The sequence below is a fragment of the Gobio gobio genome, assembly GCF_949357685.1.
Source record: "Gobio gobio genome assembly, chromosome: 21".
Lineage (NCBI taxonomy): Eukaryota > Metazoa > Chordata > Actinopteri > Cypriniformes > Gobionidae > Gobio > Gobio gobio.
In genome coordinates this window covers 22,823,927-23,068,634 of record NC_137117.1, presented here as the reverse complement: position 1 = coordinate 23,068,634, position 244,708 = coordinate 22,823,927, and the positions used below count along the sequence as shown (strand labels likewise).

Genomic DNA, 244,708 nt, shown 5'->3' with positions numbered 1-244,708 from the left:
AGCACTACGCCGAGACCTAAAGCACAATCAATGTAGAATTCAACAGCTTAGATACGCGCGTCTTCCTCTGCTTGTAAACAAATCTCCTCCTCGCTTCTGGGTCATGTATCCGAACGCCGGATCTGCGTAATATTCTCGTGCAAGCGTCGTGGTGCTTCGTGAGTTCAGTTCAGTTTTTTTTTGCGCACAAAAAATAATGTTGCTTCGTAAAATTATTGTAGAGCCACTGTAGTGAGATGGATTTTGTAACGTTTTTATTGCCTTTTATGGGTCTTGTGAGTGTGGATGTACTGAATGCCAATGGAGGCCTATCTGAGGCCATTCTCAGCAATCAGCTTTCAACAAAAATATCTTCATTTGTGTTCCGAAGGTCTTACGGGTGTCGAACGACATGAGGGTGAGTAATTAATGACATCATTTTCATTTTTGGGTGAACTAATTTAATAAAGGCCTTCTGAAGCGATGCGTTTGTGTAAGAAAAATATCCATATTTAAAACTTTATAAAGTAAATTAGTTTACACCAGATCGCCTTCCGTATTCAACTGACGGAAAAAGTGTATTGTGCCTCTCGCAGTTCATCAGTTAATTTTTTTTCAGATCTGGCGGAAGCTAGATATTTTACTTTATAAAGTTTTAAATATGGATATTTTTCTTACACAAACACTTATCGCTTTTCTTCTGAAGGCCTTTATTAACCCCCCGGAGCCGTATGGAGCAGTTTTATGATGGATAGATGCACTTTTATGGACTTCAAAAACAGAGCAACAATTCTGCCATTATAAAGCTTGGAAGCAGGACATTTTTAGTATAACTCTGATTTTATTTGTCTGAAAGAAGAATGTCATATACACCTAGGATGACTTGAGGGTGAGTAAATCATGGGCTAATTTTCATTTTTGGGTGAACTAACCCTTTAAGATTTCCTAACTAGACATAAGATTTTGTAAATACGATAAAGTTAAGATTTGCTTCTGTAAAAATCCTAAATTAGCTTATCATATCTAAAATTAGGCATAAAATATATTGTGCATAAAATATTAAATATTCAATCCATAAAAGTAATGCAAAATATTTGGTGAGATAAGGACATTGTGTCTAGATTGCACATTCGTAATACACACGTCATTATTTGTCTAATCTGAAAGAATTTTAACATATAGAGAATATGACATTGTTCACCATACACTTGAAAATTGTTTCCAGTTGGCAGTACAGGGGTCCCACTAATGGTTGTGACTTCAATGGCGATAGGCTGAGCGCAGACCTGTAGTGGGTATGTTATCAGGGTTAACGACAGCGTCTCATAGTCTCCCAGTCCTCCGGGATTATCTCGGTCAAACCAGGGTGTCCTACACCCTAACAGAGGATGACCAGTTGAGTGGATATCATTCATTCATGACCAACAAAAGGTAATTTCATTGATTTCAATTGTAAAAAAAAGAAAGAAAAAAGAACACCACTTTATTTTAGTGCTTTGATTTTGTTTCACTTGTACAACTTGAAGAAGTTGAGACAATTTAATAATAGCTAATGGTCTCCTTAGTAACTGAAGTGAAAATATTTCACTTTGATTATAATCAGCTGCAGGTTTTGTGTGTAAATGTCACTTACTTGAACACCATTCCTCTGGGCAGGTGAAGCGCACCTTGTAATCGGCGCAAAACCCTCCTCCTTGGTTTGCGTTTTCACAAGAAAACCCAGTTGTTGGATTGTATCTTCAGAAAAAACAGAGAATAATCTTTACATATACTGTAAAGGTTAATGTAAGATCATTGTTTCTTGAATTAAACCTTACACTTGAAAGACGTCTCCTGTTTGAGATGCTGGTTGGCCGGAGACAGTCTGAGCCTCTATGCCGATTGGATTCGGGCATATTTCACTAGGATACATATTGAGAAGGTCAGCCAACAGCTCATAATCCCCATTTCCAGTTGGGTCATCTCGGTCAAACCACTGTGTTATACAACCTAATAAATACCAAACAGAAGAAATGTTTTGATAAAAAATGTTAAGTAGACCAGATGAGAGTCTTCAGGATATTAATATGCTGACAGAGCATGCAAGATTTAATAAATGAAACCTACTCTGAGTAGAGAGTGTGATGACTGTACCTGTAAATAAGAGACAGATACTTTAGGGTTTTTTTTCTCTCTTATACAGCAGTTTCAGTTTTAATTGGATTTTACCAACATCTTTCTTCATAAACAAACTTACTAGCAAGAACCACCCAGGTTGCAAATACCTGGGAAAGAATAGTAAAATAATATTAATATTAATATAATATAATTTCATATCATATAATTAATATAATATCATATATAAAATAATAACAAAAGGAATGACATACCATGCTGCTCATTCTTCTGACTTTTCAATATAGGAATCTAATAGGAGAAATTAAACAAACTAAAGAAATACAAATCATTACAGTGTCTGGAATTGTAAAATAATGATAATAATAATAATAATAAAGAATAACATTGCTAAAAATCTAGATTTAAAAAAATCTGGATAAATTAATTGACACTCCATTTCTATTTGAATTTCTTCTTATTCAGTTATTAAATACAACCAAAAGCATTCAAACATATATAGTAAAAAAAATGAAGATAACTCACTCACCCAGTCTTACTTGACGATTGTGCTAGTGAGGATATATCTTATGATATGCCACAATATTTGATAATCACTTCATGCAGGAGCAGTTAGTATCTACACAACATTATCCACTCTCCCTTTCTCTGCTGAAATTCTTTCTCTTTTTAAGCAGGTGGGCTCCTCCTAGAACATCTTGAAGCAGCATCTCTGTTGTCAGCTTTGACCTAATTTCTCACCTTTCTTCATTCATCTCCAACACTCTACCCATCTCTGCCTCACCCATCTCACATGGCAAAAGCTGTCAATTGTCTAGTGGGTCCTGAATAGGAATAATTTATCGTCTTGTCCAAGACTTTATCTTTTGTTCCTCGCTTTAAGAAACAGGGAATGAGAGATTGTCAACAGTGAAATTTCATCATGCTACATGCATTAGAAATAGACAATACATCAATTGTAATCCTTTACAATATACTTTACACAATAAACCACATCACAATGGAAAGATTCAAGCTTTTCATTGAACCTCATTGCAGACAGTGGATGTGAAGAAAAGAATTCCGAAAATGGAAATACTCTCTAAAATAAAGATCAATGCCATGAGAATCAGGATGTATCTATTAGAATTAAAAGCGCATGCCAGATATTTTAGTGCTTCACAATCTTCACAATTATACAGGTTTCTTGAAACGCAACCACTTTTATCATGATTTTTGTTCTTTTTCAAACTTGCCCATTTAAAATCCCTTTCATTGTATGGGAAAGCTGCCTACGCTGAAGGTAATCACAGCTGTGATATTGATATACAGACCAATAGCATGACTGCAAGTGGGATATTGAGTAACATATTTTAGACACATTATTGCCAGTTTACTTTGTCAGGTTTTACACACATTGCACAAGCAACACAGTAATGGCAGTCCATTCCTGAAAGAATGGGTTTGAATGAATCACTCATGAAAATAATTACGTGCGTTCCTGAATGTATTTGATCAAACTGAGTTAATGAATGTTCCTAGAATGTTCCAGGACTCATAAAGACACTTGTCATGTTCTAATCTGCAGAAAGAGTCATGCAAAGGCCTGAGGCCTCATTGCCTAATCCTAACCCCATAACTAAAGCCTAAAGTCACCATGACATTTTTTTATTTTATTTTATAGAATATTGCAGTATTATTATGAATCATTTATCTGTGCACATCGTTTTTGGACCCACTTTATATTAGGTGGTCTTAACTACTATGTATTAACATTTGAATTAATCATTTGATACATTGCACTTATTGTGTACATACATGTTTTTACATTGTACTTACATTTTTAAAAATACCTTTATGTAATTACATCTGTAAGTAATTTCTGTAGTTTCATTTGTAATTACACTGTTGCCACTTCCCTTACAACGCTACCCTTAAACTTACCCATACCATCACATCTGTCCATAACTTGACCTGTATCCCACCTCAATATCAGCAAAGGTGTTTTGCAACACAATATGAACACAGTAAGTACATTGTAGTTATTTTTTTGAGTAGTTAAGGCCACCTCATATAAAGTGGAGCCTCATTTTTTAAGTCCTGTGCCCTCATAATCAGTGTAGGGGAAAGTTACTTTGAAAAGTAATGCATTACAGTATTGCGTTACTCTCTTAAAAAGTAACTAATTGCGTTACTTAGTTACCTTTTAAGAAAAGTAATATGTAACGTTACTTTTGCGTTACTTTTTATCACCTGGGATAGGCTTTTGTTTTTGTATAACAAAAAAGTTATCTTTTTGTGACAAATGTAAAGACCACTTCACACCAAAATTTAAATAATAAGCCTCAGGCTGAGGTAAAAATGCAAATTGAAATGTGTATACAGTAGAGGGCGGAGCTCAAACAAACCTTTCAGCTGTGCTTCCATTCTGGATAATAGAAGAATAGGACAGGAGAAAAAAAAGTTTAAAACTTTCTTCACCAATAAAAACAAAAATCTAAAGTCATTTTTGTGAAGGTCAGCAGCAAGACATTGGTCAATAAAGGCTTTTTGTTTCATTTAACATTTTAAATGTTATGTTATTTTATAATTTGTTACTTAATTGAAAAAGTAATCTGATTACGTAACTCAAGTTACTTGTAATGCGTTACCCCCAACACTGCTCATAATAACGTCCCCTCCCTTCTTGCAATGACTTCTCTTCTCTGATGATGTAGTACTGCCATTATTTCCTGATTTCATGACGTAGTTGTCACCATGTAGCGTATTTGCATAATGTCCCCATGCTCGCTGGCAAACAAATGGAGTTAAAGGGCCAGTAAAGGTTTATTGCAATGTCAAGGAAACTTTTTTTTTCCATAGGCAAAGAAACAGTGGTTAATTTTATTAACACTATTCCTCAGCAGTACAAACAACCTTTTGGTTTCTGAAGCGTACAGGTCAGTGTGTTAACGTACAGTTTTTACTGTGATATAGAGAAATGCCCGGTGTCTAAAGCACATTAAAACACACAGCAATATTCATTGTCAGACAGCAGTCCATGAAACTAAACGCCCGAGAGTATAAAATTGTGCCTGAGTTTCACATCATCAGCTTTTTTGTCTGCAGGAGGCGCTTTGTCTCTGTGTGTGTGAAGATATTGTTTGTCATTGCTTGCCGAAAAAGTGCAATTTGAGCTCTCAGTTGGCTCTTTTCCTGAGGGATGAGAGTTAAGCGTCTGCACTTCCTGGTTCAGGCCCAGCATCTGCTGAGGCAGCGCGGCGGCTTCAGTCATGATGATCGCACATAGAACTGGCAGATGAGTTTGACAAGGGAACTCTACTTTTCAAGCTTCACCGTGTATAACCCAGCTCAGGAAGCTTGCTTGGCAGCTGCTTCTGACCTGACTGAGAGCATATTATGTGAAGTCTCTACTTCTGAGGAATTATGTGGAGAAAGGAAAGAGTCGAGGTGGATGTTGTTAATAATCAGTCTGCTCAGTTGCCCCGCATATAAGTCTGTGAATCTTTTCCCATCCAGTCAAACTATTTGAGTGTGGAGGGGCTGTGTGAGTAGCAATATGCGAGAATGCCCGTGGGTTAAATAGTTGCTTGTTAGCTATCTCTCCCCTGGTGCTGCATCCTCTTTGAACGCTCCCGCCTTACCAATGGAACTAGATTGAGCACAATGCACTGAATGCACTCACTTTGATAAATCACAATGAGGGAGCTCTGCTCTCACTTGACTCTTTTCTTGAGGGATGAGGGATGTGTTTGTGATTTTGCAGGTGGGTAAGACAGATGATACATAAGTCTGTCTGCCTCTACCACCTCACGGCTTATGGCAAGATATAAATGGCGTCGGGTTAGGCCAGTGTGGCTCTGCACACCATTGAATCCAGGCAATTTTTGCTCAGCAGAAGCTGCCAAAATGTCGTGTAATGGAGAATAGAGTGGGCACACATTATGTCTGATGGAGAAACATGCTTAATCTTTACATCCTGCTTTGCAGTGGCTTAGGCACAGAGTACGGTCTAATGTAAAGAGCGGAAGTCACTGTGAGATGATGTGATCTGCTATCTTATCTGGTCCAGAGTAATGCTGTTGTTCAGCATGCTCTTCTGATGTCACAATGAGATGATGGGACCCCTTCACTTTGATTTTTTATATGAAATTATTTACAGTCCCTCGTTGGATTGTGGTAGAATTGTACACTCTCCTGTGGGAGGGTTGCTTGATAGATAGGAGTTGTGATGGGCAGAAAGCAATGCATCCCATACTCTTATTTACCTCCCTCTCCAATTATTAATTTGTGTTTAGGGCTTAATGCTTTCCTCTAGACAGGTACCTCCTTAGGGTTGATGCAAAGTAAAAAGAATTATATATTCTATTTTTGTTACCTCCCTCCCCAACTATTTGTTGGGGTTTGAAGTAGGGATATACACCGATCAGGCATAACATAATATTGTGTTGGTCCCCCTTTTGCTGCCAAAACAGCCCTGCCCCGTTGAGGCATGGACTCCACTGGGTGTGCTGAGGTATCTGGCACCAAGATGTTACCAGCAGATCCTTTAAGTCCTGTAAGTTGCGAGGTGGGGGCCTCCGTGTATCTAATTTGTTTGTTCAGCACTTCCCACAGATACTTGATTGGATTAAGATATGGCCAAGCCAACACCTCAAAGTCTTTGTTATGCTCTTCAAACAATTCCTGAACAATTTTTGCTTTGTGGCAGGGGGCATTATCCTGCTGAAAGAGGCCACAGCCACCAGGGAATACCGTTTCCATGAAAGGGTGTACATGGTCTGCAACAATGCTTAGGTAGGTGGTACGTGTCAAAGTAACATCCACATGGATGGCAGGACCCAAGGTCTCCCAGCAGAGCATTGCCCAAAGCATCACCGGGCTGTTTTGAGGGGGAAATACTTACCCGGAAATTCATTTAGACCCCGGTTCCTGCGGACGAAACACACAGAGTACAACCCCAAAGTCCCTAGTTCCAGGGGAAAGTTCCTGCGGTGGAAACGCGGCTAAACTGCCAATTTTTCCTGCTTCTAACACATCAACTTTGAGGACGAAATGTTCACTTGCTGCATAATATTTCCCACCCACTAACAGGTGCCGAGATGAAGAGATAATCAGTGTCTCCCTAATAATTTATTGGGGTTTTAAGTAGGGCCTAAGCTCCCGTGTGACTTCCTTGGGGTTATTTGGGCAAACTGCAATATCTCCTTTCTCTTATTTCCCTCCCTCCCTGATGCTCTGCGGTAGGGACATATGCTCACCCTTGGATGGGTGGCAATACTGAAGGTTGTAGCTTGGGCAGAGTAGAGATGGACTGTATCATAGAGAAACAAGTGGCGATTCACTCCTCATCCGTGGCCTATCCTAGCATTCTCAGTCCGGAAGTACTGATTAGCCCTTTGCGCAGAGACAGGGAGTAAGGATTTCCCTAGTCTCAGACGTCATGCCCATGGACCGTTGGCTGAACGTCTGATGCATATGGCACACTTATCTGGAAACACTTCAGGAGTTTCGAAGTCGTCATCTGCGAGACATGTGTTTTGCGTTCTTTAATGGTCCGCCTGGAAACAAATGCCAGGACGCCAAACTCCCTCAAGGCAGACTGCAGTTTTCAGAAGGCATGTTTAAAAGAAACTGAAACTTAAATAGAGCATTCAAACCGAAAACAGGGGCTGCAACGATGTAAATTAATGTTTTTTAACATTAAATCATGTAAACCTAAACAAAATGATGAGGCTGTAAATGAGCTTAATAGGGGCCTTTTAAGTCAGCGTGAAGGTTTCATTTAATGCATAACAACATTAGTAAGAACAGTGAGAACAATAAACCTCAATAAATAACATCCGAGATGTTTACATTAGAATTTTTTTTACTCATCTTTCAAGAAAATTCCTACAGTCATAAGGGTTGAACTGACATGAAAAGCCACTTTTAAAGAGGCTACTGGTTCCAGCCTGCCAAAGACTGAACTCACAAAATCATGTATACTGGGGTGGGGACAAGTACTCTATACCCCCTACCAAGACAGAACTGGATCCCTCTGCAATCTCGATATCCTATGGGATCTCAATATCAAAATTCAAACACAAGCACAGATCGAGTGGTGCAGTAGGCATACCACACATTACAAATTAGCAAAAGAAAAACCACCAGCTTGTGAGATCATGCTTTAAAGCCATTTCAGGCTCTTAGAAATCAGTGATGACAAAAGACAATCAAATAATAATAAAAGTAAAGCAACTTTAATTAAGCAGTAATGCTCTTTTTTGTTTAAAGAAAATGAACAAACAAGCCTTAATCATATAAAATGGTGAAAAAGACACACAGGGCCTATAGGTGATCTTTGAGCCCTGTCTGGCCCATGTGGGCGAGCATGCTCATTAGAGCTTCAAGTCACAGCACTAATAAAAGAAGGGGTTTCACTACCCTTCATTTAATCTGCAGACCTTTCATTCTGCCTCCTCTCTCTGTTCTCCATTTCAGACCTGCTCATTTTCATCATGCAATGAGAGCAGCCAGAAAGAATAACTTCCTGCACGCTCTGATTGAGATAATGAACCTGAACGGTACGCCGTAGATGTAGCAGTTCTCCATTAACCCTCCGGGGGGTCTGGAAGGTGACATATACATTTCTTCCTTTGTTCAATGCACATTGTGTAAGACTCATACAGAATATGAATGTAAAGACTCCCTAAACCCTTTTTACAAATCTATCGTGAAAAATAATATGTTAGTGAGGTTGTTAACAGCAAAACTGAGAGAAATAGATAAGACTGAAAAGACATACATTTAAACAACTGCTGCAACGTGTTTTCTGTTTGAGATCCACTACATTCATTTTAATAATTCTAGTCCTGTTATTTAAAAAAAAAAAAAATCACTATTTAGAGATATCGCATCCATTTTTAATCAAGAATTTACTAAAATTAACTTCAGTCCCAATACTTTGGCTTGAGGGATTGTAACCAGTAAACAGTATTTTATTTTATAGTAAAGCTGGGGCTTTTATTACTTACAACAAACAAGACCCATCCAGAGGAGTAAATATTACATGATACTGAAACGGTGGTTATGATTGCCTTTGTCATGTCTGAATTTAGCACCATATGTTTTTTTTGTTATTACCAGACACATTTACCAGACATAACAATGCTACCAAACATGGAAGGTATATCATGTAAAATATATACAGTCTACACCGTATATATATATATATGATCTCCCAATTTTTATTTTTTATCAACAATCTTCACCTGAGATGCATCTTGATGTCTCCTGTGCTGTGACCTCACAGAGACCCGTTCCTCGTGGTATCTAAGCATGCTCGCCCCCACCGGCCCTAATACAGAGTAAAACGGAGTCTTCAAGTATTAACACAGCTCGGGCACTAAACCTCAGACACGCGATATTAGAGCCTAGAATCACTGCTAGGAAAACAAATAAGCAGGTTATTGTTATCTTGCATTTCCCCCAACAAATATAATATATATATATATATATAGATTAATATGCTTATAAATAAAAATTCAGTGCTGTAAAAACATCTCCGATTCCATAGGATCTGACCCACCATAGAAGGCTCATCATGTTTATTTTTTTTAAACCTTTTGTCGTTTTTTTTCTCATGGCTAAAAAGCTACTGTTCGGAGCATGTAAACTGAGCTTCTGTGTTAAGTCCTTCATTGAGCATAAAACACGGAAAAATTGAAGACTTGTTAATATCATTAGTTTTTCTTTCTTTTTTTTGGTTTAAAGAATCCTTTCATGTGTGTGTGTGGGTTTTTTTTTTTTTGGTTTCGGTGAAGCACCAAGAAACACATATCAGTGTGTGTCTCTTAAAGTGTGACTGTAGTTTGTCCTGTAAGCATCTGAGAAATGCAAGTTTCTCAGTATGAATGTGGATGAGGGTTCTTTTTCTGTAGTCTCTGGTAGTGTTTGAGTACTGCGTCTATGTTAAGCAGCGCTCCACGTTGATGCCCTCCTCTGCGTGGACCTGCAGGTCAATAGGTCGCGCTGGCTGTTCTCCCGGTCGAGCATTCATCAGCGAGAGGTTCTTCACGCAGCCTGTGATACCCGAGGAGTACTTCCCACCGGTCAATGCTTTCATGTCTGGAGCCCCACCTACAGTCCAAATACAAACAATCTTACTTCAGATTCAAATGGTTCTGACTTTCTTTCACAAGGAAAAGCCATTTCTATATGTCATCTCTAGGGGGCATCAGAACTTAAGGCATGTTTCACATATTGGAGAGAAATAAGAGCCAAGTTGCCCCAAAAGTATCAAGACACTGTGTATATGTCTGTGTGAATAAATCTGGAAGCAAATATTATATAAACACATTCTTTACTGTCATAACGTGAGAAACTATTTGCAAATTTTGGTTACTGTATGTTTAGCGGAAAGTTAAATAACATATTAAATAACATTTTGACAATATTTGTATTTCCTTGTTAAAAAGGATGTTTAAGAAGAAAGTTAATTTGTGAATGAAAAAATTAAAAATGTGCCTATAGTGTAGTGTCTTGACTTTTGTAATAAATCCCAATGTCTTCTACAGAGATCATAGTTTAAAAAAAATATTCTCCAAACTACAAAAATATGTACACTAGTGTTTTAAATTTTAGGGATGGCGAGATTTTTAAAAATGTTTTTAAGTCACAAAGGTTGCATTTATTTGATCAAAAATACAGTAAAACAATAACAGTACTATTGTGAAATATTATTACAACTTGAAATAACTGTTTTCTATTTAAATATAATTTAAATGTAATTTATTTCTGTGATGCAAAGCTGAATTTTCTGCAGCCATTATTCCAGTCTTCAGTCACATGATCCTTTAGAAATCATCCTCTAGAAACATTTCTTAATATTATCAATTATCAACAGTTTTCGCTGCTTAATATTTTTGTGTAAACCATGATATATTACATATATATATATCAAAACTTTTCGTAGTCTACAGACTGCATGGCTGACATTGTGGACCTTAATAGACACACAAAACAAATCTTCAGCACAGTATTCTGCTTAGTAGGCTATGACACAATTGTTATATCATCCTTACCCAAGTATATGTTGCCTTTGGTGTTCACCATGATGCTTTTGCCTTGTGATTGTCCACGTTGGACGACAGATCCTCCATCGATCTGGAGGTAGCCCTGCTTACCCGTTCTGTTCAAGACACGTAAAGAACACTCACAATTATCTTTCTTATAACCTATTATGGTTTCTATAATGGTTTGGAGCGGTGAGGAGCATTACCGAACTGCAGTGATCATGTGCCACTGTCCATCATTGACAGGCTCTCTGGAGAGAATCTGAGCCTCTCCGCTGCCCAGCTGGTAACTATCAGAGAAACAATAGCACATTATGACCAGCTTAAAAGGACTGATCTAGATCGGTAAGCAACTGATACTTAGTTGTAGCAGCTAAGAGGAACCCCATTAACAAGTCATGACATTGTGTTTTTTTCTCTACCAGATCAAACGTCAGGTCATTATACTGTCTTATTAGACTCTCTACCCATGAACCCATGTGGTTTGTTAGTGTGCAAATGTTCTCATTTACTCACCTAAACACAAGATGTCCATTTTGTAAACCAAGACTTATGAAGTCCTTCCCCTTTCCTTGATTTCCTAGCTCCTAGAAGGTATTTTCAGTGAAATATTCAAGTCAGTCTCTCTGAGTCATTGGGAAGGAATATGGATGCAAACCACAGGCTAAAATGACACTATGTTGCATGTCAGAAATAAATGGGTGTGGATCTCCGTTTCAGCAACTGAATCACTTCTATACTAAAGCTACTAAGACATTTTCATTTAAAAACATCAATCCCACTGTAATAAACAAACAAACAAAATAACAATATACACAACCATTCAAAAGTTTGTTTTTTGAAATCTCTTATGCTCACAAGGCTGTAATTATTTAATAAAAAAGGAAAAACAATATACGTTAAATAACAGTTTTCTATTTTAATATATTTTTAATGGAATTTTCAGCAGCCATTGCTCCGGTCTTCAGTTTCACATGATCTTTCAGAAATCATTTTATTACGCTGATTTAGTGTTAAAAAACTTTTTTAATTGTTATCAAAGTAAAACTGCTTACTATTTAGGTGGAAACTGTGATACATGCTTAGAAATATCAAAAGAACAGCATTTATTTGACATTATAAACAACACTTTTGTAACATTATAAATGTATTTAATGTCATTTTGATCAATTTAATCCTTGCTGAATAAAATAAATAATATCTTTCAAAAAATGTGCCCACACTTTTGAAAAATAGTGTATACTGATGAAAATGTCTCTATGAATAATGTTTCTCATATGTTTTAATATTAGTGCTTACATAACAAAACAAAACAAAGTTTTTTTTTTTAGAACGTCTTAATTTTTTTTATAACATGGTGTACAAGGCTTGGAAATCCTGGAATAATGGTTAACTTTAATGGCACTTTTCACATATATGGTACACTTTGGTGTCCAATGACATTTTAAAAGCACAAATTCTATGTTTGTTGTTATTGTTGTGAGAACTGTAAGACATTTAAGAAAAGTAACCTACTAGCTAGTTTTAAACATCAAATGTATGGCAATTTTCTGAAATTCAATCCGTTGCAGGAAAAGTTTCATTAATAACTAATCTTACTCAACAACATAAAATATCACAGAGTTTTGAGATTAACAGTCAGCAAGTTCTGAAGGTGAAACAACCTTCAGGCCCTATTTTGTACCTTATTTGTTAAAAGTGCCAAATAAATGTGATAAACTGTTGCAGTAACACAGCTGTGCTGATTGAACAGGTGGAAAGGCAGGTGATAAATATGCAAACATAAGGCTAATTATGTGATGAACAAATCTGAAAATCACACATAACACATGCAGACAATAAATTATGTAAAATTTCATTTTTGATTGATAATGCCTGAGTGTGTCATTTACAAATGAGTTCCCAGTTAACAGGCAGTGATTAACCAAGTTAAACTGAAATCTTTAGTATAATTGTGCTCTTGAGCATCTGTGCCAGCAATTAGTGCACTGTAAGTGAAAATGCATCTGATAAATCAAAAGTAAATATAAGAAGGGCTGTTGTCTAAATGTTTGAAAGTGCTGTAAAGGTCAAAGCTATATTGCATTACAGCAAAAATGATAATATCTTCTGAGATAATAATATGTCCACGCTAATGCTGACATACTTGTGTCTCTGACTGCTTGTGAAGAGTGGATACCTTTATACTAGCATGCTTCTTATGGAGGCTTAGAGCGCCTGCAGGCTCCTGAGGAGGATGAAGGTGAGTTAGCCAGGCAAACATGCAGTGCAGCCATTCAAATGTGCTTTAGAGGTGAGGGACAAAAGCATATTCCAAACCAGCTCCAAGCAAACTCATTTTACACAGTTTAGTCAAATGAGGCTGAAGAAGAAATGTAAAACGTTTTACATTTGGACCCTGCCTATACTCACAGAATGTGTGTATATGCAGGGTCCAAAATTAAAAGTAAAAAATGGGTGCCTTGAAACAAATATGGCCACTAAGAAATATTTTTTGGCCAGTAAGTGTTATTAATTGCACGTGTCCTAAGATCCAGCAGGAGGCTCATGTGTACAAACATACCACTCCCTGCCATAGGATGAGGCCGTCTTTAGACACAGTGTTGATCTCTAACTCAATGGTCTCTGGAGAGTCAGGAGCACTGAAACAAATCAAACAGTCAATAGTGTTACATATAAATACTCCTTTTCCGGGTTCAAAACTAGTTTTGGTCACACTTTAGTTTAGGGTCCAATTCTCACTATTAACTAAGACTTTTGCCTCAGTAAACTCCTAATTACGGTTTATTAATAGTTAGTAAGGTAGTTGTTAAGTTTAGGTATTGGGTAAGATTATGGGATTTAGAATATGGGCATGTAGAATAGGGCATTAATATGTGCTTTATAGGTACTAATAAAAAGCCAATACCATAATAAGCAGCAACTAGTTAATAGTGAGAATTGGACCCTAAACTAAAGTGTTACCCAAGTTTCCTATGGTAAAAACTGCTGACCTTGACAGCATTCATTTAAATGGCTAATTAAGTCAGTTAAAGGGATAGTTCACCCAAAAATGAAAATGATGTCATAATTTCCTCACCCTCAAGTTGTTCCAAACCTGTATGAGTTTCTTTGTTCTGCTGAACACAAAAGAAGATATTTTGAAAACTTTTTGAAACCAAGCACATAGAGCACCAATTGACTACCATAGTATTTTTTGGTTGCTCTATCTGCTTGGTTACAAACAGTTTTCAAATTTTGTGTTCAGCAAATCAAAGAAACTCATACAGGTTTGGAACAACTTGAGGGTGAGTAAATTATGACATCATTTAAATTTTAGGGTGAACGATCCCTTTAAGTCTAAATGAACATTGAACACAGTTCTTGTTAGTTTCACATGGAGTGCCCTTACCTTCGTGGGAACATGGGCTTTGGAAGGGCCAGATATCCATTACTATGGAAATATGCAGAATATTCAATGGGAGAGTCTGCAAAAGAGAAACCAAAAAATAAAAACATTAAAAAAAGCAAAGAGGTGCCAACTTTCTGGGTTATACTACCACCCTGTGGTGCTCCACCAAATAGCAGAATAAGCAGACAATCGACAGAATTGACCCCTGACTACATTAAAGGTGCAGTAAGCAATTTCTGAGAAACACTGTTGATATTTTAAAATCAACCCCCTTCATTGCTCCGCCCCCAAAATGCACAAACGCACAATGCTTCAGCTACTCGAAGCAAAATAATACTTCACGAAAAAAGAGGACAAACGAATGACAAGGAAGGACAAAAATGAACATACAGTACACAAGAGTTGGTTGTTAGTCACCAGCAGCACACCAGCTCCAAACAAACAATGACACAAAACTGTCCTGTCACAATAGGTCTCGGTTCTGTGAATCATAGCAAAACCAATGTTACTCACGTATGGAGCAGAAAACAATGCAACCTTGGTGTCCGTTTTCAGGCCTTTCCGCTCTCACCAGCAACTCCTAAAAGAATAAACTTTTTTCTTTTGTAATGTCTACACTCTTTCTTCAAATCTCCCTCTTGCTCACTCCCATCATGAGTGATCATAAATCGATCTCATAAATCGCTTACTGTACCTTTAAATCACATCTGACCCAAATATCAGGCGTGTTGCGTTGTGAGAAAAATACAAATATGTGCATCATGAGCAATACAAAAAAAAACTACAGATAAAATCCAACATACATTTGATTTATCTCAATGAGATAAATAAAAATGAATGCAAATACACACTGCTGTTGAAGTAACATTGACAGTTGAGCACAACACTGTGCATTCCTCACAAAGCATTCTCTCGAACCAAGTAATAACCCTCGGGCAGTTGAGTGCTCATCAATAAGTGCTTCATGCTCAATGTTTCTGGATGTAAACTCACCTTTCTAGTTAGCTCAAGTGTGTAAACGAAGGACATTCGGTGGTTAGTAACTAAAAACATGTTTGTTCACAGTGCGAGGACATTTTGTTTATAGACATTACTGTGGGTGAAAGTGGCAGTACGGAAAATATGTTGGTTGTTGGTTTCGCAACAAAGAGAAACAAGATTTAATGAGAAAGAGATTCTGCAGCGAGAGGCTGAGCGACTGACCGGACAAGACGCCTCAGGAGATGCTAAAGGGGAATTCTATGTATATGTTTGCCTTAAGAAAATGTCACGGTGTTGCAGCCATCACAATTGTAACATTACCCACAAAAAGTGCACCAAAAAGTACCATAAACCTTCAGCGTTTTACAACGAAGACACAGAATTCCCCCTCAACATTACAATTAAAATTTCACAGAGGACACAGTAACCAATTGAGTGCAGAGTGCAGATGAGACCATTCATTTTGATAGCACATCATTTCAGGGATCTATTTACAAGGCATCAGTATCAGTAAGCTTTATTACATTGTTGGTATTTTCTTGCTTTTGAACACTTACAGAAAAGTCAAGCACCTATTAGATATTCATTACATCATTAAATAACTATACATACACTACTGTACAAAAGATTGGGGTCAGTGAGATATTTGTTTTTTTTACTTTTACATTTTTGTAAGAAGAATTGTATGCATACCAAGACTGCATTTATTTGATCAAAAATACAGTAAAACTAGAAGTACTGTAATATTTTAACAATTTAAAATAACTCAATTAATAAACGATATTCAGCAGTCATTACGCAAGTCTTCAGTGTCACACGATCTTTCAGAAAATATTTTTTACCCCACTGACAAATAGTTTAAAGACTAAATCTCACTTAATGTAAAATAAACTTAATTCAAGATATTGTCTGTAAACCCTTGTTTTAAGGGATATTTGAAATTAAGATCATTTTAATAAGGATTTAAATCACCAGCACTGATGAAGAATACAAAACATGCATTTACCACAATGAATGCATTTATCAGAAATGTGCTTGACTTTGCTTCTGATGGTTCTAATAAAAGCTCTGTAAACAGACCCCTAAAATGCTTCACTTCCTGTCTTGCTTGTATCCCCCCGCCCAATTGTAGCCGTTTGTTGTTGTTGTTGTTTTATTTGTGGTGTTAGATGGGCTGAGGGAGCCCTGAGGAGGACGCTCTCCCCTGGTTAGTGACGAGCGTGTCAGGCAGATTGCAGTCATACTGTACCATTTCCCCCACTACCCTCCAAATTCCACAGTGCCTCGGTGAAGCTGGACTCCTGCCCTGTGTGTGTGGGATATAGCCATGAAAGTGCAGGGGTGAGATACATTCACACGGGGCCTTTCACCGGCCAACACGCCACTGCTGGATGACGTTAGGCAGCCTGACTGATGTCGATACGGTATGTTATGGAGAAACGGACAATTATTTCCCTATGGTGCTTTATGATGAATCACTTACAGCTGTGCTTCAGTTTAATGCTATGAAACTACTGATAAATGTCTTTAGTGAATTCTGTTAAATGACAAATGAGGCAAATGGTGTTTAAAGAGACCGAATAAGTCACATTGTACATATATTGCCGTTAGTAAGCTGCATGTTTATCTCATCTTAAATTACATTTAATGTATAATAATAGTTGTATGGAACAGTGCTGTTATTGTTAACCAAAACTTAAACTAATAAAAATTATGTCTATTAACTGAGAAAAGATATGTGGAATAAAATATGTACTAAAAATAGTATGTAATAGTACTAAAAATACTAAAACTAAAGCAAAGCTAAATAAAATAAAAAATAAAATAGAAATACTAACAAAAGCAAAAGCACATAAATTTGCTAAAACTTAAACTAAAATTAGAATGAGAAACCTAAAAAAATTGAATATTAAATGTATTAAATTAAATATTATTGAGAAAATTAATAAATAATATAATAGTATATGAATAATACTAAAATAACACTGGTATGGGAGACCGGGGCTAGAATAATTTTTGTGAATTCCCCACACTAACATTTCAACATCATCATATTTCTGCTCGTATATCTATTTGGGTCACAAGTGAACTACATCTGTTCTATGAATCTTTTTTTCTTTTCTTTTTTTGTCATGGCAACAACAGTGGAAATGTGCATTAGCCTTTATTGTGCCCAAGACTAAGGTATGTGTGCTTCAAAAATAAGCCTACATCGATAAATATAAACACTAGTACCATTCTCTCCTTATAATATGTTCTTAATGATAATGTTGACTTTGGATAGAAAGAGCTGATAATTATGTACAATATAATAGAAAAATACCGCAACAAAAGTGTACAATATACCTACATTTGCAGCGATGCAGTTTCTAATCGGAGGGCAAAGATCATATGTAAAAAGATTTTGCAAAACAATCGGTTAAGCATATAGCAGTTGTGTACTGACCTTTCTCACAGTGTTGGCCAGTGTATCCGGCCAGACACACACACTGGTTATTAACACAGCTGCCACCATTCTGGCACTGCGAAGAATCTCGACAGGTGTCCCTCACTATTTCACAGCGGTCACCTGAAGAATATCAAGCAAGAAAAATATGGGGGAAAAAATCTGGATTAAAAGATTCTTAGAAAGAAGTGTAAAAATGAGGATTTTCAGAGCCATAGCAAGCTAAACATAAACTTCCTTTAAACATTGACAGCAGAGATGAGCAAAGCCACTTCTTTTCTGTGACGTCACACAGGCAAAATCTTTTCATATAACTTCCTCCAGAGCAAGACAACAATGAATAGTACGTTATAGTATGGATATCATCGCACCATAGACCCCACCTACTGGTAGTCAGTCGCTTAACGGCTGACATTTGCCTACACTGGATGAGAGCCTTGCATCATGTCAAAAACGGTCTACACTGGAACTGTGAAGAACTGTGGCAATGTCTCCAGGACGCTTGAAGAACCGACCTGCAAATCTACCTGAAAAACTACGTGCAAGTGCACCTAGGCCAAAAGCTGTTTTAAAAGCAAAGGGTGGTCACACAAATTTTGATTTGATTTAGTTAATAGAAGTTGATAAATTAAATCTATTTGCAGCATTTTTACACAAGTGCCTAAAACTGTTCACAGTACTGTAGCTTTGCAGGAAGGTTTCTTCAAGCGTCTTGGAGATGTTGCCACAGAGTTTCTGGATTTAGTCTGTCTCCGTTTTTTCTGTTTCTTCATGTAATCACAGACAGACTCGATGATGGTGAGATCAGATCATACCGGCTGTTGTCAGACTCCTTGTGCATAGAAAAATTATTACACTGGATTATTACAATTAATGGCAAAAGGAATGTTTGGAAATGTAAACTGATATTTCCTACTGACACACTGCAGCAAAATATGGAAATAACTGTTTTTTGCACAGTACTGTATACACACAATATATATATATATATTATATTATATAATATCTCTACTTGAAAGTTGGTTGAGCAACTCACCCTCGTATCCTTCAGGGCAGAGGCACTGGTACTCATACTCAGCACTGGCCATACACGTGCCTCCATGAACACAAGGCCTGCGGTCACATGGGCTGCCATCTTCACACTGGCTGATGGCTCTGCTCTCAGTGAAGCTGTATGAGAGATCCATCTTCTTTCCATTAATGAAGACCTGTGAAGAAAAACAAAGCCAAAAGAAACAATTTCATTTCCAAACATGACTGTGGGCTGTAATGCAAACAACTTTTCAATGCAATACATTCTCACCTCTCCTATGCATCCATCAAACAGCATGCTAACATTTGCAGGTTTGGGCAAGATGTCCATGCTAGGCACTCCTCCCAGATACATGGGTGTGTGGATATTAAGGCCTTGGGCCTTGCCTGGAGAGGACCTTGTGATCTCTCGTGCATGGTCCACCTTCAAGGAGCCGTCTTTATCGAGCCGTTCGGCCACCACACGATGCCACTGATCCAGAGACACGGGCTCTTGACTACGCAGAACAGCTTGACCTGAGAGCATGGAAAGGGAAAAGTAATTTGCTTGAACTGCACTATAAACAGCTTCTAGGTTTCAATATCTGTTACCTTGCTCTCCAGTGAGGAGGATCTTTTTTACTTTTGTGTGCAATTACTTTGTTTGAAAGATCAAGATCTCTGAGGTGAGTTCAATTACATTTTAAAGGATTAAAGGCACACATTTTCAGTTTTTTTTGTTGCTGTAGCAACTTAAAATACATTAAATTAACTAGATCATTTAAAATAACTATAAAAACCTAACATGAAAAGTAGGTAGTTTGAAATGCATCAAATATCTGTATCCTCCTCTTAAAATGGTGACATTGGCCTGTCTCACATCAGAGGTCTTGATCTTCTTGACTATCTAATCATTAAAATCATACCAATGTCATAATTGTGAAAGTCAATTGAATTAATTAATAAATTAATAAATAAATGTATAGATAGATAGATAGATAGATAGATAGATAGATAGATAGATAGATAGATAGATAGATAGATAGATAGATAGATAGATAGATAGATAGATAGATAGACAGATAGGTAGATAAACCAATATGTATAACTTTGTTTATATATAATTATAACTTTATAATCTACTGAATAAATTAATGGTATTAAACAAATATTTTTAATTAAGTACTTTTATATTAATTTAAACATGTATAATTTAAAATATATATTTATATATATATATGTGTGTGTGTGTGTGTGTGTGTGTGTGTGTGTGGGTGGGGGGGGGCGGTTATGGTGTTAAATTCTATTAAATTCTAACAACATATTTTTAAACCATTTAGTTTTGTTGTTTATTTAATGGTTACTTATATAAAATAATAAAACCACATACGGGTCTTCATGTTCAAAATTTTGGGTAACAGAGTTGTAAACATATCAAATGAATAGAAAATAATACATTTATTATTAATACACTATTTAGTTTGGCCTCTTGGAGGTGATGATCCCCATTTTCTGAAAATCGAGCAATTCCTGTCATTGACCATGACAAAGAAAAATAATATTTTTTTTGCAAAGAATATAATATGATTTGATCATAAGATCTCTCACCTGTACCAAGTTCATACCGGAACTCGACATGTCCGTCTACCATAGATAACGTCACAAAGTCCTCCACTTTCATCTTTTTGCCTCCACAAAAGAACATCAGCCCATCTAAATCCAAGGGTTTAAACTCCATCTCGATGCGAAGGTCATTATGGATATTAGTGAGAGGAGGATATGCAATGTAAGATACGTCTCCATCAAACAATGGTGTTGTTACCAGAGTACCTGGGATTGTCAAGAAGAGGGTACGTGAGAACCACAGCTGACCTTAAAGTGTTCAGGGAATTTTAAATGTAAATGGATATTGAGCTTTACCATCCATGCACTTCATTCCAGACTTGCCCAAGTGACAGCGGCAGTCATAGCCCAAACCACTGGGTCGGTTAATGCAGGTGGCATCTGGTCCACAGGCATCTGTTGCAGTTAAGAGCAGAAATAATAATGAGTTTTACGCAAATTTTTGGATATCACATAATTAAATGGACGGAAACAACATTATGCACAATGCACATAAATTAAAAAAATATGCATTAAAAACATATGTGCTCAACTGAGGCTGACCATTTTTAATCCGATAAGAAGACATGCACAGAAACTACAATGGAAACACATTTACCAAATAAATTCCTCGATGCGCAACATAAAACTCTTGTGACTTTGCCTCACACATATCATGTGATTGGAAAACTGGACTAACCAGTGGATCAACTTCATTGCACCCCATGTCAAATGTTGGTGACAGTCAAAGTCTGTCATCAAAATGGTTAGGTATAATTACTTCCCAGGTCTGTCTCGCACGATTGCGCTCCCAAACACCAGCAATCCGCCTCCGAATGCAAGATAACATGACAGCGTTTATTGCATTTCGTCTGCGTGCTCTGAGGCGCAAGACATTTATAGTGTATAAAATGGCTTGATCAGCGGCTTCCCCTGCAGATTGCAGTAACTTCCATTTGTATTACAGATATTTTGTGCCAATTTCTCAGGAATATGTGATTTTTGTTCTCTTGAACATGGGATGGAAACAGTGCCAAAATGTTTTATGTGATATTCCAATTTTGCACACAAGTTAAATTCGCAACTTTGGATAGAAACATAGCTTATGAAGCCAAGGAGGAATGATGCTGGTTGTTGATTTTACAAATCCTGCTTTTAAAAATTCTGACCTGTGTGGCAGTGCAAGGAGGAGTGATGCTGGCAGTTGCTCCCTGTGAATCCTCTCTGGCAATCGCATTTGTAGAGACTGGCTACAGAATCCACACACGCTCCACCATTCTGAAACACACACACATTACTTTAGGTAATCGATTTTCACAGGCCAATAACACAAAATACATACACTGACCCCAAAAAGTCTTTGACTTTATTCATTCACTTAAAATTACTGTGGCTTGTGCCTAGAAAAGTGGCATTAGTCCCAAGGACTAGTGTCACGTGCTACATGATATTTTGTTTCTTCAGCAAAGAAATTAAATTTTTTGTGTGACTTATGCAAATGTTCAAATGACCAAATACTGGGGTCATTGTGCATGCTGATTCAAAGAATAATTTTGACATTATAATAGAAAAATGACCTGACATGGGCGGTCCTTGCAGGTGGGACAATTCGAAACTCCAGTGGAACTTTTATCAAGGTCCTTGAAAATGACCTCATCACCTTGGATAATCAGCTGCTTGATACAGCCTTAAAGAAAGACCAAAACTCAGTGAAAGAAGGCAATTTATAAGAAAGCTACAATTGATATTTTCCTATGAAATTGATACGCCACAGAATAACGTAAGGGTTTTCTCACCAACAAACCCTGTTTTGAGGTCTGCAGTTTTAGCAATCATGCTATAGTTTGGATAACCACCAACAAAAAGCTCCTCGTTCAGATCCAGGCCCTTGAATTTTCCCTGCTCGGACACACAACATGGTTTCCCATTTGTTTAACTGCCATGATACCACAGAATATTAATTAGGGATATGGAGAGAGGAATATGCACCTGTGAGGTTCCATTTATAGGAGCTTCTCCATCCACAATAAGAGAGCCCTGAGTCTGATTCCTAAAGAGCTGCACTGTGTGAAACTCGCCCAGTTTAATGGAAGTAGGGTAACGAATATTTGCCATCCCAGAGCCCACATCAAACCTGTGGAAGGAAAATATGCACATTTGGACAATCATATCAAAAGGCAACGTTATATCCAGCTTCAGAAGCAAAATGTTCTTTGAGATTGGTGTGATATTGAAAGGTAATGCACCTGAATTCAGGGCGGCCACCCACCAACCCAAAAGATATGAAGTCAGCACCTGTGGTCTTCTTTTGTCCATTATAGATTATCATACCTGGGCATGAAAGGAAAAGATAAGTCCAATGCGGCATTCACCCTACCTAACCATGGAGCTTACCAATGCACAAAGCCCTTTTTTAAGCTCAAAGTAAAGCAGCATGCTGAGGGAAAAGCTGCTGCCATGTTCAGCATCTCACACTGCCAACACAAGCCTCATGCATGGGCACATGCCATGACTCTGCCCTGTCTCCATCACATGGGCATAATGACTATCAGATGGGGTAGTACTGACCAGTGGCTCTCAACTGATAGGTGTGACCCAAAAAATGGTACTGTGCTTGAGGTTTAAAATACAAAAGGCAAAACCTTTTGAGAACCACTGGTATAGATCATGCCCTCTGGGTTATTAGTCCTCATTCAGAAAGAACCACAAAAGCTTGCTGACACATACTTATTTCATCTACATATGTAGGGATCGATGGGTTTGTGTAAGAAAAATATCCATATTAAGCACGTTATAAAGTAAAATATCTAGCTACCCCCAGACCGCCTTCCGTATTCAACTTATGGAAAAAGCGCAACTGACGCAACATAGGACGTAGCGTATGCGTTTTGAACTGCGAGAGGCGTTACACTTTCTTCGTAAGCTGAATATGGAAGACGGTCTGGCGGAAGCTAGACATTTTACTTTATAAAGTTTTAAATATGGATATTTTTCTTACAAAAAGCCATCCATTCACTTCAGATGGCCTTTATTATCTCCCTGGAACCGCGTTGAGTACATTTACAATGGATGGATGCACTTTTTTGAGCTTCAAACTCGTGAGCCCCACTCACAGCCATTATAAAGCTTGGAAACATCAGGATATTTATTAATATAACTTTGATTGTGTTCATCAGAAAGAAGAAAGTCATATACACATATAGGATGGCTTGAGGGTGAGTAAATCAGGGGTCATTTTCATTTTAAAGTGTTCATCAGAAAGAAGAAAGTCATATACACCTTTAGGATGGCTTGAGGGTGAGTAAATCAGGGGTCATTTTCATTTTAAAGTGAACTAATCCTTTAATAATTATTAATTTAATAACATTGTTAAATGTAATCTTTAACAAATCTCAAAATAAGTAAAATGTTTAATACTGCACATTAGAATTTTGTGATGCCTAAATTCACTTGTAGCATGTAAAACTATTTATTTTATTTTTCAGGATTTAAAAAAATATATATATTTAGACAAAAAACCCAACTTTGCACACATGCTGTATAACTGTCACTAAAAGGTGTAAAAGCTTCAGTCAGTCCATGATAACATTCTAACAATCAGGTTGATAACAATCATGCTGCAACCAATTGAATGAGAAGCAGAAGTGCCTTTATGAACATCATAATCTATTGTCATGCCTGCATATGTTCATAAGGCCCTTCTAATGGCCCAATGAGAGTATGCTGAGCTGCACTGCTGCATAGCATTATTATATCTTGCAGCATGTGCACTCAGGCCCTCTCAGGCAAGCAAGCAGACTCACCGGCATACAAAATGAGCCCTTCATACCAAAGGTGAAGGAGGGTAAAGAACAAAAAGAATAATTGAGTTTACATACAAGGACTAAACAGTGTGCTCTTCATATAGTACATGTAACACTGCTCATGATTTAAAGAGAAAGTTATTCTAAAAATAATCATGATGTTCCAAACCTGTATGACTTCCTTTCTTCTGTGGAACAAACAATAGGACATTTTGAAGAATCTTTAAGCAAGTGATTTTCATACAGTCATTATGAAAAAGACCAGCAGAAAGATTCTTCAAAACATCTCATTTTCTGTTCCACAGAAGAAAGAAAGTCATACAGGTTTGAAACAACATAATGATGAGTAAACAAGTTTTCATTTTTGAGTGAACTATCCCTTTAACACTTGAACATGACAAACATTGTTTTTTCCAAGTAATTAAACTGAAGTTAAATCTGTGTATATTTAAAACCACTTTGGTGCAGTGAAATATCTTGCAGTTTTGAGGGACCTTACCATCAGCATTGTCCGGCCTGAAGGTAATTTTGATGCTGAATGCTTTGTAGGAGTTTTTGATGGTGGGCAGTGTGAGGTACGAGAGTGGCTCCTGGGTAAACTGAGGCATCACTCTCTCTGGAAGGCATGAACACAGACCGAATGTTAGAGAGACAAGCAGTAGAACATTTCAGAAACTCTTCAGTGGAAGAAATAGCTCATGGAAAACTTGGGTTGGTTGTGAAGGTTTCCAAATCTCCAGTCTACAAAAGGCATGACACCCAAAAGCATTCTGAAAGCAACATTTCATAAGTTACTTTGGATAAAAATAACTGCTAAATGACACTTAACCAGGTGTGCAGTTCCTGTGTGGATGTTTAAGTATTGACACTTAAGACCTACACTGGAAAAAAGATGTGCAGATAGAACAGACTTGCATATTATATAACTAACCATGAACATTGAGTCTGGTGAAGGCCTCAACTTTCCCCTGCTTATTAGCAGCTGTACACACATACGTTCCAGCATCTAAGTGTGTGACACCAGGGACTGTCAGGACATGTCCATCCTGTCTACACTTAGCGGGCAACTCATTCTCCACCTGTAAGATGAGGACAAATAATCGCTTTCGTATTTAGTACTCTAAACAGGACTGACAGGTGTAATATGCTGCTGTGTGAACATATGGGATTTGGTCAAGAATTAGGTTGAGTTTAGCCATGAAACATAAGTGTTACCTTTGACCATGTGATTGTTGGGACTGGGTATCCAGATGCGATGCAGGGCAAGATCGCATTAGAGCCAACTGTCACTTCCTTTGACTCAGGCTGTGCAGCAATCTGAGGCAAGGCTACAAAGTGCACAGGTTTCAGGAATCAGAGTTCAGTTACTGTACATCCAAAGCATTTCCCAGTTTAATACTGTGCATCGCAATATGACATTCCATTTGTAGGAGACCCTAAGCTTCATAGCTTTTTTTAAGGTGTTACATACAATGGCAAAGGAAACCTAATAAACATCCGGGATATAATAATGTACTCACACTGGATATTAAGGACAACATGGGAATGCTCCGAGCCAACATTATTAGTGGCCGTGCAGCGGTACTGTCCAGAATCTGATTCGGTCACTTGATCAATCCTCAGGATGTTCCCCCTTACTTCCACGTGATCTGGAAGAGAGCCTCCCACTTTACTCCAGCGCACTGTGGGCTCGGGGTCACCGGTCGCATGGCACTCGAACTCCACGGAGTTGCCCACCATCACCGTCTGTACTGATGTGCGCACGTTGATCATTACTTTGGGTAGAGCTGTAAAGACAAAAAGCACACAGTCAGAGGGTTTTAAAATCTAGTTTGGAAATATATTGTCTCTTGGGTATCATAAGGGACCTTGAATGGTGAGTTTAGCACTGTCCTGAGCCTGTCCAAACAGACTTGTAGCTCTGCAGGTGTAGATTCCTTCATTGCTTTGCTTAAGGTTCTCGATTCTGCACAAATAATAACAAAGATTATGAATAAAGGATACACAGTATAATTCATAGCATTAGGGGCACAACTATTATGTATTTTATTGTGAGAACTATCCCATATCTTAGAGTAACTATTATTTAACATAACATAAATATAGCAAGGAATTAAGTTTTTTTTTTAGAGTTTTAATCACATCAAATATCTGTATTCTCATTTCAAAGATCTTGTCTCTCTTGACTGTACCAACAATTAAATACAAAATTGTTCAACAATGTCATCATTTTGACATAAGTTTACCGTATATAGAATTGCTAAACAATGTACTGTAGTTTACATTTTTACTTATTAAATTATCTTAATTACTAAAAAGGTCAGCTTGTACACAACCTCATTACCACATGATTTTACCCAATCACAAAAATGTAATATGCTGGGAAGACAAGTAAATAATCATAACGATTTCTTTGTACACAATTTGTAGTGTTAAATGCATTCATGTAAGAAATATATTGAGTATATAATTTGTTTAAAGGGATAGTTCACCCAAAAATGAAAATTCTGCCATCATTTCCTCACCCTCAAGTTGTTCCAAACCTGTATGAGTTTCTTTGTTCTGCTGAACACAAAAGAAGATAGAGTGAAGAATGTTGGGAACCAAGCAGAGAGAGCAACCATTGACTACCATAGTATTTTTTCCCTACTATGGTAGTCAATGGTTGCTCTCTCTGCTTGGTTACAAACAATCTTCACTCTATCTTCTTTTGTGTTCAGCAGAACAAAGAAACTCATACAGGTTTGGAACAACTTAAGGGTGAGTAAATGATGACAGAATTTTCATTTTTGGGTGAACTATCCCTTTAAGTTATGGGAAATATACACTACATTTCAAATGTTTGAGGTTAGTAATTTCAAAAGTGACAGTACAGACAGTAATTTTTTTTATTTTAAATTAATGCTGTTCTTTTGAACTTTCTACTCATCAAAAAATCCTGCAAAAAATGGTCATGGTTTCCACAAACATATAATAATAATATAAAAATACTGTAAATGTTTCTTGAGCATAAAATCAGCATATTAGAATTATTTCTGAAGGATCATGCGACACTGAAGAAGACTACTGAATATATATCCTAATTTTTGTTACATCTGCAGCATTGTTACCCATTCTGGTGGTTTTCTAATCTGAGTTTTGATGTTAAAGGGCAAAAATGAAAACGATCCCATTATTTACTCATCCTAGGTGTATATGACATTTTTCTTTCAGCCAAACACAATCCGAGTTACATAAAAAAATATAGGCTCTTCAATTTAATCACTGCTTCTGGTAACAGCCGTACCAAAGCCGAGCTCCGGTGGAAGAGTGACCTCTGACCCGACGAATGACATAGAATGTAGACATAGCGTAAGCTTAGGTGAGAGTAGATCCCTCTCGTGGTTCAAACAAATAGGGCTGGGCAACAAACTCCTTTGAAATTTCTCTTTAAAAATTCTCGTTTTAGACTTCTAACTTGTGACTGGTGTTTTGTTTTGCTCCATCCTCTGCACTTTGTCATACATCGTGTCAGAGTTCACTCTTCCGCCGGAACTAGACTCCTGTACGGCCGTTACCGGAAGCAAGTGATTATAGTTTAGAAAGTTATAAATATGGTTATTTTTCTTACGAAAAAGCTTCACTTCAGAAGGCCTTTATTAACCCCCTGGAGCAGTATGGGTTACTTTTATGATGAATGGTGCCATTCACTCCCATTATAAAGCTTGGAGATTTTTTTTTTTATAACTCCGATTGCGTTTGACTGAAAGAAGAAAGTCCTATACATCTAGGATGGCTTGAGGGTGAATAAATTATAGGATCATTTAAATTTCTGGGTGAACATTTGATAGGCAATGTTTATATCAGATAATGTCACTCACCTGAGCACTCCATCTTTAATGTGATGATTTGGCGGAAGAACTCCTCCCTCCTTCAGCCACTCAACCTCAATCTGAGACCCTCCTTTAGCAGCACAGGTAAACTCCACAGCACTGCCCAGAGCCTTCACTTCCACCTGTGGGGACACTTTCACCGACAGGGGTGCTGCAGGACACAGGGGTCAGAGGTCAAGCTGAATTCATCTGATAATCACTTTGTGAGACTGACACTTTGTGATGATGTTTGAGAGAATGCACTGAAATGACGATACTCACATCGGACAGAGACTTTGGCCAGTGCTTCACTCTTGCCAACCTTGTTGCTGGCCACACACTTGTATGTCCCAGCATCATTTTCCTTGGCCAGGTTTATCTGGAGGTCTCCTACTTGCAGCTGAGCAGTAGGAGGCAAGCTGCCGTTGACCTTAGTCCACTCATAACGCAGGGGTGGGGTGCCATGGGCAAGGCACTGCAGTCGAATTACTTCACCCACTCGCACTGACACGTCATCGGGCAAGGAAGTGGCATAGGGTGGGGCTGCTCCAACCAAAGAAATGTCAGTTAGAGGATGTTGGATAATTACAGCTGGCTCATGTTAGAGAGCTTTACAAGAACAGGAAAGTATGCCTCACACTTGTTTGAGGAATTTGGACAGTAGTTAAAATGGGGAAAAAAGGTTGTGTTTTCCAGTATAAATATCTAAACTAAAGCATAATAAATCAAAAAGTAATTAAAAGTAAAATTGTGCAAGATAAAAAAAAAATTCTGAGGATATTGAATTTAGTGAAATCAGTGTATTTACCCAACTGGCATTTTGTTTTAAGCTTAAATCTCACATTTTGTGAAGTTTACGCTTAAAACAAGAAAACAAGTTTGGCCATTGAGTAATAAAATAAATAAATTCAAGATATAATTAATCGTAATTGTATTAATATCTTACGAAATATTGAAATTATGTACATTTATTGTGTTTTAAGGTTGTTTAGATTAGTTTTCAGGCAAACAAGGCAAAAATACTGAATAAGAAATGTATTTATTGCAATGTATGTGTATAATAATTTAGTGATGATGATAAATATCTAAATGTTTGACATGGTCTCCAAATTTGTTCATAAAGGATGCATAATATATGTTTTTCTTAATATTGTATACAATTTTGCTTCAAGTACATGCATTTGGTTTGAGATATTGTTTTTTTTTTAAATATTAAGAAAATAACATTTGATGTGTAAAATAAGAAGAGGAACAAGCAATAAAAATGATCATCTATATAAAGGATTAAAGCTCACTGTCGACTTCCAGCATGATGGTGACTTCACTGGTGCCCATGTGGTTAGTGGCATTGCAGACATATTGACCAGAGTCCTGACGGCCCACATTAGATAAGACCAGGCTGTTGTCGACTATCTTGTGTCTCCAAGGCAGAGAAGACCGTTCTTTAGACCATGTGATTGTGGGCTTTGGGAATCCTTTAGGTAAGATACAAGAGCTTTAAGGCGCACTCTTTAATATAGATATATTAATGTCTGCTTGGGATTAACCATCATAACGTTGTGCCTACCATGGGCATCACAATGAAGTGTGGCAGTTGACCCTTCTACCACAAGTATCATAGGCTCACGGACACTGGCACGGGGAACAGTTGGCACCTGAGGCCCTCCTTCAACGAACACCTCTATACGAGTCTCAGTTGTGCCCTGGTTGTTCTGTGCTGTGCACACATATGTGCCACTGTCTTCTGGCCGTGCAACTAAGACCTAAACACAGAATGAAACTCTCAGATTAACATATAGAGGCAAATGATTCTGTAAACAACAACGGTTTGACCACAAACAGCCCATAACCTGCATGACAGCACTGGTATCGGCAGGCACAGGGCTGCTTAGCATCTTCTTGCGGTTGTTGTCCAATCTGTGCCATCTCACAGAGGGTCTTGGCTCGCCAGCGGCCTGGCATTCGAGATTGATGGGATCGCCGACCCTAACTCGCATTGGTCCTGCAGGGGTCACTACAGCCTTAGGAGATTCTAAGAATGAAATCAGACACAAATATAAGAGAATGGAGCAACAAAAGTATCTGAACAGATTATAATAATGATTGTTTCCAAACTGTTTTTCCAAAAAAAAAAACTAATACCCCTCCTAGCATCTTTTCTTTTGAAAGTTGGCATCAAATGTTGCTATACCTCTCACGATGAGCGACACAATGCTGTGAGTCATTCCGAACAAGTTGCTTGCCACACAGCGATAGGTGCCCTGGTTTTTGGCCTGGGCATTGGTAATAGTCATGACAGAATTGTCGGGTCCAAACTTCATGTTATCTACAGAACAGCAACAAAAAAAAAAGCTAAATAATCTATATTCAGGGATCATCTTTTTAATTACACTGAGATGACAGTGAATTGCAAAAGTGTACCTGGCAGAGGCTGGTTGTTGGTGGATTTCCACTCCAAGCGCACCGGCTGGGCTCCACTGTGAACCCTGCACCTGAAGCTCGCCGACTCGCCCTGCTTCACTGCTGCACTATGTGGCTCAATGGAGATAATAGGGCTCTGGAGGCCTACTCCAAAATCAGACCACAAAATACATTGAGCACATATTGCACACAGCATCAGGCTCAGGGTTAGAAATGAAACAGGACTTGGGCCAAAAATGTACCAAACATTTAACCTGTGTGGAGGAAAACTGCCTATTGTACGTAGTGCAGTCTTTTGATTTTTCATCTAGTTTCGCTTTTAGCGCTTCAGTAGTGACCTCTTCCTGTCATATTAGTTCAACATTCGCTGTCTCGGGAGCAGGTTACATGTGTAGCTAACAAAGTCATATTTGATGAACACAAATCAGCCTTAAAAATACAGAATGTAAAGAAAGCACTCCCAAAAATAAAGATAGCTGTATAATCTAACACGGACAACGACTAATTACTTATAAATAATTCTCTCTGAATTTGTATTGTGTTATGATATCTTATTAATTATTTAAGATAACTATAAATGTGATGTTGATTTGGTTATATAAGTAACAGTTATTTAACAGTATAACATTCCCTCATAAATATAAATGTAAATGCCAGGGGGCAAATAATGTCTCTTAATTTCTGACAGTCACTGGGATACAGTAAAAGAAGAATAGGCTTGAAAAACAAGTTATCTTTTGACATGTCAAAACCAAGATATGAGGAAATTATGAAACGGCCTTAAAGGGGTGGTAAAACACATTCTTTTGAAGGCTTGACTGTGTTTGTGGGGTGCACTGTAACATGTGTTCATGCTTCGTTTAAAAAAAATTGCCTTATTTTTCATATATTTGACCTTTATTCTACACTGCTCTGTCCCTCCTTGTAAAACGGTCTGATGCTTTCCGGGTTGTATGAAGCCAGTCCCTCAAAAATACGCAGTGGGCTCAGATTGGTTAGCTGGCCCAGTGTGTTCTGATTCGCTAACCGCAGTGCACGTCGGAAACGTCACGCCCCTTACCGGAGGCTGTGCTTTGGTCAGTATTATGCTGCGTTCCAGGCAGGTTTTTGAGCCCGTAAATTACAACTTCAAACCACGACTCACGACTTTGTAGTGTTCCAGGCAAAGTCACGCCAAACTGCCTGAGCGCAAGGAATTGCGTGGTCGTTAGATGTAAACAAAGCGTGGCGGACCGTACGGTGTGTATGCTCATTTAAAATCGTTTCTATCGCCAAAGGTGCTTACTCCTTGCTTATTTGAGGGAAACGGAGGAGAAAAACAGCGCAGACGGAAAGAAAAGCTGTTATACCTTTTATTTTACGTTATTTGTATATTTGTTTCATAAACACTGCATCCGTAGGAGGCTGCCATTGCTGCTTCGCGGGCTATGTGACGTCAAAACTCGTAACTGGGAGTACATCTATCTAGTACGAGTTCACGGGTGGGAAGTCACGGGTTTGACTGCTGTTCCAGTCCACTTTCACGGGTAGAAGGTTGGAAAAACACGGGTTACGGGTTGCCTGGAACGCGGCATTAGAAACAACGGCGTCAATAAAACCATATGAGCCCGAATCAGACCCAGAACATTTGAGTGAAGATGATCGAGCAGAACCTGTTCAGTCCTCAAGAGTAAAGACTGCGGATCTATAATGATCGCTACTGAATGGCACTTTAACTTTTGTATTTTTAGAACGATTATAGCCAAATATCTGTCGCAAGAACTAACCCAAAACGAACACTAAGCACTGGCTTTAACTAGTAAGTTAGCCAAATCACACACAGAACCATGTTTAGCATGCCTGTAGATAAACAATACATAAAAGCTCTAATCAAAGAATCATTTACACTAATGCCAGGTTCGCTGTTGAGATTTTAACGTTAGTGTTTGTAACGTTAGGTGTTCGTCGGATAACGTTAATAAGGAAGTAACGCGCGCCTGATTCCCCGCTGACTCAAACACACGTGCATATAACATGCTGTATGTTAAACGCTCTGCAACGCACCCCCCGTCCCAAGGAAGGCTGAACAGAGCAAGTACCCCAGACCTGCAATCCGGATGAAAATAACAGCGTTTCCTCGGCATCGCGGCAACAACACTCCAGCCTAACTATACCACAACAGCGCCGCGATACAAAATGGCCTCACCCCCCCTTATTTTATATTCTCGGAGGAGGGGTTTATGTAAATATTGAGCCTGTTGATGTCACCAACCCTGGAGGAATGTCTGTAGTCGCCTACTGGCCGTTTGCTGTAGTTCTTAGAAACTGATTTCTTTAAAAGCAAATATCTCCCTTTGCTTTAAACTTTGAACGTTGTAACTTTGCAGATGTTGTTTATGCTCAAGCAGCAACATTACACGTTAGCTAAAGTTAGAATAGTGAAATCGTGGTTTACCACCCCTTTAATAGCGTTTGGTTAATGATGTTCTTGATGGGCACTGGCACTCTCCTGTTTGTCATCAATCAAGGGGACTTACGGGAGGAGCTGGACGTCACAGACACAGATACAGAAGCCTGGCGAGGGGATGGGCCGCCCTCCACCTGACAGATATATTCTCCAGTGTCATCTGCAGAGGCCTGCAGGATCCGCAGCTGAGTCCCCAGCACCTTGAGTCAAATACACATGCAAGCACACGTACAGTATGGTTCATATATTAAGCACGTGGCTCAGAAATCGAATGACGCAGATACTTCTGAGATCACGTAAATCAAATACGCTTCATAATGGACTGAGATAAACCTGATGATTGGATGACAGCAGCCCTCCTGCTCTGCTCCATTTGACGGATGCTGGAGAGGTTCCTGGAACGATGCAGTTGAGATCTAGAGTCTCTCCCTCCATTACAGAAGCAATAGAGGGTTGGATGGTGACTCCAGAGGGGAGGATTTCACCTGATCAGTGTGAGAGGACATTATTAAAATGATATCCTATAAAAAACGTTAGTGCAAAATTAGTTTGACGGCTTGCCTCACCTCTTTTAACAAAGACCTCAATATAAGCTTCTGAGGAACCAGCCGCATTGGTTCCAACACAGAGATAAGTGCCTGCATCAGATGACCTGATATTGGGTACGAGGAGAGTGCCGATATCAGTGCGCTCCATGCGTGTCTGAGGAGGACATGAATATATGGGGTTTTCAGGTACATTTTTAACATTATTACTGCAATATTTTTCCATAAAGTTCTTTTGAAATAATGTACATTGCATAAAGTGCTAAATATATAAAATTGACACGATTTATTATGTGAACAACAACAAAGTGAGTTTGGTCAATAGTAGCAGAATAAACATAAAATCAACAACAGACCAGTTTCATACTCATTACTTACCTTGCTTTGGCAAGACGCACATTAAACTAAATAATACAATATAATACCTGCAAATTTAATAGTACGTTTTACGGTTTAGCATTTTAGTACTTTAGATGATTTTTGTTATGAGGCTATCACCGTGTCCTGACCAAGACCAGCGGCAAACTGAATCGCTCACGAACGCAGCCAATCAGAACATTCTCTCAGGTTCTTGCACCTGAAACGCACTGCAGCTGAAAACAGCAAAACACAAACCTTGTATTTTATGACTTCAGTGATAAATCAGTATACTTATGTTTTTTATGGAATTATGTCCACCTTATTTTTAACAAACAGTTTTACCGTTTATGGTGTATAATATTCGATTCTAAACTCCATGTTTGATGATTAAAGCCCCCATGACATCAAAATTCTTGTTTTTTTTATGGAATACAGCAGTATTTATTAAACAATGATTTATATGTGCACATCATTATTTTTCTTAAAATGAATTTGCCCTCATATTTAATCAAAATAGCTTCCCCTCCCTCTTGCCACGACATCTCTTATCTTCTCTGATGTTTTTCGGTGCGAGGATGGGACAAGCTCACATGAGATCACAGCATTGGCAAACCACGACGATCCAAAATCAAGTCCCGCCCTACATTTTTTCTTGTTCAAGAATCGGTTTAACTCAGATATACTGTATGCCACAATAGAGAAGAAAAGACTATCGTAACTTCCATTTCATGCTGACTTTAATATAGAGGAGGAGCACTATTTGTATCCAATGAGGTTCCATTGTGGGCAGGGCTACCCGCAGAAACAAACCAAACTGTTTGCGGTGGCTTACATACAGGTAGACTTTTGGTTGAAGCTTGGCACATCTGGTCAAGACACGGTGTAATTTTTTACGCCTCATAACATTGTTATTAATTATTGGAGTTAAATTTATGGTGCTACAGGTCTATTAGCAGATGATTAAACTGCAATTACCTGTAATTGATTAATGGCGTTGGTGAGGTGGATTATTTCACAAAACGAGACACATAGTAACAGTGGACAGTTAAAGCAGCTATTGGCTACACAACATCTAAATACTTCATCTAGGACAGGGGTGTCCGATCCTGCTACTGGAGGGCCACTGTCCTGCTGAGTTCAGCTCCAACCCCAATTAAACACACCTGATCCAGCCAATCATGTTCTTACTAGGCATACTAGAAACTTCCAGCCGGTGTGTTGAGGCAAGCCTGAGCTAAACTCTGCAGGACAGCGGCCCTCCAGGACCGAGTTTGGACACCCCTGATCTAGGAGATATCCAGAACTGCAAATCAACCTTCAAATGTAAACATGTATTAACAATTTCTCAGTTTTATAAGGAGTTATCCAACTTGTTTAATGTAAGAATGGGTGTGAACATTTCTGGTGTCATCCGCTTCCAGCTGTACAAAAAAATTGTCCGTTATACTGTTTGATATTACAAACTGGTATTTATCATAATTATCTATTATAGTAATCATAAACACATTGGTTTGTAGGCAATTCTTTTAAAATTAACATTGCTATTTATGGCAGCTTGTTTTCAGCAGGGAATTAAAAAAATAAAACAGCTAACTTAATTGCGACTTTTTGTCTAATAATTAGATAAAAGTTATAAAGTCTGAATTACGATATATCAACAAAAGTTGCCATCATCTTTTTTTTATTCAGTGGCAGAAACAAGCTTCTATAGTTATTCTTCTAGTTATGTACTTATGAATCAGAAGTCTTGAACATTCACAGAAAATCGCAAGATAAAGGTGGATAGATCATTCAGATTCATGAATGCCATTAACACACCTTTGAGGTCAATTTCTCCACAATAGTTACACACATATACAAAGAAACTCTAAAACTGTAAGTTACATCTGTAGACTACACTCTGCAAAGGAAAACACGACTGTATTCAGAGGGGAGCGGGTGATATTTTTTATCCAGGAGCAAATCCGCTTAACTCTGATCTAGTGAAGCGTGGCAGCAGTAGAGCTGGGATGTGGCAGGCTTGGTTGAATGAGTGTCTGAAACCATTCACAAATTTTCAAAGCGGCCCGTTTGCTAGAGCACACAGAATTTCTGCATGGCCGCACGGAAGACCTGAGCACACCCTGGGAAAAGCTGACACAATGCAGCGACGCTCTTAGGCAGAACAAACCAGCCCACAAAGACACAAGGTACGCAAAACACCAAAGCCCTCCAGCGGCATTGGACGGGTTGGCCATGTCTCATATCTCAAATAACCCAAATCTAACGGTGCAAAAGCATGTACAGTGAGGTTCAAAAGAATGGGTCGAATTGAGATATGGCTTCTGTTTGGCTAATTTAAATGCATTTCTTTATCAGGATAACAATTTGAGAGAAAAGTTCAATTGTAAAATGTAAAGGAATTTCAGTACTTGGTTTGTCCTGTCTTTGCTTAAATGGCCGCACCACTTGTTTTGTTTTCATTTTACATCACAATGCGTTTATTATCCGGTTCCGATTTTGAATCAATGTAGACTTTCGTACCGCACTGTACGCTTCGAGAACTATAACCAGCACATTCAGTTAATAACTGCATACTAAATTCTGTTTGTACTGACAGAACTAATCTGTAATTCTTTGCTAAAAATCTAATGGATGTCACATGAATGATTAAACGAATCATGCAGTTAGTTCACATAGATTTTGGTGAGGGTGAGTGAAGCGAGACAGGTGGGATGGGACGCGTGAGACAGACATCAGACAGATGGACAGACCTGTAGCTCCTCAATACGTCTCTGTAACACATCGAGACTGTTGCTTTTAAACTGATGGAAACCGTGAGAAGGAATTGCCTGAACAAACACCAAGACACAGGATGAAACAGAAAGAAAAACTCAAAGGAGGGGAAAAAACAAGGCAAAATATGACCAATGTCACAACCCTAAAAAGCCTCATTGAGTAATAGGAGAAATGGGTTTCTCACCTGGGGCGGCAGTGAACCACTTCTCTTCTTCCATGTAAGGGCAGGGGTGGGACTGCCAACGGCCCTGCAGTACAACCGTAAAGTCTCACCCTCGTGAATTTCCACCCGCGGAGGGCTCACTTGTACGTGGGGCAGACCGTGAGGTTGACTTGTACCTGAAACATTAGTTTAAAAAGTAGAGAAGAACTCACTCGCCAGGTTCGGGAACTTGGTACACTGTAAATCTTGAACTATTCCTGTATAGGACATGTACTTTGAACATGTAGAACTCCTCGGGCTGTGTGCTCGCCATGCGTGTTCAGGGCCTTGCAGATGTACTCGCCCTCATCTGAGCGATCCACAGATGGGAAGGTCAGCAGCCCGTTGCGAATGACGGCTTTTGAGCCGATTCGTTTCCCGGGACCTCCTGACAAACCCCATTTTATAAAACAGATTTACAATCTGAGTTATTTGAAGGAATATGTGTGTACTAACAAACTATTATAAAGAAAGACAGATTCCTCAATCAACACCCTTGTTGGACCAGCAACTACATTCTTATTTACGAAACTGATTTTAGGGATTAGGGAAAAGAAAACAAAATGTTTTCGGCTTCTTCTCAAACTTTCAGTACCCTTGTGAAAAAGAAGTGTGTTGTGCTTAATTGAATTGACTGTGCACTTAATGTATTTTAAGTCTTAAAAGTATATTTAAAAAAAACAAAAAAAACAGTACATCCAGATAATATATGGCCTGGTTCATAGATGAGGCTTAAGCTAATCCCAGACTAAAATGCACGTTTTAGCTGTTGTAACTGCAAGCAACTTGCTCTGACAGATCTTAAAATATGTCAGGGCCATTGTTTTGTCGCAAGATTCGCACCAGTGATGTTTTTTTTTTTTTTTCTAAGGCATGTTTACAAAAGCTACTAAGGCCTAATTCTGGATAAATCCAAGCCCTGGCTGTGAAACCGGGCCATAATGAAATGAAAGGCCACTAAAAGAGAGTATACGGTAATGGCTATGTTTCTTAACACACTAAGTAGACTTAAAAAGTAAATTTTTCTAATAATGTCAAATTAAAATGTGAAAGTTTTTTATAATCTTTTGTCATGCTTTAAATACACTTATTTTGATGTGTTTGACTAACATATTAAAAAGCACATGTAAATACTGAATTATAGTTTTAACTATTGTGTTATTCAGTATTACATTTAAAGTAAAAAAAATTAAATGTATGAAATTGCAACTTCAGCATAATGTGTAGAAATTAGAAATTATAGAGGCTATTTCAGTTACCATAAATGCTTGTCAGCACATTCAGCAGTACACTTTAATCATATTTCAAAGACAATTCAATTATAAAATTACATACAAAAAGATGTACTTAAGTCCTACATGAGTGGGTCAAAAACATGCAATTACGTGTCCAAAAACATTGTATTCATTTCACACTTACGTAATAAGTTTCCTTTTTGTAAAAGTATATTTCACTTTGGGGTTTTGCAGGAATGTTTTTTCAGGGCCAACATAAGATGTCAAACATGTTCTACTTGACATAACCATGGTGACCACATCAAAATATTTTCTCAAAAGTAGATGAGAAAAGTAGAAAAGTAGATTGGCTCACCTATCCATTCCACAGCAGGGGTGGGGTTGCCGGTCACTGAGCAGCGGAACTCTGCCCGCTGGCCCTGTTGGACTGTCAGCACAGGTGGACTGACTGTGGCCACTGGCTGGGCCCCTTCAGTAGCTACAGTATAGCGAGGTAGGAACAAATTAATCACAGACAGGAGTAGGGCACTCCAAACTGGAGTACCATTCATTACCCATTCAGAACAGACCTCACCCTCTCTCGACGGAAGTGGTCAAGAACATTTTCAGTGAAATGAATTTTTCATTCATGGTCTTACGGTTTGGAATGTCATGCTAATTTATTGAGCAAGTGTTTTTTCTCTTGCTTTGTGGCCTTTATTATGAGCACCAAAATACAAAAAGGCAAATGGGGAAAAAGCGAGAAAACAGCTTTTTACATTTGAGAAAGGTCTGTTTGTGACAGCGTTTATGAAGTGATAGTGGTGTGACAGCGTATGCAGCATGTGTCTGGCTGCCAGAGCTGATGGTCAAGCCATGTCTCTTGGCAGCCAGCTTGAGGAGATGAGAAGTGGCAGATGGGGCTTGGCAGGGCGAGGCCTTCACTGCTGTCTGTGCCAACTTGGTTGAATGCCAAGCCCCCGATCTACATGGATTCCAGGGCAACAGAGCAAAAGAAAGCTTTCTTTCACCAACTAGGGCAGACTACTGGTCTGTGTAAGCTCTGTGTTAAGCTCCGGTCTGCTTCTCAGTGACTGAACAGTGCTCATTTAGCTGTCTTGGCATTTAGAGTGTTGTTTTTTTCCATGATGGGCTCATGGATGGAGTTCCTATTTTGGTTCATAACTCAGAAAAAAAAAACTCAACTCAAATGCATTTTGAAATCTACCCACTCATATAGGTCTACACATCTATATACCCAACCAACCATCTAGCTGTCTGTCTACCCAACCATCTATCAGTCTGCACATCTACCCATCCATCTATCAATCTGCCCAGCCATCTGTTTTCTCATCTATGTATTAACCCAAACACATAGCTGTCTACCCATCAATCTACTCCTCTATCTACCCACCCATCTCTGTCTACACATCTGTACAGCTATCTATTTACCCACTCAAATATTTTATCTACCCAACCATCTACCTACACACTCATATATTTTTAAACATCTATCCATCTACTAATTTATAATGTATTTACCCACCAATCTACTTTATCTATCCATACATTTAGCTGTCCATCAATCTAAGCATCTATCTACCCACCCACCTCTCAGTCTACCCATCTATTTGTCCACCCAAACATATAGCCGTCTATCCAACGATCTACTCATGTATCTACCAAACCATCTCTGACTACATCCATCCATTGGTCCAACCAACCATATAACTGTCTACTCATCCATCTGCTCATATATCTACCCACCAATCTCTGTTTACACATCTATCTACCCAATCATCTAGTCATCTACTTATCTCTCTACCCACCTACACAATATCTCTCATCGACCAACCCAACAATCTATTAATGTACCAAATACTTTCTATCTACTCTTTTATCGATATATCTACCCACTCAACTATCCATCTCTATCTATCAACTCATTCATTCTATCCATCTATCTACCCAATTGTCTATTTATCTACCTACTCATCTACTCATGTATCTATCTACTCACCCAACTGTCACTGTAGATAGATGGGTGTATGTATAGACCGATATAGTTACAATCTACCCCTGAACTATCTACCATTTCTCTAAATACCCATCTATCCAACCATGTGCTCATATATCCTGTCTACCATATCCATCTATTTATCTACTCCATTGATAGAATTCATACTACAGTGAAACCATCTTTTAAGTGACTATACAATTGCATAAATAGCTCTTAACACAAGACTGAGAGAGCCAAGTTCAGCGCACTGGAAATGTATGAATAGCCGATGATCACTATAAATGAGTCACAGTATGATCTTTGAAGAATAATGGATGTTGTTTGAATGTTTGATATCTGATATACCTCAACATAGTCTTGAATATCAAAAGCATGATACTGGGCTGATGAAATGTGTTGGGAACCCCTCTCTGTTAGGTTACAAGTGTGATATGTTTGGTGGTTTGGTCACATATAACATGCATCTTGAAGAATGAAAATTACCAATCTGATCCTGAACTGGTCCTGAGTACCAAGACATCTCTGTGTTAGACTTGAATTACTAATAAAATAAGAATCATACAAAGACACACTTCAGCAACAGAGAGAAGTCCCCATTTGTGCAAGCATGCAGCTTCCCCGTTTCAATGGACCCAAATGGGCCATGAAAGCTTAGCCAGATCAAGTAATGCTCGTGTGTACAACTCAACAACATGTATACAATGTGGTTTAACATTTGAAAGGATTAATATTTAAAATAACATAAAAATGTGGTGGTTACAAAGCTATTTTTGTGATATATTAGCACTGTGCTCATAGTTTGGTTGTACCAGGGCACTACTTGAGATGGTAAAAGCATGCAGGCTGTGAAGATTGCATGCGTAAAAAAAATGGGTCCCTCCAGGCCTGAAGGGAGAGAACCACATGGACTTACGCGTTCTATGTCCTTCAAACATCTCATAGGCTGTGAAAAACATCTGTGACTGAGAAGCCTCTGTGAATGATGGACAGGTAGATACTGTCAAGTGAGACTCCAGAAGGTTTTGTGAGAGTGGCGCACTGGTGACCCCAAGCATTTCAATGTGATTTAAAGCATATGCCACTCAACTCAGAGACTTCTTGAATTTTGACCTCTAGAACTAACATTTCTTGTGTATTTTATTGTGTTGTACTGCTGCCGTGAAATTATACTTTAATTACTTTGATGGGTGGGGACTTAATTATTTCTGAGCGGAGTCTCAAGATAGGTTTCAACAAGCTTACATATTATATTTCCATGGAAATAAGTCAAGTTTTAACAGGCAGCTTTACCAAAGTCTCTCAAAATGCCTGAGGTTGATATTATTCATTCTAATTACACCAGTATTTGTCAAATCTAAATACATTTCAAAATAAAAAAAATGAATGTCTCAGATATAATACTCATAATAATAATTTTACCTTTTATATCCTTTTACCATGAGATATTCAGCACATAAAGCTTATTTGTACAAGGAAGCTTCTCATTGGCTTTTTAGTAAGGCAAATGAAGTTCTTCCCAATTACACCATTATGCTCCAGTATCATATGTGTATGCGTATGTGAGATGCAATGAGTTTTCCTATTGAAAAATCAACGCACATTTAGAAGACATTTTAAACTGAGTGTAAGGTAAGCGCACTCTGTATAATTAAGAGTAGTGGAGGAAACAGCACTCAGAAAAAAAAATCTAAGCATGCAGGTTAGTATCAGAACACATCACATGTAAAAGCTTTACCTCGGTATAACCACCTTTTTTTAATACAGCTTGTGATTGATAGAAGTCTACCGTAGGATTTTAGTTTCAGTTTCATTCCATAGAGCGATTGTTTTACCTGTTATTCTTTTAATATGTTCACCATTTAAAGAATAATTTGTACATACATTTCACAGTTTAAACAAATAAAATACAATGGAATCATAAATCATCTTTTCTCAAGATACAGCACCATTTCAAAAATGTACAAAATTAAATATTGCTTTAATTAAGGAAATAACTGATATTCACCTACATGATTAATTAAACAGAAATCCAAAAAAAGAACAAAGTTATAAAGCACCATTCTAGTGTAAAACATAGATAATGAATAAGAACAAAAACACAAATGCATGTTTGAAGTCCGTTATATCACACAACCTTAAAGTCGACCTAAACATCATTTCAGCCATTATCACTCGCTGTGTTTGTCAATATAAACCGTTATTTTATTTTACAGTAGTTTGTCACACAAGTCAAAATAAATAGTTCTAAACGATATCACTGTTGGCAACATTTGGAAGGCATTATCTAGGAAATGTCTTACTACTACTGATACTACTAAATATAACTGAGGAGTTTAGAACAGTACAAAAACAGTTAAGGAATTTGAAATGCTGAAACAATATAAAAAACATGGCCTAAACCACTGGCATTTTCCAATTCATAAGAAAAAAAAGAAGAAATTTGAAATGAAAAATATGACACTCATGGAAAAAGTCAACATTCAAACTACTGCACTGTTAATAGCACCATTTTCAAATACAAATTTGAAAAAAACATTTCCATTACAAAATAGAGATGGAATCACATCTTGGAGTCGGGAACGGGATTGCGCCTGTAGTCCTTTTGGCTGACGGGTCCCAGTTTCTATAAGTAATTATGCCACCTCCCTACCTCATAAACCACTATCCCCAAAAGATCACCTCAGGAGGGAAATGACAGTAAACATGCTCGGAAATTAAGACAAAAATTCCCCGCTAGTAAGAAGACTGACACAGAACCACCACCATGACAACACCCAATTACACCAGCCGCTGATTTCACAGATCACTTCTAAGAACACTATGCATGAACAAGATGCATATAAGACTGGAGGTTAGTAAATTGACTAGGCCTTATTCATGAAACACAAGAAGGAATTTCTGTGCAAATTGTACATAAATCTATTTGAAAGTACATTTTTGTATTCAATGTGACGATTTGTGTAAAATATTTAGCAAAAAAAAGATTTACACAGAAATTTGCTCTTATGTATCATGAATAATAGCAAATTAGCATTTCTATGTAAATCATTTTACCGTAAACTAGAACACTGAATTTAATACGACTATTTACATTAAAATAGATTCATGAACAATTCACACGAAATTTGTTGTGCTCGTGTTTTATTGTACAATAGCACAATATTCTTAACTGATAATTATGTATATCAAACATTTAATATGATGAAAATTGGCGTCAGTCTTCAGGGGAGTCTCTACAGATGATCTGTTTGCGAGTCACATAACAAAAAAAAGCATCATAGGAATTTAAGAGTTGCCCTAAATTAAAGATGGCAAAGTCCATGTTTCCAATATTTACGACCCAAAAATCAACGTTTTGCTCAAGATATTAGCTCGCAACAGCCATGAGCATGGGAAAAACAAATGATCATGAATTTGTATTGAGAAAAATAAACGATTTCAGGTGCTGGATTAGTCTTGATTGAAAGTATTTTCTTTGAGTACAGAATTTAATATATCTGAATTTTTGTTTTTCTTATTAACCATTCACAAGCTGTATCATTTTGTTTGGTGTAAAGATTTTACATTGGCCACACGAAAAGCCTTTCAAGAAGTTGGTGTAAGTGGAAACAAAAAACTAACAGAAAACTCAGCAAGTAATCAAAAAGCAAAATGTTTTGATTAACACAATAATTTAAACACAAAAAAGAAGGGTTAGCCATGCCATTGTCCATAAGACAAAGCAAAATTCTGCACAAATAACACATTGGACATAAAATAGGGCAAAGAAGCAAGCAAAGAGACATGAGAAAGACTGAAAAACTAGAAGGCAGGGAGGTTTAGAGGATGTGGTGCCAATCACAAACCTGGGACATAGAGGAGAGCTGTGCCCTCATCCATGCCTAACATATTGGAGCCTGTGCAAACATAGTTGCCTGCGTCCTCAGGCTGCACGTTCTGAATGGTCAGGATTCCATTGAAATCCATGGCTCGGTTAGGCAGCTTGCCGTTGCCCTCGCGGGTCCAAACCAGGGTGTATGCTGGCAGCTATGAGAGAAGCACATGTCCACAAATATTTTCAATTACAGTCATTCATACTTGCAGCCAAATATTGCTCTCTCTCTCCATCTGTTTTGGAAGTCAGGGAGGGTGAGATTATGTCTGTAAGATGACATTCATACCTTGCTTTTGGCTGTGCAGATGAAGCTCACTGTAGATCCCACCGCCACACTATGTGCTTTGGGCTCCTCGATAAAGACTTCAATAGGTTTGGTTGGTAAGGCTGGTGAGGGGAAAGGGGTATGACAATCAAAAGAGAAGAATGTTTTTTTTCTCTCTTTTTACCAACGGTGACCCAAAAAAGTCCAAATAAATTCATAAAATGAACACTAAAATGACCAGTGACAGTGGCTAAAAGCTATGGAGCCACAAACGGGGCCTAAAATTAACACTCGACAGGCACCAAATGCGAGTAAAAAATTTGTATTGGCGAATATATTAAACAGTTGACAGGGCCAGTGCTGCATCGTCATGAGAGTTTAAGCCTTGCTAATTTAAATATTCAAGCTCAAGAAGACACAAAAATGAAATCAATTTGTAACTCGTGCCCAGTGAGGGAAGTTTTCTGTGCACAAACATCCAAAAAGACCTCCCAGAAATCTGCATCTCAGTGTGTGAATACTGAATTAAACGTTCATATTCAAACAAAATTACGGCCTGTCAAAATGCTAAGTATTCTTAGTGTCTTAACTGAACGTAAACTGTTGAGGAATAAAACATGTCAAAGTATATTGGATCTGTGCATTAGCTCTTATAGTGAATGCAGCCTAATATTCCTGCTGCTTTCTGTTTTTTATGTTAATCAATAAAAAGACAAAGAGAAAGTCACTCATTGCTCTTGACTGAATAACTTTTGTAAATTACTTAAAGGGTTAGTTCGCCCTAAAATGTAAAACCTGTCATTAATTACTCACCCTCATATTGTTCCAAACCCATAAGACCTTTGTTCATCTTCGTAACACAAATTAAGATATTTTTGATGAAATCCGAGAGCTCTCTGACCTCTCCACAGACAGCAATTTAATTAACACTTTCAAGGCCCACAAAGGTAGTAAAGACATCATGAAAATAGTACATGTGACTCTAATTTACGTTGCAAATACAGTGCAACTCCTGCCTCATCAACACACGCATGCGTAATGGTGCTCACGTGAACAGCATCAGCTGCCGTAGAACTCGAAAGCGGTGCACTGCTTACAACAGAAACAGCGTAGGAGACTGACACAGGCTAGAACGAAATTGTTGAATAAAGTCTTTTTTCCCCCACAAAAAGTATTCTCGTCGCTTCATAACATTTAACAAGGTTGAACCACTGTAGTCACATGGACTATTTTAACAATGTCTTTACTACCTTTCTGGGCCTTGAAAGTGTTAATTACATTGCTGTCTATGGAGAGGTCAGAGAGCTCTCGGATTTAATCAAAAATATCGTAATTTGTGTTACGAAGATGAACGAATGTCTTATGGTTTTGGAACGACATGAGGGTGAGTAATTAATGACAGAATTTTAATTGTTAGGTGAACTATCCCTTTAATCTATGTTTCATGGCTGGTAAAAAATATTTATGGCCAGTAAATTTAAGTCACCGGCCACTGTCAGATGTGGCAAAAAATTCGTTTTATGCCCTGGCTACAAAATTTATACACACTTGGCAACTCGCATTATCCCCATTTACAAAAATGTTCTTAAACAATCACAACTTGATGCATCTTGAGGGTAAAGCAAAAGCAACTTAAAAAAACAACAACAAAAAAACATTTGTTCTGTCATATATTCAATCAGTGTGGAATGGAAGACTTGAAAAATGCCATAGAGTTGTTTTTAATGGTGATAAAAAAAACAACTTACTTGTAACAACAATCTCAGCTTTGCTCCTATTGGAGCTGCGCTGGTCTCGGCAGGTGCAGATGTAAACGCCAGCATCACTGGGCTGCACACTGGGGAAATGCAGCTCTTCTCCTGCAGGGTGGAATGAAAAGGTTTCCCATGATTATAAACTCATACTGTCAGTTGTGTTATATTGTTATATACCATTCAAAAGTTAAAATTTTGTCTATTTTTTGGAAAGAAATTAAAACTTTTATTCAGCAAGGAAGCATTCAATTTATCAAAAGTAACTGTAAAGACTTTTACATTGTTACAAAAAAATTATATTTCAAATAAATTCTGTTCTTTTGAACTTTCTATTCATTAAACAATTCGGTTTTCAACATCTATAATAGTAAGAAATGTTTCTTGAGCAGCAGATCAGCATTTTAGAATGATTTCTGAAGGATCATGTGACACTGGAGTAATGATGCTGAAAATCCAGCTTAACCATCAAAGGAATACATTACATTTTAAAATATATTAAAATAGAAAACAGTTGTACAGTAAATTGCAATATTTCATATTGTTGTTTTTTCCCTGTATGTTTGATCATATAAATGCAGCATTAGTAAGCAATTAATTTTATAGCATATTATATTATACTAGTATATTTTAAACAAGCTTTCCTACCCCAAAGTAAAAAAAACTCTAAAGTATTTAATCAATACTTTACACTATATTTCATTTGCAATGTCCCCTTGGTCGCAATGCATTATGGTATTTCCTTCTCCACATAGGATATATGGAATATGAAACAGAGCATTTGATCCTGTTTTTTTTTGCTTGGTTTCTCTAGGGAACTCATTTGTGATGTCTGGAGATATATACTGATATCCTAAATATCTGAACACACTTCCTGCTTTTAAGAATCTGGGCAGTACCTTGTCTGCGTCTCTCTGCTGTGCTGGAGACTGGGCGTCCATCCTCACGGGACCAGTAAAAATAGTGTGGTGGATATCCAGACACCTGGCACCTGAGAGTAACTGGGATTCCCTGTGCCACCTGAACCCTTTCTGGATACACCTTCACCACTAGAGACGCAGCAGCTGACAACAGACAAACACACTGTACTGGAATCTGTCTAATAGAAATATGGTTTCACAAAGTTACTTATGTGTTGATGTATTGCCAATTGAAACAGAAAGTTGGGGAAGAAAGGGCTCATCCCTCTGCTTTGATTGCCAATTAGCCACAATTTGCTACTGGTTTCCAAAGGGATATTTTAGGAGGAATATTTTATATGCGTTGTTAGGCATAATTAAGTCAATTTTTATGAGTACACTGGCATATAGATGACCTCAAAGCAAACAGACTTGGACTGATGCTGCGTTCACGCCATGTCATAATTACCATAACAGTATTAACGCCAAAACACTATCAATGCCAAAATGAATCTGCAGCGATCACACAAGTTGGAGCTGTCTGAAAATTCAGATTTTACATTCTTGTAATTATGAATTCTACGAGTTGTAATTATGAATTCTACGAGGATGTGAAGTCAGAATCACATAATCATGGTAATTCCGATGGTTTGAACGCACCTTGAAAAAGTCACAAACCTCCAATTTTGATTTCATAGGGTTATTAAAAGTGACTGATAATAAATGAACAAATACCACTACGGCAGGGGATTCTTGCTTGCGGATTTCCAACATAACCAGTTGCACAGCTATGAAGAAAGAAGAGTGTCACAACAAAAATTGTGATGACAATAATAGACAAGCCTAATTGATTTGTTACAGTACAGGAAGTATGAGCATACCGTTCACAATACTGGCCAGTGTATCCGGGCTGACAGGCAGTGCACTGGTAGCCTCCGTTACCCAGACTTTCACAGGTGCGAGAGAACCTAAACATAAAATGAATTCAAAACCTTCCTGCAAATAAGGTGAATTTTGAGAAAACAAGAGCTGGCAGAATCAGGTACGGTTGTATCAGGTGTATGTTAAGACTAACTGGTTGTCAGGGTCAGTGCCAGGGCAGGCACATGGTTGGCAGTCCTCAGGGGTTCCAGCAGTTGGATCTCCAAAGAAGCCGTCAGCACACTGGTCACAGAGCTCTCCCTTGGTGTTATGTTGACAGCTCTAAGCATCAAAAAGATAACACACAAGTGGTATGGCTTACTTTTATGAGGGTGAGAAAAAGCTATATTTTTAATAATACTTTAATAATAATTAAATGGTTATTTAGGTTATGGTATTATTCATTATAAAAAAATATATTTAGTATACTGTACTGTTGTATAGTTGACTATAAAGGTAGAGCAACACACTTTTTTTTAAATCAACTTTTATGTATCCCTTGAAATCAAATGCATCCCGCTTCTAGAGAAGAACTGTAGGCTGGTTCATACCGTGCAGATGCCAGTCTCTGGATGACAGGAGTCTGAATGGCTGTTACATTCACACGGCTCACAGTGGCCAAGGTACAAGCCCCCTCCTGTGCGACTGTATCCAGGAGCGCAGTCCTACAAAACATGAAGACAAAGGAACAGATGTCTAGTTTAAGTAATACAGTCATCATCATCACTGTACCATGGAAGCAAGCCTTTACTACCATTCATCCGGTTGGTCACACAGCAAAGCTTTGATTGTTCATACCTGGCACGACAGACCACGGTAACCAGGAGGACACTGGCACAGCTCCACCTCCAAAGCCTGAGCCAGGCCAGTGTAGTCAGGCACAGCGATATCCATGCGGACCCCTGAGATGCTGGATGAGCGCATCTCAGTGTGATACGAGGCACGGATCAGGATGTCATCGAGGTCCGCGAGCACCATCATCAGGTGTTCCCGGGTAGCCGGCATGCCATCGGGACGCTGCCAGTGTTCCTACAGAGAAGAAATCATCATGCTAAACCACATATCTTACTTCAATACAAATGACAATATGATGACCATTATGAAAAAAAAACAAGAAATAAAATGAATGGGTTCTCACCTCTCTGAAAACAATCTCAAAGTCCTGTGACTCTCTGGCACCTTGCCCCCTTCTCCATGTTTGCCGTGCCACCAGTGTGATATCATTACCCTGTGAAAATATTGAAGAACAATAGTGTTCAAACATCTCGTTTATGGAACAAAACCTTACAGTGTATGTATGTATGTATGCATGTGTGTGTATAATATATATTTACTAAACATATTAAAATAAATATTGCATGTCTGCTTTCATACTCACAATAATCTGAACATCAGCATCTTCTATTGGAGAACCTCGAGGTCCAGGCACATAGGAGATGGTATATTTCAGCTTTCCACCATATGCACCAACCTACATTAGAATAAAAAACCATACCATACAATTAGAACATTTCCATAATGTTATTTTTTATTGCAAAAAGCATTGATATAAAGTACAGTAGTAAATATGGAAATATCACACATTTTAATATGAATCACTACTCCAAATGCAAATGAAATAAAAGTAATTTTTAATTTGTCATTTTTATTGTAATTTTTATAAATTATTTTTAATAAGGATTTTACTATAACTTTGATTTTCATTAAGGGATTTTATGTGGCTGATCAAAAATAAAATAAAATGAACAAATAAAAATGTAAAAAAAAAAAAAAAAAATCAATTTAAAAAGAATTATTAAAAAACCATTATAACAAGTGACAGTACAACTGAAATATCATTTGTCTCTAATCCTACGCATTACACATTAAATATATTCTGAAAAGCAGAGACAGTCTCAGGTCACAGCGGTTTTATTTTCAATGTGGACAGGCAAAATACTTAAAATACAAAATACTTTTAAAACGAATATCAATATAATTTTATTTATAGGTTAGCAAAACATCATTACATGTGATATGAACATATGACATATGATATGTTACAAATATGAACTACCCTTAAATCCACAGCAGCACTTCTCTCTGTCGGCACCACAGTAATAAACACTCTAGACATGACGTGATTATAGATACACCAGGTTGGTTGGTTTAGATTAAGTGATGCTTTGGCTTGCACATCTATCCCACCTTTGGCTCAGGCAGTGATTCATTTATGTCTAAGGTAGACAACCTGGGGGATCAGTGGAGGGCGGGCCTGAACCCATCCATGCGTTTACCTTATCCCCTTTGAACTGCTCCGGGAGCTGCCAGAAGAGCACGTCATCTGGGTGCAAGCTGAAACCACTGTAGACCAAAACATACTGGAGCACGGGCGGAAGGAAATACATAATAGCGTGGGCGAAGAGAAGACAGAGAAATGCAGCAGATAAGCAAAGCACAGAGGAAAGTATGAGAGAAAAGAAATCTAACACTGACTAACTGCAACATCAACAGCTTCATAAAAAATGAATACAGTATGGTATTAAGAAGAACTGAGATTTTGGTTTACCATTTTATACAAAAATATGTGTATTTTGTATAGTGTACACTGCAAGCTACACCTACAGGTAAAATCCATCCACCAGTCCTTGACTAGCTTTTGCTGGCTTTCCTGGTCTCTAACTAATAAGTAGAGTGTGTAAAAAATTTGGGGTCAGTAAGATTTTTTTATGCTTTAGAAAAGTCTTGTATGTTCACCAAGGCTGCATTCATTTAATCAAAATACAGTAAAAATAGTAATATTGTAAAATAATATATAACTTTCTTTCTATTTTAATATATTCTAAAATGTAATTTATTCCTGTGATAGCAAAGCTGAATTTTCAGCATCATTACTCCAGTCTGTCACATGATCCTTCAAAAAATCTCAAGAAACATTTCTGACTGCTTAATACGTTTGTCTCCGCAATACATTTTATATAGAGACAGTTCAAAACAACAGCATTTATAACATTAGAAAACTTTTCTTCAATGTAATGCTTCCCTTGTCAATAAAAGTAGTTAAAGTAACTAAATAAAAGTTCCTTCAATATTCTTACTGCCCCCAAATATTTGAATAAAGTATACAATGAATATATTCAAATTGACCTAGACTTAAGATTCCCAAAAAAGCACATCACTTTCCCATGATTCCCAAATGGAGTCACAGGTGACTACCTTGTTAGAGGGGCCAGGTCGTGGACCTCTAAGGACACCAAGAGTGTTTTTTCCCTGTTCCACCTGCTGATAAGACCAACATCCAAATACATCAAAAATCATACAACAGAACTAGAATACAAGAGGAGTGTTTTATTAGTGTAAACTAGGGATGTGCTAAGCTACTAGCTACTGCATGAATGACAAGCTGACTGATTTTTTATTTTTATTTTAAAGGGATAGTTAACCCAACTTCTGTCACCCTCATCTCATCCCAAACTTAATGCGTATGGCTTATTATTTTGTGGAATAAATGTTTTGTCTATACAATGAAATTCAATGGAGTCCAATATTGTTTTGGACCCCACTGACTTTGTATATGGACAAAATCGATTGAATCATTCTTACAAATATTTTTAACTTTTAACATATTTTACTTATATTTTATTTTCCAAAGAAGTAAGTAAGTCACAAACGTTTTGATTGACATGAGGGTGACAGAATATTTATTTCTGGTTGAGCTACCCTTTAAGACCCATGTGAAATGCTAAAAAACAGCAAATGTAAAGGCCAATGTAAAGGCCAAATCGAAAACTAGTCACTGACGTTGAATGATTAGTCAACTCACCCTTGAGTGAGAGCATACAGTACCTGAGTTGAGTCAGGTTGGGAGGAAGGGCCTGGGTCGTTTGAGTGGGACTCAGAGTCCCTTAAAGAGGAAGTTAAACCAGAATGGAAAGGAGGGGCACGCACGCTTGACCGAGATAGCAAACTCTGGGCCTCAAATGAAGAATGGGAAGTTTGAGAGGATGAAGAAAAAGGGAAGGGAGACTGCCCGTTGGAGAAATTAGTGATGATTGCCCAGATTTCATCATCAAGTTTGCGTACTTCATCAGCGGGGTGCTAGTGAGAATAAAGCAATGGATGGAACAGGAAATATAGTGACTAAAAGGCTTTGTTCAGACAGACAGCAAATATTAGAATTAGTGTGTTTACAAATCAATCCATTCAGTCTGAACAGCAAAGAATATTAAAAAAGTCAGTAAGACATAATTCTAAATATTTGTTTCGTTTTCATCATTTAAAAATAAATGTAAAGAGATTTGAATCAGATTTCAAACCACACTGGGGTGTGCCCAAGTACACCGACTGGCACGCACTTATTCCTCATATAGTGAACGAGTCAGTGATTTTGGACAAAGTATGAATGTGTAAAATGCCTCTGAGTTGTTCTTCAAGAAAATCTCTTGGGCTGAAGCTTTTAAATGTTTTTTGAAATAAGTCTATTATATATTTATATTATTTTTATCTATTTATAATTATGTCCTTTGAAACAATATAACGGCCTAACTGTCAATTTAATGCATCCTTGTTAAATTAAAGTATTGAATTCCTTCAAAAAAAACAAGACTTACTGACCCTAATTTTTTTTAAAGTAGTCTAGATGGCACTACTGAACAAATGAATGGAGCAAACTTTGAGCTCATCACTTGTAGATTAAAGTGTGAACTATCAGTCCTATACAGTAGATCGGACCGGAAACAAAAACCAGATTGGGGGAACGTAAACAAAGCCAAAGATAGAGAATGTAGAAACAGATGTGCCAAAACTTTAATGAGTTAAGAAAGAAAAAAATGGGACATGCAGCCAAACGGATGATGAAATGCATGCTGGGAAGTGCACAGGATGTCAGTGTAAGAATCAGGATCCCACGTATGCTCTCACCTGAAGTGTTCATTCTGTTTGAGTGGTGTTACCCATAAACAGCAAAAACATTCTCAAAGCTCAATTTGATTAATGCCATCTTTTTTCTCAAATTTCTTTCCATCGCTTTACATTGTGTCAGACATCTACAGGTGGAGTTAATACATGGGGACATTTGTTTACTGAAAGTGTCAAAGATGTTTTTCTGTTGACCTTTGTTGATTATAGAGGAAGCTCAGCATATCTGTCAGTTTTCCAGCCTTAACCTTTCAGTTTATTAAAAGGATTAATAGGAGTTCATACTTTCAAATTAAATTAAGTACATTCTGTTACTGAAGAACTATCCATCAGTTATGTAAAGCCGGAGGGTGTCACACTGTTAAAGTGCCTATATGGGATTCAGGTCAGTGGTGAGAACGAACAATAAAAAGTTCAATCAAAGTTCTAATACCTCAACGGCTCTTTTGGACCTTGAGAGGTCTTTACCCATATCGTTCATTAGATGCCATACTGCGTCGTCCTTTCTCAGCTGTTCCTTTATCCACGAGGAGTCACTCTAGTTTTGTGAACAAAGCAATCTCTGTAATCTCAATACAAAAGCTAAAATACTAAAGCTAAACTAGTTACTCTCAATATAACATCTCTGTACGTATGACTATACAACAGACAACAAACTAAACACCATTGACCACTTTCGATTTTGAGTCATTTCTTTTTTAAGCTGTAGTCACACTACACTTTGAGCATGCAACATTTCTTCAGACACCGCAATGAACAGGCCATGATTTCATATCTCTCCTTAATTCAATGCATTATAAATCCCCAAAAAGTGTGAGCGCAGTATCATGTGTTACTAGGTGTAAACAGGGCTTAAGTATGACAAAAAAAATGTCAAAATGTGTCTACCATGATATCCCATGCACTTCAAAACAGGGTCAAGACAAAATAAAATCATAACATGAGTAAATACGTTAAATATTCTGAAAAGATCAATGCACAGATGACTCAATCAAGCATCATTCTAGAAATATGACAGGCCAAATCAAAACATCAGACACACACTCAATAAACACGATCACATGTTAAACCTGCAAGGATTACCTTGTGTGCTCGTCTAGTCCGAGCAGACTTAGTCTTCTAAAAAGTAGGTTCAGAAACACTTAATTCAGTATATCACATCCAAAACAAATAAATCAAAAGGTAACAGACACGAGTCAAATTAAGCCTACCCAAACTCTCCTACTATAGCCCTTGTGTACACTCCAACTACTATAAAAGCGTTTCTAAGCTGTAGAAGAGCTGTCCTTGGTATATTTCGGAAGAAAAGGTCTTAGCAGCGAGCATTTGCAGAATGAAACCAGTATTGAAAGTGGGAGAAGATACTTCAAGAAAGCATGTAGGAAAACACACATAAAAGACTTGTAAGAACGATGAAATGCATAATGCTGCCAAACTCTACCTTGTCTTCTTGATAGGCTCTGGGTAACTGCCAGTAGTGGGGCTCCTGTCCAAGATAGTTAAAATTAGTGTAGGAGAGTTGCGTCCCATCTGTGGACAGCTCTACGGAGAAGCCACTGTCAATGCGGTTGGTGCGCTGGCGGTTTACAAGAGCAAATCCTTGATAGTTTCCAGGGGCAAAAGCAGTGGAAACCTGGAGAAAAAAAAGGCAGAAAATGAACATTTGCCCACACAAATTGATGAAAAGCACTGGTCTAACTCACCACATCACTTACCACATTTCTATAGTGATTGGAGCTGGAGCACTGCTGGGTGACACCCATGCAGAAGCAGGACAGACAGCCATCTTTGTTAGCAGGACTGAGGTGGAAGGTTCCTTGCTTGCAGGTTGAACATGTTGAACCCTCAACATTCATCTGAGTACAAACAAGTATGTTTCAAATTTGAGTTATCATTGTAATGCAAACAACATCTAAAAAAAAAAAAAAGTCTTACCTTGCAGCGACAGATTCCCGTTGCGCTACATCCTTCGCTACCACTTTTGTCACAGCGGTAACAATCTGTAAACATATATGGTTTTAAATACGCATTTAATTTATAAAATAATGAATGTAGGGGTCATCTTCAAATTTATTTTATTTTGTAACTTTTAATGTTAAGAATAATTGTTAGAGAATATTATCTTTGCCAGTCTTACCACCATTGTTGCCTGGAGTGCACCTTTGACCCAGTTGGGGATTGCCAATATATCCAGAAGCACATCTGAGGAAAATCAGACAACACCTTGGAAAAACTGTTTCTGGATGTCATGCAGTAAAAATAAAACCACATTCGGAATTAACAGAGACATGACAGGACCTGCCATGAACAGTAAGAGCGATTTATGACCTGTGAGTCACATCTCTTTGATGCATAGAGGTTCTTCAAATACTGTCTGGATATTTTTCAGACATACTAATAGTCATGCTAACATAAAGTCGCTTTGATTTGTGCATAGATAATTGGTCCATGAAGAGAAAAAAAAATGGTTTAAGTTGGCAAAAGGAAAATTTTGTGTATGTAAACATGTAGAACCTGTAGAAAACATGTTAAAATTAATGCTAATAATGAGTTAAAATGAACATGATTCATGTTTTGTTGTTGAACTTTTACTTGAGCTTTACCAATGGGGCTGTCAGGGTACACAAGACCAAAAAAAAGGTTGGAAAACAATGATTTAATCTACAACAAAAAAAATACCCAACATCAAGAAAAGAGTTTAGCAAACAACCAACGTAGATACTTCCCTGTGGAAAAAACAGCATATGCTGGTTAGGTATGTTTTGAAGCATGGTTAAACCAGCTCAAACCACCTACCATGCTTCAAAACGTACCTAACCAGCATATGCTGTTTATTTCAACAGGGTTAACACATGACATGAAATATCTGTGCATGTACAAGCAGTTATTGATTGCCAGATTCACAACAAGGACAGCAAAAGAGCAAACCCCTGACATTAGTATCTTCTAATAGCCACCACAAGATAAATATTAGATCACATAACAGAAGACCATTGCATAATACCCATAATTCCAAGTTTAGGAGATTAATAAATTGCAGCCAGGAATGCTCTCAACATCCAACCGATGTCGAGTCCTTCTCTCTTAAAAAAAAAACATTTTCCTGAACAGAGATGGACTGAAATAAATAAAGCCAAAGACAACAAGAACAATCAGAAGGATTGAATCAAAGTGGAATCTCCAAGCTTGTGGAAGCCGAGGAACTTGACAAAAAGTCTTACCTGATAACTCGAGGTTCCAAGGTTGTCCAGACTTATACTAATACAATACAATATACTAATACTTAAACAAATCTTTCAAATGTATACAGCTGAAAATACATCACTTTTGCCATTTTTAGGCAAATTGAGGTTCTATGTTGATGGAGTTCACAAACTTAAGATACAAGTAGGCAGAATGGATAAATGAAGATGAATGCATATAAAATTGTATAAAATACACAATATCTGAACACTAAGTACACAAAACAGTGTAAACATTACAACCAAGATATCACATAATGAAATACTCTTTAATGTCTGAAGCCACTTGTAGATTGATTGGCCCGAGATAACCGCACTGGCTCAACCTATAGTGTTCAATGGGAATCTCAATGTAAACGTAAACATTACAATCAGGTACAATCATCCATATAATATCTAGTAATCAGGAATGATTTTGATGGGAATTGCCAGCCTTCCAAGAACAATATGAAGGTTCGCGTCTTGTTTTAGCTGGGGTCTTTTTAATGTTTTTTGTCCCCTGTTGTTTTTCATGAAGATGTCTAAAATATTAATGTATTTTGACATGTTCCTCCGAGTTGATCGTCTTGGAGTAGTCATTTGTACTTTGGGTTTAGGGGAGCGTAAATTCCTCTTGTCAGCCGGTTTACTAGAAGCAGTTGCATAGGTAAACTCCTCAGGTTGGCTGGGCCTTAAAACTGATGCACCACTCGCTTCATGAGAAGGAACATCTAACTGATTTTGCTTGGATGATCTAGTTTTGGAATGCCTTTTCTTTGTTTGGACATTTTGAGAAGGTTTCTTGATGTCTGTTGCTTTTTTGGACGGACTTACTACCAAATGATTTCTCTGCGTTTTTATAGATTTAGAGGATTTTTTTGAAGAAATATGGACCCCTTTTTGTGGTTTGCTTGATGACTTGGAAGATTTCGCTGATTTTTCTAATTGAGGGATTTTCGAATGAGACGGAGGAGGAATCTGAAATTTAGTTGCAGATTTTTTTTCTCCTTGCACCCGCGTAGGTAAATTGGATAGTTGATTAGGTTTCCTTGTCAACACAGTTCTCTTAGACTCCGTAGATTTAGCATTTACATTTGAACCAATTTTGTGTTGTTTTAGGTTTACATTTTGTCCATTGCTTCTTGCCCGTGAGATAAGAGGAACTTTAGTTAGTCCCTTTCTTTTCTGTTGCATTTCATTGGAGGTAACCACGGTTGAATGCCTTTCATTCCAGGAAGAGTCAGGGAATGCTGTAAGGGAATGGTTGGCTATACCATTGGGAACTATTGCTCTCCTAGAAGATTTGCTATTATTTTTGTTGACTGGCCTTGATGTGAAACTGGTTTCAATGTCTTTTCTTGTTGATATTGGTTGGATCCTTTTAGTTAAAAACTTTGCTTGTTTAGTTGAACTTTTATTGATCTGGGAAAATCCATCTTGTACAAATGTAGTTGTGGAGCTGGTACGAGGAGTTGGTATGGTTTTGGGAATTACGGTTCTCCTCTGAAATCTGCTGGTAGACATACTAGTCGTCCGAGCTGTAGTCAAGGCTGGGATCCGGGTGGTAGCAACAACAGCAGTTTCTCTGCGATCCTGTGGTGGGCGTGCCACATGGCGTGCACGTTTCACTTTATCAAGCTCTTGCGCTAGAGCAGTGAAGCCATCAATCAGTATCTCAATTTTGTGTTCTAATTGACTTAGTCTTTTTTTAGCGTCTGTGTATTTGTTGGCCAGCTCATTGATTCTGTCTTTCCTGTCAACTGGAGACAAAACACTAGTTAGTGTCTGCATTTGAGAGCTAAAGTGACTCTGTTGCTTTCTCATGTTCTCGAGGCTGTCTTTCATGTCCAGAGTGTTGCTTTCAAGCATACTCAGGCGCTGGTTGAAACGATTCGTGTGCATCCTCAACAGCAGCTGGAAACTCTTCTGTCGCGCCTCAGGACTTGCCGTGTAACGCGGGGCCCCATATGTCCTACGTTGACTTAAACTACGTATGGTTGTTGACAGCAAAAATCTTGTTGGTCTTTCAGGCCTTGAAAAGCCATTATCTTCTCTACTATCAAGGTGTCCGTCAATGTTTTGGTCAGTTGCATCCGGAACTTGCTTTTTCCCAGGGTTGAGGTAGAAAGCATCATCACATGCAGAGGGCAAGAATCCTTTCGAACCTTCAAGGTAGAAGTCTCCGCAGTTGGAAATGCTGAGAGCCATGATGAGACAGGGTACATTGGTACCAAATTTTTGAAAAATAGAAACCATTTGTTTTTTATCCCAGACACCCAAAAGCTTTTGCACTCTGAGCAAGTGACAGGAATCCACAATCCATATCATCAACTTGTTTATGCTTCCGTAAGGGAAGCATAAACCACCCTAGAAACCCACAAATATCTAGAAGAAGAGTTTGAATAAGAAAAAGTTGCTCAAAATGTAGCAAGGGCTTTCCAAGGAAGCACTGAAGCAAAAACTGAATGCAACTCCTTTTTAAAGTGACATTATGCAACTAATTGCTTCAACAGCTTCAAAAAGAGAGTTCAGCTTTGCTGACAGTAAGAAGGAACTTTACTCTCACAGTAAAAAAGTTAAACTTTTATTACTTGAAAACAGTGTGGATTCCAGACATACGTACAAGGATTTTTTTTAAGCACCACAGCTTCAACTTACAAACTCCTCCCAAAAAAGTAACTTCAGACTATGACACTTTGGTATGGGTGGCACTGATTCAAGGCTTGCTTCTCCCATACCAACAGACAAACACCATTCAATCATAAATGTTTGAAGAGATAATGGAAAGCAACAGACACATGCTTTCTGGCAATAGATAAAGGGATACCGATCACCTCCATCACCCGTTCGGCCAGCCCAGCATTACTAGCATAATGAATGGGAGGTGTACCCTCTCATTAGACCAAAGAAACTTACCTTTCACACCGTCTTCCAGTATAACCAGCAGGACATTCACATATGGGCTGTCCATCCGAGTCCAAGTAACAAGATGAAGGCCTTCGGTAGAAGAAGAATATTAGATTAAAAGAATAATTACTTTATATGAATAAAATATCTTTGATAAAGTTAACAGAAAAAGGCAAACTCACTGGTTACTGGAGTGTCCTAGACAAGGACAGGGTCTACATGCCTGTGGATCACCAGTCTTTGGATTTCCATAGAATCCAGGTAGGCAATTTTCACAATGGCGCCCAACTGTGTTATGCAGGCAATTCTAAAACAGAAAGGAGAAAGGTGATGAAACACTCCAGACTAAGTATGGGTCGACTAGTTGATTAGTTAGGATGAGTAGATCATGTATATTTTTTTCTTATATAATTCTGTAATTTAAATTGTTAGACGATTAATAAGGAAGACTAATTTATGTCGGTTTTTTTAATGTAAATTTTGGGGTTTTGATTTTATTCATGATAGTCGACTTATAGATCACTCATCCAATAACCAACTAACACATTATTGAGTTTGACTAGTTTGTGGAGTATTTTTTGTAAACAATTCTGATATTTGGATACTATTCATGACACAATGATTCCGACAACTAATAAATTACTGAGAATGACAAAATTATGGAGATTTTTTATATATCTATATAGTTTTAACTTTGATTTTATTTTTCCACAGTGGAAGTCAACCATTCATCATATAACCAACTGGACTAGATATTTTGGGCTTTGGTTTTATTTGAGTTGACCACTTATTCAATATAAATTAGTGACTTTTTTTTCTTTTCTTTTTTCTTTTATATACTTATAGCTTTGATTTTACTTTTCACAATGGTAATAACCGATTAGTCAGGTTGATTTTTTAGTATAATAGATTTGAACTTTCAAAAAAAGTTATCTTATGTAATCCCCCTGCTAAGAAACGAGTCCAACTGGGGTCAGGTGAACACAAAACCAACCTAGTTTACAAGGCTTCCAGTTGCGAATGAGCATAATCGTTGCAATGGAAAGGTTAACTCACCAGGCAATCTCCAGTCTCTGAGTCACAGCCACTGGCATGCCCGTTGCAGTCACACTTCTCACAGGTGCCAAGATAAAGTCCAGGTGTGCGGGTGTAGCCGATATCACAGTCCTGCAAACAATGGGTGAGTCAGAGGTGACTGGGTTCATAGGTGTCTATGCTGAAGCTATGAAACTCTGCATCCTTTGCACTTCAATTGGCGCAGAGCTTTAGTGCTAAAATGTTCCATGAGTTGCTAAGAACTCCCCTTTAGAGATCAAGAGAAATAATAAAGGGCTGTTATTACCTTGACAGGTAATAGTTCAAAATCTCTGCCAGGGGGGAGGTTTTTGCATTAACTTAGGCAGGCACAAGTTCACACAGACTGAATGTTGCTATTTAAAGTTTTAATATACCTGGCAAGAAGGTCCTGAGTATCCTTGAGGGCAGGCGCACTCCTCCACCTCCAGAGCCCTCTCGTTTCCTGTAGAGTGGGGCACTGCAATGTCCAATTGGATATTGGAGACACTAAAGAGAGGAGAAATTGAGATAAAACACTATATCCTGTACACTATATCCCACTTTAGCGACAGACAGGAGCCTAATAAGATAATGTGATGCCATCCAGCATATATAAAGGACATCAAAAGTCAATGTATAATAAATGAGAAGAATTACATGCTTTCAGCCATATTGTCTGCATAAGTGGCTCTGATCATAAAGACGCTGATATCTGCCAGAGCCATCAGCAAGTGCTCTCTTGTACATGGCTGTCCATCCGTCCGTCTCCATGCAGACTGTGGGGATTACAGGCAATGAGAATTCATATCAAGCTAGATCAAGAATTTGATCTTATTCTATAATATTAACTTAAATTAATAATAATACATATTTTTATTTTTAAGATGTAAACGTATTTAAAATATAAATGATTGAGCTGATGATTAATTATTAATTTTATTGAAATACAAAACATTTTTATAAATATAAACAAAATTATTGTTAGTAGTGATAGTAGCACTAAAAAAAAATCATACAAATCATCCACTATTAAATACAGCAACAAAATATGTGTTAAAAAAGTATTTTTTATTAAAAATATGCTCTCTAGCAAACACCCAATAAAGAAAAGTAAAAATAAATACATACACATTTACACACATATATAACACACCTCTCTAAATGGCACAGTGATGGTGGCTGGTACTCTAGGAAGTGGTTTGGTCTGAGAATAATGCTCCAGGAAGATGTCGTTGCCTTGGAGAACCACATCTGGTTGTCCATCAATCACTATCGCGCGAGCCTGGAGCTCATAACGCAAGCTATACTGCATCTCTCCACCATATGCTGTGACCTTTGCACAGAAAAGAAAAACATGTTTTGAAAAACAGTGCATTGACGTGCTATACTACTTGACAAAGGTCAATATGTGAACGTGGCATCATATCGCATGGGATATTCTCACCTTGTCCCCTCTGAAATTCAGAGGCAGGACCCAGTAGTAGATGTCTTTAGGGATACTGTTGAAAGATCGGTAGACCACCTCTGCGCTGGCTCTCTGGGTGATACCCTCAGAGATGGTCACAGTGTTGGCTGCATTGGAAAGGGTGAAGAGCTGGCCATTCACACCACCTCGCACCTTCAGATTAACCAACAAATATAAATATAAACAATATAAATATAAATTATATATATATATATATATATATATATATATATTTAACTGGATGTTAAAACATTTTTTTGTATTATTTTAATAAAATGTTTTATTAGAATTTATATTATATATATATATATATTATATATATATATATATATATATATTATATATATATATATATATATATATTATATTATATATATATTATATTATATATATATTATATATATATATATATATTATATATATATATATATATATTATATATATATATATATTATATATATTATATATATATATATATATATATATATATATATATATATATATATATATATATAATATAAATTCTAATAAAACATTTTATTAAAATAATACAAAAAATTTTTTTAACATCCAGTTAAATCACTTATGAATATTCAACAATGACAAGATTAGAGGATGTGGTTACCTGATCTCTGCTCCAGGTTGAACTGGCACACTGTTTAGTCACTCCCATACAAAAACACTGCAAGCAACCTTCAGGATTATCGGCCGTCAAATGAAAAGCGCCAATCTTACACTCGTCGCAAAGGGCACCAACCACATTGGCCTGCAGAACAGAAGATCAAGTGTCTGAACATTTGACACATGACAAATCAAATGGTTGTACAATATCATTCAAAAGCTCGGGGTCCAGCAAGGCAGCATTACATTTATCAAAAGTGACAGCAAAGACATTTATATATTTTTTTTTATTTAAGGTTTCCATTTCAAATAAATGCTGTTCTTTCAAACATTCTATTCATTAAAGAATCCTGAAAAAAATATCACCTTTTCCACACAAATATTAAGCAGCACAGATGTTTTCAACATTGATAATTATAAGAAATGTTTCTTGCAAACCAAATAAGCATATTAAAATGATTTCTGAAGAATCATGGGACACTGAAGACTAATGGCTGCTAAAAATTCAGCTTTACTGTCACAGGAATAAATTACATTTTTAAATATATTAAAACAGAAAACCGTTGTTGTAAATTGTAATAATATTATTTCACAATATTATATGCTTACTGTATTTTTATCAAATAAATGGAGCCTTGGTGAGAATAAGAGACTTCTATCAAAACGTTTTTTTTATTTTTAAACAACCTCAAATTTCTGAACAATGGTGAATAAAAAAAAAAAAGAGAAAAAATGTAATGCAATTTATTAACAATACCTTGCAATAGCATGGTTTGCTGATGGGATTGATAGTTCCTCTGTTATCGCACTTGGAAATCGCTGAACAGGGATAAGAACACCATATGGTTGAAAATTATACCTGGAATGCTTTGAACATCCTGGTCACAAACAGCTGGCATCCCAGCATTCAGTGCACTGAGTGTTAATCATTATCTAAACCTTCACTTGACCTTCAGGGTAAAATGAGGCACAGATTCCAAGAAATGAAGTAGCTTAAGGCAAACAAATAAATCGTACCACTAATATTGATCTCATAAATAAATAATTTTACTACCACAATTGTAAACAAAAATTAAGGGAAAATGCTCACGGCTAGGAACACATTTGCCGTTGGGCTGCAGAGGGTTGCCGACATATCCTGGAGCACATCTGTGGGGGGAAAAAACACAGATGATGAAATATTATATATGCACCCAGCACCACAAAATGTAGTGTAAGGACAACATATATATGGTAAAAAACTTCTCCCTTACTTCTCACAACGTCGCCCTGTGTAACCGGGTCTGCAGGCGTCACATGTTGCCTGGTTGTCATGGTCCAGGAAGCAAGTATCAGAAAACCTTTGAACACATCAACAAGTTGTTTTTTTCAGTATAGTGTACAGTACTGTATTGTATTGTATACACAGGTTTGATATCTTTACCGTCGAGACGTCTCTGTGTATGGACAAGGACAGGGTTTGCAGTCATCATATCGTCCTCGACTTGGGTCACCAAAGTAGCCAGGCTTGCATTTGTCACACTGAGGTCCTTCTGTGTTATGCTGACAACTCTATCACATGACATTTTCACTTTAGTGTGTGGCATACAGTAATATACTAACTCATGCAGTGTGTTAGTTATTTAAATATTTATAAATATTTATTAACACAGAAACACCTATCCTTACCAGGCAGTGTCCACTAATAGGGTCACAGGCACCGGCATGCCCATTGCAGTTGCAGCCAGCACAGGTGCCCAGGTAGGGTCCAGGGACCCGCTCAAATCCAGGGGAGCAGGACTCACAAGATAGGCCAGAATATCCGGCAGGACATCTATGTGGGATCAACAATTAGCACAGATTAACACTTTCACACAGACTGAGCTCAACAATAAAGAATGCCTGATGGCCCGTGGCCAGTGTGAAAGATGCTCGGGACAGTTGACGGAATTGTCACTTGCCCAATCGGGCCAGTACTTCCTCACCACGAAAGTTTATCATTTTTAAAAGTCTTGTTAATTTAAACATTTAAGACATTTTTAACCATTCTGATTCAAGTGCAAGACGATGCAAAAGAGAACTCAATGCAGCACTCGTACCATAGGTACACACAGAGAGAGCCGATTCTCAGACAGCTCTCTGTGCACGCACACAGAAAACAGCTTGCGGATACTGAATTGAGTTCTCTTTCATGTCTTTTTGCCCTTAAACGGAAAAATACACAACAAAGTATGTTAAAATGCCTGTCTTAGCGAGTATTCACATAAACATTGTCGGTTATGTCTTAACTGAACATAAACAGATAAGAAAGAAAACGCATGTGTAACAGTATATTGGATCTGTGCATTCGGTCTTAAAGGGACAGCAGCTTTATATTCCTGATGCCGTCTATGTCATTAGTGTTAATCAAACAACAAAAGACAGAGAAAATCAGTCACTGTTTTGACTGAACAACATTAGCTTTAACAAGGATTAATCTATATTTAATTTATACAGTGAAGACTATGCAGTGTTATGCAGTTTGATTATTACATTTTTGAATGGGAATACGGTTATAAACTTAAAGAATTGAGAACTTTCAATGGTATCTAAAATGTTGGTGGCTTATTTATTAGACCACACTTTGTAATTAGTGTAATTAGTTACATAGGTCAAAACAACAAAAACAAAACTTATTTTATTTTTTTACATTTAATTATTTACTTATATTTATCTTTTTTGGGTGGGGCCAGTGGAAAAAAAAATTCACAACATTTGGGGCATTGAAACCCACCCTCAGTGCTGCCCATGGCAATAGCACTGTCCTTCTTCTTCACTGAATACAATGAATTACAGACAGAAAGAAAATATTTGGAGGGTTTAACCAAGAACATGGGGCATAATCAGTTTTATCATGGGAACGTAGGACTGCGAGAGGTGATTCGAGAGGAGCTTTATATTTTCTGAAAGGCCTGTAATCGTATCTGTTGATTTAGAGGCACACTAACCTGCACTCCTCAACGTCTCTTGGGTTCCCCTGCAAGCTGAACTCCTTGGAGGTGGTATCCATGCTGATGTCACCCAGCCCAACACTGGCCATGCGGTTGTCATAAATAGTGCGAATGTGGATGCTCTCCAGATTGGCCAAGGTCATCATAAGGTCATCACGAGTTACTGCTCGCCCTGAGGAGTGCTGCCAGTTTTCCTGAGACACACAGACACAGAGAGGTGAACATCCTCACAGAACACAAACAAGCAACGCTACTGCAAAACCATTTAAAACAAAAGTAACATTTATTAATAGAAATTCAGTCTTATTTATAAATGTATTACTAGTGTAGAGCTGAAAGTACTGGAAACTCCTTATATTTTTGGGGAAATAACCTTATTTGAGCACATTCTTTAAAAAGTCCTTAAAAAAAAAATTGTATTACTTTTTTATGAGAGAGGGGGAAAATACTAAAGCAAAACATTACACTAAAAATAATTAAAAATTGCATCCAAAACATTTTAAAAAGAATAAAATTAAAATGATATACAGCACAGTTCAAAAGTTTGGGGTCAATAAGTAATAATAATTTTAACAAAAGTGAGAGTAAAACATGTATAAATATTACCAAAAATCTATATAATTTAAGTGTTGTTCTTTTGAACTTTCTATTCATCAAAGAATCATGAAAAAGAACATCATGGTTTTCACAAAAATATTAGGCAGCACAACTGTTTTTGAACATTTATAATAATAGGAAATGTTTCTTGAGCAGCAAATCAGCATATTAGAATGATTTTTGAATGGTAGTGTGTATATATTTAATAAAAATGTATTTGATATATTTAAGCATTTCACATATGCGGCTTACCTCTGTAAACTTGATCTCTCTATGGTTGATTGTGTCGGGTAAAGTGGGGTTGCCTCTACGGTAAATAAATTTCTGCCCGTTGCCACTCAGCACAACATCAGGTTTCTCCTTTGGTTCTGATCCTCCTCGCTGCAGTGAGTAACTCACCTTAAACTTCAGATAACCTCCATACGAGTCAACCTGTACAAAACAGACACCGTGTCCAAAATACAAAGCTGAAGAGCTTCTTTGCACGTCTCCCAAGACAACTAAGCTTCTACATATAGTTAAAGTATTAATATAATTGATTATTTGAAATCTAAATATTCATATTGACAGTGAAAGGACAGACAGCAAATAATAGGGAGAATATTAAGGGAATGGGATTGGAAAAAACATGGAGATATTGACTGATTAGGTTTTATTGATGTCCTGTCTAAATTTGCTCAGGAGAGTATTGTGGAGGAGAGGAAAACCTTGTTGCCCAGGAACTGACGAGGAAGAGACCAATAGGAGTCTTGATCGAAGAAACGACGAGACAGATCCACTAGCTGGAACTCCCCACTATCTGGATTGATCAACAACTGAGTGGAGGAGAGAGGCGGTGGAGTGCCAGGACGACTGGGAAATGACACATTGACTCCTGTGGATGAAAATAGAGATGTACCATTTGTTACTTTAAATCTATAAAGCCTGCTGCATCATATTTTATGCAGCAATTTCTAAGCCCCACATAAAAACTACAGAGCTTTTATCATAAAACTAGACATTTAAATATCATCCAAGACATATTATTTATAAATACAGCATGACAACGGATATTTATATGCATTTAATGCAAGCAGTCTGCTATACGGTTATACATATCTTGTTGATTTACATTACAGGGCATTAGAATTATATCTTTTTGGCCATATAAATATCAGCAACTGAACCAAATTGCATAACGTTTGGGCGTCTGAATAAAAATTAGGTGATTTTTCCTCGAAAAGCTCCATATTCTCCTATATCATACTATGAGCCAAGAAGCCTGATGTACAAATTTACGGAAAGTTATGGAATGATCATGTGTGTTACATATAAACCTTAAAAACATAAAAAATCATCCGAGTACCTTTGAAGTCCTCCTCCTCTGTGAAGCGCAGTCCGATTTGGTTACGGTAGCGACCGGTGCTCTGACAGTTCTTTGTGATGCCAAAACAGAAGCACGGCATGCAGTGACCGCCCACGCTAAACTGTCCATCACTGCAATTACCTGCTAACACGTACAGAGAGGATGACACAACTGGACAAGAACGACATGGAAGACAAAGGATGGTAAGCCCACCACCGTCAGGTTTGAGAAGCCTCCCAGTCATCACACCACAATGTCACAACATGCAGCCAAAGAACAGCAAGATAACCTGCGCCTCGCAAATGAAAGGATGACATCTGTTGTAATGACATGTCTCTTCGGAAAGGAAAGCATCAGACAAGAACAAATATATAATACACAGTAATCCAAAGATGTTCACAATGCATCATTTGGACCTGGTACAGTACCTGGGTTTGGTCTCTGAGAGAGGCTGAGGACCCCATCAGGAATGGCAAACACTAGGCCTTTAGCATTGATGGCCTCACAGGTGTACGCCCCCTGGTCACCTTCCTTCACATCACGGATGGTAAGCGTTCCTTGTCCATTCTCACTGGTCATTGTGATTCTGTCAATAGAATAATGTTTAAATTAGGGCTGCATTCGTTTCCATTATTCCATTGTGCTCTGTCCAGCTGTTTTTGAATGTATGAACATGTCCTATGTGAATGGTTCCTTGTGTATTCCAAAAATTGGAATGTCAATAATGTTTAATTTTTAATAACCAAATTAACATTCTATTAGCAGTCCTAGTTTAAATGCTTGCATATTCATGCTCATGACTCCTACTAAGTTTATAACTTATCTTGAAGCACTTTAATATAGTTTTATAAATAAAATAAATTGGTAACACTTTATTTTAGGGTCCAATTCTCACTATTAACTAGTTGCTTATTAGCATGCATATTCCAAGGATTATTAGTACTTATAAAGCACATATTAATGCCTTATTCTGCATGACCATATTCTACATCTCTTAATCTTACATTATTAAATTAAACAACTACCTTACTAACTATTAATAAACCGTAATTAGGAGTTTATTGAGGTAAAAGTCATAGTTAATATCGAGAATTGGACCCTAAACTAAAGAAGAAAAAAAAATCTGCACTCTGCTCTCTGTGTACATGTTAATAACGTCTATTCATTATTAAGACAAATAGTAATTGCAAAGTAGCAGCAGCAAAAGATTATCGCTTTCATGAGATTCAATATTTTGAAAAGAGACAGCTCACAAGCCTTTTCTTCTTAAAGATTTTTGGTGTTTTTGCCTTTTTTGAGATACAGAGAAATGACAGGAAGTGAAGTGGGAGAGTGGGAGGGGATCGGGAAAGATCCGCGAGCTGAAACTCGAACTCGGAAACTCGAACTAATTCGGAGCACTACCCACAAGGCTATTTGCTCCGACAACACAAGTCTTCTTATTGCATACATGACTCAATCACACAACTGAAATACAGAGTGTGGCCTTCCGTTTTCATTTAGACAATTGCTAAAGTTATTCATTTACTTATTTACAGAGTTCAGCAAAGAGAGCTTTGGGAATTTAGTAGAAATGGATGAAAAACCACAAATATTCTTTACTTTCATTTATTCAGTCTTTAAGAGAATAAGGACTATATGACTTTAACATAGATTGTGGCCTTTTGATCATTTCAGAGATCCACTATTCTTATTAAATCCTAACCTACCTGCTGTTGGCTGGTATGTGTCCCCAATTAAGACGCCATGTGATGATGGGAATGGGCACACCAATGGCAGAGCAAGTAAAGGTCACAGAGTCCCCCCGCGCTGCCGTGATGGACTCTTCCGGGGGGTTGGTCACAGTGGGAGGTGCTTTAGTACAAAAAAAGCAAACATATAATCATTTAACAGTACAATCAGCTTCAATCGTCACATATAATTGTATTAAATGAATGGTAAACTAGTAAAAACCAATATGTGGACACAAGAAACCACACACACCCGCAGCAAGTCTTTGATTCTAAATTGGCAGCCTGTGACAGCACAAGTTTAATTTGGCAGATTCATTCAGTGAGATTAGCCAACCAGAGCCGTAGGCACTGCTGGCAGAAACAATACTAAAGCCGCCTGTTAAATAAACTACAGGCACAAGATATATGGGAGATGAGATCTATGTGTTATTGAAAAGCTGTATGAGCGTGGCAAAAAATTAATCTTTGTTTGCAGACCATAAATATAAAATGTTCACCGATTTGGAAGAAGCAATAGTGTTAAGTAAGTCAAAGTGAAGATGATAAGTGAAAGAAAAGTTGAGACAGAAGAGTTATGGTGTTTGGAATGTTATGACAACCCAATGTTTACTGTAAAGATTAATTGAATGTAAAGATTAATTGAACTGTAATGTCTTACCACAACCATATTCATCAGAGCGGTCGGTACAGTCCGGCTCCTCGTCGCACTGGTAACTGGCAGGGATGCATGTGCGGTCAGACAAACACACAAACTGCTCCGGGGCACATGTGTCATCTGGATTTTTAGTGGCTGAAGAAACAAGAAAAAAAAAGTATTAAAGAGTCATAAAGTGAGTAATTTCTGTGCCTCTAGTGGCAACAAACGGAACTAAAAAAAGAATAATAGTTTTCAAACAGGTTTCCAGCCCACATCCCCCTTCTGTGGATAGAAGCTCAGGTCTGACTTACGGCAGTTCATCTCATCTGAGTTGTCCTGACAGTCATTATCCCCATCACAACGCCACAGTTTCAGGGCACAGCGGCCGTTCTGACACTTAAACTCATTGGGTTCACAAGGAGATGGAGTTCCTGTGAAATTGCAAAACAAAGTTATATAATAAATGCAGAGAATAGACTGGTTATAAATAAGGGGTTTAATTTCTGTGGTGAAAAAAAAGGTTTGTCCTACCACACTTGAGCTCGTCGCTGCCGTCAGCGCAGTCCGTTTCGCCATCACATAGGTAATCCCGTGAGATGCACTGTCCGTTCTGGCAGGTAGCCTGGTCTACACGGCAGGGTCCCACGCCAGGTGGGAGTCTAGTTCTGGGAGGCGTAGGTGGAGTAAAACGTACACCTTTGAAAATAAAAGATAAAAACGAAATCAAATTAAATACATGTTAATAACTTACAGAAAATCCCGTAAATTAAGCCATTATGGTTTCAGATGTGCAAAGCATTGAATATACATTACAAAACATTTTGTTTGTTTGTTTTATTTACATATTGAAAAAGCTTTTCACGGTCATATTTAGTGTACTAAATTAAAGTTGAATTGATTACATAGCACAGCATAAACATTGCATTTTATGCAGATAGATTTAGACCGTATTAGTCAGTTTAATATTAACAAAGCAATGCCACATTTCTACGGCAAATGAGGAGGATTCATCTCAAGCAATCTCACTCACAGTTCATTTCATCACTCAAGTCACTGCAGTCAGGCCGTTCATCACACACAAAGTTCTGAGGGATACACGTCAGCCCATCCTGACAGCTGAACTCATCAGACAAGCATTCCCTGGGACTGGGCTTCACTGAGGTGGTGGAGACAGACATATACAATGCAGTGACATACTGTACGTAATGCAATGCAGTGATCCAAGAAAAACTACATGATGCTTTGTTGAAAGATGTTTCAATCACAGCCACGCCATGCTGGACCTGCTATTTCAAGAGGATACAAAAGGGCTTTGTTCACACAGGCATCGAAATCAGACTTTTTGAAGTTAGCAACACAAATCTGTTTTTATAGTCTGAATAGCAAACAACACACACACAGAATACATCCATACATGTGGTTGAATATTTTTGGTAATGAATCTCATTCAGATTGCATGTTTTTTTTCTTCATTATTTAGGACACCTCTTACTTATGGTATTACTTATGGTATGAGTAAATCTATAGAGGAAGTCTTCATCACTTGCAGAACGTGGACAGTCAGTCCTGAAGATGGGATTTGAAAACCAAATCAGATTTATATGCGGTGTGAACAAAGCCAAAGTACATCTGTACAATGTTCATTCTAGCTTTTCTATTCAATCTTTAATTCTCTCATCCGGTACCTTAATTTGAAAGTAAAATTTATAGAAAGCTTGGACTGAAAATAAATCAAATCCATCACATATGAACAAAACTAGATACTGCAAACACAAACAGGTTGCATTGCCTGAAAATGATACTCCAATTCCTGACATCAGCATCACTTCAATCAATGACAAGCCATGCAAAGCCTTCTGTTCTTCTCTTGGTCTTCATCAGAGTGCACACATGCATAAAAGTTTCATTCTTTATACAGCCACTACATAATCTGACAATTCCTTGCAGTTCTCATAAGTGAACAAGACTGGGCTGTGTTGTAACGCGCTACAGTCTCCATGCAGCAGACCTGGTTGAGGACAAACCTGGCACAACGATGGGCTCCACAGGAGGGAGAGTATCAGCTATGAACCAGACACAAATATTATATATACTACATTTTGCTGAATGATGACTAGTTCCAAACAGAACTGCAAGAATGAATAGTTAGACAGACTGTAAAATATAAAAGACAGGAGTGTAAAAATGCACACTTGGATCTGTCAAACTATTTTTAAAAAAATCCAATGCATTAATTATCAAATTCGTTATTATTATCATTATTGAAGTTGTAGTTGATAATAAATGTGTTAATATCTTATTCTACGATATATAAGCATGCAAAATATCTCTGACAATTGGATTTCCAATGCATGAATTATTGTATTTATTTTCAACATCATTGTCATCATTAAAAAAATGTATATTATTATTATTGTTCTGCAAAATAGAACATAAGCATGCTAAATACCTTTGTCAATATTGTTATTTTTATTAATACAATTATTAAGTTATTAATACAATTATTATTGTTATGAAAAATATAAAATAAACATCCCAAATATATTTGTCAATATCATTATCATTGTTATAAAAAGAATTGTAAATAAATAATAATAATATTATTGTTGTTTGAATTATTGTTAGTTTATAAATATTGTTGTCAGTATTCTAAAATGTGTGTCTGAAGTGTATTTTGGTTTTACTTTAAATGAATCATAGCAAAATTATCAAATCAAAACTAAATTGTAACCACATTTCAGATATGATAATGTATTGCATCATAATCTAATCATTACTAGAAAAGTATTGAACAAACCTTCTCCAAGCCGTCTGAACTGGAAGCCAGTTACTGAGATATCGTAGGAGGCAATGGTGCCCTCTTTAACCACAGAGAACAGGACACTTCTGATCTGCGCTTCGTTAGAGTTGTTATCCGAGCCGACGTCCAGCTCCACAAACACATCTTTGCCGATTTTCCTGCAAAATGTACACAGAGCACACTTAATTAAAACAACAAATGAAACACATTAACCAACATAAGACAGTTTGTTGGTATCCCAGCCTGTTCAGGCTGGTCTGTTTGATGTTTTCACAGAGGGTTTGTGCACCCTCTTGACCAAGCTAGGAGACCGACTTAAACCAGCTTGCTTAAGATGTTTTTCAGCAGGGTGATCATAAAGTCCCATAACACAAACAAAAGTAAGTGTTTGGTTACATGAATGTCCTAATGTCCTATAGTAAAATGACTACCCTTCTACATGAGAACATGCACTATTAGTGTTTGAAACTGAAAATGGCGTTTACTTGACGAGAACCACACTGACGATCTGCTGTCCTGGTATCCTGTTGTAGTCAGACTCGAGCTGTGGAGGAGATAAACACCATTAAATCACCACATGCTGGCCTTGCCATACAAAGTACTTTAGTCTGTGTACTAAATCAGGTAAACACTGATTTAAACATTAACACAGTACAGACAAAAATCAGAGGAAAGGCATAATAGAACACCCATGCGGAGCACACCCTTAATTATTATTGGTTAAATTCCTTTGGTAGTATTTCTTAAGGTCACAGTCCTTGAGTAGTTGCACGTACCGTATCAACGACAGCAGATGATATCTCTTGGAAAGCAGGAGAGTATATGTCATCAAGTTCAGGCCCAAACTGGAATGAGTTTGTGAAGTTCACCAGTGCCCGATAGTAAACTAGAAACAAGAGTGCAGATGTCAGACTCGGTGCCAACAACAGTGCCAGACAATTATTATTAATTGTTTTTTATATTAGATTAAACATTATTTATAAATTATCAATAATAATTTGATTCTTTAAATTTTTATAATAAAATGTAATTATAATTCTAATGTCCAATAAGCTGATAAACAATCTATGGATCATAAATGTCCAATATTCAACATTTTCATTATATTGTCTAAAAATAAAAACAACAAAAAACTACTCAATCGATGTGCTTATAACAGTGTTATTAAAGTATTGGTGTTTTTAAAAATGAACTTTAATACAGTTAGATGACAGCAAAGGCAATCTAAATATAAAAATAGAGGAAATTATATTATATATTTATACACAGTTGATTGGTGACGAACATGATGCAGAGCAAAAACATAGCGTAGCATGATGTAGCATATAGAATGCAGTTAGAATATCCATAAAATTAAAGATATCGGACAAAAATGCCCCTGTATGAGTCATCTCATATTTATAAATCACACAAGTAATGATCGCAATATCACACGAGTGCTGTTTTTGTCCCGAATAGCAAGAGTGCAAATGTGATATTGATTTAATACAACAGTTCAATAAATAAGAAGTTAATACCGTGTTAGTTTAAAAACAATATTGTCTGTTTTTGCTCAATTTTGTCAACATAAATATTACCTGTAAAGCCTGAGCAGAACTGTTGTGCGTCTCTGAGCAACACACAGATTAGTTTCGTTTCGGAATGAATCTGCATTTTGAGCGAATCAATTGAGTGAACCAACTATTCAACAGCACATTCCTAAAGAGAGCCATTGGCTGCATCCAAAATCACATACTTGAATCATCGTTTCAAACCTGCATGACTTTCTTTTTTTCCATTAAAGAAGATATTTTGAAGAATGTTGGTAACCAAACTGTTTTGGTCTGTAAATACATCTAAATACCAATTCAGATGCAGCTTCTGAAAAAAAATCATGGCCGTTGTAACCTAAAAGTTTATGTGTAGTAAATCCTGTTGAATTAAATAAAATATTTCTTTCTAAAGCTAGTTTAATATCTATTAAATGCTTTTCTCGTTTAACACAATAATGACTTGAAATCATCTTTTGGGGGTCATTTCTCCGCCGAATTTGATGTGCACATTAAATTGCGATTAATTCGATTAATTAATCCGGCATATCATGTAATTAATTAGTTCCACACGTGCATCAATGAGCCTTGGCCGCCCATGACCCTGCCGCCGGTTCACCACTGTTGGGCCACTTTTGATAGATACATGGCGACTGCAGACCAGGAACACCCCACAAGAGCTGCAGTTTCAGAGATGCTCTGACCCAATTGTCTAGCCATCACAACTTGGCTCTTGTCAAACTCGCTCAAATCCTTACGCTTTTTCCTGCTTCTAAGACATAAACTTTGAAGACAAAATGTTCACTCCCACCCACTAAGTGATGAAGAGATAATCAGTGTTATTCACTTCACCAGTCATAATGTTATGCCTGATGGGTGTATAGTACGGATATATTGTGCTTGTGTGATATTCGAGGTGACCAGAAAGACCAGCCTAAACAAACAAAGACCTAAAAAAAGGCATGAATAAACATGCAAGTAAACAACAAAATTAAAACTTGCTGCTAAAAACAATAGTCAGGTTGAGGTGCATTTATAATATAGTATTGTTTATGTATAATATAGATAAATTTGGTCATAAAAAGGTCAAATAATCATTGAGAAGCACGGAATTGCAAAATCTATTCAGGAAATGTTTCGGCACTGGCAGCTCCAATTCTACTGCAAAAGCTGCCGTTCAATACAAAAAACAAATACATGCCATTAGCTTATGCCCAGAGTCTCACAGTAACATCAACCTTTAAAAAGCTCCAGCCTTTTTACTGCCCTGGCCTGGGTGGGTTTACCCGATTTCAGTTTGTCAAACTGAGTTGAAAAAGGAAGTCAATATTTGTGCTCTTTCTTGCAGTTAGCTGCCACTCGCCATAGTTCTCCAGCAGAGTCATGTTTAATGCAACTGCCAAATGGACACACAGCTTAAATACACACAAGTCCCATACAAAAAGACTCTTTTGACCTTTTACTCTCTGTAATGCCACTATAGATTTATTCCAATTTAAAATTTTAAATCACAGGCATTAATTAACTTGCTTTTCACAGAATCCAGACACCTGCTGTCACCGTCCGGTCAAATGTATCTCCCATGCACACAGAGTTTATTGGAAATTCGCACTTAGTGCTGACAGGATTTAGAAAAGAAAGTGGCCCAGAGCTCAATCTTTTCTAATTGCGCAATACACGGATACATGGTCGCCTACTTCCTTAACTGCATCCCCCATTTCTACGGAAGATAAGTCTCATTACCGCAAAAAAAAAGTTAACTCTGGTCATTAAAGGACAGAGAGAGATGAAAACAAAGTAAGATGTCAGAAGGTCTTGACTGACTGACTTTGTCTGTATTTTCTGTAACGTCACCATGGCCAGACTATTACAGCCTGGAGAGAGGAAAGGAAACATCAAAAAATCCCGTCAAAGTGTTGGCACTGACCCGTGATTAATTGAATCACTTGTGTGGGCACACTGTAAAAGCATCAGCCTCTCTCTATCGACGGCACAGCCTGCCCAGCGCCCGTAATCTCATTTCAGTGGTTTTCGCTAAGGCTACAACTCAGAAAAGCACATTCTCGCTTTGGAACGTAGCAAAACCCCATTCAGTTTTTCCGTTAAGGAAATCCCCTGTCGAACGCCAGCGAGGGCATTGAAACTGCATTCGGACAAGGGAAAAGACAGTGAAATTAAAGCGTTCCAAATGCTTAATTCATAAACTCTTCTCGCTATACAACAGCATAACTTTGGAAGCTTTGTGCGCCGAGTCCTCGACGGGACACACGGAGGCCTGTGCAGAAGACAAAGAGCTGATTGAGCCAATGCGGCCCGTCTGGCCTTTAAAGCATGAGTCTTTCAACTCGACCTTCACTCCTCTCACTCCTCCTCCCTAGAACCCTTCACTCTGAATCGAACACTCGAAGTAGTCTTCTTGTCTTATTTTGCGGCTCTGTGGAATGCACTTGGACAGAGATTCGCTGATTTTTCACCAGTCTATTCCCAGACACAAACCATCCAAATGTCAAATGTGCATTTGCGAGAGGAAAACCACAATCTATCATAATGCCACAAAGCCAGCTGGCAGGGCATCTTGTTGTCGTTCTGGTGCTAAACAGAATTTCACACCCCCGAGCATGGAAGTGCATAACCGTTTAGCTTGTGTTTACTGCTCGGCGATCATACAAGCAAATGGGAGAATGGATAAATTAGAGCGTAGAAGTGAAAATTCATGTGGGGCAGAAATATACGGTTTAGAAAAAAAACAATTGTCAGAGCATTGGTTCTCAACCTTTTGACATAATAATCTGTATGTAATAATTTTCTGTATTTTATTTCTGTTGTAATAATGGCAAAGCTGCTTGTTTTCAAACTGACACTGAAATTGCAATGATATATTAAATTAATCAACCCCAATTCATTTTGTGATTCTAGAAGTTTCAAGAACTATACAATAGTTATTGAGGGGGATAAAAACACAAATATAATTTAAATTACATTTTTTATCTTGATTTTTAAGTTTTTTTAAAATTTAGATTAGAGTAGGATTATTATAATATATGAATAATAATTTACTGGATTTAAATAAGTCATCCTGCTGCCCCTTTGAAGACCATCAGGACTTTATGCTGAGGTCAAATAATTGATGAGGTCAAATTAATTTATGATGAGTTTTTTGAGGATGAAAAAATATTTTGTGCTGTGACTCCTCAAAATGCAATGATATTTAATATTTGATAATGATATTTATACATAATTTATTATTATTGAGAAACACTATCAATATTATTAATATAGCAGACATTCATGAATTAATAATTATGATATCTGTAAAAAAAATTGATTCAGTTATACCTAGGCCACACACACACACACACACACACACACACACACACACACCACACACACGCACACACGCACACACGCACACACGCACACAGGCACACAGGCACACAGGCACACAGGCACACACGATTTAAACAATTTTGAGTGTGGCATGGTTATTGGTGCCAGACGGGCCGGTCTGAGTATTTCACAATCTGCTCAATTACTGGGATTTGCACACACAACCATTTCTAGGGTTTACAAAGAATGGTGTGAAAAGGGAAAAACATCCAGTATGCGGCAGTCCTGTGGGCGAAAATGCCTTGTTGATGCTAGAGGTCAGAGGAGAATGGGCCGACTGATTCAAGCTGAAAGAAGAGCAGCTTTGACTGAAATAACCACTCGTTACAACCGAGGTATGCAGCAAAGAATTTGTGAAGCTACAACACGCACAACCTTGAGGCGGATGGGCTACAACAGCAGAAGACCCCACCGGGTACCACTCATCTCCACTACAAATAGGAAAAAGAGGCTACAATTTGCACGAGCACACCAAAATTGGACAGTTGAAGACAAATGTTACCTGGTCTGATGAGTCTCGATTTCTGTGGAGACATTCAGATGGTAGAGTCAGAATTTGGTGTAAACAGAATGAGAACATTGATCCATCATGCCTTGTTACCACTGTGCAGGCTGCTGGTGGTGGTGTAATGGTGTGGGGGATGTTTTCTTGGCACACTTTAGGCCCCTTAGTGCCAATTGGGCATTGTTTAAATGCCACGGCCTACCTGAGCATTGTTTCTGACCATGTCCATCCCTTTATGACCACCATGTACCCATCCTCTGATGGCTACTTACAGCAGGATAATGCACCTTGTCACAAAGCTCGAATCATTTCAAATTGGTTTCTTGAACATGACAATGAGTTCACTGTACTAAAATGGCCCCCACAGTCACCAGATCTCAACCCAATAGAGCATCTTTGGGATGTGGTGAAACGGGAGCTTCGTGCCCTGGATGTGCATCCCACAAATCTCCATCAACTGCAAGATGCTATCCTATCAATATGGGCCAACATTTCTAACGAACGCTTTCAGCACGTTATTGAATCAATGCCGCGTAGAATTAAGGCAGTTCTGAAGGCGAAAGGGTGTCAAACACAGTATTAGTATGGTGTTCCTAATAATCCTTTAGGTGAGTGTATATATAATTTATATTATATAAATATTTATATATAAATATAACACATTTTGCTTAAATATATACATGCATGTGTGTGTATTTATATATACATAATAATGATACACAGTACAACACACATATATTATGTACTTTTATTTTGGAAGCGATTAATCGCTTGACCGCACTAGTTATTATTTTTTTCGCTTTGAATTGAATTTTGCTTTTTTCTTGAATTTTTTCCACAACCATATGAAACCAACATGAACACAAAGAGTACATTCATAAGAATAAGAACACAAACTAGATCTATACCCTTTACCCGTTAAGTACTTGGAAAACAGCAATAGAGCAAAACAGGTTGTTACAAACATATTTAAATATATCAGCTAAGGTTAGAATAGCTTAATTGTTCAGAAGCAACCAAATCCATAATTGAAGAGTTCAGCTGAGAACACAACCTACTTTCCTCATGCTCAGGGTTCAAGATGCCCCCAAGGGACCGAAACATGGACAAAGAACAGAGGAATTGGGGATTGGGGTCAAAGGGTCAAAGGAAAATGATTGTCCAAACTGTGAATGGAACAAGAGGAAAGAGGCAGGACGTGTGTGGAGGAGATTTTATTTCAAGGACAGTGGGGAAACAATAGAGACAAAAACAGAGGAAGAAAAGCAGATTTTACCATATTTCATCTCGGTGTAGTGATGGGTACAAACCAGAAGGTTAGATGCATATGCCCTTCTATGATATATCTAAGTATGAGATACAGTAGAAGAAGCCCAGCTGGAGGAGTCACAGTTTAATTGCAGCATGTTTTCTATTTTGAACGGCAGATTTTGATTTGTGCGTGTTTAAGAGTCAAATTCCTCTGGCACAGCAGAGCATTGACAGTAAACCACTGAGCCAGAGGCGACGCTGCATATGATCAACATCTGTCTATGAAGACAGAGCATCACTAGAATTCGTTCAGCCTGTTTTAAATGTCAGCTACAATTATCATAGTAGGATCTCATTAAGTCATTGTAGTTTGCAGGATATCCTCCACTCCAGGCAGTATCCACACTTCCACTGTTTTAACTCTTCTCTCTCACAAATACACCCGTTGAAGAGATATATTCTGGGCTACCAGTGGGAGGGCACATCCTGTTTGCTCCCGCATACTTGAAGACACAGCAAAGATAATTGGTCTTGACGTCAGAATATTTGATTGACCATTTCTGGTTTCCACTGTAGAATATTTAGTTATTATTTACTCAACCTTATGACAATTTTAATAGTTTACTATTAATAGTTTAATTACGTTCTGCTACAATATAAATCAAAATATCAAAAAAATAAATACAATTCTGTCATTAATTACTCAGCCTCATTCCGTTCCAAACCCAGTAAGACCTTCGTTCATCTTCGAAACACAAATTAAGATATTTTTGATGAAATTCAAGAGCGTTCTTCATCACTTTCAAGGCCCAGAAAGGTAGTAAAGACATAAGCCCTGGCTATTCGCACGGGATTAGTATTACCTGGTGACCTCAAGTCATTGAGGTTGTCTGTGATCTTAATCCGTGCGAATCGGCCGTGTCTGTAATTTGTAAAGTAAAAATTCCCCTGCAAATGACCTACCATATTTCGCCGAACACAGAGGTCCTGTGATAATATTAGGCCGTGCGAATCGGCATCTCTCTGATTTGAGGGGTCGTATATCATTTTTCAAGGTTTTTGTTTCCTGTGCGCCTTTTAATCCATCTTTCGCAAAGAATGGAGGCTGCGTTGGAAACTTTTTGAAGTTAAATCAATAATTATAAACCGAAAGTAAAACGTGCACGGTGGCACAGGCATTCATAACAGTGGACGCACACTTTTACCATGCACATTATACTTTCACTTTAGAATTAGCGACAATTCGGGGCGAATTGCTTGAATGGTCAATATTATTTATATCATATATATATACTTAATGAAAAACACAACGACAGAACAATGACAAACTCACTTAAATAGGCGCTTTTACATTACGCTTTGAAACCAAATCTTTCACCGTCGTCTTGTCATTCAGCTTCCCACTCTTGTGAGGAAAGAAATCTGACTCCTGCTGCAGTTTGTGCTGCGACTGGCAACACCGACTATCGCAATTGTAACTTCTCAAATTACACCAATCAGAAACAAGACAGAACCATGAAACTCATTTTGATGTATAATGAACAGAAGAATGTTTCTTACTGCATGCTGTGTAAGGAATATTCTTCTGTTCATAATACATCAAACAGTTATACCTAGACCTATAACATTTTAAAAATGACAAAACATTTTAACAACAAATTCTTGACATAATATGCAATATCGGGGAGATAAGTCTATAAATTCGAGTGAAATCACAGGCTTCACTTATCCCATGAGAATACTTTTTGTGCGCAAAAAAACAAAAACAACAACTTTATTAAACTACTTCTCTTCCGTGTGAGTCTTCAATGCTGTTCACATGAGCACCACAACACATGCATGTGGTGTTGACGCAGGAGCCAGCAAATACTGAGCCGTCATTCTGACGTAGAACCTGGAAGCACTACACTGTATTTACAATGTGAACAGCATCAAGAGACTGACACGGAAGAAAAGAAAAAGTTGAATAAATTTGCACACAAAATGTATTCTCGTCACTTCATAAAACTAAGGTTGAACCACTGTAGACACATGGACTATTTTAACAATGTCTTTACTATCTTTCTGGTCCTTGAAAGTGGTGATTACGTCAGAAAGTAATCAGAAAGTGGGGTCAGAAAGCTCTCAGACTTCATCAAAAATCTCAATTTGTGTTACGAAGATGGGTTTGGAACAACATGAGGGTGAGTGATAAATGACAGTTTTTTGTTTTTTTTGGGGTGAACTAACCCTTTAAAGTATTTCAAGGAAATATTATTGATCACAAAACAAGCGAAAGTAAATACCAGCACATTAGCACCAAAACTTTCTATGAGAGAGATAATATAAAAGAACATCCGTCTGAGCGAGTACAGAGTGGTAATGTGCTTGAGAGATAGTTTTGGTAATTGCTATGATTATGTATTGCTGTTCATTCCAGCCCACGCTAAGTGGTGTTAATGAGGTATCCACAAATTCAAAGCCGTCCTGCATCAAAATCAAAGTGCCGAGTTAAAAGAAGCGACACTATTAGAACTGTCCTTTTATGTACTGAACTGCTACTGACAATTTCACACTACAAAGCCCTCAGTGTGCCATCACAGAGAGACAAAGTGAGCACTCTTTCTTCCTTTAAAGATAAAACAAGCGCGGACACACTTTATTCTTTCTCTTTGTCCGTCTCTCTCTCGCTACTGTATCTTCCATTAAATTCTTTTGATCACTTGAACAATGAATATTATTTATTTAGTTTAGCCACTGGAACCAAAGCTGCAAATTACTTTATAAATCTCAAAAGACGGATTACTTTCATTATGAACACTCCCAGGACTTCTGCAGGAAAGCCCTAAAGCACAATAAAAACGCTGTGCTGAAACCCAAGGATGTTTCCATTAGCAGTAAAATGAGCTCATTTACTGTAGGTCAACTATTGCAATCATCATAACTTCTGAATTGAAACTTTCTACATGTATTACAGATGTGACAGATTATTAGCCAACAATGGGTTGGAAGTAACCTCAATGGTTTTAAAATACTTTGTGTCTTTGTGAGTCTAATATTATAAAGGACATTTGTGACAGCAAATTTGTCCAGTGAGAGGAATAAAGCAACGTTTCCTATGGAGGAGGACAAGATTTTCCAAGGCAACGCATATGTTGCTGCCATAACAATGAGTGGCAGTATCTGAGGATGAAAGCTGTTCATGAGGACGGCTATTAAGGAAGTTGTTCAGTAAACTAACTAACCCAGATTTTACATTAAACAATAAGTGGTAAGCCAATACTACCAATATTATTATTCAATTAATCATTGCTTTTAAAAATCCTCCTTGAGCACAACAACTATAGTCAAACCAAAATGTATTCAGACACCTTCAACATTTTCTCAAATTATCACAGTTTATTCGCTATAGTTTAAAAAAATGGTGAGAAAATATGACAAGAACTCAATTGAACTGTGTCAGAACAAATTCATCTTGATAATGTCAGATAACTTTGATAGAAAGGAATGTAATGGATTACAATTAACCAATCATCTGTCAGCTGTTATATTTAAGTACACAATTAGATAATACCAGTTTAGGTCAACCAAACATGGTCAGGTCAAAGTGTCTGAATAATTTTGGTCCCAAATTTTGATACATTTTACTGGTAGTCCACTGTATAAAGAATGTTTGTGTGTAATATGTCACTGTTTACTTTATTTTGCTATCCTCACTTACATCAATGAACTATAGTGTCCTGCACCCGTAAAAAATATATATCTGGTGTCTGAATTTTTGGTTTGACTGTGTTTGAAGGTGAAAAAGTCACACACTAAAATTAATAAATTCTTTATAAAAACAACAGCTGAGCTCACATCATTGCCTATACAAATGAAGGTGGCACATGTGGATGTGGCTTCATTTTGCTCAGTAAATATTTTACTTCAAAGAAAAGAAAAAGTAAAATAGAATGATATACTATATGCAGAGCAGTAAACAATGCTGCACATTATATATATGCAATCAACCAATATGTATATAAATAATGCAATTTCTTTGCATGTTTATTGCTGAACAGACCTGTGGCTCTTTTTAGGTCATGACCCACCAGTCAAGAACCACATACCCTTAATTTTCTCAATTCTTTGCTCTTTTCTCTTTCTGACAGAATGTATATGGCCTCTTCTGAGAAGGTGGGACCTCAACAACCAAAATAACCGCAGCTGCCCCTCCACGTCTCCCAATCCTGCTGTATAACTATCATCTTTGCAGCCCTGACACAACATTACATTAACTGCACGGCCAGGACAGGCGGGAATGGAAAGCTGGGTGGCCTTTTTTTCTGGAAGGTTTTAGGACCCTATACACTTTTGCATCTTTCATCAGATGTTTTGACATCTGTTCACTTTTGCTGAGCTCAAGAGTCATGCACAAGTGGCCCTCAAACTTTGTGTGCAAGGAACTATTTTACTTTCTAGTAATAGGATTTAGATAAATGATAAACATGCAGAATTTGTTCAAAGGATAAAATCAACAAAAAATAAAAAAAGTGTAGTTTAAAATGTTTTAATTTTAATTGCTGCCCCAATCCTTCCTACCAATTGTATATATATACAGTGAGGAAAATAAGTATTTGAACACCCTGCTATTTTGCAAGTTCTCCCACTTAGAAATCATGGAGGGGTCTGAAATTGTCATCGTAGGTGCATGTCCACTGTGAGAGACATAATCTAAAAAATAAAAAAAAATCCAGAAATCACAATGTATGATTTTTTTTTACTATTTATTTGTATGATACAAGCTGCAAATAAGTATTTGAACACCTGTCTATCAGCTAGAATTCTGACCCTCAAAGACCTGTTAGTCTGCCTTTAAAATGCCCACCTCCACTCCATTTATTATCCTAAATTAGATGCACCTGTTTGAGGTCGTTAGCTGCATAAAGACACCTGTCCACCCCATACAATCAGTAAGAATCCAACTACTAACATGGCCAAGACCAAAGAGCTGTCCAAAGACACTAGAGACAAAATTGTACACCTCCACAAGGCTGGAAAGGGCTAAGGGGAAATTGCCAAGCAGCTTGGTGAAAAAAGGTCCACTGTTGGAGCAATCATTAGAAAATGGAAGAAGCTAAACATGACAGTCAATCTCCCTCGGACTGGGGCTCCATGCAAGATCTCACCTCGTGGGGTCTCAATGATTCTAAGTAAGGTGAGAAATCAGCCCAGAACTACACGGTCAATGACCTGAAAAGAGCTGGGACCACCGTTTCCAAGGTTACTGTTGGTAATACACTAAAACGTCATGGTTTGAAATCATGCATGGCACAGAAGGTTCCCCTGCTTAAACCAGCACATGTCCAGGCCAGTCTTAAGTTTGCCAATGATCATTTGGATGATCCAGAGGAGTCATGGGAGAAAGTCATGTGGTCAGATGAGACCAAAATAGAACTTTTTGGTCATAATTCCACTAAACGTGTTTGGAGGAAGAAGAATGATGAGTACCATCCCAAGAACACCATCCCTACTGTGAAGCATGGGGGTGGTAGCATCATGCTTTGGGGGTGTTTTTCTGCACATGGGACAGGGCGACTGCACTGTATTAAGGAGAGGATGACCGGGGCCATGTATTGCGAGATTTTGGGGAACAACCGCCTTCCCTCAGTTAGAGCATTGAAGATGGGTCGAGGCTGGTTCTTCCAACATGACAATGACCTGAAGCACACAGCCAGGATAACCAAGGAGTGGCTCTGTAAGAAGCATATCAAGGTTCTCCAGACCTAAACCCAATAGAGAATCTTTGGAGGGAGCTCAAACTCCGTGTTTCTCAGCGACAGGCCAGAAACCTGACTGATCTAGAGAAGATCTGTGTGGAGGAGTGGGCCAAAATCCCTCCTGCAGTGTGTGCAAACCTGGTGAAAAACTACAGGAAACGTTTGACCTCTGTAATTGCAAACAAAGGCTACTGTACCAAATATTAACATTGATTTTCTCAGGTGTTCAAATACTTATTTGCAGCTGTATCATACAAATAAATAGTTAAAAAAATAATATATTGTGATTTCTGGATTTTTTTTTTTAGATCATGTCTCTCACAGTGGACATGCATCTACGATGACAATTTCAGACCCCTCCATGATATATATATATATATATATATATATATATATATATATATATATATATATATATATATATATATATATATATATATATATATATATTTTTTTTTTTTTTTTTTTTTTTTCTTTCTAAGTGGGAGCACTTGCAAAATAGCAGGGTGTTCAAATACTTATTTTCCTCACTGTATATATATATAGTATTATATATTTACCAACAGCAGAGTAAGCCACAGCTTTAAAAGAAAACATTTACATGAATTGAGAAACAGAGATGAGTTATATTTCATTTTACAACTATGATTTCATTTTGGCTGAACACCTCTGATTATGCTTATGGGTAGATGACAGTTAACAAATTAACAAGTTGATCCTTTGAGCTTCTCACCAAGTCAGCGCTGTAATCAAACACAAATTCCATGAGGAGGTGTTGAGATAAGCATTCTCATGGCCTCATTTTAAAGTTATCTCCTGGCCATTCTCTGAAAGTAACTGTCTGTATGCTATGGTAACCTTTGTCTCCTCAGCTTCAAGTGGCTACATGACCCCGTGTTCAGGGTCTGTATGAGGGCCTGTGAAACTTCTGAAGTTCTGTTGAGCCAAAGGAGGGTGAGGAGACCTCCTATGTCTTTATCAGGCTTTATCAGACAAACAAATAAACAGGAATATGTAGCGGCTCAGATTAAAGCATATCCTTGTATGCTAAGGGGGTTTCTGATAAAGAAAAAGATGCTGGATATCATTTATTTGGGCAGCTTATCCAGTGCTTGACATAATCATGTTTTTAAAAATGATCACATTTTTGAATTTGGCAAATGCCTTAAAGGGACAGGTCCTCAGGAGTAACCTAGGGTTAAGTGTTTTGCTCACAGGTAGATTGTTGTACAGTTCATAAATCACCCCTTCTGTGGTTTAAACCAACAACCTTTGGGTTACCAGCACAGATGTCTGACCACTAAGCTACAACCACTTCAATTTCCCACATCAAAAGGCCTAAAGTTATCCATAGGAAAGAAATATATATATTTAAAATTTTCTTTCCTATCTTACAGAGAGCAATGAGATTAAAATGGAAAGCAAATGGAGCAAATTGGATGAAAATATCCAAAAACCACTAGAACAATGTTATATACTGTATGTTGATGACTTGGTGTACTTGCATTATCCGAAATGTTTCCAAGAATGTTTAAATCCAGAGAAATATGCAATTTTAACCAGGACACGGACCGTGTCGCCTATCAATGACATCATACCCGTGTTATCCGCGATTTACGGTTTTATTTTGTAGAAACCGTGAAAACACCAAATAAGTTTTTATACATTATGTGTTTTATTAGACAGGTGAGCAATTGTTAGTCACAGTTAGTCTTATCAGTACCATGTTTTACCATGCCTAATATCCATCTAGATTACTGCAGTGTGCAACAAGTGTCTCATAGTAGCTGCCGAGCGAACGTACAGAGTAGCATTATAACATAACTTTCAACACACTCAAATAATGTATCCAATGTGATAAAACCGCGTTACCCCACATACACATGACCGGAAGAAGCGGAAGCGGTTATCCGTGGCATAATAAAATGATAATAAAACGCCTATTTTTTGAATAAGTGACCTCTAGCGGTGAAAAATTACATATTGTGGCTTTAACTGTTTAGGACAAACAAGGGACTCATGAACAAACATTACAAAACAAAAAACAGTCGTGGATCATCCAGGGGACAACACACGGGTATTAAGAATCAAGGGTTCATAAACTTTTAAAATCAGCTCATTTTTTGTCTTATTGACTATATGTAAACATCTTTTTTATGTAAAATATCTTATTAAGGATAGTACTAAATAAAACATCGTTTTTTTATTGTTTTGTTTTGCATGATCCCTTTTATTTAGTTAACTTTTCACATTTTCACAGATTCACAAACTTTCAAGCAGCACTGTATGTACAGTATATATGCATGTATATGTATGTAATATGTATATAATAATCATGATCATGATAACCTTGCTCACGAAAGTACATTCTCACAGTCCCAAAATTCACAGTAAAGCCCACTTACGTATAACTATTTCAAGTACAGACGCCCAATATAAAAGTATGGATGGAAAATGCATCAGAAAAACAGGATGCAGTGTAAAAGGTGCTTCAGTTGCAGGATATGAACTCTCATCAGTGACAGGGAAGGAAAGGTGGTTACACAGACGTAAAAGAGCGCACAGGTTAGACATCCACAAATACTCCACTCCAGGAAGTCAAATGTTCTTTCCCAAGTGCTGTCAGGCACGGATCTATAAATGGCTTTAGAGAATAAACTTCCTCCTTTAGAAGGGAGATTACCACTGGCTGACTCATAGTCTCAGCCTATCCAACCTTAAAACATTATGTGGGAGATATTTTTTGTTAAAAGATGTTGAATTGTTATTTATGAAACTACCAAATCCACTGAGATCAGAAATATGCTTAGATAAATGAAAGCATCCTGACTTCAAACCAACCTCATGTGGCGTTTAGAACCTCAAAGATCATCAGTGGGTCATCAGATTGCCATTATGCTCCAGCTCAAGCTTAGCGGGATGGCAACTCTGCTAAACTTGGGTCTAAATTTACAAAACTACAAGTTTGCTTTGAGAATTTCAAAGCTTTGAGCCTGGAGTTGGTCTCAGAGAGGTGATGTTTAAGAGTTGACTCATTCAGCGGTTTAGAACTGGCACCTCTTAGCTGAAACTGTCCCCCTCTGGAAGTCCATCTTCTGAATATGCTAAAGCTCCAGCAGAAATATCCCTTCCTAATCTACGGGCCAGCATATCTGCGTGGAGGTGTCCAAACACAGCGCTATTCTGGGAGTAAAGCTCAGGTGTCGGACTGCAGAGCTCATACCAAAACAATCATTCCACCATGATGTCATGCTATACAATGGCCCAGACTGACTCCAAAAGGACAGACTGGGGAGCAAAAGTCGTTCCAAAGATAGAAAAGTTTAGAAGGGGAAAATGCAGAAGTCTGACAAGTGGATGAGACACTTTTGGTATTTGTTATCTAAATAACGTAAGGTCTTTTTCCAATGCCACACAACACAAGTAATGTAATTTTTGAAACTAGTGGGTTTTAAAAGTCTGAGACAAAATGTTAAATATTTTTTTCCCGTTACAAATTATATTATTAGCATAATCTGAGTGGAAAGTTCAATCACAAAGGTACACAAATTTCACAATTTCTTAGTATTTAGTATTTTCCCCAATTTCTTAATTTTTACAACATACAGTTCCGTTTAAAAGAAAAAAAGTCTCATGTTTATCAAGGTTTATTTGATTAAAAATATAGTAAAAACAGATACATTGTGAAAAATTCTTACAATTTAAAATAACTTTTCTTTTTGAATATATTTTAAAATGTAATTTATTCCTGTAATGTCAGGAATTTTGAAGCTGAATTTTCAGCATCATTCTAATAGTATCAGTCTAATATGTTGATTTGCTGCTCAAGAAATAGGCTATATTTTTTGGGGGATTTTTTGTCAGTATTCTTTGATGATAAAATCAAAAGAACACCATTTTTTGCAGATAGATATTTTTTTTTTGTAACAATGACTTTACTGTCACTTTTTGAATCATTGAATGCATCCTAACTGGATAAAAGGAATTTTTTTTTTTTTTTTTTTTATCTGACTGACCCCAAATGTTTGAATGGTAGTGTCATTTTTCTTCTATTTAAAATGTGATAAAAGTATACCACGTACCCTTAAAAAATACTCAAAGAGATGAAAAACATGTTACCAGATCATGAATGGTGAGAATTAAAGGTCCCATGGCATGAAATTTTCATTTTATGAGGTTTTTCGAGTTTTCTATCTTGTGAGTCAGTGTTTTTGTACGTCCTCATCGCGTCTATCTGTTCTACATACAGTCGTGAGTTTCTGCTCAACATCGGCAGACTCACATCTCTTTAGAGATAAACCTCACACACGCCGAGGCTTGGACTGCACTGGCCGGTCGGCCTTCAACATCACCGACCCCCAGTACTGCATCTGGCCCACAGCGGAGGCACTAAACGCGGCGCGAGATTAAGCAGAAGGGGGGTAAGCGTCAGCGTATCCGGGCTAGCCAGCTATCCCCACAATAAACTGGATTACATTCGATTACTGCGCTGTTGTGTCTTTGTTTGCGCTGTGTACTCAATGCGCATCACTGACGCTTTTCATATGATAGGAAAATATCTAAAAATAATGCTATAATCAACACTTACTCGTAACTCGTTCATATCGACAGCTGTAATGGTACATTGCATGTGTTAGAAAGTTGGTAGAATAACCAAATCCCCCTGCCCCTAAACCTACCCATCACAAGAAACATTTTCAAAAAAACATAATTTAGTATGTTTATAAACCATTTACTTTCACGCGGAATCACACGGCGTAGACATACACGCGGAGATGATGGTTCGTTTCGGCGTACACATACACGCGGAATCACACGGCGTAGACATTCACACAGATAGCTCAAAATGCGTACAGATAACACGCCATTTGGCTTTAGAAAGTGGCGTGTATGTTTACGCTAAGTCATGATGTCATGTTGGTCCGTGATGTCCGGTTCGCGAACGAATCATTCTTTTGAACCAGTTCTTTTTAGTGAACCGAACCAGTTCACCAAATCAGACTGAATCGTTCTAAACGGTTCGCGTCTTTAGTCAGCGCTGATCCATAATTTACTAGAGTTACTAACTTTCAGACATGAGTGACAGCCGCTCCGACTAGAAATAAACGAATAACCTGTAGTATATGCTAGTAACTACAACAGTTCACTGAACTGAGACGTGCTGAGAGAAATGATGAGAAGTGAACTCAGGTCCATCAGTCTCTCTGGCAGCAGGCTCGTGCCTGCTTGTGCCTGGTAAACCTGGTTAAACCACACCCCCTCCGCTACAAGATCTGATACTCATTCAAATGCAAAGATGTCAGCCAATCACAACAGTGGGCGTTTTTTTACTGAAGTCTCACAGCAGACACGCCTCTTGAAACAGGGCATTCAGCCAGAGGGCAAACATCAGTATAGAAAAAAATGCCTTTTATTTCTAAATTATGACATTTTATGATGTAAAAATCATACTAACAATATAATTACACCTCAGGAAACATTATAAAATAATAGAAAAATGCCATGCCATGGGACCTTTAAAAGTGGAAGTGAGAAAATCAATACATGACAGTTTGTATCGTCTGTTCCGGTGCTATTTCTTAGCCCCTATGTTTACACCTCTGCATCATATCTGATGAAAGGAGAAATGAGTATTGTTTGGATCTCTGGAACAAATCTGAGGCCCTTGTTATGAAGACACTTGCTGTCTCATCACACGAGACACTATTCAGCAGACGCAGCAACTCTATACATGTATACAACGCTTCACAAGAAGATTTAAACGCTATCAAGTTTTACAGCAAGATGTTTGCAGAATCTGTTGAGGCATCTCTTTTATCACTGATATGAAATGTGTGACTATTGTCATGTTGTAATACTTCCACTCAATAAAAAAAAAGATTCTCACTTGTTGTAGTCACGCCTGGGTCAACCGTACTTGGCTCAGGAGTGCTTCCATCCTCTTCTCCACTGATTTCTGAAAGAAAAAAATATTTTTTTAGTTAAACACACACACACACACACACACACACACACACACACACACACACACACACACACACACACACACACACACACACACACACACACACACACACACACACACACACACACACACACACACACACACACACACACACACACACACACACACACACACACACACACACACACACACACACACACACACACACACACACACACACACACACACACACACACACACACACAAATCACGTGTTAGACAGGTGAATCATGGCAAAACACTTAAACAGTCTCCATACACATGAATGCAAGCGCTTTTTGAATTAAAAAAATCGGGGTTGATAAATGTAATTTATTCCTGTGATGGCAATCTAAATCCTGAATTTCCAGCATCATTACTACAGTCTTCAGTGTCACATGATCCTTCAGAAATCATCCTGAAGTGCTGATTTGGTGCTCAAGAAACATTTCTTATCATTATTAATGTTGAAAGCAGTTGTGCTACTTAAGAATATAAGTGTAAGAATATAAAGTTCAAAAGCATTTATTTGAAATGTAAATCTTTTGTAGCATTATAAATGTCTTTACTGTCACTTTTGATTAATTTAATGTGTCCTTACTGAATAAAATTATTTATCTTTAAACAATTATTACTTAATAAAATTGAAAATATGCATTTATGCAATTTACGCAATTTAATACTTTTGGTCTTTGGTTAAACAAACTATTTCTATTCCTTCATTATAGGCACTCAGGGTCTCAGCATTCAGAGAGTCTCACCTCCTGAAGGATCATCATACTCTTCATCATCCACATATCCTCCCGGCCGCTTGTTTTCCTCCTCTAAATCCTCTGGAAAGGGCACCTCACCCCACACTTTAGAACTCTGAGCCACCTGTAGTCAAAACAAAGGAAACCACAATTTATAGGATTGAATTGAGCATCTCCAAACACAATCAGAGTTATAAGAGACCTACAGCAGATAACACAACAGTCAATGCCTTCTGGCTCCACTGATGGAAGAAGAGATCAAGGTCATATCTTTGCGCTGTGTACAGGGAGTGCAGAATTATTAGGCACGTTGATTTTCTGATCATATTTTTTTTCCAGGCACATTTGACCAATTCCAAACCACAGTAATCCTAATAACTACTATTGATTTAGTATTTAATAATGTATAAGTGATATATAATTGTTCATGGAGGCTGGAAATGAAAATCACCTTATATTCAGGTGTGCAGAATTATTAGGCATGTTTTCCTTTACAGATAAATTGAGGCAAAAAAGAGATTTAACTCAGACTGAAAAGTCAAAAAGTATTAAATGCCCATGAGAAGGATGCAATACTAATGCAATACTAGACATTGCAGTTAAGGCGTGACCATTGGACAGTGAAATGCTCGTTGGGTCAGCAGGGTCAGACAAAAACAGGTGGTGAAGAAAAGACACCCATATTAACCGCAAAAGAATTAAGAATTAAGGTGAAGAATTAAGGGTGAAACCATCAGGAACCCTTTAGTCTCCAGCGCCACCATTTTCCAGAGCTGCAACCTACCTGGAGTCTCCAGAAGTGCAAGGTGTCAGGATCTCAGAGACTTCAGTTAGGTAAAGAATCCTAAAAAATGACCCCCACTAGATAAGAATCACAAGCTGAAGTGTTGTAAAATACATGAAGAAGGTTTTTTTATAGGCTTTATGGACAGATAGGTTGAGAGTGACTCTTGAAGGACCAGCACCACATCCTCTAGTACCACTGTTTGAAGAATTCATCTTCCAGAATCTGGCAGTACGTTTTGGGAGTTCATTTTTAGTCCATCTCTGCAAAACGGACTTCAGGATGGACTAAAATGAACTCCCAAAACGTACTGCCAGATTCTGGAAGATGAATTCTTCAAACAGTGGTACTAGAGGATGTGGTGCTGGTCCTTCAAGAGTCACTCTCAACCTATCTGTCCATAAAGCCTATAAAAAAACCTTCTTCATGTATTTTACAACACTTCAGCTTATGATTCTTATTTAGTGGGGGTCATTTTTTAGGATTCTTTACCTAACTGAAGTCTCTGAGATCCTCTTGCACTTCTGGAGACTCCAGGTAGGTTGCAGCTCTGGAAAATGGTGGCGCTGGAGACTAAAGGGTTCCTGATGGTTTCACCCTTAATTCTTCACCTTAATTCTTAATTCTTTTGCAGTTAACAGGTGTCTTTTCTGTTTTTTGTCTGACCCTGCTGACCCAACGAGCATTTCACTGTCCAATGGTCATGCCTTAACTGCAATGTCTAGTATTGCATTAGTATTGCATCCTTCTCATGGGCATTTAATACTTTTTGACTTTTCAGTCTGAGTTAAATCTCTTTTTTGGCTCAATTTATCTGTAAAAGAAAACATGCCTAATAATTCTGCACACCTGAATATAAGGTGTTTTTCATTTCCAGCCTTCATGAACAATTATATATATCTTATACATTATTAAATACTAAATCAATAGTAGTTATTAGGATTACTGTGGTTTGGAATTGGTCAAATGTGCCTGGAAAAAAAATATGATCAGAAAATCAACGTGCCTAATAATTCTGCACTCCCTGTATGAACAAAAAAGCATATCTCGCCCATCACAGAGATGAGAAATGCATGTAAACAACTGCCCTAAAAAGAATTGACAGCAGTTTCACTTCATCACTTCAAAATGTCTCAAAGTCGTTTCATTTGCATTAAAACATCAAACAAAGTGGCATCAGCAAATACATAAAGCTAGAGCTCAGAAAGAACTTGCAACAATTTTTAAGTAGTTCATCACATCAACTACTGACATATTTTACTAGTGTGAAAACGTATTACATTTACATACATATACACGTATGTATGCGTGTGTGTGTGTGTGTGTGTGTGTGTGTGTGTAACCTATTAACACAGGGCTGGTAGTCAGGAAATACTTTTATCATGCAGAGATTAATATCACACCCATGAATAAACAAAAAATAAAATAAATAAATAATATTTTTTTAAATACATAACTCTAGTCTTTGATAAAAGCATATTTGAAACCTCTTGTAATTATTATAAAACCACAGCATGTTAAACAGCAAATGAGTACAAGATTTTTACCCTTCCAGTCAAATAAAGAAGTTAATTGGTCAAAAAGACAATTAATAGGCTCTCAAATTTGAGAGGATGCTAATTAAAAAATGCATATACACACCATCGTTAAAAGTGTTAACGATGTACAAGTAGCATTATACATGGCTTCTTTAGATACATTTTGCATAGTAAGCAGAAAATTGAAACCATCCAAAAAACCAGCAGAGTCTTCTGCTTTTTCACTTCTTCTTTGCTCAGCAACAAAAGCTTTGATGATTGTAGAAATCGTCCCTTCTGCACCACGGTTCTCATCTTCACTTTTGTATACGTGTTTGGCAAGATGCCACATTTGGCATTTTCGGTCTTCATAGCCCGCCAGTTTCCATTTCCCTGCATCTCCATCATGCCCACAGTTCCCATTTAAATGGCTCCCGCAAATAAATAACTTGATCCCCCGCCCACCCCCCAAATCCGTTCTCCCCTAACTGAACACTCTAAAACAACAATCCTGGAGCTTTTTCAAAAGGAAAGTGCTGACTGGCAAAATTCTTTCAATTGAAGCTGCTCAGCGAACCTTTGGTGATCACTGCCTGCTTCCCTGTCCCTTAGGATGGAGTACTCCCAAAACGAGACACTCTGTCATTGTTGTCATCCATAATTGTAGCATATTTTTGGTGAGAAGAATTAGCAAAAGGGTGTGTGTCAATTTAATTGTCTCCAGATATGCAACCCAACTTGGCTAAAAGGAAAAATCACTATTGTATGATTATTAAGACTATTATTATAGGGTATCAAGGTTAAAAGAATAGGTCGCCTAGAAAATTAAAGTTGCCATACCAGAGGCTGTCTACCTCCAAAAGGAAATAAAAGATAACAAAAGCTTGCAAAAATTGGCCCACATGACTTGTGTGCTGTTTTCCTGTCCTCTGAAACCATATGACAGCTTTTTGTGAGGAATAGACAGAAATTGTCTTTCATTGAAAATATTGCTTGGCAGTCATGGTCACCATTCACTCATTGTTTGGACATGTCCTTGCGTGTCAAACAGGTTTCAAAAGACATGAAGGCGAGTAAATGACAACAGACTTTTCAAACTCTCAAGTCTTTCTCCAGCCTTAGAAGGCTTGAGTTCACCTAGCCAAAGGAAATGATAACATAGGCAAACACACATACTGCATTCCACTGTCAAAGGAATCTCACTGTTTACTTTCCAATTATGCCATTCACAATGCCAAGAGTTTGTTCTGCAGGAACGGTAAAGAAACAGACAAAGTGCAAACATCAGATCCCAAAGTTTTGCAAGAAAAGTTTGAACCTGGAAGAAAGCCTTAAAATTACTCTAGGGTTTACCCAGCTGCAGTTTACAAGGCAAGACACCAAATTCGCAGTATCTGTGCCCATGGACAACTGATAACCAGAGAGAGTGGGATGATACAAATGGAGTGAGACTGGAAACTTGGCCAGTTTGCTTGGACTTCCACCCTTCTGCTAATGAGTGACTCACATTCAGCCTCCAAAGAGTAATAATGATGGCCAGAAAGGACAGATGTGCACTTGCTTAAGTGTATTGGAGGCTTATCCGCTCCCACACACACCCCTCTCTGGCATTTCCAACCCCCAATCAGACCCATGTCCAATTTCCAAGGCCTTACGAGCAACAGCGTGAGAAAAGGATTTTAGTATTTTGGTTTTGTTCACATTGGAGTGCAGCTGTGGAACAGACGATATACCACGAATGACTCAAAATGACTAAAAACTCCACAATTACTATATATCCAACATGTTCCCCTTTTGGAATACTGTTTGAGACTATCAAACTATCAATACATGATACTAAATTGGAATAAAATGCTTCAGCAATGGCAATAAATACCAGTATTTGAAACCTACACTTGCCAAACTGTATTACATAAGGACTTAATGGATGTTAAGGGGATGACGGTTTTTAAACACACAAATGGAATGTAAACTGTAGAGCGGTAAGTAGGTGAAAGCTTGAGATATGCACTTTATACCCCCATCTGAGTCAGAACACCACAGCACAGCTTGACACTGGCAGACCGGAGGGCAAACTTCCTGACCTCACTGTACTCACTGCAAATTATAGAATCAGAAGTGCTAGCAAACTTCCATTACCCTTCTCTTATCATATAATGCACTCCCTCGCTTGATATGGTACTGCTTTTAACCATTTTAAAGAAGAACAGAAAAGTATAAGAGAATAGTTCTGCCTCTCTGTTCTAAGACCTAGTCAGGAACCTAATTTTAAGTATTTGAAGTCATGCTCAGCTTCAAAAAGCTAAGATACCTTGTTTTAGCCAAATTATAAAGTAAGATTGCACGCGGTCACTGGGAGGAGCCCATTAAAAATAAACTCAAAATGGTGGGGGGGGAACAATTCAAAACTTATATTTCATCAATTATTATTAAAAATTGACTTTTTCCAATATTTAAGTGTGCTATGAATCTCTTATTTTTTTAGAGTATCCCAATTGTTAGCTAAACAACATGCTAACATCAAACTCTTCATGTTGATGGCACGTGGAGCTGCTGCCTATGTAGTTCCAAATCAGTCACTTATGAGTTTCCATGGCAGTTACTGTTTATCAATGGTTACCCTATGTTTTGGAACAATGATAAGGGAGTTGGAGTGAAAGTTACATTTTCCACACTTATTATACACAGCGGCTATAGAAAACATTCGGACAGCCAAGGGATGACTAGATTAATGCAAGTGAAAGACGATGGTAAAAAACATACAGGTAGAGACAGAGATTCCTCTGCGAGTTTAACCTCTCGCTCAGAGGAGAATTCAAGGTGATGACAAGCTGCCAATTTTGACACTAAACCTCAGCTTGAGCACCTTTAGGATAAAGACCATGATGAGAGAGACCCTTCAACTATACAAAGCACTTTGGACACCAACTCCTCTCAACTAACATGCCCCATTCACTTTAACCATAGCATACTCACTGGATGAGGCACATTCTTAAACAAGTTGTTACGGTCTTCAACATGGGCTTGGGGGGAGAAAAGGATGGACAAAGGCTGACAGCATACTTCTGGCAACTAGAACTCTTGCCCCAAGTCATGCATGTGTTCCTGCATAGGGCCAGAGCAAGCATTTGGGATTGAGCGAGGTCTCCCACAGGCATTCCAATCCATACTGGGCAAGATTTGACATACATGCTTTCAAATGTGCCTAGCGCAGCTGTTTCCCATGCTGAAATGGAAGCTGTGAGCTGGGAGATTCGCTCTGTCATAGTTCAGACAATCAAGTTTCTTTGCTACTCGTTTTTTCCACTCTATGGACATGCTTTCCCAGTGAGACTCCCTCCTGCTTCACTTCGCTATTGAGTGGCTCCATCCCCATGAGCACGTCTGAGCAATCTTTCAGCTCACAGTGATTTCCTCATACTGAAGGCTTATTACTCTGTACCAGGCATTAAGCAGCTGACCTGTGTGGGCTTGCATGGTCACCTCATTTCCCTTTTAATGAAGCTAAATCTACCAAGACACAATTAGGCAGAGTTTTAAGTCTCAGGTGATCTGATCACATGTGGTCAACATTGCTTTTAACATTTGGAAGCAAAGCTTTAGTCCAATTGAGAATTCACAGGTGAGGAAGCAGCCCTGCCAAGGATTTATCCGGACTGATTAACACTTACACTATAAATGCAATGTGGTCACATGGGTTTTCAAATAACATCAAGTGTGGCTTGATTAATTCAATCATAAAATGTTTTAGACACCTGTAAAGACTGTATTTAGCGCTGTCAACTTGTAATCAGATCAACTGAAGCAGATGTTAGTACCGGGCGTAAAACAGGGTCTTGGCATTTGTGATTTGAGGAAGTTGCGCAATTGTGCATATGGTGCACAGAGGATTGAAAATCCTCTGGACGAAACAATAATAATGAAAAAAAAAAAAATTCTGTCATGATGTACTCACCCTCATTTCATTCCAAACCCATAAGACACGATCATGTTAAATTACTAACGGTAGGGATGCACGATATATCGGCAACATATCGTTATCGGCTGATAAATGATTATTTTTTATGTTATCGTTATCAGTCCGATAAGAAAATTTGACCGATATAGTCAAGCCGATAGATAATGTATTATTTCCTTCAGCTGAGACAGACACGCTGTCCACCATGATGGGTTTGTATTGCTCTAAATATGATTGGAATCACTTCGAAAAGAAAAATACAGTTACGTGCAACATATGCAACGCAAGTCGAACATATAATCTACATAAAATGTCAAGTTCGCTTGTGCATTCACAGCCTTTTGTGCCATTGTAAGTTGGAATATTATATTTATTATTCTGTGCATATAATCTCATATAGGATGCGTTTGGTTGAGTTAATTAACGATGCAGTAAAGCTCTTCATTGTACCGGTCTTTAGCTTCAGCACGCGCATTTCAAACAGAAATGCACAGCATTTATAACTACTGGGACTGTCCTATACATAACACTGCAATGAGAACATTTTTGTTATAAAACGTTGTGAATTCTCTGGGTTTAGTTGTTGTGTTTCAGCGCGCTGTTGTGGGAAGCGTCCACAACGCATTCTGACCAGCACAGTCAAGTTCGCTTGTGCATTCGCGTCATTTTAAGCATATGTAAGTCGTAATATTACGTTTTTGTAGTATAAAAATCTGATTAATGTCATATAGGATGCGTTTCGTTAAGTCAATAACCCGCAGTGCTTCATTGTACCGATGATCATCTTCAGTTTCAATGCGTGCTCTCAAACAGGGGAAGAGCATCCACAGGAGTTTTAGGCCTTCACCTATGCGTGATTTTGTGCAAATATAAGTTGTAATATATTTATTTTGTATAAATATCTGATTGTTCTCATATATGATGCGTTTAGTTGTTAATTAAAGGTCCCGTTTTTCGTGTTTTTTTGAAGCTTTGTTTGTGTTTACAGTGTGCAATATAACGTGTTCATGTTTCGCGTTTAAAAAAACACAGTATTTTTCACACAATTTACTTATCTGTATACTGCTGTTTTCACTGTCCTCAAAACGGCTTGAAAGATTTCCCTGTTCTATGAAGTCCCTCCTTCAGAAATACGTAACGAGTTCTGATTGTGCCAGCGGTTCCCGTGTTGTGATTCGACAGCAGCTTAGCGCACGCAGAGCGCACGTTACCGGAAAGGTCACGCCTCTCACCATAACGGGGATGCATGCGCTCAATGATCTCTAAATACAGCGTCCCTGGGAAAGCCAAACAAAGGTGACTTGACTCCGGGATGAAAATAACAGCGTCTCGACGACATGGCAACAAACAAACTATACGAACGCAACACTTCCTATTCTTCACGCGGGAGCAACAAGACCACGCCCCCTTTTTCGCGCATTCTTGTGGGCGGAGGTTAGTCGACATACTGCTCTACTGACGTAATTAAAGCAGGAAATACCAGGATGTAGTCCTAACCAGCCGTTTGCTGTAGGCTTTGAAAGGGAACTTCTGTTAAATAAAATATCTCGCTTGGCATTGAACTTTGAGCTTTATAATTTTACAGGTATTATAAATGCTCTAACAGCAACATTACACACTAACTAAAGTTTGAAAAATGGGATCACGAAGAACAGGACCTTTAACCTTCTAAGCGCTTCAGTTTACGGTTGTTCGTTCATTCTCTCCAGCTTCAGCGCGCTCTCTCAAACAGCAACATTATTTAATAGACTAGACTAATATTAAAGAGGTTTACTATTACTGTTATATTAAACTTATTTTTTTCAAAAACACAGAAGCGTTATTTTTAATAACTAGCACTTTTATTGTTCTCGTATCCTTTCCATTAACAATATGGTTTGATTAAAACCGTTTACGTATTGTCTGTGTGGAGGTTATTTCATGCACTTGCATTCTGATTCTTTATTATGCAGCCTAAGTAATGCTGTCCAATAATTTGTTTGCATTATTTAGGTATATTATTTACATTTTTTAGGCAATAGAATTTTTGGTATCATTTTACAAATAAGATCTAATTAGTTAATGCATTAACAAACAGAGAACAATAACCTTTGTTAATGTTAGTAATAAAATGTTTGTGTTTATTAACAGTCCATTCACAGTGCATTACCTAATGTTAACAGACACAACTTTGGATCTGAAAATGTTGAGATTAACATGAACTGAGATGAATAAATCCTGTTGAAGTATTGTTCATTCACTGTTGCTAACAAAAATTAAACCTTATTGTTAAGTGTTACCATTTTTTTTTAAATAAAGTAAGTTGGCCATAGGAGTGTAAAATGAATTTGAAAAGGTAAGGAATCTTACACTGGTTCAAATAGGCTACTTTAGTGTATAGGTTTGATTTATGTTGTGTTAAGTGTTTGGGACATGGCTTTTAATGGTGAGCCTTTTGTTTTTGTAATCAGGCTCTCAAAGTTTATTAAAATTTGTATTTAGATTTATCGGCCAATATATCGGTTATCGGCTTTCAAATATAAAAAATTATCGGTATCGGCCAAAATGTTCATATCGGTGCATCCCTAACTAACGGATTTAATTTAATTTATTTTTATACATATAAACATTGATCACTACACATACATAGAGCACATAAAATAAGGTAAACACGGAAGCTTGAACCTGCTTGCGTGACACGTGAGAATAAACTTCATTGGTTCTTGTGTATCAAGCAGAACATTGAGCTACTTTTTGGGCTTACTTCACCTTTTTGATGCATGAAAGTGTTTTGGTTACATAGACTCAACAGAGAGACGGAAATCTCTCAGGTTTCATTAAAAAAAAAAATCTTTATGTGCTTTTGGGTTTAGACTGACATGAGGTTGAGTAATTTATTACAGAATTTTCACTTTACAGAATATTATTTTAACCATTCAGTTACACTGGCATGAATAAACCACTCAATATTGTCCAAACCGCAAGCAGTCTGGCGCTCTCTGGGTGTGTGCTGTAAATTTTCACCCTGCGAAACTCAGTATTTATTACAGATGTCACTGTCTTTATTTGCCCTCACCTCCTGCAATTGGCTGTCGTGTGTTTTTTTTAACCTCATTTGCATAAAATTCAGCATTTCCCAAATTTTTCCTGAAATTGTCAGAGAATGTTTTGGAAATATCTCCTGTTGATACTGCTCCAGTGGTTATGTTTGGTACCACACACCCACTTACTGACTGAAGCACAAACACAACATGCTAAGGTAGCTTCATCTGACTGTGTACAGTAGGAAAGTATTGCAGCATTGAAAAGTACACCTCGAGGTAACTTCAGCCGCCATCTGGAATTCTTACTCACACAGCTGGAATCCCCAGATTGAAGGATCAGGGTTTTGGGTTCAAGGATTAGGGTCAGGATTATTCATCACTTTTGTTAATGGTAACTGACTCACCAAGTTAGCGATACTAATCTTAAAAGGTCAAAACTCAACGTTTGGAAAAGTCATTCAAAAGGAGTGTTTGTGTACACGTTGTCAAGCTGTACGTACCTCATTTCCTAAGCAAACCTCCTTGGAAAGTGCCATGCAAGATGAGTTTGGTTAAACAACATTTGATTCACTGTTATGGAAAGTATGATTCTATGCAACAAAGGAAAACCCCCTATTCCTAAGAGACCAAGTGTTATTTTTGACGTATAAAGCTTGGTACACACTCCGCAAGAACAAAGAAATGTGTTCATTTTCTCGAGGTGGCAAGAACAAGAACAAAGTTCGTTCTGGGCAGGACATTCCATACTTCACGAGAAAAGCAGGTGCCGAACATTTACGTTTCTCCGCATTAACCCCGCCCACTTTACATTTCTGACCAATCACACAATAATTCTCGGGAACACCCACAAGAAAAAAGTTCTGCTCAGAAGATGTGTCGAGAACTAGCTGCGAGAACTCCCAAAACCAGGGCTGCGAGCCCTTGGAGCGAGAACTTTTTTCTCTGTTCTTGCGGAGTATATGCAATGGCCTTAATTGTGCCCATTTCAACAAAATCAACTGTAACGGATTTTAAGAGCAGAAATGGTGCGTTTCAGACAGGAGGCACTGAGCACTGAGACTGAGCCAGGTGCTCATTTGACATAGTCGTGAAATAAGAGCCTGTGTGTCTCTTCAAACTAGATTTGAAGCCAGAAGGCCATATCCAACACTAATAATGGCAACATCATAGGAGGTGCCTGGGCTTGACAGAATGACTAAGACAATTAGTTGACAACATGACGCCATATGACCGTAAATCAAAGGAGTTGGCACAGTCAATTAAATATAAACACACCACGTCAAGTCAGTCTGATTTCATCCACTAACTTAATCAAGGGAACTGATACCATCTTAATTGTCGCAATGATGCATGTGGGTGGGCTGAATGTGTGAGCGCATTCCAGTTGAAGCAGCTTTCGCTACTTGTGGAGGCTCAGATGGCACCTAAAGGAGAACTCTCCCCTCAATTATCACCCCAGCAGGGAAACCAATAGAGCTCTTGCACTTCCAGACCACCTATGTACGAAACCCCCTTGGTTGCAATATTGCCTCAGACTACACTGTCACCACACTTCAATTTACACTATCAAAACAATCCAGAGAAGCTACAGTCCCTCCACTGTTTTGGCCTGCAATGCGGTTCTGACTGCACCCCTTGTTTATGGACCTTCACAGACGATGAAACACAGGCCGTAAAACATGGGTCATTGCATTTTATTATTAGCTCGGTTTTGCTAACACATTTTTCTTCATTTAACTGGAAACCTATAGGGGTCAGTAAGATTTGAATTGTTAAATTAATTCGATTTCTATTTCAAATGAATGCTGTTCTTTTGAACTTCGTATTCATAAGGTAAGCATAAGAGACTTCTTTTCAAAAAACAAATCAATATTTTGATTAATCAATTTTGGCAAATGGTACTGTAAATCCTTCAGATAATCCATCTGAGGGGTCCTTCAGAAATCAGAAATAATTACACCTGGTCAAATTATGCATACATCCCAACTACATGTAATGCAAAAAGCAGTAAGTCATGAGTATGATATCCGAATATGCAATTCATGAGCTGAAGAATATCTAGATTACCTACTGCATCTGCTGAGATGTCTAGGTGTACAACCAGTGGACACTTTGGTATCTCATAAGGCCACGGGAGATGAGGAGCCACCAGATTGGAAAAATTTAAACACTTGTAAAGGTAAACCTAAAAGAAAATCTCTTATCCCTGGTTTCACAGACAAGGTTTAAGCTAGTCCCGGACTAAAATGCAAGTTTGAGCTGTTTTAACTTAAAACAAAGGCACTGACATATTTCAAGATGCACACCAGTAATGTTTTTTTAAAGGCATTTTTTAAAAAGCTACTTAAATGCCCTAATTAAACTAAGGCCTAATCCTAGCTTAGTCTAAGCCCTGTCTGTGAAACCGGGCCTTAAGGTGTGCAGAATTTAATCTAATACAGCGAACACCATGAAAGTCCGGTAATTCGGATGGAACGGCAGTCTTTGCTCTTTATCTAAATGATCATCCATCAAGTAATATCTAAGAAAGGGCAATTAGGTTAAACTGGGAATAACAAAAGAAGTTAGTTTCATGGGTTTTAAGCAGAGCCACAGCAAGCAATTGAAATTGCGTTCCATATTTCATACTTGACACAAACACATACGAAATGAAATACTGAAGACCGCAGACTTCCATATACCTCATGTGATAACCGATTGAATAAAGTAAAAAACAAATCTTCCTAATACCATAAAACTGGCCAAAGTAGGGATTTAATCTTCATGGCCTCTTTTTTGTTGACAACAAATAAACATAAACATAGCAGAGCAATTTGAGAGTCTAAAAATACAGCAGTGTTTCCGGTAATAAGAGCTTTATGGTGACCTGCACTTTGGAGACCGAGAGCAGCTCTAGTTCCCCCAGACGACAGCTGAGCGTGGAGGTGCTGAGGCCAGTGGCAGCACACAGGGGAAAAGCTGTTTATTTATAACAGGAAGGGCCTCTGTACTGCAGCTAGCTGTCATTTAAGAAGAGCTTCCTTTCTTGTCTTGGTGACACAGTCCTCTTTCCAAAGGAACCTTGGCGTAGTGACTGAACACACTTTGAAGAATGATGCCACAAAGCTCCAGAGAACCGAGACACAGGATAGACAATCAAACAGAATAATGTTTATCGCAGCAGTGGACGTGTCAAGGATATGTCAAAGATGAGAGCGCAAAAGGTTTATGAGCATTTGACAGCAAGACAATGACAGTGAGCCAGTTCAAGATAATTTTTCACAGCACTTTGGACAAATCAAGTTTAAAGGGGTAGTGTGTAATTTTTGCAAGACAAGTTACATTGTTTTTAAACCGCTTTCCCTGAAAATCCCCCCCGTCAGCTATTGGTCAGACAAACAGAAAGCCCTGCCCCAACTCACGCAATTGGTTGAGCCGATGTTGCGATAATTTAATAAATAAGTAATTGGAATAACATTAGGATGAGTAAATGGCGACTTTTAGATGCACCGTCCAAATAGGATAGTTCAAGCGGTAAATGAGTGCACTCAACATATGATTATGTTTAACAAACAACAAAACAATTGAACTCATATGTTGAGTATGAACATCCAAGCCTTGCTCACAGCATGTAGGGCAAATGATATGAAGGAAGTTGTGGCAGATTTCTGATGACTCTCATGGAGCTCCGGTTTCCCACAAAGCCAACATTGGTGACAAACTTCCGATCCTTATTCTCATGGCTGTTGGAGCTAATCTGGCACCACCTGTTGTCTTGGCTTTAGACCACACTGTGCTGTTGTGCGCCAGGTCAAAGACAATTTAATAAGAGCTGCCTTATTAAATGCCGCACGCTGACATTCATCACAAGATGTGATAAGTGTAATGTAGTCTTTTGGGAACGTTCTTAAATGATAGTTTACCCCAAAATAAAAAACCCAACCTTAATGTTGTTCCAAACCTGTATGGACTAGTACCTTTTTTGTGAGGAACAGAAAAGAAGATATTCTGAAGAATGTTTCAGCTGTCTTTGTCCAAACAATGAAAGTCAATGGGGATCAGAGTGACGCTGTATTTTCAAAATATCGTTTAGTTTGATATCTATGTCTGATACGGCATTTTAGTAGGAAAATTCCGAACACAATAAGGGAAAGAAATGTTTGCAACCCTAATTTGAGATGTCTGATCAAAACAAAACAACATTCTTCTGTGATTGCTTAGGATATCATGCCAGTCTGCCAAGAGAGGTTTAAAGTCTGTTCTCAAGGTCATACGTCCCGGTTCTATTCAAAACAGCTATGTCATAATTAACTCGGATTTGGCCGCGCACCTTTGTGAGAGAGTTGGAATGGTCAGCTATAACAACAGTTCAGGCATATGATCATATGACTATGGACAATGTTTAGCAACCTGATATGGTGACTTATTTTCACCATATCAGTTTTCAACTCTTTGTTTTGAAAGGATATTTGTTAACAAAATCTAGATGATCCTCAATGCACATTTTGGGGTAAGTGAACACGTGTTTGTGCCAAATCAGTCTGGCTACTGAAAAGTATGAACCAGCTGTTTTCTTTCACTGATAATTACATGATAAAGTGGCAGCAGAAATCTGGTGTTCCTCAAAACAAACAACAGATGCTGTCTTAAATAATGAACACACTCCAAGACTCTCAGTTGTTAAATGAATAATTCAACCAAAAAAACAAAAACAAAAAAATGTGTCATTATTTACCCATATGTTGTTTCAAACAAAAAAGTGAAAACAAATAAAAGAAATAAACATATAAAGTAAACTAAAATATAAAAAACATCTAAAAGATTTAAATAAAGTTTTTGTTAAAAAAACAGTAATATTGTGAAAATGTATTAAAATGTACAAACTATTTTCTATTTGAATATTATAATATATTTTAGAATCCTAAAAAACTGTTTTCAACATTGACAATAATCATAATTATTTCTTGAGCAGCAAATCATCATATTAGAATGATTTCTGAAGGATCATGTGACACTGAAGACTGAAGTAATGATGCTGAAATTTCAGCTTTGCAAAACAGGAATAAATTACATTATAAAATATATTCAAATAGAAAACAGTTTTTACATTTTAATAATATTTCACAATAAGTTTGTAATAATGCAGCCTTGCCTTGGTGAGCATGACTTATTTAAAACAATCTTACTGATCAAAAAGATTTGAACGGCAGTGTACAATAATGTAAAACATAAGAATTAAAATACAATAAAAACATAATAGATAGTTCAAGGTGACAATGGGGTGTCAAGCTACCCAAAAAAAATCAATTTGGGCGAACTATCCCTTTAAGATTCAAAATAACGAACTGACTGCGATACCACATCAGTTGCTTTAAAAAAAAGTGTGGCAAGCTAATATCTCTTGAAAATCAGAGGGTGTGTGCTTTGAAATTTGCGATCCTGAGATAGAGAAATGAGCTGTAATTACAACAAGCCTGATCAAAAGTTCCCTAAATGCAGTTAGCACGTGATTTCCATTATGTCTTAAAATCACATTCAGGAGAATCAAAGAGGAAGTTTGTCTGATCAAAGGGAACTCTTCCTTATCTCACAGCACTGCTGCAGGCTTCAAAGCCCTGCTTTGGCCCACAGTTGAAATATAAAGCCCCAGTAAGGTAGCTTGATTGAGTATTAATGAAATTTCCTCTGGCAGGTAACACACAGAGACCAGAAGATGCAACAGCTCCACTGACCTCTTCCGTACCCAGACTGAAAGGTGTGTGGGCGGGCGAAGGTGACATTCCTCTGGGAGGTAAAAATACCACTCAAGCCAAGTAGCTGCAGGTGAAATTTCATCCTACTATCAAGCCCCTTGTCAAAAACGGCTGGGAGCAGGATGAAGGACTACCGGGACAGAAAACAAGCCAACTAGGAAGCTAATGTGCCATAAATGGGCCATACAAAGGCCCCATTAAGGTCAGCATTTTTGACTGCAATAGTTGGCTTTAACTATTTAATAAACAATACTAAAACAAAAGGTGGCAACATTTCAATCATTTTAATTTGCATGTAATGTTATGTTAATGTAATTTTAACATTTAAATGTTATTACTGAATTTTTTTGACATCATTAACTCATTAGAATTATTAGTTCAGGAATCGGACTACATTGGTTGCACTGTATGTTTCTGCTTTATTTTAAAGAATTGGCTCACTAGAGTTGGACTACACTCATTGCTCTACACGTTTTGTAATGTAGATTCAGTAGCAGTAATGCAAAATCAGTGAATAAATACTGCTGGAAATAAGTATTTTAGCACCATGTGTAGAATGCACATTGAAGAACCGTTAACGGAACTCATCTCAACGAGTCAATCCATCCCTATTTCTATTATGCAATTTTAATTTAGTTTTTCTTACATGCTAATCCATGTCACCATATGCACGCTAGCTGTAAGAGCAAAAAATTACTATATTTATTTATTAGCAACAATAACCAGAAGGCATTCTTTCCAGGTGTAGAATTCCAGTTAAGCAGATAATGTAATAATTTAACAAAATACAAATTAATTAAATAAATAAATACTGAAGACTGGAGTAATTGCTGATGAAAATTCAGCTTTGCATCACAGAAATAAATTATATTTTAAAAGTATATTCAAATTGAAAACCATTATATTAAATTGTAATAATATTTCACAATATTAACGTTTTTTCTGTATTTTTGATCAAATAAATGCAGGCTTGATGAGCAAAAGAGACTTCTTTCAAAAACATTAAAAATAGTAATGTTCCAAACTTGACCCGTACTATATATTTAAATGTATTGGAGCATATTTCGTCATTTCTATATGCTTCGATTTAAACACAACAAAGTCCTGAACATTTCTCGCTGTATGTTGTGTTTCCGTATGATGGATACATTTTTATGAGCGGATGCCTGCGGTTCAAGTGGAAGCCATGACTTCATACACAAATGTACTGAAAGCCTCTTTTGTTATGCTTCATGCCTAGAGCCTTAGCATCATGATTGAAGGTTCCTGACATCTCTGCTAATACTGTACATTTAGCACCCAGAACTGCACTGCAGCTGGGGTTATTTCTGGTCACACATCTGTAAACATGTTTGAAAAAAAGCGGCTTTACTAGCATTTCTGTGGTCAAGGTGTTCTGGGAACAGCCGTTATTGCTCAGCAGTTTAGACCACTGCATCAGCATAAACTCTGAGGGAGAGATCTACAAACAGGTCACTGTTTTAGCAACTTCATGGAAAAGCTACATGGAGAACATCCTTACATGTCATATAATGCCACTTTCACAAACTTTTACCTTGACTGTTCCATGCTGGTGGAATGACCTGCCTCAACCCGGGCTGTTGAGCCTTTAGCCAATGCCAAGAAACGGCAGAAGACGCATTTTTTTTTAAAAGGGGTCATAAACTGCATTGTTTTATTGTTTTATAATGTTTCCTGTGTTGCACTTGTAATGTTAGTATGATTTTTACATCAAATTTAGAAATACGTCAAAACGCCCCACAGAACAGAGGGGCGGGGTGAGCAAAGCTCATTATCATTTAAGGGGACATGACTGAAATGGCTTTCTGAAAACAGAGCTGTTTTTGACCAGGTAAAATTTGTGTTTTCTTCCAATACTAATGAGAATTTTTAATTAAAGTATATTACAAACTTTTCATTTAGACACTAAAGAATCATATTAACTTGTACAAAAATGGCATTATATGACCCCTTTAAAACTTCCAAGTCCATACTTATATTTACTTGACACTAAACTTCTCAATAATGTTGTTAATGTACAGTCACCCGGTCGTTACTACAAAATAAACCCTTTCAGGATGATAATACAAGGTCTGAAGACCCTGTTGGGGTTTATTCTGTGATAACTGGCGCACTGTAGGGTAAACCCAGCCTGATCTGCCGGCGCTTTGATTTCGCCCTGCAACTCAGTCTGGAAACCTGTACATTAATTTCTACTGCTTCTGTTACACTTTTGCGGGAACCAATCACAGACTGGATTATCCAACTGGTGCGTTATTGGTGGGTTTACCACGATTACAGATATAGAAGTGATGGGTCGTTGCCCGTTTATCACCCATGTTGTGGTCTGATTGGTTGAAGGACTATCCAATTGAATACAGAGTCATTTGAATTATCCTCGTTTATCACGCCTCTTGTGGTCTGATTGGTTGAAGGACTATCCAATTGTGTACAGAGTCATTTAATTATGCTCGATTATCAGGCCTTGTGCATTAGAAAATACATAACAGACTCTCCAGACTAATGTTCAACCTTAAATTGAGCTTGGTCTGGTGATAGCCAGACACGGATCACTGTAAATCACCCTGTAAATACTGGCTAAATGTCTCTAGAATAGTGCTTCTTTCAGGTAGCAGCGGTTTTAATAAACTTTTCAGCAGAGTAACTAATCAAGAAATCCTTGCAAGAGCTGAGAAAGTCTAAAAGTACGGTCAGAAAACTTCTAGAGTGACCTGGACCTTTTAGCAAAGTAATTGGTCTTGTCAGTAAATATTAATTTGAGTTTCAAAAATAAGTAAATATTATTTAACACAATTGTTTTTTATTTTAATATTTTAAAATGTAATTTATTCCTGTGATGTCAAAGCTGAATCTTCAGCATCTTTACTCCAGTCTTCAGTGTCACATGATCCTTCAGAAATCATTATAATATGCTGATTTACTGCTCAAGAAACACCCCTTATTATTATCAGTGTAAAAGAAAAGTCGTATTATCAATGTAAAAAAATAAGTTGTACTGCTTGATATTTTTGTGGAAACCGTGCTACATTTGTTTCATCATTCTTTGATCAACAGAAAGTGTTTTATTGAAATATTTTTTGTAAAATGTAAGTCTTTACTGCCCATTTTTTACAGTCTTTACTGCACTCTTGTTTAATAAAGATATCAATTTAAAAAAAATCGTACTTTTGAAGGGTAGTGTATTTGAACATTCCTGCAGCCAATTATTTTGCTTCTGCATGTGAGAGGGGATCAGGTGCCCACTTTGTCTGCTTGAAATGCTTGGCCTCTGATTGGCTCATTCTAGCTCCATTCTCCATTTTAAATCCTTGGGTTTAGCCTCCCCTTGTCACCCACTGACAAAGGATCAAGGAGTTGGCCGGTCAAAATCTGCAGGATTATGTTAAAACTGGCTAGGTCAGTACTCAGAAGAATCTTGAAGCCCCAGAAATAGTTCCTCAAATTGTGAGAAGAAACTAAAGTATCTCCTTACTTGAACCAAATCTATGCTTCCAAAGGGGTCCGAGACCACAATGAGGATGCAACTTGAAGCTGAAAGCCTGTGTAATGCATATATATATGATTATACAATCTGCCTGAACTATTATTATTTGAGACTTAGACATAAGAAGAATCAACTACAACAGGCCAAAAGTACAGAGCCAGTTTTTTTTTTCCCCCAACAAGTTGACATATGGCCACCATGCCTCTGATGGACCTTTGACAACCAATGAAAAAAAAACTGTAAACATTGAAAAAACTTTGTAAAAGTTACAAGGTAAAACCCACCGTTTGACCTTTTTGTGTCCTTCAGTGAGTCATTTATTCTTCCTGGTTGAGTTAAGACAGCTTTACCACAAAGGTGTCCAAACAATTGTCTCTTTAAAACCCACTAGATTGCGTCACACCATATGTTTCCCATTTCAAAATCCATTCAACAGCAGCTAACAGCTGTGTTACTCATGTACTTCAGAATTATGACTGACAAAATAAACATACTTTAAGACAGTTTACTCCTCCTAGTATAAACCCTGAACATATAATAAAGCATGTCACATCAACAAATACATCCATTCTCTGAATTAGACACCGCAGCCAGATTCTAAGTACTATAAAGTGAAGACAATGGATAAGGATTTTTTGATTAGAAATGAAAAGCTGGAAAAGCTGGAAGGCTGGAGATAAACTGGCCCAGTCGCAATACTTGTCCAAATTAAACTGAGGTTTGAAATGTTTTTACAATGATTTGAATGGCCAGAGCCTGATTTAAGTGTTTGTAGAACTTTATCCAATGGTGGCCATTGTTTCCAAAAATCAGTAATGGCTTGAAACAATCAAGTAATGATGGTGGTTAATTCATTATACTACTTCAGCTACCTTAAAAAGACATATGCATCAGTTCTGATTTTACATGGGCAAACTTAGTACAGCATATCCAATGTTTTCCCAGAGGATACAAAGCCATTTAAAAGCATCATGCATGCTAATCTGAAGTGTGCCTATATTAGCTAGTCTCAAAATACTGTGTAATGCAACCGTCTGTTCTTAACACTCATACGAGTCAGTGACAATGATACATTTAATATACATAGCCTGCAGAAAGTAAATCTGTTTGTCTTGCTAAACTCACTCTTAAATCAACTTAAACTACAGCTGAAATTTGTGATTAGTGATTATGAAAATCTAGCCTGACGTCGTCATACTCTATTCTAGTCCAATTCTTAGCCATCCAGGCTAATGAAAAACATTTCTGACACAAGAAATCACATCATCCATCAAATATATGCTGTATTTCTGAGAACCAACCAGCCTCTACAGAATGTTAGCTAACCATACTATCATCGAATTTTTTCCTGACATGGACAAACAACACCTACTGTAGATGGTAACTCATGCTGCGTAAACTCTCAAAAGAGCACATTTGCAGTTATCAAAGGGTAAAGCGGGATAATTGGAATCTTTTAAGGAGTTTGGCAGAACAAGGGATACATCTATGAGCTCAAAGATTAAAAAAGATATTTAAAAACACTGGCTAATGGGAAGTATCTTCGTGGTCTGTTCCATTCCTCGAAACATAGCAGTTATGGATGACTGGATGTTTGTTTGGTTTATGGTATCTGCTTAATGGCTCACTGGGAGCTTTCAAAGAGGCATTGGAGTTCACTGAGACGTAATGAATAGAGTTTTTATTATTCCCCATATTACGTTACATTAAATGTCTTTAGGAACTGAAACGTTCAACAAACAATATCAGCATCTGAAATCGCTAACAATGATATGTAGGAGGGAGATGTACTGACACCGCAGTGTATCCTCTGGATAACAACTCTATTGTCCATGATGGTTGCTTAAGGAAGGAATTCCCCCAGACTGTACCACGCCTGTTTGATCTTGTGCAATGAAAAGCCTGATAAAACTTCTAGACTAAAATTAAACATAACTTCTTCAGCCTTCCTTCCTAAATCTTCCAAAATAAACAAGAACTTAATAATGAAGCTTGAAACAATAGCAAAGCACAAAATCAGTTGATTCTGTTAAATAAACAGACGGAGACTTACAAGGTTATTACCAACGTATTTATTGTACGCTGATCCAACTAGGCCTCAGGAATCTCTAGGTAACAGGGAAAAAAGCAGAACATACAAACCAGAAGCTACTGAAAGACCTCTGACCTCCCAGTTAAGGAATACGCCAGCCTTTTTAACTTCTCAAAGTAACAACCATTCCTCCAGTTCAGCATCTGTATGCCAGTGAAGTCATCTCACATAAAGGAAAGTGAGGGGCCTTACCTGCCCATTCATTGGAAACAGATGTGAAGCATTTAATTTCCTTCCGGCTAATTACAAGCACACAAAAATCAAGATGTCCATGAGAAAAGGCTCCCAACAGACTGCGCGGGAACTCTCATAGAGGACCGCTTACAAATAATTTAGTATTAAGTAAAGTCCCACAGAGCTTTTACATTTAGAGGGATTGATTCAGCTACATAAAATGCCACTGAAAAGTTCATAGTGGCATGATAAATCAATAACATGAAAATAAATAATTTCACCACCAAACCCTACAAATCTGTAATGATTCCAAGGCAAAGACATGTTTTCCAGCTACAACTTCAATGAATTTAAAAATAAATAATAAATCAAATTCACAGCTCCTTTATTCACATAATACAATGTTACATTGATAAAAAAATTATGAAGACCATCTTTTTAAAAATTTGGAATAATGCCCAGCTGCGCACTTATAAATCATGCACAGTAAGACCAGGAATGTGCATTAAAAAAAAGTCAATTGGGTCGATTTTAACTTCATGTTGACTTAAAGTCAGCCCTCTGTGCACTTTCTGTTCTTTGCCTCTTGCCAAATAAAATGATGAGTAATTATGATAGATCTCATTCTTTCTCATCATGTCAAAAAACATAACGACTAGTAATTAGTGTTGTCACGATACCAAATTTATGACTTCAACATGATAACTGACTAAAATATCTCGATACAATACTGAATTGATACGTCAAAACTAAAATGACAGTTTTAGTAATTGAATACATTCAAGAAATAAATTAAATAAAGTGGGGTAAAAACACTGCTTCTAAATTAACTATACACTGATTCTTAATAAATATAATAAAGCTATTCAGTCAAGCAGTGAGTGATTTTCTCTTTTCTTTTGATGTCTGATTAACATTAATGACATAGACAGCAACAGTTTATTAGGCTTTAAGAGCTGCACGGATCCAAAACATTGGAACACATTAGATTTCTTTCTCAACTGTTTACATTCACTTAACACTAGGGCTGCCACTAACGACTATTTTTATATTGATTAATCTATCGACTAATTTATTGCAATCATTTTGAAAAATGAAAAATCATTGTTTAAAAAACCCTAAAAACACACTTGGCCGGTTCCTGCCCTGCCCTGCTTCACACAGAATATTAGGTCTGGCCCTTTAAGAGCTGCACGGACCAAATTCATTGTAACACCCAATTTCTCATTCAACTCTGTATACATTCACTAAAGACATATCCGACTGCGTTTACCCGAATACTCGCCAGGACATGCCTTTTTACATATTTTTACCATTCAAACCCAATAATCCGAGAAACTGGCGTCGCGATCTGTCTGAGTGAAAGGCATGTGCGCGGCTGCGAGCACGTCCCGGCCACGCCGCACTTTCTGTTGCGTTCTTTTTTGCATATATATTGTATATAGTGAACGGTGGGAGCAGAGCTCACACACCGTCCTCACTCCTGCTGTCACACAGACACAAATTAAGAAATACTGCTCTTATTAGAGTGCTGTCATTTTTTAAGTACCGGTACGAATACAATTTCATATCGTACCCAACTAAAAATATTGACATCGACTAACTAACAGCGTCGACGCAGTCGATTGTATCGGCCAATCGCGACAGGCCTACTTAACACATACCCAAATTTGCTTGACTCGCCAGGATGTGAATTTTACATTTCTGACAATTCAAGCGCAATAATCCAAAAATAAGAACTGAAAAGGCAGCATTCTGTGTGCGCGCTTCAGGTCTGAGCCCAGTTCTTTTCAGAGGCTTACTGCGCTTAAGAGTGTACCCAGTCTTCTTTTCTTAGTCTCCACACTACAGGTTTTCCCCACAAAAGAACAAAGTGCATGAAACTTGTGCCTGCAGGCAGGTCTTGAACCTGTGCCAAGGAATTTGACTCAGCCAGTCTCTCCTCTGTGCCAGTTCTCAATCGTAGAGTGCTCCTGTCACTACACTTTGTGCCCATATCAAGACCACAATTGAGGCCTAGAGGTAACGGCAAGGCCTCGAGTTTCCAGCGGCTAGAAATCTGCTCTACAGCAGCAGGACTTCTAGTTAGTCATCAATCAACACTGGAAGGGCTGTTTAATTATCTGGTTTAAAGGATAATTGCTTTTGCTGGCTCTAAGTCATAGGTAGTTATAAAGTCCAGGGTAATTAAGAACCTCTTGAAATGTCACTCCCTGCTGCTGCTCGCCAACTGCAGGCATGGAAACGCAAGGTTTATTGTTTGGACACCTACATTATATTTCTGTGTTCCACATTATTTATTTATTTTCTGTTTTGGAAACTTTGAAAAATTAAAGCTGTTGAGAGTGGATTCAGTGGAACTCTCTTAATTTGATAAGATATAGTAAAAAATGTATCAAGATAAAAATCAAGGCAATGACAGATGGTTAATAAAAGCCAGTAAGCTTGCTGTAAGGAGAACTGCTTGAAAAAATGCAGTCACATTTAACATTGTTCAATGGATTTTCTGTGACAAAAATCTATGCATTTAAATAGGAATTAACATTACTTTCAAACTAAGCAGCTTTCTGTTGGTTAGAGATGCACCGGACAACCGGCCATAAATCGGAAACCAGCCAATTGGAAGGTTTTTAGAGCTTTATTTCTGCTGATCTCTATTTATTGGCACACAAACTGCATTGCAATAATTTTCCAAAATGTCATTTGCGTGGAAATATTACAAAGTCTGTAAACAGGACGTTAAACACAAGCCAGAGACAGAAGACAATGAAGACATACGCAAAGAAGAGAACACCGATGCAACAGCAGAGCAAACTAGAATGTACATTTCCTGAAGAAAATGTGAGTGGTGCTTGCCGTGGCAAAATTCGCCACCCGGATAATGCAAAAAAGCCAAGAAACATGTCTGTAAGATGTTCTGGGGCTGAGATATAGGTCTTGGTAAACGGTTGCTAGGGTACTCTGTTTGGTTGCTATGGAGTGGCATGGCAGCATCCAATGATGATACTGCTTGTCATAATGAATGATATAAACCTACCCCCATGTCTCTATGTTGTTCTGAGGCTGAGATATAAGTTTTGGTAAACGGTTGCTAGGGTACTCTTTTTGGTTGCTATGGAGTGGCATGGCAGCATCCAATGATGATACAGCTTGTCAGTATGAATGATATAAACCAACCCCCATGTCTGTATGATGTTCTGAGGCAGAGATATAGGTCTTGGTAAACGGTTGCTAAGGTACTCTGTTTGGTTGCTATGGAGTGGCTTGGCAGCATCCAATGACAATACTCCAAAGGCTGCTTGTCAGTATGAATGATATAAACCAACCCCCATGCCTCTATGATGTTCTGAGGCAGAGATATAGGTCGTGATTAACGGTTGCTAGGCTGCTTGATAATGGTTGCTAGGGCGTGGCTAGGAAGAGTTGAAGGTGATTTGTGATTGGCTGTTGATGCCCCGAGTCAAACAAACCCACCTTCATGTTTCTATGACACTTCTATCCAAAGATATCCCTTTGATCTCTTTCAATGGAAGTCTATGGGATCAGTTGCTAGGGAGCTCTAAATGGTTGCTAGGGCGTGGCTTCATAGGTTCACAATGAGCCTGAGATAGTGATTGGCTGTCTGAGTAAATTGAGCCCACCCCCTTGTCTCTGAGACACTGTGAGCCAGAGCTGTGGTCAATACAAAATCCCTATGCAATTTCCCATTGTAAGAGAAACACATGCGTTTAATGGGACGTCCCTCCCCATTATAAGTCAATGGGGAAATTTGGGGAGCTCTAGCGCCCCAGGGGTACAACTTATACCCCATTGAGATGTGTCATCTTACAGGGTCTGTCAGCCTCTTCAAATGTGGTGACACACGAGTTTCTACGAAATCCTCGCTCAGAGTTATGACTCGTTAAAAATTTGCGCAATGTTAAGTCTATGGGATTTTTTTCGCTACTTTTTCGCCCCTGGGACGAACACCGCACCCCCGACCCCTTAGAAAAGATATAGCACACCATTCCCGAATAAGCCGCACGTTTTGACACCTCATTCATGGGTCTGTGACAAAAACTGTGGGAGGAGTAGCGGGACAAAATGTTGTCCGGAATAAGAATAAGATAAAGATGAATAATAAACCGTTCTAAAAATATTTATGGCTTGCTACGCAAGCCCCACTAATAATAAAAATATGGAGAATAGCAATATTGATGCATTGCTTCACAAGCAACACTAATATGTATGTTTGAGAGTGATGGTGATGCCTTGCTTCGCAAGGCATCACTAAAACCGTTTTCGGGCTAGATAGTAATAGTGATGCCTTGCTACGCAAGCACCACTAATAATGCACCCAGAGCTGGCACTGAAGAGGGGGCGTATGAGGTAACGAAAGGGGGCGGTGACGTAACACAAAGTATCCCCATCAAGAAAAACAAATGGCCCATTCATGTATTTGTCAAACTATGACAAATATATCACTACAACAACTATGAAAATAAAAAGTACTAAAAAATATAACTACATAAAAACAAAAAGGAAAGTTGCCTGGGCCAACTGATATCCATGAAAAACACGTTTTAGACAACCAGATATAAATACATTTTAGATACACAATTTCAGTTGTTTTACCATGAATACAGGTTTTACATGGTTTTACCATGCGTTTGCTTTACTATAAAACACACACTCATTGCATCCTGCTTATCAGATGCACAGTTTAATGGTAAGTAGAACAGCCTTAACTACATCCGGTGATAAACAATAACAATACAGTGAAATAATCAACTAACTACAACAAATTATCTAGCCTCCTAAACATGGAAAAAATCATATCTTTAACCTACTCAGTATAGAGCTGCATTCTTCATGGCGCGGGAAGTCTATAGGGTAATGTGTCAAATGTGTATCAAAATGTGAGTTTGCGAAACAGACTGTCCTTAACTAAAATGTGGCTATAATAGCCTAATATTAAATGGTAGAAAGTCTATTTTAAATAGTCTATTCTATTTTATCATTAAAATCCATTTTCACATTCATCTTGACTGAAGGGTAGGATAGTCTGGGTGAGGGGATGAAGTAGAAGTAAATGTAACAAAAAGATAATCTCTTTTACACTAAAACTCTTCTTTTTGAAACATTCTCAGCCTTTATGGTAAGGAGATGATTCTAAAGACAGTCACTGGAAGGGAATGCAGTTTAGATCATGATGTGTGGGTGGAAGCAAAATTGCACTAGGCCAGTTTAGTCTGAAAACCACAAAAGTTCGATTTCAAAGCAAGAACAGCTAAAAGCATGCATAATACTGGTACTGTTATTGAAGACGTCCATGCCCATGAGACATGGATCATCAGTCATTCATCATTAGTGATGAGTCAAATGTCACATGAGTCTGAATTTTTCTGTTTTTTTGTCTGGGTCCTAACACTATCCTTATAATACACAATGATCAATTCATGCACAAGTAATAAACTTGAATGAGCATGAATTGAATGTGGCCAGTGGCCTTCACGTCACTTCAACTTGCATGAGCTACGATTCTAACAAAACACTACAGTGCAAACAATATTAGAATAATTTTGAGTATACTTTTAAAATAGGGTCTAGAAAGTATTTAATGGGCACGACCAGGGCTCGATTTAAGGTGGTGCGGGGGGATGGCATTCCTCTTGTTGAAAAAAACGTTTAAAAAAAAGCTTCCCTTCTGTAAAACCCCCCTTACCATCCCCATTAGATTAACAGTGTTGTGTATTATGTAAACTTATGTAAATTAAAAATGTTAAATTATCTATATGATAATTAACAAACTATAAATAACAGCAATTGACCAATCAGAACTCAATATTGTAACATTCAACTAAACTTTCATCATTTTTGGCCAGGAGAACGGTTCAAGCTCATTTGACATTCTTTAAAAAGAATAGAACAGAAGGTATGATATTTCGGTAACACTTTACAATAAGGTTTCATTAGTAAACATGAACTAATAACGAACTGCACTTCTACAGCATTTATTAATCTTTGTTAATGTTCATTTAAACGTTTACTAATACATTATTAAAATCAAAAGTTGTATTTGTTAACATTAGTTAGTGCACTGTGAACTAACATGAACAAACAATAAACAGCTTTATTTGTATTAACTAACGTTAACAAAGATTAACAAATACTGTAACAAATGTATTTATCATGGTTAGTTAATAATACATGAACTTATGTTAACAAAACCTTATTTTAAAGGGTTACCAATATTTCTTTGATTATTCACATTCCCCTGACACATTAGAAAGAATAAAGAACATAGCTAAAGTGAGTTGATTCCCCCCAAGATTCTCCTTGAAAACTTTTTTACAGTTCATGCCTCTGGGCACGTCAGAGGCCAAACTGATGCGCTGTGGTGATTTAAATCTGACAAAGCACTTAACCACACAGTATTCACATTCCTCCTTTATCAGACAATAGCTCCGGTTTCTTTCCCACTGTTCATGCCGGAATTCATCACACATCAGAGTAGGTCAAAAACACTGTAAACCATGATCATACAGGACCTCAAAGTGGTTGTAATAGATATAGGAAGGGATAGATAAATCTGAACACTTTGGCGGTGTTCAAAAAAAGTGAGAGAAAGCAAACTGTCAGCTACTCCCTTGCCGTTGGATAAGAGCACATAGCTGAAGGCCTGTGGTATCTGCACCAATCATAACGTGCCTTACGTAAACACAGTGGTCTAAAATAACAGGTTTCAGAGTGGGATTGTACTTTTTCCATTAGAGGACTTTGGCATGAAAGATATGGCCTGGAACCATCAGAGGCAAAGTTCCTACATGGAAAACATTGCAGCAAAGCACTGAAACTTGTGGTCATGGAAATATAAATGTGAGATCTGAAGGTTAGGAGAAGTTTGCAGTGTGGGATGTGGTTTTGGCACCATCAAGAGCAGGTGGCTCCCAAGTAATTTCATTATTTCCAGTTTAAACATGTTTGCTCTAATAGATTGGTACCAGGTATGTTTGATACTGATCTAAGCTTGTGGCAGCAAACGCAGTGAACGCTCTGACTAAATACAGTGGGGTCAAAAAGTCCACTAGTGAAACAACAAATAAATTTGCCTGAAGTTGAACATTTCTCAAATAAATAAATTACATGTTTTAATTAGATTTTGCATCTCATATTTTGAATGTGTTTTCAGACTTTTTGAACACACTGTTTTGGTCTTAGATTGCTTCAGTGTCCCTAGTACAGGAAAGACTCAGAGGAAAGCCTGAGTAAACCTTGTTATTGGGAAGGGGCTTTTGCCTCTCATAGATACATTTGAATTTAATTTCCCTGGCAGGATGATGAATCAGCAACTTTACAATAGAGATTCACTAAAAACAGTGTTGCTGCCACTTTTGGCCTTGCAGATATCCTCTACTGGAAGAGTGCATATTTCCTCTCTTATCACGCAGCACACATTGAAGGGAACTAGTGACTGTAAAGTCCTTCACAGTGGATTTGTGTCAATTGCCAATCTGCCAAAAGAAACACACTGAAACATTACTGGCAAGTATTAGGTGAGATTTAATCTTTCTATAGCCACACCCTCACCCATAAGGCAACACAAGAATTACCTCACATCTCGACCATCTCATCTGAATGACAAAGAGAAGCTGCTTGCCAACGGCCAAGGGCCCGAAGTGCCCGGCTCATGTAGAGGAGCTGTTGACATGCTAATGTACATTAGCCTCCTGGGTGGCTCAACTAGTTTTATCTGCGGCCTCTCCGGTTGAACCCAGCAAGCAGAGTGGTGTAGAGAAGGTAGCAGATACTGAATAGAGGCACGAATGCTCAAAGGGGCCAATAGCAGCAAACCATGACAGACCCTGGGAACCACTTCAAAAGAAAGTATATCACCAACAGCACACTCAAACACCGTATCCAGAGAACACTAGGTTAATGGCTCTAGTTAAAATGCCACTTAGACGCACCTTTACACTTTTGTTTTGGTTAAACACTGCAGAGCAAGTCTTTGTTATGTCTGGTTTTTTGGTGAACATAAAAGACCACAAAGATGGGATTTATCTTTGTGGCTCTTTTCTTGTAAATTGATAAAAGGAACGTTTACAAAATCAAGTGCTCAATTGTCTATCTTCCCATTTTTATTTTCCTTTCGCTGTGACCTGAGGGCACTGAAATTCTTTATTTTTCTCGACATGATCTCAGTGGTGTAATAACAGCCTGGGAGAACTCGTATCCTATGGGGGTTGCAGGAGGCTCGGAAAAGGTAGCACCTTTCTTTCTAGGGCAGGACGAGGCTTGTCGTAGATTAATGGAAGAAGAGGTCTCTGCTGGGAACTTCATTCACATGCTGTTTTCACAAGACACTAGTCTTTACAACTTCATCCCACCAAAAATATCCAGCAAGCACTGACAAAAGCCATCTATGATGTATTGAGGGATATGGAAATGTTGATATCACGCATTGGGATGCTATACTGATGATGCAGAAGAGCAGTGTACTTACTGCGTACTATATATAGTACTTATTGCAGATACAGTATAATGTAAGCATACTGGTTAGACATTTAACTCAAAAAAGAAAAGAATAGGGAGAGAGCAATATTAGAATTCTGGATGGAGTAAGTTTATCATTTTTATGTTATTGCTGATAGCCGATAAACAGCTGATATTAAAATGATATACTGTTTTGTTTAAATAACAGCGTTCATACAGATACTGTAAAATGAATTTCCAGGACTTTCAAACACTAACTTTTTGGTTTTCAAGGACTACAATCAGAGATCTCACTTATCAAACAATATTTTTATTAACTTTCAAATTCTAAAAAAGGTAAATGCACACAAAATAAACTAATAAAACAAAATGGTACAAATAAGTGTAGCACATGCAATGACTGTGGCAACTTTAACCATTGAAAAGATACTATGACAAAGATATAGCTTTACTTATTCAAACTGCTTTTTTTTTCATGAATATATGATTGACCTGAAGAATGAAAGCTGTATCATATACTTGGAAATATCATAGCCATGCGAAATGGCTCTGTATCTATAACAGACAGACTGCAGCATTAATTTTGCATGAAAAGGTTGTTTTATCAATAAAATTAAACACTAATTTCACATATATTGTCTTTCAATAATTCAAGCACTTAGGACTTACATTTCAAAAAGTCAAATTCAAGTACTTCAAGCACTTTAATCACCTTGTACGAACCCTGAAATAAATGTAGGGAAAAAAACTAACAACAAAAAATAATTTGTTTTAAATGCAACAAACAAATTTGACTCCATCATCAAAATTGATATTCATTTTGAGATCTGTTTAAGATTACATACAACATTATTAATAAATGACTTGCTTTCAGTGTTAGATAACAAAGGTAATCAAATGAGAATGAATAATTAAATAATATTAATACAAAAAAACAATTATTACATTTATTTTTAAAATCTCTAATATCATCCGATAACCAATTTGCTACCGATATGCAGCCGTAGAGACAAAACTCCAATAGTTATACTGGACAATCTTTCTCTAGTTTTGGTCAAATGCATACTGATATATTTAGTACAGCAAATTATGCATAATACATGAGTCATGCTTTAGCCAATAAAGAGATACATTCAGGTTGTTCACATACAAGTCTAAAAAGGTCAATATTTTGTCCAGAGAGAGACAAATATAAAGCTTCAGGGTTCTGAGACACTATTTAGCACTTCATCATAGAAACAAAGCTATGCATACAAGTATGAATATTTGGCAACACTTCAATTCTCACTAGTTGCCTATTAGCATGCATATTAATAGGATATTGGCTATTTATTAGTACTTATGAAGCACATATTAATGCCTTATTCTGCATTACCTTATTCTACATCCCTTAATACTACCCAATACTTAAACACTACAAAAACTACCTTACTAACTGTTAATAAGCAGTAAATTAGGAGTTTTTTGAAGCAAAAGTCATAGTTAATAGTGAATATGTGTTCCCAATACTAAAATGTTACCGCATGTTCTCTGGAAACTGAACCCCTGATCTTGGTGTTGCTACTGCACCATGCTCATTTCTGAAGGGGACCGCTTTCCGACAACCAAGTCACCTACAAGAAATGGCAGCAATAGATCAAGCACTTCCTGTGACCCTCTTGGTGAAGCAACCCTTTCAAGTGTTTTGAGAAATCATGGGAAAGTGGGACATAACTGATCAAGAAAGGAACTTTGTATTTATGGGTATGGGTGGTCAGAATAAGGGCGCTTCTTATGAACCATCAAGCCGCACAATGAGCACTCATGTCTGCACTTGCAAGGGTTACAATACCAGCTGAACTGCAGCTGTGTTTGGAGTCTGCCTCCCGCTCTACCACAGACGGCTGGCAAATGAAAGATGAAGATTTCCACAGTGATGTACCACAGGTTACCTGCAGATGAAGCGGAACGTGGCGTGGGGGGTTGGGGGGGGGGGGCATTTATGTGTAAGTAGATCACAGATATGGGTGGGAACAATCTTTGGCAAATTGAATTCAAAGGACCAACATTTTGATTGTACTTTTTTTTTTTAAATGAAACGCTTATTTCTAATACAAAACAATATAAAAAAAGAGGGATTTCGAAATGTTGAGTCAAAACATCAGCACATAAAAATGCTGTTCTAACCACTTTGACCCCAATCCAAACCGAAGTCACTTCACAACAGAACAAATAAAAGCAGCGCAGGCTGTTCTCCATATGTGCCAGTAAATTTGCACTCAGCCACTTCTATAAATTATAGACACACCATTTACAACAAGACACAAACCAAAACTAAGGGACTGAAGATGAACTTAAAGTTGTGATGAAAAGGTAGTGACAGACCGTTTTTACTGTATTGTAACATAAATCCGGGATCATCCGGGTAACATAAAGATCATCAAAAGGGGGAAAAAAAATGTAGGGTGGGAACCTGGTTCTATCCATCAGTTGTTGATTGAATTTTGACATGGCCGTTGTACTCAAATTAATGCGAGCAGGCAGACATTTTTTGGAAGGATAGGGTTTAAAGGGATAGATCACCCACAAGCTAGATATTTTACTCTATAACGTGTTAAATATGGATATTTTTCTTACAAAAAAAACATTGATTCGCTTCAGAAGGCCTTTATTAACACCCCGCAGCCATGTGGATTACTTTTATAATGGATGGATATACTTTTTTGTGCTTCAAATTTTTCAGCTGCCATTTACTGCCATTATAAAGCTTAGAAGAGCCAGGACATTTTTTAGAATAACTCAGTTTGTATTCGTCTGAAAGAAGAATGTCATATACACCTAGGATAGCTTGAGGGTGAGTAAATCATGGGCTAATTTTCATTTTAGGGTGAACTATTCCTTTAAGTGGATTAGTTAAACAACTGTGCCATAGCACACTGGTGTGCCATAACATGTTGTACGGTTATCAAATTCCAAAAAAATAAGTAAAAATAAATGATACAAATAAGAACATACATCATTGCACTGTCTGGTTGAAACCTCATATCTCTATATTTCGTCGTTTTTGTTTTATAAAATGAATGCTATTGGTCATCCTTTACAACTGTATGTGGGTTTTACAAATATTTAACCAATAAAAAGCATTTAAAAGAGGTTGTGACTAAGTCTCGTAACTCCATTGGGTCCTCAAACTGTCAGTCAAACCACATAACTCCACCCCGCCTCCATTTAGAATGTGCCGCACACAGTTTGGAGATCTCTGCTTGTTTACGATGCAAGGGTAAAAAAAGATTATGTTTAAATACCGCATTTTCTTTACTCAAAAAACACTATGTCCATAAAGACTAAAGTTTTTTGTATTTGAAGAGCAGAGGATAGTCTTGTAGTTGAAGCAAATATACTGTTTTAAATATCATGTGCATAGCGCTTCATCTTTTGTATCATGAGATTTTGATTAAGAGATTTCAACAACAAGAAAACGGAGCACATATATTGCTACAATAAACTTTATATCCTGTAAGTTGATGAAAACATAATGTGACAGACAAAATATACCTTTCATTCGCTGGTCAAAACACTCGTAACTCCATTTGAGCTTGATTTTCATAAAATGTTAATATTATAAATGACACGTGCAAGTGTCTGACCATAGCTATATAAAGCCACGATGGACCCTTTTCACATTTCCGGGTTTCTCAGAGCGGAAGTCGTCATATTTGGGTTAAATATTATAGCTGTGAATGAGAGAATACATTAAATATTTTTTTTGTGTGCCCATTTGCTCATATAGCAAAAGAAAAACGCCACAGTAGTGATTTCATAACTTTCAAAAAGAGGGAAAAAAAAAAGTGAGATTGATAACAGCAGTGAAAAGAGAGATATATGTTAATTTTTACCATCACTCCCATAGACCCTCACAGCAGCGGTAACTTTTTTATTGTAATTTGATGCAAAAGTAATAAAATACAAAGTATTAGTGTTATAAATGTACATATATTTAAAAAAAAATGAAAATACAAAAAACGTTGCAGGATTTACGATATTGATGACCGTTAAAACGCGTCATCAAAGTCTGTGAAAAGGGTCTATACCAACTTCGAAGATAGGGTATAATTAAAATACGAGGTTTCCACCTGACAGTGACGATATGTAAATTTGTTGTTTTAACATCACCAACAACATCATATACCTACATATATGACCTTATTGTGTTCCTACCTGGCTTAAATTCAAGTTTCACATTAAATGTGAGTGCAACTTTTAATATGATATTGAGTTTTAAAGGTCCTGTTCTTCGTGATCCCATTTTTCAAACTTTAGTTAGTGTGTAATGTTGCTGTTAGAGCATATATAATACCTGTAAAATTATAAAGCTCAAAGTTCAATGCCAAGCGAGATATTTTATTTAACAGAAGTTCCCTTTCAAAGCCTACAGCGAACGGCCGGTTTGGACTACATCCCTGTACATCCTGCTTTAATGACGTCAGTAGAACAGTTTGTTGACTAACCTCCGCTCTCCCACGTGGAGAAGAGGAAGTGTTGCGTTCGGTTGCGTTTGTAGAGAGAGTTTGTCGCCATGTCGTCGAGACGCTGTTATTTTCATCCCGGAGTCAAATCACCTTTCTTTGGCCAGGGACGCTGTAGTTTGAGTGTATGCATCTCCCCGTTATGGTAAGAGGCGTGACCTTTCCGGGCATAATAGTTCACAGTAAGAGCAATAACATGCATTTACAAAATGCATGATTGAATTCATTTTCATTTCATGTCGACTTTAAACACAAAAAGTAAAGCAATGGAACTAGCAACCACAAGGTTATGGGTTTGATTCACAAGAAATGCACTATTAAAGCTTCTGCCCAATGCACAAAAGTAAATCTAAGGGTGTCGCTTCTATTGGTTCTTTTGGTGCAGGCCAAAAAAAGAGAAAATAATATATTTAGTCCTGGTTCGCTTTAGATTTTTTTCTATGTAGAATCAGTGAGTCGAATCATGATTTGGATCGCGTGTCAAACCGCCAAACTGCTGAAATTTGGCGATCCAAACTGCTGATTCGACTCATTGATTCTACATAGAAAAAAATCTAAAGCGAACCAGGACTAAATATATTATTTTCTCTTTGCATTGACTCTTCATGATGCCGTGTTTTGAAATCGTCATCACTATAGAAGTCGTTATTTAGGGTTTTTTTGCGGACAAAAACTATTCTCGCCGATTCATAAAGTTATTTTAGAACCACTATAGTGAGATGGACTTTGTAATGACGTCTTTAGTACCTTTAATGGGTCTTGAGAATGAACCGTGCTTTGTGCCAATGGAGGCCTTTCAGAGCCATCAGATTTCAACTAAAATATCTTCATTTGTGTTCCGAAGATGAACGGAGGTCTTACGGGTGTCGAACGACATGAGGGTAAGTAATTAATGACAGAATTTTCATTTTTGGGTGAACTAACCCTTTAACGAGCATCCAAAACAATGCTGTGTTCTGGGCTAAATGCGCTTGTTATACGATGGAATTTTGACCAGCTGAGAACTCGTGGAGAGTTTATAATACAAACGTTGCACACAAACGAAGATCTGCTGCAAGGACTCAGCATTTCTGATGCCTGTACCAAACTGTGATGGGCAGCACAGCTTATATTACGAGAAAAAAACAGGTATGCTTCAGCAATCTGTCCATTTTAGTGTCGCATGTTGTGACATCACGTCCTGTTTTCGGTTTGTTTAGACATCTTTGGTTCGTGTTGCATTCATATTTCAGTTGAACCGCACCAGAGTTTGTTTGAAAGCGGACCGAGACCGACCTTTTCGGGGGTCTCAGTCTCACTCCGCTTGTTTGGTGCGCACCAGGGTTCGAATGGCAGCGGTCAAACTTAATCAGATGAACCACATTAACAGAGCAAATCGCACAAGGGTTTGTTTTAATCTAACCAAACCTGCGACGTGTGAACATCATAAGAGCCCTGAGAGACCTCAGATTATACTAGCATACATTTTTGCCATGAATACCATTTCAAAGTGTATGATTTCACTGCAATTAATTTAAGTACCTAGCATTTGCTGAATGTAACAGACCATATTAGGTTGACAAGCATCGCACAAACAAGATATATAAAAGCACACACTGAGACCATTAATAATCTCCTGTCCTCAAAATCTCATTGAACGCGGGCCCAGTTATCCCAGCGTTGCGCACTAGATTCCTCTCTACTTACTTGGAAGACCACGTGGGTGTTAAATTGACTAGGATGGCTGGACTATATCTAGATATTACATAAGATACAGTAAATGTGGGCATACTGGGGAGGCCAAGACGGTGAAAGACACAACAGAAATGAGCATGTAACTAGTCTGGAGCAGTAAACTTAAAATATCCACAGGAATCCAGACCAACCTTAAAATTCAACCTAGATGAAGTCAGGGTATATTTCTGAAGCTCTAATCAGAGAAACATCTCAAAATAAAATAGCACATTGTAACGCTGGATATCATGGGACAAAGCTCCAACACTTAAAAGGCTTTGTAGAGTCAAAAACAGAACTAATAATAACCATCTGCCTTTAAAGGGATAGTTAGCACATATATTTTTTCTAAACACTTTATTTTGTATTCCTCAGAATAAAAAAGCCATTATGACAGAATTTTTATGTTTGGGTCAACCATCTCTTTAAATCAAGGGTTTGATATTAAGTAAAACTTACAATAAACACAGTTTCAGAAACAAAAACTTGATTGCTTAAGTGAACCTAGACTTTGTTAATAGATAACTGCAGGTCTACATCTCAAAAGAGTTTACTACTTTTTTCTTCATCTCAAATAAAGGTCAAACAAGCTAAAAGCAGAAGGAGTGACACTGGGCGTGAACCCACTTGCAACTCTTTATCATCACACAAAACTTCAACGACCTCACAAGTAGCCAGTTTACCCCAAAAATTACATGCGTCAATAAATAGCAAAGGATCATCTCTCAATTACCAGGCCATTGATAGTTAACAGCAGGGAGGGAGCACTTGATTGTGTCAGTAAACTAAAAGGTAATAAAGTGCTTTTATTGGGGTTTTGTCAGTGCTGATTGATACTTATGACCCTGAAATTCCAGTAGGACACCAGGGATGCCGGTGGCAACTGAGGCCCTAAGTGCTCAACTGAATCTACTGAACTCTTTGTCAAATCTTAGGCAAGCTTGTAATGGAAAAAACACATGGCGTCGAGTCCATTTAATTCAATTACACTGCAACTGACACAGTGGTCCCTGAAACAAAGCAGCAAGATCTCAAATTACCAAAAGCAATGGGCCCCTGGTACACATCAGTAAACTGAGAGAAGCTCATGTTCACTAGTGTCTGAATGATAAGAGAGGGATTATACATGGTATGCAGGATGAACGCAAGCCGATTTAAAGAATCTGAAGTTATACATGACAAGTTTAGCATGTGATCCAGAGGATTTTTGGAGGATTCAACATCAAAGGCGTTCCAAGACATCGCAAATTTACGATAACTATTAAACTAACTCCAAAACGTCCAGGATGGAGTAACGACTGTATAGCCTGCTAAGAAGTTCCTCAAGAAAAATGGTGGTTATCAATCTGCGAAAGTACATTTTTACACATCTAACAATAGTGACTTTAAAGGGATAGTTCACCCAAAAATTTCAATTCTGTCATCATTTACTCACCCTCAAGTTGTTCCAAAACTGTATGAATTTCTATCTTCTGCTGAACACAAAATCTTGAAGAATGTCAGTAATCAAAGAATTAACGGACCCCACTGATTTCCATAGTATTTTTTTTCCAACTATGGAAGTCAACTGTTTGGTTAACCATATTCTTCAAAATATCGTCTTTTGTGATCAGCAGACGAAATAAATGCATACAGGTACAAATTGAGGGTGAGTAAATGATGACAGAATTTTCATTTTTTGGGTGAACTATCCCTTTAACTCAACTTTATGCAAAAAGCAGCATACCCTAGAAATGTGTTTTCTTTCGACTTTGTGGTGTTAAGGTAATTTCACATGTTATTCCATTTCCAACAGATCACTTCAGTCAGTATATCAGTAACTCTCCACCTACATAAGCAATAAAGTCAAAATGAATCTACCATCAGACTGGAAGTGGTACAGTATTACAAGTACCAAGAAAGATGAGATGTAGGTAATCTTTTTTCACATTAACTTATTAACTCATACCTAATGATTTTATCGGATACTTTGCCTCATCCAGCCACTATTCATCTTAATTATACAATGTTATGAAACTTTTCCTGTAGAACCACTGTTAATGCGAATTTATTGCACAGTCAGAATGAAAGCAAGAATTCAAAGACAGTTTTCACAAAGGTGTCAATTTCTTTGTGAGCGCCTAGCACAAACATTGAGACTCAATAAGCAAGTCTATGTAGAAGTTGTGCTTTTATGTGATGTATGAAGAGCATATGTGATCAAATAAATGCAGTCTATATGCATTGCTTTAATCATGACAACATGAGAAAGGAAGCAATCACAAAACAGGGTTAGATCATTCCACCCATAATCAAGATAAACTGCTTCTTTTTCACTTGATAGTCTTTTTATTGTTTATCATGGTTGCAACGATTACATAATAAGTATATTAATTATTTAAGGTTAAATCAGTTCATGTGCATGACTACACAGGGAATGGAATTCAAAAGCTATAACTTTGTGTGCAGTGAAAGTGCTCCAAATCAATGAGTGTCAAAGAATAAATAAAGTTGATCAAGTATACAGACATGCAAGACGCCAGTGAGACCAACTATGAATAGCTCGTTTCTATGGATAAAATTAGACCAGGACTAGAACACACATGCAACACTTGAGTCGAGCTTTAGAGATCCGTAGCCTACAAGATCAATGCAACTCAACATTACTTTCACATGATATTATTCTGGACTTACGAACGGCTGCAAAAAAGAAGGGAGTTCAAATGAATGGATTAGGCTATAATACGACGCAAAGTTTCGCTAAAGTAACTTTTTGCGTGCATTTCCATTGATACAGTTACCTGTTACACAAAAACAGAGTGCTATGATAAGTGTATAAAAATGCTGATTAATCACTTACATTAAACAGATGCGACGTAAATATCAAAGGGATAATAAAAAGGGTGAGTTTATGGGCACGTATCCGCGTCCCCATTTCTGCCAACCCAGCACGACTCCAAACACGCCGCTGGGAAAATCAAAGTCCGTCACTTGAAGCCACTGGGAAATTTCTTCGCAAAACTTTGAAGCGTTTCTTTTACAGCAAGGCCGCCGTCGCTTCTCCGTCCCACGCTTGGTGGGACTTCATTTGCCAAAAGAAAAAGAAAAAGGAAATCCGTCTGCTATTGAGTCCTTGTGAGATAGTACAACCAAGATAAACTGATGGTTGACTTGTGAATATCCGTTTTGTTCTCTTGGTCCCACTTTCCTATGGGCAAGCAGAAAGTTCAGCATGCACTGCCTAGCGGATCACTTCAGCGCGATGTTGAACTGCTGGCGATGGCTTTGTCTCAAATCCTAGGGAGCCGCCTACCTAGACAGCATAGTGAGGTCTTCTCAGCTGACGTACGGAACGTAGGCAATATGATGCCCAGAACTATGACGCCCAAATATGTTGTCTAGGGAGGCAACTCACTAGGATTTGGGACACAGCCTGTCAGCGCCTGGCATAAAAGGAGGAATGGAATTCCGGGAGCGGGATCTTACAGCTAGACACGTCTCTACTAAGGGGAAATATTACATGTGATACAAACTACATTTTTATTTTTATTTGAGTAAAATGAAAATAAGGTACACATTTTTTTAGTACTGTGGCATTACCAGATGTTTGATCTAATATGCAAATAAGATCATTTTAACAATCTGTAATGCCTGTTTAGGCATAGTAACGCAAAATAGTCTATTTAATAAAACACTGTATCGCATGCTTATTTATCTGTTCGCTTATGACACCAAGGTTGAATACGGGTAAAGGAGGATCTTTTTGTATGCGTTATTTTTACTTTATTTTGTTGTTGTTGAGATTTTTAGCTAGGCCTATGTACAGTGGTAGGCCATTGTGTGAAGGGCTAGATAATTTGGCATCATATTTTAAAACAAAACCAATGGCAAATAATCAGAGAGTGTCCCTTGTATTCACAATATTATAAGTAGGCTAAACCATGAATCTACAGCTATACATGAATTATGAGATATTTGCAATATGAGCAAAATATCAGCTCAATTTTGAAAGAGAGGGAAGTTGATACAAAATGACAATGTACATTGGTTATTAATTGTTTTATTGTTCATTTCATGAAAGTAAGAGGTCTCCCAAGGTCTCTAATAGCCTCTAACTAAATATTCTCTGGTTTAGATCACTTTGTGGCAGTAGCACCACCTAATGACGCAAAACGTACAAGGCTCTGAAAACTCTGCTGAAAGATGGCCATGTTTATTACAGCTGGTTATTTTTATGGTTTGAAATTGGCTCACAAATTATGTGAACTTGCAGTTACATCACATTTGATTAGTTTAGATATTTTTCACATTTCTCTTGGCAATCTCTTCAGCCTAGCTTTCAAGATCATTCTAAATCATCATAGTACCGTAATATCATATAATATTGGTCTTTTTTACCCAGAAATACATATACAAAACTGTGAAGCCATCAGTGATGGTCCAACACATATCCTTGGATACAAACTGACTCAAACAAGTGCATCAAAAAGCATTTAGACATCATGTGTAATAATGTGGTTTTGGAAATAGATCCATTTAGTCCAGTAATCTATAATTAAAAGAAGTTTCCCTCAGAAAAAAAGACTGCTCACTTCTGTCATCTCGTTCTTTTCAGCCATTCAGAATTTTCCCCATCCAATATCACAAGGACATCTGCACAGGATCTGTTTACATGCCCAGTCACATCCATAACTGGGACAAAGCAAAGCAGCTGCTTTCAATTTAGACTTCAGCTGCCCTCTAGCAACTCCAAAACAACACTGTAACGATTATGAAGAAAGCTGCCAAGATGCATCACTGTATCTGGAGAAATTTTCTGAATGCAAATATGTTTCTTTTGACACAAAATGGATGATGCCACATTCCTTGTGACATTTGACTATGTAGCTGATAGTTAGCAAATAATTCATGCTACATTCCTTTTTGATTAACTTTGAACCCCTCAGCCAAGTTGCACAAAATGACAACTTGAAAGGGAAAATAATGCCTGAACTATAGGCAATATATTGAATAATAATCTTGAAAACTGGTAAAAAACTTGAATAGAAATCTTGAATAATCTTAGTTATTGTAACAATTATATTGTTAGCTGTAGCAAAAACAAGGCGTTTTTATTTTTACTAAAGCAGTGCATGTTTGTCTACTCTAAACCATTGTCTCCACCTGCTGGAGGGTACAAGGAACTGTTCAGAAAGCTAATCAGATATTACAGAACAGACTTGTCTTTCCCATCTAGATTAATATAGGCTACATTATGGTAGGCCATACAAAATATTAGGCCTGCAAGATTAAGAATAATTAGCGACAGACAAAGGTTGCATGCTTTTCGTCATAATGCATGTAGCTTTTGTTATTCTAATATGTTAGTGTGTGTGGACAATTAAACAAAATACTACTGTTTGGAGATGTTTAGGGAACCACTTAGCTTTGCTGTCAGTCGGGTTAAGCAGATTTTCAGGATAGTCAACTTTCCAGGTTTATAGGACAAAAGGAGGTAAAGAAACACACTGACAGAAACAAAAACAGACCAATGATGAGAAAAGTGTGCTCAATGCAGTCAAACAAGACTGACACTTGTGTTTTGACATTTGATGACAATATTGCATGTGTTCAGACCTAGTTATTGTATGATCATCTTGCTCCAAGAAAAACAATAACATGACGGTTGAAGTGAGTTATGAAGTGTCGTGTCATCTAGTCATACCAGTCACACCAACTTTATGTTGACAGTAAAAACAAAAGGCTGCAAGAAAGGACAAACTTACATGAATATATCCAAGTTGAATTTAGCTACAGCAGACCGAACAGTGTTTTGATTATCTATCTACACATGATATATTCCATGTCTATTTGCAATGAGTATTTTATAACACTATTTCACTAGCTCCGCCCACCACTGAACAGACATTATTTGTTACAGTTCATGAAATCTAATTAATTAATAACACGAGAGGAAACGAATCAAATATTTTATTTTATAAAGTTTAAATTATTCATATAAGAACACTTTTGAACGGGCAAATTAATTACGGTTACCTGCTTCTGCATAATCATATTATCCAATGAGACTTGCGTATGCAAATTTTTCCAGTACAGGTGCCCGACCTCAAAGGGAAGTGAACTTGTTTCATGCAAAACCTGTAAGGAACAGTCCAATAGGTAAACGTAGGATTGCGAAGAAGAAGCCGGCTTAATTTATCGGATATTACCGTGTACTTACATTACACTTGGATACATTCACTTCTAAATATAATGCTTATATTTGCTCGCTTCAGATGTTAGGATCCTTGACCAACTTCGAAATTCTTGCATGGATAAAAAATACCGCTGAATACTGCTTGTGGGAGCTTAAAGTTTTATAGATAGGACTAAATGAAACTACCAAAGAGGCGATGGAGACAGATTCGGTTAGAGTTGAGTCGAGTCTGTGGATCGGTAATAAGCGGTACAGGGCTGCCCTGAGCGGATGGTACTTCAGCTGGACTGAGATCGACAAGAGGAACCGGGAGAAGAAAACAAGTACGAGCTATTATCGTTTTAAATGCACCTAATATATTATAGTCCCAATAATGCGGTCTAGGTAGACAGCTCAAAGTATTGAAACAGCTGTTTGTTATTTTACTACGATATATAAACCAATTTATACATATTTATATCCTGTATATTTCAAAATTTGTTTTAATAGCCAGTATGTGTAGGCTGTCCAAGGTCATGTTATGGGTGTTGTGTATGACGAAATTGCATGACATAAAGGTGAAGTCTTTCTTATTTATAGATAAGTAACCGCATGATATTTATATGCATAATGTATCAATGTTATTCCATTAAAGGCAGACTATGTCTTTTACAAATTATAGGCTACACTTTTTACGCAAAGAAAATCCCACTTTTGAGAACTATCATAAAAAAAATCAAAAAAGATTATTTAAAAAAAATTCTACAAAGAGATATTTTGTTGACATCACATGACCAGCTGTGCACATCATGGACTAATATTAATGGGGAAAAAGGTTAAATAATATATGGGCCCCAAGTTAACAGTATTAAGTAGCAAAAAAATATTTGCTATTATTAAAAAGCCATAGAAATGTAAACAAAAACATACTGGGTGCACCTGATAAATCAGTCACTTAAAGTCAATCTTATTTGTAGATAATTAACCACCATATAATGATGTGATGCCTGGTGTTACTATTTACCATTACTATTAGTTATTGTTCTCTTTGAGCTAATTTATTTGCATGACAATATAGATGCTGGTTTAACATAATTTGCTGGGTTGAATTGAATGAAATAATCAGTCTATTGCTCAATGCTCATCTAATGCATGAAAGTAATGTTTAAAAGTCCCTCCTTACTGGGACTTTGTCTTTGTTCTGACCTCAAAACAAGTTGAACAGCACCATCCAGGCTTGACAACAAACAGGAATCTAGGAATGGGGGAATCTTTCTTGATAATATGAGACACATGTGCATCACTTATGCAAGAGCGCCGTTCTGTCGTCCTTAGTTTCAGTGCCAGTGTCAGAGGTGATTGGGGTGAAGGAGGGTCGAGTTGAGATCCAAACGCCGAAAAAAGTAGAAGCCACTGACCTTGATTTTACATGTAAGTTTCCGAAAGTTAAGTTTTTAGGGGGTTTTTTGCACTTGGATCAAATACAAAAAAGTTTGACTAAACCTTGTTTTGTCCTTTTCTAAACACATAAGTATTCTATGTGAAGCGCAACAGCAGAGGTAAAGGACAACATGGACTGTCATGGAGTCTGGGCAGGACCCAGTTCTGCTGTCCTAGCCGGGGTGTCCGGGATCAATGGATCACTCAACTTCGAATCGCACTCAAAACCCACAGTATGTACAGCTGAAAATAATACCCGAATCATTCATTCAGACTCATTATTCTCTAATGACTCATTAACATCGCTCCCTTAATCCACTTCTCCTTTATCAGGCCCTTCGCGTCCTCACAGGTTGTTGGTGTTCATTAATCCTTTTGGAGGAAAGAAGAGGGGGAAACAGATCTTTCACTCTCTAGTGGCCCCTCTGTTTGAGCTGGCTGGCATCAGCTCTCATGTTGTGGGTGAGATACTGAGACTTTATCTGTGCCGTTCAATAACTGAACAGTTATCAAGTGTCCCCCCATTTGGTGTCTGATACGGCCTGCACGTCAGGTAGTACAGTTCTCAAGTGACTTCAGCAGATCTTTATCAAGACTTGGGAAGAGGGCTGAATTAAGTAGCAAAGTTAAATAATCAGATAAATGGAATTGTGCGACAAAGTAACATATCCTACTACACACAAACACACGGACACACACACACATTACATTACATACACACTACTATTCAAAACTTTGGGGTCAGTAATAATTAAATTATTTTATTCAGCAAGGATACATTAAATTAATTAAAATTAACAGTAAAGACATTTATAATGTTAAAAAATATTTCATATACAGTACCTGTCAAAAGTCTGGAAACATACATTTTTTGAAAGAAGTCTCTTGTGCTCATCACGGCTGTGTTTATTTAATCAAAAATACATTGAAAACAGTAATATTGTGCAATATTATTACATTATTACAAATGAAAATAACTGTTTTCTATTTTTATATATTTTAAAATGTAATTAATTCCTGTGATGGCAAAGCTGAATTTTCATCATCATCATTACTCCAGTCTTCTTTGTCATCATAGGAATAAATTAAATTTAAATTACATAAAAATAGAAAGCAATTATTTTAAGTTGTAGTAATATTTCAGCCTTATGCAGCCTTATTGAGCCAAAGAGACTACTTTCAAAAACATTAAAAAATGTAACGTTTCCAAACTTTTTGTATCACCGTTTCCAAAGAAATATTAAGCAGCTCAACTGTTTTCAACATTGATAATAATAAATGTTTCTTGAGTACCAAATCAGCATATTAGAGTGATTTCTGAAGGATGTGACATTTATTTCATCCATCCATCCAGTTGGTCTTTTTTAATTGGTTTATGTACTGAAAACTTCATACAACTCTTTTATTTGAAAAAAATAAAAAAATAAAACATTATTCACATAAGGCTCCTTTAAAAAAATAGAGTGATTAAAAAAAGAAAAATCTTGTTTTTAGTGACTGAACGAGCAAATCAGGCCAGAGACTACATCCTGAAGAAAGACTTAACAGGGTTTGATGGGTAAGTTATCCTTCAATGGTAATTTCCCGTAAAATAATAATCAAATAAATGAAAGATTCAAGAGTGTGCGGTAACCAATGGTGTCATTGTAATAATTCATGTCACATGAGTCCTGTCCTCTGTATTTTGTTGTTTAAGCAGAGGTGTTGCCTAAATAAGTCCTCTTAGAAATATGCGTCTCTATTCCAAGCAAGCCTGTTGATAATACTGTAAATTTAGCTGTTAGAAAATGTAGTTCTTGCGTATTTCCAGTAAAAAACGTTTTCCCTGTTCAGAGTGATATGTGTAGGTGGAGACGGAATGTTCAGCGAGCTGCTGCATGGTGTAATTGGACGAACCCAGCAGGAGGCGGGAGTTTCAGAACATGACCCAACTGTAATGCTGCAGTCATGTGACCTCCACATTGGCATAATTCCAGCAGGTGAATGTTTGCTTAGTGCCATGACTGACGTGTGTGGAAAAGGGTGTCGATTGTGGTCTGTTTATAGCACTAATGTGTCATTCAGATGGATGGTCAAGATAGTGAGAGGAGTGTTCGTTTACTTCCCTGTGTTTACTCTTCTCCACAGGCTCTACAGATTGTGTGTGTTTCGCTACCGTGGGCATAAATGACCCTGTGACATCGACACTGCACATCATCATTGGTAATATACATTTTTTTAAGAGCAATAAAAAATAAAAAGTCAGCCAAAATGTATAACCATTGCAATGCTGTCATGAGTGCTAGTGGCACTGTGTGACCCAATTGAAAAGACCCACAGGATAGCAACCCTAAAAACATATGTTAATTGTATTATATATTAATAGAGGAAAAATATAAAAAATAATGTTCCTTTCTGTCTTGCCAATGATAACACGTCAATCTCGTGGTAATGTTGCCAATGATAACACGCCTACCTGAAGGTTGACGATCCGTGAATTATTAGGTCTAAACATATTTAAGTTTTCATGCATTTATTTTGAATAATTTCTTGATTTTTTTTAATCTTAAAAAATGTCAATAAAAAAGATTTGCCCTTGTACAACACAATATAAAATAGAATAGAAATAATATATATATTTTTTTTTTTAATTCTTTTTTGGTTCACCAGGAGACTCTCAGCCTCTGGATGTGTGTTCTGTCCATTATCAAAACACACTGCGTTATTCTGTCTCTATGGTGGGCTATGGTTTCTACGGCGATGTTTTGGCAGAGAGCGAGAGGCACCGCTGGATGGGCCCTCTCAGATATGATTATTCAGGTATGGACGGCAAGAGTCAACTGTCTTTAAAAATATAGTTTAGACCAGGGGTCTCCACACTCGGTCCTGGAGGGCCACTGTCCTGCAGAGTTTAGCTCCAACCCCAAATAAACACACCTGAACCTGCTAATCAGTGTCTTACAAGGCCCTAGTAAAACACTGATTAGCTGGTTCAGGTGTGTTTATTTGGGGTTGGAGCTAAACTCTGCAGGACAGTGGCCCTCCAGGACCGAGTGTGGAGACCCCTGGTTTAGACTGAATACTGCTGGGTCAACACTGCGTATTCTCTATTTTTTTGCCTTAAAAAATATTGTTCACCCAAAAATGAAATTTATCCCATAATTTACTCACCCTCAAGTCATCTTAGGTGTATATGACTTTCTTCTTTCAGCCGAACACAATCAGAGTTATATTAAATAATATCCTAGCTCTTCTCAGCTTTGTTTAGAGTTTTTGATGCTCCAAAAAGTGCATCCATCTATCATAAAAGTAATCCATACAGACTCCAGTGGATTAAAAAATGCCTTCTGAAGCGAAGCAATGGGTTTTTGTAAGAAAAATATCCACATTTTATACATGTTAATGAAAGAGTTATGAGGTTTTTGTGAGAGGGGTCAATTCACACCTAAGCTTACGCTATGCCTACGTCATATGTCGAGTCAAAGGTCACCCTTGCGCAGGAACTCGGACACTCTCATGATCGCCGGTACGGCCATTGGCGAAAGCCAGTGATTATAGTTTATAAAGTTTTAAATATGGATATTTTTCTTACAAAAACCCATCACTTCGCTTCAAAAGGCAGCCAATGGAGTCGTATGGATTACTTTAATGATGGATGGATGGATGCACTTTTTGGAGCTTTAAAAACTCGAGCACTATTCAATGGCATTACAAAGCAAATGTTTTAATCCACTGGAGTCTGTATGGATTACTTTTATGATAGATGGATGCACTTTTTGGAGCATCAAAAACTCTAAACAAAGCTGAGAGGAGCCAGGATATTATTTAATATAACTCCGATTGTTTGGCTGAAAGAAGGTAATATAGACACAGGATGGCTTGAGTGCTATTAAATTATGGGATAATTTTGATTTTTGGGTGAAATATTCTTTTAAAACGTATTATAATTATATAATATTCCTTTTTTAGTAACATTGTTTTGGGAAATCTCTAGGGTTTTTCACGCCAGATGCTTCTCTAAATGCTATACCATTATTGTCAATAAAAATAATCATGAATGTGAGAGGAGAAACAGACTTGGATAGGGGATCCAAGTCTGTTTCTCCTCTCACATTCATGATTATTTCTCTGCTCATATTTTCATGTCTATAGGTTGTATGGTGTACCTGTGTAACAGGAGCTATCCGGGACTAGTGCAATATCTCCCTGCTGATTCCCATATCTCCAGCCCACGGGACAAAACTCGCTGCTTCTCTGGGTAAATATTTCGTCATTAATCTTCGTCGTTTTACCTGAAAATCACATTAGAAGGATTTAATTTGACAATATTGACTTTAAGGAGCATTTTTAGCAACAGGTTGAACAACAAAATCTCTGCAGGATATGACTATATGTGCATGAACAGAAAGAAATCCCACATGACTGATATAGCTACACTACTTGGTAGAGTTTGTATGTGTGGATGTGTTGAGTGGATCCATGAGTAGATTCGGTTGGGTCCTTAGTGTTCTGATTAGTGTGGCCTCTTCTTTCAGGAATAAACTGTTATTAGCAGTTAGTTACCTCATTAAAATAACACAATTGGCTTGAATTCCTCAGTGTTTTTCTGAATTCAAGGTCCTTCCTTAGGGCTGTTACCATGACGGCACAAGCAGTAGGATCTCTAATGGAAGAAGAGTAGCTGGTGAATTGCTTGGAAGTTAGTCCCAAAGGAAAAGCAAAGAGTGCTGAATTAAAAGAATATTCAGGGTTATTTCAAACCGAATTTCAAAGTACCACATCTGTGTTATGCCACAGACACTATGCTCACAATTAAGTCTCGCCAAGCTCCTGATGTGGGTAAAAATGGATTTAGTGTGTTAGATCGGATGAAATCTCTGTGTCATAAATATCAAATCCAGCTCTGGACTACCGGAAACCGAATCTTGTCAAAATATATCTGTTTGTCTGGTGTGTGCAACCCAGCAAACCTGTCAACAGAAAATCTTGTCTCAAGACTCTATTAACAGCCTTTCTATCAGCCTGAGAGTTTGACTGAGAAAGCCAGAGAAGAAGAGCAGAAGCAGGAGACGAAGTGATGATAATAAAAAGAGCAGAGATTATTGAATAATCTGCGTATGTTATGTTTCAAACTCAGACTTCATCTAGATGTTAAACTTCGTCTGACCAGTATAATTCCAGCAAGTGTTATTATGCCAAGGGAAAAACAATGCAAAATTACTGTTTCACAACCTCATCCTGTGACGATAAAAAATGGAGACATTCTCTTATCTCCCACCTGTAAAGACAAACATCCCTTGAGAACACACAATCGTAAGATTTAACAACAATAGCAAGCATCGCAAGAGCAAGGAAATAAGTCATATAAAATATAAAATGACATAAATTAATAATAATAATAAAATGAACAAATGATGTAAATCAAATAATAATAAACCAACTATACAAATGACTAATGATTGTAAATTATTATGGAGTTAAGTATGAAAACAAAGACAATAATCTTTAAAATAATAAAGAAAATAAAACCAATGTATGGTTGCTTTCTTAAAGTAAAACAGGTTGTTATTGAAAATCCTTAGATCCTTCAAATGAGTACTAAATTAAACTCCCCTTGAGAATGACAATGCTCGAGGATACATTTTTACCAGGGCTGCGTTCAGCCCAGACAAAACGTTGCACAACGTTTTTTAAACCGAAACAGTGGTTGCAACTATGGCAGCTGAGAAGGCCATTCTTTGTGTTCTTTTTGAAGAATTTTCGGTGCCTGATTAAATCGGTATAAATACGTGTTTAATACTGCTAAATGCGCTCAATGTTACAGTCACTGCCCTTACCGTCCAGAATAAAAGTCGAACATCCCAATCGAGTGAAGGGATTTGTGGAAACTGTGGTTCCTAATTATTGTTATCCAGCATTTGCCTCGCATTTCAGGGTGAAAAGACAAACATGTCTTCTAATATCTTCAATTGTTGCGTATACCGAGCTGCAGCAAACACATTTGTGGGAGATGGACCCATTGTGACAACTTTACTTGGACCCATTGTGCCAGCTGTCTGTTTAATACCGCGTGGTTTATATACATGTTGCTGCTGACCTTTTTGACACAAAAATCTCAAACCCGTTGCCCACTGTTTCCAGGAAACATGTCGTTCAACCCAGAAACCATAGCTAAACGTTGTGCACCGGTTTGAGCTTGAACGTGCCCCAGGTATTATACACCATTGGGGAAAGCATAACGCCCAACTTGGAGTACATGTGCCTCGATAACCAATCACATTACAGCCTTGACGTCATTGAATTTTTGTCAGAGTTGTACGACAGTCGATCGTTGTTTGCGGATACCACAGAAATGAATGAGAAGTGCCGTAAACTGAATATGAATCAATCCAAAACAAATATTTAATGGTAAATATGTTAAAGATTAGGCTGTCCTCCCACAAAAGCATTGAGCATAGTGAAGCCTCTCCTCCATTGATATACATTTAATAAATGGCTTCTGGTCTCCTTCCCTGTGTACTGCAGCATTACGCTTTTTTAAAGCATGTTTGCGTGTGTATGTGCAGGTGCTGTGTGTGTTCAGAGAGCAGAGAGAAGCTGTTCCCCCACTTTGACAGCTCCAGTTCCCTCTATAGCACTAATGTGAGGCAACACAGCAGTGAGTTAGAGGGTAAGACCATCTGCTGCCTGTTTGTAGAATGATTGTCTGTGTCATCTCATTAGAGACCCTATTACTGGGATCACACTGTGCTGTGTGTCTCTGTGGGGTTCATATGTTGTACGTCTCTATTTGACCGTTGTCATGTTAGTACTAAAGTGTGTGTTGGTAAACCTACAATCCATTATGTACTTGTGATGTAGATGATTAAATGAGATCTTTAACCTTTTATCATTGTTTTTATCTCAGGTAAATGGGTGACTATTGAAGGCAGGTTTAAGTGCGTCTCTCTCACCTGTATGTCAAGCTCATGTCCACGGAGCCCAAAGGGTCTGTCGCCGTCTGCTCACCTGGCCGATGGGACAGCAGACCTCATCATGGTCCGAGAAACTAACCCTCTTGGCTTTCTCACATACCTTCACAGGCACACAACCAAACAGGATCAGGTAAAACCAATTGACATTCAAGTAAATACACTCTCAGCTAAACGCCGAATCAGTCTCTGAAGCAACTATCATTTCAGTTTGACCTGCCCTTCGTTGAAGTTCATCGTGTCAAGGCTGTTCGGTTTTCTCTACCCCCTGGAGAAGAAGAAGAAGAGGAGGCGTATGAGGAAGAGGATGATGGAGAAATTCAGACCTCTGATGAGAGAGTACTGGAGGATCCTGAGAAACTGTGCAGTGCTAACATTGCAGGTCACTCACAGCAGCATCTCGCAGGATGGAAGGAGAGAGGAAGTGAGACAAGTAGATTAAAGAGACAAGGCTTTGTATGTGGGCCTTGCTGTACTAAACCTCGCTCAGTATCAGTGTGGAACTGTGATGGAGAAATTCTACCTCACACCGAGATCTCATGCAGGTACGCTTTTGTGTGACTAAGTAAAGCATTTGAATCCAGTTACTCAAAGGAAATTCACAACTTAATCCTGCTCTTACTGTATAATAATCATACACTAACCTTTTTAAAAGTTTGGGGTTTGTAACATTTTTATTTTTAAGGAAATTAACACTTTTTATTCAGCAAGGATGCATTCAATTGATCTAAAGTGACAGTAAAGACATTTATATTGTTACAAAAAATTCCATTCCAAATAAATGCTTTAAATTCTTTAAATGATCCTGAAAATAATTAATCACGGTATTCATAAAATATTAAGCAGCACAACCTTTTTCAATATTTCTTGAGCAGTAAATCAGCATATTAGAATGATTTCTGAAGGATCATGTGACACTGAAGACCCGAGTAATGATGCTGAAAATTCAGCTTTGCCATCAAAGGAATAAATATATTAAAATAGAAATTTATTGTAATAATATTATTTCATGGTATTACTGTTTTTACTGTAATTTTGATCAAATGAATGCAGAAAAGGATTTCTTTCAAAAACAAACATATTACTTAGCCCAAACTTTTGATCAGCAGTGTCTGCAACGTCTGGCTCCAATGATGTAAGAAAATCAGAGTTAATGATATCAAGTGGAAGATTAGGAGTTTCAAACCAAAATCTTTGCATCTTCTCATTTGAATGATTCCCAATATGACTCTCTTTCCACAGAGTTCACGGCCAGCTGGTGCGTCTCTTTGCCAGAGGCATCGAGGATTCAACTATGCAATGAAACCTGTAGGAGCTAAGAGAAGAGATGCGATCAACGTAACACATGCACTCTTTCTGAGGACTCGGTTGTAAAGGAGATAAAATGTAAATATGGATGATAGATGAGAGGATGTACCGAGTCTTATGTGAATGTAAATGTGAATGTATTAGACGTACAGCGGAGCAGTGATGTCATTCAAGCTCATTTCACATTTGTTAGCAAGATATTTCAGGCGTTGCTATTTTCATGGAAATCTCAAGATTAATGATTAACATGTAGGTGACGGATCAGTTTCAGATCTGTCATAATACTGTTCATTTCCCTGATTTTATAGTTAGTTTTTTACAGAGCAAAAAAAGTAAGTATACAATATTTTAGTGCGAACTGACATTAACGGCATTACATTTTGTGTCAGGGTTATTTAATAGAGATTTTACACTTTTTTAACTCCAGCACCATGAGTGAGACCATTTTTTGTTTAAGGCTTGTACGTGGGAGTGACAGTCACCGTGAGTGACTGACGTTTTATGGGAGTGGACCCATTCCTGACAACATTCTCACATCTTGACTGGAATGTGCATGTACAGGAGAGAAATGGGTTTAACATTCAAAATCACTAGTTAATATATGTTTGTCCTAATAAAATGTAATGAATTTAGACCAAACAGTCGTCTTTGATATCCTTGGAGTTCTCTTTCAAAATGTCATTATATTATTCTTATCATCAGTATGTGATTACAAAACAAAAAGCCTCTGTAATGGATGGAAATTATGCTTGCCTAAGGTACATAAAAGGTGGGATAACAGATACGTACGTTTTTTTTGTCATAAACTCAACTAAGATAATATAGTCAAACTAAGTCTATTTATAAATAGCAAAACCACATGAATGCATTACAATGCACTTTAAAACGCCTAAACTGTTTATTAGTTTGCTCAAGAAATTTGCATAAAGTTGCCTCGTCATGGTCTATATGCATTAGAAAAATGTTCAGTAGAAAAAGAAATGGACTATAAATACATCAGATTTTCTCTTAAAAGGGTAAATTATCCATTTGTGATTTTAAATTCATTTCATTTACATAAATATTAGTACATTTTGATAAATTATTTCTAATGTATATACACTCATGTTCAAAAGTTTAGGGTCAGTACTTTAAGATTTTATTCATGATTTTGAAAGCGCCTCTTATGCTCACCAAGAGTGCATTTATTTGATCATAAATACAGTAGAAATAATAATATTGTGAATTATTGTTATTATGATTAAAATACCTCTATTCTATTTTAATATATTTTAAAATGTAATTATATTCCTGTGATGACAAAGCAGAATCAGCATCATTACTCCAGTCTTTAGTGTCTCAAGATGATGATTTGATGTTCAAGAAACAATTCTTATTATCAATGTTTAAAACAGTTTTGCTGCTTAAAGGAAACTGGTCCATTTTTTTCAGGATTTGTCTTTAATGTCACTTTTCATCAAAACATCCTTGCTGAATTTAAGTATTTTCTTTCTTTTAAAAAAAATCATATTGACCACAGAGTTTTGAACGGTAGTGCATATTTTGAATAAGAATGCACCTTCAAATTTAAGACACAAATGGCATTTAAGATCACATTTATACTATAGTTTCTTTTTGTTTTTCTTGAATTAGTTATACATTTCATTTCATCAACGGTTAGATTTTATTAATCTAATAGCAATGACCTAACTAGAAATAAACAGCAATGAGTTAACTTGTGAGTTCAGAATCCCAACCCTCTCATCAAATATCTGCTTCTGTCGACCAATAAAGGAGAGGTTGATGGGGAGAAAAGATCTACTGTTTACAGCTGATTAAACATTGATCTACTACAGGTTATTCATAATAACCTTGTGATGAGATTTAAAATCAGTAAACCTAGTTAATTAATAATGACGAAGGGACTTAAGCGAAGGGATCTGCCTGGTGGAGAAGGAGGTTGAAAATTCACGCACTATATGATCTATGACGAGACTGTATCTGTGCTGCAATATTACAGGTTACATCTTAAGGACTGGAGTACATTCCACACCTCTTGGTCATCTTTTTGGCATTCTGGCCTTTTCTGGTTGCACCGGTACAACCAGATCTAAGAGTTAAAGATCCTCAGAAACATCAGGATGAATGCAATGGTTAAAAATGAAAACTGGAATTGATCATTTCTGTGAAAAGACATCAAAAAAGCAGGAAAGCATAACCATATTCTTTTTTCAAATCTCCCATAAACTGCTCCCACATGACGACAGAGCAATGTGACCAAAACATCTGCACATAATGAACCCCTTTCTTTTCTTTTTTTTTTTTTACAACTAATCATTGCAGCTCTCCTATCCTATAGCTTTGTATTTCTCTACATTGCCGTTTTGCCTTAAGAAGGGATTCCAGGTGAGCACAAAGCCTACACCCAACCTCCCTATTTATGTAAGAGTCTCTGCGGAAGGACACTGACAATGTTCATCTTTCACCTAGATACACATACACCAATCTGGCATAATATTATGACAGGTGAAGTGAATAACACTGATTATCGCTTCATCACGGCACCTTTTAGTGGGTGGGATATATTAGGCAGCAAGTGAACATTTTGTCCTCAAAGTTGTCAGTTAGAAGCAGGAAAAATGGGCAAGCGTAAGGAGGATTTGAGCGAGTTTGATAAACTAGGTCAGAGCGTCTCCAAAACTGCAGATCGTGTGGGGTGTTCCCAGTCTGTAGTGGTCAGTATCTATCAAAAGTGGTCCAAGGAAGGAACAGTGGTGAACCGGCGACAGGGTCATGGGCGGCCAAGGCTCATTGATGCACGTGGGGAGCGAAGGCTGGCCCGTGTGGTCTGATTAAACAGACGAGCTACTGTAGCTCAAATTGCTCAAGAAGTTAATGCTGGTTCTGATAGAAAGGTGCGAGAATACACAGTGCACAGCAGTTTGTTGCGTATGGGGCAGCATAGTCTCAGACCAGTCAGGGGTCAGAACTAACAGAACCAGTCAGATCTGGACCACGGAGCAATGGAAGAAGGTATGATGAATCACGTTATCTTTTACATAACGTGGATGGCCGGGTGCGCGTGCGTCGCTTACCTGGGGAACACATGGCACCAGGATGCACTATGGGAAGAAGGCAAGCCAGCGGGGGCAGTGTGATGCTTTGGGCAATGTTCTGCTGGGAAACCTTGGGTCCTGCCATCCATGTGGATGTTACTTTGACTCTTTCAGCAGGATAATGCCCCCTGCCACAAAGCAAAAATGGTTCAGGAATGGTTTGAGGAGCACAACAACGAGTTTGAGGTGTTGAATTGGCCTCCAAATTCCCCAGATCTCAATCCAATCGAGCATCTGTGGGATGTGCTGAGCAAACAAGTCCGATCCATGGAGGCCCCACCTCGCAACTTACAGGACTTAAAGGATCTGCTGCTAACATCTTGGTGCTAGATACCACAGCACACCTTCAGGGGTCTAGTGGAGTCCATGCCTCGATGGCTTACGGCTGTTTTGGCAGCAAAAGGGGAATCAACTCAATATTAGTCATAATATTATGCCTGAACGGTCACTCAGAAATAATGCAAAACAGCACACTATTAATAAAATGTTATAAAATATTTTTAATGAAAAAACACAAATAAATTACTTTTTTAATTAATTTTTTTATATATTTTTTCAATTATAATTTAATATAAAATTAATTATTTATTTATTTACATTTTGTTTTATTACACATCTACAGTGGATATAAAAAGTCCACACACCCCTGTTAAAACAGCTGGTTTTTGTGATGTAAAAAAAAAAAAAAAATGATTTGCACCTTGAATGTAAAAATTGCAACCTATGCAATGCACTGAAAACCAAAGTGACATTTCAGAGACTTAAAATAACCTAACTGCATAAGTGTGTACAGTCACACCCTTTTATTTGCGCACTATACGGCTGTGTCCAGAACTAATCAAGAAGTTCATGTGAAAAAGTACACATCTCTCTTCACCTGAAGAGACTTTGATTGGAGAAATCTTTGGATTTACCTAGCTTTTCTTGCAAGATTGTTCTGACATCTTGGTTGCATGTTACTACAAGAGCAATGGGCCACAAATGGGATCTCAATGGGATCTTACTGTTGAAAGGTATCATTCAGGTGAGGGCTACAAATAAACAAACAAACAAACAAACAAACCAAAAAAGCATTATACAATGTAACACAATGAAGACAGTCATCAACAAGTGGAGAAAGTATGATGCAACCGTTTACTGTATAATTACCAAAGAGAATGCGTGTATAAAATCATTAATTTTTTCTTTCATGTTGAACATTTTGTTAAGAATGATTAGTCATGCTTGTTGTAAAATAACTACTTATAACTCTAATAATAGTTCAACTGAAGCATGACTAAAGTTCATGACTAAATCACATTACAGGGGTAAATTGTGACATAAAAGAATCACTCATGCAATGCCAATTCTGCACATGTAATATGAACCAGCAAACAGAATATCTCATACTCATACTGCACCAAAAAGAGGAAGTTGAAGTTGTTGTACATTTACAGTAAGACAAAAGCACTTCCTCTTGGATTCATTATTGACTGTGCACCTGGTGTTAATGTCAAAATATAGCCTACAGAAACTTGTTTCCTGAAGTGTGCATAGAAACAGAGGCTGCGTTCACACTGCAGGCTGAAACGACCCAATTCCGATTTTTTTGCCCTTATGCGACCTGTATCTGATCTTTTCATGACAGTCTGAACGACACAGATCCGATCTTTTCAAATGCGACCCAGGCCACTTGGGTATGTGGTCCAAATCCGATACATATCCGATCTTTTGAAATGCGTCTTCAGTCTGAACTGCCAGGGGCCCGTTTCAGTAAGGAGGTTCAACCAACTCTGAGTTTAAACCTGAACTCTGAGTTGACTTACTCCGAGATGGGAAACTCTGAGTTTTGGGTTTCAGAACAGCTGAATTGAGGTAGTTCAATCAACTCTGAGTAGACTGACTCTGAGTTAAGCTCATGCACTCCAACTATGAAAAGCCACGATCAATGGAGCTCCGAAATTACAATTCACCATGGCAACAGCACCCAACAAAAAGATGTTTGCATACTTCTGGGTCAATATGTAAGTTTAATTCTAAATTATTTTAATTAAGTTTCATTTTCATGGTATCCAAAAGGCAAACAAAGAATGTGGCAGCAGCTAAAAATGAAAAATAAAAACATAATTCAATCAGGTAATGCTTTAAGCATAAAATGTTCATGGGTGTTGGTTTAATGACTTTACAAACATTTGACATATTAATTTAATATCATTCAGTGTGCAATGTGCAGCAGCTTTTCCCACATAGACCCTTTTCACAGTGATGACGTGTTTTAATGGTCATCAATATCGTAAATCCTGCAACGTTTTTTTTTATTTATTTTTTATGTATGTACATTTATAACACTCATACTTTGTATTATATTACTTTTGCATCAAATTACAAAAATCAAGTTACCGCTGCTGTGAGAGTGTTTCTAATACAGCATCTATGGGAGTGATAGTTAAAATTAACATCTTTCTCTCTTTTCACTGCAGTTATCAATCTCACTTTAATTTTTCCATCTTTTTGAAATCACTATTGTGGAGTTTTTCTTTTGCTATTTGAGCAAATGGAGACACAAAAATATATATTTAATGTATTCTCTCATTCACCGCTATAAGAGTTAACCCAACTATGACGACTTCAGCTTCGGAAACCCAGAAATGTGAAAAGGGTCTATGCTTTTTTCACATAATGAAATGTTCTCTGATCACACCTGTTACATTTATTAATTAGGGTAATGACATTAAACATTTTACTTCTACTCAGGCCAGCCAAACACCAGCACCACTGACAGATGAAGAGGAGATGGAGGAAGAATATTAACACCCAACAGGAAAAAGAATAAAGTATTTGTAGGAAATAAAGATGACTATAAAAATGTAAATAAATGTATTTAACAGCTGTGGTGGTGGTTATGGCATATATCTTGTACTACCATCTGGCAGCATCCTTCCATTCCATACAGTAATCCGTTTTCAGAAAGTGTGATGATGGGTATATGAGTGTCATCAATGCGTCCAACCACTGGAAATCCTAAAGGAAATTCGAATTATTAGGTTACTTCTAGAGGATTATCAAGTGAACGTCAGGATCCTGTATAAAAGGACATGCCATTTTTGTCACTTTGACAGTGTCCTCATGATGAAAATATGAGCAATGAATGTTCCTGCAAAGAATGCTTTTCTTACTTTTTATTTTTGTCAAGTGGCAGATAATTTAATTTGTTTTAAGTAAACTTTGCTTACTTTAGATTTAGATTAAATTTATATATTTTTTTATATTTATACTTGAAATACGACCAAAATACTCCGTAAGAAAAGCATTTGTGGCGTTTGAATGAATGAATAAACTATTTAAACACTGTTGGTGCTTTAAAAAGGGGGAGGAGAACGAAAGAAACTCTGGGTTTACCAAAAGAAAACCTGCTTCTGACCAGGTTAGGTTCACAGAGTAAGTTACCCTGGTAACTGACTCTGAGTATAAGTTACCTCTCTTTCAGAAACGGGCTTGACTTACTCTGCTTTCTCGGGTTTGACATACCTCCCATTCTGAAACAGAAAACCCAGAGTTTCCCTTATTTCAGGGTTAACATACTCAGAGTTTTCACTTAACCTCCTTTCTGAAACGGGCCCCAGGTCACATGTATCCGACCCGCACGTCGTTGATACGCGACAAACGTCATCATTGTAACTCCCGTTCCTTACTCCAGTCCAGTGGTGGCGGTAATGCACAAGAAATAGTTGCTAACCGCCAATAAAAGAAGAAGTACGCACCTGTTGCTAGCCAATACACTCCAACGCGTTTCTGCACTGTTATGGGCCGCCGCAGACGTGTCTCTTCCCGTGACAAAGTTAGTTGAAGGCGCTCGCAAACATAATTGAAGGTGGATCTGGTCATTTTGAAGTTACTGACGAATTCGGTATCAGTAAAGCCACTCACATCAGTATCCCACCACTCCTGGCTGCGACTCCGCACACACACGTTTCTCTGTACCGACGTTGCTACCACTGCTCCACAAAACGCCATGGCCAAAAACCTTGCTCTCCTCCTCTTTTTTAATTTTCTTCTTAACATGAGAAGGTTGTAATGGTGCTGGCTCCGTTGCGAAAATAACTTTAATAAAGCTAAACGAACTCCAATGCTGACACCCATATTTGGCTACTTCCGTAAACAACAAGTGACGTCGTTGACCGTTGAGTACTCTTCTGCGCATGCGGGTCACTTCTGGGTCATTTCACGTCCACACAGGAGATCACAAAAGGTCGCATTTAATTGGAAATGTGAACGGCCTTGCAAAAAAATCGCATTTTTTCAAAAAATCGGAATTGAGCATTAAGCCCTGCAATGTGAACACAGCCAGAATGTACTGTAACTATGCAGTTGATACAAATTCCTCTGTGTAATTGATATTGATAATTGACTGGCCATTTAGAATGAAATAGTAAATAAAAAACGGTTATTAAAAATTGACCCACTTTCCATTTTAATTTACCCAGTAAGAGTGGTCTGGAGAAATGTGTAGTTATTATACTGCTGAGCTGATAGTCCTTTTCTTTGGTAATATATTTGTGTGGAAAATACTTTGAAATTAAAAATTACATGTATTGGTTTCAAATCTTATTTCTTAATATAGTGCCGTTTTGGACTTGAATTTGTGTGAAAGACTGAAAGGTCCAAATGGACTGTGCAGTACCTTATAAAGGATATACAGAGAAAGTAGCCTAATTGATACAGCTGGCCTGGCATCAAAAATAAAGAGAAGTATAAAAACATACTTTTTGAAGTAGCATAATGTTAATTTATGACTTTACAATAGGAATTACAGTTGGTGTTTTGGCGGAAACATTGGTAAACATTAAAGGAGATAAAGGGTTGAAAAGCAGCCTATACAAACACACAACACTGCAGCTCAAAAGATCGGATTAAACCTGCTGGTTAAACAGCACTAACACCCACGCCACGTTATAGAAGTAGATACTCTATCAGTGAAAGCATGTTACTTTTATTCTTCCACGAAAATTAAACCTTACTTTTCTCAGTTTAAAAATATGAACCTATCGGTGAAGTTGGGAAAAGCGTTTTTTGCCTCAATCACAAAGCATGATATCGAAATAAACAAACCCGTATCCAATTACACTAAGAATACCCCAACAATTAGAAATATTACTATTGTAAAACTATGACAATGAATAGTCTCCAGAAGACAGTGCAAAGTTTCAGAAGATTTGTTTTGTTGCTTGATTTCTTTTGCTGAGTGAGCAGAATGAGAATGGTGGTCAAGATATCACAATTTTTTTGTCATAACTGCAGTATGGGAGGGTATTCCAGAAGGCAAGGTTAACTTACCGTCACATGTAAGTTACCTTGAACTCCCGGTTTATTAACACAAAACCTTGCTTACTCTCAAGGTATAACTTATAAGACAACTCAGAGTATGTTCCCAGTGCCTCGTTAACACACAAGACACTAGGCTTGTTTGAGATGAGCGAAATCTGCGCAGAACCGATCACCGGTGATCAGCGCGAGATGCATTCCGGTTAGAAAAGTGTCCGAGGGCGGTCCGCCTTGCTCTGATGTCATGCCGACGTATGTCAAAAAACTCTCGCGAGCGAAAGGCGGATGTGTCGGATTCTGCAGTCGAGCGCAGCTGCTCTCCACCGACTGCGCGGAGCAAAAGCATGATGGGAAACGACTTGCTGACGACACAACTTAATGCTATTGGTTTAAACAACCGTGATGTATGGTTCTTTTTTTAAATGTTTGATTTTAAAACTCTGATATCATGTTTTTATGTGTGAATATTCCCAAACTCTCTAACAAAGGCGATCTCTCTGTGGGTTATGTGATTGTTGTCATATTTATAACAAAATATAAAAACATGTAGGCCTATGTAGGCCTAATTAAAGTAAAAATTATTGATAAACACGTCTTTCGAATGGAAATAAATAACAAAAACTTTGGGTGTCTTGTTCATAATATTTATTTTCATATAAAAGTAACAGAACGTAAATTACATCCAGTTTATCAGCAACAAAGCGCACGAGTGTGAATCCCGCGATATCCGCCTTTGATCTCGCAGGTGTCGGATCCACTACGAGAAGAGAGAACTGTCCGGCTTGCCTGCACTTTTTTCACTCCTCCCCTCACTGCAGCCGCCTAGTCTCGGCTGAACTGCAGGCGAGGCGAGGCGCATCTCAAACAAGCCTATTCTCAACAGAGCAACGAATCAATGAATCACCATGGAAACAGACGTTAAGAAAAAGCGCGCAATTCTACTTCCTCCTCATTTTGTTTAATGGCTATTTACATAGCCTACTACTAATGCTGCCTTCGCGTGCTCTCGGAATTATCGTAAATACGAGTTTCCTAGGTAAACATTGCACATGAACGCCCTCACATTTTGAAACTTGAATGTAATGCGCTCGTAATCACGACTGCAGAAGTCGGAATCATCAAATTTCCGATAGCACGTGAAGGCAGCATTAGTGCACATTGCATCTATTTGGTGGTTGGAGCAGGTTATGTTCAGAGAGTATGTTGCTATGGCTACTTACATACTCTGAAGTTACCTCCGTTTTTGGAACCTAAAGTTGAGGTTATCCGCTTACTTACTGTTAAACATAGGGGAGCGCGGGGCACAACCTAACGCGGTTAGTAGTTTTTTTACGGTCTATGGTTGTAACAGGTATGGTTTAACACTTTCCACACATGCCAGGATGAGGCAACTTAGTGTATTTACTAGTTGCCATTCAACATTATTTAGAGGGAAAAAAAGCGCCAAAATTTAAAAAATCTTTGGAAGATATACCTGAACATTTATTTAACCATTGCAAAAGTACATTTCTTACTTACGTTTATTTTTCACCTCTGTTAATCTGATATTATTTTAATCTTATATCTGTTATTTATCAGTTGAGATCGTTCTTTAATGCTGATCTAACCAGCAGAAGACACGAGCCGCGGTTTAAAGGTCCCATGGCATGGCATTTTTCTATTATTTTATAGTGTTTCCTGAGGTGTACTTATATTGTTAGTATGATTTTTACATCATAAAATGTCATAATTTAGAAATAAAAGGCATTTTGTCTATACTGCTGTTTGCCCTGTGGCTGAATGCCCTGCTTCAAGAGGCGTGTCTGCTGTGAGACTTCAGTAAAAACGCCCACTGTTGTGATTGGCTGACATCTTTGCATTTGAAATGAGCGGAGGGGGCGTGGTTTAACGAGGTCTACGACGCACGAGCTGCTGGCAGAGAGACGGATGGACCTGAGTTCACTTCTCATCAGTTCTCTCAGCATGTCTCAGTTCAGGGTGAACTGTTGTAGTTACTAGAATATACTTCAGGTTATTAGTTTATTTCTAGTCGGAGGGGCTGTCACTCATGTCAGAAAGTTAGTAACTTTAGTAAATTATGGATCAGCGCTGACTCGAGATGCGAACCGTTTAGAACGATTCAGTCCGATTTGGTGAACTGACTCGGTTCACTAAAAAGAACCGATTCAAAAGAATGATTCGTTCGCGAACCGGACATCACGGAGACGGAGCGATTGCTAACAAAGATATTTATAGTAACTACTGAGTTGTGAGAGCGCTGTCTGTCAGCGCGAGTTTATTGTGTTTGTATCTGAGAGTTCTGAATAAACACGAGTCCCAGTCACACAGAGTCCGTCTTCATCATTATTCTACCAACTTTGTAACACATGCAATGTACCATTACAGCGAGATGAACGAGTTAGTAAGTTTGATTAAAGCATTATTTCTAGATATGTTCCAATCATATCAAAAGCGTCAGTGACGCGCATTGAGTAACGTTACACAGCGCAAACAAAGACACAACAGCAGTAATCGAATGTAATCCAGTTTATTGTGGGGAAAGCTGGCTAGCCTAGCCGGATACGCTCATGCTTACCCCCCTTCTGCTTAATCTAACGCCGCGTTTGGTGCCTCCGCTTTGGGCCAGATGCAGTACTGGGGGTCGGGGATGTTGAAGGCCGAGCTTCGGCGTGCGTGAGGTTTATCTCTAAAGATGTGGCTCTGCCATGTTGAGCAGAAACTCATGACTGTATGCACATTTAAGAACAGATAGACGCGACGAGGACGTACAAAAACACTGACTCACAAGATAGAAAACACGAAAACACCGTTCTGTCGGGAGAGAGAGAAGCCGCAGTGTGTGCACGAATAATAAATAATTAGCTACACATAAGAAATCACTGATCACAGATCAGAAGGAACTGAAAAAAGACTTCTGTTTTCATTTGTACATCCAAACACTGAGAAACTGCCAGCGTTCACTCGTTCACAAGCCGAGGACAATAATATAGCGTTTGCATGGGCGTGCCAGATTCTCTGGGTGGAGGAAAGGGAGGAAACCGTTCCTGCTTGGACGTCAAACCAGGAGACTTCAGGATTGGCTAGTCTGGCCTGTCATTTTCTCAAAGGCAGAGAAAGACAGCCAGAACTCGGTTTTACACCGATCAACATTTCTATCCACTTGGGGACAATATTCAGGCTAGGGGAACTCATATTAATGTTGAAATACCTCATAAAATGAACATTTCATGCCATGGGACCTTTAAATAACGTTACCAGCTGTGCAGATGGGGTGCGTTGTAACACTGCTTTACAATGAGCCCCTATTAGAAATATGCTATTATATTCTATACTTTTATACATTCTTTTGAGAAACCATCAGAAAAGGGTGAATAATGACTGAGAGTCAATGTTCAGAAATTATGAATTATTATTATGTTTTGAACTATGCTGTTTAGCTGCATTTAGCGATGTGTTTGTTGTCAAATTCAAAAATCAGTATATTTTTAATGATTAAACAATGCCATTATTTTATTTTAAAAAGTTAATAATTGTATTTTATTTACAAAATATTTTAGTTTGTCTTGTACATTTTCTTTATTATATCAGGTAACATTTTAAGCTGTCATTTGGTCATGTTACAATGTGCCCCCTCACATGTTACAATGGACCCCACCTATGGCCCCACCGACCTCACATTTCACTTCCAAATAAAAGTGAAAATCAAGAAAAAAGTATACACTGTATTAATGAAACAAAACCACATATTTGTACTAGACGTGTGAAATTAATTTGAGAAAAAATCAATACTCTGAACCCCAAGTGGATTTACACAAACTGAGACAGTCAAAAAGCGTTAAGTTGTGCCCCGCTCTCCCCTACCTGAGTATGTCACATAACCTGCTTTCTGGAATACCCCCCTGGGTTCTTCAATTACGCAACTGGAGGTCCATAGTCCTGCTTGAGATTGACTACAACTAATCACCTGAAAAGTACAAATGCGTTTGTTTAGAGTTGGACCAAAACTGCCCTGTCAACACCCATGTGGGGCCCGTAAGGGTTGGATATGGGCTGGGCATCCCAGATGGGGCCCAGTTAATTTTTTCCAGGGGTTCCATGGTGGCCCCAAGGTGGGCTTCACATGGGCCCTAGCTAAAGCCCACATGGGCAACCCAGGTTTCTCCCATCTGGGGGCCACACTACCTGGGCTCCATGTGGGCTGATCATAGGCCCCTGCTATTCTACCCATAAGGGTAATAACCATTATTATTATGGGCTAACAAATTCATTTTGGGGACTTATTTTACAGTCAGTCCACATAGTTCTTTAACCCTTGTAAGGTGTTATTTTTTTTTTTACACAGCCAATATTACCGGGTCTTGTAGACCCACCACATTATTAGGCTTTTAAATCAATACAGCCATAAAAATGTATGTAAAAAAATACTTAACAGAAGTTTACTTTATACAATGTATACAAATGTATACTTTACTCAATTACCAATGATATATGCATCATTTATAGTTCATATACACCATTTACCCCTGCAAGATCACATTTATGATCGTTTTCATTTTTTGTGAGAAACCAAGGAAATTCAATAATAAAAAAAAATATTAAAAAATTATGAAAAATTATTCACTCGTTATTAGTGAATATTTCTTAGAACTTAATCAGAATAGGTGAAAGTGCTTGAAATGTAACAATTTTGTAACTTTGTGTGTGTGTGTGGGGGTGGGGTGGGGGGTTAAATAATAAGTTATTTTTTATATTCTTCACCGAAAATGAGCCACAGCCAATGAGCATAATAAAAAGCATAATTTTTCTTTTAGCAGACATTGAAAACGGGTCCCACAGACCCAAACACCTTGGGTTAAACAAGCTACAATAACAACAAGACCAGTAATACAATGAATTACCTTTTTATTTAAGTAAAATTAAGAAAACATTAAGAAAACTTTTATTCAGTGTTCTTCACTGTCATAGACAGGATTAGTTACTTTCCACCTCAAATGAGCCTGAAGCCTGAAGTCCTTGTTAAGGGGTTGCATGTCGGGCCTGTCTATTATCCCATTCTTTATGTCTGTGTGTGTGTGTGTGTGTCAAAATACTTTATTTCCCCCAAAATGCATGTTAAAATCAGAATTCAGAATGTCTGATCTGCTGCAAGAATGTTTTACTGGTAAAATATATATATTTTTAAATTAATAAGATTATAAGAAATAAGATTAGTGATTTATTCTAGTTTATGAGGCTGTAATCTTGATCATCTTGGTTTCTTTCTTTGCAACAAACTATGTGTTTTGCTCAACACTATTACACTATACACTATACACAGGGTTCGTACACATTTCCACCAGAGAATTTCCATGACTGATCTATATACAGAGACCCTCACATTGATCCTTAACATCTGTTCCAACACCCCGTGCTCCCTTCAGGCATGCACACATCCATTTGTATACATCTCTTTTCCCCCAAAAACATGTGATTGTTACTTTTATCAATTGATTACATTTAATATTATTTATTTGTTAATCGTCGTTATATCTGTCTCTCCCTCGTTTTGACAGCTTTGAGCCAAATACACTCCCACAAAACTTGTCCTTCCTAAGTCATTGGGAAATAAAATGTTTCATCCTCTATTTAGTAGTAGTAATTCAAATAGCCTCACCTCTTTCTGCGCTCCCCCCTTCCCATATTCTCTGCTACGGTTGGTACATCTGTGTTCTGTTCATACTCGAATAATTTTGTGCGGGCAATTTCATACGTTGCTGTTAGAGACAGACAAATGAGTGCCGAAAATTTACACCGAAACAACAGTGAACTCATCGTGTCAGATAATATCATACACATGGGCACATTACCGATTTTTCTCTTGACAGTCAACTTGTATGTCACCCAGTCAGTGTGAGGGTCCTGTTGCTCTATGACTGCCTTTGCCATGTTCATCCTTGCTGGTGGCCAGTAGCATTCATCCTCCTCAGGCCCGATAAACCATTTAGTCGGTATAACTGCCAATCCTCCACCATTTACAAATTCACGAAAGGTTACATGCTTAAAGAAAAACAAAATACATACATAAAAATACATACATTTGTAACTAAAACAAACAAACAATAAAAAAAGCACACTAGTGCAGGAGTGGCAATGCCACGTATCCAGCCTTGAGTGGCAACAACACCATTTTTTGTTTTTAACTCCTCCACAAGTAACAGCTGCAAGTGTTCAGATAAAATGAAAACAAAAAGAATTCCAAGACGTGATGAGTCCATTGGATAGGTGAAAAAGGATTTGGCATGGGAAATTACACAGGACTTTAACAGTTCCAGAATGTGACCAAATGTTCCGCACAATAAGAATCCTTCCCCCTACAGAAAAACGGTCATCGCCACGAGAGGAGGAGATCAGTGTCTGTCTATCATTGTAACGCCTGTATTGTTCCCATGTTGCAACTGAATTAATCATTGGTCCAGAATAGTGGAGCTGTTTAAGTGGGCTGAAAACTGATGTGGTCTTCTGGCTTGCCTCCTTCTGTTTCTCATGGATCCGCCTGACGAGTTGTTGGACAGGGTTTTGAGGCCGACGGACAAGTTTTTTCAGTTTACCTAAAAATGCCTCAAAGAGAAAAGCTGAAACACTATCCAACGGGCCGAATTTTTGTGCATCTTGAGCTTGGTGGATCAATGAATGCATAGCTGACAAATTCAGGGCCATAAATTGCAGCAAAATCTGTTACAAAGAGTTTCAAAATCTCCTCAGCATAGTCACAATTGTCAGGAGAACATAAGGCAGGACTCAGAAGAATTCTCATAGATAAAGAGAGAAATAAAAAGTGTCTGTACATTCTACTGGGTATATTATTGAGGAGAACAACAGGGCCGGTGTAAAGTAAAAATTGCCGAAGCTCTGTAGCTTTCCATGCGCTGAATTCAAACAAGGATCGTGGTTTCCTTGCAAAATTGCTCTGCTGATATTTCAGGATAAACTACTTTCCCATTAATGTACTGGCCTTTTTGACTGCACCTCTCACACCTATAATAGCCCGTATGTCCTTTGGAGCATTTAAGAAAGGCACGAGCAGGTGCATCACAAATAAAAGCATCTGGTAATGGTACCCTGAAATGTACACCATTGTACACAATACCACTCTGAGAAACGGCTTTCATATCTACAATGAATTTGTGTAAATATTCTTGCCACACAGAGAAATAGGGTGTCAAAATTGTACCTTTAGGGGTACAACAGCTTGTCGCCCGGCCAGTACCCTTAAAAGGACACATTTGTACCTTTTTTACCACAAAAAGGTTCATATTAGGACCTTAAGGTGCGTATTTGTACTCTAAGGTACTAATATGCACCTTTTAGGAGTAAAACAGGTACAAATATGTCCTTTTAAGGGTACTGCCCCAGCGACAAGTTGTTGTACCCCTAAAGGTACAATTTTGACACCCTATTTCTCTGTGTGCATTTGCGGGTTTGGACGCACCTGAGTACACTCCAATTACAAACACACTACACCCTGGAATTTCCTTACTCTCACCCAGAATAGGCCACAGACTCATACTAGAGCTACGGAATAAGGGCCATCCATCAATGTTAATTCGAAGTGTGAGCGTATCAGTCACATTCGCTAAATGTCCTAAAGATGTTAGTTCAGCTATGAGAGCATTTTCAATTCCAAAGAGGTAGTAGGACCCCCCAGCCATATTCGCCACATTGCAAGATCTGTCAGTGGACATAAGTGTTCTGCCATCCATTGGGATATCAAGGCCCTTCCTCCTTAGGATTTTAAGAAGTGCAGACAGCGCTGTTTGTGGTATGTTGAATTCCCATGTGAATCATCATCATTATCATCTTCCAAATCAGAACATTCATCTCCATGCAAATCACAGTCACTATCACAATCAGGCACCCAGTTTTCAGAATCCAAATCATCAAGTGAGGAATAATCATAAAAAATATCTGAGGAATTTTCATCTTCTAAATCATTTGATGTATTCTCAAAGCAGTTCTGATCACAAGCATTGTAGAAAGTGTCCGTGGAACTTTCTCTTTCAGTAGGCCTTAAACTCTTAAAACCTTTCCCGTTTTGAGAAAGGTTCTTTAAAGAACCATTTTTTTTCTAACCACTTTATAGTCTAAAGAACCTTTCTACGTGATAAAGAACCTTTTTGTGCAATGGAAGGGTTCTTTGGATGTTTACGGTTCCTTATGGAACCATACACCTCGGCTAAGAACCTTTATTTTTAAGAGTGTATGCTCTAAGTCTAAATCATCCAGTGAGTATTCCTTTTCAGAATCATGTGCCAACAAATCATCCATCATAGACTCCTTTTCAAGGAGACGCAAGTGTTCCTCCACTTTTGCTGATATTTTCCTCCTTTTAGTTCTTTCTGAACACTCCATTATTTCAACAACAAAAAAACCCATTTAGTTTTTAGCTATGATTACGGGGGATCGGGAATGACAAACTCTACAGTACAATTGCAAATATTATAGTTTGTTGAAGCTGGTATTAAAATGACTGATTTTAACAACTGTTCTTCTAGTAGCCCTCAATGTGATCAATTTTTTAAAGGGGTGGTAAACCACGATTTCACTATTCTAACTTTAGCTAGCGTGTAATGTTGCTGCTTGAGCATAAACAACATCTGCAAAGTTACAACGTTCAAAGTTAAAAGCAAAGGGAGATATTTGCTTTTAAAGAAATCAGTTTCTAAGAACTACAGCAAACGGCCAGTAGGCGACTACACACATTCCTCCAGGGTTGGTGACATCAACAGGCTCAATATTTACATAAACCCCTCCTCCGAGAATATTAAATGAGGGAGGGTGAGGCCATTTTGTATCGCGGCGCTGTTGTGGTATAAGTTAGTTAGGCTGGAGTGTTGTTGCCGCGATGCTGAGGAAACGCTGTTATTTCCATCCGGATTGCAGGTCTGGGGCACTTGCTCTGTTCAGCCTTCCTTGGGACGGGGGTGCGTTGCAGAGCGTTTAACACACAGCATGTTATATGCACGTGTGTTTGAGTCAGCGGGGAATCAGGCGCGCAGGGCTCTCTGCAGCACATCTAACAGAGGAAAACATCCACCGTCTTCGCGATTTCAATGCCGGATTTGCACAACGTCAGCTGCGTGAAAAAAACACTGCCGGTGCGTGGATGCACGACGCGCGCGCTGCACATTTCACGGAGGACAACACAAACTTCCACAAACTTCGCGAGTTCAATGCCAGATTTGCACAACGTCAGCTGCGTGAAAAAAACACTGCCGGTGCGTGGATGCATGACGCGCGCGCTGCACATTTCACGGAGGACAACACAAACTTCCACAAACTTCGCGAGTTCAATGCCAGATTTGCACAACGTCAGCTGCGTGAAAAAAACACTGCCGGTGCGTGGATGCACGACGCGCGCGCTGCACATTTCACGGAGGACAACACAAACTTCCACAAACTTCGCGAGTTCAATGCCAGATTTGCACAACGTCAGCTGCGTGAAAAAAACACTGCCGGTGCGTGGATGCATGACGCGCGCGCTGCACATTTCACGGAGGACAACACAAACTTCCACAAATTTCGCGAGTTCAATGCCAGATTTGCACAACGTCAGCTGCGTGAAAAAAACACTGCCGGTGCGTGGATGCACGACGCGCGCGCTGCACATTTCACGGAGGACAACACAAACTTCCACAAACTTCGCGAGTTCAATGCCAGATTTGCACAACGTCAGCTGCGTGAAAAAAACACTGCCGGTGCGTGGATGCATGACGCGCGCGCTGCACATTTCACGGAGGACAACACAAACTTCCACAAACTTCGCGAGTTCAATGCCAGATTTGCACAACGTCAGCTGCGTGAAAAAAACACTGCCGGTGCGTGGATGCACGACGCGCGCGCTGCACATTTCACGGAGGACAACACAAACTTCCACAAACTTCGCGAGTTCAATGCCAGATTTGCACAACGTCAGCTGCGTGAAAAAAACACTGCCGGTGCGTGGATGCATGACGCGCGCGCTGCACATTTCACGGAGGACAACACAAACTTCCACAAATTTCGCGAGTTCAATGCCAGATTTGCACAACGTCAGCTGCGTGAAAAAAACACTGCCGGTGCGTGGATGCACGACGCGCGCGCTGCACATTTCACGGAGGACAACACAAACTTCCACAAACTTCGCGAGTTCAATACAGGATATGCACAACGGCTTGTTTTACGATAGCATTTTTGCCATGTTTTTTTTTTTTTTACAGTAAAATGACAGCCACTGATCTATATAGAGAACATTATATTTGTATAGATCAGTGCCTATAACTCAGGATAGGAATGATATATCAACAGTGTCAATGTTCTTCCGCAAGACGCATGCTAACCGGAGTAACCGCTAGACCGGGTAAGGTTAGCCCCTCTCTCTGTCTTCAAAATAAGCACTGTCTTAAAGGGTTAGTCCCTATTAGGGTTGCCACCTTCAGTGTGGCAAAATAAGGGACACCCATTCACGACACGCCCCCCCCACCCCCCCACCCCCCCCCCCCCTCCCCCGGAAAAAAATAGCCTAAAAAACAATTGCATAAAGGACAGAAATAAAGAATACGTCATGAAATGATTATTTCAACCTTAACAACTTGACAGCTCAATAATAAACCATAAGAAAACATAAGATCAAGTACGTGAACTTGCAACAGAACACATGCATGCTATATTATTTTACATTTGATTGTTTTATTTAATTCTAAAGAACTCTTAGCCTATTTGGTGCACTTATGACACCTCATGAATCATGATGTCCAAACCTGTATGAGTTTCTTTGTTCTGCTGTACACAAAAGAAGATATTTTGAAGAAAGTTTGTACCAGGCTGCTTTGGGGGCACCATTGACTTCCACAGTAATCTTCCTATGTGTTCAACATAACAAAGAAATGTACATGTTTGGAACAACTTGAGGGTGAATAAATGATGACAGAATTTTCATTTTTGGGTGAACTGTCCCTTTAAGCCGTCATTCTGAACCAGTAGGCCTAATCACTTTTTTGAATTTTAAAAATGTTTATTTTCTTTGAATAATTTACTTAAATTATGACTATATTATCGTGTAATTATTTGTCCCATTTTTATCTAAATATTTTTTAAATGTCATAAACTTTATATGACAGGATTATTTATTATGTATGATATAGCCTAGCTAAATTATAAATTAATAATAACATTTATTAGGCTATAATCTATTAATTAACCTGTCTAAAAAATAATAATTCTGTCTGCCAAGCTCTGATAATGTATTGGAATATTATATTAATATATTATCCATTAAAAAAAACTATAGGCCTACCTTAAGCACGGATGTGTCTGTCACATAGACCGGTCTGTCACCAAAGTCAGTCAGTCTGAGACACTGAAATGCTTCTCATAAAGTGTGCAGTTGGCCTGAGGTTCATCATGAGTTACTGGACAGACCCATTGATACCTTTTTGAAATTAATTCAGCTCTATATCTGGAGATCCTCTTGCGTTCAAACGGTGGACGCGACGCGAGCTCGACATGTTTTTTTAAAAAACCGCGCAAGTTTTCAGGCACACTCTGGCACAGCGCATGTTCTCGAGACTCCGCCGCTATGGCAACAAAGCCCGCAATCACGCACAAATGAGCTCCTGTACTACTTATTGTGAAATTGATTTGTTTATATTTGCTATCAGTATTCTCCACACTGCAAAATCCGCATGTGTTTATTGAACTATGTGTGGACCTGTGTAAAATACGGGACAAATCGCGTCCCGTATTGGTTTGATACGGAACGCGTAATTTTGCTTGTAAATACGGGACGATTCCGTATTTTACGGGACGGGTGGCAACCCTAGTCCCTATATAAGTCGTTATTTAGTTTTTTTTTGGGCACACCAAAAATATTATCGTCGCTTTATAATATTAATATTGAACCACTGTACTCGCATGGACTGATTTAAATGGGTTTAGTACATGGATGTATCAGTGTAATATGCTTTGCTCCCTATGGAGGCCTCCCTGAGCCTTGAGATTTCAACAAAAATATCTTAATCTGTGTTCCGAAGATGAACAGAGGTCTTACGGGTGTGGAACGGCATGAGGGTGAGTAATAAATGACATTATTTTTATTTTTGGGTGAACTAACTCTTTAAGACAGTGCTTATTTTGAAGACAGAGAGAGGGGCTTAACTTACCCGGTCTAGCGGTTACTCCGGTTAGCATGCGTCTTGCGGAAGAACATTGCAGCGAGGAGTATTTGGCTACTTCGCCTGTTTATGTCTATGACGACTCACGCAGGGACTGTGCTCCTCCGCAGCGATCCCGGCCTGAAATAGTCCCAATATAAACACTTATTATAAATGTTTAATGATTCGTAGGCAGGACAAAAACACGGTTTGGAAAATGGATTGTTGGATGGATTGCAAATGGTATTTTGGTTAAAGACTCTGTGTGTGTGTGTTTGTGTGTGTGTGTGCGCAAAAACAACACCAAAAAGTGATCAGAAAGTGTGTACTTTTTTTCTTTTTTCAAATCAAATTCAATTCAAAGCTCCAGTTTAATACAGATTCAAAGAATAAATCTGTGAAAGAATAACAGTGTAAAGGTGCAGACGATGCAACTGTTAGCTGCATGTAATTATTTTTAGAACATGATTTCCCCCAAAAGACCTCGGCAACCAAGGAAGGCAAGTCACATGATGCTGCTTCACATACTGATGGCTAAGTTCAAAGACACAAGAGAAGATCCTTAAAAGAAAGCTGCCTTGGGACAATTTAGTACAGCTGAACAAAACCCACATCCCCTGCAGCATATGCAAATGATTTGGATCACACAAACATCACATGTATCATTGGCAAGGCCGGCCATTCATTGGCCTTAACACTAACAATGTTCCAAAAATATTTCATTTTCCATTTCTTTAAAAATAAATAAAAACCTACACCATTTAAAAGCAGCAGTAAACGTCAATAAGGAAATAAAATGCATCAAGTAAACAATGTTGCTGCTGGATTGTTCAGTCTCCAATGCTCCACAATCTCCACTCGGTCTTCCCTGAGCATCCTGACCGCAGTCTGATCACAATGTCTTTGGGAGCTTATGGAAATTAACTATCCAGTACACTCCCAGTGCATCTGCTCAGGCCTACAGTGAGCTTGCCAGCGTGAGCTGTGGCTGCTGGCCCTCCCTCGTGGGTCTTATAGGAGTGAACGTCCTTGCTCCTCGGTTGGAGTGTGAGGTCAACTAAAAGCCCATTGCTGGTGATGGTCTGTTGGATTGCAGGGGCTCATTAATATCTTGTCTCCCTTCTTATGGAGGCACTTTCCAGAGGGCGGATTCTTCAGCAGTTGCTCCTAAAATAAGCATAAGAGAAAGAAGACATGTAAAACAAGTTTCTCGTGTGAATGAGCTGAAAATAAAATATCAAAGCAAAGCAATTCAAATTTTGTAGCAAAGTCCTCTCTCTAGTGGTGTAAATTAACATTGAGAAAGACTTGCTAGTAGTAATGGGAGAGGATAAAGTCAAGCAAGTTTTTGCTTAAAATAAGCAAAATAATCTGCCAATGGGGTAAGCAAAATCTTAATTTAAACAGGAAACTAGATTATTTTGTTTACCACATTGGCAAATTATTTTGCTTATTTTAATCAAACTCACTTAACTTTATTTCCCCACAAAACAAGACAATCATTTTTACTTGTCTAGTAAATGAATCTTGGTTTTAAGAATTTTTAGATATTTGGACTGGAAACAAAACAAAAATACTAAGTAAGAAAAGCATTTTTTGCAGTGAACAAACGAGACCTTATTGTAAAGTGTTACCAAGCTCTTTTATCAATTTGCATCCTAACTATATGATATATACACCTGACCAAACATTAATGTCCAATGATGAGATCAAAAATAGGCTTGCGTTATGATTAATTTAAAAATATTTAATACAATAAATAATAATATGTTAAACTGAAAATGTAACAAATTCTGTATTTGGCTTGCTCACCCATGTAAATGACAGCATTATTTAATTATTCATTTAATAATGTAATTATATTTAATATACAGTACAGTTCATAAAGTTTCAGGTCGGTAAGATTTTTAAAATGTTTTGAGTCTGTCATGCTCACCAAGGCTGCATTTACTTGATCAAAAACACAGGGAAAACAGTAATATTGTGAACCACAATTACAATTTAAAATACCTTTTCTATTTTAATATATTTTTTTAAATACAATTTATTCCTGTGCTGGCAGAGCTGAATTTTCAGCATCATTTCTCCAGTCTCTTCAGTGTCACATGATCCTTCAGAAATCATTCCAATATGCTGATTTGCTTCTCAAGAAACATTTCTTATTATCAATGTTGTAAACATTGTGCAGCTAAATATTTTTGTGGATTCATTTTTTTAGGATTCTTTGAACAGAAAATAGTAAAACCAAAAAAAAAAAAAAAACAGCATTTATTTGAAAGCTAAACCTTTTGTAACAATAAAAATGTCTTTACTGTCACTTATGATTAATTGAATGCATCCTTTCTGAATAAAAGAAAATCATACTGACCATTAACTTGTGTAATGTGTACATTAATACAAAAAAAAAAAACGCATATTTTTTTTTATATATATATACACACACATATATAAAAAACATTTTCAAATAATAAAGCAAGCTTATATTTACATGACCGTGTTTAGTCAAGTGAAGACGTAAACTAGTTCAGCGGCAAAAAAAACAAACCCCACAATGGACATCCCCCAAACCAAGTTCATTTCTGTTCTGAGAGGACACTTACTTCTGTGAACACCCACTCTTGTTCAGGAGCCAAACTACTGCCTTTGCCCTTCAGTGTACAGAGCTCGATCTTCACTGGCTCTGGGTAAGGAGACGCATGCAGACAGAGCTGCTTTCCAATGTTATGTCTCAGCTCACTATGTGATGTAAATTCAAAGTACTGAAAACAAAACAAACACATGATGAACATCTGATCTGTTCAGATCAAGAAGAAAGCAATGGTCAAAATTACTTCTTTTTCTTATTATAAGAATGTGTAACTTTTGTTACAAAAGCACCTCTTACTCTAGAGCTGCACGAATCTGGATGAATTGAGAACGCAATTGTTTTTTTGTTTCAAAATGATCATGATTCTCCCACAACTAAACAAAATAGCATGTAATTTACTAGAGGTTCTGACAAAATATTAATTGCAGCAGTCTATTTAAAATGTTTAAAGGGGTCATGAACTGAGAAATACAATTTTCCTTGAACTTTTGACGTATAAGAGGTCATCATACTATAAGAATATCCTGCAAGTTTCAGAATTGAAAACTCCCTTGTTAGTCCAAAAACAACTTTCATTGTAACCAAGCCCAGATAACGACTCATTGTGGAAGGTGTCTATCATCTATAATAGATCGGTGAAAGACTGCCTCTGCAGAAGAAAATCAACACCTACTTCATCATTGCAACTTTGGCCCTGCCCCCTGGCATGTTAGTGAGATGACGAGGAGAGAAGAGCAATACAGGATGGACTACAAATAACATTACATGCTAGGAATGTGGTTATTTATATTTAACAATTTGAATGTCTCAGTTGAGAATGATTTATTCAGTACATTTCACTGTGGATTCATCAGTAAATCAGACGCAATTTCAGCACAGGCTTTGCAAACAGACTTTTATGATATGGGCTTGACAGTAATGCGACAACATGCAAGTAACCGTGTTGATTCTAATGCCTGATCTGTGACCAGTGATTTCTGATATGTAATGATTCATGTACAGTCAGATGTTCTTGTAATCAAACCAGTGACTAAACGGTCAACTTCACATTGTTTCTCTTAGTAGGATGAAAATAAATTATATTTATTATATTTTATATATATATTATAAGTAAGAAAAGCATTCTTTGATCCACACACTGGACAGCTGGAACTGTCAAACAGCACAAATGTATCAGTGACTTTCACCAAAACTCCAATAATCAACACATTTCTTATTTACATTGTGTTTGCACAGTTAGTTTTATGATAATTAAGTATTTCATTAGTGTGCAGAAATAGAGTCGCAATGGCGAGATCACAGCATTCATGCGCTCAACATGTCTGTGATCGGCTACAATGCTCATCACTGCAACCTTTCATGCCATGATCTATAATGCTACAATCAAAATTTTTCACAATTAGTTAACCTATAACAGTAAAACGTGCTAAAAGTTTGAGAAAGTTAAACATGTAAAACTATATAGCTATTAATCCATATCTTTGATGTCAGCCAATCACAGCAGTTGGCGTTTACAATGAAGTCTCACAGCAGACACGCCCTTTAAAACAGAGCGTTCATATCAGAGGGCTAGTACCAAGGTAAGAAAAATGCATTTTATTTCTATATTTGATGTAAAAAATCATACTAACATAAGCACACCACAGGAAACATTCCAAAAGAATGCAGTTCATGACCCCTTTAATTAATCTGAATAATTCTTTTTTAATGGTTTGAATGAATGATTCCTAGTGGCATAATGTAAACGATACAATCGTTATTTGAAGAGCTAAGTTTCTTCAAAAGGTGATTTGCTCCATTTTGATCGCTTCCGTAGACTATACATCATTTTATATCTGAACTATAAACTTTTATCCCAGTACCTCTGTGACAATATGAATATTTGTAATGCAGAAATAACAATACTGTGACATAGGCAGAGGGTAAACAAACTCTAAGGTAAGGCTAGGTAGATGTGCTTCACACATTTAAATAGATTTCCTTGAAATTGTTTCAAGTTATGCATCACCGCACAAACTACACATCTCAGCATGAACGCTACTGATAAAGTATTTGTTATTAAAGCGCATGCGTTCACAAACCATTGTTAATTATAACAGAAAAGTAAGCATACTGGATTTGGCATGGCAGAAAGTGCCATTATATGAAGCTGACTGCACAATGAATCTCTTATTTACATATCTACAGCTTGTTTGTTTCTTTGAGAGGATTTGTGAGCATGCATAATACAGGATTCACATTTGTGTTCAGTGCTAACTTTAACACCTCTGATTGGCCACTGGGTTCAAGAAATCAACAGATATGTTTGTGATTGGCAACATTGTAAAACTTCAAGGGTTTCTTTTTAAAATGTGTTTTTGTAGCGTTGAACGGAGCGGAAACAAACGAGCTGCGTCATTTGACAAACCCGTTTTGCAAGTATGCTTACAGAGAAAACAGGTCCTAGAATAGCAGTTATGTGGCCAGCTTAATCAGAAATAGCAGCAGGCAGTGGTTTCAGTGAGAAAATGCCACGCTAGTCTCAAGTCCATGGCCAGGGGAAGGCTAAGCCTTACACACGCTCCGCCTATGGTTGAAAAGACTGTTTGTGAAGCGGTTTCGTACCTAAATATGACAACTGCTCTCTATGGGCCAGTGGCAGTGCAAATGCAGATTTGAATGTTCCAGGCAAATCTTTGTCATTTAGGAATGAGATCGCATGGGTGATTGAATTAAGATTTAACGATTGATCATGCAGCTCTATTCTACTCATAATATCAATGTGAATGGCACAGCAATTGTACTATACCTGATTACCGCCCATGTTGTGGCATATATACATAATCACAGGCTTTCCCCCATTGTTACTTTCCCCAACATCCAGACACTGCTGTGCTCCCATATTCTTGAGCTACACAGACAAAAAAATAAAAACAGAATTAAAATAATAGTTTTGACTGGTTTAAAATGGCTAATCGTGGTGCTCTAAAAAGGACTTACCGCTCCAAACTTGACGGGGGTAAGATCTGGGACAAAGGCTTCTGGGTAGACATTGGTAAGATACCAAGAAAAGTTCTTGCATTGTAAGGTTTCTCTGAGTTTCAGACGGTCAGATAAATCACCGTAATTTTTCTACACAATCATACAGGAAATCAGTTGGTCACATGCGCTTGCATACAGCTATAGTATAAATAGATAACCACAAACACATGGTTAATATTTGAATCCTCTAAAAGCGAAAGCAGTTCTCTTACCTCTTGGGCCATTTTAGCTGCACTTTGGCTGCGTCGATAGTAAATCAGCTTGTAGTCATCCATCCACACCTCAGCCAAACGCACCTGGTTGCGTGTAATGACCTCTGTACCTTTGGGAAAGGTGTGAGGACTCTTGGTGCGGAACACATGACCCACAACAGAGCAGGGGATTATCTCCAACTGTCCGCCACACTGCCACACCTGACAGCACAGAACACATACACACTGCTGTTCAACACAGAACTGACTTCACCTGAATAATAACACTTATTAGCCTTTTTAGACTTTGTATCACTTTCCTGTTTATCACTGAAAAGCTGCTTTGAAACTATTTGTATTGTATAAAGCACTATATAAATAAAGGTGACTTGACGTGGTTTTAACATTATATTATATTATGTTCACAGGACTACGTCTTCATGTCGTTTAAAAGATACTGCTTCATTAAGGTCCCTGGCCAGGGAGAATAGTCATCACTATGATGTTAAATCGGGTGTGTGCCGGTCACAGAACTTTTCATTACTAAATCATTTTAGTAATGAAAAACCTATACGTTTTCAATCGTAATACTATGAAAATTGTCATGACTGAATTCCATAATGCAAAATTTTAATACGTGGCTTTTAAAGTGCTTGCTCGCACCACTCTGCTGATCATATTAATATATCGTCCACCTAAGTCTCTCTTCTCTGAACTCAATGAACTACTCACTCTGGCCTATGCTGTATCCTCCTATGTTATGCTGCTTGGTGATTTCAATATCCATTTTGGATATCCAATATCCACTCTAGTACCAGTGACCTTACATTAACTTTGGACCATTTCAGTCTTGTACATGTTGATTTTCCTACTCACTGCCGTTGTCACACGCTTAATCTTGTTTGCACTTCAGGAATTAATAACGTCTCTGTCTCTCAAACTGGCATCTCTGATCTTAAACTAATAACAGTTAGATTTGACTTTCCTCTTCTCAAAACTACTATTAATTATCGCAATGTTAAATCTGTTGATCCTCTGTCATTCTCAGACTCCATTAATGCATCTTCTCTGTCTTCTTACTCTGCTTTCTCTTGTCCTTCTGTTGTTCTCTCTACTTACAATTACGCCCCGATGATAACTAAGCTGGTATACACCTATGCTCCGACTGCTTAAACTGGCAGACGTCTTGAGCGGCGATATAAGCAAAGTGGCCTGGATGTGCATTATCAAGATTTCTGTGCTCACCAGCTGAAATATAAGTCGGCTCTTAATGCCACACGTACAGAATATTACTCCAACGTAATTAACACTGCTAAAAGTCGACTGAAGACATTATTTTCAACTTAACAAGCTTATTAACCCATCATCGCATCTTATTACTGGCTCAATTGACCTCTGCAACACCTTCCTCCACTTTTTTGTAAATAAGATCAAATCCATCTATTAAACATTTTCACCAAACTCATCAGAAGTCTCCTCTAACTGGTCCCCATAAAATACACCATCTCTAGCTTTACTCCCACCAGTCCATCGTCTATTAACGACCTAATTGCTCAAACTAGCTCATCTACTTGTCAGTTAGATCCAGCGCCTACCTCATTTCTTAAAAACTGCCTATCTGTAATATCTCCCATTTCTCATCCGATTAACTTCTTTTTCTTCTAGGTCTGTCCCGTTCTCATTAAAAACAGCTGTGGTCACTCCTATTTTAAAGAAACCTGGGCTGGATACTTCAGTTATGAATAATTTCAGACCCATCTCAAAGTTGCTTGGCTCTCAACTACAAGCTCATCTCTCTGCTAACAATCTTCCTGATCCCTTTCAGGCTTTCGGTCAGGCCACAGCACTGAAACAGCGTTGGTAAAATTGACTAATGACCTGCTAATGTCTGCTGATTCTGGTGGTCTTACTGTTCTCATCATGCTTGACTTAACAGCTGCCTTTGACACTCATCATATACTTGCCTCTCGGCTATCAGCATCACGGATAGTGCTTTATCTTGGTTCATATCATATCTCACCGATAGACAATTTTTTTTATTACTATTCATAACTACAAATCTTCTCTGTGTTCTCTCTCAAGGTGCTCCTCAAGGCTCTGTTCTTGGACCACTTCTGTTTAATATTTAGCGGTTACCTCTAGGTCACATTACCCATAGTCATGGTCTCAGCTATCATTGTTATGCTGATGACTTGCAAATTTACATATCAGCCCGCTCTGTCTCTGCTCATAAAACTGAGGTTACCGTTTTCGGTCCACCATCCCTTCTGAATTGAGTCTACCCATACAACAATTCACCATGACCTCACAACAATAATAGACGTTCTTCTGGGTGGCAAAAGCCGAAGCATTCCTATGGCAACACTAGTAAATTGCTTGGAAGGGAGACCCACCGTCGGCACTCGGCAGTAGCCTAATCTACATTTCAACAGGCAAGTTGATTCAAAAACAGACTTGGTGGAAATTCAGACATAGTTAACATGATCATCGAGGGACTGATTAACTCATTCGGGAGATAGCAATTCATGAAATGCCTAACCTTGGTCTAGTAGATGTAGCGCTAGTCTACTACCATAATTTTTAAATGAGCCTCAGCCTACCATTGAGTAGTTATTTTAGTGACTGTTACTGTTTGACTTACAATATGTTAGGCTATGGTAGATGGTCCATTTCCCTGTAATCTATCTAAAAAGGCTATGACCGTTTTCTGTTGCTCGGATCAGATGGCACAGACATGAGCTTTTGACGGTGAAAAGGATAGCGCGGTGTAGACTAGCACTACTCAGCTAGGCATTCACTCAAACTAAATTTGGGGTGATGATGAAACCAATGTGGTACACACATCAATCAACCATCAGCAGTAGCCTACAACTATGTTTTGCTTTTCCTATTTCTTCCATTGACATTGTATCAGTGGCCTACATGACACTAGAAGTTCTGTCTCTTCCTTGTATAATACTTTTACTTCAGGCAGTGACTGGCAATGAGTTTGCTCTTCAAAAGAGACCTTAAGTTCACTAATATTAGTCTCGAATTTCCCCAGCTGAAGATAATTATGCTCTGTTATGGCTGGATCTCTTCAGTTGGTCAGTAGAAGCCGCTCGCATTCTGCCACCCGAAAGTATCTTGGTGCCTATTGTTTACAAACATTCTGAAATGCCGTATTGATGGGGCCACATTAATTCCATCTCACACAGTTAAAAATCTGGGTGTAACATTTGACTTCACTTACATTTCAAGCTCATATAAGTTCTATTACCATGACTGCATTCTACCACCTTCGTAACATTGCCCAACGGCGACCTGCTCTCAGCACTAAAGATACCGAAACTCTAATCAATGCTTTAATAACCTCACGTCTCAACTACTGTAATACACTTCTTACTGCCCGCTAGAACAATCGCTAGACTACAAAATGTACAAAATTCTGCAGCCAGAGTCATCAATCAAGTCAAGAAATCTAAAATTACATTACCCCTTTGCTCTATAATCTACATTGGCTACCCGTTTCTGTCCGCATCCAGTATAAAATTCTATTGTTAACTAAATGTCTTGTCTACTTGCTCCCCATTATTTATCTGAACTTCTACACTGTTATTCTCCTCCTCGTTCTCTCCAGTCATCTGACTTAAGACTACTTTCTGTACCTTGTTTCCATCTTTCTACCATGGGTGGTAGATCATTCAGTACTGTGGCCCCGAAACTCTGGAATTCTCTCCCTCTTACTCTGCGTGACACTGCTACTATATCCTCATTCAAATCTCAACTAAAAACATCTTTTCTTAAAGTATTTCCAACCCTCTTCTGCTTGGTGTTCTTCTGTTTTTCTTGTTGTTGGTTTTGTTTTTTGTTTTTTCTCTCTATGTATGTATATCTATGTTCTATATTGATGCTGTGCGTGTTATTTTCTTGTACAGCGACCTTGAGCTTGGGAAAGGTGCTATACAAATAAAATTAATAATAATAATAATAATGTCATTAATATGGCTGCAGGTAAATTTTGAAGAGCTGGAACTCACCCTGAAAGACATCTCGACATTTTCACCACCCCATATCTCCATTTTGTCATCGTAGGTCCCAATTTTCTCAAAATAGGCCTTGGATATAGAGAACAAACCACCAGCAAATGTTGGAGTTCTGAAAGGTAGAACAGGACAAATACAATGAGTAGGACGTGTAGCCAGAGAACCGATGTCAGGTCCTGTTGCTTTTAAACTCAGTTTAGAAAAAACACTGATAAACAAAAAAAAAAAAAAATTATTATTGAATGCATTTGTTTTACAGTATTCAGTTGTTTATTTTAGAATAGTTTAAAGTTATTTGCAGTTATCATCACTAACATTTGAGCTGAAAGTTGCAACTTGTTCTGTTATTTTAAAAGGAGGGGGGGTCAATTATGATCTGGAAATGTTTTAAATGCAGAAATTGTGTAAATGTGCATTATGTAGCTGGATACTGTGCAGATCAAGATACGAGACATAATACATTATAACATAACTTAAGACGAGCAGCAAATCCCAAAGACTTTCATTGAATTTAAGGTCTGACTCAGGTGCTCAATTCATGTGTGAAAATTATGCTCCCTCCCAACCATTCTTTCACAGTTTGAGCCTGATGAATCTTGACATTGTCATCCTGGAATATGGCCATAATGGGTCTTCCTACATGGTTGTTTAAGAAATGAAAAGCTACACACGCTCCATAAATTAGGTTTGGAAGAACAGTTGCCAAACATATAACATGCTAGAAACATTATAATCACTGCAATAATGATCCAATAATTGACTCTTAAAAGAGGTGGTAAACCACGATTTCACTATTCTAACTTTAGCTAACGTGTAATGTTGCTGCTTGAGCATAAACAACATCTGCAAAGTTACAACGTTCAAAGTTTAAAGCAAAGGGAGATATTTGCTTTTAAAGAAATCAGTTTCTAAGAACTACAGCAAACGGCCAGTAGGCGACTACACACATTCCTCCAGGGCTTGCTGACATCACCAGGCTCAATATTTACATAAACCCCTCCTCCGAGAATATTAAATAAGGGGGGGTGAGGCCATTTTGTATCGCGGCGCTGTTGTGGTATAAGTTAGTTAGGCTGGAGTGTTGTTGCCGCGATGCCGAGGAAACGCTGTTATTTTCATCCGGATTGCAGGTCTGGGGTACTTGCTCTGTTCAGCCTTCATAGGGACGGGGGTGCGTTGCAGAGCGTTTAACATACAGCATGTTATATGCACGTGTGTTTGAGTCAGCGGGGAATCAGGCGCGCGCGGGGCTCCTGCAGCTAAATAATCCTACATCTAACAGAGGAAAACATCCACCGTCTTCGCGATTTCAATGCCGGATTTGCACAACGTCAGCTGCGTGAAAAAAACACTGCCGGTGCGTGGATGCACGACGCGCGCGCTGCACATTTCACGGAGGACAACACAAACTTCCACAAACTTCGCGAGTTCAATACAGGATATGCACAACGGCTTGTCCTGAAAGCTGGATTTACAAACAGAAGCTGTTCACGGGCCACAACCTGTAAGTCTGATTTATTTTTCATCGATGTGTTTTCCTGTAATAGGTTGTTACAGGATGACAATGCTGTTCTGCAAACCAGTTTGTTAAATGCTCATTCATACTTAACGTTATCCGACGAACACCTAACATTACAAACACTAACGTTAAAATCTCAACAGCAAACTTGGCATTAGTGTACATGATTCTTTGATTAGAGCTTTTATGTATTGTAATCTACAGGCATGCTAAACATGGTTCTGTGTGTGATTTGGCTAACTTACTAGTTAAAGCCAGTGCTTAGTGTTTGTTTTGGGTTAGTTCTTGCGACAGATATTTGGCTGTAATCATTCTAAAAATACAAAAGTTAAAGTGCCATTCAGTAGCGATCATTATAGATCCGCAGTCTTTACTCTTGAGGACTGAACAGGTTCTGCTCGATCATCTTCACTCAAATGTTCTGGATCGGATTCAGGCTCATATGGTTTTATTGACGCCGTTGTTTCTAACACTGACCAAAGCACAGCCTCCGGTAAGGGGCGTGACGTTTCCGACATACGTGCACTGCGGTTAGCGAATCACAACACACTGGGCCAGCTAACCAATCTGAGCCCACTGCGTATTTTTGAGGGACTGGCTTCATACAACCCGGAAAGCATCAGACCGTTTTACAAGGAGGGACAGAGCAGTGTAGAATAAAGGTCAAATATATGAAAAATAAGGCAATTTTTTTAAAAACTAAGCATGAACACATGTTACAGTGCACCCCACAAACACAGTCAAGCCTTCAAAAGAATGTGTTTTACCACCCCTTTAAGCATTTGCCAATTTAAATCCACACAGCAACTTTTTTTTGCCAGGCAGTGTATATGATAGTATAGGCTTTCCTGTAGCTCAAACAGTAGAGCGTGGCGCTAGCAATGCCAAGATCATGGGTTCGATTCCCAGGGAAAGCAAGAACTGACAAAATGTAAAATGTGTTGAATGCAATGCAAGTCGCTTTGGATAAAAGCGTCTGCCAAATGCATAAATGTAAATGTAGGCTATGTTAAATGATCTGAGGAGAGATCATTTGAGAGTATCAAATGAACCACTTTCACTCAGTTTATGACAGTGTTTTATGATGGATTATAAAACACTGTCATAAACTGAGTGAAAGTGGTTCATTTGATACTCTCAAATGATCTTGATACAACCAGCCAAATAATCTCATTCACAAAAATCAGATAGACAAGAAGAACATAATCTGGTCTGAAGATCATTACGACGTGAATATATTAAGCATTTCCTTAACACAACACACTGTGTAAAGTAATAAGCACAATCCATGTACAACATTGTGTTTTGATAAAGCATGCTGTCGAAATAACATGTGATAGATGTACGTTATGTCTATAGATGGTACACTGTTAGATTACTTCAGAAATTATTTAACCAAGAGAGAAACATCAGGGTTACCATTATCCATTATATACACAGAATAAATAAGTATATTCTTGCTTCCATAATGGTTCTCTGGAATACTTGACTGTGATTGGTCAATATTTTAATTTCAACATTAATTTTTTTGGCGATACCAATGAAACAAACAGAATATGGCCCATTCATAATCACAAAAAAACCTTCAGGGTCATACAATACCCCATCTGACCACACGTCAGGTTTTATTTGCAATAATGACTGACTGTATTTCAATGCAGCTATACAAATGCTTATGTTACTAAAAAACAATGCAAACAACTTTCATGGGAAAGGTAAATACTGATATCTGATACAGATAAATACAGACAATCCCAAAAAAAATGAATGTCAGTGCGTTTCCAAGAATGGCTGCAAATGTCCACAATCTTAGCAAGGTTAAAAAATAAAAACATGCATGACTCACTTTACTGGGTAGGTTTCATCCTTGCGTTTAGCGTTCTCGTAGTCTGGAATGGCCTCCCAGCCAAATGTGAGACTCCAGTCAAAGTTGCCTCTGTTATGTGCACGGGCAGAGGCCACAGGCTTGTGGAACTGGAAGGTGTTTAGATCAATGGTTGTGATTTCAGGGCTCACCACTGCAGTGGGCTCCTCAACAATACGAGCAAGGAGAGGCTCAAGCCAGCCATGGAAACATTCACCTTTAATAACAAAAAAACAAAAGAGAAATTGCTTAAAGGGTTAACGTTACTTCAGCGATTTAGCATTAAGCTTTGTATCAGTAGAAACCCGGTAGTATATTCAAATTATGGTACTTTCTCTCCCTCATATCCCCCTGAGATGAGAGAATTATGCATTTTATTTCTGGAAAAAAAATCCTCCGATGACGCAAATATCGTCATTTTGCTAGTTCCGCATGTTTTCAACCCGCCCATAGGGGTGGGATTGCACTCACAGAATGTAAATGCGCACGGCCGCTTGGCTCGGGCATTAATAACGGAGCGGTACAGAGCAAAGTGAGTGTTTCAACTTTTCAATGAATTCCTTTGAAAGTTAAGCTTCCATAGGCATGATCACTCACTCACACTTTATTGAAAAGACACGTTCAGTTTTTAATTGTAGTGTCTGTTCTCTAACTGAACGAAATTATTTTATTACTATGAATATCAAAAAGACAGTGGGGCGGTGCCACGGTGGGCAAGAGATGTAACCAGTAGCCGTGGCTTTGGGAGTGGCCTCGTAGGGCAGCGAAGCAAGTGCATTCTGGGAGTTGCTGTCTTTCATCCACATGAGACAAAAATACATTTTCTGTCTTTTCTTGGTCTAGAATAGCCTGGATGCCAGCCGAATTTAGCCCCGCCCACAAAAATGTTTGCTCGGGCAATTCGGTCTGGACTCGCTCCATAGAGGAGTAATTATGCCCGAACAGAAACTGTTCGGACCAATGAAATTGTCAGGGCGGGCTTTAGACGATGATGGACAGATGATCAACAGTAACGTAATCATCCACGTCATCGAAGGCTCTTGGGTTCAATTTGCTCTTATCCTAAACGGAGAACTTGTTCGTATATGCATTCACCTTCACTATTTCTCTCAGAAACGATGATCGAACTTGCCGGGGGGTTCTCCGGAAAAAAATGGCGTTTGGTTGGCAAAATATGTTATTTTGGCAAGGTTGCCTGCTAAAATTCGCATTCCTGGGTTTATATAATCACATAATTGGGGTCGCTTCAACCCGCGGACATGGAGAAAAACACGGACTTGGCAACACAGTGCAGTTGAGTTCTGTTGACATTTGACAACTAACGTTACGCGTCGCTCCGTTGCTCTGATTGGTTGTGGGTCTATCCAATTGAGGTCTTTCCTGGCTCGGTTGAAACACGCCCCATAATCAAAGCTCAATGGAGCGGTACCAGACTCATATTCTGACTAGAATTGAGTATGGCCACGCCAGGCTAGGTCTAGAAGGCACCAAATTCAAAAATAATTTCACATTTCTACTACATATGACCCAGTTTAAATACACATTCATCTTTCCAGCGCTGAAGTACCCCTTTAAGGGTTTGTACATTTGCTACTCAAGCAACATATTTCAACCCTTTCACTGATTGCATACAAGGTAAAAATCTGAAAAAAATTACGCATCAGGTGAAACATGACTTATTAGGTTTCAAAGTGGCCTACAATGGCTCAAACGAATGAGATAAGCATCGCATACTAGCCCTTTGTCACAGAACATAACTTTGCAAATGACATGAGCTCCAGAAGAATCATGGGAGTAACCACTTTAAACTCATGCCTATGCACCTGAAAAGCAGGTTCCTGAAAGACTACTTTGCATCATAAAAATAACAAGACTGGTGGATCTTAATGACGTGTGAACAAAAACTGAAAAGCCGTGGTAAATAATGGAATTGGGCAGGGCAAATTATGAAGTGTGATGAAATACATACAGTGAGCATCCAGGAAGGTGAGGATTTCTCCCTCAGCTTTGCTGGCTCCGAGAAGCCTCGCCGTGATCAGGCCCTTCCTCTCCGCCTGACGCACTACCTTCACGATCTTCAGTGACTTCACATACTCGTCCAGTTTTTCATGGAGGTGTTCTACAAGATCAGTCCATATCAAATTTAGAAAGACGACATTGGTGTAATCTTGTTTTCTTAGTTTCTTCTGTATGAACAAAAACTACTATAATAGTTATTAGAACACATAACCGTTCAAAAGTTTGAGGTCAATGCGATTTTAAGAAAGGATGGATGTGTTAAATGATCAAAAGTGACCGTAAAACCATTTGTTACAAAATAATCAAAAGAAGAAGAAAAAAAAGTATCTCAGGTTCCACAAAAATATTAAGCAACAACTGTTTTGAACACTGTCCAGTCTTCAGTGTCACATGATCCTTAAGAAATCATTGTAATGTGCTGATTTGCTGCTCAAGAAACATGTATTGTACATGTTTCTTGAGCAGAAAATCAGCACATTACAATGATTTCTTAAGGATCATGTGACACTGAAGACTGGATTAATGCTGAAAATTCAGCTTTGCCATCACAAATTGCAACACTTCACAATATCACTTTTTTTTTTTTTTTTTACTTCATTTTGATTAAATAAATGCACCATTGGTGAGTGTCAGAGACTCCTTTTTAAAAACACTGACCAACCCCAAACTTTTGAACATCGGTACGAGTTTAAGGTTATATATTGATTGCTAAATTCACAAGTCAAATGTGACTTTAATTGTCAACTGTTCAATGTGACATTTTTCCTACGTCTAAAAATAGACATGAAAAAGCTTTCTGAACCGATGAAGTGATATTTCCTGTGGTGCGACAACATGCAAACTGACACGCTTCCTTTATCTTATCTCTTACATCACTTACGATGCAAGGACCTAAAGCTCAGGATGGTCCATTAAAAAAATAAGTAAATAAGTAACCGATTATGTACAGCAAGTCATTACAGAAAATAAATCTGATGTGACCACGGAGAACTCTGGACTGCACATTACACTGCTACTTCTTACCATATAAATAAACATTCTTTAGATTCTCCTACAGTTTTTTTGCATCTCTAAATGGTTAAGTTTTCTCTAACTGGTGACATTTTTCATCCACCTGCTAAAGCACTTTAGTGACATTCCATAATATGTCACCAGATAAACCTGTTTGCCAATGGCACAAGAACATAGATTAACACTAGTGGTTAATTTTTACAGCAGGAGCTGATAAAGGCGGGCCCACCTGCCGTGCTGGCGTCATCCACCATTATGATTTCTTTGAGGAAGATCGCCGGGGAGGTGTGCAGCACGCTGTACACGGTGCGCAGAAGTGTTGACCATGCCTCGTTGTGAAACACAATGATCACACTCGTGGTGGGAAGAGGAGGACAGTGGCGAAACTTTCGCTCGACACACCTGTAAGCGACACATGAAAAAAGTGAATAAATGTATAAAATACATTTTTAAAAATACACATGTAAATATTTTTATATTTATATTATATATACACACACACACACACTACATTTATATTTATATACATGTTATATATAGTCTTTTATTTAATTGCATTTAATGAGGACGTCTGCAAATTGTTTATTGCCCGTTACTCCACATAGTGTTTAAATACGATACGATTTAAGAGGAAACATAACCTAATAACCATCAACCTATTTTTAAGAGTAATGCAACAGGTGAAGGTGTGATTAGAAAACTGCATAAGCAGCAGAACAGTAAAGACTCTAATCGACAATGAGTGTTTGGGCAGCATTTATACGGCATTAGCCCCAGCCCTTAAATCAACAGGAGTCTGCACCTTCAAGTTTCTGTGTAAACAGATCAAATGAGTCAACGTTAATTAAAAGGCACATAAAATGACAGCAAACATAACGCACGTCACGGGTGTTGCCTAACTTTAATCTATGAAGGGAATCATTATGATGTTGGATCGGATGGTGAATTGAATGAATTGTTTGTATTCTACATTTTCTCATGGTGTCAAACAATGTGTCCATTCTTACTCGGGCGGACGGGTGTCTTCTCCAAGACTGCGGTGCAAGGAGATTCGGTCACTGGCAAACTGGTTAAAGCAGTGCCTGGTCATGCCATCCTGCTTTTCCTTCTCCTCTTCCGTAGACATACTGGCTTTCTGGAAGGCTTCGCCATTGGCTCCCAGGGCCTGAGGGTCCTGCGGAGGTCTCTCAATGCAGGGTTTGAGTTCCGCCTGAGTGTAGAAACCCGGGGGGCAATTTCGGTCTGGGGTGGGCTGCATTACCAATGACGGGGGCTGTGGGGCTCCAATTTGGAAGGCGTTTTTGACCGCTCCGCGGACCATTTCGATGACCTTCTCCTTTTTGTTGGAGAGATCTTGCAACCAGGGGTCCTGAAGTGAACCACTGCCAACATCCCTCTGGATCACCACCAGAATTACCATGAAAAGTGTACCGCCCAGAACTGCAAGCTTTAGGGGGGAGAAACGACGTCTCAGACGCATTCTGTTGGTTGATTTCAGTCACTCACCTGTGGGAAAAAGACCAAAAACCACTCAAGGAAAAACAATCACCACTTAACTATAAAAAAAGGGTCGGTAAATGTCAGCTTTGTTTATTTACATCAGCTCCACAACAAAGGCCCACTTTTAATTAGCAAAAAAAGCCTGCACCGCACACTCTCACATGGAGCACAGCAACAGAGCAAACAAACCTCACCTGACAACAAACACCCTTCTGCACCTGAGCCTTCCTTCGCCCTGCTGGATCCACGTGGCAGCAGGTGGCTCACTGTACACTCCCACTACACTTAATGGGTGGCGTTGGAAGCTTTGCATAAATACACTTCACAACAGTGACACGTCGCCCATCTAACATTATACAAATTTTAAAAAAAGGTCTGGATCTCACACACTACTTGGAAAAGAGTTTAAGGGTCATCTTGAGGACTGGCACATTTAAAACACTATTATTCTTGAATTTTAACCCCTTAAGTAATTACATTTAAAGCAAGAAATGTGATGACAATGAAACGTATGGTGTTAAATGAATCAGTAACCTCAGTGCCCATGGCACCGGTCTATTTAAAGACATCTACATCACAAATCCCAAGACAGGCAATGGCCAACAGAGACAGGTCAACTTCTGCTATTCTTTTTCTACATAGGCGTTCAGACTTTCCTAATCACTCAACCTAAAACTGGTTCTCCTGCATTATACTGACGGAGCTGAATGGAAAGGCTTAAATGGATATTATTGTTACAACCACACGTTGTGAAATAACAAACAGCATTCTTCATAGTGAGTATTTAGACTATTTCGTAAATTGAGCATAACCCGAAGCACTTCCTTAAAGTTTAAGAAATAATGCCACGCAAAATGACAACTAAACGAAACGTATCTGAATCGATATAAGGAAGTGAGTCAAGCAGAGATAAATGGTTCCTATTTACAACATGATCCCGATTTAAATCATTCACAACATTCTGGGAGACTTGTTTAAAGGAAAAAATGACGATAGTTTTGTGTGTGTGTGTGTTAGAAAAAAAGAATACATAGCCTACACTATTAAAAATAGATGAAGACGAAACTCGCTCATGTCAAGGAGGAGAGGAAGATAAGCCGAAGTTAGATCTCAATGACAACAGACATGCGAAACACGTCGAAACAAATTAAACACTAATTTACTTAAAGTTTACCTGTAATAAAATCAGTCATTCATGTGCTTCTCCAGAGGCAAATCATTTAGTTAGATAGATGGATACGCGTTTCCTGGTCTACTGCTCCGCCGTTTGATTCAGCTGTGTGAGTCGATACGGATGTTGTTACTCTGTAACTTCAAGTTTTAGAGGTATTGGGTTATCTAAGCGCGCGACGGTTTCACACGACCAGCAGCACTGGCCTCCCGGCTTCCCTTTGAACGCAACAGGTGCCATTCGTTCAAATGATTGAGAGTCATCTGGGTCCTAAAGCCGGAGCTTTCCTTCTGGCGGTGGTGGGGGTTTTGATTCTTCAGTGACACGAATCTTTTGAATGTGTTCATGTTCACCAAAAATATTAATTTAGTGACACTTTCTGCGGTTTACTTTCAAATGATTTCTTAAAAAAACAGAGTTGTTTTTTGTTTTGTTTTTTGAGTGACTTTAATAAAAAATGTAAAGCATTTTATATTTTACATTTCACAAGGGCCCCAAATGGGCATGTTTTCTATGGGTTCTTTGTCCAATTTTTCTCTTTCCTCCAACTGCTGGGCATGTGTTTTATAAAACTAAATTGTGAATGGTCAGTCATTTTTACTAATTTTACTCATTCAGAATTCGACAACTCTGTCTCAAGTGCCAAACTAAACGACTTTTGCTTAGCCAGCGGATCCTCGTTAACGAAAAAGATTCTTGGATCAGGTTATCAGTAAATCGATACTTCGATTTCAGTCTTTCAGGGCCCGAATTACGTTCAGACTCGTTGAGTGAAGAAATAAGTGCCAAATGCTCCCTCACAGGCCACACTGGAATGAAGGCTGCAGTCTACAAAAAAATATAGATAAAAATGTTCATGATTTGTTAGGCCATCACAACATTTATTTTGTGAAATCTACTTGTAATTAATTAATACCGGTAATTAATGTTGAGTTTCTGTTGATTAAACCTCAATCTCCTACATTTTACTAATTACATTTTTTAATTAGGCCTAGCTTTAAATTTTAAGGCAAACCAGCTAACTTACTTTTTTAAGTTAAACCAACAATTTTTTTTTCAGTGTGGAGAGTCATCATTGAACCTAAATGAGTCAGTGAACGAGAATGGTTCACTTAAAAGATTCATTCAAAAACAGCGTTTGGTTCACCACATCATTTGACGGTGGAACCCTAATGCAAATTTAGATGTGTTTTTTACTTTCTGTTAAACTTGTAGACAGCTCAGTGTGCTTTGCCCTTTTATATGTCTAAAATGAGATGACGTCGAATTACTTAATTAAGGCTCAGGAAAGGATGTGGTAAGTTAACAAGCTATACCTCAACGTATATAAATTATTAACTGGGATGCAATTAAATTCAATGCCTCTTGAAACCGAAGCTACAGATTTATTCAGACATTTGAGAACGGCACAGGCCAAGAGGAAATGGGGTCGGTACTTCTGTAGGAGAGAATCGTGATTACAAACTATCGACTGACATGAGACTGCCACTGCAACTTGAAGAGAAGACACCAAGCTGAGCACGAACAAAGAGAGGAGTCCATTAACACAACAATCACTAGAGACACTCACACCCAACAATGGCCTGACTGTCTGTAAGCTTCGTTTTGAGGTATTAAATTCGCTTCATGTACAGTATAAAGGTTAAAAAGGAAAGGAAACCTCTTTAGGGAGTTAGTGGCACATTTCCAAATAGTATAGCCTATACTATTAGAGGCAAATTTACCGTGTAAACATAATTGATTTGACAATCTGGTGAAATATTGTTGTAAAAAAAACCTTTTAAGTTATTTTAATTACTAAAAAATAAAAATCATAAAAAAAGATTTTATGATCCAATTATATCCAAATGCTGGTTGACAGTCACCTTTACTTCTTAAGGTTAAGAGTTCACGTACCACTTGTTAAGTATTTCAGTGTCTATTTTACACCGTATTCGGGGAAAGTGCCTAACATTTCACCTTTTTGTCTAGCTCATGACTGTGGCCTGTATGCCAACACTGCCTCTGTTGCACTTCAAGTAATTAATGACAAATTGCACTAACTAGTGTTGGGTGGATAAGGTATTGAGACATTATTCTTTAATAAAACACCCAATTTATAGATTTGCCACCTTTTCAATGAAAAAGGTCCTGAAAGTACCACAAACATATTTTGACTAAAAAAAAAAAACATGTGCTTTTATGTCTATGACAAGGAGAGAATGTTAAACATACGTGTACATTCATATTGGAAATGCATGTTAAGGATGGGGAAGGATGTTTCTTGCAATACAATTATAAAGTCAAAGATGCATCTATACAGTGGAAATGGTACAAAAATACTCTGCAGCAGTGCTAACTATGCATTTGACCAGTAATTGCATAATTTAAAAAAATGTTGACAAATGTGCAAGCATGACTACGAGCGCTGAAATGGATGTATGCTGAACACTGTGAAACGAACAACTTTTGCAGTCCAGACACTTTTATCGGCAACCACTAAACCCAATGGGCCTCTGTCAGCACATTTACACACATTTACAATGTTCTTAAGAAGACTGTATCTTTGCTGACGATACTGTGCTGGAATTATATGAGGTCTTGGTCATATTTGGGTTCATTTTTTCATTAATTTCTACAAGAATGAATTAAGAGATGAAATTTGTGTAACACATTTATAAACGTCAATTAGAGAGAAATGACAATCTGTTAACAAATGAACACCGAAATGTGAAAAATATAATATGATTAGCACTTAATTTGGCAAAAATCTATTTTAAATTCACTTTATAAACCTCACAGTGAGCTATTATGCCCTTTAAAGATAACAAACACACACGCACGCGCACACACACACACACACTCCACACACAAACAATAAAGTAAATGCACGTGACCAAGCAAATTTTTCCAACACCATTCTGGTCCTTCATTTAAGTTACCTCATTTGTACACAAATACTAAAAGGGAAAAACATGTTGATCACTCATAAATCATACAAACTGTAAATACAAGTCACTGTGATTAGGATTCCTGTTCCTAAGGCCTTCAAAGAAGACAGACATTTTTTTTGCTTGAGTGTTTATAATAGAGCATGGCCGATGTGGTAGTGACACGAGGCCAAAAAAGGAAACCCAGACAACTGAATAACACTTGTTCAGACATTTCAAACAGTTTACCAGACGTGTGTAGTGTTCCTATATCAAATGCTTTGATCTTTGGTCAGTTTCTTCATGGTTCCTGATGCTTGCATATATAATCATTTGTTATTTACATGTTTTAAGACCTGTCAAAATAAATAAAGAATTCAAATTTTGGTATGGAAAAAGTCTTTCCCACAAAATAAAAATGAAAACCAAGTATTCTTCAAAGTCATCTCCATCTAAGGCAATAGTTCTTCATTAAATCTTTCCGGTAGTGTTCCTCATTATTCCCAATAGGTGCATATATAAATACCACACATGCCCACTAATGCTCGTGAGCGAGTGAGCTTATGAGTGGTTATATTTGGATCTGCTCAAATCCCATTCAGAGCATTTTATTGTCCTTCCTGCATTTCAGTGCATCGAGAGGCATTTGGTCAGTGTTAACTGCAGGCAGGACCACTGTTGAGGAAATAAGTGGTCATATCTCCTTTCCCCTTCACTTTCACCAGTCCACGACACTCCAGCTTGTAGCCCTTACTTTCTAGTACATGGTACAAGTCATTGGTCACCTGTAGGAATAAAGAATATTTAAATTATACACCGAATGCAATTAAAATAATACTCGTTTTCAAACAACCGATCCAACTGTCTGCCATTGGTCAGTAAACAGATAGCATTGTTTGAACCAATATTGCTATGCCAGTTTGGGATGCCAAAAAACAGAGCAATGTTTTGCAACCACTAATTAAATTTATAATCAAAGCCTTAATCAATATTTATCCTCCTATATTACTATAATGTTTTTTTTTATGATTATTTCCAGTTATGATATTACTTAATCAATAGAACCACTGCTTGTTTGTTTCTTCATAATTTTTTTTTTTAAGTTTGTATTTGCTCTATGAGGAGTGACTGAGGGTCTGGCCTAGGGATGTGTGATGTGTCGCTAAACACTTGATAGCGGAACATGTTGTCGTGTGTTTGGATTTTGGAGGTATCACACAGCCCTAACATGCCAGGAGGGCAGTAACAGAGATGAAATATGGATTTGTCTTCCATTTTCTATTATATTTTATTCATTTTCTTATATTGTTTTCTTTTACTGAAACACTAACGAATTATGGTGAATACTGTCTGTACCTCTTACTGAGAGAAAGCACATGTTATCAGTGTGTTTTGGGAAACTGGAGCTCAATCAACTCCAACCTTGGAGAGACTGTATATGTGCGTCGTATTGTGTGTCACAGATCAGTATTAAAGGTGTACAACGGGCATCCTAGGGAGAGTGACAGGATGTTGTTCTGGACAAGCTGGTGCCTGCTCCAGACCTGGAAGGTCACTATGTGCCTAATTCCGGGGTGAAAGCATCAACAAGTGATCTATGGACACGTGCATCTGATTAACTGACAATGTGTGGAAATTTACCATGTCTGTCTATTTTCTCTTAGCCAATCAGAATCATTCAACTTGCAGTAATGACGTGGCTAGACCTTGAAAAGAGTATAACTGTTGAGAAACTGTAAGTACGAAAAAAAGGTAGAGAGGAAGCGCGGCCTACGAACTCCTTGTGAGACTTGAAACTGCAAACTATGCAGTCATTTTTTCTTATTAATTTTTCTAATTAATTGCCCTCCTGACACTTGGTCTTCATTCTTCACTACTGGTCTTGGGTCCTAAACTGTTATCGACCTAACACTTGCTTGTAGCTCATTCTACACAGTTAACTGGGATAGAAAGTACTTCAATTTTTAAATGAACTTTAAATTACTTTTAAGTAGCTAAAAACTTCACAACTTCAAATTCACACAAAACTCCTGCAGTGCTGAACTGCAACTACAGTAACATGATGATAGAGGGCAGCACCAGCTTTATAAATGCAATCTTGAACATAGCCATGATCATGTGATAATCCATTCTGACTTGAAATGAATGGGGGATTCTCGGTTGTGTTTTGCCAAAAATAATCGTGTACAAGCAAAGAGTTTATGATGTTGTGGTTACCTGGATACAATCGGGAACACCTGTGCTGTCCATGCGACTGGCCACATTCACTGTGTTGCCCCATATGTCATATTGAGGCTTTCTGGCTCCAATCACACCAGCAACCACTGGCCCAATGTTCAAACCTGTGGCCAAAATACATTTGTCATTGTTTGCTCTTACACAGTAGCTTGCAAGACAATTTCTAAATATTATATATGGTGTCTTCAGAACATGAATATTTGCAGGTGTCCATGATGTCAGAATGACTTGCCTATCTTCATCTGAAAGTTGTTGAATGAGTGTTCGTTGATGTACTTCATCTGTTCTCGTAGCCTCATGGCATAGTCAGCCAGAGCTAGAATGTGTGTGCGGCCCTCTTTGTCGTACGTTGAGTCGTTCAATCCAGATGCTGCCATGTACGTACTACCAATAGTTTTGATCTTCTCCAATTGCTTATATTTCTCTTCAGAAATGATCTATAGACAGTAAAGAACAAACAGAATAAGATTTTTTTCATAAAAGTAGCAACACAGAAACACTGTGGCAGCCATGTTGAGATCACATGATCAGCTAAATTTTATTAGGTTTGTAACCTCCAAATTATAATTCTATTTAGACAGAATAAATTAATCACGCATAACAAATACTTGTAATTGGTAACTGAAAACATTAGCTTTTGTGGCACCTTTGCCTCCACACCAGTAGGCGTCAGTATAAAGTCCAAGAGTACTGTAAAATCAAACAGTTTTCTGAAATTCTAACATCATAAAACAATACTTCCGTTTCAGATGAAAGTGATTCATCCTTTTTACCTCATCAAAGTCAGCGATGATCTCATTGAGCAGTCTTAGGCATTCCACACCCTCATTGTTGGCCTCCAGTTCAGTGTAGAACTCTGAGAAGTTGCTGATAGAGGCAAACATAACGGCCACACATTCGCATGACTGATAGTAAAGCTCATCATTTCGACGTTCTCGGGCGAGGAAGTGGGCAGCCACATCTTTGGGCAGGATGTTGTGAAGGAGACGGCGGTTGTAGGCCTGCAGCTCCTCCATCTCCTCTTTCTCTTCAGTGGCCTGGTGAAGAATGACAGCAAATAAGTCATCGATCATGCTGGGATCCAGCTATTGGAAATGTATTTTTGCTAAGTGATCAATTTAAAGAAAGACGACAAGGGACACACCTGTAGCTTCCACAGGAAATCAAGGCGTGCGGTGGACTCGACCTGCTGTGCATGCAGATAGAGAGCCAGCACAAACACAGTGAGGATGACTGGAATCGACACCCTCAGAGACACTTTAGTCACCGTTTCCTGGCTATGTGGGAAAAGAACAACATAAACAGATTAGAGTTTGCCAGAGACTGAGCAAAGAACATGACAAGAGTATTAGGTCATGTTTATCTAATTACAGATATACTACACTATAGTAATCTCTACTGTACATCTCATAACTGTCATATATTTGCATACTCCATTATAGTTTTGGCAGATGTTTTAATGCTTAAGGCCCATTCACACCAAGGACGATAATTATATCAATAACCATAAAGATGTAGTTATAAATATTGTTTTAAATATAAAAAGAATACCAGAGTTCAACTGTAACAATAATGGCACAGAGAAACAATATCGTTGAAATCACTTTCAGAACTTGAGGATTGACAGCCAATCAGAATCCATTCTGCTTTAACAAGCTCGAGCATTAAAAGTGGCAGATGCCAAAACTGCAGCGCGCCTATAATAAACAGAACGATATCGTCCGCTGATGTCGACGCAACATAGTTATCATTATAGTTATATTTAAAGTTATCATTATCGTTGTGAATGGGCCTTTACACTACATTCAAGGTGTACGTTTACATTTTAGCAGTTCTTGCTTTCTCTGGGAATCAAACCCATGATTTTGGCCTCAGGAAAGCCCAATATAAATAGCTTTTAAAAAAATACTGAAAGAATTGAGACAAATACACACTACATGCAAATACTGGAATCTAATGCTCATATTCTAAAGCTCCATCTATCTTATAATGATGGAAAAATAAAGCATAACATTAACTCACCAATAATTTGTTTCATTGAAAGAATACCTGCATAAAAAAGACATATATCTATTAGTGACCAACATGACACACTGAACATATACCCACTAAAGATAAAGAAGCATAAAGACCCTGAAAAATAATGCTACTTTATGGGTCATTAGCATTGAATGGTACCATTTGTCCCCATAAATAATGAAAGGGTGAGTTCACCCCATTCTGTGTGAACAGCTGCTTAAAAGGAACACGCCACTCTTTTTGAAAATAGGCTCATTTTCCAACTCCCCTAGGAGTTAAACAGTTGAGTTTTGGGCCTTTACACTACATTCAAGGTATACATTTACATTTTAGCAGTTCTTGCTTTCCTGGGAATCAAACCAATGATGTTGGCCTCAGGAAAGCCCAATTCTAAAAATGGCATTCTAAAAACACATGGACACATGGAATAGATTTTTTTAACCAGATGGTTAATAAAGAGAATGTGACCTGAATCATATTGTAGTTACATTTTTAAGTTGACTAGTTAAACATAGTTTTCAAATCCATTCAGCCAATCTCCGGGTCTGGTGGAGGCACTTTTAGCATAGCTTAGCATCGATCATTGAATCTGATTAGACCGTTAGCATCTCGCTCAATTTTTTTCCGATATTTCTCCTATTTAAAACGTAACTCTTCTGTAGTTACATTGTGTACTAAGACCGACGGAAAATGAAAAGTTGTGATTTTCTAGGCCGATATGTCTAGGAACTATTCTCTCATTCCTGCGTGATAATCACGGAACTTTGCTGCAGCACCATGGGTGCAGCGGCGCAATGATATTACCTGAAAATAGGCTAACTTCCGTCAACATAACCAACCTTTAATGGTTAAATTAAATTTGACCTACTTTCATTCATCTTCGGAAGACAAATGAAGGTATGTTTTATGAAATGGGAAAGGTTTCTGTCCCTCCATTGACAGTCTAAGCAACTACCACTTTGAGGCTTCAAAAAGTTTATAAAGAGACCCTAAAACTGACCTACTTTTGATTTATTCATCCAAAATTTGACAAATTCCGTGACATTCCGCATTATACAGTAAATTCCATTTATATGAATGGATTCTGCAATTTCGTCCACTTCTGCATTTAATTTAATTAAGGCCCTAATTTAATGACATTATATTGAATTTAAGACTTTCTGCTCCAATTTAAGACATTTTTAAGGCCTTAAACCCTGCACTCATTGATTCATAAAATTGAGGTTAAACCACTGAAGTCACGTGGATTACTTTAATGATGTCTTTACTTCCTTTCTGAGGCTTGAAAGTGGTAGTTGCGTAGGTTGTCAATGGAGGGTCAAAAAACTCAGATTTAACTCAGATTTAAAACACAAAAAAAGTTACAGACAGCAGCTTTAATTAAAAAGATCTTCATTTGATAAACCGATGTCTTACGGGTTTGGAACGACATGAGGGTTAGTAATTAATGACAGAATTTTCATTTTTTCGTGAACTAACCCTTTAACAGGATACATTCATTTAATTTAAAAGACAGTTTAGTGTGTCATTTAAAGAAATGTTATAATGAGGGTTGGGAACCGAGAACCGGTTCTTATGCAGAACCGAAACTGATTTTTGAAAAATACCAGAACCGCGCGAAATTCCTAAGTTTCGGTTCCGAAAACGGTTCTGGTGCAATGTGTGTGCGCGAAGCGCTGGAAGCGTATCCTTTCATAGCGAGTGACAGCCAGTGTTGCCAAGTCCGTGGTTTTCCCGCTTTCCACTGTTGCCGCGGGCTGTGTTTCATGTCCGCGAGTTGAAGCGATTGTGCAATTGTGTGTTTTTTTTTGTAAAAACCTGGCAACCCTGGCTCACCTCATCATGAATATTAATTACGTTGCCTGCCGCTTCCAGGAGTGTAACGCAGTTAAGCCTGAAAGCCCTCGCGCTACACATTTACGGTTTTGCGTCAGATATTTTCTCGTTAACCACCAGCATGGCGAAGAGAAAGTCACAAGTATGGATTCATTTCCAAAGAATGAATGATAATGAAGCAAAATGTAACACATGTGAAAAGTTAATAACATGCAAAGGAGGCTGCACTAGCAATTTGACAAAACATTTGCTACAGCACAGAGTGCCTCAGGGCTTACCAGATTTATAGTGAAAGGCCTATATATATATATATATATATATATATATATATATATATATATATATATATATATATATATATATATATATATATATATATATATATATATATATATATATATATATATATATATATATATATATATATATATATATATATATATATATATATTTGTCAACCGTTGAGTCACCATGGTTTAGGTAAGCGTTTAGGCACAATTACCTTTGTAATGCTGAATTGCAATGTATTATTTACAAGTTCACTGAATAACTGAATTACTATTAAATTAATATACAACTAATTAATAAATATAACTAATAAATATAATTTATAACTTAGTTTTATTCAGAGACAGAGAGATAAAATGTAATAAGACAATTTCAGAGGTGTTCATATGAAAAAAAATGTGTTGCAAGAATGGCTTAATTAATACTGTAATATATGTACAGTACAGGACTTTTTTGACATTGCCAACCTGTAAATGAATTTTAGAGCAAGTATAAACACAAAATGGATTGTTTGAGTTGCGTATTGTGCCTTTTTCCTTTACCACTATTTGTTTAATAATTTTAATGGAACCGGAATCGGAACCGGAATCGTTAGGCGGAACCGGAACCGGAACCGGAAAATTTCTCACGATTCCCAACCCTAGTTATAATATATTATTTTACATTTCTCAATAAGGGATTTCAGTCAGTTTGCATGTTCCTATTAATCACTATTACATTTTAATTGAGTGAAAAATCTAACTCTAATCTCTTTAACTAAAATGTTATTGAAATTAAAATATCATGCTTTAATAATGGCATGTAGCCTGTAGCAAGTATTTTGTCAATTAAATAAACACAGCTTCATGTTTTTTTTCCAAGTAAATAGTAAAAAAAAAAAGAAGTAAATGAAAAGCACTGAGTAGTTCTATTGTTCTTGTCGATATTGATTCAGATTTTATTAATATGTAGATAGCCAACTGAGTCTGTAGTGATGATACTGTAGAAAGACTTGTAGTTTTGTTGTAATTTTAGCATCGACTTAATGCTATTGGCTTACATGTCGACTTTTTACACATCTACTCTATATGTCTGCAGAGAATATCAGTGGTGGGAACAAGACTCACAGTGCATTGGCGGTGACCAGCAGGTCGGCGTTGTCTAGCAGAGTGACTAGGGGCCACTCCACTAGCAGCAGAAAGCAGACCTGGATGAAGAGCATGAGGACCAGCTTGCCTATACTGCTGATGTGCAGGTACACCGAGCAGCACAGCAGAGTCAGCAGCACACTGTATGTGAAATACTAGGAGCACAAGAACACAACCAGTCATGACCATCACACAACGTGCCATGATACGGTTACCATGACAACAAGGGCAAAATCATAAATGTTTCAGAATAAATCCATAAGTTGTAGAAATTCTACAAACACAATTTTCACTCTGTTCAGATAACTCTCTGCTCAATGAGACTAAGTAGCGAGACATCATGCATGTGCACACTGACCTCGGGTGAAGGACATGCTGAAGGCTGCTGGGGACACAGGAAGAAGGGGTCCCCTGCTGGTCCAGTCAGATTATACAGCACACACAGCGTGACTGAATCAGAGATGTTCAGCTGTCCAGCCACGCATTCTAGCACATCCTCCAGGTCACAGGTAAACTGAACAGATAAAGAAAACAATTAGAAGTACAAAACATAACTATTATCCTTTTTAATAAAACATATTAAGTGTTTCCAGTCAGGAATCAGGAAAAACATTTTGAACAATTTTGTTCACTTTTTTTTATTCTTGGAGAATTTTTTATTTTTCTCCAATATTTGTGAATTCAGCATTTAATTCATTTTGACAATATTTAATAATCCTACTTTTTGAATATATAATTAAGAAAGAATCCATAAATATTTATCCAGGATTTGAATGCTGTCATCACTACTACTTCTACTTCTTCTGCTGCTACTACTAGTACCTATGCTACTACTACTACTACTACTTCTATTTATACAACTAATAATAATACTACCTCTACTACTTCTACATCTCTACTACTTATGCTGCTGCTGCTGCTGCTGCTACTACTACTACTACTAATTATATTATTACTACTACTACTACTACCACCGTCTCTACTACTTCTACTTCTGCTGCTGCTGCTGCTACTACTACTACTACTACTACTTCTACTACTACTGCTACTTCTACTAATGATGTTGCCGCTAATACTACTACTAATTATACCTCTTCGATATCTACTACTTCAACTACTACTACCACCTATACTAATACTACTACTACTATGATCTCTACTACTTATACTTCTTCTGCTGCTGCTACTACTACTTTACTACGACTACTTCTAATTCTACTACTACTACTACTACTACTACTACTTTACTACGACTACTTCTAATTCTACTACTACTACTACTACTACTACTACTACTACTACTACTACTACTACTTTACTATGACTACTTCTAATTCTACTACTACTACCACCATCTCTACCACTACTTTTACTTCTACTACTACCTCTACCACCACTACTACTACTACTACATCTACCTCTACTACCGTCTCTACTACTTCTACTTCTGCTGCTGCTACTACTACTACTACTACTACTACTACTACTACTACTACTACTACTACTACTACTACTACTACTGCTGCTGCTGCTACTGCTGCTACTTCTACTAATGATGTTGCCGCTAATACTACTACTAATTATACCTCTTTGATATCTACTACTTCAACTACTACTACCACCTATACTAATACTACTACTATTACTACTACTACTATGATCTCTACTACTTATACTTCTTCTGCTGCTACTACTACTTTACTACGACTACTTATACTTCTTCTGCTGCTACTACTACTTTACTACGACTACTTCTAATTCTACTACTACTACTACTACTACTACACTACAACTACTTCTAATTCTACTACTACTACCACCATCTCTACCACTACTTTTACTTCTACTACTACCTCTACCACCACTACTACTACTACTACTTTACTACGACTACTTCTAATTCTAATTCTACTACTACTACTACTACTACTACTACTACTACTACTACTACTACTACTACCACCATCTCTACCACTACTTTTACTTCTACTACTACCTCTACCACCACTACTACTACTACTACTACTACTACTACTACTACTACTACTACTACATCTACCTCTACTACATCCGCTACCGCTACCACTACTACTACTACTACTACTACTACTACTACTACTACTACTACTACTACTACTACTACTACTTCTACTACCACCACCTCCAGTCAAGTCAAGTCAACTTTATTTATATAGCGCTATTAACAATGCAGATTGTTTCAAAGCAGCTTCACAGTTTTAAACAGGAAAATAATGCAACAGAATTTTATTCAGCCGTATAGCCATTCCGGAGAAAACGGTGATGTCATCTAGCTCATTTCAATTATCATACAGTGACAGTATGGGCTTTAGATCAGTAATTAGATCAGTAATTTAGTTTGTATGGTTAATTAAGTTTAACAATTAGATTTATTTGGATATTTGGTTGAAAAAGTTATTTATTGTCCCCAACTGAGCAAGCCAAGCCAAAGGCGACTCTACTCTACCACTACTACTACTACTACTACTACTACTACCACCACCACCACCTATTCTACTTCTACTACTACAACTACTTCTTCTACTACCACTACTTTTACTTTTATTTCTTCTACCACTACTACATCTACCACCACTACTACTTTTACTACTACTACTACTACTACTACTACTACTACTACTACTACATCTACTATTACTACTACCATGCTACCACCACTACTACTACTACTACTACTACTACTACCACCACCACCTCTACCGCTACTACTACTTCTACAAGCAATTCTACTCCTACTACTACTAAATATTCCAAAATGAATCAAAGTTAAATTAAATTGTTTTTAGAGTTTAATATTAGCACTCATTCAATAATTTTAGTGTTGAATTATACAGACAAACAAAAAAAAGAACAAACTTTTTTCAGACAGCAACAAACTCTGATCAGAATCTTACCATATTAACAAAGGCAGAAATAAAGAGAAGCAGTATCGTAAAGACTCCAACGAGCGTGCTGTTGATGCGGGATTGAACAATCCTCTTTGACACTGTCTGCAAACTAACTGGGAAAAGCTGAAATAAGACAAAGTAACAGGAGAGACAAAGAGGGGAAAAGCTGTGAATAAATCAGAAAGCACCTGTAAAGCTTCCTTTTCAAAAGCCTAACTGATTGCATATTAATTTGAATTGAATTTTCTAGATTTCACATGTATTACTGTACAAATGTGAAGGATCGAGTGAGGTAGTGACTGACCTTAGCGCACGAGTAAATGGCACATATAAAGAGGACATGGGCGAGGATAATAAAGATGCTGATGAACATGCCCAGCATTAACGGTGTACTGCAAGACAAAACCCACAGCATCATTCCAACACACTGCAAATATAGATCTCAACATGAATACAATTCCTTATTATAATTCATATTAATATATCAACACCACTCACTGTGGAAGTATGATGATTTGTATAAAAACAATGAAGCAGAAGACGAGGAGGGTACAGGCCACATAACCACCAAAGCGATCATCCACCTTTTTTGAATACTAAAAGCACAAAAAAAAAAGTGTTACTGTTAGAGGTTCAGACATTTTTTCTGAGGTTGTAAATGTTGTGTCAGTGCTGGACAGTGTTAAATACATGTTTTACAGACCTTTTTCTCCAAAAAAGGTGTTTGGAATGTGAGCAGGAACTTCTTGACGTGGTCTTTCCGCAGCTGGTCGATGCTGCGAGCATCAATGGCGCGACCTAAAAACTCATCGACCTCGTCCTCTGGATTTAAAGCCTCTTGGGCACAGCGACTGGGAAAAGAACATACAGATGACAGCAAAGAAAATTACATTAAATGTGAAACGTTAAGGTACTGTATACTGTATATATTTTTTATTATTAAAGCTTTTAGTTCATCCTCATAACAAACTGCAAATTTTTTTTTCTATTATGTATTAGCGGTCGTAAAATTGGCTTTCCTGAAGCAAAACCTGGTCTAGAATATTCATTTTATGTTGGCTCTATCCTAGAGCGACTCACAGATTGTGAAAACAGCCTGTGAAATCTAACCCATAAGCCCCGCAGAGCCAGAGGGAATGGATTTGTGTCCTAATAAAACCAGAACTCACTTATCTTTGCTGGAGGCTTCATCTATGCCCTGAAAACAGACAGGTAGATTAGTTACAGTGGGCAGTAAAAACACAGTGGAAGTAGAAAAACACATTGTGAGTTTCATCTCAGACAGCTCCGAAGCCAACCCCACAGAGCCACTGCCGCTTTAATTAACACTCAGGGACGTCGAATTACATTCAGAGACAGAGAGTGAGAGCTTGACAGAGATTAGGAATGGGTCTTCCTTCCAGGAAAATTATCTAGACACAAAAGCAAATCTAAGATATTATACAGTATATTTTAATTTATTGTATAATCTGAATATATTAAAATTAAAACTAAAAACTAAAAACTCATTAATTCACGATAAAATGTAGCTTTAAGTAATACTGTTTTAAAGGTGCTATATGCAAGTTTATCACTTTACTAAGCATATACATACCATAATATGTTTGCAGATATTTAGGAAACATGCTAAATTCACTAACAAAATAATGCTACAGCCAGTTATTCTACTTTGAATGTACGTTCCATGTCGGAATGTCTGTTTTTGTTTTGGTCTGTGCGATACCGCATGGCGTCAGTTTACCCAATAGTATTTCGACACCCCAGGTTGCCAGCTGGCGGAAAAAACAGAGATCAGAGATCGCAGATTCTACCCGACCTAAAAAGCCTCTGCATCCATCTAAAAATCTCTATGAACGAGAGCATATTAAAATGCAGATAAATCAACTCATCATCTTAAAGTGTGGCTTTCATTGAGTGCGTTTACATGCACGTTCTTAAAGGGATAGTTCCCCCAAAAATGAAAATTAGCCCATAATTTACTCACCCTCAAGTCATCCTAGGTGTATATGACATTCTTAATAAGCTGATATTTGTGAGTTATCAGCTTACTGGTGTGCATGTAAACGTGCTCATTGTCAATTGCGTTCACTGCGTGTCTTAAAGCTGGCAGCCCACGTGAGAGTCAAGTCTGAGGAGGGGGGGGGGGGGGCGGGGGAAACAACGCTCTCCAATATTTACAATTTGGACTACAGTACTTATTTCGACCACTAGCTGTCAATCCTACACAGCGCAAATTTAAGGATGTTTTTACACCATTTCTAATTTTAAAAAATTATATTCTGAACAAGATAAATTAACTTGATGTAAAACTAAGATAATACATTTTTGTTTAGAGCATATTTTGAACGTTATTCTACATTATATACAAACAAAAAGCTTTCATTCATGACGTATAACAATTTTGCCTTAAAGCTGCAATATGTAACATTTTTTCAGTAAAATATCCAAAAACCACTAGGCCAGTGTTTTATTTTACTTTAGTTGAGTACTTACAATATCCCAAATGTTTCCAACTATTTGTAAATCGTGAGAAAATTGCTATTTTAACCAAGGAACCGGGACGTGTGAGGGAGTCGCCTGTCAATTGCGTCATATCTGCGTTACCCTCGGTTTCCGGTTTTATTCTGCAGAAACGCTTTACTCTCACTGCAGTGTGAACAAGTGTCATAGCAGCCGCCGAGAGAACGCACAGAGTAACTTCATAACAATTTTCAACACACTCAGATGTATCTAATATGATAAACAGAGCTGCGTTACCGCATACTCATGGCCGGAAAAGCGGAAATGGCGCCGACAACTGTGGCATAATAAAAGTCTCGTCAGTGACTATGCCATAATAAAGGTCCTGATGCTCACGAGGCTTGTGTTGCGCTCTTCTAACAATCGCTCCTGCTTCTGCTTCATACTACAGTAACGTTAATAATCACATCCATGAAAATGATTCCTGCCGAGTCCTATCCCGATTCTTTTCCACCGGCTGTGAGGTGGAGACCACATGTCCCAAGATTCGGCGCTCAAACTTGGCATCATCAAACTACGCCTTTGTTTTGAATAGGCGACCTCTAGTGGATGGAAAAGTTACATAGTGCAGCTTTAAGTAAATTTGTTTTAGGGATGTTTAGATATTTTTACAGCTTTTTTTCACAAAAATACCGATTTTCAAAATCTATGATATTTTTGAAAAGCCACAAATAAAACATTATTTTAAAGAATACATAGTGAAATAGATTAAACTTTAAAAAAAATTATTCTAACTAATTCAAGATACAATTTTGCTATTTTAAGAATGTTTAAATATATTTTTACATAAAATCCTGATTAAAAATAGTCTTTATAACTTATGAACAAACACGTAATTTCATATTAAACTAATGGAAAACCAATTAATTCTTTACATGTAGTTTAAAAATGTTTATTTGAAGAAGAACATTTTTTCCATATTGTGCATTAGTTTTACATTTTTCCCATCACTAATTAATACGGTCTGACAATATTTATTTGTCATGCTATTACTGTCCCTGCTTTTTTTCTTTGTGACACTGGTGGCAATCAGAAAAGTCACCGCCTGAAAAGGGGAAAAATCAATTCACACATTGGTAGTGCCAAGCTCCGGAGAAAATTGCTTCAATTATGACTTGTTGCTACACTCATAAAGTAGTACAGGGGAGATCAGTCGGTGTGAGCCGTCAGAGGCGGAGTGAGAGTGGATGGAGCAGAGCTCACCATCTGTCTGAAAACTTTGGAATCTTTAGTCCTGGAGAAAGATCTGTCAGGAACCCACCGCGGCATCAGACCCTCTGAAGAGTTGGCTCTAGCACGCTGCATCTTAGCCATCATGGCTTTTTCCTCTTTCTGCAAGAGAAATTTGGCACAAAGGCACACACAGGAAATTAAACAATACTCCAGCAAACTCAGATAAATAGAAACGTTCTTGCTCCCCAAAGGGAAATTCAGTCATTTGTATTAGAGCATAACAAAACACAGCCCCCACCAAATATGATGTAATCGAGATTCCCTGTTCAAGAATTTGCAATGACTTATACAATGAGTTTGTGTGTAAATAATAGGGCTATGCCGCCCCACCGGTTGTATGTCAAAACCCCTTTCTTTTTGTATGTGAATGCTGTTTTATGTGAATACTACAACACAAGTGAAGCACAAAGCTTTGTTTACAAAATAAATGATAGGTTAGCAATGACATATTACATCACAACCATGGAAATGTGCCACATGAGAAAGGTACATAAGCCCGTAAATTTAAGCCATTTGTCGGCTTTGTATTCGGTTTTGCAATCTGGTCAGCTGATTTTCCACGAATTGAACAATATTACACAAATTATTCCACTGGACATGGAATCTCTTGTTTCTTTTCCCCGAATCTTCACTAACGCCCATTTTTGCAGGAGACCGTAAACATTTCTTCCTTTCGTACACTTTTAATTACTATATCCACATCCTTTACTGTGGGAAAGTAAAACGTACAGACACCTTGCACGTAAAGTTCTATTTAACGCAGTTTGTGCTTGCTAGACTTGGTAATTTTAGAATAGACTTGGATTTCACACACAGTGGTAATTTAGTTTTGCTTTCTCTGGCAGTGCAACATCAATATAGTGTACAACGGGGATAAAAGGCGCATTTGGTTTTTGAATTTTCTTTTGGCATAAAAATTCAGCTCAGCACTTTTCTTAACAACACTTTTGATGATGCACATGGAAATTTGGCTGATCCATGACGTGATCACCGACAGCAACGCAAAGTTTATTCTGCGCTAATTTAATCTAAGATAGATTTTTGTTTTTTAAAGAATGTTTTTCAGTTTTGTTAAAGCAACAGTTTTTCAATAACAGAAAAATATGTAAAAGTATTTGGGGTAAAAAAGTGCCCCTGCTGTTGGGTCTAAAGGCACAATAATTAACATGGTAATAAATAGCTGGCTGAATTTTCCATTTGTTGACATGACATGGTAAGATTCAGATGGTTATTAACATATATTAGGTTGGGTGTCCACCTTAAAGATAATCACTGTTATAATGATATCATACATGTATAATAAAATATATGTATTGTTACTACTGTAAAGCTATATTAAATTATTATGGGATCACATTCAGTGCTTTCAGAATCTTTACTTTTTTAAATAAATTTGTTTCTGTATTTTTAAAATGAACATATTTTAATGACAGTATATTTATTGAACAAAAACGTATTATTTTATGTATCAAAATAAAGAGAAAATATTAAAAATTTTGCTAAAGTGATCATTTTAAACAAGTATTAACTTATGAAACATTATAAAAAAATATTATTATTATTTTAGCTATTTGTATAAATAATTTGTGCCTTTTGTAAGCCTTTTACCCTGTGTGTGTTAATTTAGGTCTATTATACATATAGCCACCATCACAGTCAAAATAATGTCCAAATGCCTGCATCATATTACTGACCCGTTTCTGACTGCAGCCCAACACAAAAAACGTCTCAATGTTGTTCTTATTCAAGTATGTGTTTCTCTCCCCTCCATAACCTGGTTCCACTTCATAGTCACCGTTTAAATACTGCAGTGTGGCTTTGGTGATGTGGATCCGACTGCAAACATTCACAACGTAAGAATTTTAGTACAGTCACAGCTTAACACAAATCTCCACATCCTTTACAGCCAACTTTAAATATGAAACTTATTAATACTGATCACATGATTAAATCTTTGATGGATGGAGTTCACTTTTACCCTGCTTGGCCTCCTGCCTCCATCTGGTTGGCCAGGGTGACATCATTGGACCAGACATCAAACTGCCATTTGCGCAGACCAAGCACCCCACAGTGCACACGCCCGCTATGTATGCCCACGCGCATGTTCACGTTCACTCCTGTGACCTCTCGCACCAATCTGCACATGTAGCGACATACATGTGCGTTCATTGAAAAACGTGTTTATGAGGAAGAGAGATCGATATAGAAAATGATGTGAAGACAAACTTACGATATGGCCTCAATCATGTCCACTCCCATCTCCACACAGCAGTGCGCATGATCTGCCCTAGGCTCCGGAAGTCCAGACACACAGTAATAACAATCCCCCAGGATTTTGATCCGCAGACAGTGGTTTTCCTAAGAATACAGACATAACACAGCACATTTATGCAGTTAATATTGCGGAAATCCTCACTAATAGGATGTTATGAGGTTAGCATTATTGTGGGTGGCTGCCAGAGTTGGATATACAGTTGTAAGAGGTTTTTAGTAGCATTTCAGCTGGTGTTTGAGTTTTTTTTTTTTTATCTATTTGTATCAATTGATATTACATATTTAATTGTGTATTTTTATATTTAGATTAACTTGAAGGGAGAGTAACATGACAGCAAAGTATTCTTTAAAAACCTATATCCATTTTCCTACTGTACATTACATTGCAATGCACAAAATCACTACTAGCATTTAAAATAATTTATTTTAAATTCAATTTGATTGATTTTAGTGTTTTATTTTTAATTTATTAAGACAAAATAGTATAAATAAATATTATACATTTTATTTAGACAAAATTGCGCAAATAGTATACATTTTAATATCGACCATTTTATTGGTTTTCAACCAATAAAACCAACCTGGTTTATGCAAAAATTCTAAAGAAATTCTGCCAGAGCAGAAAAACGAAATAAACCTATATTAAAGATACATTCTCTGAAAAGTATTATTATTTTATGGAGAGATGCTTCAGGTAAATGTATCTTATTTCAAGTATTTTTTTACATATTTTAATTGGAACATTAGACCAAAAAAGGTCTGCAGAGTTTTTTATGCACCAGGTAAAAAATGTGAGTTTGAGTCCAAAAAAATAGTAACACTAAACATTATTTAATTTTGTCCACTTACCCAAGCCAATTTATCAAAGCGAGCAAAAAGCTCATTAAGGGTCATCACCAGCTCCTGGGCCGTGCACTGAGACGCCAAACTGGTGAAGCCCTCAATGTCCGCAAACAGGATACTGTTGAGAGGACAGACAGAAGACAAAGACAGACAGAGAAAATGAGATCAATAATCACAGAGCACCTTGTCTGGGTCACTGAAGTTGGTTTGATGGGCTAAGTGAGAAAAACATTGATTCAGTTCACTTTCTGAATGGAGGGTGGCCACTCTCAATACTTCAGTCTATCCTTCAATTAGAAAAGCAAGACTCGGCTGGTGTCCTCATAGCCCTCATAGCCATGAGGAGGATAGACGGTCATCAACAACTATTTAAGACATGACAGAATGGACACACTGTATGGACAACATTATTGTGCGACAATAGGTGGCACTGTTGCCTTCATAAATGGCTGATAAAATTCACAACATTTGGCAAGCAGGATTCCAGCATGGTCCGTGACATTTAGCATTTTCACACATCCAAGTTTTCCTAACACAGATGCTTCGAGCTGGCTTGGATTATGCGGGACAACATGCTCATTAAGCACTGAATTCCACACGCGCCAGATATGTAACTGCGTTACTAAAGTGGCTTGCTGTCATTTCATGCAGCTTTCTGTTAATTGATTGTGTAACTTCTTGTATATCATAACAAGTTGCTGTATCCAAACTTGACCCTCAGAGAAAAAGGGGGAGGGAAATGAAGGAAAGTCACGTCTCAAGGACTGCGAGTGCGCTAATCTGCGTTTAAGCATTCAACAGGGTTTCAGCCTTGGGAAAGATAACCTTAAGCGTTATCAGTGTCTAATGTGTCGGTGTTTTATCCAGACTTGTCGCCTGTTTTAATCACGTGGGTGCTGAGTGTTATAACAGTGTCGGTTCACATTCGGGAGGTGTGAGGACAACATTTGCATCATTACCATGTGCTGGTCTTGGCATTTGTGTACCTGACGTTGTCGTGTTTCTGGATGTAGATCTTGTGGAACATCATATCCTCTTTCTTGGCGTTGATGTCTGCCTTCATCTCCATGGCAACGTGCCTTGGCAACACGGAGAGCAGCAGGCGCTCCTGGATCAGGTTTGAGATGACACCAGTGAACATGTGTATAAGTACACATATACGTATATATAATGGTGTTTCACAACTTTTTGTCTATACGTCTGTCTATACGCGTATGGCTGAAGCTGCTGTGATGAATTTATAGTCGCAACTTTTCCCACAAGGATTTACTGTGCTAAGACCTAAAGCACAGCATGCTCTCAGCATGCTTCATGAACATTCACGAGGTAAACATGTTTGGCCGGGTAGGTGTTTGTGTACTAGAGTGCTTGCCAACCTGCTGCTGGTTCTCTCTCTGGAGGTGTATTCTGGCTTGGATGTATCCTCTGGTCTCCTTGAAGGCCTGTCTCTGAGACACCTCAGCTGGGTAGTGCGTGCAGATGCCAATGATGTTGGTGCACAGCAAAATCACTGCATTGGCACATAACTACACAGAGAAAGAAAGATACGAGATAAGATAATGAAATGAAAACGGACAGAGAGGGATGTGGAAAACATTAGACTGTTCCTGTTTGCGATCATTGAAAGAGATTTACAGCCCACCCCTTTCAACATGGGTCAGAGTTTATTTTAAAGGAGGGCACAGACATGATTTTGATGTCACAAAATAGTAAAGACTTAGCTCATTAATATTAACCAGATCATTCACCTATTAGACAGCTTGGTTAAAACAAAAAGCATTGTTCACTGAATGATTTATTGACTATGGATGGATAATAATAATAATAAAATAAAATAATAATACAAAAATATAATAAAGTAATTAAAAATATATAAAAATGGATATACAGTTGCATAAAAAACAAGCCTATTTTCAGATCTTTAAGATGAATCAGATTTCTCCTCTAGTTTTCCCAGGACTGTAATGCATCAGCTTTATAAAATAATAAAAATACAAATGGCCTAAAATAAAAAAGAAAAGAAAAATGCACATACAGATAATAAGTAAACGTGTCTATGCCCCACACAACTGATTGGGGGAAAAACAGAACATAGACACTCATTCAGCCAATAGTGATTATGAATATTTTCCAGTATAGAAGAACTAATAAGGATTGATGTCTGTCTAATTCAACCATGTCTGACTACATATGATGATATTTTTTTGCCTTACTGAATGGCAAAAAAGTGACTCATGTCATGAACTGTCCTAAATGTTCTTACTCATTCTTTCTATCCATCCCACCTGTGAAACACATGACCTCTGTGGATCTAGCTACCATTTCCTATGATCATCACACTATGCCAGCAGCCAAAACACCCTTTAGCCCAAGACTGGTTTCCCACTGAAGCTAAGCAGGGCTGAGCCTGGTCAGTACCTGGATGGGAGACCTCCTGGGAAAACTAGGTAACTGCTGGTAGGTGTGTTAGTGAGGCCAGCAGGGGGTGCTCACCATGTGGTCTGTGTGGTGTGGGTCCTAACACCCCAGTATAGTGATGGGGACAATTTACTGTCAATAATCACAGTCCTTCGGATGAGACGTTAAACCGAGGTCCTGACTCTCTGTGGTCATTAAAATAAAATCCCAGGATATCCTTCGGGAAAAGTAACCCCAGCACCCTGGCCAAATTTGCCAATTGGTCTCTGTCCATCATGACCTCCTAATAATCCCCATATAGCGATTGGCTTCATCACTCTGTCTCCTCTCCACCAATCAGCTGGTGTGTGGTGGGCGTTCTGGCGCAATATGGCTGCCGTCGCATCATCCAGGTGGACGCTGCACATTGGTGGTGGTTGAGGAGATCCCCCCCCCCTTCCATGTAAAGCGCGTGTACCCAGAAAAGCGCTATATAAATAAATGTAATAAATTATTAGTAATGAACACAGATACTATAATGTACCAGCCGTGAGCTCCACAGATGTGGGGTAGGGTATCGCTGACTATCTTACTGCCTATACTACATCATTCATACTGAACACACAAAATTTCAAGGATTTTAGAGTGAGGAAATGGGAACTCTAATGGAGTGTGGAAACAGTCTATATCAAAAAGACATCTTGAATGAATCAAGTTGCTCCCCAACACTGACAATAAATGCTTGGAAATCCATATCTCTTAGGATGTGATTAATAGTGAATACTTTTTTGTCCAGAAAAAAGTAAAAACATTTCACCCCTTGTCCTTCAACTGCAATCAGTTCCCTGTTTGTTTCTCAGGGGGGAAAAATTATGATTGTGAGCCAATCACAGGCTTTACTGAAGCTGCTTATTATTATTTTTAATTATTATTCAACATTTCAGTGTCATTAGCAGTTCATATATATTTTACAAGCAATTTAAACAAACAAAAAACACAACACAGTTACAGAGCACACAGAAATGCGGTCATAATGTCCAAGAACAGCTGAACACCAATTAAACGTAATCGTATGAGGAGTTAAGCCTACTTTCTGCAGTAATATGAAAAGCATCCAGCAATCAGCTTTGTGTTTCAGGTCTTTTATCTCTACATCAGTACAAGTATCTGGGGTTTAGATGGTATGCGGCCAAACCTGTGTGTTTAAGAGAACTTAAGATGGTTTGCGGTCTGAAAATGGTTTCTGAGAATTGTCTAACAGTTATATGGATAACATTTTAATCAGTTAATCTCACAAAAACATATCCAGGTTGCATGTCACCACAAATCAAAATAAACTATATTTTGCTTTTTTTTTTTTTTAAGTCTATTTTAAGATATTTAAGATTAATCACATTTCTCCTCCAAATTCCCAGTACTGTAATGCATCAGTTGTTTTTTAATGCTTGCAATTTCCTTTTTTTTATTATTATTATTATTATTTCTACACATTAGATTGTCATAAGTGTAATAAATTATGGGGAGGTGTTTAATTGTCTTGAAAATAATTTGACAATGCAAAAAGCATGGATGATCCTAAGATGCTTCCTTTTCTAAGATATATTTGTGTTTATTATCTATTTATTCATTTATGTAGCTAAATTATTTACATAATGTGGTGTAAGAAATTACCTGGACACATTTGTTGTGTCCATAAACATTTTCACAATGCAAAAAGTATTAATGAATTTATTATTATAATATAAAAACATACACATATACATATATACATATACATATATATATATATATATATATATATATATATATATATATATATATATATATATATATATATATATATATATATATATATATATATATATATATATATATATATATATATATATATATATATTATATTGGGGTGTGAAAAAAATTACCGGCACTAGTAAGATTTGTGAGACTCACCATATTTTTTAAATAAATAAAACTTTCTTCCTTGAAAATCATTTCAAATGTAAATTTCCTGAAATCATCCTGATGATGTGGAATTCATTTTCTAGGCCCACTAGACCCTTCATGAGCTAGACTGTTAACTTCTGGCTATGTGATACTGATGTCTCCATGTAGACAATGCTCCACAGATAGTTATGTTCTGCCTCTTCCTAGTCTCCTTGCATGCATATGTTTTCAGGTTTACATGGTCATAACATGAGTTAAAATATTGAATATGACTGTGAACACACAAGGTCAAAAAGTGATTATCACGCGTAAGAGTACAGTTCTACTATCGACATCCCATGCAAACACCGTCAATTTTCCATCAGTCAGTTCCACGCCTGAGAGAATTTGTTAAGGCCTATTTCTCTGCAACAAGCATTTTGTTTTTTGCCAAAGAGGAACGGCCTTTATTTATCCACTTGACAAGAAATGGCACAGCAGAGCTTCAGAAAAATAGCTCCCCTCCCTCTTTCAATTGCCCCTAGAGTGAATGTACAAACATCTTCAGATTGTAGAGTTCAGGAAGAAAAGCCAGACCCATCAGGCATCCATATGCGCAGATGACGTTATCGGTTTGCGTAATTTTAGCAATAAGGTGGGTTGTGTGGTCCATCTGCACAAGTTTTCCAAAACTAAAAAAGGCTGTTCTATTCAAGGGACCCTTACTAATGCCAATGGTTCAAGCCACCAAGCTGATTAGACATGGAAAATGTGAGGATGTGGTCTCCATCTGTGGCCAGAAAAAGCATGCAACAAGATGTGCAGAAAGTTATCAACTAGGTGAGTAATCCTTCTCCAACTGATTGAACTTGCAAAATACTACTGGAATATCAAAAACTGATTAATATTTGTGCTTTCACCTGCCACTGAATCCCTCACCCAAATTGCGCTGCTATAACTATAAACTGAAAACAATGGGGTGGTGCTGTGGATATGTGATGTCCTGTGCTTTAAGCTTCCAAGTTATAGATTTCAAATATTTTGATTCCAACAGCATATTTAAAGGGATAGTTCACCCAAAAATTTAAATTACCCCATGATTTACTCACCCTCAAACTGTTCTAAGTGTATATGACATTCTTCTTTCAGATGAACACAATAGGAGTTATTTTAAAAAATGTCCTGGCTAATCCATGCTTTATAGTGGCAGTAAATGGCAGCCCAAAATAGTGCATCCATCCATTATAAAAGTAATCCATACGGCTCCAGGGGGTTAATAAAGGCCTTATGAATTGAATCAAGAAAAAATTCCATCTTGAAAACTTTATTAAGTAAAATATCAGGCTTCCACCAGACCACCTTCCATATTCAACTTACGAAGAAAGTGTAACACCTCTCGCAGCTTACGCTACACCCGGTGTCATACTTTGCACCAGTTACGTTTTTTTTGTAAGTTGAATATGGATGGCGGTCTGGCGGAAGCCAGATATTTTACTTTATAACGTGTTAAATATGGATATTTTTTTTACACAAACCCATCACTTCGCTTCAAAAGGCCTTGGATGGCTTGAGGGTGAGTAAATCATTGGGTAATTTTCATTTTGGGTGAACTATCCCTTTAATTCTTGTTAGAGTCATATAACTCACTTGATGTGGATCCATGTAAAATGCTTCAAGAAGCTTGGGCACTTATCAGACCGGTTTCAGTGTACAGGCAGACTGCATTTCACTATAGAAGGGCCTTTTTATAACAGGACAATAACACCACTGTTTCATTTTCTGGATACGAACAAGTGAAATTATAAAAATCAGATGTTTTTTTTTACAAAGATTGTACAGTATGTGCGGATTACCCTACTGGTAGGGGTTTCATTTTCAAATAGGATTCTGTGGAAGCTCTCAGTGAGTAATTATTATTACATCTTGTTTTTTTTTTTATTAAATGCATATTGTTCATTAATTTAAAAGAAAAATATAAAAAAAAGAAGAAAAACAAACTAAAATTACTTTGAAAACACTGTCAGTGATTTGCTAAATAAACACAATATACATTTCATGTACACGACTGTTCAAAAGTTTGAGATGGGTACACTTTGTAAATGTTTTTGAAAGAAGTCTCTTATTTATTTGATAAAAATACAGTAAAAACAGTAATTTATTCCTGTGATGACAAAGCTGTAATTTCAGCATCATTACTCCGCACATAATGTATTTAGAAGACAATATAAATATGTATTTGTATGCATTTAGAAGACAATGTAAAGATATGCTTACAAATATGTAGATGTATGTTGTATGATGTGCTGCTACTGCTAACATGTATAGTTTGATGATTTGATTAGTGTAGTTGTATTTTTGGTTATTGTATTTTATTAGTTTGTTTGTTTGTTTTTTGTCTAGTATGGCTGCGTGGACCCCAGGAAGATTAGCAACCACTTTGTGAAAGCTAATAGGGATCCGAATAAAGAATAAAGAAAGTCTTCAGTGTCACATGATCCTTCAGAAATCATTATAATATGCTGATTTAGTGTTCAAGAAATATTTCTTATTATCAACGTTAAAAACAGTTTTGCTGCTTTGTGCAATTTTTGTGGAAACCGTGATACATTTTTTTTCCAGAATTCTTTGATTAATAGAAAGTTCAAATGTCTTTACTGTCACTTATGACCAATTTAATTAATTCTTGCTGAATAAAAGTATCAATTTCTTAAAAAAGACTTCTGTAATGTAGTATATGTATCATGCTAATAATTTATGTAATTTTAAATAGTTGGGTAATCAAATGATGCGTTATAGTACTCTACTACAAAACTACAAAATGCCAAGCCATAAAATATGCCAGGTTACCATGAATGCCATGGTTGCATTTCATCAGAAGCACTATCAGAAGTTAGCATCAGTCAGCTAATGTTTTTGCACTGATACATGACAACAAGCCCACCTTGCTTTATTCCTGTGATCTCCAATATACAGCAGCCCTCCTCAGTTCATCGTATTTATTTCATCTATATCACACTGACTGGGAGTAGATCATATCAATGAAATTTAAAAAAGCGGTTGACATTTGAGCTGACAGATCTGACAGAAGAAATGTCACATGCTTTTACCTCACAGCAAAACTGATTAAATGAAACTGTCAGATCACTCACTGAGTGTGTATGTGTGTGTGTAAGACAATGAGTCACACAGCGAGCAGTCAGCCTCTCAGTGTTAAGGGACGATGTGTTTAGAAATGTCAGAGAATAAAGACACTGCTGTTTTATTTAATCGCCATATTAAAGCTGACCTGAACTGACACAGACTGAACCTTTAGAGGAAAACTAGAAAGTAGGGACATCGAGCCAAACCAGACTATGCCTTTCCAAATCTTTTCTATTCATTGTATGAACATGTGAAACCATTTCTTACTCTCATGCTTAAGAGGACTTTTTTGCTTGGGAGTAAGAATTTGTATACAGTACACACCATTTCTGCAACCAAAACATACCACTCATAATGTTTCGGAAACACATTGTTTGGAGCAGGACTGGCGTGGGAACAGTAAGGGATTGATGTGATGGGATTTTATTCAGAGAAACACTTAGTGCCTTCCTCTTTAACAGGGACTCTTCCTTCCAAAGAGTCTAAACATTGGCTTATAAGGTGGTACACTGAAGCTTCTCCTGCTTGTAACAGAGTTTAGCAGTGTCACAAAGGTAGCTAACAAGAAGGAGATACAGAAAAGACTGAGAAACAAAAAGAAATCCAGACTAACAAAACAATCAAGAAAAGCTCTTACCATCTCCTCTGAAAGATGCGGAAATAAATCACAGACTGAAGTCATTACATGTTTCATGACTATGATATAATGATGGTGTTTAAGATTTAAATGTGCTGTGGGGGTCACATGACTCAAAACTAGAGCAGAAACCCATCCAGATGTTGTTGCTGTATTGGCAACCATGAGTCGAAAACATCAAGTTATATAGGGAGTGGTGTCACTTCCAGACGATTAACTTTGTCAAACATGCTAGGGTGGATTTACTCTCTGTTCACTTTGTCACTTTCAAAGCAAGTAATGAAGAAAGACAGAGAGGAAAACATATTTTTGAAGGAAAGAAGAAAGATAGGCACAAAGAAAAAAGGAGAATGACACTGAAAGGAAAGGAACACTGAAAGGAAAGGAAAGAAAGAGGAAAGAAGAAAGGAAAGAGGAAAGGAACACTGAAAGGAAAGGAAAGCAACGGAACGGAAAGTAAAGGGACACTGAAAGCATAGGAAAGGGATACTGAAAGGAAAGGGACACTGACACCGGAACAAAATAGGTAATGAAGACAGAGAGGAAAAATATTTTTGAAGGAAAGAAGGGAGATAGGCGGGAAGGGAAGGGAAGGGAAGGGAAGGGAAGGGAAGGGAAGGGAAGGGAAGGGAAGGGAAGGGAAGGGAAGGGAAGGGAAGGGAAGGGAAGGGAAGGGAAGGGAAGGGAAGGGAAGGGAAGGGAAGGGAAGGGAAGGGAAGGGAAGGGAAGGGAAGGGAAGGGAAGGGAAGGGAAGGGAAGGGAAGGGAAGGGAAGGGAAGGGAAGGGAAGGGAAGGGAAGGGAAGGGAAGGGAAGGGAAGGGAAGGGAAGGGAAGGGAAGGGAAGGGAAGGGAAGGGAAGGGAAGGGAAGGGAAGGGAAGGGAAGGGAAGGGAAGGGAAGGGAAGGGAAGGGAAGGGAAGGGAAGGGAAGGGAAGGGAAGGGAAGGGAAGGGAAGGGAAGGGAAGGGAAGGGAAGGGAAGGGAAGGGAAGGGAAGGGAAGGGAAGGGAAGGGAAGGGAAGGGAAGGGAAGGGAAGGGAAGGGAAGGGAAGGGAAGGGAAGGGAAGGGAAGGGAAGGGAAGGGAAGGGAAGGGAAGGGAAGGGAAGGGAAGGGAAGGGAAGGGAAGGGAAGGGAAGGGAAGGGAAGGGAAGGGGAAGGGAAGGGGAAGGGAAGGGGAAGGGACGGGGAAGGGACGGGGAAGGGACGGGGAAGGGACGGGGAAGGGACGGGGAAGGGACGGGGAAGGGACGGGGAAGGGACTTGGGCCTTTTTGGTCATAGCCAAACAAAATTGGTCTCAGCTGAGCAGTGAAGATCTGGATCAAGGCCATACAATAGAAAAAGAAAGCATACTTCTGCATTTATGTTTTAAAATCATGTGGCAAATCTCCCAGAGACAAAGCTTGACAAAACAAAGCTCGGCGCTAATGGCCCTCTTCATCAACCATATTAGGATAATTTGGAAAACAATCATTAGGAGATTTCAATGTTTTCCTGACTTATTTCTTCCAGGAACCCCACCCACGGCATCTCAGTCCAGGCACAATACCACAAAACATCCTCAGGGAAGAACATGTTGTCTTGATGTTTGTTGCTGTGAGCTACAGTGTCCTGGAACCCCTCAAGCTACTAGGACCATTCAACACACTAACAAACCCCTAGCTCTCTCAGAGAAAGACACACTGATTGCCAGCATTTGACCTGCTACTATGCAATGTCAGCACTTGAAATGCCTTGCTATGGTGTGTTTCACACTAGATGCACATGCACAGCTTCCACTTTGCTTACACGTCCAGTGTGAAACGGGTGTAACACTAAAATATTGCATAAAAGTTTCATAGTGGTTGCATAAAAGGGGCCTGCTTTATGTTTATGTATATCATCTTCCTCTCCATATGCTTTATTACGATACAGTCTGATATTGAATCTATGGCACAAAAAATACAGTGTGACGAGGGTACTCCGACTCCAAAAAGAACAGGCTGGTTCTTTTAGTGAAAACACATTTGAAATACTACAAGTGAATTTAGGCATAACAACATTATAACAGCATGAAAATGTGATATTCGTTTTGAGATTTTCTAAAGATACATTTAACAGCGTTATCAAATTATGTGAATACCAGATTAAAATTTAAGCCATTATTCACTTAAATTATTGTCTGACTGCTTTGGTCACCATTGACTTTCATTGTATGGAAAAGAGCTGCTTGGACACAGCTGCTATACCATACGATTCAACTCTTTATCAGTCAATCCTGATCTCAGGAGAGACTGCACAAAGCAAATAAAACAAGATCAGAAGGAATTAGTGCAGGAGGAGTTTGTGGAGAACGAGTGAGGATGAAAAAAGAGAGGCAGAACATCTAAATGAATAGATAAGTAGGCAAAACAGTCAGTTTCTGGGAAGTCGCTGTTGAGCGAAAGCTCTGGTTTCACTGGGCTGTTACATAAGAAAGCCAAAGCCCTACTTGCACTGGAACTTGGCCCAGAAACGTAACATTATATATGCACGTATACACGCAGGACCGTATGCCAGGATTTAGTTAAAGGTCCATGGAGGACTATATTGACAATTTCATCATGATGTTTATTAGAAGGGAATGTCAGATGCAGCTGAAGTGTTTGCAGCAAGAATGAGAAAGCTTTTAAGTTTTAAGGGTGGTCTGTGAACTGCCTTACCAAGAAAATTCCTGGAAGGACAAACTCATAAAAAAATCCTTGACCTCGAATGAACTTGTCATAACTACTGAGGTCTCATCCCTACATCACTAACTGCATTCAAAAGCAGGCATATGAAACACAACTTTACTACTGAGCATTTTAAGCTATGATTTATGGCAAATAAATTGTAGTTTATGAGGATTTAAAGTCCACTCATAAACGCGAGGGGAAAAAAGCTTTGGATGTGCAAGCGAAATGAGGTTAAGGTTAAGTTTTTTCCCTATTTAAAACAAAAGTAAGCAGGAATATGAAGCCCACTATGCGGGTCATGTAGAATCAAAGTAATTTCCTCCATGTTCTACTATGAGATGGTTTATTTCTTTATCATTTATAACAGTTTGAGGCCCCGGGCCCCTGATAAATTATCATGTCAGTTTGAAGAAAGCAGCAAATTTACAAATAGGCCACAGACTCAGTCATCTGATTCTAGACTATGAAAAAAGCCCTCAGCAGTGCAAAAGATGCATTCGCCTTTTATAGCGCAATAATTATCTCATCAAAACAAACAGCTGCGAATTAGACAAATTCAGCAATAGTACAATGGACTTGATGCCTTTGGGCTCAGGACATATGACAGCTGTATACAAATGATCAAAACCGAAAGCCATGGGAAAACAAACTGAGGATCCAAACAAACCAACAAATTAGCACTGACCTAAAAAGCTTCAGAGCATGAGACTAAAATCTGGAGTTTTTACCCATTTGTTCTAATGTTTAAAGGGATAGTTTTTTAACAAAAAACTAAAAATCTTTTTCAATTTCAATTCAATTTTTTTAATCAGCTTGTGCAATATAACAACAGCTCATAGTGGCCTGGGACTGTCAAACACCACACAAAGCAACAGAAATTTATCAGTGCACCTTATAAATGTAAAAATGTGATGCCTAAACTTAGTGTTTTATTTTAGACAAAATAGTCCTATACAAGTTTAATATTGGTCATAACATATCAGCCAGAATTTTAATACAAGATCAGCTCATCCCAAATTCAATTATAGGATTATATGAATCAACTATACAATTCAACGTATTGCATGGCCTCAAAAGCCTGTAGTTACTGTCAGAGCTTCATAATGTTTTTTTAAAGGGGTCATGAATTGAGAATTAAGTCCAGAGAACGACATGTCGTGGAATGTGCCTATCATCTATTACAGATAGGTGAAAGACTGCCACTCAACTGTGGCCCCGCCCACTGGCGTGTTAGTGAGATGACGAGGAGAGAAGAGCAATACAGGCTGGACAACAAATAACATTACCTTCCAAAGGATCCTAATGCTAGAAATGTGGTTATTTATATTCAACAATGTGAATATTTGTATGAGGTACATTTCACTGTGGATTCTTTGCTAAATCAGTTGCAATCTCGGCGCAGGCTTTGCAAACAGACTTTTACAAATATGGACTCGACAGTAATGCAACAACATGTAACCATGGTTAATTCTAATGCCTGATCTGTGACCAGTGATTTCTGATATGTAATGATTCATGTACAGTCAGATGTTCTTTGTCGATGTGTCAGTAAATCAAACCAGTGACTAAATCAACTTCACCTAGTTGGTCTTAGTAGATGAAAATAATCTGTAATTTAAACTGTGATTAAATTATAGATAGAAAATGATCAAAGAACGCTCCCTTTACCTGGAGCTGTCAATCAACCAGCGCAAGTTTATCAGTGACTCGCGCCAAAACTCCCATAATAATCAATGAATCTCGTATTTACATTGTGTTTGCACTGTTAGTTATGATGAAAGCATACGAGACGAGATCACTGCATTCATGCTCTCAACAGGTCTGTGATCGGCTACAATGCTCATGACTGCAACCTTTCATGCCACAATCTAAATATATTGCCATAGATCTGAATATAAAAGCTATAAACAACACTTTTCACGTTTAGTTAACCTTGAGAGCTGTAATAGTAAAAACGTGCTAAAAGTTTCCGAGAGAGTTAAACATGTAATTCTTAGCCATTTCATCTACAAAGATGCTAGCCAATCACAGCAGTGGGGGCGTTTACACTGAAGTCTCACAGCAGACACGCTCCTTAAAACAGAGCGTTCAACTCACAGGGCTAAAATCAGGGTAGGAAAATGCCTTTTATTTCTGAATTATGACACTTTTTGATGTAAAACTTAAAGGATTAGTTCACTTTTAAATAAACTTTTGCTGATAATTTACTCACCCCCATGTCATCCAAGATGTCTATGTCTTTCTTTCTGCCGTCGAAAAGAAATTAAGGTTTTTGATGAAAACATTCCAGGATTTTTCTCCATATAATGGACTTCAATGGGCTCCAAACGGTTCAAGGTCCAAATGACAGTTTCAGTGCAGCTTCAAAGGGCTTTAAATGATACCAAACGATACCAGACGATGAATAAGGGTCTTATCTAGCGAAACGATCAGTTTCTGCGAGAAACCGAGCAGTATTTATTAGGGGTGGCACGGTACATGAAAAAAAAAACGAACCGTTCTGTTCGCTTGTCTCGGTTCGGAGCGTGTGCGTCGAAACCGCAATGTATCCTCGTGCCCGTATGTTACCTCAGACAGTGGGTGTCCTTTTCGCGCAAAATAAGAGGTGTGTGTGTGGACATACAGTAAAATAAAGTAAAAGTTGAGTGCTGCAGGTCACATCACGTGTAGAAATGCAAGTGGGAGAGATAAGGAAGGCAGCCCGGAGTTGGAGGATGCGCCAGCGACGTACAGCAAGCAGGGCAGATGCAGTGCGTATGGAGAGCAGGAGCCCTGCGCGCGCCCTGTCTCGCGCAGCTGAACCGCGGCTCGTGTATTGCAAATACAGACAAATATTGTCCATTCTGTCACATTTTCCGGTGTTCTCCTCCGACCCCTAACTGTCTCATGCTTTGATTTATGATGGGCAGCATATATGCAAATGCGACCGTGTTCCCCTCTGTCTCATACACACATGCATATAACATGTTGTATATAAGAAGTTCACATGATAAATGTAACATTTAAAAGTTAAGATATGCTTCTAGTTTTAATAATTTAAACATGCCTTTGAAGTTTGGGCGAAAACTTCTGGCAGTGTTGTGTTTTTTTTGTTTTTTTTCACAGCCCTGGATGTCATATGGTGATTGTGAAACACACGGAACACTTCATGGTGAAATGTGTTAATCAGGTCAGCTGAATTAAAGCCACAGTGCATTGTTCTGATCAAAATTGACATGATTAACATGAAAAATGTGTCGGACTCGGTAGACAGCCAATTAGGAAACAACTTCTACATGATATAACAATTGTGGATGATTAAGCTATATATCATATGCTGAAGTAAATTTCTGGAGTGTTAACGATTAAAAAAAAAAAAAAAAACCGTACAGAACTGAAAACCGTGACACTAAAACCGTGATACGAACCAAACCGTGGGTTTTGTGAACCGTGCCACCCCTAGTATTTATGCTATTATTTTACCTCTTATCAGACGAACGTGATAATCTCCGAGCTCCGCCATAACTTCCGCTAAGTGAGGTCAAAATACGAGCATGGTCATAGATATATCGATCGTAGATCATAGATGCCTCATTCTACTGATCTGTGCAGGCGCTAATGAGGCATCTACGTATACATCTATGACCATGCTCGTATTTTGACCTCACTTAGCGGAAGTTATGGCGGAGCTCAGAGATGATCACGTTCGTCTGATAAGAGGTAAAATAATAGCATAAAGACTGCTCGGTTTCTCATAGAAACTGATTGTTTCGCTAGATAAGACCCTTATTCATTGTTTGGTATCGTTTAAAGCCCTTTGAAACTGTACTGAAACTGTCATTTGGAACTAGAACCGTTTGGGGCCCATTGAAGTCCATTATGTGGAGAAAAATCCTGGAATGTTTTCATCAAAAACCTTAATTTCTTTCTGACTGCAGAAAGAAAGACATGGACATCTTGGATGACATGGGGGTGAGTAAATTATCAGCAAAAGTTTATTTAAAAGTGAACTAATCCTTTAAACTAACATTATAAGTGCAACACAGAAAACATTATAAAACAATAAAACAATGCAGTTTATGCCCCCTTTAAATCTACTTAAAAAAATAACAGCATATGAGTTTGGAACAACATAAGAATGAGTAAAAAATTGTAATTCATTATTCCATTTTAGATTAACAGATTTCCTTAGTTCATGACAAAAACATAAATGAAAAAGAGATAAAAGGGGCCCATCGATGTTACTCCAATGTTACTGAAGTCCATAAAATAAACGTGTTCCTCATTTCTATTCTGAGCCCTGTACTAATGTGCTCCAGGACTACACTGAGCCCGTCTGTCACAAGCACACAAGGTCAGACAAGCACAGTGACACACGTGACAGGCACGTGACAAACGCCTCCTCCTCCTGCCTGGCATAGACATTATGTATTGTTTACATAAATACAAAGAGAAACTGGTTTAAGAGAAAGTTCTCACAGTGAACCGCTATGTTCCTGAAAGACTTCAAAAGAACCATGTCAGGATTTTTTTATCATTATGATGAACTTGGAAAGGGCAAAATGGTACTGGGTAGTGCTTGACAAATTCATGTTGAATACCAAACACAGCGTTCCTTCACACAAACACACAAGTAATCCAAAATAAAAACGGCATGAAAGTGAAGGCGTCTTAATCTAAGGATTATACAGTAGACACTGAGCTCTCAGAAGTCCAAGTCACAGAATTTAAGGCAAATGCCGAGGCAAATCAAGCAATTTTCTTCAAGCAAATGAGCCAAACGAAATGACATCCTGCTCTGAAATCTACTTAAACCTTTCAGAGTCCTCAATTCTCCTATGCACAGCAAAAGCACACAGGTCGCCACAATGGCCTGAATCCCAAAAAAGATGGCCTGAAATCCCACAAAACATCAATTGGTCCCTGTGCAATGAAACATACACTGAAAGAGAGAGACCCACAGGTACAAAGGTGTTAGAGACAGAGAACAGTGGAAATCAATAGTCTCCTCAGACAAAAAAGACAAGAATGAGACAGTGCTTTAAAAGCACATCAATACTTGAATAATCTGATGATTAGATTTAGATATGTCAAAGGAGTGTGTGAAAATAAACCTGATAAAATATCAACCGCCATAACCAAAATATAAAAGCATTTACTCTCATGTCGTAAGAAGCCTGTATGATTTACTTTCTTTCGTGGAACACATAAAAAGAGATTCTGACAACTAGGCTGCTCTTTTACAAGAAATGTCCATTAAAACAATGACAGAAAAGCACCATAAAAGTAGTCCTTGTGCACTATTTTAAAATCCATATAATAGCGTCATACGCATTTGGCCTAAAGTGAGCAGAAAATTCAATGACCATTGCTGTAGAGCACAATAGTTTTAATTCTATGATGATTCTCTAAAATGTTATGATTGACCATATTATTCTCTGCCTAGTTTTTTTTAATCATCTAAAAAAAAAAAAGAGTATAAAGTTTTTAATCATCATAAAACAACAACAACAGTGAAACACGATAAATAAATGGGAGGGGGGGGGGGGGCATAATTAACGTTTATCACTGTTATTGGCGTCCTAATACATGACATTTAGCGGTCACAGTGCTAAAACCCAGTATTTGCTTTGCGTGAGAGAGCCCCGGTCATTAGGAAACCATAGAGAGTCTGTCATTACAGGCCTTGGTGTGATCTGTTTGAAATGTTATTAATAGACATGCTATTATTACCACCACACTGATATCAAGTACAACATTGTACTTAAAATTAAATCCTAATTTATGACACCTCCTGTGCAGATTAGTCAGGTAGTGGTCCACCACTCAGGGCACAGCAAGCGCTAATCCTGAGGTTGACACGAGGTCAGCCAGAAGTTTTGATTGATTGCTCAGCAGGCAAAACAGCTGTAGGCGCTACAATTGAGACATGTGTTTGGTAGCTTCGCACTTTATAGCAATGTTGTTTGCAGTTTCTAAAATGAAATTTTATTTGAAAATGATCCTGGTACAGATTCAGTATTCACTTTTCTTCTTCATTAAAGTTTTGTACTCTCAGTCTCAGCTATAAGAGCGTTGAATTTGCATAATTTCCAACGGTTTTTATTTTTTTTTATAGTTTTTGTTGCTGATTCCATTTTTGTGCAGCATGTCTATTTATGTGTACAATAATATGTGTTTTATGTGCAGTATGTGTATACTACGTGTGCTGAATGTTGTTCCTGGTACAGGCTGTGGAAACAAATTGCCTCTACTGAGGACAATAAAGAATAAATCTCTAATCTTTGATAGTTCACCCAAGAAAATGAAAGCTCTATCATTATTTACCCATGTCATTCTAAACCTGTATGACTTGCTTTCTTCTGGGGAAGATATTTTGAACCGTCTATACAATGAAAGTCAATGGGTTTCAAATAACATTGGACCTCATTGACTTTCATTGTATAGAGGAAGAGAAAAAAAAAACCTAAGACATCAAAAAATCTTCTTTTGTGTTTCACAGCATAAAGAAAGTTACGGGTTTGGACATGAGGGTGAGTGAGTAGTACATGACAGATTTTTTTTGGTTGCAAAAAATGAGGAAATACAGCAAAATAATTATATTGTCATTGGGGCAAAAATACAAATGATGCAAAATATAATTATAACAAGGCCAGCAATGGTTCTTAATATATAGGCTAAAACGGTTTGAAGATCTTATAAAGCTTAATTTGAAAATACCTCCAAAAATTATTCAAAAGCATTTTTTAAACAAGGCAGGTTCTGAACAAAAACTGAAGAATATACAATTATTATATTAAACAAAGTACCAACAACTAGTGAGCCAAAATCATTAAAAACTCCTCAAATACTGCCATCTGATTAGCGGCTCATTTTTTTCACCATTCTGAAACTACATGCCTATAACATGACATCACCACTGAGCTCATGAGAGTATCTACATGCCTGCATTCTTCATAAACAAATGGATTGTTCATAAGACTTTGATGAACAGTTAAAACCCATCGTACTCAAGAGTTATCAGTCATCTGTTTCTCGGCTGCTGTGGATTGAACATCAGCGCATCTCTAAAGCATCTCAAAACAACTTATCGTATTGTACAAACAGGTTTTTCCTCCTGAGCTAGCTAACGTACCTTCTACGGGCATCTGGCTAAAATGTCACTCTTTGCTGTTCACATTATAACAGGTACGCCAAGTTATGTTGATTTCTGCTTCCATGAAACTTTTAGAGCAATTCCAGAGAGTATAAAGTCAATGTTTATTCTCATCACTATGAAGTCTATATATACAGTGTGTTCGGCTTTGCACCAGTTAATTTAGCCACTATACACAAACGTGTATCCAGGTCTCGGCTAAAAATAACATGTTCAGTTTGGTGTCTCTGAAAAAGGTGTTACATTTATGTCTTTAATTTGCTGGTCTCTTCATGAGCCTAGTTTAACCCCACGGGACAATGTTGGAACAAAAACTACAGAACAGGTGCTCTCATAGTCTGGACTCACACAGTGCCAGTGAAATCACAGTCTGCAGCCTCTCCATATGACAGACAAAAACTATGCCTGTCAATAAGCAGTCAGGTGACCATGCATTTTTTTCCATTTGAACAACAGGCTTTGCCTTACAGTTGTATCCATAAACAGCTGCAAGTGGCCAGTTGTCAATAAAGGCCCGTTCACACCAAGGACGATAACTATAATGATAACGTCAACGATATAGTATATAGTCCACATCACAACTATAACATCAATTGCAGAGAGAAATTATATAGTTGGAATCACTTTCAAAATATTTTCCAGCTGATAAACACAATAAAAACAATGACAGCCAATCAGAATCCATCCTGCTTTAAAGAGCTCGAGCATTTAAAGGGGCAGATGACAAAACTGCAGCGTGCCTACAATACACAGAACATTATCGTCTGCGGGTGTCGACGCTAATATATTTATTGTTATAGTTATCTTTATAGTTATCGTTTTTGGTGTGAACGGGCCTTGACATGACACTTAATTAATTAACATCGAATTTTATTTTTTTACATGTATTTTTATCTATTGGAAATTGATTGGATTGTGAAAACTGGACATTATTTACCAGAGCCAAAACTGAATGCGAGTTTGCTAAAACAATAGCTATTTAGCTCATGATTAACATAATCCAATAGCTTCAGTGGACTATGTGATGTCATCACAAAAGAAAAGAACTTGCTATAGAGAAAGAGAAGGAAAAATTTGAATACAAAAATGTTGAATCATTCAACGTAAAACCCGGATTATGCAATATACAAGATTTTAATCAGTTTTCACCTTGCCTAGTTTATTTTAAAAGTTGTGCACTGTAAAAAAAAAATCCTGTTAAATTTACGATAAAAAACTGGCAATAATATTTCCAATTTTACAGGACGCCTGTATATTTTACAACTTATAACCATATATTTCATTAAGTGATATAATTTTAATATACGTTAACTTCCAAAGTCTGCTTTTTTCCCGTAAATTGTATTGATATAACCACCACAATAATGCAGGTGGCACAATAGAAAGCCACATGATGAATCAGAGTTCATCGTAAGTGGTCTGTTCATAAAACATGGTCAGTACTCGTATATAGACAGTGCACAGGGTCATACACACAAACACACACGACACTAAAATAAAGCAATAAGACAATAAAACATGAACTAAATAACACACAATTGTACATTACTAATAACAAAAATTTCATTATCATATGTGATGTTTAATGCAGGGACTTGTACTCTTACTGTTTTTTTTTGCTTTTTGTTTTTTTACCATAAATGATATAGTTATTCTACAGTAATTATTTTACAGTAAAACTGTATATAATGTGATGTTAATCTCTCATTTAATATGTGGTCATAGAAACTAAATAAATACATTAAATCATTTTAAAAAATAAAATAATTAAAAAACATTTATAAAACACCATTTTAAATAGTTTTGCATGGACTACAGAACATCACACCACAGGACACTGCTAGTTCACAAATGTATTTCATGTCAGTTACCCGATCGCACAGCAAAATTAATCTGCATTCCCTCACTGCCACGAGTCTAGAACTTTAAGAGAGCAGCAGTGTGGAGCTTTTTACCCACACAGCGGCGAGCCATGCACATAAAGCCTCTGCGGCTTCCACAACTGAGGACTATCTCATGAACGCTGTTGTGAAAAGGGAATTTGTGACTACAAGTAAGAGAGAAAGAGAGCAAGCGAAAAAAAGGCCAGGGGTGGCTGTCCTTTTTCAGCCATGCGCATCAGTACGGCACTATTTCATACTGTCGATCGCCAGCCATTCCTGTCACCACATTCCGCCCCACACCACCCCATCAGTGTGTATCTTCACAAAGACAGCTATTGTCCCGCTGGTGATCGCCCACTGACCTGCTCTATCTGCACTGCACTGCTGGTCATCTCGGAGGGACACGCAAACAGCACAGCGAGAAGGAGCGCAGGGGTGTGAGAGGAGGGATGGTGGGGTCAGAGAGAATGGAAGAAGGGAGAGAGATAAAGGGAATGAACAGTAGATGAGCTTTCTGAGGTATAGCTGCATTTCTCAGATTAGCCTGTTTGGCCACAGGATGAAGAAAAGCTTGTCCCCTTTCCATACTATTCATCCAACTAACTAGTAGGACATTTATTTATCAAATTGTTTAGATTATATTTTAGAGCTAGTCCTTTAAAGAGAATGAAATTAGAGACAACTTCTTTCGGCTTTACCATGTCATGTTTTAGTGTGCATTACTTTCAAAATCCTTTAAATTCACCACTTGTGCAACAAACAAAGTATTCAATACTACTTCAAAATCATCTGATGTGAGCTTAATTACCATTATTATACCTAATCCTTCTGTGATTAAAGATATTTAGCATATTTGTTTTAATATTTGTTTTAATTGTTGAATATCTTGAATTTAGAACTGTAAAAAAAATCTGTAAAGACACAAATAATTGTCTTAACTCTTAATTAATTCTGTTCTTCAAAAGAGCAGCCTTTATCTGAAATGGAAATCTTTCGTAACTTTATAAATGTCTTTAGTGATTATAGATTACTATCAATTTTGATCAATTTAATGCATCCTTGCTGAATAGAAGTATTAAAGAAATCTTACTGAACCCTAACTTTTGAATGGTAGTGTATGGGAGTACTAGGGCTGGACAAGTATATTCGAAAATTCGTTCGAGGGGTTGGTATTCGATTTTAAATTTTGGGATTCGAATATTCTTTTTTTTTTCTTTTTTTCGCGCACACCTGGCATCCCCCTCCTCGACACAGTTCTCATTCGTGCCTGCATATGTTTGCACTATAAAATCTGGCGAAATACAATAATCGGCGGGAAAAAAAAAAAGTATTATATTTACATTTTTTATAGCCTAGCCGTTTTTAATAGGATGGACAGTTGAGTAGGAACCCAACCTCGTTATACTTAATAAATATATTTGCTTCTAGCGTTCCCTGCAACGAAGTATTCTTTGTCTAAAGCGCACGACTGCATGAACTTATATAGGAAGAAGCGCATGCCTGAGCTTGCATTTTGGGTTAAGCTGTGTTGGTTTGACATTATGGAAAATAGAATAATAGAATCAAAATGTATTAGCCTTTTTACCCGTTAAGGATGTGACGGTGAGAAAATGTTCCCTCACCGTCACACTGCAGTGCTTGTGCACTGTGCGGCCTTGAACGAATGCAGACGTGAGCAGTTTACTTTCGGTTTGCCAATTCGGGGACGGGTTGCTTGAATTGTGGGTTCATTAGCCTATTATTCTTAATGAAAAACAAAACAACAAAACAGTACAATGACAAACTCCCTTAAATAGGCGCTTTTACATTTAGCTTTGAAACCAAATCTTCCACGACCATCTTGTCATTCAGCTCCTCACTCTCGTGATGAATGAAATCTGCACTCGTTCGGCTCACGCGGCACGTTCAGTTTTTAATTTGAGTTAATCTGTTCTCTAACTGACTAAATTATTTTTTACAAAATATATCAAAACTGGGACGTAACAGACGTAACATAACAACAACTGTTTTGTATCACTACAGTGTCCGTTCTCGGAGTATATAAGACCTGCCCGCGTGAGGCACGCCGCTTCTCGAGATTCCTACTTTTATTAGAGAGAAGAATATGTTCATCTCCTTCCCTCCGAAGCTTCGAATATTCGATGTTGATTACTACTGAAGCTTCGAAGCTCAAAACATGGTATTCGGACCAGCCCTAGGGTGTACTGAACTCCTTCCATCCTCAACACTTCTCTCACCAATGCACTTTAGAACAAAAGATCACGGAGCAAACATGGACGGCATCCCTTGCTTGCTCCCTGTAAGAGAGCATTTATATAAGGCACTAAGCAGCCACACAACCAGTGGACTTTTGTCCTGCATTGATTGCCCACAGGGCTGGAACCTATCCCAAATGTCTATGACGAGAATCTACAAGTACATGCTCTGGGGCACGGCCTGAGTCAATCAGCAGCCATTATCCCAATCCATTTCTATCATGCTGAGTGCCAAGTGGAGAGCCCACAGCCCAGCTGTCTAAGAAGCAAACACACAAAAGCCCAAGTTCACTGAACCAGCATTAACAGAGTCAGCACTAGATCACATCGAACATATCGCATTTTAGCCACAGCATAGAAACATTGCATGTTAAATGCATCATATTAAGAGCAGTTAAGGACAAAGAAAAGTTTGAAAAGGGAAGAGAATTTTGTACGATCCATCTATATTGCAGTCTGAAACTGTCGTGCCAGGCATTCCTTTAAAAGTACTGAAACAATCACAGCTTTCAAACAATAACCAGTTATCCACTGAAGTCTGTGACTCCTTAAAGATGTGAAAAATTGTGTTCAATTGAATTGAATTTCAATTGATCAGTTACTGGCATTACTCAAGTTGCAACATAATGTGACCTTTTTTTTCCTAAAAAAGTTATGGTGCCAATTCATCGGGAATTTTCCTGCATGTGTTACAGAAATAATTAACCCAAAATGAATATTCTGTCATTATTAACTCACCCTCATTTAAAATAGTTGTGTGTGTTTTTCTGTGGAACATTTTTGAGAATTTCTTGATGAATTTTTACACTGCTCTTTTCAACAGTTCACAGTGACCATGGCTTTCAAACTCAAAAAGGAAAAAAAATTTTTTTTAAACATCACTAAATGATCATAAAATTCTCACCATCCATTTGCATATAAACTTAGAAGCAGTAACATAGAAAAGAAGCAGACATTTTAGTGTTGTTTGTAAAAAAAAATTGTCTATGCCAAAGATGTTAAATCCTTAAAATTGTAAAAAAATTTAAATAAATAATAATAAAAAAATTAAATCATTGTTTGGCTTTGCAGAGCCATGTCATAATTTATTTATTAATTTTATTTTTTATATCTATTTTTTTTCTTTGGCATACTCAACAGAGAGGGCAAGATTTTCAGGGAATAATGAATAATTTAAATTAATTTAATAAATAATAATCAAATAAATTAAATTTCCAGTTCTTCGCTTAGTTGTTATCGGTTAGCTTCAAAAGACTTTATTGTGCATTTAAGGAGTTTTTTTACAGACATGGTCAAAATGAACTGTTGTATGATAAAAGTTGGGTTAATATAGAATATAATAACAGCATACAGGTTTGGAACAACATAGGGAGGAGTAAATAATAATAATTTTAATATGTGTGTGAAATTATCCTTTAAAATCATTTAAAATGTTTGAGAAGTGGACGAATACCTGTTTGGAAAGCAAGTAATCCTCAAGGTTGAGTCTCCATGCCATAATAATATGAATGGTGGACAGCAGAGCTCCAGTGATCACAGCCGCCCTCATTCGCACCGGCAGCAGCGTGTAGATGATGTAGATGAAGAACACCGTCCACCATATCCCTTCAGATGCGCTGGGTGGATCCACCATCAACAAACCAAACACCTGCACCACCACTAACACCCCCATGACCAAGTAGCTCACGATCCACATGTAGTCCTGGTGGAAGCCGTTTCTGTTACACACCACCATCAAGGCTAAGAAGAGGCCCATGGCTACAGAGAGCACCGAGGCAAACGCCACATCTGGTGGACCTTGGACGCAGTGGAACACCAGCATAACCCCGCACACCACAACCAGGACCCCCATCAGCATCGTAAGAGAGCTCTGGTTGAGCCTGAAGAAGTATCGTTGATACAGTCGCTCAAGCTTGACTGACTTGAACTTCTTGGACTGAAAAACATCAGCCAGACGCAAAAAGCAAGTTAAAAAACACCTGTCGGGACCCTTTCTCCCCTCTCCGTCATCATCTAGGTCCTCACTAGCTTTCTTTTGCCTCGTCTCAGCATCTTCAAACGCCAGGTCCACGGCTCTCAGACCCACATCCCCCTTCCTGCCATAATGGTCTTCCTGCCAAACGCAGCGTGTGCTGAAGTTGCTGCTGGTGGCACCCCCTGCTGCACGGGAGTAGTGTTGTGACGGGGGCTCTATGGACTCCGAGTCCCGTAGACAGCTCATGTAGCGTGGGTTGCACAATGATGAGCCCCTTTTACGCCTCGATTTCCTGCCATTGCGCTCACCCCATGCCGTCTTATGGTTGTCCACTCTTGCGGCTTTAAAGCCATTGACCCAAGACATTCTGAAAGCAAAAAAAGGAGCAGAATACTTGCTTAAATAAATAAATATTATTTTATTTTAATTATTTATTCATCATATCAGCATCAAAGGGTATATGCATGTCAAAAAAAAAAATACAGTATACAATAGAGGGTATGCACGTGGCATCACCGGTAGCCAGAGTGACTGGGGTTACGCCCACTGAGTGGCAAAAAGACTAGAGGCAGCACTGGCTTTCAGCGTGAATTCCACGAAACACAGAAAACTTAGCCATAGACCCCTTGGCGATCCCTGTGCTCCCCTCCGGACCAAGGGAGACGGACTTGATAACTTAATAATTTTCTCACTCAAACCACAGCCGCCTGCTGCCTCTGCTACTGATTGCTTTTAAAGGGAAAAGCGGCCCATAACTGCTGGTCTAAGATCTGTTTTCTTCATAATAATAGCATATTATTAGTGGAAAAGAGTTAGCAAAAGTATCTGTATTTACGCTCATCAAATGATTCAATTTACAACGGGTTTTCGCTTCAGTGAGTAATGTAGCCAATCACAGACGTGTTTGTTGATTTATTGAACGCAATGGCCAATCACAGGTGTTGAAGTTAGAATCCACTAACCGCTCGAGTTTGTGTCCAGTGTTGAGTTTGGCATCCGCGCAAATCCTTTCTAACAAAGCGTAGACATTATGTAAATAAGAGATTCGTTGTGTAGTCAGCTTCACTGATTAATATAACAGAACTTTGTGAGATTGTGTTCATTGAATGACTGACAGCTTTTAGTGATTATAAAGGGAGCGCTCTTTGGGCAATGTCAAGGCGATATACAAAAATTATTAATAGGCCTACTACAATATATTCAGAATTGAATAAAACTTTTGTTTTCCATTCATGACAAGCGGCCACATACACGCTTCAATACATAGGCCCATCCGCATATTGAGTGTGTATTTAGACATACTACATAATTATACACAGTACACACACATTTTATGTAAACACAAACTTTTATTTTTGATTAGTCCATTGCCCAGCATTAGTTTAAACTGATAACCGTTTGTTTTACTCACATTTTCCCCTATTAAATCAAGTCATGTAGCAGCTCTTCTGCCACTCAGTCCCGGCTGAGGGGGCGTGTTCCGGCGGGAAAGTGACGTCATTGCATACCCTCTATAAAACTTATTATAAAACTTATGCTCCCTTTAATAAAGTAGTCCTATAATTGTTGGATGCTTTTTTAAAGAGCACCTATCATGGAATTTTGAAATTTACCTTTCATGTAGTGTGTAACATAGATCTAAGTGAACAAAAACATCCTGCATAGTTTGAAATATGACAGTGCACCGTATATATCGTTATTTTCTTTCAAAAGTAAGAGTCGACTCTGAGTCATTTTTAAGAATCGTTAGAAGACCGAAGCTTTTTCTCTGACTAGATGACGTCAACTTGTCAAGTTATTTGAATACGATACGCCCACTTATTGCGCTCCAAGACGGCAGTGAAAACTAGAAAACATCATGGCGACGAGACCAAGCGGCAACCTCCCGCAGTTTCTCTTGAAGCCAATACGGAAGTGCCTCAAACTGCAATTCATCGACTGGCCGCTAGGGACAGGATCCAGAAGGGAGCAGAATCTCATTGAGCCCCATGTTAAAATGGTCAACTTTAGAGCAGAATAAAACATGTTTACAGCCTGGTACAAATTGTGCTTTTGGTCTATACGGCTCATTTTGCCCTTCATGACAACTGTGAGGGGGGTGAATTTTTTTTTAGCTCATTCGTTTACATTATATAAAGCCTTAAAGTTCTGCATAATTAAGGGCGTGGCCACTTCGAGTGACAGGTGGATAGCCATTTATCTGCTGTCTGTTAGTCATCGCGTCACTTAAGCTCCGCCCACGTCCCGCCTTTTTGCCCATTTTCTGTTATCCGGGAGTGACGCGCGATGACGCGCTGCCAAGATGGCAACGGCCACCTTTGCGCTTCAGAACGGCTCATCAGAATCCTATGGGTGACGTCACGGACACTACGTCCATATTTTTTTACAGTCTATGGACGAGACGCTGTGTTCTGAAGTGTGACTCAAAAGCAAACTTCTTTCATCTGCCCAAGGATGAGCATTTGAAGACTAAGTGGCTTGAAGACAAACCATACATCGTCGCGATTGAGTGTTTATTAGTCGTCAAATGTATGTTTCGCGATCTCAGGAAGCTTTTATTATGGACTTCTATTATGGCACATGGTTCTTCTTCGTCTGTCTGTACATGGACTACATGTGCACAGAGCGCCCTCCGGCTGCCAGTATGAATTGAAAACAACACATAAGAGACTCAATCGCTCATGATTAGGTTATATCTGCGCATTTTGAGGAAGTATTGAATAAAAAAATACTCCTCTGTTTAGAAATTTGACACAGACATATGAGAATCTATCAATATGTCTCCTCATCTGCACACTTTTGAACTAAAAGCCCTGAGGGATGTTGATTTGTCGCGAGTCTTCGTGAGGAGAATAGAGTTTTTTTTATGAATGAGATCAGCTGAGGCTCATATTACAATCAAAAGGTACAGACACGGTTTTCATATTCATAACTCCTGACACATATTAACAAATTACTGTCACTATAAGACTTTGATGGGCGTTCCGTTTCCGAAAATATCTGCACAGACTATACCAATCACAACTGACTGGGTCATCGGACCAATCACCGCAGATTAGCGTCGCGTAAAGGCGGGGTTTTGAAAAGTGAATCACTAAAGGAATCATTTGAGAATCGCTGTCAAAACAGGTAAAAATAAATGCATATTATAAGAAAACTAAAGTCTTTTTTCTCATTGCATGCATGCAAAACTGTTGTTGGGGACTTCTAAAACAATATTTGGAACATTTTAAATGCCATGATAGGTGCTCTTTAACAACACTCCATGCTTTTCCTACTAAATTCCAACATTACCACAATTCATATTTGTCTACAAAATTAATTTCAAGCATTTAAGCAGAAGCCTTAAAATCAAAAGGTTTTTAGAGTCATGAGAAGCACATTCAGTCAACTGCGTTTAAACTTTTAACTGGAAGCTTATTTACACAGTGAACATTGCCAAGTAGTTTAGCGAGGTCGACTTACCTGTGTGGCGTCCCCTTTGTGTGGCGGCACTGCTCCCTTTAGCAAGGCACTGCATTTACTCTAGTGTAGAGAGATAATATTACCAGCATTTTTCTGAGCACAGGGTTTGTCAAGTTCCGGGACACCCACTTAAGCACAGGGTCAACAGAAAATCCTTGTATAGCGCCAAGACCTCTGCATCTCTCTGCCACCTGAGTCTGTTGATTCAACACAAATAGAGCAGATGCAGCATGAGCGGAGCATGAAAATGAAAAGAAGAAAAAAAACACTGAGATTATCAGTGTCTGATTACGGCTAATAGCTTTCTTTAATAGCTGTTGCTGATTTTTGTTGTTGACATTAATGTGTGTTTATTCATGTTTATGCCTCAATAGGTTAGTAAAGAGTATTGATTTCAAGCTGTAATTAACCGGCTATTTCTCCGAAATGTTAATTCACGTGAAAGCAAATAAAAAGAGCTGAAAATAAAAGAGGAAATACTCTATTGTTAGAATTGACAGATGCTAAAAGTATCCAATCAATCCCACAGTAAATCTATGAGTGTGTAAGGAAAAGAGAACATCACAAATACAAACGTTTGAAAAGATTTAGGTTAATCCGACAAAAAGCCACAAACCACAAAAAGAGCATTTTGTAAGACAGGGAGATTTTCCTAAAATATACACACAGGCCAGTTTCTAGCTTGCCGTCTCAGAAAACAAAGGACTTACTGCCCATGTGCCATCATAAGTCAACGGTCTGTAATTCAGATGAAATTGTCCATGCTCCCCCAAATTTACTCAGATGAGTCACCACTTTACCTCATGTCAGGGGCATTAGGGACTTCAAACGATTTTTTTAACAACTGTCTGGAAATTAAATAAAACGTAACCAACTCCAATTCAGCTTTGAAATACAGATTATAACCACAATGACATCAAGAAGTTTTAGCATTATCCAACTTTTTTTTAAATACAGCAATTTTTGTAACACTGCAGGATTATTTAAAATGATCTAGTAAAGGCAGCAAAAATGTGATACAAAAAATTGTGAAAACTTCAAAGGAATGGTGACCAGTTCCAAAATAAACTCTTTCTTTGAAACATGTGTAAATTCTAACCCTACAATCTTGTTGGGAAAAAAATTATTTGATGAAGAAAAAAAAAAAAACATCTACATGGCAAAAATTCAAGTTAGAATTCATCTGCCCTTTAATGTAAGAGCTTGAAAGGCAAAACGTGTATTATTGATCAAAATTAAACACAGCTATCTAAATAAAATTACGGTGGTCTGTGGGAAACTTGGGCTGGTTTTTCCTTCATGGATCCCACTCTAGAGACATTGTGGTTCACATTCTATTGCAAGCACTAATTTAACTTGGCAGGAAGATTCAACCATTCATTCAGTACTGACATGAGAAAAAAATGTAAGGGATGACAAAAACTTCAAACCTTTAACTTTGCTGCAGTAAAGCTATAAAAAAATATCCCTATGACAGGAGAAAGATCCTTCACTTTAACACCTCAAACTGTATTCGCAAAAATGCTTAGAGAAAAACAAATATCCAACTTTGCCAGAGCCTATGCCTCAAAAGCAAGACCCTGCGTCTACAGGCATAACACTCAAAAGACTATACGATATTATGACTTATATAATATATGCAATGTCATCATTTAGTCACAACATATTTAAATGTTGCCACAGTTGTTAAACAAGTAATCACCATAAACAAACTCTGGTTGTGTGGTTTCTAGTGCATTACTCCCTCATAGAGCCCCTTTGCAGTAGGGTTACTGCTGCTGAATGCAAACTCAACATACCTGATCGTGAAGAGCTTGATCTTGAGAGACAAACGCAGCTACATATCCTGCATTTCTGCACTTATACTGTTCATTCGCTTTCATCAACGACTACTGCAACTGTAACATGTTGCCTGAGGTTCTTACGACGCTGCTGCTGCTGCTGCTGCTGCTAACAAGCCTCACAACACACTGCAAAACAAGCACACATTTCAAGAGTAAGCGAAAGCACATCCGTAGGGCAAGCAGCACTCACCGAAAGCCCCCATTAATCAGCAGCGCAATGTGCTTCAATAGCGAAATCACGGAGTGGAACTGTCGCTTGTCCGACAGCGTGTGTGTGTGTGTGTGTGTACGGGGAGTGACTAGGCGATGGTTACATTCTCACGCACGCTTCTGATACAGTCACGTTCGACTTCATGCTTCTTCACGCGCTGCTACTATCCACTGAAGTCAGGAGTCCCCCTAGAGGTGCAGCCTATCTGTCTGTGTGTGTGTGTGTGTGTGTGTGTGTGTGTGTGTGTGTGGAGGGGTGGAGGGGGGTTGGTTTTACCTACATTGTATCGAGCAAATGTCCCCACATAGATAGTAAAACCAGAAATGTCTGACATTGTGGTGACGCGCCAAATAACACGATGATGACACAATAAACACGCTAAAGTGACAAAATCTTTTGAATTGGGGTAGCAATATTGTTGGATACAAGATATTAGCTCAAGTAGCCTTTAGAAATAATACAATTTAATGCAAAGTCCCCAGCTATGAAAAAAAACGTTCGGGGAGACTGGCTTTTAAATTTAAATATAATTTAAATACAATTCCTGAATTGAGGTAGCAACAATACAATCAGGATGTAAGACATTACAATTAAAAACTCAAAGAAAATAGCCTATAAGTTATATTCATATTAAAGCATATTCATATTATTTCATTCAAGTGAAAGAAGAAAATAAAAGTTGGCTTTACAAATTCTTGTTTTGAAAGTTTGTGAAAATGTCTTCAAATTGACTCAAAATTGACATATTATGTGTATGTGTAATATGTCAACAGGTTTCTGATTTAGGTTAGGGTTTAGAGGCAGGGCCAGTGAAAAAAAAGCTTGTGAGCTGTGTTTGTGTGTACTAAAGCAGGTGAAAGAACATCATGCAGCATACACAGGAACATGAAAATGTTTCACACATTCACCCTGCTGACACTAAAGATCTTTAATTGTTCTATGTTGTGTAAACACACACTACCAGCCAGAGGTTTGGACACACTTGACTGACTTTATGGTTCAAACAAACAAGCAAAAAGGAATAAATAAATACATTTACAAAAATATTAACATTTTAATTAAAATATTTTAATTAAATAAGTAGATAACAAATGTTCAACATATATGGAAACGTATTCATTTGTCTCCTCACATAATTTCCATACTTCCATTTGTGTTGTTTTTCTGGTATTATTCTAAAATGTGGAAAATAGTAATAATCTGTTGACCGGTAGTGTATGTTTTTCATCAGAATAATTACATGACAGCACATTACAAACATGGCTTCTGGCTTCACTGCCTTTTAAAGTGGTTGCTCTGGACAATGTTTTCTTTCTGTTTTGCTTATTGGAGTTCCATTGTGAGGCTCGCCTGAGGATTCTACACTGATAAAAACAATATGTGCTCCTGTGTGTGTGTGTGTGTGTGTGTGTGTGTGTGTACAGGTATATGTGGTTTAGGAGGACACGAATGTGTATAATGACATGGGTATTACAATGTAAACATGGTTTATGAGGACACTTCCTTAAAAACATACTAAACTGTGTTTTGTTATTTTTTTGGAAATTCGAAATATGCCAAAAGTTTTGTGTGATGGTTAGGTTTAGGGGGTAGTGTAGGTGAATAGAATATACAGTTTGTACAGTATAAAAACCATTACGCCTATGGAGAGTCCCCGTGAACCACATATTTAAGAATGAGTGTGTGTGTGTGACTGGACAGTGGCCCCACTATGCAAATAAAGCCTTATTTGTTCTGCTTACAGAACACATAACCTTTGAGTGCAGTTTGGTCTCCTTGTCGGATCTGTGACTAGTGTTCTCTGTGGTCATGCTTTAGGGCTTGTATCTGTTTTTATTTGATATTGTGTTTTAGTTTAGATCTGTTCTAGATTTCCCACAGCAAGTCCCACTTTCATGTTAACACAGTTTAATTTACCATAATAAACTGATTCATTTAAATCCGGCTCACAAACAGACAAGGCCAATCTAAACACGTAACTTTTTTTCAGTTGGACAGAAAAGTGCAGTGATTGCATGACCTTGGTGTTTTAACGCAAATTGAGACTAACCATAACATTTCAGAGCTGTTGAAAAACATATTTACTTGTACCATATCGCAACACTGGTTTCCATTATTTAAAGCATGGCAACACCGTTTGTGGAGGGTCTGAACATCCCACAATCACATAAACACAATGGGGAAGATACCACAGTTCCCACAGTCATGGAAAAATAGAAATATAAAGAATATCCATCAGCAGGCCTGGAAAAGTTAAATAATTAAAATCTTTATATATATATATATATATATATATATATATATATATATATATATATATATATATATATATATATATATATATATATATATATATATATATATATATATATATATATATATATATATATATATATATATATATAAATAAATATTAAATAATATAATATAATACAATAGTCAAAAGATGAGGGAACCTTGAAATACCTCTTTTTTTCAATGTATGAACAAGCACAAAATGATGAGACATTTATAATTTTTCTAATACTCCATAGTATAAGCAAACATTTGAAAAAAAAGAATATCCACAAAGCATTCACCTCTGCATGTTTGAATGCGCAAACACTCTAAACATAATGTCACTTTAAATAAACATTTCCTCTCATAACGCGAAAGTGCCTATACCACCCAGATCAGTAACTACCCACACAAACACACTCTTTAACTTTCAAATAAACCCTTATCCCACTTTTACGACAAGAAGAAAATATTTAAGGATATGAACTTTGAGTTATAGGAGTTGGGCTGTGGCCTTCCATACCAACTTCCTATCTAGTTTCCCTGCGCATGCATCCATAGTCCATACTCTCAGTACACAGCCCTTTATGCTTTATCTTTCTGTTAGTCTGACTCATCCTTCCATCACATTTACCTTCTGTAACCTTCTGTTCTGACTTGGTTCTGTCTGAAGCTTTAATTTCCTGTCTTAAATCTTCAGCAGCCCCAAGCAAAGCATGAAATTGGAGGTCAGAGGAAAAACTATCGTCTTCCTTCAGGTTCCATCCATGACAAAACATTTTCCTCATCAGCTTTAGAACAGAAGTCTTATTTAACTAGGGTTTGTGTGTGTGTGTGTGTGTGTGTGTGTGTGTGTGTGTGTGTGTGTGTGTGTGTGTGTGTGTGTGTGTGTGTGTGTGTGTGTGTGTGTGTGTGTGTGTGTGTGTGTGTGTGTGTGTGTGTGTGTGTGTGTGTGTGTGTGTGTGTGTGTGTGTGTGTGTGTGTGTGTTTATTTTGTCAATATAGTCAAGTTGACATTTAATGGATTTGTCCTACAATTACCACACATTCTATCTCATGCCTCCTCTAACACATTTATGTCGCTATTAAATAGTCAATTTTTGTCTTTTACTGGCGATTCCATTTTTCCAATAATTAATGCCATACTGTGATGGCATACTTTAACATGCTCATTTAACAATATTTAATATGTAACATGATATACAGTATATTGGTATTTTTTGAGGGATTGAAAAAATCTTTAAAAGATTTTAGTAAAAAGATGTTCCAAAGCTTTTCATGATTCTGCACAAATAGAGAGGGGGGGGGGGGGGGGGGGGGGGCAAGGTTCTAAAAAAAAATAAATAAAAGAAAACCTCAGATGTCATGCTTATTACATTTACCAAAAGGAAAACTAGTAAAAAAAAATAATAATAATAATAATAATATTAAACCTAAAACATTTTTTAAAATCTTTATTTATTGCAACAGAAAAAAATATGTTGTTTGCCTGCTACTGCCATCTAGGGTCTAACTTCCTCCTTGTTCAGATTGACTAAATATGAAAACCATGACACTTGTCTGTTTATATTTGTGACCCTGGACCACAAAAATAGTCATCCGGGTAATTTTTTTTAAAATTGAGATTTATACATTATAATGCAAATTCAATAAATAAGCTTTCCATTGATGTATGGTTTGTTAGGATAGGATTATATTTGGCAGAGATACAACTATATGAAAATCTGGAATCTGAGGGTGCAAAAAGATCTAAATATTGTGAAAATCAAGTCAAATGAACTCCTTAACACTGCATATTACTACAAATATTACATTTTTTTTATATATTTACGGTAGAAAATTTACAAAATATCTTCATGGAACATAATCTTTACTTAATATCCTAATGATTTTTGGCATTAAAACATTTTTTTTTATCATTTTGACCCATACATTGTATTGTTGGCTATACCCGTGCGACTTATGACTGGTTTTGTGGTCCAGAGTCACATTTGATTATTGCAATGCCCTGTTTTCAACTTTAAATCAACGCACTTTATCAATTTTCAATTTGTACAAAATGCCGCTGCTAGATTATTAACCTTTAAATTATATTAGCCACTCCAGTTTTAGCTTCATTACATTGGGAAAAAAAATATTTTAGGGTTGTTTTTAAGATATTATTTTTGACATATAAACCATGGTGCCTAAATATTTAGCAGATCTTTTAAGACCTTATGAAACCGATATGTCATATCTTCTAGTCATGGATTGTTGGCTGTTCCAAGATCCAGATATAAAGCAAATGGTGACAGAGCTTTTGCACTGAAGGCTCTAATGTTATGAAATAACCTGCCAATGGATATTGGATCTGCGGAATCTGTTTATGTTTTAAATTTTAAAAATGTATTTGTTTAGACTTGCTTTTATTACGTTGTGAAGTTGTTTGTGTGTTTTGGATCCTTTGGTTTATGTAGCCTAGTATTTTGGGTTTGTTTAATGTCTGCTGGATATATTTTATAAAGCTCTTCATGTCTTTTTTACTTTTTACTTGATTGTATATTTTATAAAGCCCTTCATGTCTTTTTACTTTTTGTAAAGCACTTTGTACTAGGTAGCTTTAAAAGTGCTATATAAATATATCATTTTGTTATTATTATATTGTACATAGAATTTTATTGATTAATTTGCTTCATGATTTGATACATTATTTATTTATTTTTGCAAATGATTAATTCATAATTGATTCATTCTTTATTCGCCAACAGGTTTGATGAAGCCAGTCTTTAGCAAGCACAAGCAAATAATAATAATGTCGAGTTTGCACTGTTTGACAGTGTTCACCAGAGGGCAGCATTCACAAAAATTTGCCTTATGGTGTCATGAAAAATCCATTCATACCCTGATTTCATAAATGAGTGCTTTTCATACATAATACAATAGCTCTACGTGCTCACAATTCTCAGCTGTGATGTTTTAAGAATATGTTGACAAAAAATATTGTATTAGTTATTATAACCAGTCAGTGTTCTACACTGTAAAAAAATATTTTGAAGTTGTTGCTAAATCAAATGTTTTTCATACTTCGTAATGTCAAGTTTAATTCAAATGGTTACTTGCAGTTTCTTTGTAATTATTCGTGCTCGAAAATTAAAAAAATAAGTACATTTGAATTGAAAATCCAAAGTAATATTTACTTTGTGTATTGTCATTTAATCAACAGTTGCAAAAAAAACAACAACAGATAAATGCAAGCAAAATGTACACTACACAGTAAGTATGCACTCTTCTGACAGGCTTGTCAAAACTAAGTTTTTAAGAATTAGAAAATTTAATTGAAAGGAAATTAAAGTACAATGGTTTTGACGTTTGCAGCCCACTGTCTTATTTAAAGTATAGGCCTATGTAACAGTTTTGTACAAAATGACCAAAATAGAGTCGATACATCATCTAGATTCTTCCAAAACGTGTTTTTGTCCTACCTTGATTCTCTATGGTTAGCCTATTATAAGTGTTTATATTTTACACCTGTTCGAGTGGTTTTCGGGGTAAATTGCAAACATAAGTCACTTGCCCAAGCGTCTCCTGACACTGTCAAATCCATAAACACGGACATTGATGTGGTGTGGGAGTGCGGAGTGCAGAGTGGCACTGGTTAGTTGTCACAACCAGTGAAAAAGTTTGAAATGGAGCATGCTAAATCTCGAACCTCTGGGGAAATAACAGACGAGAGTCTGCTGTCAAAAGGAGAATGCGACACAGTTCATAATAAAACGAGAATCAATATGGGTTTGGAGACGGCATGAACTGAGGGGTTTTCTGAGGGATTTGAACTGTTGTAAAGCAGCGCAGAGTTTTTTTCATCAACAGGTGAGTAATTCTTTTATTGAACAGATAAATTGCCATGTAGCTCTACAGAGTTCATTAAAGCATTATCTATTGTAAAGGGTTATTTCTTATTATCAAGTTATTGACCGTGTTCATGTGCAAGCTGAATGTTAAAAGGATAACGTTTGCTAACCTAGCCTAGTTCAGTTTCGTTAAGCACATGGATGACCAAGTAAAAATGTTACAGAATTAAACTATTAGTATAGCCATGCTTCTGTGTTAAAGAGTATTAATGAGAGAAACAACACTTTTCGAAACTTTGAATCCGTTGAACGAATTGCTTCGCTAAATGATTCACTGTTTCGAAAGTGCTGGAAACACCACACGCTGAAACATGCATAAAAACACCTTTTACAAACCAATAAAACCTTTTTTATTAAAAGTGCAATCTATTAAATGCAATTAACAAATAATCTAAAACCATTAAATATGAAGTGTATGTATATGTATTATTTTATTTATATATTTTATTAACAGCTTGGTTGATCATGTCAATAAGAGGCTAAAAAACTCTTCCTTTAAATGTTGCATTAAAAATGTCTACAAATGTATCAAATTGATCCGAGATCAGGTAAAACATATAGGCTGCATCCGCAACTTTCAGGTGTCACTGAATGGAACACATAGGATTGTGGGATATCAAATGCAGCGAAGAACATCTATGCTGTCTTCAAAAATCGAAGTTCAGAAGCTAACACTGGATTCGGACGTGCCTTGGAATGTGTCCTCCGAAGGCAGCATTTTTAAGTTTTCGGAAGCAGCCATACTCTGCTTGTCTGCTTTCAAAATTGAATACTTCCCTACTAGTACTATATAATATTCGAAAAACAGAATGCCAAAAGAGTAGTATGTCCGAATTCATAACATTTGAAAAACAGTAGGCGAAAAGTCCCTGGATGACCTACTGACATTCTGAAGTGTGCATTCGATGGATACTTTACTATCCCATGAGGCCACAGGAGAGGATTTGTGAATGGCAATGAAGTGATGCTGGTAGATCACGAGACAGTAACAATTGTGAATGTAGTATGTCTGAATTTCATTCATACCCATATTTAAATATAAAACGCATAGATTACTAGCAGTCGCAAAGTAATGCATTCTCTGAATCACTGGTTCAAAACAAATGATTCACAAAGGTTTTGTAGCTTCACAAAGCATGTTTCGAAAGCGCCTAGCTTACGCAGTTATCCGAAATTGGAGTTGTGAATGAAATACATTTGTGTTGAGAACGTCTGATATTTATTTTGCATATTAACTTAGTATATGCAGACAGAGGGGTAGGCAAACGTTCAATCTAAGTAGAGTGCTATAACTGAGTCTTTAAAAATAGAACATAGTATTTTCTTTCCTATTGAGACATATCCGAGTGAATGGCTTATCAAACAAGAATAAATGTAGGGCAGGACTTGATCTTGTCCATCAGGAATTGATTGGATCATTGTTGTTTGCTATTGTTGTGATCTCATGTGAGTGACAGGTTGTCCCGTCCTCACGCCAGGAAACACGTCTTCAGAGAAGAGATGTTTTTGCAGTTGTAGTTGAAGTTATTTTGATTCAAGCTTAGGAGGGCACATTCATTTTAAAGTAATGATAAAGATGTGCATGGAAAGAGGATTGAAAGATTACTTTTTGTTGTATATTTTCATTAAATTATTAATACATTTACAAATATTTTTTATGTAAAATGTTGTCTGTCAATGGTATTGGCTTATATTTTTATGAGAAACATTATACGCATGAATGCTTTTGGGTAAACTATCCATTTCATGTAAACATTACTCAGGAATTTAACTGAGATTCGTAATTGCAAATGAGATTCGAGATTCAGTTTCTGAGATTCAATTTCTGAGTGAAAATTGCTTCCTATAGCTTTTCAAGTAAATCCTACTTCATATTTTTTTCAGCATGGCGGCAGGTTTCTGGTCTTGCGTGTAGTCGTGTACATCTGAAAGTTGGTAGTGTAAAAGGAAATATGTCAGTATGTGAGTGAGAGAGACAGCTTACAAAAGTCTTTTGTCTTCTTGACATTGATATAACCTGCTTCAAAAGTCAATAGTTCAATCTAAAATAGAGAGCACTGCAAGTCTTGTTCCCATCCAAAGTGCCAGATCAGTGAAAAACGAGAAGAGCCACAGTATCCTTGTGCACGTACAACCAAAGATATTGACTCTCTTTGTCACTAAAGCATCATGGGAAGCAGACTAAAAGATGTTGTACATTTTTGCTCTAAGTTCTAACATAACATGCCGAGACAACAGCAGAAAACTTCAGTGTGACATGCTACTCCATCTAACATTTTAATTCTTGTATAATTATTCTACGTGCAGTTTTATGATCTCATTAATTGAGAGACTTCGTAGAAATATTTGGTCTTTTAAAAAGGCATTTGAAAACAGGACTTTACATAAGCATAAAATAAATGGTGACCAAAAAATACACTTAAAATTATGCATCAATTTTTACCTTAAATGTTGATGTTAGGAAAAGTGCATGTCTTTAAGCAGAACTGGATCAGCGTATATTAGAGTCTTAAAGGACAATGTGAAAAGTGCTGTTCCATTATTTATGAGGAATAGGGTAATCTAATCCTTCCTTTCACCAGTGCATCGTGAATGCTGCCAATGATGAATTTACACAAGCCTGATTCAAACCTGTAACATTAATAATGAATGTTACCTATGGGCGGAAAGAACGAATGCGTCCATGATGCTAACAATGCATTGCTATGTTTTAAAAGCAAGAGACATGCGTGTGCTGCGCAAGCATGAGGTATGGCTGCGTATGATATCGAGATGCAGCCAAGCTTTTTAGTAGAATATTTTTTAAAGATAATCTTTGGATTTTGCTACAGTATGATCTGGCTATCTATCTGTCTGTCTATCAATCTTGTTTATTATGCATGCAATAAATCACCACACTTGTACAGTAGTTTTGTCAAGCATCGGTCTGTACCACATGTGTACCACAAAGACTGCGCTATAGCTGACCTGAATCTGTGAAACTGAATCAACCATGACAGCCTCAGAGTCATTGTGTCAGTGCTTAAACCATATAACCATATGCAGAAGTGTTTAGAACAATTAAGTCTTAATGGTTTTCTGTTTTTTTTTTGTCGCAATTAAGATCATTCCCCCTTTCACTAAACAGTCCAGTCATTTATTGTTGTCTAGTGTTGTTGACTGTTAATTGCCCACTGTTTACCATGTGTTTGCTCCCTTGAGAGACAGTAGAACAACACAAACACGTTATGCAACACCTGACTCAGTCCACATTATGTCTTCTGCTTCTTTGTAGAGTTTATTTTAGACAGCAGCATGAACAGTTGTTTCTCTTGATATTACCTAGTACCCCTAAACCCTACCCATCAAATAAAACTTTCAGCATTTTTACATTTTCACAAAAAAAAATAATTCTGTATGTTTTCTAAGCTAGTTTCCTCATGGGGACCTCAATTTAGGTCCCCACTGTGACACAAGTCCCAATGAGTCTGTATGCATTCAGATTGAAGTCCCCACTGCGATATGAAAAACATGTACACACACACACACACACACACACACACACACACATTCATTTATTCATTTTCATCATTTTAAATAGATTATATCTACTATACCTGAGATCTTCTTGGTCTTATTGCTTTTGCAATGACTAAAAGAAAACCGTTGTCACAGACGTCAGTTTCAAAAAAGTTTTAAACTCCAAACTCAAGCCCCTAAGAGGTTTCATACATAATGCATGCCAGAGGGTTCAACCCAGTGAGCGAGTCTAAGGGACAGACTGACAGACACAAGGACTGAATGAGCTCATAGGGCTGCCAACATCCTGCCAGAAATTTAGCCTTCTCTCTCTCTCTCTCTCTCTCTCTCTCTCTCTCTCTCTCTCTCTCTCTCTCTCTCTTTTCGTCTCTGCTCTGATAACATTGTGGATTTCAAGCCTCTATTCATGTTTTATTCACATACACCACTCATATGGAACTCAAATTGATGGGCCCCCTCCTTTACTCTCCATGCCTGACTGTTCAGAGCAACATGTCCTCATCTATTATGGATCTTAGATATACTGGACAGTGGAAATTAAAAGTTATATGAGAACCACCATCTGCTATCGGCTGCTTCTTTGTTATTATACATTTGATCACTCCCCTAATCTATTTTCAATGGATACAAATATTTGTTTAAAATTATTTTAATCTTAAAGAGGAATGTACAATGAAACATACACCTGAACTTTATATGAAACATAAATATACACTATATTGCCAAAAGTTTTAGGACGCCTGCCTTTACATGCACATGACGTTTAATGACATCCCATTCTTAATCCGTAGGGTTTAATATGGAGTTGACTCACCCTTTTGCAGCTATAACAGCTTCAACTCTTCTTGGAAGGCTTTCCACAAGGTTTAGGAGTGTGTTTATGGGAATTTTGACTATTCTTCCAGAAGCGCATTCATGAGGTCAGGCACTGATGTTTGACGAGAAGGCCTAGCTCAAAGTCTCCGCTCCAATTCATCTCAAAGTTGTTCTATCAGGTGACATGATGTCAGTTCCTCCACACCAAACTCGCTCATCCATGTCTTTATGGACCTTGCTTTGTGCACGGGTGCAGTCATGTTGGAACAGGAAAGAGCCATCCCCAAACTGTTCCCACAAATTTGGGAGCATGAAATTGTCCAAAATGTCTTGGTATGCTGAAGCATTAAGAGTTTCTTTCACTGGAACTAAGAGGCCAAGCCCAACCCCTGAAAAACAACCCCATAATCCCTCCTCCACCAAACTTTACACATGGCACAATGCAGTCAGGCAAGTACCGTTCTCCTGGCAACCGCCAAACCCAGACTCGTCCATTGGATTGCCAAACAGAGAAGCGTGATTGGTCACTCCAGAGAACACGTCTCCACTGCTCTAGAGTCCAGTGGCGGCGTGCTTTACACCACTGCATACGACGCTTTGCATTGCACTTGGTGATGTAAGGCTTGGATGCAGCTGCTCGGCCATGGAAACCCATTCCATGAAGCTCTCTACGCACTGTTCTAGAGCTAATCTGAAGGCCACACAAAGTTTGGAGGTCTGTAGCTATTGACTCTGCAGAAAGTCTGCGCACTGTGCGCCTCAGCATGAGCTGATCCCACTCTGTGATTTTACATGGCCATCAAGCCATTTTGAATAGGAATAGTGTAGAATTGTGTGTCATAACTTTGATTTTATATCATTACATTGCTTTTCACCTCTGTTTTCTGTTATTTTTTTTGTATTTAATATATAACAGTGTGACTTTGTGGAACCATGTTCAAAAGGAAAAAAATATGAGGAGCTTGTCTAACTCTTTTCCAGAAATATTTACTGCACAAAATGTCTCTTTTTGCACCAATTCTCTTCATGCAGCACAGCTAAGCATGTCTATGTATGTGTGTGTTACAGTGTATTTGTGATTTCGTGTGAGTATTTTGCAGCTGTAAGGTTAAAATGCTTTGGACTGTCACAGTCTGATCAAGAATGTTCTGCCATGCATTTCTGGGCTCAGCTGCACAGAGAACATTTGAGACAGCCCCATCTCAGTACAATAGACTGAATACGCATGGGAAGTGTTCATATATTTGACATAAACACAGAAAAAAGAGACACCTGGCAGCCTTACATTCTTTCCCAAACCACAGAACTGTCATTGGATCAGACCAGTTTTCCGGTAAACTCTCGACAGCTCTGAAACTAATAAAATCAAAGGGTGCTTCAACTAAGTATTAGTTCAGGGGTGTCACACTTATGCAGTTTGGTTATTTTATTTTTTATTTTTATCTGTCTTTCTCTGAAATATGTCACTTTAGTTTTCAGTAGCATTGCATAGGTTTTGATTTTTAAATTAAAAGGTGCAAAAGTTCTGATATGATTTTTCTTTCTTTCATTTTTGTACATCACAGAATCTGTTTTAACGGGTGTGTAGATTTTAATATCCACTGTAGATACATTTCTTGAAGAATCGTTTACGGTAATTATATACATTCTTTGTAATACCTATATTTAGTTCTGAAGTAAACCGGTGGTAAAAATACCAGATAAAAATACTATTAAGAAAATTACATTTTGGAGTGTATTGCCTAAATGTTGATCTTTTATAGCTTAAAGGGTTAGTTCACCCAAAAATGAAAATTATGTCATTAATTACTCACCCCACGTTGTTCCATGACCTAAAAGCAGTAGGACCTTCGTCCATCTTCGGAACACAAATTAAGATATTTTTGAGGAAATTCGAGAACTGTCAGGAGAGTGTCACAGAGGAGAAGAGATTATTGAACATTTTTGTTTGTTTTTTTACACACAAAAAGTGTTCTCGTCACTTCATAACATTAATATTGAACCCCTGGAGTCACATGGACTATTTTAACGCTGTCTTTAAGACCTTTCTGGACCTTGAAAGTGGTCGTTGTGTTGCTGTCTATGTGGGGTCAAAAAGCTCTCGGATTTAATCAAAAATATCTTAATTTGTGTTCCGAAGATGTCTTACAGGTTTGGTCGTAAAAAGGTTGAAGACACCTGCTATTAGTGCTACAAAATGAATGTGGTTTGGACGTATTTGATTGGTTCATATTTGACTTTTAATTATAAGCTTTTTGACAAATGTAAAAAAAAAAGAGGCGCAGATCTTTTTTGATATTTAAACTTGTATTGACTCATGCCATGAGTCTTCA

At 37.7% G+C, this 244,708-nt stretch overlaps 4 protein-coding genes across 17 annotated transcripts; 1 reads left to right on the top strand and 3 right to left on the bottom strand.

Annotated features, from left to right (window-relative positions):
• Positions 1–9,673: 9,673 nt before the first annotated feature.
• hspg2 (heparan sulfate proteoglycan 2) lies at positions 9,674–129,965 on the bottom strand. 8 transcript variants are annotated; one of them, XM_079803351.1, is made up of 87 exons: positions 129,620–129,965; positions 91,312–91,426; positions 90,455–90,523; positions 72,934–73,043; positions 72,643–72,701; positions 72,155–72,315; positions 70,388–70,513; positions 69,889–70,053; positions 69,669–69,788; positions 69,379–69,510; positions 68,697–68,841; positions 67,416–67,573; positions 66,988–67,158; positions 66,350–66,516; positions 65,895–66,074; positions 65,043–65,239; positions 63,745–63,889; positions 63,500–63,627; positions 63,330–63,416; positions 63,167–63,225; positions 62,834–62,895; positions 62,081–62,221; positions 61,435–61,608; positions 61,144–61,323; positions 60,648–60,766; positions 60,386–60,497; positions 59,991–60,101; positions 59,117–59,241; positions 58,944–59,024; positions 54,944–55,008; positions 54,742–54,806; positions 54,522–54,662; positions 54,248–54,439; positions 53,240–53,344; positions 51,736–51,987; positions 51,106–51,171; positions 50,187–50,270; positions 49,289–49,381; positions 49,049–49,138; positions 48,709–48,939; positions 48,462–48,575; positions 48,065–48,192; positions 47,871–47,957; positions 47,725–47,777; positions 46,990–47,154; positions 46,088–46,198; positions 44,361–44,461; positions 44,046–44,226; positions 41,114–41,173; positions 38,557–38,679; positions 37,202–37,354; positions 36,949–37,103; positions 36,740–36,817; positions 33,648–33,783; positions 33,415–33,566; positions 33,152–33,281; positions 30,636–30,779; positions 30,406–30,540; positions 30,065–30,246; positions 29,782–29,977; positions 29,510–29,689; positions 28,497–28,757; positions 28,224–28,386; positions 26,232–26,329; positions 25,884–26,150; positions 25,579–25,691; positions 25,295–25,442; positions 24,863–24,979; positions 24,364–24,381; positions 22,807–22,891; positions 22,550–22,694; positions 22,357–22,459; positions 22,138–22,247; positions 21,730–21,838; positions 20,879–20,977; positions 20,567–20,788; positions 19,251–19,495; positions 18,984–19,155; positions 17,948–18,070; positions 16,751–16,807; positions 14,521–14,596; positions 13,693–13,771; positions 13,309–13,356; positions 11,646–11,716; positions 11,336–11,419; positions 11,139–11,245; positions 9,820–10,194 (listed from the first exon to the last, which is right to left on the bottom strand). In XM_079803351.1, the coding sequence occupies exons 1-87, from the start codon at positions 129,692–129,694 to the stop codon at positions 10,022–10,024; spliced, it is 11,115 nt and encodes a 3,704-aa protein (XP_079659477.1). In that variant the 5' UTR covers positions 129,695–129,965; the 3' UTR covers positions 9,820–10,021. The 8 variants fall into 8 exon arrangements, with proteins under 8 accessions (XP_079659480.1, XP_079659481.1, XP_079659482.1 ...); XM_079803352.1 differs by lacking the exon at positions 16,751–16,807; XM_079803354.1 differs by lacking the exons at positions 13,309–13,356; positions 16,751–16,807 and having other exon boundaries at positions 9,674–10,194.
• A 2,918-nt stretch (positions 129,966–132,883) lies between these two features.
• On the top strand, positions 132,884–143,269 carry LOC307118053 (ceramide kinase). The gene is made up of 13 exons (XM_079803395.1): positions 132,884–133,278; positions 134,270–134,365; positions 134,467–134,607; positions 134,708–134,836; positions 135,869–135,932; positions 136,208–136,353; positions 136,502–136,576; positions 137,024–137,173; positions 138,506–138,611; positions 140,920–141,023; positions 141,261–141,457; positions 141,535–141,869; positions 142,567–143,269. The coding sequence occupies exons 1-13, from the start codon at positions 133,152–133,154 to the stop codon at positions 142,625–142,627; spliced, it is 1,731 nt and encodes a 576-aa protein (XP_079659521.1). The 5' UTR covers positions 132,884–133,151; the 3' UTR covers positions 142,628–143,269.
• Positions 143,270–163,514: 20,245 nt separating this feature from the next.
• galnt6 (UDP-N-acetyl-alpha-D-galactosamine:polypeptide N-acetylgalactosaminyltransferase 6 (GalNAc-T6)) lies at positions 163,515–182,368 on the bottom strand. 2 transcript variants are annotated; one of them, XM_079802734.1, is made up of 11 exons: positions 182,107–182,368; positions 180,440–180,938; positions 179,662–179,834; positions 178,372–178,521; positions 176,385–176,619; positions 173,014–173,131; positions 169,016–169,216; positions 168,762–168,893; positions 168,571–168,672; positions 165,796–165,954; positions 163,515–164,362 (listed from the first exon to the last, which is right to left on the bottom strand). In XM_079802734.1, the coding sequence occupies exons 2-11, from the start codon at positions 180,910–180,912 to the stop codon at positions 164,249–164,251; spliced, it is 1,857 nt and encodes a 618-aa protein (XP_079658860.1). In that variant the 5' UTR covers positions 180,913–180,938; positions 182,107–182,368; the 3' UTR covers positions 163,515–164,248. The 2 variants fall into 2 exon arrangements, with proteins under 2 accessions (XP_079658860.1, XP_079658861.1); XM_079802735.1 differs by having other exon boundaries at positions 181,127–182,322.
• Positions 182,369–184,153: 1,785 nt separating this feature from the next.
• On the bottom strand, positions 184,154–232,120 carry adcy6b (adenylate cyclase 6b). 6 transcript variants are annotated; one of them, XM_079803346.1, is made up of 24 exons: positions 231,853–232,120; positions 231,618–231,788; positions 229,819–230,015; positions 225,832–226,720; positions 203,694–203,843; positions 203,304–203,425; positions 202,324–202,435; positions 201,431–201,558; positions 201,179–201,337; positions 200,895–201,036; positions 199,171–199,299; positions 196,617–196,645; positions 196,151–196,298; positions 195,946–196,043; positions 195,752–195,839; positions 195,454–195,570; positions 192,879–193,034; positions 192,500–192,675; positions 189,273–189,299; positions 188,395–188,527; positions 188,024–188,287; positions 187,483–187,687; positions 187,230–187,354; positions 184,154–185,797 (listed from the first exon to the last, which is right to left on the bottom strand). In XM_079803346.1, the coding sequence occupies exons 4-24, from the start codon at positions 226,717–226,719 to the stop codon at positions 185,669–185,671; spliced, it is 3,525 nt and encodes a 1,174-aa protein (XP_079659472.1). In that variant the 5' UTR covers position 226,720; positions 229,819–230,015; positions 231,618–231,788; positions 231,853–232,120; the 3' UTR covers positions 184,154–185,668. The 6 variants fall into 6 exon arrangements, with proteins under 6 accessions (XP_079659472.1, XP_079659473.1, XP_079659471.1 ...); XM_079803347.1 differs by having other exon boundaries at positions 231,977–232,120; XM_079803345.1 differs by having other exon boundaries at positions 231,989–232,090.
• Between the last annotated feature and the right edge of the window lie 12,588 nt (positions 232,121–244,708).

Coding starts and splice junctions, on each gene's coding strand:
- hspg2 (XM_079803351.1), bottom strand. CDS start 129,694: ATGGGGACGCGGATACGTGCCCATAAACTCACCCTTTTTATTATCCCT. Junction 49,382..50,186: donor AGCAGTTCAAAGGGGATAAG/GTAAACGCATGG, acceptor ATTCTAATGTAG/GTTGGTGCATATGGTGGAAA. Junction 49,139..49,288: donor ATGCTGATGTTCAGATTATT/GTGAGTATGAAA, acceptor ATATTTTCACAG/GGTAATGATATCACACTGGT.
- LOC307118053 (XM_079803395.1), top strand. CDS start 133,152: ATGGAGACAGATTCGGTTAGAGTTGAGTCGAGTCTGTGGATCGGTAAT. Junction 136,354..136,501: donor CATTGGCATAATTCCAGCAG/GTGAATGTTTGC, acceptor TCTTCTCCACAG/GCTCTACAGATTGTGTGTGT. Junction 136,577..137,023: donor GACACTGCACATCATCATTG/GTAATATACATT, acceptor TTGGTTCACCAG/GAGACTCTCAGCCTCTGGAT.
- galnt6 (XM_079802734.1), bottom strand. CDS start 180,912: ATGCGTCTGAGACGTCGTTTCTCCCCCCTAAAGCTTGCAGTTCTGGGC. Junction 176,620..178,371: donor CACCTTCCTGGATGCTCACT/GTATGTATTTCA, acceptor TTGTTATTAAAG/GTGAATGTTTCCATGGCTGG. Junction 168,894..169,015: donor CAGCTAAAATGGCCCAAGAG/GTAAGAGAACTG, acceptor ATGATTGTGTAG/AAAAATTACGGTGATTTATC.
- adcy6b (XM_079803346.1), bottom strand. CDS start 226,719: ATGTCTTGGGTCAATGGCTTTAAAGCCGCAAGAGTGGACAACCATAAG. Junction 203,844..225,831: donor ATTACTTGCTTTCCAAACAG/GTATTCGTCCAC, acceptor TTCTCTGTGTAG/TTATGTGCCAATGCAGTGAT. Junction 202,436..203,303: donor CAGAAACACGACAACGTCAG/GTACACAAATGC, acceptor TCCTCTCAACAG/TATCCTGTTTGCGGACATTG.